The sequence below is a fragment of the Gymnodraco acuticeps genome, unplaced genomic scaffold (genome assembly GCF_902827175.1).
Source record: "Gymnodraco acuticeps unplaced genomic scaffold, fGymAcu1.1, whole genome shotgun sequence".
In the NCBI taxonomy this organism is placed as follows: Eukaryota; Metazoa; Chordata; class Actinopteri; order Perciformes; family Bathydraconidae; genus Gymnodraco; species Gymnodraco acuticeps.
In genome coordinates this window covers 237,459-509,802 of record NW_022990747.1, presented here as the reverse complement: position 1 = coordinate 509,802, position 272,344 = coordinate 237,459, and the positions used below count along the sequence as shown (strand labels likewise).

Genomic DNA, 272,344 nt, shown 5'->3' with positions numbered 1-272,344 from the left:
GATTTGTTTAATAGAGCACAAAACCAAAAGTAATGTTTCTGCTAAAAGAGATTGGTCATTTTCTGCTATGAGCAATGTTTTCACAGTTAATCCTGTTAACATTTATGTAATGGTCTACAGCTTCAGAGTTAAATTACAAAATGATTGGGGTTTTCGCTGGGCAGCGGGAAGAGCACCAAACATGTGGGAAAATGTCCAAATATGTTACCTTGGCAATCGGGTGGCCACCGGAAGAAGCTTTGACGGCTCCTCGGCTGCCCTCGGTCTCGTAGTGCGCTCGGTGGTGGGCTTTGGGTTGCACTTCTATCTTCAATTCATACTGGCCAAACTGGCTCGGCAGCGGCCAGTCCAGAGGAGGCAGTGAGGAGGTCCTGAGGAGAGAAAACCAAAGCAAACACAAAGAGGGAGAGTAGATTAGACCTTTGAACCGATACATACAAGCCTTTTGTAAAAGATGTATTAAAAGTAAAAAGTGAAGATGTGATTGGTTGTTTAAAAAGATGCTCTTCAAAGATAAATAGGGTGTTTGTGAAAGTTAGTTCATGTAAGCGTTATAGACAAATATGAGAAATTGGTCTCAGTCTTTTTCTCCAGATTTGTCCGTCCGTAATTTTTGTTTCAGATTGTTTGAAATATATATGACTTGTGAAAAATGGGTCCAAAATATACTTGGTGACTCCCAGGTTAACGTTCACTTCTCCCATTGGAGGTAATATATTCAGACCTGGCGTTAGTCTCCTAAAGGGGCGTGTTCATGGCAAAGATACAGGACATTGGCTCTCAGTCCGTGTGTCTCTTCTTTAAAACAAATTTGGTTGTAGTATTTGCTTTAAAAAAACTGCCCCGAAGCTTAAAGCTGAGAGCATGACATGTAATCAATGATGAAGAAATATGCCTTAACAGAAAAGGTTTGCCTCATTTCAAAATCTGTTTTAGTCATTTATGTGACATTAAAGTGAAGAGTCAAGCCAGACAACCTCTCTTTCAACTTTGCGGCTGTTACAGCAATCTGAAAAGGTTCAAATGTGGTTTTCCCCCTTCGTGGCCTGAGACAGCATAATAGGTGTGAAATGTGTGAATAACATGCTCAGCCCCAGCAGACGGTGAATCACTGGAGAGCTCACATACATTAATCCTGTCCTTAAACACAGCACTGGTAATAGGTCAGGTTAAGACTCTAAGGTTGAATCATTTACTGCGGGGGGTTTTTCTTTGTGAGTCTTCTGTGTGGGTCAGGATGAGAGTGTGTGTCAGTGACAGTGACTACATTACTGTGTGTGTGTGTGTGTGTGTGTGTGTGTGTGTGTGTGTGTGTGTGTGTGTGTGTGTGTGTGTGTGTGTGTGTGTTAGGGCTGCTCAATTAATCGTATTTTAATCGCGATTACGATTATGGCTTGCAATGATTACGAAAACAACGTAATCGAAATAAAACTTTTTTAAAAAATTATAATTTTTTTTTTTCAGTTGAATTAAACTTAAAGTTCAGGGTAATCAACTGTTAAAAACATACTGTTCACATTTTTTTTTCACCAATGCAGTCTCCTTGAAGGCCAATCATTAACTGTTTCAACCTCAGTTGCACCAAGATTCTATCCTGCCCTATATGACGATGCATAATTTAGCATTACATTACATTACAATATAATTGTATTGTATTATATTGTATTGTAATGTATTATATTGCATTGCATTATTACCTTTTATAATTAAAACAGATTATTGTTTAAACTGGTATCCGGGTGTTCTCTGATTTCCTTCATGTTATGATTTTAAGCAGGACTCGTCAAAACGACACGCGGAGCCGAGTGGGGTTGTAAAAACCTCAAAACTCCTACAGTGTGTGTGTGTGTGCGTGTGTGTGCGTGTGCGTGTGCGTGTGAGTGTGTGTGTGTGTGTGTGTGTGTGTGTGTGTGTGTGTGTGTGTGTGTATGTATGTGTGTGTGTGTGTGTTAGGGCTGCTCAATTAATCGTATTTTAATCGCGATTACGATTATGGCTTGCAATGATTACGAAAACAACGTAATCTAAATAAAACTTTTAAAAAAAATTATAATTTTTTTTTTCAGTTGAATTAAACTTAAAGTTCAGGGTAATCAACTGTTAAAAACATACTGTTCACATTTTTTTTTCTCCAATAAATGGATGTTTTAAAAGTCAATGAATAACCGCATTTAATAATCATAATTACAATTATTGACCCAAATAATCGAGATTATGATTTTTGCCATAATCGAGCAGCCCTAGTGTGTGTGTATTTAATGTGCAGTGCACCACAGGGGCTGGCATTGTGTGTTTTTCCTCCATGTCTAGTCTGTTTTTAGTTGTTTACTGTGTAGTCCACAATCATATTTGAACAGCTGCACTCAGAAATAAAAAAACCCAATGGCCTTCTCCACTGAGAAACTGCGTCTGTCCATCCGAGTGCATTAGATCAGATTATCCCTGAAAACATTTAGTAAATACTGGCATGAACCATTAGCATCAACCCAAGTTGTAACCTTTTCCAAATGTTCTTGTATCCAATATGCTGATTATAATTGATTAATTATGTTCCAGTACAATAATAAAATGTTACCAAAACATATTCAGAAGATGGTTCATCCACAGGTTAATGCTGTCTTACTGTACCTAAATGGTTTCATCTCCTTATGTTTGACACATTTTTTAGGCGTTTGCTAATTTGAGAATACCTCTTTATTCTACTCTGTAAAACCTTTACTGAACGTTTAAATATGTTTAACCGGACAATGTACTTGAATTATAGTAACTGTCATAACGCAAACCTTTGAGACATCTTGACAATGTGTACACAATTAATGATTCATGGCACTAGAGGCCTACTATAGGGCAGAACATGCTATATGTGTGTCATCCAGGTGTTTTGTCTGCTAGCAGTTACAGAGTGTCCTTGTTTACTAGCGTGGCAGTATAGACGTAAATTACACACCTGTGTGTGAGTGTGTGTGTGTGTGCGTTTGTACTCTCACCGAATCCATGCATGTGTGTCTTTATGTCTATAGCTGTGTATGTTAGGGCTGAGTCAGTAAATCAAGTCCAGCTGTAGTATACGCTGTGTCATGGGCCAAGAAGCAGCCTATGCTACACACTGATTTCTAGCACAGTGTGGGCCACTGTAGGCTCTTTGTGGCACAGTGGCTTTTGCTTTTACTTGGCTCCATCGTCATAAACGGTAGAAGCTCCTAGCATGCAAACATCCAAGTCTAAACGGCATGATAGATCTTTGACAGTACAAATAATTCTCAAGGGAAAGTTTGTAAAGTTTTAGCCAGCATGGCTGACTCCCGTAATTCTTCCCTTTCCAAACGCCTGTCAAGTGCTGGCTACGTTCAGACCAATCTGATCAGACTGAATGAAAGACATCTGAGTAGGGCTTTCAGTGGAGCCATTTCACTTCACTGCCTTGCAGACTGGCACCAATTTCAAAGGAAACACTGCATTTATGGGATGAAAAGTCATGTGTCTGATATTTTTGGTTTCAAATCTATGCACACACATTTTCCTATGACATGGTGATATTGAAAGGTCACCTAAAGCGACTTTAAGTTGTACTTGTAACTGTCAAGTTTAAGAAACTCAGTGACTATAGACTTTAGGCACATAATGTATATCACAAACAGTTATATAAAAGTCATATCCTGCTTCAAAACAAAGTTATGACAGTATGATTATCTGCTCTGAGTAACCGTGATGGTAAAATGTTTAGCCTGTTGTGTCAATAGTCAACAAATAGCTGTGATCACATGCCAGCTGCTCTATCTAAGATCTAAAACAGTGTATAAAGGCATCCTAATTCTGTTTTTCTCCCGGTTACTATGACATAACCACCAACGAAGTGTGGGTTAGCATGGCTGCTCCGGTAACAGGAGTAGAGGAGGACAGAGGAAATATGAGCTTTGTGTCGGAGCAGAGCAGAAGCGGTGGCCTATGTCCTGACACAGCATAACCTTTCTCAAATGTCTGAGCCATGCTGTAGGGGCTCCCACTCTGATCACTGTCCCACAACCCAAATACCCTTCTCTACATTTCTTCTCCATTGTCCCACCATCAGCCTGTGCATCCAACGAATCCTGTAGCCTACATGTTGCACCAACCAGTCATATTTTAAGTCGTGAAATGACACCTAGTTACATATTTCAATGCATTGTAAACATGGATTGTACATAACAATGGAAGCCCTGTTTATATTGTTGTCCTGCAGCTTTAGAATGAAAGCCTATTACAATTATTTATTGAGCATTTAGTGCATTTCTTTTGTTGCCGTATGGTATACCATTAAGCATACATCCAACCTCAATAATACCATCAGTTCCTCTGATACTTGTATTTCATTTACTTATCCAGTGATGCAGTGGTCATTGTTATTTTCCTGCTACTAAATTCTATCTTACTGACTGGAGATGCACATACTGTATTTGCCACTGAGTAAAACCGTCGTTTTCTTTAAAGGTCCCATGTCATGGCCATTTCTATTGATCATAATTCCATTGTTGAGGTCTACTAGAATAAATGTATACTGTGCAATTTTCCAAACTCACATTGGTTTCTCATACAGCATCTCTGTATAGTCTGTGTATTCACTCTCTGTCCTAAACGGCTTGTTGGAGCTCCTGGCCACCCCCCCCCTCCCTGTGAGCCCAGTGGCCGTCTGCGAGACAGCGAGACACAGCGAAACCCAGCGCGAAACACACACACACACACACCCGCAGTTTGTGCCCAGGCTGAGTTCCGCAGTGTCTCGCTGTCTCGCAGACCCCACACCAGTGAGCCAGCTCAGTGTCCCGCTCCTCGCAGCAGCGAGCCTCGCAACGTCCCGCCGAGTGTGTGTGTGTGTGTGAGGGAGTCCGCGGATTGGTCCAAACGTAACGGCTCGTTGCGTCACTATACCCGAAATACGTCACTATACCCAAGAAGTAAACAACGAGGCGTTCTGGGGCAGCATAGACAGGTCTTTTCTGTGTTAGAGTTGTACTCGCTACAGGGTGTACTTTGAGGGTTTGTGACTCTGCAGACCGTTTACATGCAGAAAAAGCTACATAACACAAGGGGACGGGTAATAACCAGAAAAGCATGACATGGGACTTTTAAATAAATCTTTTGGGAGCCAAGTCATAAGAGTGCCGTTAATATTTCATTGCAGAGATCTCAGGGAGTAAGGCGTGAGAAGACTGAACACTGAAGTGCCTGAACACAACTCCACCCACCCCTAACCCAAGCCAGCCCATTCCACCTGAGCCATCTGGTCAACAATCTAGTAACACACATGTGCATACACAAAGGCAACTCCAAAATAGGCCAGGGCAGTATTCTGTCATACTTTCATACCTTCTCTGACCTGGCCTGACCTGGTTAATTATGGTGTTTGTTTAAAAGCTTGAAAGGAGCTGCAGGTGACAAGCAAAACACAGACCTACTCAACTCACTGATCTAACACCGTCTGACTATACATGTTTACATTTTGTTAAAAGACTATCCCTTTTTTTATGTCAATGTGAGCAACTACTTCAGGCAGGTTTGGCAATTGTTCTAGAGCTGCATTTTTTTAAAGTCTGAAGAATCCCATTTATAAGCCAGGACTTCTCTGCAGCACCAACATATACTTTAATTTAGGGTAATGTTTGAAAACAAATGTGCACTTACCCAATATTGAGTTTACTGCAATTTAGATATTGCATAGGTCTATACTGCGAGTTTGATAACGTCTTAAATAATTGGGCAGCCCCTAATGGTTCGGTAATGTATGTAGGAATACTTTTTGGTCATTATTGGAATTAACAGCTTGTTAAGAAAAACAGGAGCTTCTGTTTTGCTCATGATACAGCGATGTAGACATGATTCTGTTGCTGCTCTATCCCTGATCTGTGGCCTAAGGACATTTCACTAACAAGGGCAAAGATGCAAATATGAAATGGTGACTCGTCATAGAGCCGTCTCTGTTACCCTGTTATTGTCTGGAGAGTGTTATGTCTGTGTGTGTGTGCGTGTGTGTGTGTGTGTGTGTGTGTGGTGTGTGTGTGTGTGTGTGTGTGTGTGTGTGTTGTGTGTGTGTGTGTGTGTGTGTGTGTGTGTGTGTGTGTGTGTGTGTGTGTGTGTGTGTGTGTGTGTGTGTGTGTGTGTGGCCCCCTTGCCATATGTGCCCTGTGCTGATTTACAGTGCTAGGGGCCAGTGCACACAAACAAGGCCAAGTCTTCATCTGCTGCACACATTGAAGAACAGACAGCCGACTCCTCTCCAAAAATACTCCATGAGTTTCTTAAATCACCCATCACTCTTTAATGTGGATATGTTGCCTGTGTGTTTGTGTGCCTGTTTGGAGTGGTTGGTGCTGTGTGTCCCCATGTTCCCTGCCACAAACTAATCAACTTGTATTACTCTATGATGTAACTAAGTCAGATGAATACTGGTGATACTGCTCAAAGCTCAAAGTTCCCTTGCTATTGAACATGTATCTGCTCTATCAAAGGCTTATTATTCATCCAACGTGCTATTAGATACTCATTGACAGCATCGCAATAAAACTTTCCAATATTTATGACTCCTCGCAACACTCTACACAAATAAAATCATCACTGAGGTCTATTGTTTAGTTGACCTACTGATGGATTTTAAGATTGACGACACATAAAGATGTCTTGCCCAGCAGTGATTGCCTCAATGATTAACAAAATACTGACCAAGATGCAGTTAATGCCACATTGCCTTTTGTTGTTTTACTATAAGTCAAAAACACTGCTTAGTTTGAGGATGTTAATCCATCAAGAATCCATTATGCCCCCCTATACATGTCGGCACAACTCTTAACAAATACAAACAGGAAACAGAAAAGAAAAAAAACGATTGCAACAGAAAGTTATTTCAAAAGGTTGAGAAAGTCCTCACTGACATTTGAAAAGTTCAAATGTTTTGTCACTTCCTCTCCCACTTTACATCTGCATGCATCCTTTACTTAAGTGATTGTTGGAGCTACATTGAGACAAGATGGTTTTTAGTGAAATCCTACAGTTTGTCTCCTAATATTCTCAAAAATCAGAAAGTTTACCTGAATATGGGCGTATGACCAGGTTTGGGTTTATTCCATGAGAAGTGAGAGGGCACTGAGAGGAACTGTTCCCCGGGCCCGTCCTTCTTCAGACTGTGGAGACCATCGTCAGAAGGAGAGTCTAGATTAGGAGACATATTTCCTTGGTCATCTAGCCCCATCTCCCCTGTCCCAGTCTGCATTGCTGTTCTGTCCTGTGACGTCTTCCTGGTCTTGGACGGGATGTCTGCCTCTGATGGACAGCACTGGAAGGGAGACATGCCTAAAGAAGGACTGCCGATCCATGTGTCCTCCGTCACGCTGCCCCTGGGTGAAGGTCCTGGTGTGGGTGAGGGTGAGTGATGAGGAGACAAGGATGCGGGGTAGCAGATGTCAGCGCTGGAGTGGCGCCTCTTCCCACAGGGTGAGGTGGGACGTGAGGAGGGCCTAGAGGTGGGACGCGGGCTAAGCCAATTCTCATCGGTGACACTGGTGCGTGGCGAGTGGCACGGGGACGTCCGGGGTGACAGGCTGATGGAGTGGGAGTGGTGCACGAAGGCGGGGTGATGGTGCTGCCAGTTGGGCTGCTCCTCCAAAACCCCCACACAGGTTTGAGGGGAGATACATCCCGGGGAAGTCAGAGCGGAGCCGAGGGTGAAGCGGGCCGCCGCTTCGTTTAGCTCCGAGTCAACATCGTCATAGACGTGTGAGAAAGATTCACAGGAGGAGGCGTCAGAGAACCAGCTCCGAGAGGAGAGGCTGCTGCACGGACTCGGGCTGAGCGAAGAGTCCCGGTACGAGTGGTCCAGAGGCAGGTACAGGTGGTCTCTGGACAGGGGCCTATCCACATGATAGTCCCCATCAGGCCCATTGGCCCTCAGATCCTGCTCATTGGCGTCCATCTCCTGCTGGCAGCTGGGGGAGATGGAGGTGATCTGGATGCTGGGGCACTCGAAGGCCTTCGGAGCCTCCACAGGAGCCGAGGGCAGCAGAGGGGAGGAGCCGTACTTGGAGTCTGGGGCTTCATATCTCGGAGGATCCGATCCTTGTCTGTGTGAGTGAAGGCGTGGGGAGGAGCTGATGAACTGGGAGTGGGACTGCATGCTATGACAAGGCAGGCCAAGAGACTGGTGGTTGGTGATCATAGACTGGGGCTGGCCCACATTCAGGATGTAGAACGACGTGTTGTCATCGGGCTCCAGGTCTAGGAGAATGACAGAAAGAGAAGATTTAGATACAGCAATCTAGAGAAAGGTTCAAGTATTACTTTTGTTATTTCTCAAGTTCCTTAGTTTGACTTTACTGTGTGAAAGAATAGGTAAAAAACAAATAACTGTTGATATCACTCTCATCAAGAAGTTTAAAAGCTTATGTTAATAACACATAGATTAAAATAGTGAGAGTTTAAATGCTACACCTTAGTTGTGTCACAGCTCCTAAAGCCACATTATTGAGATCATTTGTGATACCTAGGTCTTAAGTGGCGGAGTCAAGGTGGTGTTTAAGCAGACAAAAGCACTATTGGGCATAGCTGAAACATCATTCACATCCAGCCCGACCTTTAATCAATCCTAATCACAGTCAGAAGTACAGCAGAGAGGAATGGACAGTGTAAAACAAATAATGGAGTCATTTCGGTCAAAAGTAGAGCTTCTGGTGGCTCGCCAGATCCAAAATAAAACAACGATAATGCGGCCAGAGTGGTATACTCTCATACAGGCCTATTCAACTTTGATTTAAAAGTGATAAGAGGATTGATCATGTATATATTTCAACCTGGTGATACTTTGCTTCTCCTACTAGTCATGGGTTGACCTTGACCAGGACTTTGCTCGATTCTCTGGTTGCCAAAATTGCACCAAATGATTTGATCACAGACCAATAATATTGCGTTTGCCACCTGAGTTTGTGATTGCGATTGAGACCAGATTCAGGAAATTGGAGTCCGGAGTGTTGCTGGGTAGCAGGCAGTCATACAGGCATTGTTCCAAGAGGGATAACCGATGAACAGCACTACTCAGGAAACAAATTCACACAACGGTGCGTGCTGTCGGCTGTCATCACAGCTAGCGCCGGCAGGCTATTTATATCAAAGGTCATCCAACACAGGCTGTGAGTACACACACACACACACACACACACACACAGATACCCACACACAAACAAATAGACAAGAACCCACTGTCCGCATTGGCACTACTCTGTTAGAGGTTATTGATAAACTTCCACTGGATATGCTCTGCTGCTCCCAATGGGGCAGTTACACCCCCCTTCCAGTGTTTCACACTCACAGACATTTACAAAGACAACAGGAATTCATAATGTTTATGTTCTTATATAGAAGTGGAGATTTGAGATGATCTCATCATGCAGATATTAACTTGTGACCATTAAGCTTTATGTATCATGAAGAGCAGAGAACATACATTTTACAATTATTGTTTACTTTTGCAGAGCACTACTCACCTAACCAACATCAAACTTCACGAAATATGTCCTTTTTAGGACTTTTGAGCTATTAAAGGTGGGGTAGGTAAGTTTCAGAAACCGGCTCGAGATACACTTTTTGATACATTCCATAGAATGCTCTTAACATCTCGATAGCAATGAATATCTTAAGTGCTTTGACAAAACATCCATAAAAAAATGTCATCTGTGGAAGCCGTAGTACTGTAAAAAGTACAAAAAAGTGCTTTTTTACAAAAAAGTGCCGCCCTGTCTGTCAGCCTTCCATCTCGTGCACGCACAAATGTATCTCGTGCCCTCATTGGGCGTGCCGTCATTGGGCGTGCATTGCAGCAGTACTTCAATGACTCGCCAGCAACAGGCGGCCACTTTCACCAGTCTGCTGACGTCATGTGCGCGGTCATGTGTGTTGGAGGAGGTGCTCTGTAAGGAAGTCTGAAGGAAGGGGCGGATTCTTTTCGGCTGTGTATTTTCAAATTTTAGTGCACTCGAGCCGGTTTCTGAAACTTACCTACCCCACCTTTAATACAATAAATAAATACAAGCTCTGCTTCACAAGAAATATGAACTCTAATAAATAAAAAGCCAATGACAATTCTTTACACACCTAGCTTAGCTAAAGCAACCATGATAAGGTTGTGAAATCACTTCCCCATATTCCTCAAATGTATGATAATAAAATATATTTTTACACTCAAAAACTAAAATATTTGTTTAACTGTCAAGCACATTGAAAAAGGCCATAACTTCATATTGAGTAAATTGGCGTTAGCATATTTGTGTCCTCTGTTTTTAAATAATAAACCGTAATGTTTTTTTTAATCAGATATTAAAAGTGGCTTTAAAAAGCTTTTTCCTTCCTGCCCTCCTGTCCTCTCTATCCAAAAGCAGCCAGCTCTTTATTTATAGCCGCTCGGCTTCGCACTGGCCCTGCCTGCCAGTCACAAGACCCAGCAGTGGACCCTCTGACGACAGCATCTGACTGACGGGGGAAGAGAAGGACAACGTCGAGAGGAACAGAATGAGGCTGGGAGGAAAAGGAAAAAAACGATGGCAGCCGGACTTAGGAAATCACATGAAGAGAACAGGAAAGAAGAAAGAGACAGAGGGCACCACTAAAGACAGAAACACACACCATAACAGAGGGAGGCATACCACAGCAAGCTGCCTTTTCTACCAATTAAACGGCAGTATACCATGCACACAGAAAGACAAAGCCAACTATTACTTCATAGTGACATGACTTTCTTGGTTGCAAAATATTCCCCGTCTGTCATAATCATGACAAAGCAAATCCATCTCATGAGTGATGCTTCGTCTTCTTCTAACTACTAATAAAAGCTACATTTGTAATTCAAATCAATCCAATATAAAAATCTGGATTAAAAACATAGCTATGAATTGGCCAAAGGACTGGTATTAACCCATACACGTTGCATTAAGTGTTCCTTTTAAGAAGCCTTATCCTAGACTACTTTAGAGAGACATATTCACCTAGAAGGATTTAACATTAATACAAAATGTTGAATGCAGGAAATACATTTTCATCTGCTTCTGAATTGTTCTTCAGTTTGCTTTTCTGTGTAGCTTCTTAGCTCAAAACAAAACTTGACAAGGTTGTTTAAGCTCTGTGGAATCAAACCAAGAAAAACATTGAATTCAGATCATTATAATTCATTGCAGGGCAGTCTTAGGTGCTGACTCAGCAATGAGCTGCTGCCTTAGTTAATCAGGTGCTAAGTACACACAATTAGCAAGCGCCAATTGAATGAAAGTCACAGATAAATGTGCCTTGTGTTTGTATGTTGTAAATCTGGCACTGTTTTAATAAACTTGTCTTTTGCATTTCTGACAATGAATTCATTGCGATAAACAACCTGTGGTATCAACTGTGAAAAGGTGCACTTTTGCTGCAATGTCTGTCAGTAGCAATATGTCCTTTAGTATACAGCATCAGCATCATGTACAGGGAAATATATAAATGAAATGCAATCAGTACATCTTATAACATATTGACCACACGGTCTCACGTTGTTACCATGTCCTAAAGTTGCCTCCTGCATAACAGTGAAATTAAAATATGACAAACAGGACTAAAGGTGGGATAGCCACAAAAAGCCATCAACTTTTCTACCCTTGGATTTCTTTATACTTCATACATTGTGAAGAGGTTATTAGCAGAGTTGCAAAGTGCGGGTCGGACAGGGGACGACCCTGTTACCTGGCCCACAGCCCCCTCCTTGCCCTGATATAACATTAGCATGCAACCTAAAACCCTCAAGTGTGGGGAAAGGGTTGGGTGGTGGGAAACCCCTGAGTCAGAGCCAAACAACAGTCACCTTAGGAAATCAGGTCAGAGAGGAGAGGAGAGAAGTGGAGAGGAGATAAGAGGACAGGGGAGGAGGGGAGGTGTGAGGAGACGAGAGCAGAGGAGATAGCAATGGAACTGTTTTTGTATCAATGGCCTTGGTTGCAAAGCCCCTGAAAGCGTATCCATACATCAGACAGCCAATCCGGTTAAAGAACGATCTGTAAGAGGCTTTGCTGTACCGAAGATAATAATAGCTCTCCTCACTGGGAGATGTTTTAGTGAAGCATCTTTGTGGATACGTGCAACACACCACAAAGACTGTTGTGTTCTCAGGGTAACCACAGGGAGCGGCCTGACCCACTGTTGATGGTGCCATCCACTTTGGCTCCTTGACACAAAGCCCAACAGGCTGACCGTCACTGCCTGGGGATTCTCGTTTAATCCACAGAGACTTTGTTTTTTCCTTCTCTACTCTCACTGTCCACAAAGTGTGTCAGGGTCCTGTGATGGGCAGTGACACACAGGCCCACATTCTGAGAAAGCCCAGTGTACTACGGAGGGAGGGAAGGAAGGATTATTCTCTTTCAGAGAAGATGACAAGTTCATTGCTGAGGCAGGTTCCTGCTAGTTCACCCAGAATCTCTTTATGTGTGTGCACGTGGGTAACAAAGTGTGGGTGGTTTATGACTGTGTGTATTTTCCTGTGTGCCTGTGGTTGTACTTTTGTGCCTTCCTGTGTCTTTTTTGCACTTACTGTATAGGTATATGAGAGTGTTTGTGTGTATATATGCTGTCTTCGGTTACCCACTAGCCCAAACACCATGTGGTGCTGGAGCTAAAGGGTAACCTTAGCCAGGGTTCCCTTTGTGGTGGGCAAGCAGGTTGATTAGAGCAGGCTCTGCTTACATCCCCTGTACAAAGTCTTTGTGTTGGGCCCAGTGTCCTCTTTCAGCCCTCCTCCAGAGCTGCTGACCAACAGACCAGAGCAGAAGTGTGCCTATAAGGTCATATAAGCCTCATGGGATATATGGTATATCCCCAGATAAAAGTCAAAATGAACACATTTTAAAGGAAGTACATTTTATTTTTATTTCTGTGGTCTGTAAAACAACATCTCAGTGCTGGATGCTCATGAAACATGTATTTGTTTACATTTCAGAGGTCTAAAAGTATCAGTCCACATCGGTCCAAATTCTGTTTGCGTCACTGCATGGAGCACATTGCTCTTATTTTTATGCAAAGCAACAGCAGGGCAAGGAATGTAATCAGTGCCCAGCTGTCACTTAATGAAAATAGAAAACACAAGTTTTATCATGGCATTGATAAATAGTGTATACCTTGATTAATACATAAAGTAATAATTACATTATAACCTTAAAAACAACTCGAATTGTAATATTTGGCATGATACTTTGTTGATGTAGATAGTTGTAGAGATTCGCAGCAGAGTCCAAGCTAATCTATTTTCTACCCCCTGGGTTTTCCTATAACTTGCTCGTTGGCTACGTTTCTAAACACGGAGCCTGTGACGCACATGCACACGTATATAGTAAGGGTTGGCCTACACCTGGGTAGCTTAAGCTTGCTGAATGGGTGTGTGCCAAACCTCCTGGTGATCCCTGAATGTGTCCGTGGTTTGGTCTGTGCACATATAACATTCAGTGAGAGTGAGCAAGAGGGCAGAACGAGACAGACTCCTTGTATCAGTTATGAGGCACAAATCACAAATAAGGTAACATTCTGAGGTAGGTATTATTCTGACATATTGTTCTGTAATGCTACTGTATGTTAGGGTTACACGACTCCCTAGCCAGCAGAGGCTTAACAACGGCAGACTTAGCCAATGTTAACATATGCCGGCAGCTAAATTAAGCTCCTAATTAACAATCTCATGCCGAGGTAACATTATGGGATAAACATAGAGTGCCAAATAACCACCTGAACTAAATACCCACCAACACACGAAGATCCCTTTCAAACACATCACTAATTGCCTTAAGAGTACATTATTTGGTACTATAAAGAGATCTAGGCTTTAGGAAAGGGTTATTCTTCCATTGTAATCAAATAATAGGTTGCATTGAAATTGCAGGGCTATAATTGCAAACTATAAACGTATAATTGAACCCTAATAGGTAAAAAAACTGGATTTTAAAAAGATATCAAACAACATTTAAATTACAATTTGATCAAAACAAATGCCTTGAGATGACATTTATTTGAAATCATTAGACAAGGAAAAAACAGATATCCAGCACTTCAGACAAACGCCACATAATGTAAGATATGTCTGTAACAAAATGTTTTTTCAGGGCGTACAGCTGAATGACCACAGAAATTACATTTAGCCTCAGGAGGTTTACACCATACTCATTCGACAGCTATGACCACAACCAAACCCCATCCCTGATTCCATCAAAGGTTTTCATGAGGTTGATAAATGTCCAAAATCCACAGTATAAGTATTAAATCCAACAGAAAAGGAAACCAAATTGTCGAAATAATTATATACCACTATTCATTCAATATTTGCTATTGCATATGCATTCACTGATGTATCTTGTCTGGTATAAAGCCTCATCTTTGACACCCAAGTGTGTTTACATGCATTTAAGAGACTTTACTCCACTTTTACTTCTTGATGTCATTTGCATGTTAACTCAGGTTTTTGAGTAACCACAAGGTTTTCACAGTGCATCAAAATAAAATGCTGTTACTCCCCCGCTTAACTTTGCCTCTTCCACTAACCTGTTTTCTTGTGTGCATGTAAACAAACAGTGTGTCACTCGGTTTATGTATGTATTGGTTGTCAGTGGGAGCAGGAGAGTGCATTAGGATATTGTCCTCCAAGGCGAACACAAGCTGCTTGATGGCCTGCAATAACCCAGAGCAGATAACATCAGAGGCTACCGCTAGCAGCTTGACATTTAAACAATCTGTCAGGGCTGACTGTGCATGTGCCTGAAAAAGTCTGCCCGGGAGAGAGAGAGAGAGAGAGAGAGAGAGATAGAGAGAGAGATGAGAGAGAGAGAGAGAGAGAGAGAGAGAGAGAGATAGAGAGAGAGAGAGAGAGAGAGAGAGAGAGAGAGAGAGAGAGAGAGAGAGAGGAGAGAGAGAGAGAGAGAGCAAAGCAAGAGGGAGAGGGACATGCAGGGAAAGCTTTTGTGGGCCTGTATTATGTGTGAGAAAAAGCGAGGAGGACAGTGTGTGTGTGTCTGAGAGAGAAATACAAAACGAGAGACATGAGCAGAGAAGAGATGACATTTACTAACTACAGGTCTTAGTAGTGAGTCTACAGTATATATACACACCACTGATAAATTGCAACAAGTGTGTCAACCAATATCCTCCAACCGAGTCCATAACAAATCATAGAGATTATTATACTTTATACTGTATATACTATGTTCCTGGAATATCCAAGCATCAACACAGTAATGCTTGTTTTAGAACTAAGTATATATACATAGGACGGATTGTTTTATATGTAGCTCTGTACACTTTCCTTATCTCCACATGTCAACAGTGATGACACAACCTCCTGGTCTTGACCCACCTTCACGCAGATTAATTAAAGCGTACCGGCAGAACCACATGGATGATGAGGATATGGTGAGGTGGTGAAAAGAAAGGCAGTGTCCTCAAGTAAAGGGTCCATCTGCTGAGTTTCTGAGAGTCTCACCACAGTGCTGTTGCTCTTTATCGTGCTTGTGATCAACAGGAAATAATCAAGGAAAAAACAGGAAAGCAGCAATTCCCACTCCAAAAGCTTAAATGGAATTGAAATCCAGAAAATAACTTTGCCTAAAGTAGGTAAACACTTCATTTTTGTGTTTTTCAAAGCCCTACAAGTTCATTCAGGTTTCCAAGAGGACTAGAATATCTTGAGGCCCCGATTCATGTTTTAAACTTTTAAGCATGTGCATTATGTGATCAGTAGTTCATATTTTAAAACCTCTATCCACAATTAGTGTGGCCTTTACACCCAGCTGTCAAAGTCCACATGGTCCACATTCCAACCGTGACCCATGTGGTCTCATTATGCAGTGAAAATCAAACCGGTGCATTACAAGTTTTAAAAAATGTAACTACTGAAGTCACTATATTTAAATACATACATCCGCCAAAAAGGTTATCTTTTTGGTTTGGTTGTTGGTCAACAAGATTATGAAAAATATATATCATAAAGCATAGAAGAGACCATACCATTTTGGAGCGCATCCTCACGTTATTTCTGCACACTTATTTTAGAATGATCATTTCACACCTAGGGTTAGGGTTAGGGTAAGTGCCTGATGTAGAGGTGACCACACATTAGCCTGACTGAAATAAGGCATTGAGGGTCAGCCTAAAATCAAATGGGATTCAAAACAGCGTAATCCCTGCGTAGCAAGCCTCATAGTAAAAGAGACCAAAGAAAATATGAGAAAAAGAAGCCAGATGCAGAAGTTCAACAGCTTTCTCTCTGGTGTAATGCAGCCTCTGACATGTTGATACAGCGCAGCCAGCGGTAGCTTCAGTTACACTAAATTTAAACTAGACAGATGCCTCACATACTTACTCATGCCTCGCCCCGGGAAACAAACGTCTCATTCATCACACTGGGTGCTGGGACCCCTCCAGTTCAGTAGGGTCATGGGGCACCCACATGGAGATCCAGCCCCACATGTGGACCTAATGCATGACTGTCTGACCTTTCACCTCTCTGCCTTTTACATTTTCATAGAAGTATTAGAACCTGTAGTTCCATAAACCCTCTTTTTCTGTCACATAAAGCCTTCAATATGAAACTATCATATTTACAAAGTCTATGGACATTCTAACTCTCCACCGTCTTAGCTCTGTTTGTGTGTTTTCCTCTCTTCTTTTATTTACTTTTTGATTTTATATATATATATATATATATATAGGTATATTATCTCCTGTGGTTGTCTAAAATAACTCAACTAATGCATATTAAAAAGTATCCATGTCCTACATGTGTAATATAAACAATCCTCCTAATCAAATGTGCAAAAAAGACACCTTATAATTGCATATTAGCCAAGTGGGAATCAAGTGCAGTACATACAACATACAACTATATCAACAACATCTACATTTGGGCATATTTTACCAAAAAAGTGAGACCATACGAAAATAAAATTGGCCATACGTGTATAAATAAATAAAAACGTATTTATTTGTCATCTTTCAGCACTTCAGTACAGCCTGTACTTTGATGACAGCTGCTTGTCTGAGTGGTGGCTCCCACCCCTCAATGTAAAGTCCAGACCAACACGCGCACACACACACACACACACACCTGGCTAGAGAGTGGGAGTGCCGGCACACTCACCTGGCGATGTAGCGCACAGCATTCTTCCACTCCTCTCCTCGTTAAGATCGCAAAGTGCTTGAGCAGTAAAAAAGTTGAAGGCTGCAGACGTGCTGGGACTAGAGGGGTTCTCCGGCACTAAGTACAAACGAGTCACTAGAACCTGCCGCCTGCCCGCTGCCACTCTCTCTGGGAGCTCAAAATAGTCCACCATGAGAGCGATGTAATTTCAGTCTTTCCCACGACAAGGACTGCGAGGATCGTGCTCTTGGTTCAGAGAAGCGGAGCAATGACAACAACATACACAAGGGCAAAAAGCTTTCTCCAATGGCTGCCCTCAGTTTGATTCCTGAAGCTAAAAAGGTTGCAAAGACAATCCTTCAGGTACAATAAATGCCACAGCATGCGGAACAAAATCAAACCCAACTAGTCAGTAAGTGGTTGTGGTGACTGCTGGCATCTGGAGATTTCATTAGCCTAGATCAACCTCTCTGATGTCACTGGTGGTCTTTTTCACATCCTGAGAAAAAGACGTGAGAAAGGAAAGAAGCCTCAGTCTTCCTGGTGGCGGCTGGTCTACAACGTACCGCCTGGTATGGTGGCAATTGACAAACCACAACAACGTCTTTGGGTTTGAGATAAGAAGCCAATATATATGGAGTATATACAAAAGTAAGAAAAGAACATTCAAGATAACAAGAGTCAGTAGGTAAACAAAAATGCTGTTCATCTTCGCCAAGTGAGAGAGCAATGTGCCCCCCTCTCCTTTTATTACCCCTTGCCATCTGAACCCCACATGGCATGTCTGGGCAGAAAGCCAGACACCTCCGCTATGGATCGACTACCATGCCACCCATAAAGGGCACTTGTGCACCCCCCCCCTGACTCATACCACCTCAAAAGCCCATTGAGGCCACTGCTTGGACCTGCATAACCCTAACTCACCAATACCTTGTTTCTACAACTCATTTTATCACCACTCTATCACCAATGGATCAAGTGGTACTTTAAGCGATAAGCCCAAATACATGTTGTGAGTGAGATGGAGTGTTTGTATTACGAAATTAGATTCAAAATAAGTGAAAGGGGAAATATGTTCTATAATTATTATGTTCAACCAAGCTTAACCTTAGTTGAAAGCAGGTGTGAGGCCTGTCTGTAGCGGCAAAGCGTCTCTCACTGACTCTTTTCCGTGTCTTGGATTCACAATGATAACTATGAGCTACAACGTCTGGGATTGAGAGACGTTTTTGCATAAAGCTACTCAACACATGATTGAGATACTTCTTGACACGTGGTTTCCCCTGCCTATGTAAATCTACAGGAGGCCGCCTACGCGTGTTGGTTTTCAACAGCCTAAATTGACAAATTAGAAAAAGAAAAAAAACACTAAGCTGGTGATCAACCATCTCAAGATAAATCTGCTGTAAAACTACGAAACAAGAGAACAGGCAATGGGGAGTTGCTATTAATAAAAACGTTAAAATGCACACTTCTTCTTTTCATTTAATATCATACATTTTATATCATACATGGAGTTTATTGTGAAGAAGAAGTTCAGAGTAGAGGGATAACTTTTTTAACTATTTCTAATAGACTTTCTTGAAAGGGTTGAAATGTTTTTTTTAGGTTTTTGAATATCTGTCTATGAGCTACAGTAACTACCTGTTGTTGCATTAGTTTCAAAAAGTCAATTGGTTAAAACCCCGCTCATAAAGCAGAGTAAGGGGAAATAGCATAATTCAAGCACAAATAATAAAACTATGCATTTTCCAATGTCTTGACTATGATTAGGAAACGACAGAGGGGTCAAAATAACTCGGTGTAAAAGCTAACCACGTTATCTCAAAGTTTAAAAAAGACAATTGTTCGGCCAATGAGTCTTTCGAGTCTAGGTAAAACATGAACTATTTTCAAGCGGACCATACACCAGTTAAAAAGTGGAAAATAACTTTCGGTATTATTGACTCAGCCAACCACACAATGGTGAGCTTTTCACCATTAACATATTAAACAATATGATTATTTCTAAAATGTTGCATTATCTCTGACATTGCAGTACAGAATCTTTGTATTACTCTTTGTCCACTGTTTATGCACTAAGCCATATTGCTACGGTAGAATTGTATATATTGAACTTTTTTGTTGGCGATTTGAAACCATCTCCTGAAACAAGACTACACCCAATGAATGCAAATAATACCAACACGTCTTTTTAAGTTAAACCAAAATTAATATTGGATTAGGTCATCCCCTAACTGAGAAAAAATATAGCTAGAAGAGACTTTTAATTATATATTTTAGTTTTAATGCTGGTGTTGATTCTATAGCTATTATCCTTTTTTCACAACTTTTTCAGTAAATGTTATGAATGACTCTTTCTAGTTCTGCTGATTCACAGAAGAACTTCTATTCAGCAGGCACTGTATATCATCTCGGGAAACCCCTTTCTGTCAAGTGGCTGATTCCTCTGTATTTAACAGCAATACTTCAAATCAAAGAGGTTTCCTGAGCAACAAGAAAACACTCAGAGAGAGCAAGAAAGTGGCAAACACCCATAACAAACAGACAAAGAAAAGCAGAACAAAAAAGACAGACATAGGAAGGGCGTTTTTCTGAACCACGATATTACACAGATTTCTAATCACATTCACTACAAGTCAAAATGCTGAAAGACAACGAGAAATCTCACAATTCTGCTAAAAGAGAAAGTGAGCAGAAAGCCAACAGTCAGCCAAATTAAATGTGGCACTGGTCCGTTTTTATTTGGGGAGATATCTTTCTTTTTTTCACAACGTTCAACGAGTTCAAGCCGCAATAACAATACGGTGCTAAGTGGAGTCGATATTGTCAGATATTCACAGACAGTAGAAGTTCTTCAGGTTGTAACAAAAACAAGCCCTGACTTGATCCCTGCCTGCACAGTGGAAGAACAACTGAGGAGTGTGCAGCTCCCTGTGACTCTGGCTGTGTGATCCTGCATTACACTTCAGTTATTCATTTGGACATGCGCCCCCACTTGCACAGTGGTGCTTTTATTCCGAAATTATTCCAACTGCAAGTTTTTCCCTTCGTCCCATCTCCAAATCAATCTTCTCTTAATCGAAGGAAAAGTGTGTTTAAATCTGCATAAGCCAACACGTCATGAAGTCATTACTTTCCCCATGAAAAGGACAGCGTTCACATGTTCCAATGGTTAATGCCCAAAGACAGAAACAGATGAAGAAGATCCATTTAGCATGGAAGAATAACACAGCATTAATCAATAAATGTGTGGGTTGAAATCCACTTTATTATCTTCTTATATCACTCAGCTTCTGTACAATACATACTATCTAAAAGACTCAATCCTTTACTATCAAAAGAGTGTTACTACTAGACGACTAAAACAATGGAAAATCCAAAATATTGAATTTCACTGCAAAACCGCCGGAGTCTAGTTTCAACCAAGAATGTTTTGTCTGCAATTGTGATGCTGGGTGCAGACTTCTGCAAATCCCTGTTTTATGAGAACAGTTTTCTCAAGTGTTTGCAGACAATAAAGAAACAAGCATACATTATGAAAAGGATGAAATCTGCTCCTGTCAATCATAACACTTAACAACTATACACACTCGCATTTTGCTAGATATTGGCATTAAACAGGAACTGCCTCGAGCAGCTGAAATAAAAACACACACTTAGGCATATGCAAAATGAGTCAATGTATCCACGTGTTAAATATAGTCAATAAACTGAAGGTCATTGTGATTTTAGTCCTGACACACGTGCTTTTGTCAGGACTAAAATGCAATTTCATTTATTAATGAATTGGATATGACTATTGTGAAGTTCAACAACACTGCTAATGTAAAGTCATATAAACTAAAAGCAGCCTGTAACTGAAAGAAATGAATTTAAAACTTTTTCTTCAAACCCAGGTACCCTGACACGTTCTTGCTGTTCGACAGGATGACATAATTATTTGCAAACCTGCTTGTCGTACTTCTTTACTGCAGCTTGAATTCACTGAGAGAAAGTGAAATGACATTTGAAATCAGACAGAACCATTCTATTACTGCGTCAATAAATTAACTGGGAAACAAATTGTAATGACTTGTGCACTATTATTCACATTTAATTTAATTATATATATGTCCTAGAAAGACATTCATTGACTTCATAGCTTTCCTATTTACTATCAAGTTTGTGATCTAACTTTGTTTGCATGTACTACTATTATGATTGTTTGTCATTCTACTTAACTAACAAAGCCTGGCATTGCTCAATCCTTTCCTACTCTTTGTTTCTACTCTGACAATAATTTTCAAGATAGCCATTAACTTTTTGATAGACAAATGTGTCATATTGTAGGATACTTCAGCCTGGGGGAAATACAGTAGAGGGCAGTTTCATGCGGGAAAGATTATCATCTAGATTCAAACCCACGGCATCTCATTCAGCATGGTGCGCACCTAGAATCACTGTTCCACCAGGAGAAAGTCTATTTTTAACTTCTTTATATTGCTTTGTTGTAACAGGTAACAACAGGTCCAATAGCCTTTATGACTAATTGTTCACGTTGGGTAGAGTAAATGTTTCTTCTAAAGGTGAAAAGCACCATAACAATTATCTGATGGTTTTGCATATATTTTGTTTATGTCCAGAACATCATGACATATCAAACAATGCTTAATTCAGCAGTCACAGTGGGTAACCCATCATTTCCATGAGAAAATGGTTTCAAAAAGTCAAGGGTCAATGTAGTTTCAGTAATAATTGAAAACTTTTCACACTCAGATATAAGGCCACTTGTGGCATCAAATGTGTCTTAACATTAAAAACATCAATAATAACTAATAACTATTAAATATTGCTAAATTAAATAAAGAGATGTATTAACCACTTGCCTCTAATAACACATATACTGCAAAGCCTATATTGGTAATTTAAACAGCACAACAGCAACTGTCCTACTTTTGACTTATTTTGTGAAAAACAAGTGCTTAAAAGTTATGACAACATTAACATGTGCAGCTTTGCAGAAATGTGTCTGTGACATTCAAACTGGTCCCTCCTTCTGCTTCACTTGCACAACATCAACCTAACTGTTGCAGTCCCGCCTGAGATACACAGCCTCCACGTATACAGAAGAAAAGTTATAAGGTGCACAATGAAATGGTGTTGTTTTTACCTGGATACACAGTTTAATTAGCCATGACAATGGCTGCACTGGGGCTAACTTGCTAGCACGTCAAGCTAATGACAGCTGGCGTTGTGGACATTAGCTAGGCGACCATGACAGAAATATTTTTTTAATATAAGAGTATTACAACACTTATAAGGTTAGGTTCCTCTTTCATATGGCTTGCAGTTTTGATATTACAGTCAAATACTGTTGGTTTAATTTAAACCAGCAGCAGCTTAGGTGAGTAACTTATGTTAATGTTACAGTACAGTGTCTTAGTGTACTTCCAATGCATGCAGTAACATTATAACCCCAAAGGGACCACACTGACCTGCAGGCCCCAGCGGCTGCTGCTGCCCGTCCTCCCCGAAGATCAGCCTGAAGTCCAGCTCCTCATTCCCGGGGCAGTTAGCAGTCGTCATCTGGTTTGACAGCTCGGGTTTTTACCCCGCCACTCGACCGTCGACTGATGGAGCAACGTATGCTCTCCTAAAAAATGTCACCACATTTACCGACTGTCACGACTCCGAACTTCAACTTTTGTTTAAGTTATAAGCGGTTATGGCCATGCACGAAGCCGTGTTCCCCCCCTTAGTTAGACAAATCCAAAATACAGGTCGGTGGCTGCTGCTCTTCCTCGTAACTTCAGAGAAAGTCGTCTGTCCGCTCTGTCTCTTCTTCCCTCACTGTTTCTCTCTGTGTGCCGAGCTAATCTACAACAAAGAAGAAGCGCTTTCCCTGATATAAAAGCCGATTAATTGTCTGGTTAATTATCCGTCTCCTCTTTATTTATTTCTCTCTATCTCTCCTCCTGTCTGATTCTCTCTCTCCGGAGCTCCTATTCCAACTTTTACTAACCCCGCGTGACAAGGCTGTTCCAGTGGTGACGTCAGCAGACACAACACAACACAGGGTCCGCCGCGCAACACACACACACACACACACACACACACACACACACACACACACACACACACCCACACACACACACACACACACACACACACACACACACACACGCATTTCACACAATCTCCTAATTTCAGTTAAAACCAAAGGTGTAAAGTAACTAAGTAGGATTTACTCAAGTACAATTTTGACGTACAATTCAGAGATAAATCATGCACTTTCACTCATTATATTGATGTAATACCTTTAGTTACTTTGCAGATTTCGATTAATGATGTAAAATAGAATCAACACTTAAATAAGACTTTAGTTACACCTGGACTAAAATTAACAAGCTACCCTGCAGTATACAAATACATTCATAGCTGCACCTTTCCCAGCTTTGATAACACGTTATTACATCAATAATTATAATCAGAACATATATGTTATTCTGAAAAATACTAATATGTAACAGAGTATTCCTACACTCTTGTACTTGTACTTTTACTTAAGTACAAGATCTGAGTACTTATTCCACTCCACCTCTGGTCAAAACATTAAATCAAAGACTTTTAAAGTTGAAGGCATAAAACATAGTGTGTGTTATATGCTATATATATAGTTCATTGGATTCAAAATAATACACATAAAATACATTCGATCCCTTTCTAAAGTGCATCTTTCCACGTAATATATAAAGACTGATACAATCCTAACAATAATAAAAGGGAAACACTTAGCTATTAATTACTCCAGAAACAACTAAGAGTATAAAACAATGAGGTCATGAGTATTTCTTGCAATATTGTGTACAAATAACACCTTTGATTTTGATGCAGGCATGCAAGAAAACAAAGAATATTTGTAATAATGTTACCTAAATAAATATCTAACATCTCTTATTATGTCTTATCACTAGGTATGAGCTGTTTTTGCACAACAAAGTGTACGTTTAAATTGCATTTAGCAAACCTTTTGACCTTGCAACAACTAAGTCTTACTTTGATCATTTAATTGGCCCTCCATTCTCTTCCGCCATTAGCTTACATCCGATTGGCCCTGAACCCTGCCTCTTTGTGTGGTTCCAACAAGCCAGGGTTGGTAAGTATAATGACACGATGCACTTTCTGCCTTTACATCCCTTGAGCCTGTCAGCACGGGTTCACATTTATTTCCAAACAACCAATTTAGGCTTGTCTATTTGAGTTATAGATTGTACATCAAGCTACGTGCAATATGAGAGAAAAAAAGCTTTTAGTATTTCAAGAGCACGTGATTTAAACACTAGTTATTTGCCGCTTTATCCTTGATCATAGAAGCATGAGGGAAGTTTCTTTAAAATGTTATTTTCTAGTTTCATTGCTAACAGAGATTATTTCACTGGGTGAGACTGAGTGAGTGTTTCATCAGGACGCTATACTAAAATGATTGCCAAAGGTGCAGTTAGTTGAGAACAGGAACACATTGTCACCAAATTATTTTTCCTACATTACATTTATTTAGACACCTACATTTTAAAATTAGCACACTGTTAGATTTGTGATTTGACGTGACATGTACTGAGTAGTTTTGCTTCTTGTGCATACATAGTCCTGCTTTAAGGGATCAGTAGTTGGTTTGTTATATCCCAATCAAATTCTTAGTTGTTTTTTCACCAGAGATAGGGATGGAAGAGTTGATCTGCAGCTCAAATAAAGCAATAGTACATCTGTCTGTTTACGGGCTGTTCCCCTCCCATTAACCTCTGTGACTCTATCCAACCCCTCAATCTCCTCAGGTTAATCTTTATTGGCTAAGTGACAAAGAGCTTGCTGCACTCTAAAGCGTTAATGTGTTGCTACTTTGATGAGATTTGATGCTGGACAACATTTGTATTTATTTTCAGTAATTTCCTGCTTTCATCCGGCTGGACATACAGTATCAGTCCAAAGTAAAGTACGCACAACTTATTTTCTATTTTCATACACTATAAACTGTACATTATGAGTGGCGGGTATTCATATTATGTTGTCATGCTCTCTCCTTGTACTATGCACACACATACACAAACTCACGTACACAACATCTGCCTTTATCCAGCAAGGTTTTAATGTTTAGCCAAAGTTTTTTACAACACTGATAAGCCGAATTATAAAACGTTGTATGTGTTTTATTATGTGCATTACTGCTTCTATTAATAATACCAGCCTACATTCATAAAATTGGAACAACATTTTAGGGCTTCAAAGATCAACTTGCAATAAAAGACACAAATGAGCACTTGTTCTTTGTGCAAAAATAAAAGTAACTACGTTTGTTTGCCTGGTAAAACAGGCTCAAAGATCATTTATAAAAATAACTTCTGCAAAACCACAATTTGATGTGAATCAGTCCATCCTCAAAACAAATTGCATGCACACCAAATAGCAGCTTCTTAGTTGTCTGACACATGCACACTACATATATTCTAGATGCATGTGGGCGTAAAGACAAGCGCTCCGCTCACAAATGCATCTGAAAGCATCAATATTACATTTCCTGTGGTCTTTATTTCCATGCAAAAGCAAAAGGTTTAACCCTTTTTGACTTCTATGCACCCTCCTGAAACAACAGACATTTTAGTAACGTAAAGGTTATTGTTTATATATTCAAAGTACAGAGTTTGGAACATACACCAAAACCGTGTTTTTGTTTCTTTCCTCTCCAAACTTCATACAATTTCCACCGTCACCTGCCATTTAAGACTGACATGTAGAGCTCCATTTACAGAGTACTTGAAATGTTCTACTCAAACAGGCTTATAGTTACTTAACTTAAATAAGTAATAAATGAGTAGCATTGCTTTTGTTGAAAAGGGTTCAAGAAAGTAGCTATTTTTGAGAAATTATTTGAATAGGTACTGTCATTTAATCACATTATTATTTGCGAAAATCCCATTGTCGCACGTAAGTAATAACCAATTCAATCTCTATTCAGTCCCTCTTAAGAGATGATTATATTTATTAATACAACCAAGTATCTAGGGTACTTACAAATGATAAATAATTGCAACTGGAATGTCCTCTTGAGCTGTGATTCTTTCCCCGTTTCAACATATTTCAGGCAATAAAGAAAAAATAAAAGCACATAATGACAGTAAAACTGTTATGTATGTACTTTTATAATGGTTCAAGCACATTGAGGATTACGCTTTTTTAAATTATAATAAGTTCCACATGCTTACAAAAGAAAAGAGAATAAGAGGACACAAGGTTTTAGTTGTAATTCATCAAAACAAGTCTTAATTCACTGACTTTACATTCTCCTTCATCACAAATATCTTCTCAATGATTTATGAAGTAATATGAATGTGTGGCTGAACTTTCTCCTGTGCAGCAATCATGTCCACAGACCCACCCGAGTGAGTCTAATTCAGGTTACTGACGTCTCTTATCTTCGCAAATGACCTTTGAAGGGAGAAGATAAAGAAAACAAATTGTGTGGGAGGCTGTAGATGTGGTTTGTGATATTGTGTTGCTACAGAGAAAGTTCTGAAGGGAAAAACAACAGCATCTGCCCCCACACTGGTCCTTTCTGAGAGGTGTCACTCTTTCAAGGATTGGGGTTTGCACACACTGCAGAAATGCAACACACTACTTTTGCAACACAGTGATTTTATTTATCTATTTTAATATTATGTGCATGCCCTTATTGAATAGTGTTTTATTTGTTGTCTCTATCTTCACTTTTGCTGTAACACTGTACATTTCCACTCTAATAAAGTTATTCTGATTCTGATTTTCACTAAATGTCAAGAAATATTACATTGCACAAAGTTCTGGATCAGAATGTCAGCTCACAAGAGATGAAAGACTAATAATAAGACTGTTTTGTAGACATGATTGTATTTGTATAGGTTCTCCAACATTTGAAAAGTAAATACAACAATCTGTAACTTTATTTGATATTTCTTGTGTTTATCTATCTGTGATTGACCTGCAGTATGTGATAATAATTTTGAATGGTGAGATTATGAGGAATTTAACAGCAGAATAAAAAATCCTTGACAACCAATATGTTTCATTTATATTTAAACAATCTGGAAGAAGAATGGGAACCACAAAAACGTTCTTTCGCAGCTCTGATCAGGAACTCAGATGACTTGAAATCTTCCTTCTTGATTTATGCTGCCCTCTTTTGTTCAGTATGCGAAACAGAAAATTGGCTTGTTATGATGAGTGAGTCGGACAGTGTTCTCACTGACAGGCAATGACAAGCCAAAGACTTGAGATGAAAATAAAATATACAGTTCATGGGAATTTACCTCATTTAAGATGAAGAAAATGTAAGCGCTTTGAGGAGTCATAAAGACTGGATAAAGCACAATATTAAAACACATTTCTTTAACTTTTAAATTCAGATATACTGCACATATTCATTTATTTTCACTTGTCATGTTCTCATTGTGTTTCGATTTTTGTATATCCATATTTCTTCTAAAAATGTTTTACATTAATACTTAACAGTGTTTACTATGGATTTAGTAATATGTATATATTTGCTCTTATTTTACAACCTAATTTATCTTACTGTAAGCACCATTTTACACCAAAGCAAATTCCTTGTTGTTTAAACCTGGCAATATATCTAATTCTGATTTTGATTCTGTTAAGTATTGGTAAATGCCCAGCTCAGTTGTTTCCTCTTTCTTGGTGGACAGTGATCAAAGACCCCAGTTTGTAGGGATGTATGCAGCATTGGTTTGTCCAACATGTGACAGAGATTCTATTACTGGAAGTGTGTGTGATGCTACAGTAAATCAATCAGTGAACCGATTCATTTGGGAAGGGTAGCTGCTGTACAATCAATGCTTCATGTGACAGTCACACTGATGCAGGCTGCTGTAATTGCTTTGCACAAAAGGAATAGGATATGAGGATACCATTTGTAAACCAAAACAAATGAATGAAAACATTCTTGGCAGCCAAATGGGCAAAGACAGGGCCAAACAGCAAAGAGTGAAATCCCCCTTTGGACCCTCTCTGAATGCATGCCTAGTTAGATTAGTCTCCTTTTAATTAGTTTACACTCCCAGTGGCAAAGCAGCATAGATTATCCCCCTAAAAGCCCCAAGGCAGCCCTTTAAGTAGTAATTTATAAGTGTACATGCTAAGCTGACATGCTTGAAAAGATTAATAAATCTAATTACAATAATCAGATGAAAATGTTGATAAGCTTTCTTTGGTGATTCTCAGATAAATGCAAGTGTATACTTTACTGTGCCTCAAAATGCTGAAGAGAATTGACCAGAGGTCAGGGTCATGTGGGCAGTTATCGACAGTCACTGTTGTGTCAATGACGGCACTTTTTCTCACCCTTTTCTAATCTATTTTAATCTCTTTTATAACTGTACTGCAGTGCTGATTCATTGTATATTGATCAGGGATTGAGTTATCATGAGAACAGGGTTACAATGTACAAGACTTCAGGAGAAACAGTGATCATCATGCAAATCGAGTGTCTTGCCTCTGAATCAATAGGTAATTTAGGTGAAATCTAAACTTTATGTTTAAATGTTGAAAACATGTATCAATAGAAATAATTAGACATATCAAACTATTATTATATATACGCCCAACTATAGGTCTTACTGGGATGTGATTTGGAGTGAATTTGTACTTTTATGCACAGGAGCCATGGAGGACAGATCATGACATACGTAACAAATAAATGCATTAATACAGAAAAAATGCAGGAATAAAAAAATACATGAAAACAGAAATATATATGGAAATAGATAAATGAATGTATAAATAAAAAAGTAAAAGTTGAGAATAAAACAGAACATGCATTATTATATAGCTTTAATGTATTTCTACATTTATTTTCAGTTACATTTATATATATTTATACATTTCTGTGTCTGTGCGTGTTTCACACAATGTTGTTCTGCTTGGTAGCCTTGTATTCTGTGAATACGACAACATTTATAACAAATGCTATTTCAATTGCTCTGAAAGTTATGCACGTGTCTTTAACAATATCTTTGAGTTGCCATCATATTTTATTTCACTTCCTCTGACCAGTCCCACTTTTATTTGAAAGCTTTGTGTCAAATTGTACACAAAAAAGGTCATGTGATCCAATGATTTCAAATCAATCCTACCTGCACAAGCTGCTGTATAGCTCAGTGGTTAAAGCAGGCATGCAGCCCATATCATATCCATTTTGGTAGAACTTGACTTTATGACCTATGTATATTGTAATTATTGATGTCTTACATATAGATCCCTTTAATGTTACAGTACAGCTGGGGAAGAAGAAGCTTTTTATGTTTTTATTATACTACGCCTATATTTAATGCCGGGCAGATAATGAACCTCCCAAGGGATCAATACAAATACAATATATATTTGTGTTCATTATGTTTTGTATTGTTAATCTAAGTCTGAAACTTTAGAGTAAACAAAGTTAACAAATACATGTGGTGGTTTTAGAAGTAGGCTACACCTCTACACATCTAGATTTGTTGAAAATCTAGATTTTGCATTTCTACATACGTCATCACTCAACGCCGAGTCGACATCATCAACATTCGCCAACAAAGCATGGCGTTGTGTTGCTGTCATTTGAAAGAGGATGCTAACAAATCTACGGTGTTTTTGAACATGTGAAGTGACTCCACAAGATTCCCAGTTCGCTAAACTAGTCTCGTTTTCTTGGTCTAATATTTGCTCTGCGTTGTAATTCTTGTCACGGGACTCTAAGCTGCTATAGAGCCGGTTACAAACAAAATGCTCTCTGTGAAGGTCGCATATTTGGCTTCGGCTGCGTCCCGAGCAATCTCAAATAGAGTCAACTCTCGTACATTTGTTATTGTGTCGGCGTACTCTCGCCTTCATTGTCCTGTTAGCCAGACTCGCTTTTATCAATCAGTAGCTGCGCCGGAAGAGACTGTTATTCGGATCCCTCGCTACATGCAGAAGCAAGTGGAAAATGTGAAGCAGACTCGAGGTAAAAACAAGATCAACACCGTTAGAGCTGGCAAGCTGCTGATCCAGAGCAAGAACCCGGATCTGAACCAGACTGCAGCATACACTCTCGGGAGGTTCGAGCAGCCCGTCCTCTCCTCGAAAGGATGGAAACACAACAAATCATTTGGGGACTATTTCACCATCAACAACATGAGGACGGTGGCCCCTTTTGTTGCTGAAAATCAGAATGAAGAAGTTGAAAAGGAAGCACCTGTGACGTTTAATAACCTCCAAATCTGTAAGGAGCTGGTCGAGACTTTGGAGAAAATCGGCATTACCAACCCTACCACTGTGCAGCTGCAGACCATCCCAAAGGTCATGAAAGGTCACAATATTCTCTGTGCTGCGGAGACTGGCAGTGGGAAAACCTTGAGTTACCTCCTGCCTATTGTTCAGAGGCTAATGGCTGATAAGAAATCGGAGATGTACGCTCAGGGCACACACAAGATTGGTGCTGTGGTTCTTGTGCCTTCTAGAGAGTTAGCAGAGCAGGTGGCCGCTGTGTCCAGGGGTTTGTGTGCTGAGTTAGGTTTACGGACGATGACTGTGGGGGGTGGGCGAGGTGTAGGACACATCAAGGAGGTCTTCAAGAAGGATCATCCGGATATTTTAGTGGCCACACCAGGGGCTCTGGTGAAGGCCCTGCGGAGACGCTGCATTGACTTGAGCGACCTGAGCTTCTTCGTGGTAGACGAGGCTGACACCATGTTCGACCCTAGCTTTTCTGACATGCTGGAGAGCATCCTTGTCAAAACAAACATCTCTAGACATCCCAAGGAAACAAAAGGCCTGGACCATAAAGCCCAGCTGCTGGTGGTGGGGGCCACCTTCCCTGGGGGTGTGGGTGAAGTGCTCAGCCAGGTGACAGATCTTGGCAGCATCGTTGTTATCAAAAGCAAGATGCTGCACTTCCTCATGCCTCATGTCAAGCAGAAGTTTCTGAAGTTGAAGGGTACTGATAAGATCCTGGAGCTCAACCAGGCCCTGAAGCAGCTCCAACAGGAAGGAGGCGGTGCTGCGCTGGTGTTCTGCAACAAGAGTGTCACCGTCAACTGGCTGGGGTACTCACTGGACGAGATGGGGGTGCAGCACGCCCGTCTGCAGGGGGACATGCCTGCAGCCGTGCGGGCAGGAATCTTCCACTCCTTCCAGAAGGGCAGTGCAGATGTGCTGATATGCACAGACATCGCTTCACGTGGCCTGGACACATCTCGAGTGCGATTGGTCGTCAACTATGACTCCCCGGAATCCCACACGGACTACATTCACAGGGCAGGGAGAGTGGGGAGGGCAGGAGGGATGGAGGGGGGGGGAGGTGCTCACCTTTGTCACGCATCCCTGGGACGTGGAGCTGGTGCAGAAGATCGAGACTGCTGCACGAAGGAGAACTAGTTTGCCAGGGATGGAGTCTGAGATACGTGAGCCGAAACCCAAAGAGGTAGAGACAGAGGAGTAGATGAGTCTTTTTGTATGTTTTCAGATGGAAAAGCCTCCAGTGGGACATTGTATGTGTAGTATTGGAATTACAAAGTCTAAATGTGCAAAGAAATGTAAGCAGAATACAATTTGATCTCAATTTAAAATAACATATTATAAATCGTACCTATTAATGGGGATATGGAAGAGACCCAGTGTGTGCGTTATTTATCAATTTACTATTGTCCTAGTTTGAATGTTTGTTTTCTGCTGATTAATCTTCTCATCAGTTGCTTATTTGGATTTAATATACTTCTTCCAATCACCTGACTTTTTTTGTTTGTGTTATTTTTTATTAATTTTGTTTTGTAAAAATGTTTAAACTTATAAGTAAAAATAGCTTTGAATATTTGTTTCACTTTGTTTCTTTTACCTCAACTATTGATTAGAGCCATTTGGAAAAGAGGTGAGCTTTGAACAATGTACTGGTCATTTTCTTTCTCCATTAGCAACACATTTGTTTCCTTAGAACTACTGAAAACAGAGTTGACCCGGTTGGTGAGTGTAAATGATTGTCAACTGGGCAACAAAGTAACGTTTTTCAAATACAACCGGTTGGCTTTTTCGCCACACCTAACCAAATACCATCCAGGGTGTGTTATTAACATGAGAATGTGTAGTGAACATTTCAACAAAGTATAAAAAATACTTTGTCTTTCTCATAAAACCTTTAAGAATAAGAAAATAAATGCGAAAATGTCATGTGGACAAATCCTGAATTCCCTGCAGATTCATTCGATTCCTTACCACCATTTCAACTAGTTCAGTGTTTTCTTCTGTGATATGTACTGCATGTATTTGACCACTGGGGGGTGGTATTTGTCTAATATTAGTTTATGTGCATTCACTGCACAGTTGATAGGCCATACCATGTAAACATGTTTGTGCTTTGTGCTAAATACAATGAACCGGGCACAAGTTCCCCTAACATATCTGAAACGGTCACCATCCCACATACTAGTTTCTATAAGGACTCCATTATCTCTCATGTTTGCAGTACAGAAACACTTCATCAGAACTAGGCTCTTATCATTAATCTCCTGTTAAGTTGAACACTGGCCAAAAGCTGACATCTCTACTGTTGATGTGGTCTGCCTGCTGTACTTACAAATGATTTCCCCCCTCTTCTATGCCTGTGGGTGCTTGTTGAAAGGAAACCGCAAAAGTGTCAACATGAAAATATTTCAGACTTAAAGAAAAAAATTGGGATCCTATTTCAAAGGTAATACCTTTTCTTTTGAGTCTGGTTTAGTAGGTGTTATTTTAAACTATTTTTTTACATTTATGCACAGATGACGTCCTTAGACATTTCTGCCTGGAAATGGTATGTGCTCTTATTTTCAAAAGGCTCTCACGTTGCCATGTTACATACATGATGATTTATGTTGGAGTGTCTGGAAGTATAGAGATTATAGTTCGCAGACAGAGGAATAGATGTGTTAATGGCTGTGACAGTAACAAGGGGCTTCCATCAGAATGTCTGGAATCCATCTGAGATTGTTCTGCTCCGGCTCGGGTCAACATCTTTAAGCTTCACCCCCGCTGAGGTTCACATTTCACCCAACTGTATACCCTGACAACAGGGACCCAGTTTCCACTAATAGCATGTGTAACAAATGCCTCCAATCCCTCAATTTATATTTCTGTCCTGCCTCACCTCACCTGACCCCTGCACAAATAATGAACTATCAAATTTCCCATTTCCAGGTAGTAGCTGCCCCCCCATTACGTTTTTGAATGGCTAAAATAATTTTAGACCATGCCTTAAAGGGCCACTCCAACAATTTCACACATAACCAGTGAACTACATTCAAGGAATACTTTGCAGCCTGTGAAACAAAATGTACCTGTATGTTAAGTGTAGATATAGATGAGGTCATAGTGATGTCATTTGGGTTATCCCAACCTTGATTAAGGAACCACCCACAATAAACAAAATGTTTTACTGAGACTGGAAGTTGGTTTTGAAAGATGTGGGCAACCTCACTGACAAATCCAAAAATGCTATTTAATTGCATCTTGGGACATGTAAAGTCCAGGGTTATTGGATTTTGGCCCATAATAAGAATCAGTCTAACCCGATCTGTCCTGTTTTGTTTGAGCCTTTCTTTGTTTTTAGTTACCCACTAATAAAAACATTTTCATATTGGTAATTGACCTTTACTGTGCACATTGCTGTAGGATGTGTAGCTTGTATACACTTTTCTGTAGAAAAAAACTAAAACCATATCAGACACATGTCTGCCTTTTATATTCCAAGCATAGTCATTTTAAATGCACTAAATAATGCCAGTACCATTCAGAAGTAGTTGATAATGGTGGTTTGTTGGACAAACAAGCAATACAGCTGGTTTGAGGTCACAGGTTCTCACCACCCAGTCTACAGTAAAACAAACAATGACTAGGCCTATATTTGAGCAGGTGGTGATGTTTGGATGCCTTTCACAGGGAATTCTCCTTTCTTCCTCTCTTTGTTTTTGGCTTTAAACCAACATGTGAAGGGCAATAACTTATCACCCGGACTGATAATCGTATGCCAACCAATAATTGAATACTTTTTTAGACCTATAAAAAACATTCTAACGTGAGGTAATGGCTCTCACAAATAATCACACATGACAAAATGTTTTCTGTACAAATATAAATTATATTAATTCAACCCCATTTGTAGTTCAGTGGACAGCGGGTGGACTACAAAGCGTTTGGTCCATTAATAGTGACGCATTTCCTCTTTGCCCCAGTGTACCCCCCCCCCCCCCCCTCCATTAACACACAAACTCAAACACACACAGTGCCGCTGCTGCTGCTCAAACACTGTCCAGCCACTTGGAAATTTCCCTCAACGCGGAGGATATTGTACTGCTGAGGAGCGGGACTGTCGGCTTATGTGCATCTTCTCAGGGCTGCCTTGCTTGAAATGCCCCAGTAGAGGATCTGAAGGTAGGTGTACAAACCTGTAATCCGATTATTCTGCTGGCCATCTCCCCCGCAGCAGACGAACGAATCTGCCTGACCTTCTCTCCGACCAAAGCGTTATAATGAAAACCTGTGTGTGTGCGAGCCCGGCGTGAGTGCCTGTCTGCCGGATGGGAGCCCCTCTGTGACCGCTTCACATGTCTGCTCCTCCGGCTCTTTTTAAATGTATCGCTGCTACAGCCGAAGTTCAGGGGCTCCCATGCTCATTTGAATCAACCAAACTTGTGGAGCCTTTTTAATTGTCGACTTCTCCAGTGGCACCGGTTTTGGCGATTTATTTTGGCAAAGCTGTTTTTGGTGTGTTTTGTGGTGGGTGTGCAGAGTCATAAAGGCATGGAGAGTTCACGGAGGGTCTGGTAACATTGCACTGGCCAAGGGAAAGCCAGCCTCCGCCATGTTAAATTACCATCTCATTCAATCGTCCACTCATGCAATTGTTGTCAACTTTTGTTAAAATAAAAACATTTCGTCAATAATTAATAATTTAATGTCTGCCACGCAAATTAAAGGGAGGCCACCTGTGTAAAGCGCGTGGCTGCTGTGTTAAAGAAGCAGCTCCTCCATATGGGGAATCCAAGGCTTCAGTTCACTACACCGTTAAACATTACAGCCTGCAGGGGAACTCATGTGCATGTGGTTGCTACAGTACAATAAGAGCAACATGGGGGGGGGGGGGGGGGGGGGGGGGGAGTGCGACATTTAGAATAATGCATGGCTTCTCTGCAGCAGCAGCTATCCTTCCAGGTTATATCGCATGAATTGTGGGGATGGCTGCCTGTGTCTCCTACGCTGCCACACCCCTTTATAGAAATACAAGGCTTTCATAGCCTACAATTTGTAGAAGTTATATTATCTCATGCTAGATGTGTTTATAATTATGATCACTGCAGGGAATCTCATGAGTATGTCCTCCTTTTTGCCAATTAATTAAATGATCACTTTATGTGCCAAGTTTGTGCTCTAGCGTCAGTACGCTCCATAGTAGTATTGCAATGAGAGGATGACTGATGAGTGGCAGATTCATTTTATTAAGGGAGTGCCCTGTGTGGGACTGACTGTGAGGCAGACGGTCATATGAGATGGGGGCACCAATGAAGCAAGACATGCCTGCGATGTTAGATGTGCAAGTGAGTTTCTCTGGCAGTTTAATGGGCAAAAGTAAACACACACACACACGCACACACACACACCATTCCCCTCTCCCCCCTGGTTGCATAGACCTTGGCTTGTCAGAAAAAGACACATGACCTTATGCTGCAGGCGGCTCCAATGTGTGTGTGATTCCTGAGGAACGAGTGGTCCCCTCTGACTGTTTCTTTACACATCCTCTAGGTATGTCTAGCACCAGCCCGTGTTGAGATCTGTCTGGGTGTAAGGACAGCATGTCTGGTGCGAAAGGTTGGCAGTTATTAGATTTCAAAAAAATCTATAGTTAATAAAGGCGTGAAGAAAATTGCTACGGCACGAGAATGTCATCCCATCCTCTCAAGTTACCCGATGTTAAAATCTGTCCTTTCAAAATGGCAGCTCTCGTCTAATGAGCCAGGACCCTGTCACCGAACTGATCAGTTATGCTTCTGTCTCATCTCTGTGAAAATGTCATTTTCTCAAGCCCCATGGTTAACTGTTACTATCTTCTGCTGCTGCTTTGTATGCTGCTCTGCCTCAAGCGCTGGCACCAACCATTTATTAAACTGACCAAACTCTGCCTTACTCTGCTCTGCTGACATTAAAGCAGCAATCAAAAGCCTTTTCATTATATTAGTAACTGCACTGACCTTTTTTGAAAAATGTGTTTATAGCTTCATTATGCAAATAGTTTGAAACCAATCTTCTCAAAGCAGACGGATCAACAATTACACTATTTGCTGTGTAGCTGTTCAGTTATTGAGTGCTGAAATCAGTGGCAGGGAAGGAGAAGCAGTGAGGATAATCAGAAAATGATGCCTTATTCTGAACATAATGAAACTGAATGCAAGAATAGAAGAGCTTTGAATCAATACATGACACATAGCCTGTTGCCATTGTAAAATATGGCATAAATATACTAAAGCCAACAGTTAACTGATTTCCAAAGGTATTGCGCTTGCTCTACAGCCTTGGGGGACTAACTTTCAAAGACCATGTGTATTTCTGGCTTCGAAAGACTTTCGAGGCCAATCTCATCCGGCAGTAGACGGGTTACTCATCATTAATACATGGCTAATTTATTGATCTGTTCCTTTGTTCTGCATGAAAACAGACCTCTGCTGTCACAAGGGACCACAGAGAGGAAGTAATAAGCAGCCCGAAATGACACTTTAATCTTAAAGAGGCACAAATGTTATGCAAATGCACTGAGCCACGGGAAGGAAGCCAACAGCTTGCTGCTCAGGATCAGCCAGGTAGCTTTGCTGTGTACAGGAAGTGTCAATCAAAGTTGAGTGTTACTGTCGGCAAGTAGAGTTATTAACAGTTTCCACAAGAGGCTGCTTGGGAACAGTTTTCTCTTCACAAACTGATTAAGAGGAGCTTTTTTCATACAGTTGGAACAAAGCTGGAGTAGAGGGAATAGACTTTGAGCTTCACAGACAAAGCATGGTTACATTACATTATCAAATGACGTTGAATATTTTTCAGTATCCCTTTTTGCTTTCCTGAAATAAACAAAGTGTGTTAATGCAGCAATAACCAAGAGAAGAATCAGTTTCGGCTGCTCTGCTTGGTTCGCAGTGTAGCTCCCAGTTGGCCACCTGGAACTCATTGCTTGTTTCATGTTTTATGGACCTCAGAGTCAGAAACAAATGTTTGAAAGTGGTTGCCAGGTTAGTAACTAGGCATCAGCTGCCAAATTGGCAAACAAAAGCTGAGGGCAAAATGTAATGTTGCCATTATTTGACTGATTGAGGTTATATGTGATCAAAGACAATCGTTGGAACATAGAAACTCTATGTTTGTAAGGTCTTTTATATTATTGTCCATTTCAAAAAGCTGATGTAAGGGTAAAAAAGCTGAAGTATGCCAGCTCTTGATCTAGAATCAAAGATTAAATTAAAGTTTTTTTCCTTGTTGATACCCCAACCTTGTCTATAGACTAGGGCTGCACGATATATCGTGTTGTGACGATAATCGCGATATGCACGATATTCACATCGCAGGAAGTGCGATTTAAAAAAAGAAAAATTAACTCAAACACGTCATGTTACAATTCTTTTGCTGCTTGCTACAAAAGGAAAACTTTCATGTCAGGGTTACTTGAGTGAGTGACATGCAGGCTCTGCATGCATAGCAAACCACCAATCACAATCAAATCTCCAAAGCAAACACTGAATAAAACACTGAATAAAGTAGTTTCATGTGTTTCTCCAGGGCAGTTCGGCGCTGCTAACCGAGCTAGCTCAGCTTGTTGCTCTGATAACTTAAGATCCAGACTAAAATCCTTCATCCGGTTAAATATAGTTAAAAATATACCAATTGTATAGCATTAAAGTTCAAGAAAGGATGGTTTGCGGACAAAAAAAATGCCTTTTCTTCAATTCCTGTATTTTTTCACATCACAGGGGAAGAAAATATCGCAATGTCAGTTTTTTCCAATATCGTGCAGCCCTACTATAGACAGTATGATATACCCTCTGATAGTCACACTTTCCTCACTATTACAATAACAGATAATCATGTTTTACATTATGAATCTGGATGATGATACCAAGGCCGTCAATGTATTTACATTGTGTAAAAATGTATTTCTATTCACTTGGTTTTATGAGGGGGGGGGGGGGGGAGGAGGTCTGAATGGAGGCGGAGGAATGTCTTGCCTAGTTCAAGTTAACAATATCAGAGAATTTCACACTTTGTTGTGACCAAGCCAAGGCATGAGTAACCTTTGAACACAAGAGTCAAATCACAAGATTCCAAGCAGGGTTTCCTGTGAGAAAGAGGGCCCCTGTGCTTGGCCCTTCCAAATGTACAGTACCTATTTAGTTCAGACAGAAAACACATTGAATCACTTTCCATGCACCTTTGACGTAGCCTCAAACTTATGTTAGAAATAATGGTCATAATTAAAAACAGACGTCTGATGGACCAAACATTCAACAATCACAGTTTTGAGCCAAAACATATCTTGTGCCACTGATGCAGAAGCACATAAAATATACTATCAATGTAAAGATTGATGTACAGGTTTGAATAGATTGGACTGTAGTCGATTCTGTCCTTAATGCCCATCAGCTTTAAAGCATGGAAGCATTTCATTGTGGGTAACGTTTTGAGGTTGAAGTTCTGAATGCTGGTCATTGTTGGATGGATGCAACAGAGGCTGTGTTTTTGGCACATCAATTCTACTTTCTGTTTTCCCACCTCCCACTAGGTTCTGGTATGCCTGCCTCCCACTCACTCCACCGTCCCATAGCTACATTGCATCGTGAATATAAGCCTGGCCAGTGGTTGCCTGCCAGTATCGGGAATAACTATTTCTGCCTGACTGGCTTTTGCTAATTGATTGGTTTAAAATCCTGTGTATGACTCAAGGATAGGAAATGTTAGCTGTGTTTTTTGGTGTATAATTAAACACAGTGTGTTTCATGAGGAGCAATCTGTCTCTGCAGCAAGTGCCCTGCAGAAGTCTGGTTATGTGGTTCTGTTCTTTCTGTGATTAAAGTCAGTGGACCCCCAGTCTGGTTTAAAAATACCACATTCTTTGCCATGCTGAGCAATCTGGTGCAACAGGAGCCAGTATGGTTGTCATAGTGATAGGAGATAAAGCTTTACTACTCTGTAGGCATTTTGATTGGAGTTGTTCATTAGAAGGGTTTCCTCAGTAGAAGAGCTTGCTAATTTTAATGACCAAATTATGTTTACGATTTTAATAGATTGAGATTGGTCGACAATATTGTAGTTGTTGTCGCTAATCAAGTTTTTATGGGCTTTGAAAACAAAACATTTGCCGTTTGGTGACTAATCATAATTATCATAGCTTCCATTGTCTTTTTATTCCAAAATATCCCGGGGCCATCTAGTATTTAGCTCGGGCAATGATCAGCAGCTGATCTCTCTCTCCCGTCAGATTAGACTTCACTCGCGTTTATGTCCATATCGATCAGATCCAGCTAGTTCTAGCTAATGATAGGACTACCTGCTTATTAAAAGACACCAAAACAATAAGTGTCGCTATGCAACCGGGTGAGGCCACAAAGTATAGCGCAGCATTATGCATTTGTTTACATGCCCACCGGAACCCTGAGGCATTACCAACAGATCAACGCACAATCAACCCATACAGGACATCTCTTTCTCCACATTAAGTGTTAGACATTATAATTGACTATTCTTGTCTGTCACATACTCTTCTTGTCTGTCACATAAGTGGCGCAACTGAAGCGGTATTGCGCTAAAGGGAAATTATTTTGACCGGAGAGATTTAGATTTGCCGGCTAACGGGAACTCTGACGTCGTCATTTTGGGTGCTTCGCGGATGCGCTCGGCTCCTCTCGACTGCTGCTCGGGTCTGCTCGGTCAGCTTCCGGATGAGGAGGCATTCGTTCGACCAACTTACAGTAGATAACATTACAAACATTTTTAACAGGGGCCATACTAGTGTAAATAATGTTTGTTTTGGCAGTTATAACTGTAATGTTTTCTACTTTTTTACATCTGGGAAGGCATTTGCCTTTATCAGATGGAAAGTGTCTTGACCAACAACTTAAGTATTTCTAATAGCTATGGAGGGCATGCAAGCGAGCAAACACAAACAAGAACAAACAAACAAGTGAAATGAAGAATAAAATATTGTGGTGGTTCATCTTATAATTCAGTCTAGAGAATGCACCAGACAGCATCTAAGACCTGAAAAAATCTAAATGTTTTAGAGGGAGGCCCCCCAAACCATTCGTGCTTCATTTCGTCTGCGCGCATTTTTCAGGGCAATCTCTATTGGGCTCAGGGCCATCTGTAAAGGGCCATCTGTAAATTAAAATATGCCTTCGTCTTTCCGGTCAGCTTGGATATGAACAACAGTTATTTCTGAATTTAAATGCCCTTATTTGTTTGTAGCCTTTATTTATCCAGGTGAATTCCCATTGAGATCAACGATCTCTTTTTCAATGGAGACCTGCAGATTATTACACTCCCGTAACTGCTCATCATGAGATCGGTAACAGATGGATCTATGTTGACCAATTTCCCTTTCCTACTATTGTGCTAAGATTGCATTTATACTTTAAAATTCAGTTTCTGGTGTGGAGTTTGATTAATTATTTGATTAATATATAATTTGTAAATGATAAAACTCTATTGTTTTGTCTTTTTCCTGTTGGACCACTGTGAAATGTAACTTTAGTTATGATCTGTGCTCATTCGTTACATCATTTGACAGAGAAATCAGCCAGGATTAGAGTTACACAAATATCAACTGCTTGTTGGGCCAAATCCAGGTTCACTTCAAAACCTCAGTTTGAAATTTCAAGAGTTTTGGCCAAAGAAAGCCGACATCCTGACCCCTGGCTGAAAGTGGATCTGCTCTGAAATGTGTTTCAGGTTGCAGCTGAGCACTTCAGCTATTACTGGAGTGCATCTCTGGCAGAAATCCCTGCTGCCATGGTTGCCACCTCGAGCCTCATGCCTCATAGTCACCAGGGCAGAAATGTAACCTAATCAGGTGTCTGCTGCTCCCGGTTCATAAGCACACCGCACTGCAAACAGAGAGTGTAGATTTGCTGTTTTGAAAACCACGTGTGGCCAGGCACCCTCAAAACCCTGTAATTTTCGCATCACATTTCAATTGCTAAGGGCGGTAACATAGATGTTCCTTCTGCTTCAATCAGTAATCAAGAAATATAATAGTTGCCTAAACTTTAGAGAAGCATGCCTATTATTAAGAGATTGCTGGTTTGCTTCCCCAGGCAAAGTCAGTGTGCAGCTCAAAAGTGATCATGTAACACTTTCTCCACCGCACAAGTGCTCTCTTTTAGATTCACTCAGTTGACAACTACTTAATGCCAAATGCTACTTGTTGTGGTTATTTTTGGTGTCCTATCTAAAGTGTGTTTGCATGCGTCACTCAGAGTAGGCTACTGCAGATGAATCCCAAAACATTAAACGTGTCGAAGTAAACATTATTGCACGTTGGCTTTTTATAGTGTGCAGTTGGATTGAACGATTAATCGATTTAATCTTTTTCTTCTTGTGTGTCAGTCATCCAAACTAATCAGAAGTGCTGTGCCCCACATGCACCAGCCATTGTTAACCAATCAGAAGTGGCCCATGATAGCAGGTGATAGACAGATTGATCCAATCACCTGCCAAGTATTTTTGAAAGTGCCTGCCCTTTCCAAATGGCTTCCAATGGAGCTTTCCTAGATGGTTTGGTGAAACAAAGCATCTGAGTCAGGTTAGTGATGCTCCATCACATGTTTCTATTACAGGGTGAATCTTAAACTGAAGCTTGACTTTAAAGCAACCCGACGGAAGTTTCATATAAGTTTAGTTCTTTCACTCGTAGCTCGGGCTGCGGGGTGCTAGAGACGGGAGCACGTTGATACGACCTTCCTAGCCGGAGATATGTCCGCATTTTACAATAAACTTCCGTTTGGGTCGCTTAAAAACAAATATCGCAAATGGAATCGCAATCGCAATATCTGTCAGAAAAATCGCAAGTCGATTATTTCCCTAAATCGTGCAGTCTAAAATAATATCTGTGCAGTAGAGGAGAACATTATAACTTGGCATTTAAACAAGACAGGATATAAATTCGATCTGAATTTAACATTTTAAAGAAGGCGATGGGCGCATATAGCTTTGATGATTCCGCCAATGAAGGCCAGAGCTCCCAAAGGTGAGCGCAAGCATGACTGCATCTTAGTTTTCCCCTGCTTTGAAGACTCTTCAGCAGTTGGCTGTCACATTTGTCACGAACAAATGGTGTTCTCATTACTCAACATTTGTTTTTTTGTTGACAAATTTCCACATTTCTATTACTCATCAAATAATTTTTGTCCCTGCGACGCTGTGGACTGTGAAAATAATCCTGTGTTGGAATTTGCCAGGAAGTGACTGTGGAGCTGAGCTTTGTTGAGCAGTGAGTGAACATTCTGGGAGTGCTGGAAATGTATCCCACCCCTCTGCTCCTCCTCAGCCCTCCCGCAGCCTGGGCCATCTATTCTTGGTTTTCTCATAAGGATAAATTCTTGCTACAAATGTTTGGTAGCTAACTTGCATGGGGAGTGACCCCGCTGAATAAGGCCACCCTGCCGGCAGAGGGGCTGAGACGGTCCCAGAGTCGCAGAATAAAAAGGACTTCATATTCTGGATATGTGAGTGGGATGAACCCATTGTCGGAATCCATAATATTTTGCACAATTTATACTGGATGAAAATGCCCTACAATTAATTACCAACATTTTTGTTTTGGGCTAATTATTTATCTCATGAAAAATCTCCAATGGCATATCAAACAACAAAGAACCACACCCGAAAATAAAGTTATTTGACTATGTTGTATATATCAGCAGCCAATATTTGGGAGAAGGTTAGCAGAAAATACACCACCATATTGGATTTTTGTTTGTAAATAGAAAACAAATTCTGCATCGCTATCGCAAAGAATAATCTAAATGACATGTAACCGTCTTTACAGAGATCTAAAAGCTAAGAGAGCTAAAACACACCCTCCCTTTCTGGTAAACAACCATAAGCTTCCTCTTTTTAAAACAAGTTTTCAATTTAAAAACCTTAATCCTGTGTTCAAATTTGAATATTTTCCATAGTTAGTACACTTCCACCTAGTACACTTTGTACACTATATACTTACTTAGGTAGACAAATCAAACATGGCTATTGTGCACTCACCATAAACAACATTCACACTGTGATAATTCACATTATTTTTTGCGCCAATATACTAAATCAATAAAGACTGCCAAATCAACCCAATAAAATGACGGATGGTTTAGTGCAAAATTACATACAAAACTACAAACTACATTTGTATAATACTTAGGTGTGGCAAGCTGAGCGTAAGAATGACATTGTACAGTGCATTTGCCCCTTATACTGTACATATGACAATAAAATATCTTGAATAATGTGGTGTTCACCAGACCAACCACAACTGTCATTCCCCTACTACCTTGCCAAGATGGCGGACATCGAAGGTGAGGAGGGTGCGGGTGCTCATGGTGAAATGCATTTAACATTCTTAGTGTTAACGCACTTATGCGCTCAAAATAGCAAGTGTAATTACCAAAGAACGTGAATTGAGGCACAGCTGTAGTCTCCAAGCCCAGGCTGAGATAACACGGCATAACTCAGGTTATTTTGTGACTGTGAAACGTTTTGTCCAGAGTCACAGAGGATATTGTTACACGGCTGTTTTCAAAAGCTGTTTAGTATTCCCCAAATGATCAATTGTATCATCAGCAAGATTTCAAGACTCTTTTAGTTTGACAGGTGATTATTTTGTCTGATGATTGTGTATATGGTAAGTGTAATACTTTCTGTACAAAGTATTATTTCTCTGACAGTTCAGTAGGGTTTCAGTGTTTGCTTTAATAATACAAATCTGACAGGACAGATCTGACAAATGCTTGGCTGTTCTTTTGTCTTTTTGCATTATTCTTATGCTTCATGATTGTCTTGTTTTATTCAGAGAGATCAGTATTGAGTTATTTCTTTTGTCATACAAGCTATCAGTGTACAAAGTACATGTTGACAAAATGGCATCATCACACATGGTGACACTTGACCACAAACAGTTGAAAAGGCCTCATCTATCATGTATTATTGCGGTCCTTGAACTAATGGTTTTCTCTTTTCACCCACTAGTTCCCTTTTCTTGATGTGTGACTTAGTATTGTAGGATTGATGTGTTTCACTTTGCAACCCTCTCAAAGATATTGAGCTTGTATGGACCAGAAATAGCACTTTAAGTGGCTCTTAATGTATGACATGTTACACAATTATACTGTCAGTGCTCCTTGCCCTTGGCCGAAATCTCACTCTGAAACAGACTCGCTTGCCTGCAAGCCTCTGATGTTGCTTGTGGAGGTTGTGCAGTTTGAATAGAGCTATATAAGGGAAACCATTCTTTGTTTATTAGTTAAGGGAGAGTACATGGGAGTGCTGCCAGGCCTCTCAGAGTACAACATGGGGACAGAAAGAAGAAGACGAAACAACACTCGAACTGAGTGTACTCTGCTATGTAGAGCTGTAAACATAGCTTCTTTTTTAAGGCAGTGTTATGAGTGTGCCAGCTGGCTTAAATTACATGTGGAAAGCTTGGTGTTGATCAAGTGGCTGTAAATAGCCTTTATCTGTGCACTGTGCTATGGACTGTGTGCTAATCCAGCTAGCCACAAGGATGCAGTGGTTGCATTAGCTGGCTACCATTGACTTTGTCTCGTCGACACTGTCAAGGTATGAGCAGTGGAGATTTTTGAAGAGAGGCAATCCACCTGCTGCTAGCTTGACTTGTAGTGAAAAAACGTAGCATGATTTGGTCCTAAAAAGTGTCTTATACCTGCCAATGAAAAGCCAGAAGGCAGCGAGTACGGTGCAAATTGATCTTAAATAATGTTGCCCATGTTTTAGAATGGTACAGTAATCAATATCTGAAAATAAACTTCTTAACACTAAGTTGTGTTCCTGTTAACATTATAAAGTGGAACTGCTGAGAGTTTAATGTTGTCTACATTTGCAGAAACATTAGTATATCGTGGTCAGACATGTTTTTCTTGATGTCATGTACCTGGAATGCTTTGAGTTTGAAACTGCAAAAATCCAAACTCCTGCTTTGTCTGGAAAGCAGCCTCAGCCCCCCCCTCTTGTGTCACCCCTAATTCAAGAAAATCAAGAAGATGACGACCAAAAACCAAGATGGCGACGGCCACAATGTCCAACTAAATTCTTCAAATACGACCGTCCACTAATTAACGGTGACGGTAGTGCGATAACACCCTTTTATTTTATAGAGTCTATGGAAGTAAACCAATAGTAGTTTAGTAATATGTATTTCTTGGTTTTAAGTAATGAAACCTACACATGATGCCATCCAATACAACATTTTAACGGCTTAAATTAAATGTTTTCCTTATGCCCTGCTACTTCACATGAATAAGAAGGTGAGTAAATGGAGCCAATCACTTAAGATAGTTGCTAGGGTGTACGGTTGCATGTTGGTTTTTTCAGGTGCCAGCTGTCAGTGACTGTATTAATGTTGAAGGGGCTAACTGTGTAAATTAATAAATGTTCAGTGTCTTTAGAGACGTGTTTTCAGTGGGTTTGATGTGACAGCGGAGAGGACAATTTATTTATTTCTATAACCATATGGTCTCTATAGAATCAGCACAACTGCAGAGTTTCTAATTAGATTGTTCATCGAATGCACTTTACATGACTGCATGCTGTTAAATACTTTACCTTTTAACTTGTTGGTATTTTTTCTTTTTGTAGGATTAATGAAGAGCATGGGATTTGATGCTCCATAAGTACCAGGCTTTATTCCTATGTTATATTGTCGCTTCTGTCCCAGTTTGAATTTAATTGAGATAATCCAACATCAGTCTTTTCTGCTCTTCCAATTTTTAAAATAAGATTGTTTATAGTAATCTTCTAAGCTTAAAGTTGGTGTGCAGTGTTTCATATCAACGTGTCTATGGGGAGCTTGTTCTCCAGCTGGCAACCAGACAAATACTGCATTGTCAGATTCCTCTCTTTAGGAGGACTCGGGCGTTTTTGTGTTTTGGACTCGGGGTAGAATGCCAGCCTTGTCCTCAGTTGGGTTACTTATCTCCCTGGTGCAGTGCACACCCTCAGGGAAATAACTTGGGGGAACCTTTTTCCATCCCTCACCTCCTGAACAACACAACTGAATGATGTGAGGCCAGAGTTTTCTGTTGTCACTTGTATAGTTAAAGTCTGTCATCTCAATTTGCTGCAACATGATCTGTGTTTGTAAGGCTGACAGGCAAACACCAGGTGGGACATTCATTGCTGGCCACTCTTCAGGGATTGATCATGCAGACACTCAGTGCTGCTGATTTTGAATTGGCAGCATTCTTTGGTAGAATGATGGATTCAAATGCCATTTACAAGTGGCAGATGGGAAATGGGACTTTAGTTTTTGATCGGTTTTCCCTCATGTTAAGTGCAGCTTGTTCTCTGATTGGAGATCTGATAACTGTGCTGCCTAGCATTTGACTTTTATACAGCTATACAGGGAGCAGGTGAACACGCCTGAGCAACCGGGCATCCAATTTAGCTTTTGGACTGCCAAGCATTCCAGAACTTTCCTTGAGCCCTTGCAGGTGTTTTAAAGTGGACTGCAATGTGATGAAGCGCACACACACACACACACACACACACACACACACACACACACACACACACACACACACACGTTTTATTTTTAGGGATTGGCATGCTGTATTTATAGATGTTAATAGGCAGGTGGACGTATTATCTTAATTAGCTTTTTCCCAGAGAGTTAAATGTGACGATTGATGCTCTCTTTTTTTCATTACCGTCTATAATTAATAGTGTTTGAATCACTATTTCCTTGCGAAAGGAGTTGCCTTTTGAAATAAACCCACCAGATAATTATCACTCAAAGTTCCCCTTAGCTCATTGTTTTTTGTTTTTGATTGTATGATGGGAAAGTGTATAAAAACCTTAAAGCATAGAGCATATCGGTCATACACTTTGTTTAAAAGAAAAGCAATTGAGCAGCGTTTTGGCCATTTGTGGCTACCAAAACCCCTTCCTTTTTAATATCATTCTTTATATCAAATGTTGTTATCATTATGCAGCATGCATTGAATTCATAGTGCCGGTCTCCTTCCCTTCTGTCCATTTGGTGCGGTTGTGGTATTCCTGCAGTAAGATAAGCCGTCAATGGAATCAGCCCCACTCTGCCGACCCAGCAGAAAAACAGTAGCAGTCGTCCCCCACCTCCCACATCTACTCCAACCCCCCCCAAACTTCAGCTCAATCCACCACCACGAGTTCCCATTATCTCACTCGCTTGTTTTTTTTCTGCTTCCCGAATCTCTCCCTCTCTCACATCTATCTCTCTTTCACCACCTGCAAGTTCTCTCCTCAACCCCGAGGCTAGCAAGCATATCAACACCTCGGCTGTGGGTTGTAAATCAGCACACACACATCTGGTAAATGGATGTAGGGTGGTGTATTGATGGATTGATTGATTGATTGATTGAAAAGTTTATTAACAGCTTGTATATTGGGTACAGTACAGTACAGCTCAAAACATACAATTGTTAAGGGGATGCAGACCAGAGAAAGACTTTCGTCTTGTTTACATCAGGGTCCCCCATTTCCAATTCATCATATAATTTAAGACATATAAGACATATTTGACATACAGATGGCTTATTTACAATTTACATACAGGTGGTTTTTTACATACAGATTGCTTATTTACAATTTTCATTTTAGATTTCGATCTAATACATCCTAACCGGACATTTAAGACATACCAAGTCTACAGATATACAGTTAGTAACAGAGTCTAAAATGCGAGTATATACATAGATGGGGGGGGGGGGGAAGCTGTCCATTGAACGACAGGTTGAGATTTGTACCATTACCGGGCCAGTTTTGCAATGCTCTCCCCCGAAGGTGTTCTTTAAGAGAGGTTTTGAAGGTAAGTATAGTTTTACTTTCCTTTACAGTTGTGGGAAGAGCGTTCCACCTTGATGTGGCATAATTGCGAAACGTGTATTCCCCCTTTTTTGTGCCAAATCTGGGTTTCACATGATTTGTGGAGCTCCCTCTGGTGTTATGATCATGGTATTCCTTGACCTTTGGGAAGAATTTTGACATGTACATGGGTACCATAGAGGTGTAGTGGATCTTGTAGACCAGGCCCATTGCAAGTAGCTGTACTCTGTCGTCTACTCTAAGCCATCCTAGGTTGTCAAAGTGGGCAGAGGTGAGGTGGGTTCTAGATGAAAGGTCAAGCAGTAGTTTGACCAGTTTATTTTGCGATGTTTGAAGTTTTATTTTTAGCGCCTTGGAGGTGCTATGGTACCATGACAGAATATTTACACCACCTGCTCAAATTGTTGAATTATGTTCATTGCGTCCGTCTGGGTGTCTTCTCATGCATGATTTGTGACGGCTGGAAATGGATCACCTGGCCTTAATTTAGCTTTATCTGAGTTTCTTTAAAAGGCAAGTTAGTTTGTAATGTTCAGATATTTTCACATATTTAGCCGTACTGCGGTTTGGATATTTCAATAGCCCCTGTTGCGCTTTTGATAACATGTCTAGCATTTGTGCAGCCCTAATCTTAAAAGCAAGAGTTGTGTGTGTGCACATTCTTGAGCATGTGTGCCTGCCATTGCCATTTGACCCTCCAAACAATTAAAAGTATTTAATGTGTGAGGTGAATGGGGAGCGGCTCCTGTCTGCTCCTAACAATAGAACTGACACGCTAGGGGCCAAGCTTTCACTTCGCAGACAGCCTTAAAAAAAAACGGGCTTGGAGTCGCTGGATTGTCCCCCACAATAGGCAGCCGAAGGAGCCCTGTAAGGTAGTTCACCTCCCGTGTCATGTTCTTCTCCTCTAGTGCAGTGGTTCCCAAACGGTGTGCCGTGAGGCAAGTCCGGGTGTGCCGTGGGATTTTGTGACAACCATACGTTATTATTGCAATATACAACTACACAAAAATAATAATTTTTTTATTTACTATATCAGTACTTTGTAGGTTTATATGTACGTAATCTGCGCGACTTGCCCGTCCACATCTCCACGTGCAGTGCTGCATACACATGGCTGAGTCAGCGATAACTTTCTAGGGGTGGAGGTATGCCCATTATTTTGAGTTCGTCCGAAGAATAGACAGGAATGTGACGGTGAGGTGCAAACTGTGTCCAGGCCAGAAGCTGTTATCCACTGCTGTAAACACCACGTCAAACCTCAACAAACACCTGCAAAGAACACATGCCTTTTTGTTTATCACGTAGTCTGTTCTTCTTCTCTGTCTTCCGGTTGTTGCCTGTTTTGAATGACAAATACACACTACCGCCGCCTGCTGGTAAGGAAAGTTATTGCCACTCACGCATGCGCAGTTCGTACGTGCTCGGCGAGTAAAGTAACGAGTTACTTTATGTAGATAGTAACGAAGTAGTGTAATATATTACTTTTTTTAAAGTAATATGTAATATATTACATTTGTTTAGTAACGACCCCATCTCTGGAGTTGGCGTTCTGTACATGAAGAACAACAGGAGGCCACGGCTCTCTGTTGAACAGGACTTGCGAGTGGCCCTCTCCTCAGTGCCACCAAGGATTAAAAAATTCTGCGCGCCCCGACAGGCACATGTATCTCACTAATTTGTAAGTCGGCAAACATATTTACAATAGCACATGTTTCAATGCTGATTGCTGAAATGTTACATTTATAATTTGTAGTTCAGGACCATGGACAATGCAGCTTCCTTGCATTGACAGTTCTCTCTGCTGAATGTTCTGCTGAGTTTCCTTTGCCTCATTTTTAATGTTGTGACCTGTCTGGTTTAAATGAGTGTTGCTGCTTTGATGAAGCCTAATTTGATAAAGTTTCAAATTAATTTCTGAAATATTTCGTTAATAAATATTTCATGAGTAATATAGTTGTCTTTGTCACATTTTATTTGGCATTAGTAAATAATTATGCACATTTACAGATATTTTACATGATATGAGTGATAACACGTGTTATAAGGGCTATTTTGCACAATAGGTGTGCCTTGAGATTTTTACTTGTCCTTTGGTGTGCCTTGGGCACAAAAAGTTTGGGAACCACTGCTCTAGTGTCCCCGAGCCTTTGCGCAGCCACAAACCGGCTTTTTATTCAGTTCTCCTGCCTGATGTTTGGGTTGCCTGGAATTGTTATGGTGTTAATTTGCCTTGGAAATGCAGTTGACTATTCAAAACTGTGTTAGGAGAGTGTAACCCTTAGAAAGACACTCATCCATGAGAAACAGTTTCGACTGCAAACACTTCTAATGGAAAAGCTAAGAAATGGAAGAAAAGTGCTTATGCTAATTCTAATGCATGCCAATCCATATAGCTGTTGACTAAATTGGGTTTCGGAGGCTTCAGAGGCAGACAGTTAAACGTCTGCACACAGTTGTCCGCCCAATGAGTGGATTAGAGGACTGCCATATCTCTGCGGCTAAGATGCAAAAGAAGATTAAGGTTGGTAGCTCATGAAGAGGGCCGGGCTGTCATAATCTGCAGCACCGCCAGACTGAGACTCTGCCTTTTTAAAAATGGACTTTGAGGATTTATTGTATCTACAAAATGATGTACTCCCACTCTGTGGCTGCCTATGCCTTTTTATGGCTCGTTTGTTAGGATGGGTTTAAGAGTGAGGACATCAGCAGCACATATGTTATATAATACAACTCCACTAAAAGAGGCAACCTAATGGTTTGGTAAAAGAAAATATGGTTAATTGTGTATAGAAAGGTTCTATCTAAAGTCCCTCAGTCAAGATTTTCACCTGTTGTGATGTCATCTTCGATAACCCAATCTTTGTGTTGTTGTTGTTGGGCTTGTATCAGCAGTAATGGTGTACATACAGATCTCAGAAGCTCAACTGATGTACACAACTATGTTCCCTAAGTGTACAATAAGAGTATAGAAGACAACTTATTTTAGACAATTTGGTTACACATCCATGTTGAGATTGAAGGTGGTATAAGTGGGGGTTCATGCAAAATGACCATGGTGTAATAATATCCATCACGCCATGGCGATCAAAAGTGAGATTTGATTCAAGCTGTTCTGCAATGGCACAACTGTTCGGCAGCTGGTGTCAACACAAGCAGGATGGTCAGACAGAAACATTGGGGGAGGTCTTTGCAGGACGAAACATTTCAAGGGAATTCTTCATGGTAGCTTTTTACTCGTAGACCAGCGCTGGTTAATAAGTACAAAATAAAAGGAAGTATTATGAACAAAACATTTAGGTAGGAAATTATAATCTTAATGGCGAGTAGAATTGATTACCCTCTCAAAATCCTGCTGATGTATCTTATAGAAGGGGCACATTATAACTATATAAGCTCTTGCAATGGTTAATGAGTTCATTTCAATTCCAAATGCAGTCTTTTTGTTACAAATTTATTCTCAGCTTTATGCTTTTGCCGTTCTCTATAGAGGCTGTTAAGAGGATGGTATGCTGGGCAGACTTGCTGTCATTTCATTTACTGCTACAGAGGAAGAGAACATTGTGAATGCAATTTCCTAGGACTATTACTGCAGAATGTAGACTTCAGAAAGCTATCACTTGAAAATGGTATGGGAATGTGTTTAAGGCTGTAAGGAACAGCATAATGTTGTGTTGCCTTTTGCTCTCTGTCTTGAAGCTCCAGCCTCAAATACTCATACTGCATTTTAGCACTCAGGGTTTATGCCTATACCAGCCTCTCCTAACCTTGGATAGGACACACAAATACATGCACACCTAAACAGGGGGCCCTTTCCCAAGCTGAAAAAAAAGAAGTGTAAAACAAATGTAAACACATTGTGACCCCTCTACTCCCACCCCCCAACTTGGCTGGGTGGGTTTGATTCCATTCATGGAACTGGGAGTCGGCCTGAAGAGAGCTGAGGGTCTGTGTAATTGAATTAGCTGTACCCCCCCCCCCTTTTTCTGTGGAAGGGCAGGACTAATCATTGAGAATCTCTTGGAATAGTTGCCTTGTATAGCAGAGAGACTGTGTGTGTGTGTGTGTGTGTGTGTGTGTGTGTGTGTGTGTGTGTGTGTGTGTGTGTGTGTGGTGTGTGTGTGTGTGTGTGTGTGTGTGTGTGTGTGTGTGTGTGTGTGTGTGTGTGTGTGTGTGTGTGTGTGTGTGTGTGTGTGTGTGTGTGTGTGTGTGTGTGTGTGGTGTGTGTGTGTGTGTGTGTGTGTTGTGTGTGTGTGTGTGTGTGTGTGTGTGTGTGTGTGTGTGTGTTGTGTGTGTGTGTGTGTGTGTGTGTGTGTGTGTGTGTGTGTGTGTGTGTGGGTGTGTGTGTGTGTGTGTGTGGTGTGTGCTGTGTGTGTGTGTGTGTGTGTGTGTGTGTGTGTGTGTGTGTGTGTGTGTGTGTGTGTGTGTGTGTGTGTGTGTGTGTGTGTGTGTGTGTGTGTGTGTGGCGAAGTAGGGTGACAGTGATGGAGAGGTTCATGGGAGGAGGGGACATGGAGATGAGTGGTGAGGTGGACAACTTAGTGCTGTGTGTGTTTTTGTGTGTACTACATGTGGCTGCGTGGTGTTTGATTTCCAGGGATTGTCTACACCTAGACCAGATTAAATGATGCACCCAGAAACAGGCCTCTTGACCCCTTAACCTCTGCTGGGGAGGCCAAGCAAGAAATATGTGTGTCTGTCTGTGTGTGTGCTCCGAAATGATGCAGAGCAACAGCTGTTCTCCAGATGTCATCAACTCCCCCCCCTCCCCCCCCCCCCCCCCTAAACAAGGGAAAAAATACCTCATGAAAGAGACTGCAAACCCCAAAGAGTTATAGATGAGGCTCAGGGAATATTTACTGTAGTAATTCTTTAATCTGCGAGTCACCTTAAATATCTTTTTGTAAGACCCGTGCACCTATGTTTGTTGCACTGTATTTGGGTATTGACAAGTGTAATGTGTAGGCTGCTGTTTGCGTATAGGGTAATTGAGTGTATATGTATTCTTGTAATATATTAATATATACTTTAAATTATTCAAATCAATTAACAAAAACAGGAATGGCAACTCTTTTCTCTATACTTGCTATAATAATCGATTCAATCATTGTAGTATTTTTTTAAAGCAGAAATTGCATGTATAATATAACTTTTCAGAAGGGAGGATATGCTCAAATATAGTAATCGGTTTAAATATGAAGGTTGCATCTTGCACACATTTTGGGATATTTTATCGGGGACATTGCAAAATACCTTCTTATCTGAGCTGTACATGTCCAAAATACAATGTATAAAACTAAACTAACTGTGGATTGTTGCCTCGAAAGATGTTTCCTCTTGCCTCAGTTGGCATTCCGTATTGATCAAACCAAACATGAAAACATCATCGATATTCCCTGTTTTCCAGGTCATTGAATACAGATAGAATCGGAGGGATGAAACCCTCTGTAATGGTCACACGTGCAGAACACACAGTCCTCTGCATTCAACCCATCCTAGTACCAGGAGTCTAGTACTAGGAGCAGTGGGCAGCTATTGTACAGCGCCCGGGGAGCAATGGGAGTGGGGGGGGGGGTGTCCGGTGCCTTACTCAAGGGCACCACGGCAGGGCAGGAGGTGAACTAGGACCTCTCTAAGTAGCAGTTCACACTCCATATTTTAGGTCTGGAGTAAAATATATTTGAAAGACTACTACTTTGATTTCCTTTCTGGTAAATCCTTTCTGATTTCCTTTCTGGTAAATCACGCACATTCCTAATGCAGGATGCTTTCATTGCTGCAGGACTCTGTTCCCCACAGTCTGCATTGCTGTTGTAAATATATTGCTTACTTATATATACACACACACACACACACACACACACACACACACACACACACACACACACACACACACACACACACACACACACACACACACACACACACACACACACACAGCGAGAGCAGATGGTTTGTATTTATGGAGTTTATAAGAGTTGTTATTGGGAGTGGTGCACTGCTGGGCTCTGCTGAAGAGTGGGTTGGGGTGACATAAGTGGTATTTTTCCCAAATATTATGTACATCATAATAGTTGGTATGGATCTTTATTTTTCTGTAAGTCAAATTCATCTAGGGGCTACAATGCTCTATATGAGTGCAGTTCTCATTGGCTTCTAGGCAGACATGGGTGGGTCAATCACCCCCCCCCCACACTTGCATTTACTAAGTCCAGATCCCATACACCCATTTAGCTAATTGCATATCTGCGACTTCTACTTATCTATGCGATCGGTGGAAGACACCGGATAATTATTTAGCAGGCTTTCGTCAGTATGTGCTGCAAGGCTGAGCTGTGATGTTTGCCATGATTTAGGACTTTTAATCCATTTGCTAAAGAGATTTGGAAAGGAACATCGCCTCTAAGTTGACTGCGTTTCCCGGAAAGGGTTTTTCAGTCCTTCTTGTGGTTTAGACGTGTTGCTAATTGCAAAGAAAGGTACACGATGTCTGCATATTGAGGGTTTAATGGCTGTTGAATTTCATTGATGCAGTGCATAGAAGCTGAAGAATGAGGTGTGTTGATGAAATGATTGTATTGAACTTGATGCTAAATTTGTAATGCCCAAGGACTTGGTCCCAACAGTTATGTTCCCGCAGAATGACTTCACTGAGCCGGTTCTCATACTAATGTGTACTAAATTAAGGAGTATTGACTAGATCCACATTTTTGATGGATTTAGGGTGATTATAAGCTTCAATTGACTTGAGAAGAAAATGCAACTAAAATGCATTCTGCCTTGGTGAGACACAGGATTTCCCCTGATGTTGTGCATCAGTTTGAAAATTGGTTTTGATTTGGAGTTTTTTAGAAACACTTATTTGGTATCTTATCAAAAGTTTGATGCCAAGACTCTCATGTCCTTGCATTTGATACTTAGCTATGATAGCTTAGCCTTAGCATGAGGACTGGGAATGGCTAGTGTAGCTCTGTCCAAAGATAAAAAGGAAAAGCTTAGTAAATCTCACTAAGATGTTGCATTTATATATACGTAAAAATCAACAACAGTAATGGCATATTGTGGTTAGCTGGATACTGTTTAATCTTTTGACAAACCTTAGTTGGTTTCATTCCTTGCCTCTTAATGATAAGCTAAAGCTATGGTATCTTTCTCCTGGGTTTAGCTTCATATTTAATACCCAGCTAAAGGAGAATCCATCTTCTCATTTTACTCTCAGCAACAAAGGTCGTTTTTGCAAGTCTTTTCAAACTTTCGGGGGGAAATGCGGATGAGTAATGCATTCCCCTCAGTGAGCAGCTGCCATTGTTCTTTAAGGTATAGCCTACAGCTAGTCACTTAGCCCCCAGTCTCCATTAGTTATAGCAGAGATCAGTCACAACAACTGTTAGCGCAATAAATCAGGTTAATGGTGAATTCAGATTCATGGCTTTTGCTTATTATTACTTTCACCTAGCACGCACACACACACACACACACACACACACACACACACACACATACACACACACACACACACACACACACACACACACACGTACTCTCACAAACATCTTTGGTATATAACACTACAACCTGATTCACCACCTTGACTTTTGTGTAATAATCCAGCTGTGTTGATTGTGTGAGATATTGAGAAGTCATAGTGGGGAGCTTTATTAACAGCCTCGTTTTTGGGACTGGAGCGAGGTGTTTCTCAAGCAGGCTCCGTATTGTCTGACCTGTCCCCATTTGTCCTCCTCTGCAGTGCGTGATTAATGAAATTGCAGGACGGAACAATGAAGTCTCCAGTGGCATTGTGTTGCTCAAGATTGCCAGTGGCGATGTGCCCCTGCGCCCCACCTCTGGAAACCCCAGGGGACCAGAGGAGTTTCCCGTCTTATTCCATTTTTGACCAGGCTTATTTCATGTTCATCTTTTGGTCTGGACAGATTTGACAACAGTTAATCCAACAATATATACTGAGTGTTCATTTCAATGTATAGCACAATGTTACTGTTGTCAGAGCTGTCTCAGACCCCCGTTGGGTGTTTCCTGAACTTAGCATATTAACATTTTGCTCAGAACATTCCCCCCTAGGCTAAGAGAAGACAATTACAGGAATGCAAATGTCTCTTAACTTGTGTGAGATAAGGTTTCTCTCTCCTCTAGTGTGTTTGGTTTGATTCGGGTGGTCATGTTTATTTTCCAGGAGGCAAAAGGCTTAGCGTTTCTCTGTCACATTATTTTTAGCTCTTCGCAGAGACCCCTTCCATATTGTGTCGTTTGATCTGTGAGAAAGTTTCCATCTGATGTTTTGAAGTGGGTTTATCATAGCCTAATATGAGGCCCTGTTATTTGCCACCTTTTAATAACCGCCTATTATTATGCAGTATTATTATATACTACTATATAATAGTAACATCGTATAATTGTTGGAGCTAAACAGAATCACAGATCTTTGCCAAACAGGTTCCTTAAAATGTCCTTTTTTGGTTGTCTTTCAAATTAAATTGAAACTCTACCATTACCAGCTCATTCAATTCTGGGTACAGTGGAGTGGAGAACTACTGCTTAAAAAAAGTGAAAAAAGGGTTTCCAAAGAATAAAAACAAAATATCTATTGTGTTGGACTTCATCCTTTTTAATAGCTGGCTATCTTGTGTCTAACCTTGTTTAAGGATCCTTCCTCAACATTTCGCCTTCATCTATTTTTCTCCGAGTTGAAATACACTCCAACATATTGGTTAACCTTAATAGAATTACAAAAAATGAGTCACTATTTAAATAAGTTGCCTCCCAATAATAAACCTAAAACATTTTCCTGCAAAAGTCAGCAGGTCAATGAGGCTCATGGGACAGGTTGTTACTGCTAGCTGCCTGAGCTAAAGCTGCGGGGGGGGGGGGGGGGGGGTCTGGTGTGAAAGCAGGTCCTCAGAAGCCTGAACGAGATGGTTAACAGCGGTTAGAATCTCAGGCCAATGTTTTTCATCACAATGCAGCTGTTTGGATTTGAGCCTCTCACATTACATAGTTCGGAATTTTCTTTTGTCTATATTCTAAATCTTATCACACCATCAGTATGCTTTGTGTGAAAGCAAACCACCTGCTTATAGGTTTGCATCATTGTTTACAGCACAGTCATATTGAGTGTTTGTAAGGGTTGGTATAAGTGGGATATAGGACCTGGAAACAGTGAGAGCCTGCAGTGTGATGATCTATCTTGAGTGTCTCTCACTTGTCCCCCATCAGCCTGTCGGTGTAGTGGCTGCAGCCCATATCAGTGAGTCTGTATAGGCATTATACTGTATTGTGAATATTGTAAAAACATTGTAGAATAATTTCAGTCCAGAGAATTTGGAAATGTAAACTTCCGCAAAATACCTCAAAACAAACTCACTGCAGATCATGTCGAATTTATACTGTTGTTCACTGCACTACTAAATGGAGTAGACCTCATTTTACTAGCTTGTAGAAATATAACAACATTGTGTGTTAGATTTAGGAAACTGGATGATTTTAAAGAGCAAGAGCTGTGGTTTTGAATAGCTAAAACACAAAGACATAAACAACGTCTTAATAAGTAAAAGTGGAAGGTATATCATCTTTCACTTTTTCTGGCTTTGGTGACTAAAATACAGTCAGTGCATTAAGAAAGCTTTAGCAAATGATTGTGTGCGTTTTACTATAAAATGAACTCTTGGCTGGTTAACGTTTCCTTTACTATCAGCCACATAGTGGACTGTGTCGTCATGCTTTTTAAAAAGACCAACAGAATGGTGGGTGTGTTTTCTATACTAAAACAAGCCATAGTTGGCAATTAATGGACCAGAGTCACAAGCCTGCAAAAGTTGCAAGCACTTCGTATTACTTTTATCATTGTTGAATGTTTCCAATATTGTTTGTTACAAAGCTCATACAACTATTTGACATTTGAATCATACAAATAATGTGTTACTGTTGGGGCTTGGATTCATTCTTGCCATTGATTTTTTTTTTTCCAGCACAAAATATATTTAAAATTTGAAGCCCCATATTTATACAGTGTTGAACCGATGTAGCTATATAGTCCGCATCTAAGGAGAGCAGTGTGTTTTCTGCAGCTGTAATGCAGCTTTGTGTAAGCCTTCTTAAAGTTTTCTCCAGGGTTGCAAGTACATTGTTGTGGTGAGGGATGGCTGATATCACAAAGGAAACTTAAAAAATGAGCAGTTGTTTCCATCGTTTCTGATAAAATATATTTAGCAGCAGCAGCCATTTCAATTGTGTGTTAGGTTATGGAATATCCAGTATTGGTGTGGAATTGCCGATCTTTAACCCAAAACATTCTGCTCTTATCAGAAGAGGAAAAAAAGTAATTAAAGTTTTTAGGGCTGTTTATTATATGTTGCTTTGACATTTTGTTGCTTGGGCAAGGATTTTTCTTTTGAAGCGCAGTGGGTTATTTTTGAAAGCTGCCATATGCAAAGAACTAACAATAAGCAAAGGATTTGAGTTTGAGCCGGCTGAATGTAGCCGATATGATCAACAAAAAAATGTCCTGAGCGACCTTGATATCAATTCTGTACAAAACTATTTCAAGAAAATCTCAGAGCAAATATTTGCCTCAGTCTTCACCAAGCAGGACAGATAATATATGTTTAACTAGCAATAACAAGTTGGATATGTTCAGTGTAGTTTATGTGTTGATAATATTGACATTGCAATTCTGTTATGCTTTTTCACTGTGATTTGTATTCCTCCTATACTTGCTTGTTCCAGGCTGTTTTAAAAAAGAAAATATATGTGCATTAGTGCATCTAGGAAGCAGCTGAACTGCGATTCTCTTTGTGTTTGATGAACATGCTTTTTGAATCTCCAGTTATCCACTTAACCAGCTATAATTGTCTTTCTGATTTCTGACAGGAAAATTCGAATTAATTTGCATATCCCATTTTGTTCTGCCTTAAGTTATCTTCATGTGCTGCCACACATGGCACAGCCTTCTACAAAAATATATAAGTGCTGAGCATTTGGTGCTTTGAGATCTCTACAGAGCAGCAACACTCCTATGTCAAATCCGTTTCTTACATATTTAGATGTGTAATCGTTTTCTATTTGAATCTTTAACCACAGATTCTGTGCATTTGTCTCACATGTCCATCATTTGTCTTTTCAGCTGTGAAGATCAGCATACATCGCAGGCTGCATTCCCCTCAGCATAAGGTAAGCAGCTGATAATAGAATCCTGCAGTGTGTGTGTGTGTGACGTGTGTCTGTGTGTGTGTGTGTCTGTGTGTGTGTGTGTGTGTATTCTCAGCACTACAGAAGGTGTGAAACCACAATTGTGCATGAAAGAGAAGAGGCAGAAAACATGTGATTTGGCTTTTCATTGAATGTGATTATACTGTGAAATCATAAAGGGTTGTAACAGAAACATTGCACTTTGAATATTGGAAATCAAACCTCCTCTTAACCGGTGTTCTTCCAAACACCAGTTATTGTAGTGATGTAGCTATGTTACTGTGGCCATCCTCATAGAAATTCACAAACATTGTATCTCATACTATATACTACTACACTATAAACACACGTCTTGTTAGCAGTGTTACAAGGCCATCTACCTTGAATCAATGACATTTACATCCACAAAACCTTGCATTTGAATAATGCAGTGAACAATGCCAGTGCTGTGGGACCATAATGCAAAACCCAGTGGTCTGCTGGGGGGTCACTTGAATATCCGCAGTCTTGTACCCAAAAGTGATCAGATAAAACATCTCTTAACAGACTCTAACTTGGACTATTTATGTTTGTCAGAGACTTGGTTGAATAAAAACTCCCCATCCTCAGCCATATGTATTCCTGGCTACAATGTTTTTAGGAAAGATAGAGCTGTGGGCAGGGGTGGGGGGTTACTGTTTTATATCAAAGACCACATATCATGTAATGAGGTTCAATGCTCTGCTGAGAATGAGCTTGAGCATATCTGTCTTAATGTTAGCCTGTCACCACAGATGTCTTTCATTCTCATTGGAGTGTATAGACCACCATCTGCAAAAGCTATTTTCTTTGACAAATTACAAAAAATGCTTAGAGAATGCAGTTCTGCCAAGGAAATAATATTAATGGGTGACTTCAATGTTAACTGGGAGGACAAAGCAAGTAATAAGGCACTAGAACGGGTATCTAATCAATTTGATCTCACACAATTAATTAAGGGGCCTACTAGAATAACCACATCCTCAAAAACCCAGATTGACCTGATTTTCAGCAACAAACCTGAAAGGGTGACAAAAACCTACAATATTATCACTGGTCTGTCTGACCACAACCTAACTCTCATAGCCAGAAAGCTCACTAAATCCCATTTCCATTTGAAACCCAGTACAACATCTTACCAATTAAGAATACCCAAGAGTGATATTGATGAATTTGACAGGGAAATTAAAAACATTAACTGGAGCCAAATGTTATCAGGTACAGATGTAGATACCAACACACATGCCCTTATATCAACAATCCAAAATATATCAAAACGATTCCTCAGGAAAAGCAAATCTAAGGCCAAAAATAAACATACCCTCCCCTGGATTAATAGTGACATCAGGAAATCAATGAAGGAGAGAGATAATGCTCTAAGGCACTCTCTTAAGTCAAATTTAGTGACTGACAGGCATATATTTGTGTCCTTACGAAACAGAGTTACAAAGGAAATCAGGGCAGCTAAATCCAACTTCTTTGTTAATCTCATTCATGAATCTAAGGGAAATCATAAACAAATCTGGGACTGTCTGCAGAACCTAACAGGGAAAGGGCATAACATAACAAAGCAGCTGGAGATCAGTAACAATGGAACCTTATGTAAGGAGCCAGCAGAAATAGCGGCTATTTTTAATGACCATTTTATTAATTCTGTGAGGCTGACTATAAACAGTCCCCAAATTGGTCAAATACATTCATCACCTATTGATTGTACACAGCCAGTCTTCTCCTTGAAAGAGACTTCTGAATCAAAAGTTAATTCTATAATTTCTTCTTTAAACAATTCCAAATCAAAAGACACTTTTGGACTGGATTCTCTGTTTCTAAAGAAACATGCTACTACCCTCACAGGGACAATTACCAAAATAATTAACACCTCTTTTAGGGAGGGAAAATTCCCAAAAGACTGGAAGTTAGCCATTGTTGTGCCAGTCCACAAATCCGGGGACACAACTGATGCAAACAACTATAGGCCCATTAGTATTTTACCTGTCATGTCTAAGATCTCTGAGAAATGTGTAGCTGAGCAATTGACTGGACATCTTAACAGTAGTCCTTTCACACTACACCCCATGCAATTCGGCTTCCGAGCCAATCATTCCACTGAGACCGCAAATTGTTTCCTTGTGGAAAATATTAAATCAAAAATGGACAAAGGAGGCATTGTTGGAGCAATCTTCTTAGATCTTAAGAAAGCTTTTGATACAGTCAATCATCAAGTACTCATTCACAAAATGTCTTAATTTAATTTCTCACCCAGTGCAATAGACTGGATGCGCTCCTATCTGTCAGACAGAGTTCAGTGTGTAAAGGTAAGTGGCGAGACATCACCACCCCTGAGGAATGAACTGGGTGTACCCCAGGGATCTATCCTGGGCCCAATTCTATTCAGCCTTTATATAAATGACTTGCCATCAGTGTGCATTGGATGTGAGGTGCAAATGTATGCTGATGACACTGTCATTTATGTCCATGCAAAAACCAAGGCCCAAGCTGCGGCCAAATTAAATGATGCAATGGTTCATGTAAATCAATGGCTTACTGACTCACAGCTATATCTGAATGTTAAGAAGACAGTCTGTATGTTTTTTAGCAAGACCAACACTGTATCACACTGTGAACCCAAGGTCTATGTGTCTGGGGAGGTCATTCAAACAGTTACACATTTTAAATATCTAGGCATTATCCTTGACACTACTCTATCCTTCAAAAAAGTGAGAAAGGTAATGCAAATAACTAAATACAATTTAGCAAACTTTAGGTATATAAGGAACTGTTTGACAACACCTGTAGCAAAACTCTACATGACTGCCATGATCCTTCCCCACCTAACATACTGTATGACCAGCTGGACCCAGGCGGATAGCACAACATTAAGGCCTATCCTGTCACTTTACAAACAAGCTCTCAAAGTTTTGGACAGAAAGCCTAAGATATACCACCATTGCAAAATCCTGGACAAACATAACCTGCTTAGCTGGGGAAATATTATAAAACACACTGATGCATGTCTCATTTTTAAAATTCTAAACGGCAAGGCACCCCCACCACTCTGCACTTTTATACAGCAGAAAAACTCAAACAGCAGAACCACAAGGTCTGCCCTAAGAGGGGACTGTAGTCCCTCTTAGGTCCAGTTCCTTTGGCAAACAGTGTTTCTCTGTGAGGGCACCAACACTCTGGAACACAATACCAATACAGATGAGGAATAACACCTCCTATCATACATTTAACCACAATCATAAGAACTGGCTTTTAAACAATCAAAAATGTGAACACTTTTAACTGTATCAAGGTATGATGATATTTCATCTGTTTGCATGTTTGTTTGTTCCTCTCTATTGTTGTACTGATGTTTATTTATTGTTGTACTGATGGTGTCTGCTGTACTCTATTTAATTATGTTTTTATTTTCTAGTCTTGTGGTCATTTAACATCTTGCCAAGGACAACAGTTAGCCTGCTGGCTAATACTGGCTCATTTACAGCAATGTGAATTAATGTGCACTGTCCTTTAAATAAATAAACAAACAAACAATAACACTTTACATGGTTAATGAAAAATACATTGCAAAAATATGTGTTGTTCAGCTTTCATCTTTTATTCCTTTAACCACCTTCTTAACATAATTGGAGTTGAGATACACATATGCAAAAAGCCTGTTGATATCCAAGCTAAATGTTGTTTAATTAAATCTCCTGTATAACGTTCAGAAATAGGTGTGTTTCTTCCTTGGCCCAGAAATGTGGGCTTTTTTAATTTGCCCCTAAATCCTTAATTGGTTTGTGGACAACGCACTTAGTGGGCTGTAAACGGTGACAAAAAACACAATTAACATATTTTCAATGCGCTGGATGTTAAAAGAGTTATCCTAAAACCCACAAAGAGTATTGCATATCCCACATGTCTAGATTAGGAAATGCTGCATTGTCAACCTCATGATCAAGATCAGCGTTGGTGTAAAGTTGCATGTGACTGCTCGGTCATCTGCGGCGTTTGACTTGGCAAGACTTAGTTTCCAGCTCTTCGGCTACAGTACGGAGGCATACTGTGAAATAGTTAAAAACCTGGAAGCATTCTTCACAATGGCTCTTTGCTTTTCCGCTTTCAATTCTACCAGCAGATATTATTTTCTGTAATTGTTCTGACGTTAAAGTTGATGTATTTTTTTGTTTCTTTGTATGATTAATTCTCTGCTTACACAACATAGTGAAACAAGGTTTAGTATCTGCGTCATACAGTAGCTACTTAACCAACTGATTCTAAAGTATAAAGCATCAGTCCTAAGGCTGTTGAAACCAAACCATCTACTTCTTCTCTGTTTATGTTTACCCAGCACGGCAAAGTGTATAATAGCCCAACACACCTGGTTTACAGCTTACCAGGTGCTCTTGAATGTTTCCCATGTGATCTCTAATGTGGACACTAGAAGTTGCTAATTACTTTTATATAATTAACTGCACCCAATAGAATGGTTGGAAAACTAAATGTGCTTGAACATCTGCACCTCTCTATGACAGAATTCAATAATGTATATTTTCACGCTGAGTCAATGTGCTGCTTTCAGAGGGCAATTACAAAAACTGCCAGCATATGGAGCCCAGCTTCTCACTGTTGCCATGCTCCGCTCAACAAACAACGTCTGCAGTTGCTTTGCATTTTAGTTTTCCAACCAGTAATGAGCTCTTATGTTAATTTGTCACATGCCATGCTTCAATAAACAGCCAGATCTCAACCTTATCAGATGTGCGTTGAGTCCAAAGCTGAAATACGACGAGACACAGGTTAAATATTGGCTTTTAAATGGAGTAAACTGATCCTCTGGTTGAACTCCAATACATGTCTGCTTAGATAATCTCCTTTTCCCTTTTTGGTTTTAACAGCAATGCTGGTGGTGGTCTGGAAAGCACAGGGCAGAAAACTCATTTGTGTTCAGACACAATGTCGTTTCATATAACTTTAAGTATGACACAACCTGTAATTCTGACAGCACCTGTGTAAAGCGTTTTCAAATATCATTGCGTTTCAAAATGCTTAAAGTATATTTTTAAGGATTGGATTGCTCTCAGTTTCTGTGAGCTAGAATATGCTGTAGGGAATTTGAGTCTTCCTCAACGTACTGCATAAGTACAGTGGAAGTCTTTTATGTTTGGCCCTGCATCTGTTTATGTCATGGCTGTATTCAACTGTTGTCATTTGAATAGAATAGAATATAATTCCTTTTATTGTCATTGCACCAGGTACAACGACATTTAAAAAAGCAATCCTCGCAATGCTTTTCCACATAATACGAACAAATATATATCTATATAAACATATACACACATAAACATATGCTCACACATCCATACCAACATGCATACATGCCCGCACATAATTTAAATACAATTTACAATATAAAAAACACAGGGATGATATTTGGCATCTCAGATGTCGATCAGTTAATAAATTAATAAAACTATTAAAAAGTAGTGCAGTTGCAAATTGTTACTGTGTGTGCTAGTTCAGCGTTTGACGATGTTCAGTTCTCGTATGGCTCTGGGGTAGAAACTGTTTTTCAGTCGGTTTGTCCTTGATTTAATTGACCTGTAGCGTCTACCCGGGGGCAGAAGAGCAAACAGGAAGTGTCCAGGGTGTGAAGAGTCTGCAATTATTTTTGCCTGCTCTGTTGAGGCAACGTTGGCTGAAGAGTTCCTCCAGAAAAGGCAGTGAGCAGCCGATGACCTTCTGGGCTGTGTTGATGACCCTCTGAAGGGATTTCCTGTCCTTTTCTGAGCAGCTGGCACACCACGTGGTTAGGCAATATGCCAGCACACTCTCTATGGAGCAGCGGTAGAAAGACACCAGAAGCTTCTCCTCCAGGTTGTTTTTCCTGAGGATCCTCAGGAAGTGGAGTCGCTGCTGGGCCTTTTTCACAGATGTTGTGGTGTTGATAGATCTTCAGCAATGTGTGTGCCGAGGAACCTGAAGGCGGGAACCCTTTCCACACAGTTTCCGTTGATGTACAGTGGATCTGGTGTTGTGCTGTTTTTCCTGAAGTCTATAATGAGTTATTTTGTTTTTATGGAGTTCAGAACAAGGTTATTATCTGAACACCACACAGCCAGTCTCTGGATTTCGTCTCTGTAGGCTGACTCATCTCCTCTTGTGATCAGTCCAACCACAGTTGTGTCGTCCGCGAACTTGACGATGGTGTTGGTGGGGTGAGTGGGGGCACAGTCATAGGTGTACAGGGAGTAGAGCATGGGGCTCAGCACACAGTCTTGTGGTGAACCGGTGCTGAGTGTGAGGGTGGAGGAGAGGTGAGGGCCTATTCTCACTGTCTGGGGGCGGTTAGTTAGGAAGTCCTTAATCCATCGGCAGATGTTTGGGGAAAATCCTAGGTCAGATAGCTTGGAAACCAATCTGCACGGGATGACTGTATTAAAGGCAGAACTGTAATCAACACTCCTCACATAGCTCCCCTGGGCCTCAGCTATTCGTTAACTATGAAGTATTTTCTTTCCCAGTTTATTTGGTCAAGCATGGCCCGAGTTTATGAAACACTGGAAGTAGTTCTGGATACAATATTTGTGTTATGTGTTACATAACTGCCATTCTTGGTTTTAAAAGCTTTCTCAGGCAAATGGATTTGATAAATGAATTATCCGTCTTATCTGTATATTTTTCCCCTATTTTATTCTTGGACTATCTTGAATAGTATTACATCGCTTTAAAGTTATCTGCCACTTCCCTATTGCTTTTGTTCCTCAAGTTATAGTATGCTGCAGGAGCACATTTTGCATTACTTTTTACTCAGGATATTTGCTTCAAAAAGATGTGCAAGGAAGCAGTCTGACCTGGCAACAAGTCAGCTTTCTATAATTTACCCATTCTCAACGGAATTATATTACAGGCTGCAGCGCCTCATTTAGGTTTTTCCTGACAGTTATAAATGACTCGGAGCTCTGCTATTGATTGGGCAGCTGCAAACCCAATTTGAATATTTATTAACCTAATCCATTTTTATTTATTTGTATTGTTGCAGGCATAACTACAGGTTTATGTCCCCAGCCAAGAGCAATAACACATTTAATTAGAGCTGGCACATGTTTATTTCTCAAGTAATGGCTAACATAATCACTATTTAAGTACGTTTATTACATTTTAAACATCTTACGTTTTCCACATGGCATAGCCTTGGGTCGTAATTGGATGTTTTCTTTCTGTACTGTATGTGTGGTATACAGCGACTTTCTTTGCCAACTAGATCAATTCATTGTATAGACCTTTCAGTGCAGCTAAACATTTCTACCAGGTTTTCTTTAAAGAGAGAAATGTCTGTGCTGAAGATGGCTAAAGTGGTCCATTTGCAGCCTGACAGATCTCATGTTTAGACGTTCCTCTCTGAGTGTTCTCCTCTGGACCGGGGCCAGCGGGAAAAACTGGGACTGCATCCAGATCCAAACTGAGAGGGGCTGCAATCAGTGTAACAGATCAGTTCAGATTTTCATCATGAATATTTTGCATTATTAAGTCTCAACTGCTGTCACGGTAGACATTTAGGATCGTATATAAAACCAGACATTACTTATCCTTGGCTGTGGGTTGACCCCCACAGTTCAACATTAATCATGTGTACAGATATTTCAATGTTTGGTCAGGCGGACTTTATTCACAACGGTCAGCGTAAAGTCACATTTTCAAACATGTTTCGAAACCAAGCAGCATTATCATTTGGCAGCACTGTTATCTGCAGTAAATAAGGGTTAATTTATCATGACAACCAGGTCTGTACTCAGCTCTCCCTGCTGACTGGTTACGAAATTAGAGCAATGTTAGTTTCTCAAATGTTCCCTTATTAAACACTGCTGTGGTGTATTTTGTACTTACTTGATGAGGCAGGTTTGTAGTGAAACCTACTTGCTGACCACCAATATGTATTTCTGTTCAAGCTTATAGGAAGTAAGTGTTTCACAAACAGATTGTTGGGTCGAGTTTCACTTTAAGTATATAATGGTTTCCCAATTGATCGTAAGAAACTGTTGTTAAATTCTGTTTTACCTCGCAAATCAATGCCTCTTTTTTTGTTGGAAATTAGAAATCAGTGATCACAGGAGAATTGAGCCTCAGGGCTGCGAAAATCATTCAGTTTGTCAACTTACAGTTACGATACGACTTTATTGGTCAGATCAAGTCTGAAATTTGACTTGCATCACAGCAGCTCCATGTGTGACATCAACATAGACAAATACCAAGACACAATACATGAAAACAAACATTTAACATAACAGCACACTCACTGAGAGAAAACATGTTCAATGACCCTTTAGCGTGCATTTGATCTGGGATTTTGACCTGGGATTTAGCTCTGTATGCATTTAATTAATTGAATAGTCTTGGTGTTTCGTACCAAACCCGGCACATTTACAATAAACAATTATCATTATTTGGCATTTTGTTTCTGTTTGGGTTAGGGTTGGGTTGTTGCCATGGTCCACGGGGAGGATCATGACTAGCTCTTTACCACGACTTGACTCTTCCACACTATCCCTGCAGTTTTATTTCTTCATAATCAATATAACTCCTACAATGTCAGTACTTTAATGTAGCAGCCCTGACTCCCATTGATGGCAATATTCATGCTTATATTCATATTCATTATCTTATAATCTGAATCCACCTCTGAAACAGTATTCGTGTGGGAATGTTTAACCTTTTTAGAGCTGATTGCAGGTTTGCACTTAGAGAGACACTTAGTTATATACCCGAGTATATTTTTGGCAGTTCATACAGCACCCTCTTATTGTGATGTTATTGTGGTGCTATTCATTTTCAATCATGGACAACAATGGACAGTCAGTGGGGAACAAAGAACATTCATTATGGTTTTATGGTTCATCACAAATTAGCAACTGATTGCACTTCACAGCTGCATCACAAATGTCTGTTTAATGTGGATTAAAAGCGGAGCTACAGGTCCAAACACAACTCTGTCATTAGTCTATGATTAAATGCAACATTATGTGTCCCACTTTAGTTACAGCTATCTTCTTTTTATCATCTTACAAGAACAAACTTCTCCGGCAAACATTTAATAATTTGACCTTTTTACCTTCAGCTAATTTAAGATGCCGAATATAGGCACACAATATCAGCCAGCAATAGCTTTAATCCACAAATATTAAGCAACACATATCTGTTAAGCTCTTGGCTTTACTCTTTTCTTTGCCTTGCAATGGATCAAACATTAGTCAGGCCACAACCAGCCTCTGTAACCATGGCAACTGGTAGTTGAACACATCTTCAAGTGGCAAAACAGTAGTCGGTGTAACGTTAAAGGCTGGATCCATACTCTGAATGAAAGAAAAAGCTTTGCCTTTTTAAACAAATACTTAATGTAGGAGTGAGTGTTTTATAGCAAGGATAAACTCTGGAGTGGTGCTCATAAATGCTTCGTCTCTCATACCCTTGTTTTAAAATTACCAGTCAAAGTTGATAGTTGGTATGTGCCAATAAATGGATAGTTACTGTGGTTTGGATTCGGATTTCAAATTGATTCCCTCCTCTGGTGAAGAGGAGCTGAATTGATCCCGGCTCCATCCCTCTCTTACAGCTTGGAGACAAGGAAGCAGGAAGGAGGATATGCTTAGCTCTTAAAAAAAAATTCTAGCACCTTTTTATGGCTTCATAAGAACAACAACAAGGTAATAACAATACATTATTACATTATACAGTGATATGTTGAATGAGGCATTACCAACAGTGTCGGGCAACGGTTTCTCTCTCCTCCGCATGAAACTTGACACCTGCATTATTGCCGCTGCGTATAAAGAGGCATCACCTGAGTGCCAGAAGCATTTGCCAAACTCACTTATCCTCCTTCTCTCTAGCACTCGTACTCAAAAACACACGCGGGCAGACATGCAGTTACTGTCACTCAGGAGGTTTGCCTTCTGTCAGCTGACTCCACCACCAACCAAGTGGATGATTATGCTAACAGGCTTTATTTCTCACATGTAGGGGTGTGAAGAGGTGTGTTTTTGATCACTGCGCATTGGAGAACATTGTGAGAGCTATCAACAGAGTGCCACAATAGGGCAATTAAACTGGAGATATTCGCTGGAGATAAAAAAATGTCTGCTATATCAGAAATGTTGGCGCAAATTTAATAGGTAAAGAAAGTAGTTTGTAATGGAATCAGGAACTTGACATTTGTATTACAGCTCTCTGGTGTCATGCCATTTTAAGAAATGAAGAAAGATTGCACACACTTTAGCTTTCATTAACAATGTAATTACTTTGCGGAACCCAATCATAAATAGTTTCTCAGTTCAATTTGAAACCCTGCATGCATCGCCAGGCCATAGCCTAAATATCAGGCTGTGTGAAATATACCCAGTGTACTCTTTCCACCCGCCGGCCACCACAGCCCCATTTACCCTGTGATGACGTCACTCTGAACTGTGCCCGTGTGTGACAGACTGTATGCTTTAGATCAGGTCCGATCCTGCTCGATGACAAGTCAGAGAGAGAGAGAGAGAGAGTCTCTTATGTGTTGTTTAAGCTTTGTTTGCAACAAAATGATGACAGTGGTGAGAAAAAATACCTTTTCTTTAAAAAAGGGGTATTTAATCGAACGTTTGAAATGGATTCATAGTGGAACAAAAGTCAATACTTATGTGTATGTGAGAAGGTGAGAAGCCACTATTAATTATATTTTTAACACTTGTAGGGCCAGTTGAGACCGTGTGTGGGTGTGTGTGTGAAGTCAAAGTCAACTTTATTGTCAATCTCAAAATATGTTTGTACACACGGAAAGATCAAAACTGTTTTTTCACAGTCCCGAGGTATAAAATAACACATTAAAATATAAGAACACTCAATAATTACAAAAAAAACACAAAATAACCGTTTACTTCAAGTAAGCAGAATATATATAACAAAAGATGGTGTACATGTCCATAGCAGCGTAAAAGTGACTGGTGCTGGATTTGTTGTGTGTAGGGGGAAAGAGATACTCAATATTTAAAATGTTTAAAACCTCTACATACCTATCAACATGAGTACACACTGTATGACATGGATTCAACTGCATTACTCTGCAATAAATATAAGCTGAAATTGTTAGCGTTCCAAGTTCACTGTAAATGCAATACGTTTTAACATTTTTAAAACTGGTGCTAACATTTATTTATCAATAGTTGTCATTTCAGCTGACAAATTCCACAGCTGTCGGTTGGAAATAAAATCCCTGCTTTTGTTTACTTTTATGTGAAATATCAGTATATAAAACACATTGGCAATTATTCAGGAAAACATTTCATAGCAGAAGGAAGAGATCCAGATTAAATACAAAGATAAACAACACTGGCTTGTACAGAAAAGTGGTCAAGATGCTACAGAAAGGTTTCTATGGGTACACAGTGTGAATGTACTGTCTCAAAATGAACTCAAACTGAAAGCCTATAAACAAATGTATTGAAGTCACACAAGCAAATCCATTATTTTGGATGGTTAGGTATATATGAATCATTTGGTGTGACAAGGTCCACATCACACACATATTCCTCTAAATAACCCCAACCTCAAAATGCCTCAGATTTATTTTGCTGTCAGCTTTTTGAAAACAACAAGATTGACTTTCCAGCCGCCCTCGACCCTCTCCGCATCTCCTGAGGCCGTGTGTGGTGTCAGAGAGAGTGAGAGCCACTGTCATAAGCTTCTATTGTGCTGCGCTGTGTAATATGCTGCCAAGTGGCCTTGCGGCCTTGCTTTAGGTCAGGAACAATATGCTTTAACATCCCATTAGAAATAGCAAACAAGTATCTGGAGATAACAAGTTGCTAAGATGAAGCCAAACGGTATTACATATATTAACGTGAATGGATGTGTGTTAGTAAAACAGCTATGATCAGAGGTAAACCAAAGGAAGCAGGTGGACTAATTACCTTTCCTGTGTTATCCCAGTTTGGCCCTGGAGTTAAAAGTAGGCTACCGACATGCTCTGGCCCAATATTGAATATGTTCCCTGGTCCAGAACTACTCTAGTATCGGCCTTGTTCTATTATTGGATTAGAGGCCATGTTACTGTAATAGGGCCTGAGCATTCCCAGCAGGCACTGCTCTGCCTCATTGATCTATTGAACAATGGTTACATGTTTCAGTGCTTGGTCTCATTTTCCTTTGATCTCATGAGCCTTTGTCCAATTCTTAAAATGGAAGTTTTTCGCCAAATGAAATGGAATGTTGTGTGTGTGAACCGTGGAAAATATAACCTGCTTTCCTCTCAATCTTCAGTTTTCTTTTTGCGCTGCCTCTGTCTTTCTCTTGCGTGATGTCTATTCCCTGTATCTATCACAGCCAAAGTCTCTCAGGCTAATCCTGAAAAAGGCTGGTTAGGTCATAAGATTATTGACAGACTTAGCGCAGTACGTAAGGAGGGACCAGGTAACTTGTCACACTGTCATTTCAAATGGTAAAGTTTCTAAATGAATTCCCATTAATGTTTCTCCGTTTTGTCTGACCCTTACTAGATGACACATCAAGGGTGCCTTTACTTTTGCTCCAGGCTATTTTGTTGTTAAGGACTGAGTTTCATAGTGGCCTCACCATTGCAATGTATTTGGCTGAATATACATCTACAGTGTAACAGTATCATACAAGGCTAAAAAGCTCTTTCAGGGCTTGGCTACTTGAATGCATGCTTTTTTCGTTACTGTAGGTAAGAGGTAAACTCAGTGCATGACATTACAGGTGCTCAACCAAAGCCAAACTTTTCTGTTGGTTTTGATTAAAAAGATTCACATTGTGGTGGGGCTCAAGAGAAGGTTCTGGTATCATCAAAGCCTCTGGGATTTATCTTCTTGAGATAATGAATGTTTGACCAACAAACATGGCCATCCATAGGGCCATGTTGCTGAAATGGAGTAACATTCAAAACCCATTTGCCTGCTTTGTCACAAGTTTTTGCATCTCATCAGCATGGAGTTTACTCACTCTTCATGTTACGAATCGAACCTGATGAATTTATATACATATTTTATGAAGGCTAGTCATGATGATGCATTGCACACTCATATATTCCGGAAAATCCCTTTATTAATTATTTAACAAAAAGGCCAGTCCACCTGAATAAGCTTCTGCTGTCTGTGGTGCAAACCACATGTGAAATGTTGCATACCGCAGAGTGATACTTTTGGAATATTCTTTGTTATGAGTGCCTGCAGTAGATCAGAGAGGTGTAGGTGTAACTGGTGCAGTTGTGTATAACGTCATGAGTGAGGTGGTTGGTGGGTGGGGTGGGGGGGGGGTTCTTGTGCTTATGCATTACAGTGTGGGAGTGTAGAGCAAATTAATGATTGATGATGATGTTGACTGTTCTGTCTGTTGTTTTTCATGCATTGATGGTTCGATGTATGAGACACTGGTGAGTTGTCTCAATTTTGTAGAAACTACTTTGTTTTTTTAAAGACTCATGACTGCTAGGTTCTTGACGTTTGGATTGACATCACTGTTCCTCTCCTGTGTGGCATTGATAGTGTGGAGTAAATCTGAGAGGTATAGACCACAGATAAAGCTGCACCCTGGAACAGCAGGTGGATGAGTGGTGCAGTCAAATACAGCAGGCAGGCAGTTAAATAAAGCATGAAGGTAAACAGATGGACCAGCGTCCAGATGTATTTACCATGAGGGAAAGAGATAGAGACAGGAGTGATAGAGCAGGTTGCACTAAACTACGCTGCTGAAGTCATCTCTGAAAATGCAGCTCTTCTCAATCTCCTGAAGAAAATACCTCTCAAGTAGTATTTCTGCTTGCTGTGTACACAAGTGAAGTCGACTGCTAAAACGTCTTGTGCTTCTACGTCTGTAATTGTATACAGCTATTAGTCTTAATTGACCTGAATAGGCTGATTTGGAACATAGCATGCCAAATCCAGGGCTGGATAAAGGAGCCATTTATGTATTTATTGGGTTATTGCATGAAAGACATTTCCTATTCATATGATTTGAGTATGACTAAATGATGCTCTTCAAATGTTTTCGGACAAAAAATGGCACTGCTTTGATCCATGCTAATATATCTCAAACTAAATAAATATCGGGTTGCCATAACAATTTGTGACATGAATGGTTTTCTTTGACTAAAAAGTATCCTGCATGGAAGCTTTAATGGACCCTGTTTATTGTGCTGGTATTGATGCTAGAGATGTTAGTGCTACATCTCTGTTTACAGTATTGTTATAGATTGTTTGTTTCTAAGTATCTCCTACTCATATTTAAACGATTGTACACATAGGCAGTTATTATTGGGACTGTCTTACACCTTGTGCACTTCTTGAATCAACATATAAGTATTCAAAAAGAGAGAGCTGTCTAATTGCCTTAGGCCAATACATGATTATAACTAAGGGTTTCTTTCTGCTGCATGCACTAGAGCACATGTGTCAAACTCAAGGCCCGGGGGCCAAATCAGGCCCTTGGTGGGTTTAATTTCGGCCCGCAGGATAATTTCTAATTACTATTAGATCTGGCCCGCCGGTATATTGTACCCACACCTTAACTCAACTTGAGGATTTCCTCAGCTCAGAGCCTGACCCCAAACATTGATGAACTTGCACCCAAGATGAGATGCCAAGTATCTGGCTTGAACAAGCATCACAGAGCAGCACACCGAGTTTACATGGATGTTTCCTTCTGCACTTTTTTTCTTGCGACAACAGGGCATGTTTGGTTTTTTCTTTGAGGGAAATTGTTTTTTTTGTTGTTTTTTTTACCAACTTTTTATTGTTTTTTTTTGCCCTCACAAAAGGGACTTATACAGATACAAATTATATAGACAATACAAAAAGACAAAGAAATAATAATATGGGGAATCCCTTTCCCATGCCACCCCGTCCCTACCCCTTCCCACCCATCTTGCCATTTCACAGAAAATCCTACCTGATGTTTGTTCGCAATCGTCTGAGTTCATCTATCTATTATATTATATATATTATTTATATTATAGCATAACAATGTATCCACATAAAATACATTCATACCTTTTTTTCCACATAACATTTAATCTGTTTAAACTGAATTGTGATTAACTCCTAATAAAGAAAGAAATTGTTTTTTTGAAGCTGTTGTTGGCCTGTGGAAAAATGTAATCATAAGAAATGACTGCAGATAGAGCCATAAGAAATTAATGCAACTGATTATTTAATGTTGTTTTTATAGGCAATCATTTAAGCTTTGTTAGTTCCAGGTTTAATATGTGCAATAAGTTCATTTCAATAAGTTTTGCAATAAACATTGAACCAGTCCGGCCCTCGACTAGTACCCATTTTTGTATTTTGGCCCACTGTGTATTTGAGTTTGACACCCCTGCACTAGAGTCGTCTTCCCACACTGGATTTGGTCGCCACATAATGAGTTGGTTGTGCTAACATGTTTTGGGAGCTTTGCAATCACATTTGATCTTGGAAAAATAAAATGCACGAAAGGGAAAATGTATGATGGGATGCTTTGGTGGTAATCCGGCTTTGACGGAGACTTCTTTGTTTTGATGCAGGATGAAGGAGAGATTTACCTCCATTTATTTTAATTGGCTTCATTGGAATGTCATGCTCACAGTCATGCTCATTATTTGCTTTGTGAAGCGTGATTTGTATTTAATCTGTTTAAAAGTTTGATGTCAAATAAATGGAAAGTGTTGTTTAAGCTTAATAACACAAATATTGTGTTGTTTGAGTGCAGTGAATGAAAGTATAATCAACTGAAGATTCACTTTAATGCTAATAATTTAGGGTTTAGGGAAGGATAATCAACTGTAATAGTGTGTTGCATAACCCGTTTTCATACTTCTGCTTAAACTGAAAATGATTTTGTCTGAGCTGATAAAGTCGTTTTTGTACATCCTTCAAAATTATGAATGTAACCTTGGATGCCAAATATCCTGTGGCATCAATGTGCAAACATTGTACTTGTCTTGTGTCAGATGTTGGCTGCCTGTTTGAACCAAATGTTGTTGAATTGGGTGAAAAAGAGCAGAACGGCCTGTTGGGTCAGGGTTAAATTGGCTGTATCATATTGATGAAGAAAATATATTGTGGTATTTTTTACATTTTGAAAATTAAAGCATGACCAACCACAGTTTTATATTTCTCTCAGTTGTTATGTCATCTACTAGCTATGAAACTAATTAATGAAAGTCATGGCTAACGAAAACTTCATGAACGGCAAGAGATGTCAAATGGCAAGGACTCATTGGCATGCAGTATGAAGTAGATTTGTACTCTTTGGTATGATATTGTACTGTTTTTTTTGTCTGATTCATAAAATTATAAAAAGTTGACCAACACAAGTAAAAAATATGCTCATGCTGTATGTGTATTGGCTTAGAGCTGTTTTTATCATGAGTTAAATGAACATGGATGTAATGAAAGGATATCATTGTGAAAAAACAAGTCAAATAACGTGCAGCCCTGCTGGTTTATTTAACATTTACAGTTCAATTCAGAAGCACCTCAGGGTGCCGTGGATTGCAGCAAAGTAAAGGATATTAAACCATGATGTGGCTAACAAATCTACTGTTAGTGATGGCCCTGTTTGTAGAGACACAGCCATGATACCGTTATCTCTATATTTCTAACTCTGTGGTCATGGCAGCCAAGCCTGTAATTAGTTCATCATGTTCTTTCCTCATTGCTACATCTAATCTAATCTCTTCTTCCTGCTGCTCGTCTCGTTGCAGAGATGCAGTGATTACAGTCTAAATGAAAAATATCAGATTATTTCGGTCTGTTTGTGGAGGCGAACAAATACAACCCAACAGGTGAAAAATATAGAACCTCAGGCGGCAGTCTGTGATCAAATCAAAACAGAAGAAACATAATCGTGTCTCCAGATGGTGGTGCTTAGTTATAGGACAATACAGGATTTGAAGTATTTTGAAAATAGCTTATATACCGTAATTTTCGGACTATAAGGCGCACCTGAATATAAGCCGCAGCAGCTAAATTGAATGATGTGTACATATATAAGCCGCACTGGACTATAAACCGCAGGTGTTTTAATGTGTAATTACCATATGCAAGGGTTCGTGCACAGAGGGGATTGTCGGGAAAGAGATGGCTGTTTGAGAAAGCTCCCATTTATTAACATTTCAACAAACAAATTGCATATTTGCATAACGTATTCAAGTGTTACCATTTAGTGCCATAGTAGCTACAGAACATGTAGGCCTACTGTGCTGTGTAAACTACTGTATCACATAGCGTTTCAGACACACAAACTTTTCAACTTTCAAATTTAAACGGTGCGCTCCCAGCGCACGTACCGGCAGTGATCGTTTGTGCATGAAAACTTCCTTTGCACAAACTGTTTCGCTCTCGTAATGTCTGTCTGTCTTGCTCTCGTTCTGTCTCTCGTACCACTCTCGGTTCCACTTTTACTTTTGCGCGCTACCTGTCTCACTCTTTTCCGGCCTCCAGCTTTTCCTGCTGGAGCCCGCCGCTTAAAGGTGGGGGGCGCGGACCGGCCATAGAGCCCATAGAGTTAAAGGTGGTGGACTGTAACCTGTAAAATCCATAGATTTAGGAGGTCCCCTAGTGGCCGTTAGCTGTAAAAATTCATAGATTAGCCGCACCGTTATATAAGCCGCAGGGTCGAAAAATGGGAAAAAAGGCGCGGTTTATAGTCCGAAAATTACGGTACTCATTTGTTTCTTTTTGTAGCTCTGTCTATTCTTATAAGGTAATCACTAAAGCAGGCTCTCGCCCTTTCACACCAATGCGTTTTCAGCTCCGACTCGGAGCTGGAGCCTGAAAAGTACCGGTTTTTCCTGTTCACACCGCAGCGGCGCCACCTCTTAGCTCCGGAATCTGGTTCATTTCCAGCTCCAAAAAATCGTCGGTCTAGAGGCAAGAGCTTCAGAGCTAAGAGGCGGCGTCGCTTACGTCTCTCTTACATCGAGGCGGGGGCAGGGGCAGATGCTGAAGTAGATGCTGAAGACCACAAAGAAGTCTTGCATTTCGCATGTGATGTTTGTAAAGTTCCAAGTAAAGTCGTCCCTTGTAAAGTCGTCCAATGCCTTCTATTTAGTTTCGTAAGAGGATAACCAAAGCGAACAGCGCTTCAATACAATCGGCCATTGTTGTTGTTGTCGATGTGAGGGATATCTGCGCGGTTTGGATTTTATGAAGCAGGCACGTAAACGGTGACGTCATGACGCAGCAGCGGCAGCTCTGGGCGGTGTGAACAGAGCGGGAGCAGAAAAGAGAATCCGGAGCTGAACCAGAAAAGCTCCCGCTCGGAGCTAGAAAGGGAAAAGCGCTGGTGTGAAAGCTGCATCGTGTGACTGCGTTTGGTTGTGGTCCAATCCATATATCAACAGAAGCTCGAGACAGAGCCCAAAAGCAATAACTGTGACTAATAGGTTGGTTCAGAGCTCCTGTAGAAAATGTTTTGATTATTGATGCATCTCCCAAACAAATACTAGTAATACATTTACTCTTCCTATAGCTCCAACTACCTTTCTATTGTTACATTCACTTGTCCGTGCACAAATACACACACCTCTTTTTCTAATTAGTTGAGATAATGTGGTTTGGCTCGGTCCAAGATACTATCTTAGTTTCCGATGTTCCGAGCTGTACAGTATATGAACTCGGTTGTGGTTTATTGTGCACACATGGAGCTAGCTGACACTCAGGATTTACAGTTGCAAGAAAAAAATGTGAACCCTTTGGAATTACCTGGATTTCCGCATAAATTGGTCATAAAATGTGTTCTGATCTTCATCTAAGTCACAACAATAGACAAACACAGTCTGCTTAAACTAATACCACACAAACAATTATGTGTTTTCATGTTTTTATTGAACACACCATGTCAACATTCACAGTGCAGGGTGGAAAAAGTATGTGAACCCCTAGGCTAAAGACTTCTTCAAGAGCTAATTGGAGTCAGGAGTCAGCCAACCTGGAGTCCAATCAATGAGACGAGATTGGAGGTGTTGGTTAAAGCTGCCCTGCCCTATAAAAAATACACACCAGTTTTGAATTTGCTATTCTTAAGAAGCATTGCCAGATGTGAAGCATGCCTCGCACAAAAGAGCTCTCAGAAGACCTACGATTAAGAATGGTTGACTTGCATAAAGCTGGAAAGGGTTACAAAAGTATCTCTAAAAGCCTTGATGTTCATCAGTCCACGGTAAGACAAATTGTCTATAAATGGAGAAAGTTCAGCACTGTTGCTACTCTCCCTAGGAGTGGCCGTCCTGTAAAGATGACTGCAAGAGCACAGCGCAGAATGCTCAATGAGGTGAAGAAGAATCCTAGAGTGTCAGCTAGAGACTTAAAGAAATCTCTGGCACATGCTAACATCTCTGTTGACGAATCTACGATACGTAAAACACTGAACAAGAATGGAGTTCATGGGAGGACACCACGGAGGAAGCCACTGCTGTCCAGAAAAACATTGCTGCACGTTTGAAGTTTGCAAAAGAGCACCTGGATGTTCCACAGCACTACTGGCAACATATTCTGTGGACAGATGAAACCAAAGTTGAGTTGTTTGGAAGGAACACACAACGCTATGTGTGGAGAATCCAAAGGGTTCACATTTTTCTTGCAACTGTATGAACTGAATTTGACCAAGTATGTTGGATTAGAATCCTTGGCTCGACCGTTACTAAAACAAAGCGCAACTAAAGCATAATGCAACAATCAGAACTGTATTACTGTAAGACCCAAAATAAATGAAGAGCAAATGTTAATCTGCTATAGAGGAAGTTATATAGTCTTTATAAGCTGCATAAAATATTTTTGTTTTCATATTTTAGAATTATTTTAAAAATCGTGTTTCATGCTACAGCTAAATACTTAACTCTTTTTAAAAATCCTTAGATAGTCAGAGTCAACTTTATTGTCAATCTTTCAGTTTGTGTGTACAGACCATGGTACAGACGGAGAGATCGAAATACCGTTTCCCACAATCCCAAATACAAAAACAAATATATAAAAATATGTATATATATAGATAGTGTTTAGTTTCACCCACTAGCTTCCAGACACTGTGGAGGAGTGTCAACATTGTGTGCCAGACAAATCTTCTCCCCTGTATGTGAACACATCTCACATAGGAACCAGATTCTGAACGTCTGGGTGAGGGTCAGAAGCCTCGGAGCAGATGAGGGGCCGTCTGTGTACTTCAGCCATGACCCTGACTGACCCCTCACCTTTGACCCCCACACACAGAGGGGCTTTGTGTTCCTGTTTATCCCACACAGGAGGTGTTCTGTTAGGGAGCTCACTGCTTTCTTCTTCCTCTTGCATTTAATCTTTGTGAACCTCAGCTGTGCCAAATCGTATTATCCATATTTAAATCAATATCCCTTTTATTTGTTGGCCACTTGGGGGCAGTACATATCACCACCCTTTTAATTAATGTGGTGAACTTCTTAGCAAATGTTTAAACAGCACATCGAGCAGTTAAATACTGACTTAAACTTCAGAAGATGAAAAGCAGGAAATGGCTTTGCTGCCTCTGAACACACATCATCATCACATACAGACTCTTTTCGATGTGTTTTTCCACTCGGAAAGAAACAGTTTTGAGTAGTGTGATGTTTAAGAAGTGGTTTATTTCATCCTATATCTAAGGCCCCGGCCACACGAGGACGAAAACGGCTAAACGCATAGGATTAACGCAAATGCAATTGCAAAAAAGCTTCCGTCCACACGCAATATTCACCGGATAGTGTCTGTCCACACGAGACCGCTCCGTTTAGCTCCAACCGCTGGAGAAGCTGCAGTACATATGCAGGAGCCTGTACGTGGCGCTGTAACTTCCTCCACAAAAGCAGCGAAGAAGCATGGTTGTCATGGTTGCCCTTCTGTTTATTCTCCGCGGTGGGGGCCGAGGGAACCGGGCAGAGTTTTTCGCCAGTCAACGTGTATTAAAGTTTAAATCTTCCAACAAAATTATAAAAGTGCCGGTCAAAGGTCTTCTTTGTTATTTATTGAGCTTTAAAACAAATGAATAACGAATCTATATAATATAATAATAAAATACACGGAGCCTCTCTTTTTCCTCCCTCTCTTCGGACAGCGCCAGTGTCTGTTTCATGCAGCAGCTGATCCAGTAATGAGTGACCCGGCCGACAGTAAAAATAAACATATTTATAACTAGTTTAGGTAGTTTGAGAGGTGTCTCCGTCCTGTCAGATTAGACTTCACTCGCGTTTATGTCCATATCGAGAGAAAGATAAATAATCTGAATTCAGTGTGCAGTTTACTTTGACACGGGGGTGAACAGCAGAGGTGGGGAGAGGCGGGGCTATTGCCTCATCATTATCAGAAAATGATCGTATAGGGCGTACACACGGAGCCGTTTGACCCCCCAGAGCGTTGCGTATGCCGTTCTATCCACCTTGGGACCCGTTATCGTTTCCGCAGTCGTTTAGTGCCGTATTCGCTCGTCCTCGTGTGGCCGAACGGTCTATATGACACTAAACAGTAACGCAAATGACCGTTTTCGTCCTCGTGTGGCCGGGGCCTAATATAAAAATGTATCCAGTGCAGAGCTGTTTCTCCAGTTCCAGTTGTTGCGAGTGGTTTTGTTGCTTTATTTGATCTTTTAAAGTCTCTTGCTCAGATAATTCAGAGTCTGTTCTTTGTCCCCAGAGACCAGATGGGTCGTTCTCAAAAAGTGATACATTTGTTGTCGGCTCTTTTGCTTTATGAAGCATAACAATGGCCTCACTGTGCACAAGTTAGCACTTTCCCCACATTCATAAAATGTCATCGTTTATGACAGTGTGAGGGAAATAATTATTTTATGTTTGTGTGTGTGAGTGTTAGCTTGTGTTGAGTTTGCATGCCTGACTTCAAGAAATGGCAGATAAGTGAAGAGATAAATGGCTTTAGTTAGAAAATATAAATAGCATGTTACCTATTTTATCAACCATAGCAGCGATGGCAAAGTGGATTAATGTAACACTTAGTATATTCAATTTGAGCATCAGAATTACCCCATTTGCAAGAGAAATGTGTATCAGACTGAGAGTAGTGTATGCTCCCTCTGTATAACAACAGGAAAGTCATTCTTCCCCAACATCTGGCTCGTTCTTCACAGTCAATGAGTTTCATCACTGTGCTCAAGTTTTGGACTTCCTTGATGAGTGCGATGCATTAAACTCACCCTCTGCTCCTCTGTCCTTCCCCTCTCTGTCCTCCTCCTCTTGCACAGGTGTAGCTGCAGCCCCCCCCCCCCACACCGCCTGCCAAGATGGTGGTGCTGTCGCTGAAAATCTGCATTCGCCAGTGCAATGTGGTGAAGACGATGCAGTTTGAGCCATCCACAGCCATTTATGACGCCTGTAGGATCATCAGAGAGAGAGTCCCTGAGGCTCAGGCTGGACAGGGTGAGAATGATAAAAGGACTCTGAATGTGGGGTAAAAGGTAAAAAGATTATGAACTCAGTGTATCAACGAGAGTAATACAAAATATGTTTATTATTCACAGAACTGTGTACCTTGTGTATTTACAACATTTATCTTATTTTGCAGATTAGTACTTCAAATTGACTGTTTAGGGGATGGATGTCCTGGGGCTCACAAACTAAATAATCTAAATAGACTTGGAATAAAAAATACAAAACATGGGAATCAACATTTTAGGAAAATAATCTCATTCATAATAGTTACGACTTTTATACCTTTGTCTTCATGACCCTCAGATTCCACTCTTACCGGTCTTGGATAATATATAATATTGTCTAATGCTGGGATTAGACTATATGCTATTTTCATCTGTGCGAACATATCATACATTCTCAACTTGACTTGACCGAGATGCCACACTCGGCCCCCATCAATCACAGCTTGCCAACTTTCACTACTCGCGTAAAGTATACAAGTAGTGATCAGAATAGGTTAGCAGGGTCCAATATCACTGTTCCACCTGACAGCATTAGCATGTTAGCAGACTAGTTGAGAGAATGCAATGCTAATGCTAATTTGGTTGTTTCTCCTCACTGCTCCAGCTTCAGACTATGGCCTGTTTCTGTCTGATGAAGACCCCAGAAAAGGAATCTGGCTGGAGTCTGGAAGAACGCTCGATTACTACATGCTACGCAGTGGGGTAAATACAAACAAGCTGTTCGCCCAACACACACACTGTTTATCTTCTTCACAGAAGGCGTATATACCGTATGCAGATATACAACTACGTACAAGGAAAAGCACAATGTAATGATTTTTATTTAAATAAATCATAAACCATCTTTATGATGGAAAAATAATATATACAGTGGAATTTCATTGATTTAAAGATATAGCATTTCAGGATTTAAATGTCTAAAAGTCACTAATTCAATTTTTGTATTTGTATTGTTTCTACCATTAGCCTACATTTTTTCAAAAATATTCAAACCTAGAGAAATCCATAATTTATATCAAGGTAATGTTCCGTTTCATTTAGTCGCCTCTAATAATGTAGTATCCGTGTGCATTGAGTTTGCTGGATTAAGATGCCATAAATTAACTTTCATCCAGTTTTAAGGGTTTCTTGTCAACACGTTCGAGATCTCAGTGGTTTTACCAAAATACTTAAACCAGATCAGGAGAAACAAGCTGCACACATGATGAAGTTGGATATAAAGCGAAAAGAGGGAGTGCTTCAAAGGAAGCTTTTAAAGAGTGATTCTAAAGAAGATCAGCAGTAGATCCAGCGCCAGTCTCTGATCCCCGCTGCCAGACGCCTGGGTGACTCTGTGTGTCGTGTAGTGCTGCCTCTCTGTACATCTGTGGGGTTGCTTTTGCAGCTCTAAATGGGTTCTCCTCCTCAAATCCACCAAAGGCAACCCAGGTAGAAGGCATGACTGTGACCAATTATTCTGAACCAAATCTCTGCTCATTGTTGGGATTGGAAGGGAGCAGCAGGCTGTGATAGGCAGCCGTTAAATAAGGTTTTCTGGGCTATATTCTCCCCTCTCTACGTGCAACCTGGATGCATTTGATCATTTCTCTGTGGGTACTTTCTCAGCCTCTCTGCCTCTTTCTCTCTTTCATTTAATTCATGCATTCCTCTCTCCTCTTTCTCTTCTCTCTGTCCTTTGTCTTTGAACAGGACATCCTTGAATACAAGAAGAAGCAGAGGCCCCAGAAAATCAAAATGTTGGACGGGGCCGTTAAAACCATCATGGTGGACGACTCCAAAACAGTGGGAGAGCTGCTTGTGACTATATGCAGTAGAATAGGTATATAGTTTCTTACTTTGGCCCTTTTCTTGTTGCTTTTGAGCTCTGCTGTATGGGTAGCACATTTTGAGAACTGTTACTTAGTAAGCCTTTAAATTCAGTGTTAAAACAACATTTGAATCGAAGTGTTTTTCCAATCAAATCTGTTCAAAACATGCAGATAGTTCACTCGATCATTGGAAAATAAACAGAATGGGAATAAATTAAATGAACAATTTGTATTGGTTTGGTGAACAAGAGCTTTTGCAAACACAAATGTGAATGTAAACCACAGAGACAGTTGTTAAGCACTAAGAAAATAATCCTGTTAAATCAAACATGTATCCATCTGGGGGATATTGTGGGTGATTTTTATTTACATTTTTGTGTCTTTTTGATTACAGGAATCACAAACTATGAAGAATACTCTGTGATCCAGGAGACTGTGGAGGAGAAGAAGGAGGATGGGATGGGCACGCTGAAGAAAGACAGGACGCTGCTGCGAGACGAGAGAAAAATGGAGAAGCTGAAAGCCAAACTACACACAGACGACGACTGTGAGTTCAGTAGAGTGACCTTTGACCTGATGGTGTAGTTGAAGTCGGTAATTAAAGTGGTCGGCCTGCCCTGCTGGGTCATGGGTTTTTCCCCTCTTAACAAAATCATAATGCACTTACACTTTTATTTCATTTCACAGTGGGTATTAAATAGCACATTTTAACAGCTTACTTTGATGTCTACCAACTTCTGTGGGAGCAGTACATTTGACCCCGAGGCTGCACAATGTGCTCAGCCCGACACTATCTTGTTCACATCAATATATCCCGAATTCTGCCTTGAACTAAAGTTAACTTAAAGATACTTTTCCGTTCACTTGGCATTTCTGACAACAAGTTGAAAGAAAATGTTTCCTTTGGTCAACCTTCAGATATTTGTAGATGTTGACTGGAGCCAGTTAAGCGTAGTACGACAGTTCCACTCATTACACTCTGTTTAGAAAGGCCTCACACGTCTGTACATATCATTACACAGTTCAGTGTACACTTTTGGAACCTCTTTGACTTTTATTAGAACTGGACGTCAGGGAAAACTCAGGCGCAAAGCCAAGAGAGAGAGAGGAGAGCTAGTAGGAAAAGATCGTGGAGGACTAATGGAAATGTTTTGGAGATGACGGTCATGTAATTAACATCAGTTGTTCTCAACCCTGGGGGTCGCAAGATCATTTCTGGGGGTCGCCAGATGGTTGTAGAGAATTTTTTTTAATGATGTCATAAATAAACATTAACAGATTTTTGACTGGGGAATGGCTTTAACATTACATTGCATAATCAGGGATTGAATTAGCCTTAGAAATAGATTTAATTGAGTGTATTTGTGAGAGTCAAAGGGTGGAAGCACATGTGTTTCTGAAGGGGGGCGGTCAAGGTCACAGTTTGGACAATTCCCTGATTCTTTTTGGAGACACTACTCATAAAGGTTGAGACCCTACGAAGATACATTTTGTATTTCTTATTGCTTATATCCTTGTCTTTCTCCTTAACTGCACAGTTTGGATCATTGTAACAACACAACCTTGAACTGATACAGTATGCATATCTAGATGTATTTATTAACTGATTCCTGTGCTGTGTTTTTGTGTTGTCAGTGAACTGGCTGGACCACAGCAGGACGTTCAGAGAGCAAGGCGTGGACGAGAACGAGACTCTTCTGCTCAGACGCAAGTTCTTCTACTCGGACCAGAACGTGGACTCCAGAGATCCTGTCCAACTCAATCTGCTTTACGTTCAGGTTTGACCCTCAAACTTTTTGTTCCATCTCATATTTACCACACTTAATTAGTATAACTACAAACCAGAGGATATACACTGATATCTATTTTCTTCATTTTCACCTAATGTTGACAAAAGGCTTCCGAAAATGTGCCATGATATAACGTTTGAATACCTTTTTAATGAAATTAGTGATTCTTACAAACCTTTTATATAGTCTTAATATAATTAACTTGATTACAGATACTTTATCAATAGGTATAATTGAATACCTTCTCAAATGTTTTGGATTTTTACCTTTACCCCAAATAATGAAAGGTTTGGCTTGTCTTTCAGGCTCGAGATGACATCCTTAATGGTTCTCACCCCGTATCGTTTGACAAGGCCTGCCAGTTCGCAGGCATTCAGGCCCAGATCCAGTTTGGACCTCACATAGAGCATAAACACAAGCCTGGATTCTTAGAGTGAGTCTTTCATTGTTCTCAGTGTTGTAGATTAAGCCCATATTGAGTAGTTGCAAATAAGCTTTTTTTTTACTCCAGATTATTTGCCAAATATGAGGTGTAGAACTCGTTTGGGTCAGAAAACTGACTTAACGTGAACAAGTTCAATCTTTCATGGAGGTATAGAAAGAAACATTTTGTTTTCCTTTTACAAATCCAGGTTTGTTGTTCGGGATAATTGATTGTTCTTCTGAGTTTTAGGGCAGTAGCAGAAAAAAATTGTCCATGTCTTTTGTACAAACTTCAGCTTCTCTGTTTCCATGTTCTTAGCCTGAAGGAGTTCCTACCCAAAGAATACATCAAGCAGAAAGGATCTGAGAAGAAAATATTCCAAGTTAGTTTCCTTTTTAGAAAATGGTTGTTTTACGTTAACACATTTGACAATCAAGCAGTAGTTTAAATACATGTATGCTCCAACCTGCAGGATCACAAGGACTGTGGAGAAATTACAGAAATTGAAACAAAAGTGAAATATGTCAAACTGGCGCGGTCTCTGCGGACATATGGCGTCTCCTTCTTCCTGGTCAAAGTAAGTCTTTATTTTATTATTTATTTTTTGGTGAATTCACAAAAATATACAATTTTTAATGAGGTATCCCCGCACCATTGTATTCCACAAAAAGATCATCTGCTTTCGAGAAAATGAGAAAAACTTAGCCTGGAGTTATTTTCTCCTGTTTTTAAAATAGATTTGTTTTTAAAGTGGACGCAGATTTTATGAACTGGTGGAAATATAGCAAGAGCCTTTTATCTCCTGAGTGTGAAATATGCTCTTTGAGCTTGGTGTGAAAAGGATAAAGAGTTTGAGGGCAGGTCTCAGCTGGTGGGGACATTTTCTGTGTCCACCTGAACTTTGAAAATGTCTTCTGAACCAAGAGGGAAATAATTAGGGCCGGAAAAAACTGCCAATGAGGTTAGCAATAATCACTCATTGCTAATTAACATTTTTCTTTCGTTATTTATAATAATCTTTAAATAGCGATTATATTTTTCTTTATAAAAAATTAAATTGGGGGGGGGGGGGGGGGGGAATGACGCATACATACAGCTTTCTATTGTTTTTAAATTGGGTTGAACAGTACAGCCTTTTTTCACGCAACTATTCTTACAGACCAAATCATTCATTTCCATCCAATATATGTGTAAATGTAAAAAAACTAAGACAAAAAAATGCATATGAATGAACCTTTGGCTTTGTGCATGCCATACATTGACCATCATCTCTCTCCTCTCTTACACACACACACGCACACACGCACACACGCACACACACACACACACACACACACACACACACACACACACACACACACACACTGGCAGCACCTTTACTGCATGGATGTCAGTGTGTTCCTGGAAGTAAACCAAATGCTGTCAGTGCAGCCTAGTGTGCCACTGATGATAGTATTTTGTGGGAGAAGTGGAGTGAATAAGGGAGACTAGGAGACATCGCACCGGCAAACCAAGTCAAGCTGCCATCGTGCTGACAGCAATTGGCGGATTTTTTTTGCCTCATGTTATTTGTCACCAAGAGGAAATCCAGCATAAAGCCTTGGGAAACCTCCCTGTCTGCATTGATACATCTCTGTCCAATTGTCACCTCTTCTGGCTTTATTGCTGAGGTTTTTTTTGTTGAAAATGACATCCTTTCTGGTAATTGCTTAGGAAAAAAAGTCACTTACTCTGCCAGACAGTTCCTGGCTTTTAATCAGTATCTTTTGGCACCAGTGGACAAGGGTAGAGATGAAGTATAGAAATAACACAAACTCTATTAGGTTGTTAGCTCACCTCATAGCTCACACATTCCACAGTCCTCCGAGACCACATTTTTGTATTCCTTTTAAGTGTAAAAACACACAAATCTTCAACCTCCTGGCCTCAGATCTGTGCTCCCCTTAATCAGTTCGACATCTTATCTGCTCACTTTTGTCGTTTCCATCGTCCTCGAGTGTGATTCAATGGGGCAGAAACATCTTAAAAATAACCCTGGAAAAAATGCAGTCCATAGTCGCTAACCCATAACCCCTGGAGGCCCCGAGGGGTTTTACAGGCCCTCCATGATTTTTACACAACTCACCTCTCTGCCCTCATGTCACACCCCATCACAGTCTGTCCATCTGCTCACACACTGCAGCTCCTGGAGAAACACTTTCTCTGTCCATGAAGGGAAAGGAGAAGAAGTCAGCTGTTCTGTCAGCTCACAGAGCGACTGGAGTATGACATTAGAGGCTTAGTGAATGCAGGGGAGGTTGAGAGTTTCTGACAGGCAGATAAAGACATGATTAAGACGTTACGCTATAATTACTAACAGGGAAAAATGTGTTTTTGTTTCTTTAACTGGTTAGACGGATGAATACCCATCTTGGCAGATCAGTGTGACAGCAAAATAAAAGTTGAAGCGGCTAGGCCTTTGAATTTGAAGTATGTTGCTTGGAGTGTTAATCTGTCTTTATTCAAGTAATGCCCTTATCAAACCTGTTTAAATTCAAATGAAAGATGGAATGAATAGTTCACTCAAGTAAAGAAAAAAATGACATTTGTTTTTGTATCATGAGGTTTGGTGTCTTGTTGGTTTAGTCATTCTCATGTCATCAGGGCCGGACTGGGACAATAAGTCAGGCCGGGAATTATACACCCAGCCAGGCCACTACCAAGGGCCTCGACCTGTTGTACCACACGGTAGCTCCCTGCCGTACCTGGAGAATGCGGCTCTCCCTATGAGAGCATTGTAAGATAACAGTCAGGAGAACGTCTTATCTCTTTTCCTTTCTGCACAGCAACAGTCCTCTATAAAAAACACACACACACGCACACACACACACACACACACACACACACACACACACACACACACACACACACATTATACCATGTGCACACTCCTGCAGACTATCCTATACTCTGTGAGACCTGTGCCTTTGAAGCTTCAAATAAATAACCAACAAGACAACTGTTTGCTTTCACCAGTTTATTATTGATTACTCTCATTGTACATCTTTGCAGTATTGACGAGTCTAAAATATCCACAACACTTTTTTCACCTAGTTAACATTTTTTTGTTATTATTCATGGATATTTTACTCATCACTTCCCCTTCAAATGGAAATATGTGTTTACATAAATGGTGACCAAACCGTTTGAGACCCACAGAGAACTTAGACTAAGTTAACTATCTAAACACTCAGAGTCCTTTACCTCACCTGAGCTGTAGTTATCAGTCTCTCAGTCTGATAGCAGAGGACTCTCCTCCACCTTGTTGACAGCTCATTATATCCGTTTGCGCAGCTAGCTAGCACCAGATGCTAACAACAACAATACACGTAACCGGTGCGCACGCTTTCTCTCTCGCTCGCGCCACACACACACACCCTCCCGAGCTTGAATGACACACAGAGACCAATCGAGCGCATTAGTGTATGATCTGTATGAAAGTGGCCATGTCGGCAGGCCACATTATGTAGACAGCCAGTCACCCTCTGTGAGGCAGAGTCAGACCCACATTTGCGCAGCGTTGCGTTCACAATACATACATACAAAAAAAAAATCCTCAGGCCAGCTGGCCACTTAACATGCCAGGCCATCGGGAAACCTCCCGGTCCTCCCGATGGCCAGTCCGGGCCTGCATGTCATTAATACAATGTGATCCTATGAGAGATTACACAAATGACCTGAAATCTAAAAATCTTAAATGAAAACAAATCTAAATGAAGCAAAATTAATGTTTTTTTGTCAAGTTAACTTATCATGTGAAGCCATTTGCAGCAGTGATAAAACATTAAACACACTTTTTTAAAGGGGCCATGTGAACATAGAGCAAAGAGTGCAGATCACTTCCAACAGACAGGAAAAAGCAGCTCACGTATTTACTAGTCTACATAGTGCATTGTTAAACTCATCCATTACAAATCTCAGACCGCTATGTTAAAAATCTGTGACTGAAAATAAAACCCCCCATAGCCTAGTAATGACAAGATTGTCTAATAAACTAGCTGCATCCTGAAGAAGATACATATTTCATATAAGCTGAAAGTAGGTTGACATATTTCTCAATGAGCCACCACCTGATTATATATGTGCATCCAACAGTGGTTGCAACATAATGTAACTGTGACACATTTTGAAAAGTTTATGTTTTGTTTTTCAGGAAAAGATGAAGAGTAAGAACAAGCTGGTGCCGCGGCTCCTGGGTATCACCAAAGAGTCTGTGATGAGAGTGGAGGAGAAGACCAAAGACGTGGTTCAGGAGTGGCCCCTCACCACCGTGAAGAGGTGGGCTGCGTCGCCCAAGAGCTTCACCCTGGTAAGACACACGTACTGCAAAAATACATCTGACTGGACACTAATCTGGCTTTTAATCAGTGTCTTTCAGCACCAGAGGATAAGGGTAGAGATGAAGAATAGAAAAAACCACACTCTATTACGTTGTTAGCAATGTTAGCTCACCTCATCAAATAGTCATTTGCAGTAGCTCACACATTCCACAGTCCTACTAGACCACACTGTACCTCAACCTTTATTCATTTTAAGCTTAACAACAGACCCAAGTCTTCAAACTCCTGGCCTCCGATCTGTGTTCCCCTTGATCAGTTCGAAAAAATGCAGTCCATAGTCGCTAACCCATAACCCCTGGAGGCCCCGAGGGGTTTTACAGGCCCTCCAGGATTTTTTGTTTTTTACTGATCTATATCATTTTCCACCATTAGTTGGTACAGCCGGCTTTGTTCTTTCAGCCTATTTAACCTTGTATTCGTTCTGTCCACACTAGTAGACAGTAATTGAACACAGTCCTTTGTCTTCCCTGTCAATATCTCTCCTTTGTGTCAGCACTCTTAGTCAATGAGCAACTAGGATTTAATCTTTCACATCTGGTCGATGCTCTGTCTTTATTAAATTAACATGCTTTCTCTTTCTTCCTGTTAATTAATTAGAGTGTCTTTCGGTTTAGGCTCTGTGCTCTTGTTACAGTTGGATTCAAAATTGATTTGATTTGTCGTTCACTCGTTTAAGGAGTCATAGATTTCAGCCCATTGTAAATAGGATAGAAACACCCTGCAACCCCATTAGATATACTGTATGTATATTGTGCCCATGTGAGGTGTTACAGAGCTTTACTCAAAAAGTATTCCGGATTAATTTCATTCTGCTCGGATCCTACATAAAATCTGCTCCAACATGCTTTTTGGATTTATCCTACTCTCTGTATGTTGCAAAGGTTTCATATCCAACACTAAGTATGTAGTACTTACAGTATCTGACACTAGCTGGCTACACATTAATCCGCGCAGTAAATCCTCATATTCTATACATAAGCACTGCATCGGTTACTTTCCTTACTTGCCAATGAAAATGCATGTTTAAGATTTGACTCTGTGTTTGTGTAGGACTTTGGGGAATACCAGGAAAGCTATTACTCAGTGCAGACCACTGAAGGGGAACAGATCTCTCAGCTCATTGCCGGTTACATCGACATCATCCTCAAAAAGGTGAGACATTCATCTCTGGAGACCCTGATGAATCATAATGGATCGATAAAGTCTCATATCTGTTGATATGCTCAGGCTGCTGTGTTACACAGCTGTTTTTAAATAAAAACAAGTACAAGACAGCTTTCCTGCAAGCATTTTTGATCCGTCTTTTTTCCTGCAGTTAAGAAAGTTTCACACTGTTTAGCTTTCGCCTGGTTGGCATTTTAGTTTAAATCACCTTAATCTGTGGAATAAAAATCCTTCAAATAGAATGAACTATGTGTCAAATGGAGATCAATTTCAATCATTGGGCCCAGGTTGTTTTTATAGCACAGTCAATGTAACATTTAGGTTCCCTCAGGGTTGTTGTTTGAAATCCCTGCACTTCTTTTCAAACTAATATTTGCTGTATTTTTCTCTCTGCTGCAGAAGCAAAGCAAGGACCGCTTTGGCTTAGAAGGCGATGAGGAGTCGACCATGCTTGAGGAATCCGTCTCCCCGAAAAAGTGAGTAAATATGTTAAGTGTTTTGACCTCTAAGGCTTGAAAGCAGCATGGCTCAGTGGACATGAGTCTTTGACTCAACAACTGAAAATATGGCAAACATTTGGGTTTTTTCAAAGAAATATCTGTAATATATCATTTTGTCCAATGTTTCGGTTTTTGACATCGAAAATACATATTCCTGTCAACGCTTAACTGTGCTATGTGTTTAGTGCTAATATGATGAATATTATATTAAAATCTGCCTTTAAGCGGTGTCATTGTAAGCATGTTAGCATCCATACGCTAACATTGAGCTCCAAGCAGCACTGCCTTTAAAGTTTTTGGAGAAAGTTCTTTAATTATAGTAAATAAATAAATAAAAAAGCTGTAGAAAACAAGATACACACATAGTGTGAATGTGAATAAAACTACGGCACAAAATACTTGCAGTGGTTTGGGATAATCCTTAGACAATCCTGCATTACATTGTTGTTACAGTCCAGTGGAGGTATGATGATGGTTTGTGCTCAATAGCATCACACAAAGTTATTGCATATTATTCCATCAAAAAAACAATATCAGTCAGGGTCCCTTTTCAATTTCCTTTTCACCACCTTCCTCGACCGCAGATCACACATCCATCTTCCATAACCTCATTTCACCGCATGAACAACTCCTCAGCTGGACTTTATCCTGAGAGATAATAATTATATGAGGACATTTTGCTGCACTGGAAAAGCAAAGGCCCTCTCTGAACATTTCCTGATTAGATGTGTATTAGCTCATTTATCCACAGTGGGCTCTCTGAAGCCCTTTTCATGTCTAGCCCCCCAATTGATAGCTTATTGCTTTCCTGCTTTAAACTGAGATCTTCTACAGTAATCGTTATTGTGTTTTTTTCTTTTTATCTGTGCTTGCGCGCAGGGCCGAAGGCAAAGGTTTTTAATACTGCAAACACATAGCAAGCGTTACACTGGAAGGCCTTATCTGAGGAAAATCAAAACAAAGGTCTGTCTTCCAGAAGGATACAGTGGGAAGACTCTACAATGTCGCTCTGCTTTGTGTTAGTGGCCCACTATCAGGAGGCGAACACAGCCAAATGCTCGGTGGTAAAAATCCCTCCCATTGGATTTAGCTTTTAATCTTCAGTTCTGAACGTCTGTATGAGAGAAAATCTAACGTTTTTTGGGCTGTACAGGCTCCGTTTCCATGGCCATGTAAAGCCTAGAGAAATGGAACAAAATGGTGTTCTCTATACATTGAATTGTGCTTGGCTATCTGTGACATTAAGCTAATGTGGTTCCTATTACTTTCCTTTTGCAGGACTAGTTTATCTGCTGTTAGTTATTCTTATGGTTTGTTTTAGCTACTGCCTTGTCTATATATGGTAACATGACATAATTACTAACATGTTGCATTTTGAATACATTTAATCCAAACACCCATTTTTGTTCCTACTTTTTCACTTCATTTCACATTTTCATCCTCATGCAGCACTGTGATTGGAACAACTTTTTGTAAAACTGTCAGACCAGTAAGTTGTGGAGAGGATAATGACTAATCATCACTCCCACTGATTGATTCGTCACCTCACTCCCTTTGGTGATAAATGCCTATATGAAAAACATGCTTTGAAAGTGCTCATTCTCGGATCCCTGTTACTCTACACACACTAAAATATGATTCTCCTAGCTTGAGTTCAACTTGAATGAAGGTGTGATTTAAATATAAATCATTATGATTACTTGTAACTTGCCAGATTTGCCCTCTTTAAGAAAACGTTGGATACATTTTCATGCTGTGTGTAATAATCTACTTAAAGGTGACACATCATGAAAAGCTCACTTGTTAATTCAACAAGCCTTCAGATTTGGCCACCCTTCCTACTGTATGTCACATGTAGGATTATTAGAATATACCTTTTTTATATTTCTAATACTTGTACATACCCTAATTTTCTCGCAAGATATTCAGAGCAGACAGGACACTTTCTGGAGGAGAACTAAAGGAGATGTGCACTAAAATTGAGTGTTTCAGACAGAGGGCATATGAAACCGATAATATACGTAAAATAATGTGTTTCTAATCATTTAAATTAAGCAAATGTGTTGTATGAACCAAAACTATTAGTATGAACCAAAACACTGAAAATAATATGCCCCCTTTCAGACAGGACATCTTTTGAAAACATGGTGTTTTAGGGTCAGGTGATTTCCCTCAACATTGTAGAAGCTTTATATACTGCCTGATTATGTGCCTGCAGGTCCACCATCCTTCAGCAGCAGTTTAATCGTGTGGGCCGAATGGAGCATGGCTCGGTGGCGCTGCCAGGGGTGATTCGCTCCGGCTCCATCGGCACAGAGTCGCTCAGCATGGGCACCATGCCGTCTGCTCAGCAGCAGATCACAATGGGTCAGATGCACCGCGGGCACATGCCACCTCTCGTAAGAACAGCAAACTGGCACTCAGTGTGATGTCTTTTTGCTCAGTGATGAAATTGACGCTGTATGCCACTCACACACTACTAGACAGGTGTATCATCATCTTTTTTTCCCGCTACTCGTTGCTGGTTTCTGCACATGCTACAAATAGCTTCACAAGGGTGCAATCATCTTCTAAGCAGGATTTTTTTTAAATGCCTCAAGGCTACATTCAGTGAGAAATTAACCTGTTTGTCTTCCTGTTTGCATAGAGTTCAGCACAGCAGGCTTTAATGGGAACCATCAACACCAGTATGCAAGCTGTGCAGAAGGCCCAGATCGACCTAGGGGAGGTGGACGACCTGCCCCCACTGGGACAGGACATGGTACAGTACATTGCACACACACTGTAACACCACGTTTTATTGTAATATATAACTGCCTATGCATGTGATAAATGAAAAAAGCCATAACAGAAAATCATAGTGACAAATGGTAATATATAATCGAGCTGTCTGCAGAATGACAGCCATGTTTAGATGAATTTTAAGCATGCAAAATAATGATGTTGTTGTGGTCTTCCTCTGTGTACCTAGGCATCCAAGGTATGGATCCAGAACAAGATGGATGAGTCGAAGCATGAGATCCACTCCCAGGTGGACGCCATCACTGCAGGAACCGCCTCTGTCGTCAATCTCACAGCTGGTGAGTGGCACTGGCATGACTCAGCAGATTTATGCGCCGCTTGTCAGCTACCAAGGCTTTGATTCACTGCAGACATCTTGATAGTAGAGCTACTTTATGTATTGTTGAAAAGCCTTTGTGGGAATAATTATAAGGGTTTTAGGAAGGCTTAATGAAACCAGAGTAAGTGTTACGTCATGCCCACAGTTTTACAAGTACATTTGAGGAGTGCCAGAGTTAAAATGATCTGGCTAATTAGAGACTAAAGCAGACCTTTCCCATCAGTCTGGTGTTCATTGACATAGTTTCAGGCTCTGTATAAAATGTTATAGGTCCCTGTTTCCTGCTGTGGTTTGGTGTATGTAGACTGGTAGATGTGTCTATTGGCTATGTGCCGTTCTGAAACCCTCCAAGTTGAAATACTGTAGGTTGTTTTTTCATTTATTCTATAATATTTTCCTGCTAATATTCCTTTACTAAAATGGACTGATGTGTGTATGATTTCTTTAATATCAGTATTAAAGGTAAATATTGTTAGTGAATGTTAAGAAGACTCAATAATGCATTTGAATTGGGTTAAAATAAGTGTTGTTCTTTTATTGATGGCCCTTATTATTCTGTCCCCTCTCCCCATACCCAGGCGATCCCACTGACACAGACTACACCGCCGTGGGCTGCGCCATCACCACCATCTCCTCCAACCTGACAGAAATGTCAAAGGGTGTGAAGCTGCTGGCTGCACTGATGGAGGATGACGTGGGCGGAGGTAATGACCTGATGAGGGCTGCCAGGACCCTCGCAGGGGCCGTGTCTGACCTGCTGAAGGCTGTGGAGCCGGCCTCTGGAGAGGTGAGCAAAGTAACACTGAGATAATGAAACCATGTCTTGTCAAAACACCACCAGTCCTATCTTGTATGGTACCAATATCTCTTTATTTAGCTTGTTAAACCAGCTGTGTAGGATTTTCCTCCCTATTTTCCCTGCCTATGATTTTTGGATATGTGACATACAGTAGATTGCAGATGGCAAGTTAAGTCTGAACAACATAATAGTCAATATGACTGTAGACATTGAAATGTGAAGGGAAGACCAACAATGGCCACCATATTGAGCTAACGTCAAATGGAGAAGGCAGGGAAGGCACATAGATAGGAGTAGATAATGGACAGAAAATCTAGAAAAATGTGTGGAAGTGAAGCCTGAACCTGGCTTTGAGTCCATACAGCAAGCAGATTCAGCAATTCATTTGTGTTGGTTAAAATACAGATTTTGTCTGTGTATTTGACTCCGTACAATGTTTTTTTCTTTCCAAATTGATAACCTAAAAAGTTAATCTAATTTGCCAAGGAGCAGCTCTGCTCTGACACAATTTATCATCTCTTAATAAAGCAGTGTCTCTTCTGTTCCTCCATACTAAATCTAATTATATTAACATCCTCTGATGCTGGCCGGCTGCGGCTAACTGAATTGTTCAAGTCGGTCTTAATAAAAGATCTCAGACTGTGGCTAGGCTGAATGGCAGGGCATTTCATGCTTTTGTGAAAGCAGAACTAACTTTAAAAAGTAAAAGACACTTTGTGCTAATGTTGTTTCCGACTACATTTTACTGTAATGCTCTCACTGAAGTCTATTAGGATTTTGTTGTTGTGGCAGTATCATTCAGAAGGTAATGTACTGTAAAGTTGTTGGCTGGTAATCTGCATAATGCACGGGTTCATCTAGCTTTGGGACAACGCTGATCTTTATACACTCCTGCATTATGCATGCGGGCAGTTGGAAAGATTACGTGAAGCCTGAAGTACATTTTGGTGTTTATGTGTTTTCATTTAAAGGATCCCCAGTAGCTGATGCCATGGCAATAAGCTAATCTTCCTACACGTAACAGAGAATACATCATTTAATCATTCATAAAGCCAGTCAACACTGTATATACATTCAAGTAGAAGCTGGAACGCAGTCAGTCTCCTGCATGCCAATAGATGAGTAGGCGCATCTTTTTCAAAGGTTGATTTGTTTATTATAAGGTATATTATTATTTGTGTTTGTATCGACTCTGCACATTTCTGTCAACACCTTAGTCTCCAGACAGATGCTGTTTTAACATGTGTTATTGCAGTAAACTAGCAATACGATACATTTATTTGTGTTAAAATCAATATCAAAGTGTTAAGCAATGTGTAGAATGCATCACTATAGTGGCAATGATTTTGTTTCAGACGCATGCAGCACGGTTAAACACATTAGAGGTTACTTGGAAACTATATTTCAAGATGCAAGATGATGCAGTTTCCAACCAGGCGTCCAAATGCAGCTTCACATCCTGATGTTTTTCTCCGTGTGTGTGTGTGTGTGTGTGTGTGTGTGTGTGTTTGCAGCCCAGACAGACTGTGCTCACAGCAGCCGGCAGCATCGGCCAGGCCAGCGGAGACCTCCTGCGCCAGATTGGAGAGAGCGAGATGGACGAGAGGTTCCAGGTAACCCCCCCCCCCCAATCCATTTATCATCATCACCGTCTGTGTAATATCTAAAGAAAACTCACTCCTCTGGAACTCTGTTAATCAAAAACACATTGTATCCAGGGGAATACAGAGAGGATATTATGTTTTTAGTTTGAATTGAATGCTATTCTAGCTGTCAGGCCTGTGTTGTTCTTTCATGTAGCTCATACTTGGCTGAATCACGATTGTTATTGTAATGCAATGTTTGCCGAGGTTATACATAGATCAGATCAATTAATATCCAGTCTCTGATTGTGTTACGTTATTATGAGAGTGCTCTCATACTTGTTTGATCCTGAAATTGTATATATTTTTATAAATATATGTGTGTGTATATGTCCGCATCTGTAGCCTGTTATTGTCTCATTATACCGCACTGTGAATGAATCACATCTGGCTGCTGTGCCTCCTGTCATCATTAATGGACGTCTCTTTAAAATTACCGCTCAGAGGAGAGGAGTTCTCATTTCTCTAACCGCCTGCTGCTTCCCCTCCTCTCTCCTCGGTTCCCCTCCTCGGCTCCTCCGCTCGCATCTCCTGTGGGCGGGACTAAGTATCGAGGAGGGGAGTCGAGGATAGGAGTCGAGGAGGGGAAATTTGAGTATTGAGAAACCTCTAGTGTATTTCAGTAGTGTATAGTAATGATGTGTTGTACGTACTGTATGCGCAGTAGGAGAAAGTGTTTTTTTTGTATTCTTGATGCTGCCCTTTTATAAGTCAAATATACAATAAGCACAAGAGCATCACTTTTCCTGCTAAAGATAAATTAGATTGCACTGAGATGTCATTTCATTTCCCATCCCCTCTCTTTTAGTGCAATTGTGCACAACTACAGACACAATCCTTTGTCACAGACACAGAGCTCAAATTGATAACCTTTCTCTTCACTTGTCATAATAGGTATCATTTGTTTATTAGAAAGGGATAAATATGTTTAAGGACAGACATGTATATCTTATTGATGAGTTTTTTTCTTATTTCTTCTTTGAAACCCGTTGTTGTAGGACATCCTGATGAATCTGGCCAAAGCAGTGGCCAACGCTGCAGCCATGATGGTGCTGAAGGCCAAGAACGTGGCACAGGTAGCGGACGACGCCGTACTCCAGAACCGGGTCATAGCTGCTGCCACTCAGTGTGCGCTGTCCACCTCCCAGCTGGTGGCTTGTGCCAAGGTACAGACATCTGTTAGATTCACAGATTTCATCTTGACATTTGAGAGTCATTGTGCTAAATTATCATATCAGTATCTGTGTGACATGCACTCTCTTCGCAAAAAGTTAGTAGATGTTCATGCTTATTTTTGTTGGTGGTGCGATGTTTCCCAACTTTGCAGTGGTGTCACTTGGGAACCTGTTGTGCATGCATGACAACACCTCCCCATTTGTTGATTTATCTTCTCTAATAAGTAGACCGTGCAGCACGGTTTGGTAAATGGAGATTTCTGTAATAAATAAATAACCTTTAATGTATCCACAGCTAGAAAATATTTTTGGTGCATGATTATATCATGAATCAACAAGGCACCGTTAAATAGTATATAAGGGTGTCGTTTTTTCTCATACTGATATTCTGAACAATCTGTGCTGTTGTATTTGCTGTAAAGTGTCTCTACTGTAGGCTATTTTTATTATATGTACAGCACTTTGGCTCGACCAAAAATTGTTTAGAAATGTGCCATATAAATAAAACTTGATTTGATATTTGCACATCTTTTATTTAACAAACCACATGCCTCTAATTAGTTGAAATGCCCTCCTGGCTCCAAATCTGAATTGTTGCATTTACTAAACAAATCCTCACCTTTCTGCATGATCCTGTGATGAGAACCATCTGCTGAATCACTTTCAAATTGTTCTTTACTTTTCTGTTTCCTATGCTGTCTGTGAAATGTTAATACTGTTAACCAGTAGTTGTAGTCGGAATGTATGAAGGAGATTACCTGTACCATTTAGATGTATAAGCTGGAGAAACATGTTCGATTTTTCACATATTCATAACTTTTGCACGACTATATAATGCCATGTTTTTCTCTTTTTTGCATGAAATATCAATGGAGATGGAAAATATTTGTTTACTTTGTCCTCACCTGCTTCACCATTAGAATTGTTTACGCTTCCTTCTCCTTGTTGTAGGTGGTGAGTCCCACCATCAGTTCACCGGTTTGCCAGGAGCAGTTAATCGAAGCCGGGAAGCTGGTGGATCGCTCGGTGGAAAGCTGCGTCCAGGCCTGCCTCTCAGCCACAGAAGATGGCGAGCTCCTCAAACAGGTCAGCATAGGGATGCATATCGTTGACTTTTTTATGATACCGATACCGATACCACTGAACGATACCGATACTCAACCGATACATATCGTGATACTTTGAAAATGTATCATCCCACAATTACTCCCATGAAGCGCTTTACGATATAGTTAACATGTCAAATGAATATTAAATTCAATTGTGGGACTTCTTGGACCTTTTAGTACTGAACAAACAATGAAAAATACATTAAAAATATGAAGAAAACCGATTATGGAATATCTTATCTTAATATATTTTATAACACCCGCCATCAGGTGTGCCGCGTGAATAGCACATCTTGTCAATGCAAACATACCGTTATAATTAATGTTAAACCTGAGATTCGACTAGAGAACAAATAAATAATAGAATAAAGGTCATGAGATCTCGGCATTGCACAAACAAACAAATCTCATCTTTAAAATCAACATTTACCTTTACTGGTGAGAGAAAACAAATCCCATCACAGTTCATTTGTGGGACTTTTACCTTTCTAGTATTGAACAAACAATGAAAAATACATAAAATATGAAGAAAAACGATTATGCAATCTAATTTATAACACCCGCCATCACGGGCCACGGACTCACTTTTTTTTTCTTTTTTTTTTAAGTATTGAAATCGGATCTGATTTCGGTACGGTATACCGTAGCCACCAGTAACCGGTATTTCGGTAATACCGGATACATGCATACATGCATCCCTAGTCAGCATGATTTAAAATATCTATTTATGTATAATTGTTTGTTTCGTCTCAAAAGATAACAAGACATATAACAGGTTTGATACGGAACACATGAGTTGACTGGTTTCCTAGAATAATGATCCTCAAGCTTTTTTTATTTATTTATTCACACAACAGCATGGATGTTTTTTAAATTCAGTTTAGCACCCGGCTTAAGAAGCAATGAGGATAATGAATCCAGTGTGCTTCTCCCCAGCCTCATCGAATAAGAAGCAGGGCATAATGCAGCTTAAGGAGCGCAGCACTAACGTTAATGATGTGCTTCTCCTGTGTTGAAGGTGAGCGCAGCGGCCAGCGTGGTGAGTCAGGCGCTGGGAGATCTCCTGCAGCATGTTCGCCAGTACACCGCCAGGGGAGAGCCCATCGGCCGCTACGATCAGGCCACGGACACCATCATGACCGTCACTGAGAACATCTTCAGCTCCATGGGAGACGCAGGTGAGTCCAAAAGAGGATACTGCTCCGAGTATCATTATCTCAGAAAGCTGAGATAATAAAGAAATTCAATTTGTTCATTAACATTCAGCCATTTACGGGCCTTTTTCCAATATACTCAATGTTATTTAACACTAACAAGACTGAAATATGTTTAAATGAAGCAATTTTGTATGTGATTATTCAGTTATTAGTGGCACTTAAGGTTAAAAAACAGGTCAATAATTGCCCTTGAAATGAAGATGAATTTTTGATTTGAAAAGCTTTTAAGCTGTCCATAGCAGGAAGGTAAAAACCAGAGCCAGCTACTTTCAGTGAGATTTAACGTTTTATTAGCCACACTAGCCGCATGGCTCTAGTGATGGCAATGTCTTTCATCACTCAGTCCACCACTCTGGACTGAAATGTCTCCACAACTGTTGTATGGATTCCCATGACATGTTTTACAGACATTCATGGTGACAAGAGGATGACGCCTAATGATATTGGTGAGCCTCTGACTCTTCCGCTAGCGCCACCATGAGGCTGACATTTTAAGCTTGCTACACATAGTTGTGTCCCACCCAGGGTAAATCTCCCTTATCTTTTTATCCAGAGCAATGATCAGCTCATAAATTGAATTTGTCAAACATCTCATTTATGGCCTGAAAACATACATATAATATCGTCAGCCTCAGGTTGGCGTGTTATGTAAGTACTAATTACCAGATGTCAGCATGCTAATATGCTACACTAATTCAGTGAACATATCTGAAATGATACCCGTTTATACATTGGCACCTTCCTGTTTTTAGCATGTTAGCATTGTAATTGTGAGCATGTTAGCATGCTGATGTTAGCATTTAGCTCAAATCGCTGCTTTGCCTAAGTACAGCCCACACAGCCCCTTTAAGCGCTGCAGACTCTTAATCTTGTTGATAATACAATTTTGCGCACAAAAAAAAGGATAAGAAGAAAGGATAAAATGCTTTTATAGAAATATTGATAACTTGGTTAGAAATCAAGGAACTATGAATACAAAATGAAAGGTAGCTGATGGTTTGAAATGCAAGCTCTCTTTTCTCTCAAGTGTCATACTGTAGTTGAATTTTACAGATTGTGTGAACAAAACTTGAAAGTGCAACCCATTAAAGAGTTTTCACATGAGCATGGCTTCTGTCATGCTTTTTGAAATTGAGTCAAATGAAGCATATTGGATCCTTTTTAGCCAACTATGTTGTTTTATATGGGTAATGAAAAAGCACACAAAGTTCAGCCAGAAAACTTGCTTTCCACAGCTTTAAAGTTTGGGCTTTCTGAGTCTTACTGTGTGTCTGTGCCTTATCCCGTCTTCTCCTCAGAGAGAATGGCATGATGTGGGTGTAAATGGACTGCTGTCAGCACTGGGGAAGCCAAAGCGAAAAAGCTGACAGTGATGTTTACAAGAATGACAGCAGAGAAAGACAGGTGGATTGAAAGAGATTCACAGAGAATGTCCCGGGTTAGCGCCGCGGTCAGCTTAGACGAACTGATGGGTTTGATGGACAAGGGGAATTGCTGTTTTCTCGGCTGTCGCCTGAATACGTGCAGCTATCTGGCAAATACCGCCTTTGAACCGGTGTCAAATATGTCAGGTTATGTCTCACCTTCAGTAAAAATAAATCCTTTTGTAGTGGAGTGTTGGCAAATCATTTCATGCATCCATGGCCAGGCCTGCTTTGCCAGGGAGAATATCGACAACAGTTCTTTCATTTTCCTTTCTCTCTTTTCTCTTTTGTCTGATTCTAAGAATATTTTCAGAGGGAATCGAAAACACCAGGGCTGGTTGAACAGTTGCTTTTAATTGTGTCTTCACAAGTCAGCTGCAGCTGTTACAGCGTTATGCACACCTGATCAGGGAGCGAAGTACACTTGTGCTAGACATTCAGACGCACAATAATTTTGTTTCTTTTGTATTATGTTTTCTCCCTCAAGGTTCTTTTTTTTATGCTGACATTAAACATTTTCACTTCAAAAGCTTGTGTATATCTTCTGACCTGCTGTGAGTGAACTTACTATGAGTATTTTTAACGAGTAAGCCTTGAATTTCTCTTACATCAATAAGTGAAATGGTGTCAAATTATACATCAATGCTGTTTGTTTAAATATGTATCTGCTCTGTTAAGATTTGCCCGTATTGCGTCATTATCCGCAACCTGCATAAGAATACAGTTGTTTTTATCTATGTAGTTAAAACATTTGTATCCTTTCCCGTCCAAATTATTCATCACAATTAAATCAGGAGGATTTTCAGAAAGGATAGAGCCATGCAGTTGCATTAAACCACAGTGTTAACACTCTCAATCTCTTATTAGTATGACTCATCCATTAATCCACTTCTCTCTAATATTTCTCATCTCTCCCCCCCTCGCCTCCACACCACCTCTGTCCTCTCCCATCCGGTCTCAGGAGAGATGGTGCGTCAGGCGCGGGTTTTGGCTCAGGCCACCTCGGACCTGGTGAACGCCATGAGGTCTGACGCTGAGGCAGAGGTGGACGTAGACAACTCTAAGAAGTTACTGGCAGCTGCTAAACTGCTCGCCGACGCCACCGCAAGGATGGTAGAGGCAGCGAAGGTAAGCTTATATATATTTTTGGAGAAGTATCTCAACTTTTGTCAACAGAGAGAAGTAAGTTTACTGAGTGTATATTAAAAAGCCATGCATAATTTATCACAATCTTACACTTAGAGAAATCTTTGGGTGAATCCTTTAGGGAAAGGTTTTGGTTTTAATCACAGCAGTGTTTTTCTTTTCGAAGACCAGATGAAAAATCTATATGGCTGAGTTTTATTCTCTCGTACAGGGTGACCTTTTCACTGACAGCAGAGCGGAAAGGAGCTGGGCCAGAGGCACCAGAGTATTGTGTGTGTGTGTGTGTGTGTGTGTGTGTGTGTGTGTGTGTGTGTGTGTGTGTGTGTGTGTGTGTGTGTGTGTGTGTGTGTGTGTGTGTGTGTGTGTGTGGTGTGTGTGTGTGTGTGTGTGTGTGTGTGTGTGTGTGTGTGTGTGTGTGTGTGTGTGTGTGTGTGTGTGTGTGTGTGTGTGTGTGTGTGTGTGTGTGTGTGTGTGTGTGTGTGTGTAAAAAAAAAAAATGCCAAGAATGACAGTTTAAGAAGTCATTCTGCTTTGTATTGCTAAGATGTTGTTTCATCAATGAAAAATGACCTTTTTACATGTTATGATATAAAAGAAAATAATGTGGCATGGGCTGATTTTTTTTTTATTCTGGAAAACCCCAAATTCCAAGGTGTGTTTCAAAAGGTTTAACGTGGTCATTTCCCAATGGTTTTTGGACTGTAATGTCACATCTGCAAACCTGGTCACATCAATCCACGGACATTGAACACTTTTCCCCTTTCTAATAAGATTAGTCCCAGTTGTGAATTACAAAAAGTGTTGTCGTCCAGTTAAAACGCATTGTGTGGTTCAATTACCTCCAACAAGTTGGTTATATTTAGTGCTTGTTTTGACTGTCCACAGGATCATAACAAAAAGACTAGCCTTGACGTTATGAAACTTGCAGGAAAGATGTAGCAGCATGGACAAAGGAAGAATCCACTAACATCGTTTTAGAGTGGATCGCTAATCACTTTCTTGTTATTTGTACTGCATTTATGTGGTGTCAAATTAAACAGTCAACTTGTTTCATGACTGAGAAGATTCAGACCCCCTCAAGTCAGAACAACAACGACACAGCTCTGACCGTGTTATAAAAAGCCCTGAGCAATAAAATACCTCAGGTCTTCTTTGTAGCGTTATTGTTTTTTTCGACATTACGAATTAAAACTAATGAGCACATGTTGAACAAACAACGATAACATAAACGGTCTTGAATGGCACTTGAATGCACCCTTGTCCTCAGTGGAGGTCTGCGTTTTCGGAGTGCATTTCTAGTTATTCAATTATTTACTCTTTTTGGAGCAGCTGCAGGATATGTCTCAGGTATCCCTTTCAGATACTGAGTAAGATAGTTTGTTTTTTAAATGGGTCAACCTTTGTGGCCTTTGCAACATTCCCAACCTGGGTTAAATGCAAAGTTTGGTTTTGTTCCTAAAGTATAAATGTCTTAGAATTAATATTAGGTAATTTGCTAAGCCACAATGTGTACTCTTTAATCTCAAATATACATGACTATGTTTATGAACTCTAAGTTGTAGCGATTAATAAGATGTGATAATTAGGGCTGAACGATATATCGTGTCATGGCGATAACTGCGATATTCACATCGCAGGGACGTGCGATTTTATTAATTATTTTTATCAATATGTTTTCATTTTTCTTCTTCTTTTTTTTTTTAGGACGTGCGATATTAAGTAGGTAAATTAACTCAAACACGTCATGTTACAATTATTTTGCTGCTTGCTACAAAAGGAAAACTTGCGCGGCTCTCATGTCAGGGGCACTTGAGTGAGTGACATGCAGGCTCTGCATGCACAGCAAACCACCAATCACAATCATTCTTGATCAGATCACAGCAGGCCCCGCCCCGCTAGTTTGCAGACCATCAAAACACCGGTAAAAAATGAGCGAGGCACAGGAGGACAATACCGGCGAGAATGAAGATTTACTTCCAAAAAGAAAAGCAACATCTGCCATCTGGAACTATTTTGGATACAAAAAGGTTCTTCTCTTCTTCATTCACAGATGAACCCCCTTATTTGAGGGTAAGCAACATGCATTATCATGAGTGACATGTTAGATCATGACTTAAGGTATGATGAGTCAACCAGATCCAAATCCAGACGTCCGTGACTAAAATCCTTCATCCGGTTAAATATAGTTAAAAAAAACGCAATATATATTGCAGGGGAAAAAATATCGCAATGTCAGTTTTTTTCAATATCGTGCAGCCCTAGTGATAATTAAACAACTATTATTTTGCTGGCCCAATGCACCGTATTAAATATATTGTGTTAACATGAATACAGTTTTAATTAATAAGAACTAAACAAACCCGTTTAGCACAGGACATGTTTGCTCAGCCTCGTTTAATCCTCTGGTTTAATAATAAAATAGCAATGGTTGTGTACTGTATTGCCAGAAACAAGCCTATGGAGACAAACAAAACAAAATGATAGGTTAAAATATTAATATCCATTTAAATGCCCCTTTCAGTTCTGTTCACACCTAAGGTTTCCATCATAACATGATTAAGAGTTCGGGGACATCAAACTCTTTCTTCCCCGACTGCTAAAGGGCAAGCTTAGATTTGCCGTCCCTTCTTCTTCTTCTATCCAAGTCATTTATCTGCTAACTCTCCACATCAGTCTCATTATCTGTCTGCAGAATCACACACTGATATTAATAACTCTCCACTTCCAGCATGAAAATTAAATGACACCCTCCAGCTGGTTTGATGGTTGAGTTTGATGCCAGACTTATCACAGTCACAGCTTTACACGTATCTGTATCTATGGAGAATTGCACTTAAGCCCGTTGTTTCCTTGGTAACTGATTTATCTTTGGTCCGTAAGTTTTACAGCCAACCTGTTGTGCTTGTTTTGTTTTTAAAGCCCATGTCAGGTTTTAGCGAGTCCCTTTATTGTACATGCATGTTATCAGTGTACAACAGACCGTGCTTTTTGAAGGCTAGTTCCCCATTATGAATTACTGAGTGTGCTATCTTGCTACTTCCTCTTGAAATCAGCACTTTTTAAATAATTATGCAAATTGGTTTCTAACATCGGTGTCAGCACTTGCCAAAAGGCAAATGACAGCTGCAGACAATCATTTGAGTCACATTTTGCTGTGATTAATGCAAAGTCAAAGGATCAAACAAAACATTTTTCACCCACGAAATTAATAGAAAGTAACACCAAAAGCCTTTTCCTGTTAGTCGCCCTTGTTCATAGTGACATCTGCCAAATTACCGTATAGCTTTAAAAAGCACGGACACTCTCCTCTCTGTGTAGCTGCAGTAGAATATACCCGGTTCCCAATTAATTAACCTAATTGATGCAGGCTTAGCTGTCTGTCTCTCTAACAGCAGGAGACACAGAGGTGCTGATTGATATTGGTCTCCACTGAACCCAGTTAATTTGCACCGCTGGATTCATAAACAGAAAGATAAAAAGAGATGCTTGTTAATATAAATACGACATTTACCCTTCAACAAACAGGTGATGGAGGCAAGCTGCAGCTCAGTTTGAGATTTAAATCTGCATCATTTTTCTGTGTGTAGCAATGAGCGCTAGCATGTTATCAGGAAGGAGAATGCTTTAAAAATCAAGGCTTTATGATCTGTTTATACTACAATGTGGATTTTACACCAGCTGTTTTCCAGTCCTGCTCACCTGTTGTGTGTTTGCTGATCCGTGTGTGTGTGTGTGTTCTCAGGGCGCGGCGGCGTACCCAGAGAATGAGGACCAGCAGCAAAGACTGAGGGAGGCTGCAGAGGGTCTGCGAGTGGCCACCAACGCTGCTGCTCAGAATGCCATCAAGAAGAAACTCATCAACAGACTGGAGGTCAGTGATGCCGTCTTAAATTGTATCACTCTTTGTCCTAAAATAAATGGCTACTTCAGGAAGAGGAGGGCTGCATTTATATAAAATAAAACTGGTTGTTTGTGTGTATTTGCAGGATGTAGGGAAGTTGTATAAGCCTGTTTTATGACTTCTACTGTCACTTTTTCTTATTTTTTCATTGCCTGGATTTTATGCAGTCTTATGTGCGTAAAAAGACATGACATTTAAAAAAGACCAATCCTAAATGTCACCATCTCTATAAAGCACCGAGTGTTGTCCCCACTTGGCACCAAAGTTCAGCCAGCTTTAGATGTTGATTTCACCAGCAAGTCTTTCAACAATATTGAAAGGTTTTAGACAGATTAAGGAGTGTTGTAACTCATTGTAAATGGTCCTGAAATAGGAACAGCAGTAATCATTTATTAAGTGGATCAGGGAAGTGGGGTAGGGTTGTTTGACTCATGTCTCAATTTGACTTCAAACTAAAATATCAACTCATTAAAAGGGTTGATGAATATCAAGGCATTTGACAAGTCTCTTGTCTTTATATAGTTTATGGTAGGGCTGCTCGATTATGGCAAAAATCATAATCTCGATTATTTGGGTCAATAATTGATATCACGATTATTAAAAACGATTATCCATTTACTTTGAAAACATCCATTTATTGAAAAAATGGAACAGTATGTTTTTAACAGTTGATTACCCTGAACTTTAAGTATAATTCAACTGAAAAACCAATAACAAAAAAATAATAAAGAAAAACAATAAAAAATAATAGTTTTATTTTGATTACGTTGTTTTCGTAATCGTTGCAAGACAAAATCGTAATTGCGATTTCAAATACGATTAATTGAGCAGCCCTAGTTTATGGTGTGCCATTACAAATACTTTTCTTAATGATATTAGTTCTACACAACTAACATTACATTGCATTTAGCTGACACTTTTATCCAAAGCGACTTACAATAAGTGCGTTCGACCAACAAAATACAAACTTGAAGAAAACAGAATCATATAAGTACATCAGGTTTCATAGAGCAAAAACATTTCAAGTGCTACTCAACTGGCTTTAGATAAGCCAGTCCTTTATTAGTATACAAGTGCTTAGTTAATAGTTCTATTGCTCGAAGTGGAGTCGAAAGAGATGAGTTTCCAGTCTGCGCCGGAAGGTGTGTAAGCTATCTGCTGTCCTGATGTCAATGGGGAGCTCATTCCACCATTTTGGAGCCAGGATAGCAAACCCACGTGTTTTTGCTGATGGGAACTTGGGTCCCCTTCGCAGCGAGCCGTTTGGTTGATGCAGAGCGGAGTGCACGTGCTGGGGTGTACGGTTTAACCATGTCCTGGATGTAGGAAGGGCCAGATCCATTCGCAGCATGGTACGCAAGTACCATTGTCTTGAAGTGGATTCTAGCAGTTACCGGAAGCCAGTGGAGGGAGCGGAGGAGCGGCGTGGTGTGGGAGAATTTAGGAAGGTTGAAGACCAGACGAGCCGCTGCATTCTGGATGAGCTGCAGAGGTCGGATGGCACATGCAGGTAGACCAGCCAGGAGGGAGTTGCAGTAGTCTAGGCGTGAGATGACGAGAGCCTGGACCAGAACCTGCGTCGCTTTCTGGGTCAGCTGGGGACGTATCCTCCTGATGTTGTAAAGCGTGTATCTGCAGCAGCGGGTTGTAGCAGCTATGTTTGCAGTGAAGGACAGGTTGTTATCGAGGATCACACCCAGATTCCTTGCAGTCTGAGTCGGGGAAACAACAGAGGTGCCGATGTTGATTGTTAGGTCAAGAGTGGGACAATCTTTTCCCGGAAGGAAAAGCAGTTCAGTCTTGTCAAGGTTAAGCTTGAGGTGATGAGCAGACATCCACTGAGAGATGTCAGCTAGACAAGCAGAGATGCGTGCGACGACCTGGGTCTCTGAGCGGGGAAAGGACAGAATTAATTGGGTGTCGTCAGCGTAGCAGTGGTATGAAAAACCATGCGGGCTAATGACAGATCCGAGCGAGTTTGTGTACAAGGAGAAGAGGAGGGGACCAAGAACAGAGCCCTGAGGGACCCCTGTAGTTAATTGACAAGGGTCTGACTCCGGCCCTCTCCAAGTTACCATGTAGGTAGGTACGGTCTTTGAGGTATGAGGTGATGAGGGAAAGTGCAGAGCCTGAAACTCCAAGTTCTTGGAGAGTGCGAAGGAGGATCTGATGATTCACCGTGTTGAATGCAGCAGACAGGTCCAAAAGGATGATGACAGAGGAGAGGGAGGCTGCTTTAGCAGTGTGCAGTTTCTCAGTGACAGCAAGGAGAGCAGTTTCTGTTGAGTGACCTGCCTTGAAACCAGACTGGTGCGGATCCAGAAGGTTGTTCTGATGGAGATAACAGGAGAGTTGTTTAAAGACAGCACGTTCAAGTGTTTTAGACAGGAACGGGAGGAGAGAGACAGGCCTGTAGTTTAACATCAGACGGGTTGAGAGTGGGTTTCTTTAGGAGAGGGTTTACTCTTGCCTCCTTGAGACTGTTTGGAAAGTGACCAGCAGTTAGAGAAGTGTTGATGAAATGGGTGAGAAACGGTTGAATATCAGGAGCGATAGTCTGAAGGAGGTTTGAAGGGATGGGGTCCAGAGGACAGGTGGTAGGGCGGACAGAGGTAATGAGGGTAAGAACCTCACTTGGAGAGAGAGGGGAAAAGGAGGTCAGTGTGTGGGTGAAAGGAGGGTCTGGTGACCCAGTAGTGAGTAAAGGTGAGTCAGAAAAAGAAGAGCGAATATCATCAACCTTTTTTTCAAAGTGGTTAACAAAGTCGCTTGACAGAAGGGAGGAGGGGGAAGGGGCTTTGGGGGGGTCCAAGAGGGTGGAGAAGATGGAAAATAGTTTTTTGGGATTGGAATAGGAAGATTGGATCTTATCTTGAAAGAAAGTGCTTTTTGCCTGAGAGATCGAAGCAGAGGAGAGGAGAGCCTGATAGGTTAGGAGGTTGTCATGGTGTTTGGATTTCCACCGTTTCCGCTCTGCTGCCCGAAGGACGGTTCTATTAGCACGCAGTGCGTCATTTAGCCAGGGAGCAGGAGGGGACTGACGAGCCTGCCGAGATGTGAGAGGACAGAGAGGATGAGAGAGTAGAGAGGAGAGTTTCTGCAGCAGAGTTTGGAGGTAGGAGTTGGAACGAATCAGAGGAAGGGAGGGCTGAGAGCACCAATGAGGCAAAGGTAGAGGCGGAGAGGGAACGAAGGTTACGGCGGACAGGTGCAGGATGAGAAGAGATTAGTTCGTTATGTTTGGAAAGGGGTAGAGAGAATGAAATTAAGAAGTGATCGGATGTGTGGAGCGGGTTTACAGAGAGGTTAGAAGTAGAGCAGTTCCTTGAGAATATGAGATCAAGGACATTGCCAGCTTTATGAGTTGGTGGGGACGGAGACAGTGAGAAAGCAAAGGCGGTTAACAGAGATGTTAGTTCGTCTATCTTCCCCTGTCTGGAGGTTGAAGTCTCCGAGAAGTACAGCGGGAGGGCCAGTTTCAGGGATGTGTGAGAGGAGATTATCTAATTCCTCCAAGAAGTCCCCCAAGGCGCCTGGTGGACGGTAGAGAACAACAATGGTTAATTGTATAGGATGGGTTACTGTGACGGCATGGAATTCCAAGGTGGAAGGAGTGAAGTTAGGTAGCTTGAAGAGGGAAAAGCTCCATTTGGGAGAGAGCAGGAGACCAGTGCCACCTCCTCTGCCAGTGGGTCTGGGTGTATGGGAGAAGGAATATGCTGTGGAGAGAGCTGCTGGGATGGATGGATGTTGGATGGAGTAATCCAGGTCTCAGTGAGAGCAAGGAAATCCAGAGACTGCAGGGAAGCGTAGCCAGAGATGAAGTCAGCCTTAGGAACAGCTGACTGGCAGTTCCACAGGCCGCCTGATGTTGGATGTCAGTGGAGCATGTGGGATAGACGAGAGCAGGCCGGTTATATCGATTACGAGATACACGGGGCCAGTGATAATTGCGAGAAGACACATAAACAGGAATGGAGAAAATACACATGATTATAGCATGAGGGGCTAAACAACCAAATAAAATAAAACACCATCGATACTTAGCTCAATCAAAGTAGGATTTGCATCCTCTTTGCCACCCTCGTGACTCCAGCAGGACTCTATTGTCTTTGTCAGTCTGACGCTGAAGCTGACGCTCCAGGAAAGTGCTACCTAAAATGGACACCTGATTGCTGAGTTCTCACAGCTGTGGGGCCACGCCCCTTTAATTAGTTAACTCTCTGCAGCTGGTGGCCCTCAAAAGGAAATCTAGACTGGCTCCCTCCTGAGTTGTTATTGTGTCTTTTCAGTGGCCCAATGGTTTTACAATTACATTAAACCCTAAGTTATAAAGTTATGAGTTTAACCCTTAATACAGTTACACCTACTCAATAAAGCTCTTAGTATTCTACAAATGTTTAAATCAAAGTTAACCCTAGCAGTCAGTTAGTTCAGTTTTAAGGTTTCAGTCAAATTACTTGTCCCAAGTTTCTGCCTGACAGATACTGTAGCGGTTTTGAGATTTAAAATCACAATTTCAGTCAGATCAACTACAGAGCATTTATACAGAGTACACACACTGAAACAGAGAAGTCTAAAAACACAATGTTACTCACACAATTCTAGAAGTCACCAGTTGTTTGTTATCCTGTCAAAATCGAGTTGCACACAAGTTTTGTAAATGTATTTTGAAATAAGTGTAAGAACTTAAATTGAACTTGCTTTATGCTGTATACACACTAAAAAGCAGAGCAGCATTGCATTGTTTAATAATTATTGTTCATGTAGCCAACAAGTAGAAACAAAGTCATGTAGATAAACACCAGGAGTTGTTTGTAAGTCCATCATAGCATAAACTCCACAGGAGATTCTTTGAACATCCAGATTGAAAAACTCAAATGTGACCTTAGAAGTCTTTACTGTTTAACCTTGTTTTTTACATATGGAATATTTTACGAGTCTTTGTATTCCTCAGAATGCTGCCAAGCAAGCAGCCGCTGCAGCCACGCAGACCATCGCTGCAGCTCAGAACGCTGCCGCCTCCAACAAGAACACGTCTGCTCATCAGCAGCTGGTGCAGAGCTGCAAGGTGAGGACAGAAGAGTGCCGTTTAAGTTTTGTTTACTTGATTTTTACCACTAAAATTAAGACTTTGAAAAGAAAATGCAATGTGCATACTGTGAACATTGCTTGCTTTATGATTTCTATAAAAATAATTTTAGAGAAATGTTAAGCTGCACTGTAAACTCTCTATTTTGGACAGAACTTACATTAAGCCTGTGTATTTGCATGTGTGTTTTTGAATAGGCAGTGGCAGACCACATCCCCCAACTTGTCCAGGGGGTGCGCGGCAGTCAGGCCAAACCGGAGGACCGCAGTGCACAGCTGGCACTCATCATTGCCAGCCAAAACTTTTTACAGGTGCAGTACACACTAGGGCTGTGCGATTATGGCAAAAATCATAATCACGATTATTTGGGTCAATAATTGATATCACGATTATTTTGACGATTATTCATTGACCATTTATTGAACTTTAAAACAAATAATATTTTACCAATAAACAAGATCAACAAATATGTTGGAGCGCACTTCTAAAACCATACTAAACATATATTATTAATATGATAAATACAAATAAATTAGACCAAAATAAATTAAATCCAATATGTTGCAGTGCACTGTCACAACCTACTGAACACTCCTTAACATATAGCCAACATGTTGGTAAAACATATTCAACATATTCCACTCAGTTAAACGTTGAAGGCTGGCCCACCGTCATGGTCCAGAAGTAACAGGAAATAAATGTTGAACTACAATTTAAGACCAAATAAAAATGTTTAGGCCACCATGGTCACACCATGCTGGTAGGGCTGCGCATGTCATCTCTTAAAGATTTTTTGCAAGAAACACCAGCCGGTTTACATGGTCTGGTTTCAGAGATGAGCGCAGGCAGGTGACAATATTGCCACCTGTACTGAAGACCCTCAGCCACGCCCTGATACATGGGGTGACGCCGGCCAATCACAAAGCTTTAATGCGTTCAAGTGCATTATTCTGGAACAGGAAGATTATGTTACAGGACATTAACGATAAAACAGAATATTGTTGTTCTATTTTTAGACACATCTCGCGATCGACTGGTTGGGCACCCCTGGGCTAGACCATAGGTCTGTTGTGGTAGCAAAGTAGGCAGCTGAAGCCACATCTCTCTCAACTTCCCCACGGCATTTGTCACATAGTGCAGGCAGCGCAGACCTGCTGAAATAATACCGAGACGCTTGTCCAACGTGTTGACAAGTTGCTTAAAGCCCTGGTTGCTAACTGGGCACATATCTTTAGCGATGTGAAATGTAATGGCAAAGTACTTGCAAATAGTGGAAATAGTTTGACCCTTCTTTTTAACGAGTTGCTGCTCTTGTTCTGACATCTTCGCTCGCGCTGAACACTCACAACACATGTCACTCCCACGTGGCCGAGTGGGCTTTTAGGGAGGGGCGAAAGCGCACCCAGCAAAATAATCGTATTTAGTCAATTATGCTGTTTTCATAATCGTCGCAAGCCATAATCGTAATCGCGATTAAAATACGATTAATTGCACAGCCCTAGTACACACCTACACACTCATATACACACACATACTGTACAGAGACACATACACTATTGCATCACAATTTCTCTCCTCTGCTGGAGAGGAGCTTGTTAAAGCGTTATGTCCACATACTCAATTTAAGTAGTTTCAGTCCTAGATTAGGAACCAGGCTACACAGAGTAAAAATAGTGCTCCTGTCATGTGGGGATCCTTTGAAAATAGGCCTGTAACCTCTTTTTGGAGTAAGCAGGCAGTTAAAGGAGCAGCGGTGTGGTGAGATCATGTGTTTAAAGCCCCAGTCCCACTTTTACAGCTGATGGATGAGCGTTGGGTCTCCACAAATACCAACACATCATTTAACCTTTGTTCCTCTCTGTTGCTCAGAGCCACTTTTTATTGTTAAGACTGTTACTAAATGCTCTAAGGAAAAATATAGTTTTTATTGAAGATTTGAAGTATTATTTTCCTTTTCCCCTCTGCAGCCTGGTAGTAAGATGGTGACCTCGGCCAAGTCATCCGTTCCCACGGTGACGGATCAGGCTGCAGCAATGCAACTGGGTCAGTGTGCCAAGAACCTGGCCACCTGCCTGGCTGAGCTGAGGACGTCTGCACAGAAGGTAGAGCACAGACACACAGGCATAACGGGCTGTTAGTGCATGCTGGAAGTCACTGTATTTTACATGCAATTACATAATTCCAGAGATACTATGTGTCGTTACATGGGCAAAGATATTATCAAAATGTAATTGTATTTAACGCCTAGACCATATCACATGCACTGAAGTGTATATATTGCTGTACTAAAAGCTTTGTAATTGTAAGTCACATCAGTTTACCTGTAGTTCAATGCAATTTCCTCAAGTGTATGTTTTCTGTACCTGAAATTTGCATTTAACACTAGCTGAAAAGAACAACAAAATATATATATTTTTAAAGGATCACTCTTTGCAAAACACAAGTAGTAACCCATGTTAGTACACAATTGTGAGTCACTTCCTTTATTTCATTCTAGGCTCATGAAGCGTGCGGCCCCATGGAGATCGACTCTGCGCTCACTGCCATCCAGACCCTGAGGAACGAGCTGCAGGACGCCATGCAGGCGGCCATGAACGCCCAACTGAAGCCACTGCCTGGAGAATCAGTAAGAGGCGTTGTTTTTTAGACCTGTAACATTGATTCAGTCTTCCAACCCGACATGAAAAATGGCAGTTGCATTGAGTTCAAACCAATTATACAAAAGATATTGACCACCAGCACTCACTCCTGAAGCAGGGTCTAACAGTTTTGTGACGCGGCATGATATTGAATTGCTTACATTCACATTGTCCTCTGCTTTAGTTGGAGAAGTGTGCTCAGGATCTGGGCAGCACCTCTAAGTCGGTGGGGTCCTCCATGGCTCAGCTGCTCACCTGTGCTGCTCAAGGAAATGAACACTACACAGGTTGGTACTGCTGACATACTGATTCTTTGGCAATAAGTAAACATCTACCAAGGAGCAGAGGTCAATATAATCTTGTTTTCAGATAAACATATTTCTTTATATTTAGGTCATATGATGTTTGCTGTGAACATACCCGAACAGCCCCCATGTGCATTGCTCTTACTTTAATGCGCTTCATCTGCTTCTCTGCGACAAACAGTTTTCAGAATTGATATTATTCTTTTCATACTATCATAGTACACACTGTTCACCAATCTTCTTTCTCATGTTCACATGACTCTAAATATGATTGACAATTACCAATTAATAAAAATACAGTCTGTTGCACTGAGATCACCTAGTGCTCTAAATACAGTAGGCTGCTTTGTGTGATGCAGTAGGGTAAGACCAAACCTTGCTATTTTTGTTCTCATGAGTTGTAAAATCTTTTTTCGAAGACTTGTCATCACACCTTTAGTGTCATTGGTTGAACTACAGCAAATAGATCCTGATTAGAAAGCTCTTATCGCCTGGAACATGCTTTATGTTTATTAAGTAATCTTGTTAAGTGCTGCATATCATTTATCTTAATTCCATTTGTTGTATCCCATCCCACCGATGTGTTGTAAATTAAATGTCAAATGTTGATTCCTGCCTTCGAGGCAAACGGCCTCTTGAACCAAATTATTATTTGTCTCATTTTCTTGTTGCAACGCATTTCAGAGAAAATCCCCTACACGCAGACACAATGTTAGTTTTTAAGAGATTTTGAAATGAGTATTTGTTAATGACATTATCTCATCATAAAATGATCTGTGAGATACGTTCTGATAATAGTTGTTGCTTTCACATCTGAAGTCTATGTTTCCTCTGATCCAATGTGCAGGAGTAGCAGCCAGGGAGACGGCTCAGGCCCTGAGGACCCTCGCCCAGGCGGCCCGGGGCGTCGCTGCCTCCACCTCAGACCCTCATGCTGCGGCCGCCATGCTGGACTCTGCTCAGGATGTTATGGAGGGCTCGGCGCTTCTCATTCATGAAGCCAAGCAGGCGCTCATTTCCCCCGGAGACGCTGAGAGTCAGCAAAGGCTGGCACAGGTGAGATGGTTCAGGATCAACGCAGGTATAGAGTCTGAAACAGGTTGGAAGGCTCTGTCCTTTATTTATTTCTATAGTGCGTGTGCCCTAATGCAAACACAATCAAATATCACTGCAAAGACAGAATATAGGTTGTCAAAAACTAAAATATATTCGAAAACTTGTGAGTCCATGACTGTGTGATATACAAGCAGTGATTCACTTGTTATTGATCTGTCATTCTTCACAAACTCTAACCTCATCATGTCCTTCAGCCAGTCTGTAATTCAGGTCATATTTTTCACTATGTTGTGTTATACAAGTTGATTAATTTAATTAACGACACACTTCACTTTGATCAGAACTCTAGTATGAGTCTGTATTTGGACTGAATCAGACTGTTTTTTTATTAACTGAAAATGTTTACATAATGTATTGAATTGTCTGCGTTATACATGGAAATGATTGATCAACATTGAAGTAAAGTCAGTTATTTTGGCCTCCATCACTCAATACTTTGAACTAAAAATGTTGTTATGTACAAAATCTGAGCCAGATGAAAGTCTCCATCTGCTTATAAATACATGAAAGTGAACACCTGTCAAATACAGCAGGGGACTCGTATAATAAACCTGGTGGCATATTTATAGGCCAAGTACTTTGGTTATTTATGTCTGGTCCGCCACATATTTTCTATTTTCTAAAAAGCGAGAGTAAATAGAAATGAGGCTGTTTTTGTTTCATCTTGACTCTTATGAAATACTACTTATGTAAGATTAAGTTAAGAAGCCTGTGCCTCCTCTTTGCTTCGACTGCTGTCATGCGCTTCTGTTTTAGCCTCTGTGATGTGACTCCAGTTGTGATTAGTTGGCAAAAAGATACACACATAACCCCCCCTCCATACACACACATTTGTGGATATCTGTTTCCTGCAGTACTACCTTGCTCATTAGCATTATACATTCAGATTGTGTGTGTTCAGATTACACCATCCAACCCAGTCTACTGTCACCCCTCTGTTTGTTCCAGGTGGCCAAGGCTGTGTCTCACTCCCTGAATAACTGCGTCAACTGTCTGCCAGGCCAGAAGGATGTGGACATGGCTCTCAAGAGCATCGGAGAGGCCAGCAAGAAGCTGCTCATTGAAACTGTGAGTTTAATCTGTGACTCAGCAGGCCTCTGCCACCAAAATTAGCATCATGTGTGTCTTTAACTGCCACACAGTGAGGAATGTATCGAGACTAATGACACGTAGATGTTAAAAGTAAAATTGACTGCACAAAAGAAAAGATTCAGGCATTATTTCACAATTTTTTGCTATTTTCAAGAGCGTATGGCACAGCAGGAAGAGATTACTAAATGATTATAGTAGACAAAAAGGGAAAGTGTTTAACCAAGCATACAACTTTCAGTCACATCAAATGTTTTAAACAGCATTATTGTAAACATTGAATGGGACTTAGATATGGTATTTTATTAATTGTTAATTTGTTTAGTTTTATCTTGAATTACTGAGTGTTTGTCCACCATATACACAATGCTCTGTCATTGTGATTGCTGTTGCATCCATATTTGTTTTGTTATTCTTTTTTAACTACAGTTAAGTATCTTTAATTCATCCTGAAGTCCTCTTTGTCCTCCGTTCAGATCCCTCCAGCCTCCAGGACCTTTCAGTCGGCCCAGAGCGGGCTGAGCTACACGGCGGCAGAGCTGAACCAGTCGGCAGGAGATGTGGTGCACGCCTCCAGAGGCTCCAGCAGCCAGCTGGCCGTGGCGTCTGGCAAGTTCAGCGAAGACTTTGATGAGTTCCTGGATGCTGGGATAGAGATGGCCGGGCACACTCAGGTCGGTCCTGTTGGTGGTTTTGAAAGGACTATAAAATCAGAATCAGAATACCTTTATTAGTCCCACAGAGGGGAAATGTACATTGTTACAGCAGAAAAGAGCCAAAGACAGCTTAATGTTACCTAAGAAGCATGCATAATGAAAATATAAAAATTACACAATTTACAAAATACACATCCTGTAAAAGTCTCTCTGAAATGTATATCAATTCACGAATTACCACTCAGACCTGCATGTGGTAAAAAAAAAAAGGATTTTAGATGATTGTAATATATATATATATATGTGTATTTAATGGTGTATTAATGTGATGTGTCTTTGTAGAAAAAGGACGACCAGGTGCAGGTGATTGGCAACCTGAAGAACATCTCCATGGCTTCCAGCAAGCTGCTGCTGGCAGCTAAGAGTCTGTCTGTAGACCCAGCAGCGGCTAACGCCAAGAACCTGCTAGCTGCTGCTGCAAGGTAAAACAACTAGCCGCATACACACACATACTAACCGTTACACACTCGTTGACAGTATATCAACAATGTGAATACACAGCTCCCTAACATTATAAGGCTTGTACATTAAGTAGATATTCATTTTATTTATTGTTTTAGCAGTTTGGTTTGATTTGGTTGACACCTACAGTAATCCACACATGTCGAATCCTATATATCCAAAAGTCACATTCAATGACTAGGGACTGCATTTGTCTGCTTGTTGGTTTGTTTCAGGGCAGTGACTGACAGCATCAACCAGCTGATCACGCTGTGTACACAGCAGGCTCCCGGCCAGAACGAGTGTGACAACGCCCTGAGAGAGCTGGAGGTAAACACAACCCTATCAACAGAGGACTGATTTAATGAGTTCTAATCTAGGTTTATTTAGCATGTTCCATCTGAGTATGAGTAGTGTTTTCTAACTCTCTGATGTGGCTTCCTCTCCCAGGCTGTCAGGGGAATGCTGGACAATCCCAGCGAGCCGGTCAGTGACCTCTCTTACTTCGACTGCATCGAGAGTGTGATGGAGAACTCCAAGGTAGGTCTGCAAATCAAACACCGAGCACCCTGCACACACAGAGCTTAGCATCCTAAACACGAATCTCTTTGTTCTGCCGCTCATTTGTTCTGTTCAGGTCCTGGGAGAGTCCATGGCAGGTATTTCTCAGAACTGCAAGACTGGAGATGTGCTGTCGTTTGGAGACTGTGTAGGATCAGCCTCAAGAGCCCTGTGTGGGCTCACTGAAGCTGCGGGACAGGTACACAATGAGGAGAAACCGCTCTCCCACCACAGGAGCTTTTAAATGATATTGCCTTTTCTTGTTGGTATTGGCAGTGCTGGTGCTGGCTGATGACAGGAGTTTGTTTTACCTCACAGGCCTCCTACCTGGTGGGTGTGTCTGATCCCAACAGTCAGGCAGGGCACCAGGGATTGGTTGATCCCATCCAGTTTGCCAAGGCCAACCAGGCAATCCAGATGGCCTGTCAGAATCTTGTGGACCCAGGCAGCAGTCCTTCACAGGTACAGGCACCTGTATTGTTCTCTTTATGCAGCATTTTCCAGTTTCCTGCACACACACAAAAAAATTGGCACTACCATAGATTTTTTCTTGTTAGTATTGTTTGTTTGTTTGTTTATTTATTTAAAGGACAGTGCACATTAATTCACATTGCTGTAAATGAGCCAGTATTAGCCAGCAGGCTAATTTTCAACTGTTGTCCTTGGCAAGATGTTAAATGGCCACAACAAGACTAGAAAATAAAAACATAATTAAATAGAGTACAGCAGACACCATCAGTACAACAATAAATAAATATCAGTACAACAATAGAGAGGAACAAACAAACATGCAAACAGATGAAATATCATCATACCTTGATACAGTCAAAAGTGTTCACATTTTTGATTGTTTAAAAGCCAGTTCTTATGATTGTGGTTAAATGTATGATAGGAGGTGTTATTCCTTATCTGTATTGGTATTGTGTTCCAGAGTGTTGGTGCCCTCACAGAGAAACACTGTTTGCCAAAGGAACTGGACCTAAGAGGGACTACAGTCCCCTCTTAGGGCAGACCTTGTGGTTCTGCTGTTTGAGTTTTTCTGCTGTATAAAAGTGCAGAGTGGTGGGGGTGCCTTGCCGTTTAGAATTTTAAAAATGAGACATGCATCAGTGTGTTTTAAAATATTTCCCCAGCTAAGCAGGTTATGTTTGTCCAGGATTTTGCAATGGTGGTATAGCTTAGGCTTTCTGTCCAAAACTTTGAGAGCTTGTTTGTAAAGTGACAGGATAGGCCTTAATGTTGTGCTATCCGCCTGGGTCCAGCTGGTCATACAGTATGTTAGGTGGGGAAGGATCATGGCAGTCATGTAGAGTTTTGCTACAGGTGTTGTCAAACAGTTCCTTATATACCTAAAGTTTGCTAAATTGTATTTACAGGTATTGTAGCTGAAAATCTTTTCATAGCTCCCCAAATTGTATATTCTATGAAAGTACCTGTTGCAGAAGTGTCTGACTGTGAAGCCAAACGCCTTCGCAGCAGGTGGGCTGAAAATCCAATATTTACCTCGTTATCACCTCTATTTTCTTCAATAACATTCTTTTGATGGAGACCAATGGCCTAATTATATCCCTCCACCAGCGTTCTTTTATGAGTCACTTCAGGCTCAGCAGTCTATACCAGAACAGCAGGTGCATAATAGTACAGTGGCAAACCCTTAAGCACATCCAAACTGCGGTGGTACTGTACAAGTGCTGGACTTTCAACAGGCTTTGTATTATATAAAAAAATCTAGCTCTTATTTGACATGTTGTTGTTTTATTATATGGCAGGTGCTCTCTTCAGCCACTATTGTTGCTAAGCACACCTCGGCACTGTGCAACGCCTGCCGCCTGGCATCCTCCAGGACGACCAACCCCGTCGCCAAGAGGCACTTCGTGCAGTCTGCCAAGGAGGTTGCCAACAGTACTGCCAACTTGGTCAAAACCATCAAGGTAGGAATTATTTTGGCATAGATCAAATGTTAACTCTCTCCCTAATTGGCTCCCAAAGTGCGTTCAGCTGTGTCGATAATGTACTTTGTGAAGTAGGAGGCTCATATGTTTTCCCCACAGATAACTTCTGTCAAACTGCTGTCAATGATTTGTTTAATTCTCATCTCTTGGGTAAAACACTTGTGACTTAAGCGTCTTTGGGTTCAAGAAAAGCGCTATAGAAATATAATTTATTATTATTATTACTTGTATGTTTTATCTCCCTCACTGTGCAGGCTTTAGATGGAGATTTCTCTGATGAGAACAGGGGAAAGTGTCGATTCGCTACGGCTCCACTAATCGAGGCTGTTGAAAACCTGACAACGTTTGCTTCCAATCCAGAGTTTGCCAGCATCCCAGCTCAAATCAGCAACGAGGTACGGCCATGTGAACATTACAGTTTGAAGTATTCATGCACAGCTAATAGATTCATTTAAAAAAGATAATTCTGTTATAACAAATAGTGGAATAGGCTGAAAAATAAATACAGGATAATGCAATGCATACTACTTCTCTATATTCTTGCTAAAGTTCACTTTGCTTTTCTGTAGGGCTTTGATGCACAGGAGCCCATCCTCCAATCAGCACGCTCCATGCTTGACAGCTCCACCTTTCTCCTCAAGACTGCACGCTCATTAGTTATCAACCCCAAAGACCCGCCCACTTGGTCTGTTCTGGCCGGTCACTCCCGCACCGTGTCCGACTCCATCAAGGCTCTCATCACAGCCATAAGGTCAGTGAGAGAAAATGTATTGTGACTAAATATCGTGTCAGAAGGTCAAACCTTAGAGAAATACTTAACATTATTGTTACCACTACAATGTCAGTACAAATTAAGGATGTGCTTACAGCCGGTTAGCTTAGCACAAACATCTGTACACAAGTGAATGTGTGACGGACTATTTCTCAGCTGATGGCAGTGACTTCCTGTAGTCATGAAGTTACTGAAACATTATCATTTTAAACCCTTACCCTCTGTCTACACAACTCTTCTCTGTTTCCCTGCAGTGATGCATTTATCACTGGCTTCACAAAGGGGATGATTCAAGGTAGAAATTATAATTAAGTTCTGATTCGTATTCTTACATCGTCATATAAAACGCCTGAGAGACTATAGCTCAGTGTCCCAGACAAAGGATGCCCACATTCTGTAGCATGGCGTGACAAATGGTTGTTCTTATTCCTCCCCAGCTTTAATTTGTAATCTCCTCTTTCACACCTTTGGTACCAGACCTTGGTCAGAACAAATCTAATGCCCATGAGGAACAAATTCCCAGTGTCAAACCCACTGACTTTTAAGGTTGCTGCTTGGCTTAGATCATCTGCACTTTCGCATTCACATGGCAGCTTAGCAACTCAAATTCTGATGCCTTTATCATGGTCACCCTGCAAATTGAGTTCTATGAGTCTACCAAAGAACACTAGTAGGATTGGACTACATCAAGGAAAAGTTTAACCTCCCAACTTTTGAGTCTCATTACTTGCATAGGTGAGGCTTTATTTTAATTTTTACCTTCAGTGTGCCGCTATGCATTAAAATGGATGTTTAACTAAAGTTATTCTGCCCATGTGGCCGGTGCCTCACACCACTTGGAGGCTTCAAAGCTCATTTGGCTGCCCAGCTTGAGTTGTGACAACACCCTACAGGCCACATTTCAGCTCTGTGACTCGAGCAGAAATGAGATGAGGGAGCCAGAAGAGAATATGTTAAATAGACATCCTGAAACCTGTCCGTGTTTTTAATAAATCTCAGTCATGTTAACACTTATTCTCTCTCTCTTCCTGTCCTCTCTGTCTTATTCTCCCCCAATACATCATCCTTCAACCTCTTTCTCATTCATGCATCAACCATTTTATTTATTTCTGTTTCTCTTCTTTTCCTGTACCTGTTTTATTCTCAGGGACAAGGCCCCAGGCCAGCGGGAGTGCGACTCGTCCATTGATAACATCAACAAATGTATCCGGGATATTGAGCAGGCTTCCCTGGCAGCAGTCAGCCAGAACTTAGCCAGCAGGGACGACATCTCACTGGAGGTAAGCAACAATCAGAAAATAACTTGACATCTTCCACAGACGACTTCCTGTATCTTTCTCTATCCTTCTCTGTTTGCATGTCTCTCAATGTGTTCATCCTTGTCTGGTTGGTTGGTTGGTTGGTTATCATTATAGCCCATTTTGTTTTCAGTTTGAGTCAGATTGTTGTTTTTTCTTTTTCAAGTCCTCATGTTGCTATTTCTGTCTCGCTTTTAAATTATGGATCTTTTATTGGTGGCTTTAATTACGTTTCTGCCCATTCTAGGTCACAAGCGCCTCATTAGACACAAATAAAGGATTTAATATCTTTTAGAAAAGTTGTGTTGCCTTATGCAGAGTCTAAGCTCACAATAAAAAGCTTGAGTGGTTTGGGGAAAGTATCTGTGCTTTATCCCTGCTGGTGTTTCTCAGCAGCTGACTCATTTGGATCAACCTCTGTCTTCCATAAAAAGCAAGATACAAACCAATTTATTTTTTCCCCCTCTCTTCAGGCACTACAAGAGCAGCTGACGTCCACGGTGCAAGAAATTGGCTACTTAATTGACCCCGTTTCCACTGCTGCCAGAGGCGAAGCTTCCCAACTAGGACACAAGGTATATATAGGGCAGGGAGTTAATTACCTTACTTCCATACTGCAGCTGCGGAGCTACACATTCATACTTTTTTAATGGGTTGATTCAGATATCAAGACAAAATGACTATTGTGTGAGAATGATCTATTAAGCAATAATATCTTACTGTTTTATTATACTATTTTATATATGTTTTGCCTGCTGTTTCAGAATCAGAATTATTTATTTATCCCAGGGGGAATTTTGGTTTAATGACAGTTGCTTCTTTTTTAGAATGAATAATAAAATGAAAATATTTATATAAACATAAGAATAAAAATGTGCAATAAACCAATACAAATAAAAATAGTTTATATAAGATGGTAACAATTTTCTCATTGTACATTATATTACAACAATACAAAATCTGCAAATTACAGCTTATGCAATGGTGTAGTCAGGGGCGGATCTACGGGGAGGCAAGGGGGGGCAGCTGCCCCCCCACTGTAGAGCCTTGCCCCCCCCAGCTGCCCCCCTAACTTTTGTTTCCCTAAAACTGTACTAAAACAAACCTACACTATTTCCACAAGCTTCTCAAGCAACAAAACAAGCATTACATTAGTTAAAAGTGAATCATTTTAAATAGAATTTTAGGCCCATTAAAAACGCAGCTACGGCCCTGCATTAAACTGCGGAGCGGCGTTCACACAGACCGCGGCTCACACCGCTGCAGAGAGGGAGCGAGCTGTCCCAGCACCTATGGATCAGCTTCCCCTGGGAGCATTTCCCTTTCCACTAGTTTTGTTTTTACTAAGGACGAGAGCTTGAAACTAAATATTAATAAAACGCTGCCGTTTGAATCGATAGCGTTTAACAGACGGGCGCTATTTGGGGCGTTACGTTACAAAATACCACGCAGACAGCGTTAGCTGGGAGATCGATCACTTTGCTAAACTACGCGGTAGCCTACTATTAAATCCATGTAAACTACACATCACAGCCATGAGGCCAGATCAATGAAACCAGGATACATCCTTTACCGTAAAAACTGGATCCAAACACAGCTGCCTGTGTGCGTTTGATAAATACTTTCTGATGTTATATGATATGCTACATATTAGCTAGGCTACATGGCCCTAACGCGTAAAGTTATACAAGCATTTGTACCAGTGCTTTTCACAAGTAGACTCTTGCAGGCCAGAGTATAGGAGTGATTCAACAACAACACAAAGACATATGAGAAGTGATCAGGACGAACAGAAAGAGGAAAAGGAAAAGAGAGTTCACTGAAGAGACCAGGAGGGTCAGAGCAGGAGGAAGAGGAGGAGATGAAGAGACCAGGAGGGTCAGAGCAGGAGGAGGAGATGAAGACATTAGTGAAGAAGAAGAAATGTATGTGAGGAATAAAGATGAAGTGTCAGAAAGAGGGACAGAGGCAGGGATCAGGAGGCAGATGAAACTCCAGCTGGACCACATGGTATGTTCTTATTCTCCTTACATATTCCATTACAGCAGCACAATAGCAGCTCTTAGTATTGACAAATATTGATTGAAATGTGTTGCTGCACAGGTCACCTGTAGCTCTCTGAAGAGATGGGTGATGTCATTTGTGTACTTCATTATAAGTTGAAATGTTGAGCTTGTCAATCTTAATCTGAAAATACAAAAACTGAAATATAGGTAAGAGAAGAAACTGACACTTTTGTGATGTAATTCCCTCAATGCAGATCACACATGGACTGATCCATTATTTTAATAGGAGGGTAAATGGTATGGCGTGACGGGGTTGAAACAAACTGAGGGACAATATTGCAATTTCATAGATAATTCAAGTATTTTTTCAGAATTTATTTTTGATCAGTTAAAGTTGACAAGCATATGATTATATTAGCAGCAACATTTTGGGATAATTGGCCATTTTGATTGGTTTGATATTAAATTAATATGTAATAATGCTTAGTGAGGACATGCAAATATGTCTGTCTAATACTAAGAAAACCAATTTTTTTAAAACAAAATATATATTTAGTTTTACATTGTAATGCAAAAAAACCTGTTCCATTAATTCATTGCTTTAAAATACATTTTGTAGTTTCCTTTCATTTAAAATTATTGAAGTAAGCTTGGGGGACTCAAAGGGCACCCGATTGTTTGTCTGAACACCTTGTTTCTCTTGTGCATTAAGAACACTTGTGTTAGGGCATGAATGAACAATAAATAGGTTATATACAGTATAAAATACCACATACTGTCCGCCCTCCCATGCCACCCTGGCATGACCTCTTGCCCCCCCTTTGCCCCCCCATGTAAAATGTTCTAGAACCGCCACTGGGTGTAGTGTATTTTCATATTCAATGTATTTTATTCGAACAGTAGCTATATCTCAATTCAGTTCTCACTCTCTATAAATGATCATTGATGGTGTTAATTCAGAAGGAATTGTCACATTATTCATTAACAACGTTCACCCCCTGCCTCAGGTGACCCAGCTGGCTCGTTACTTTGACCCGCTGATCAGGGCCTCTGTGGGGGTCACATCCAAGCTGAGGGACCACCAGCAACAGATGACTTTCCTGGACCAAACGAAGACCCTGGCTGAGTCCGCCCTGCAGATGCTCTACGCTGCCAAGGAGGGCGGAGGAAACCCAAAGGTATAACTATTTTGTTTGTGCACCCCTGGAAGGATTATGCAGAGATTTCAGTATTAAAAATATCAGGTTTATGCCAAGTATTTTTCCACAAACAAGTCATTTTCCTCAGGATTTTGGTGCAGTATATTTGCACTATTAATACATAATTGACAAGTGTCCTGTGCCTTGTGTCACACTTCACAGGCTTCCCATACACACGATGCCATAGCGGAGGCAGCGCAGCTCATGACGGAGGCGGTGGATGATATCATGGTGACGCTGAATGAGGCTGCCAGTGAAGGGGGAATGGTGGGAGGAATGGTGGACTCCATCGCAGAGGCCATGGCCAAGGTGAGCGCTGCAGGGCACGCTGCGTCTCACAGGATAATTGCTGCTTGAGTTTAAAGCACATACCAGAGTATAGGTTTAAGGTTTGCCTGGATACGAAGATTAGGATTTATAGAATTAATTCACACTCGGGTTCTTTAAATAATATTAAAGAGCAACTACAGACAGCCATGTCCTCCATCCTCTCGCCCTCTAGCAGGAGAACAAGCAGAAAAACCCACACTTAATTTTCTGGTTTTCCTTTTCCTCCTCTCGCTGCACCAATTACTGAAATGAAGAGAGGGCAGAGGTTACCTACATTTACATATCACATTAGCATTTCAGCATAATCTGAATTGCTGGCAGAATTGCTAAGCAAAACGATATCTTGTTTAGGCCAGAATCACAATGGAAACAGCCTAAATACTGTGGAGAGAAAAGGGGAATACATTGGTTTAAAGGTAATGGGGAGTTAAAGAAAGCTGACAGGAAAGGGATTGTCATTTTCTAATTTAAGATTTACTTTTTTTCTTATTCTTTTACTTATGATTTCCTGTTCCTGTGTGTAATGTTTTGATTGATGTCTGGAACCATAAAAAGTTACAGTTTAACATAATAATGATAATCACCAGCCATAGAAGCGGAGAGAAACTGACTGCCAACAAAGCCACTCAGCCAGAGCTAGACCTTTTTTAGACCGTCTTTCCAATAAATAGTCCAAAATATTGGCAAACACATAAGATGTAGAGCAGGGGTGTCAAACTCAAGGCCCGGGGGCCAAATCCGGCCCGTGACTTCATTTTATGTGGCCCCACAAGAGCTTGCAAAGAATATAATATGTTTATTATTAGGTTACATGCCGATTTACAGAAGCACGTTGCCCATAAACTACATGTAGCACAATGCATCTCAAAATATGCCTTTTTTCTCAGAATCTGACTTTTTTTTTTTTTAAATATGCCTTTTTTCTCAGAATCTGAGAAATGTCACTTTTTTTCCAGAATTTGGCTTTTCTTTTTAAATCATTTTGTAACATTCTCACTGAAGAAACTTATTAAGTTATTACCCTATCCGATAATAATCCAATGCAGACGGCAATAATGTAATATAATTAGGGCTGTTTTAATCAGTCGATTAAAATATTTAATCGCGATTAATCGCATGATTGTCCATAGTTAATCGCGATTAATCGCAAATTAATCGCACATTTTTGATCTGTTCTAAATGTACCTTAGAGGAATATTTTTCAAGTTTTTAATACTCTTATCAACATATGAGTGGACAAATATGCTTTATGCTAATGTTATTATCATTTGAACAATGACAAATAATCTCATGAATATTAAACACAACAACCTCTGAACATTACAAATATTCAATTCAACCTGGAACCTCTCTCATACAATAATACAATACAAATGGTGTGTGTGTGTGTGTGTGTGTGTGTGTGTGTGTGTGTGTGTGTGTGTGTGTGTGTGTGTGTGTGTGGTGTGTGTGTGTGTGTGTGTGTGTGTGTGTGTGTGTGTGTGTGTGTGTGTGTGTGTGTGTGTGTGTGTGTGTGTGTGTGTGTGTGTGTGTGTGTGTGTGTGTGTGTGGTGTGTGTGTGTGTGTGTGTGTGTGTGTGTGTGTGTGTGTGTGTGTGTGTGTGTGTGTGTGTGTGTGTGTGTGTGTGTGTGTGTGTGTGTGTGTGTGTGTGTGTGTGATATCGTTGGAGCTATGTGTATGGGCATAGATATGTCTCATAATTATTTGTGTGAACATACAAATAATTTGTGTGTAAATATGTGATTTGTAAATGTAAAACAACATCCACAAATGCATTTAAAAGATTAGCAAACTCACAAATACATTTGCAAGTGTAAAACGGATCTGCAAATACGTTAAATATGTTAACAAATAAAAAAAAGATCTGTGAATATCTCTTTAACATTTACACCTTTCGATCAGGCATTTGTGAATCCATTTTGTATTTGTGGACCAAAAATGCGCTTGCGGATCTCAAATCTCTGTTCGCGGATCGTCTTTTTACACACACGGAATTTTGAGACATATTTTCCGCCGGTCTCGGCTAAAATCTACTCGTGTCACTCGGTTATTTTCGGAAACCACGTGATGGCCTGCTGATGACGACATTTCCGCATGATTTCAAAGTAAGAGCATGATGGTTTGTTTAATGCTCTGTTTTTGTATTATAATGAACAGCGGAACGTTAGATGTATTCTTCATCACCATAACCCTGACCTAAATACGGTGCTTTTCTACAGATGACTTTATTACTGCACTGGTAAGGTACAATTAGGCCGATTAATAAGATGTGAAGTGCTTTGTAACTTCGACCCGCTTGACTGAATACACAACAAACAATGAAGAAAGAGTTTTATCTGGGCTGTTTCACTGCCAGCTGCTCCCCCGGGACCCGAAAGTGGCGTAGGCTATAGCCTGCACTTCAACATCAACGAAAGTGCTCGATATATGCTATATTGAACCAATAACACAAACTAACTGTATCACTATAACATGATGATGATGGTGATGAAGAATGCATCTAACGTTCCGCTGTTCATTATAATACAAAAACAGAGCATTAAACAAACCATCATGCTCTTACTTTGAAATCATGCGGAAATGTCGTCATCAGCAGGCCATCACGTGGTTTCCGAAAATAACCGAGTGACACGAGTAGATTTTAGCCGAGACCGGCGGAAAATATGTCTCGAAATTCCGTGTGTGTAAAAAGACGATCCGCGAACAGAGATTTGAGATCCGTGAACAGAGATTTGAGATCCGCAAGCGCATTTTTGGTCCACAAATACAAAATGGATTCACAAATGCCTGATCGAAAGGTGTAAATGTTAAAGAGATATTCACAGATCTTTTTTTATTTGTGAACATATTTAGCGTATTTGCAGATCCGTTTTACACTTGCACATTTATTTGTGAGTTTGCAAATCTTTTAAATGCATTTGTGGATGTTGTTTTACATTTACAAATCACATATTTACACACAAATTATTTTTATGTTCACACAAATAATTATGAGACATATCTATGCCCATATATGTGCAACTCAAGGCATATGCTCGAACGGGAGCTGCCTGGACGCTGCAATCATGTTGCGCACTATCCGTGCTGAGTGTGCTGACTTTTCGTACAATGTCCCACTGTCTGGCTTCCTGCATAAAGTCAAGTGCTCGGCGCAGTTGTGGCGAAATGTCGCTCCTCTGTTTTCATTTAAACAGCTCCATATCCGTTAGCGCAGCTAGCTAGCACCAGATGCTAACAACAACAATGCACGTAAGGTCTCTCTCTCGCTCGCTCGAGCCACACATACACACATCCTCCCGGTCCTCCCGACAGCCAGTCGGTGCCTGCCGGTGAGCGTGGAAGTGTGGTCTGCCACAAGCGGGCGGCAGGAGCGGGGCTGTCAGCATCAGCTTGTAGATGGTATTTTAAACTCGATGCGCTCTGAAACTACGGGGCGGCCGAGGACAAAAAATACACATGCGTTAATCGCGTTAAAAGAATTAGTGGCGTTAAAAAATGTTTGCGTTATTAACGCGTTAACTTGACAGCCCTAAATATAATACATTATTTCACATATATTAAATATTTATATATGTATTTTTTGTATGTATATAAAACTGGCCCTTTGAGTGCAACCATGATGCTAATGTGGCTTGAGATAAAATTGAGTTTGACACCCCTGATGTAGAGCAAGAAAAAGGCTTTTTATCTTAATTACAGAGATATAGCATCAGCTAATGACATCCCTCCTCGCGTTTCTTACAAAGACTTATTGCAGGGTTTGTAGGAGTTCCTTAGGTGCGTGTCACCAGGGAACAGCATCACCTTTGTTTGGGACGTCATGAATAATGAATGGCAATGTTTCATTCTGGATTTACATGATGATTGTTTTGTGCCTGTGCATGTCAGTAGTTGATTAAGAAGGAGATAATCAACTTAGATAATCCATTGACATTATGGTCACTCTCTGCAATGGTGATTTAAAGGCTTTCTGATGAACTGTCGGTCGCTTAGTCCAGATTCTTGGGTGTTATATCTCACTCCGCGGGTTAAGCACACATCATGTGCCCTGTCTAATTTAGCAGAAATGCTAGAAATCTAATGTTTGCACTGCAAACTGATGATCTAATCATTTTTTCTAGCTGATGCTATTTTAAATCTGTAATTACAGACTGGATTTGGTGGATAATTTATAATGGGTGCTTATCATTCATTCTGAGTGTTTATTTGAATGTAATTAATGTTGGTTTGCCTGCGCACCTGGTAGAATGATTATAATTGAAGGGTATTTTGAACGTCACTGCAATTTCAGAGCTGAATGATTTATTTATTCTATGTTTGAAGATGGTTGTACCTTTTGAGAAGGACAAACCAATCATGCATTAAATGAAAAAATGTAATGTAATTTGTACTGTTTGTTGTTTGTGTGTGTCTCTCCTCAGCTGGATGAAGGTACACCGCCTGAACCCGAGGGCTCTTTCGTAGATTACCAGACCAGTATGGTGAGACACTCGAAGGCTATTGCTGTCACTGCTCAGGAAATGGTAAGCCTTCAGAATAATTGTTTATATTGTTGGACTGTTTTGCAAATGTGACTGTGACTTGTGATGACATTATCATGTGTATGTTTCAGTTTGTTTGTTATAACTGTGAGTGTGTGTTTATCCCTCAGATGACTAAATCAGTCACATGTCCAGACGAGCTGGGGGGCCTGGCCTCTCAGGTGACCGTGGACTACAGTCAGCTGGCCGTCCAGGGCCGACTGGCCGCTTACGCAGCTGAGCCACAGGAGGTGAGCAGCATCTGTGTGTCCCCATAATACGATTTAACAGTAAAAACTGGCATGCATGTAAAAAGAACTACGAGGAGAAGGTGTAAAACTTGAGCAAGGGTTCTCCCTGACTATTAAACAGCTTTAATCTGCATTGAATTCATTCATCTAAAGATTGGGCCTACATTTGTATTACACTGTCTTAAATCATTCTTTTAAAGGACTGACAAATGCTCAGGATGTATTATATATAAATGTATTTTTTGACATCATTTGACAAATAATTGGTGATATCTATTATAATTGTATTGTAATTTACTTAATTCCTCTCGTGATTATGTCACACACAACAGGATAGCAGAACCAACTACACACATACTTTTTTGTTAAATACACCCTCTGTTAGCAACGATTAATGTTGAATTGAATTCTTAGTCATTAAAAAAATCTTTTAAAAGTATCAAATCTATCTTCCTTTAGAAACCCAGATCTGAGACACATTTCCTGTAAAACCATCTACTTTGTCTCTTACAAACTGAAGTTCTTATATTTGCATAAAGATAATGCTCAGTATTTGTTTATTGTACCGTGTTCTCTTTTTTCATTCAGATCGGTTTCCAGATCAAGAACCGAGTGCAGGAGCTCGGACACGGCTGCATCTTCCTGATCCAGAAGGCAGGATCTCTGCAGATGACTCCCTCCGACGGCTTCACCAAACGAGAGCTCGTGGAGTGCGCCCGCGCAGTCACAGAGAAGGTATCACCTGTCATTAAAAGATATAACTACAAATCAGTTTTATTGAGAAATGCACTAAGTTGTCATGTAATGTGTTATTAGTTTATGTTGATCCTATATTGATTATCTAAGTTTCCCTAATATATATCCTATCTTAATTGTATTTACTGAAATACTAAAGGAATATTTCTGACCAAGTGATGTCCTGTCATGGTATCAACAGTATAACAGGGTTAGTAGTGCTATCATTCGTTGGCTCACCCCTCCTGAATGAATGCACTTTGGAAAAATCCATTTGCTTTTGGCATGCTTTAGCTTCAAAGTCTGACTGTTTGATGCTTAGTCCTTGGCAAATACATTACTCTGTGGACTGTTTTAATGGTAAAGTGTTGCAGCTAACAAACCCAAGCAGTCCAGGAACATCGTACCTATGTGACCCGTGAATGTAAACAAATTCCTCTAGAGATATTTGTAGTGGGGAATATCCAGTATTCTTTAGATAGTTATTTCGTTTTTTTATAAACGACAAGAACAGGGTTCTCTCTGTAGCATGTCAACCTTCTCCTAACCTATTTATTTCTTGTAAAAGTTTCAGTGTCATGTCTTTATGTATTTATATTTTTTAGCAGCAAAGGTCCGGAAACATAAGCTAATCAATTCTCCTCTCTGGCATCTGTGAGGAAACAAATGCAGTCGAACACAGTTTGACACATACTCATTTCACGGAGTGACTGATGTTGTGCATTGCTCTGCACCAACATGGCATTTTGCTATCACGGCACATTTTTGTATATCCCCTCGCGGCTCATGTTTCGGCTTTCTCAGTTATATGCATTATTTATCACGTTTCAAGGAGACGCATAGCATAAACAATGCAAAGTGGAAGTGCAAATCTATTGCAGTGTGGTGCCTATAATATAACCTCTACTCTGAATGAACAAGGTAGTAATACTACTTAACAAAATAGTTGTGTACAAAATAATAACTCTGATCCAGCTGCTGTCCAAACTGTTTGTAAAATGTGCTCTCGGCCTAAGGTCAAAATACCTGCGCTTCCTCACCTGTCTGATTATAGGGTGTGTTGTCTGTGTGTGTCCTCAGGTGTCCTTGGTGCTCTCCGCCCTCCAGGCAGGAAACAAAGGCACCCAGGCCTGCATCACAGCCGCCAGCGCAGTGTCGGGCATCATCGCCGATCTGGACACCATCATCATGTTCGCCTCCGCCGGCACACTCAATGCAGAGGATGACGAGTCCTTCGCTGACCACAGGTTAGAGCTGGAAAAGGACCAGATGTGTGTCTCTAAACTAATACAAATTGTTCAAGGCATCAGTAAGTCTACAAGTACAAGCTTTGAGTGGAGGACCAAGATTTTCCCTCTGCCTATCTTTCATCTGAAACTGACAGAATGACATAGTATCTGGTGAGCGGAGGGCCGGGGGTCTCTGGAGTCAGAAACTACAAATTACCCTCAGGGTTTGAAAGATTGAGGAAGTGTTGCATATTTTAGTCTTGGACTAAAGACTCCCCTTGGAATCAGGATTCCCATGGTGCAAAAAAGGAAAGTCTGAAACATTTTTATATCCCATTAATTTCCACATTGTTGTGCCAATATTTAGTAAAAGGTTCTTTAATCCAGTGTCTGACAGTTCAGTAGGGTTGATCATTTTTTAATAAAAGTAGCTCAAAGGGATACATATCTAATGATTCAAGACAGGACTTGGCAGATAACATAATAACATGTTGCTATGACCAAAATAACCTCTATCCTTACAGATAATTGTTAGTGAAACTGTACTGTACCTCACTCAAGAATCATGAAAGCAAGATATAGAGAAGCCCTGCTGGGCCACAATGAAAGGGAATCATTTCTTATCTCAAATGATGTCACGCAGCTCACTCAGAAATCAAGAAGAAGCTGCAGCAGCTTCCTACAATTTCTCTTGTCAATTTCTAGAAATAATGGACTTGAGTTTTGCCATGCTCTTCACTATCCTCCTTGTGTTTGCACCAGCTTTGATGTCTTTGTTATGAAAAGAGATGTGCCATCATGTTGATGACTGTGATTCAGGCACATTGACAATTGTATTTCAGTAAAAGGCCTAAATCAGGGCTTCAGTCACTAAAAGAAAAACACTTGTCTTCTTCTCTTCCTTCATGTCCTGCCTCCTCCTCTTCTCTCTCAGGGAAAACATTTTGAAGACGGCCAAGGCTCTGGTGGAGGACACGAAGATGCTGGTGTCCGGCGCGGCTTCAGGTCAGGACAGGCTGGCTCAGGCCGCCAAGTCGTCTGCCAAAACCATCACCCAGCTCACAGATGTGGTGAAGCTGGGAGCTGCCAGTATTGGCGCTGATGACCCTGAGACACAGGTCAGCAGATCTTGTTTCTCTTCCCTCTGTTCCTCTTTCATTCACCAGGCCTGTTATCAGAGATACGAAACCAATGAGCCGTGAAAGGCAATATCCTTTCAGAGTTCTGTTTGTTTCCTGGGCTGTGTTGTTATGAATTGTTCTTTATCTGCGTTTCCTCTCTCTAGGTGGTTCTGATAAATGCTGTCAAAGATGTGGCCAAGGCGCTGGCGGAGCTCATTAGTGCCACCAAGTGTGCCGCGGGCAAGGCAGCAGACGATCCATCGATGTACCAGCTGAAGGGCGCGGCCAAGGTGAGTCTGCCGGTCCTTAAACTATGTAAACAAATCCTATTAAGTCTAAAATCCCGTAACGAAATTTTATTTTTTTATTTTTTTGTGTGAGGGGCAACAATTACTTTTATTTTCCTTTTTTCCACTGATGATTATTGTCTTCTTTTCATTTCGTTATATGGAAAAGGTTAACAAATCCTGAATTCTAATAATAGTCACACAGAGCCTTGTTCTGTATGTATGCATAGAATTCTTCCTCCTCCTCCTCCTCCTCCTCCTCCTCCTCCTCCTCCTCCTCCTCCTCCTCCTCCTCCTCCTCCTCCTCCTCCTCCTCGGGCTGGAAGATTAATCAGCCACAGCCCCCCCTCCTGTCATTATGAAACCTGTTCACATATGTTAACTCACTAATCCAATAGCTGGGAAATGTATGTTCTTCTGAGTAACAGGAAACTGGGATATTTGTATCCCAAGATAAATCACCTGGATCCTTGGCTTCAACACATATTAATTGTAATTTCCATCACCGCATAATCCACCAATGACGCCGCTCTCTGCTCATTATCACCTCGAACTGTGAAATATGTTTTTGTTGAAAAAAGTCAGTTTCACAGTCTGTGGCAGCTCAGTGTGACATGGAGTCGTTCAGATGATCAACACCTGAATCACAATTGAAATATTGTAGCTTCAATGTTGGGAATATGGGCTTTTCTTCATGGGGGAAGTGCGCCCCCTGTCTGTGAGTTTGATGGAGTACACCCCATAGGAATAGGCAATACTAAAACCATAGAGAAACACAATAGGGGCTTATATCCATGAAATATGACTCTCAATGTACAATGTGGACTTGGGGCTTCTATAATAATAATAATAATTCCTTACTTTTATTATAGCGCTTTTTCAATGACTCAAAGCGCTTTACATATACACACATTACACATATATCATACATGCAATGGTCAGATACTGTGGACAATACCCACAGGAGCAAGTTCAGGTGAAGTGTCTTGCCCAAGGACACACCGGCTTTACAGACGCAGCAGCGGCGGGTTTCACCCCTTGATCTGATGATCATTGCACAGCGCACTGCGCCATACCGTCCATCTTCACGCCTCGAGGTCATCGAGGCGCTTTTACAAGTACACATTGGTATTATACATGTACTGTGGACAATACCCACAGGAGCAAATCCGGGTGAAGTGTCTTGCCCAAGGACACAACGGCCTGACGCAGTGGCGGCAGGAGCGGGTTTCGAACTGGAGTTCCCCAGCACTCCCCCTTGATCTGATGATCGGATGCACAGACCACTGCGCCACCCGTCCCTATAAGACATTGCTTTTGTGTTGCAGTGTAAACCATGACTGGATGTGGTGATATGTCGCTTTTGCCTCTGTCCTTTTTTGCATATCAACATCAGTATAACTTATTTTTCAGTTCATTCGCTCTAATGAACATAATTTGATTGAGTTGCTCATCCTGCCACATAATCATGCTGTTTGATGTGAATGAACAAAGACGATTTCCGATTTTTTTATTTCCTCTTGTGTTCAGGTGATGGTGACCAACGTGACGTCTTTGCTGAAAACCGTGAAGGCTGTAGAGGACGAAGCCACCCGGGGCACCAGAGCACTGGAGGCCACCATCGAGTGCATCAAACAGGAACTGACGGTAAGGACATATGAAGGGCCTGTGTTTGTTAGATGTTGGACAACTGTAATGCAGTATCACCTGTATTACATATGAATGAATGATGATTCAACATTAATATTTTGCCTTAAGCTAAATGACATCCTCACACTTTTTATTCACCAGGTGTTTCAATCCAGAGTTGCTCCCAACAAGACGACCACACCTGAGGAGTTCATTCGCATGACTAAAGGCATCACCATGGCAACTGCTAAAGCGGTAGCTGCGGGTAACTCTGCCCGACAGGAGGACATCATCCACACCGCCAACCTCAGCCGCAAGGCCATCTCAGACATGCTCAACACCTGCAAGGTCCTTTTTACCAGTAGACCTATTCATACATGATTCATGTCTTTATGTGGTTTCATTATGTCTCAAATATATATACTTTAGAGTTTAGCAGTCCTGTTGAATCTGGAGCGTTTGTGTTTCTGTCTCTCAGCAAGCGGCCTACCATCCAGAGGTCAGTGAGGAGGTGATGAACAGAGCGCTGACGTACGGGTCAGAGTGTACCACCGGATACATCGACCTGCTGGAGCAAGTGCTAATGGTAGGTTATGTCATGAGTATCTTCACACAGTAAGAAAGGGATTGTTGCTCTTTTTAGCACCCACTAGTAAGAGTCGGAATACAAATGTGAAAATACACTTTGTAGGACATTCATCAGATACATTGCGTATTTGTATCTGATTATGACCTTTGATATATTCAAAGTAACGAAGATGCCATCATTTAATGGGTGAAAGAATGTACATTTAATTTATAATTTGTATACATTTATTTGCCTGACATGTTTGATATATTTAGAAAGGCTGTGATGTATTGACTTAACATTTGATACGTTTTGGTGGTTTTGAATGATGAAAACCAACTGAGGCTCTTATAGGCTTTGAGAGGTTTATTTAAAATCATATACAATTCTGTTAAGGTGAATGAAAAAGACAAAAAAGTAGTACCATCACGTTCATAAATTACATTAATTATTGGAAAGCAAGTCATTGTTTCTGGCACGCAACCAATCTTTTCAAGCAGAATACTTTGTAATTATTGTGTGTGTGTGTGTGTGTGTGTGTGTGTGTGTGTGTGTGTGTGTGTGTGTGTGTGTGTGTGTGTGTGTGTGTGTGTGTGTGTGTGTGTGTGTGTGTGTGTGTGTGTGTGTGTGTGTGTGGTGTGTGTGTGTGTGTGTGTGTGTGTGTGTGTGTGTGTGTGTGTGTGTGTGTGTGTGTGTGTGTGTGTGTGTGTGTGTGTGTGTGTGTGTGTGTGTGTGTGTGTGTGTGTGTGTAGGTCCTGCAGAAGCCCACTGCAGATCAGAAGCAGCAGCTGGCGGCGTGCTCTAAGCGTGTGGCAGGAGCCGTCACAGAGCTCATTCAGAGCGCCGAGGCCATGAAGGGTACGGCTCAAATACTCTCCACACTCTAACCCCCAAAACATACCAGGAGCGTCTGCGTCGCGTTACGGCCGCGCCGCGGCGGTCGTAAGAATCGCGGCCACTCTAGTCAATGGGTGCTATTACACCACACGCGCCGTGTTACGGCTCAGACGCGTCCCAGAAGCGGCTCGGCGCAGCGCTTCTCTAAAATTAGGATGAATCCTATTTTTGCCGCGGCGCAGCCGTAAGGTAAAGTCGGGCAGGCAGCCCCCCCCTCGCAGGAAGTGGAAAGGTGAGCATCCGGGCCAGGCCCATCCCCCACATACACTAATTTAGCAGACCCCACAACACCTCCACTACGAAACGCACTGTAAATGATATATATAGAATAATTATGATGATGAATGCATATTTTTTTACCACTAAAATACAGCAACACATCTTTGATTCATGTTGTTTATAACTGGAATATTACAATTATTATTAACTGTGTCTGTAGTTTACAACACAACAAAATAGGAAATAACAACAATAAACACGATTTAAACAGACACAAACATAAACCATTTAACTACGTATAGCCTACTTACTTGTAGAAGTACAAATGTCCAGGAAATATTCCAAAATCAACAACAACTGCGAGGCTGCACACACGACGCTCCGCTTCCGCAACGTTTTGAAACGCGTCTGGTGTGTGTTGTCGCAGGAGGAGGTCGCAGCGTGGCGCAGCCGCAACGTAACGCGGCGCAGACGCTCCTGGTGTGTTTTGGGGGTGACTCCATTACAGTGTTTAATGTACTCAATAACTTGTATTGATTCACTCAAGCTCATGTGTATAATCCTCAGTAGGAGGCTACTACATCTATGAGAAATACATTTCCTTTATAACAGAGAAACATTCTTTAAAACAATCTTTTGGTAATATCTCTGTCCTCTTTCTCTTGCCACAGATGGAGGTAAGTTAGCATTGTTTTCTGTACTGTGACTTATTTCACCAGTTGTGAGCTGTTGGACACCTTCTCTTTTCGGCGCTAACATTGATTCATTTTTTTTTCTTCTGTTGAGATCCAGCTGCTATCACGCTTCTCGAGCCAGCTCCAACCATCGCGCTCCGTTTCATGTGCCATTTCATTTTAAATAACACCATCTTCATTGCAGTGAATGGCAGTTTGTGGCCTCCATCAGATATGCATGGGATGCAGTGCGGCACTTTTCGTGTGATCACAGTGTTGTTGTTGTTGTCGTCTCTGTGGCATGATCTTTTGACACACTGCTTATTTCAAATTATATTTTCAATTATACGTCTTAATTATGTGTGTGCATGCATACATCAGGTTCCGAGTGGGTGGACCCGGAGGATCCGACCGTGATCGCAGAGACGGAGCTGCTCGGAGCCGCCGCGTCCATCGAAGCGGCGGCGAAGAAGCTGGAGCAGCTCAAACCCAGAGCCAAGCCCAAGGTGGGTGACCATATTATTATAATAATAATAATACGTTATTTAAATAGCGCTTCTCCTGGTGCTCAAAGCACTTATGACGGCATATGACCGATAACTCACACAGACTTTGTCAGTGTTTGGGAAGTGAAAGAGATAGCGATTTAGAGTTGTTTCAGAAAGATTTGCAGAGCAGCAGGAAAGAAGATGGTGGTGCATCTTCTATTGATAGAAGACGCTGCTCGAGTCCTCACTAACACTAAGAAAGTGGATCACATCACTCCTGTTCTGAAGTCTTTACACTGGCTTCCTGTGTGTCAAAGAATAGATTTCAAAATACTGCTGCTGGTTTATAAAGCACTGAATGGTTTAGGCCCAAAATACATTTCTGACCTCCTGCTAAATTATGAACCATCCAGATCTCTCAGGTCTTCAGGGACTGGTCAGCTTTCTGTCCCCAGAGTCAGAACTAAACATGGTAAAGCAGCGTTTAGTTATTATGCTCCAAATCTCTGGAACAAACTCCCAGAAACCTGCAGGTCTGCTGCAACTCTGACTACTTTTAAATCCAGGCTGAAGACTTTTCTTTTTGTCGCTGCTTTTAATTGAACTATTCATATCTTAGACTGCACTGTAACTTTTATCCATGTATTTTTTCTTTTAATGTTTATTTTATTAGCTTTTCTTTTTAATGACTGATTGCCATTTTCTTAATGTCTTTCATTTTTTGTAAAGCACTTTGAATTGCCTTGTGTTGAAAAGTGCTATATAAATAAACTTGCCTTGCCTTGATACTAGACTGTAACTCTGTGTTAGAGGCTTTTTCTAACTACAGAAGAAATACTTGTTATTAAATAGTTTATTGCAGCTTTCCTTACAAGTGTTAAAGGTGGGGTAGGTAAGTTTGAGAAACCGGCTCGAGATACACTTTTTGTTATATTCCATGGAACGCTCTTAACATCCCGATAGCAATGAATATCTTAAGTGCTTTGACAAAAAATCCATAAAAAAATGTCATCTGTGGAAGCCGTAGCGCTGTAAAAAGCACGACCAATCATCTGAGCTGGCCCGGCTAAAATAACTGGATGGCCTACCTGCCTGTCAGCCTTCCATCCGTGCACAAACTTATCTCGTGCCCTCATTGGTCATGTGCGCGTTCGTGTGTGTTGGAGGAGGGGCTCTGTAAGGAAGAGGCAGATTTGTTCCAGTTGTGTATTTTCAAATTCTAGCGCACTCGAGCTGGTTTCTCCAAAATTACATACCCCACCTTTAATGTAAATTAATAGAAAAAAGAAGAAGAAATTCATTACTAATTTAGATTCAACAAATTAAAAACATTCAAGAGATGTATCACTAGAAAAATATAATAAAAAAATATATAAATATAACACGTGCTACTTTTGCAATGTGGCCTCATTTTGAAGAAGTTATGTATGTTGACTATATTTTCCACAAGTGAGTTATTGTAACTACTGCGCTTGGCTAATTCTAACTGCTTAATATACTGTTTGATAGTTTCCAGTGGCTTAAGAATGACCTACAGTAGTAATAAAAAGTACCTATACTGTACAAAGCATTCCCATTACAGTAAAGGTCCCGCATCTAAAGTGGTCAGTTTAACCTTTTTATGGTAATCAATGTCCTTTGCTTGTCTGTTAGGATCTATGTTGTGTTTGTGCTTTTTATTTAATGTTGAGTGTATCCACAGTAACAAAATTATACCTGTCCTGACATTCACAGAAAGAGTTCACTGTGTCTTGTGCCATCCCTTCTCTGTTACATATTATCATATCATTCTGTTTGACTTTGATTTAAGATCAACAATCTTTGAAATTCTAATGACAATCACAGACACTCACCTTTTACCCATAAGTGGTTTTCCAAGCCCATCCTCAAAATTCTGACTTGAATCAGAAATCAAATACACATTAAACACGTGGCCCTAATCATTCAGTACTCATCGATGTTGTTGAGTTTTATCCCTGTAGTTTATAATTCCCTCATTAAAAACGAATTAATCTTCAGCCGTATCCCCATCCTCCATGTCCCGCCTCCCCCTCCTCCAATCATGTGTCCATCTGTGTCAGTTGTAGCTGTCCCTCTGGCTCCCAATTACCCCCCCACTTCCCTGCCCGCCCCCACCACCGGAGGCCTTCTCTGCAGGGCTCTGTCTGATATGTTTGATATATTAGGTTGTTATTCAGTCCCAACTATATATCAAACATATTCCTACAGTGTCCCGCTCTGTCTACAGACATGTGGTGTGAATGTGATTTGTGTGTGAAAGTGTGCGAGTGGTTTACCCAGGGACACTTGAGCGTGATTGGATGTATAAAACTGATCTTTGTGCAGAGTCTCGCTTCTTCTTCAGATGCATCTAGCCTCTTATCAGATGCTTAAAAAGATGCTCTGTATCTGGCTGTGTGACGCTTCTGCAAGTCGTCTTTTGTTTTTCATAGTCTCCCAAGTGTGTCAGTATAGATGGGGACATCATGAATCAGATGTAACTTTTTCTATCCCCATGTTTATAGGGAAGATGCTCTCATTGAGATTGAATTGACAAGAGTCACATGTAGAAGATGATTTAACAAACATGTTTATCAAGGATTCTGTCTGACTGACGTTGTCTTCTTCCCCCTCAGCAAGCAGACGAGTCGCTGAACTTCGAGGAGCAGATCCTGGAGGCGGCCAAGTCCATCGCTGCAGCCACCAGCGCGTTGGTCAAATCCGCCTCGGCTGCCCAGAGGGAGCTGGTGGCTCAGGGCAAAGTGGGCCTGATCCCTGCCAACGCTGTGGACGACGGGCAGTGGTCCCAGGGGCTCATCTCTGCTGTAAGTGTGTAGGGAAGCTCCATTTGTACGCAGTTTACAACCTGAGGCACAGTTCTTTCAACAGAATGTTCTTTCTATTCCAGGCACGTATGGTAGCAGCAGCAACCAGCAACCTGTGTGAGGCAGCCAACGCCTCCGTGCAAGGCCACGCAAGTGAGGAGAAGCTCATCTGTTCGGCCAAACAGGTGGCGGCCTCCACCGCCCAGCTGCTGGTGGCCTGTAAGGTGAAGGCGGACCAGGACTCAGAGGCCATGAGGAGACTACAGGTGCAGTGCAGCAGACACATGCTGAACCAGATGTTTGATTCAAAAATATGAGTTCTCATTACATGCTGTGGGGCAGTCTTACTGTTTTACTGTATTTCAAATGTGATGCTGCTATTGGCTGTTCTCACTGCTCTTTTCCTCAACAGATTGCTGGGAATGCAGTAAAGAAGGCCTCAGACAACTTGGTGCGAGCCGCTCAGAAGGCAGCGTTTGACAAAGCGGATGAGGACAACGTGGTGGTCAAGACCAAGTTTGTGGGTGGAATAGCACAGGTAGGAACATCAGGGGAGATCTGAGTTCATTTCAGAAAACATCTCTTTGCCATTGCATTTTTAATATGTTTTGTTAAATGGACATTTAGATGCATTAGCACTAGATCACACTTAATAAATATCCAAAACGTAAGTGATATGGTCCATCCTTACGAACTCAGATTGTTTCTCATTATTATCTCTAAAGTCTTACATTTTTTTAATTGTCCTTGCCATGCCGTCTTATAATAGATTAATCTTTAGCTCCTTTAGTCTCTTCATCTTCTCAGACAAATATTATTTATTTTGTGCTCCTACAAGTACTGAATCTGTATCTTTAGGACTGCGGGAATCAAAACTTAATACACTCACACACAAACACACTCTTGTACAGTAAATGTACACAAAGATACACATCAACCACAGAGAAAGAATTGAGAGATACAAATTAGTTTGTGAATAGTTTTTTAAAGCATGTGATACTGTTGAACAAAATGTGGACTGAATGGGTGTTTCAGCTATCTAAAATATGTTTAACAGAGATGTCTTATAGTTGAATTGCTAGATGCTTTAAAGGTCATGTTTTTTTATTTTTGTGTCTGTTTAGATCATTGCAGCCCAGGAGGAGATGTTGAGAAAGGAGAGGGAGCTGGAGGAAGCCAGGAAGAAACTGGCTCAGATCAGACAGCAGCAGTACAAGTTCCTGCCCAGCGAACTACGAGAGGACGATAACTAAATATTCAAACTCGCACTTGCACTCCGTGTTTGTGTTGCGAGTTTGTGTCCTCTTTGATGGCACACTGGAACACAGCGACTTCAGATATATTGGGACTGATTTGAACAAACTAGTGATGCCCAAGTCTGCATTGAAAGATCTCCAACTGCAAGTTTGAAACACTACTGTATGGAACTGACTCCTCTCTGAAAACTACACGAAGATTGTGGTGATTCGACTGAAGAACTGTTTTTTTGTCCTCATGTATAGCATAACTACTTTGACTGATCCAATCTGAGCCAGAATGTGACACGCTCGGGACAAACGGCACATCTCTCATGTTTGCCCACAAGCTCTTTTTTCCATTTAAAATAGCCGTTCTCGCTCCATAAACCTCGAAGATGAAGAAATGATTGTATTGCCGTTCATGTGATATAGCCGTTTAACTGCAGCAAAGATATTTCAGCTCGGTACTCTGATATTGTATGAATGTTGTCTTTCATGCTCCGATTTGGCACCTTAATGTCTGTTAAAAGCATGACGTGTCTTTACTTCAACTCAGTGGTCATTAACCCGAAGAACGGTAGGATGCATATTGCTGTTTCGAGGACTTCACTCTCAATCCAACATGTTGTTTTTGTTCATCGTCCTTTAACGTAGACAGTGAAATAAGCATATGTTGCTCTCTTTCTTGTCATTTTTCAAAGCAGATATCCATGGGCTCTACATGCTAAATGTCTTTTTAAGGTGCAACAACTTCTACATGTTTGTCGAAGCTCTTGAATATACGTGTCATCGTGTGCGGCCTCTCAGACTCCAGTAGAATGTTTTACATTTCCTTACCACGCGAATGCTTTTCTACGCAGGATGACATCTTACCATAGAAGGATTATTTATTACTCCCGAGTATTTTTAGCAGACAGGGGTCAGAAAGGGCCTCATCTCAATTCCACTTCTAGCAGAGCCCGTGTTCATGAAATATCCCCAGTCCTTCAAACACATTTGTATCTCCCTTTATCTTTGTGTATTGAGACCTTCATACAGTATAAACAGAATTGGATCATGATGCAATAACACAGATGGTGCTTTAGGGGGCAGTGCTGGTTTCCATTACACCATGCAAACTAGTCATATTGTAAAAGAGCATTTTGTATAATTGAATGCTTATTTTAATTAAGTATAGAAAATGTGATTACAGGACCCAGGCAGGTTGATTGGCTACAACATCTTGTGGAATAAGAAAACCTGTAAATACCTCAGAATCGATTGCCGTGCCGTTTCTGTGCTTTGTCTGATGGTTCCCCCCCCCCCCCTGTTTGTGGCCCTTTACCCTAAATATTTTCTATTCAGCTGATAGTGATTATCGTACTCTCTCCAGAAATACCCGATTACTGCCTGGGATTGATTTCTACTCCATCCACCTCCAGTTCTGTAAATTCAGACGGGAGCACAATTTGAAATCTTAAAATGACTAAGCAATAAGCTTCTTGCAACAAATCAAACTTTTAAGAATGAATGTTTAAATGAAGTGGAGTGAAAGTGACGTGGCTGCAAAACTAATCACTGCAGTTCATCTCCTTTGTTATCCATCAGTGTCTATCAGTGTCTGAGTTGAAGGGTGCTCTGTGCAACATTACTGAATATACTACTTGCTGCAATAGAAGAACTTTTTCGTTTACCGTGTTTGATTGTAGTGTTGGGTTCCCTCGTCTTACTTTATTTGGGCTGTGTTTCAATATTAAACTATATATTGTAAGATTAGGTCCTGCTGTGAAAATGCATGGCTTTGTGCTTCGGATGCATCTTCTTGTTTATGCAGAGTTCAACTTTTAACAGTGACTCTTACCTCCACGTACAAGACCGTATACCATAGCAAATGGCTTATGACACACCGTCACTTCTCATTCTTTCTTTTTTTACAGTTTGGTCTGAATTCAGAGGTGTTTTCTGGCATTGTATTTTGTTTGTGAGGGTGGGGAGGGCGGGTCCACTACTCATCAGTGAAGTCTGTAGTGTTATTTTTAGTGCCTTAGTCCGTAGCCCATAGTGTCTGGTTTGCTCGAGAGACAGCTTCACCTCATTGCTCAAAAAAAGGTACTGGACAAGCCGATATTTGGGAATGTAGGATGATGTCCGTGGGTTTTTTTCTTCCACTTGTTGACATACTTTTCACCTGCATCCCCTCCATTCTCCTCTTTTAATCTCTCCGCCACATATAAGGCCTTTGGGGATGACATAGAAATTGTCCGACAGTCAAAACAATGTGTTGCTGTTTAAAATGTACCATCAGTATATATATACAAGTATGTATCATATATACAACACATTTTTGTACTGCATTCCATGGGCATGTACCACAGTGCTTCGAAACCACGATTGACTGCAGATGTTGGTCTGTCAACTGCTTTATTATTGTTACGAAGTCACTGAATTTTATCGATTGGCTTTTTTCTTTTTCTTTTAAGCCTCGATGAACGATAAATGTGATAAGAACGGTTGGATGTATCTGTCACCATTCAGATGTTGTGACGCATTTCAATGATGTGGAGTAATTGAAGTGTTCTGTGAGTTCCCCCCCCCTTAACAGAAATACAATTATGAAATTACTACAATTAAGATGAGTGATAACATACAATATAAAAGATATTTATCTGGCCTTGACAAAACTATTTTTTGTATTCACTGAAAATAAAGCATTTCAATGTAACTTTGTTTGTCATGTTTCCTTTGGTGGAGCAAAGAAAGAAGGCTGTTATGTTTGCTCACTAAGTGTAATTCAAATGTGCCATCATATCATCACTTTCTGGTTTATTAACAAACTTTATTGCAAATTTGAGATCAAATATTCTCCAATTTAACCTCTGGTACCTTATCTTCCATCTTCCAGTTTGAGGTCCTCATCTGTTCTGAATCTGAATGTCCTTTATTTTGGGTAATATAAACTTAGTTGTACCTTTTTCCTTCATTTAAAAAAATATATCAATGTAGTCTCTTCTCAAAACATGTTTTCTAAAAGGGGACTTTACCTCAATAAAATCAATCTTAAATTGGACCAAAGACTTAATACAAAACACTTGTTCAGACAGTTTTCCGTCTTTAACGACAAATACACATTTTGGTTGCTTTTTGAATTATATCCAGGTCCAATACCCAAACATAGGAATCGCTTCTCCACCAGAATTGTTTAGCTGTCAGTTTGGAGATGGCTTTAAAACGGCATTAAGACCTTTTATGAAGGGTAATAAAATGTACAAAAAGTAATATTTCCCAGATGCGGCTCATTAAACAAAGTATGAGACATCAAACTCTGACTGTCCTCTCCCAATGTCTCAGCAGCAGAACCACTACGCTCTCCAGTCCCAGGGATAACAGAGAGGTGCGTGCTGGCAGGAGGACAAAGTCTCTTAATGTGTCTGTGTCAAGGCGGTATTTCTTAGTCAGCACTAAACCTGGAGCTATATTGAGTCCATGCTATGAAGTGAGAGCTGTGCTAAATTTGACCGGCACTAAAATTTGAGGTGGTAATGTGAATTACTGACGCACAGCTGCTCCTAAATCTGCTTTTAAACTGGGAATCCTTTTTTCAGCCATTTTCTATTAGAGTTAGTTCCTTAGGCATGCCATTGCAGACATTTTTCCAAATCTAACAGTAACACTTTCACATTATCTATGGAGATCTACTGGATCCCAGTTTTAACAAGAGGCCCTGTTACACTGACTTGACTAACTTGGTTAAAACCCTAGATTTAACGTGGACAAGCAGCTGATAGAAGACACCTCATCCATAATGTTTATGCCTTAAATCTAATTATGATGAAAGTCAGAAAGCAGCTATGGTTACTGGTGACTGCTGCATGTTACATTGAAAGATTATAGGCTTCATCCACTAGGAGAATTATATTGAGCATTGATTGCCTTCCCTGACTTGTAGTCACATGAATAAACAGCTATTTGACCCACAGTAACTGTAACTGTCCAGGTAATGAAATGCGTTGTGCATAGTGGCTAAATATTCATCACATCAATTATGTTTGTGTGATCTCACATTTGAACCCTGCACGTCTAATCCTTCCTGGTTGAATTACAGCAAAGGTTTGGCACACCAACATTGTACCACATCAACGTTTAATTAGGATGGAGTGAAATATTCCAGTATTCACTTCCTCCGTCCTCCACATGGGAACTGAGTCTCCATACATGGGCCACCAGCTCTACCAGGTGAGCTACTCATATCTAAAAGAAAGACACATATAAACACTGTACACTGTATACAAAACATATTTTGCACACTGCTTTGTTTTTTTGGTCTGACCCTGCAGCATCAAGGTTAGACTCAACTGTGCTTCCACTTGTCAATCTGCAAACTAAAATCATTTTTTTAAACATGCATTGTATCAGTATCTCATTGGCAATAGAGACCACAAACTGAGCTATGTTACACCACATGAACAATGAACTTTGTGTCTGGATTTATGAGTTCTTCACCACAATAAATCAGTAATGCATACACAGCCATCAACAGACAATGGTCAACTCATTGAATCAAATTGCAAAGGTCTTAAAAACTTCACATGTATATTTTCAAAAGGCTGTAAAAGCCAAACAGGGTCACATATTTCCTGCATGATGGGAATTCTGGGAATACTATGAACTGTTCCTATATATGGCACCTGTTGGTATAAATCTGAGAACTGTTTTTTGTATAGACCAATTAAAAGGCAGGTGTTTTTTGTATAGAAATAGAGCATTGATTTATTTGCCAATATTTATATTACTTTTATTATTAAAGAAATAATAATTACGATGTGTAAATATGACAATGAATGTGTTTTAAAACCGGCTAATCAAATTACTCATATCTGAAAGAAGGGGCTGTTTTTAAATACTTCAGATTTTGGATTGGCAAATTCCTTGCCATAAAACAAATGTGATATAACAAAGTTCTAAAGAAGCCATGAAGACGACTATTTGGTCATTTCTACACGCAAATATACTGAACACATGTTGTCCATGTGTGATGGTCCTGGAGAAGATAGAACATACTGCATAAAAATACCTCTGCCTGCACTATAGAGAACTCAAAATATTTAATTAATATTTAAGTCTTGTTAATATTAAATATGTGCATTTGTTATAAATGTTTACATGGACTGCCCCCCCCCCCCTCCCTTAGGGGAATTCATCCACAAAAAACACACTGGACGCTGCACTAGGTCAGAAACCAGAGGAGACTGAAGTCCACCGTAGATGGACCACTTTTGGACAAAATGTCCTCTCCATTAAAGGCAGCTCATTGTGGAATAGCTTCCCAACTGAGATACGGGATCGTCCCACTCTCAATAGCTTCAAAGGTCAACTCAAAGAATGGTTGAAAAAAAACAGATGTGCAATCACCGCTAAATGCACTTTAACACAGGGGAATCTCCTCTCGCACTTTTGGTAGCTCTTGTATCTCCTCTTGCATTGTATATGTCGTTGCTGCTGTATTGTACTGCCATGTGGTAAATACTTGTGTATGCTGCTCTTGTACCTTTTGCATATTATGTATTTGTTTTTGCTATGTTTGTAAAATGTAATTTTCTTATTTTATGTGAGGGACTGCGGATGCAAATTAGCTACATCTGGCACTGTTACACTTGATACATTTGAATGTTTAAAGTGTTCATTACTGTGCATTGTCCCTGCCAAATAAACGATTAAATAAATAAAAAGAGACCGCTGAATTGAATCCCCGACCCTCAGTCTGAGTAAATCATTACTTGTTGGAAAGGTAAAATGTGTGGATGTCCATCTCGCCGTGTATCCAGGGTGATAGGGTGACATGGATTGCGCCATGAGCCGCTCTGATCTCTGTATATGACTGGCATGCCTGGCTGGCTGCTTAACAGTCCACAAAACACATAGCAGCATGACAACACACAGTGACAGCTGACGGCCTTAAAAAACTTCATAGGAAGGATATCAACTGAAGCGGCTAAGAGATCAAATATAAGCATAACAAATGCAGAAGAAAAGGGAACAAATGTGATGCAAAACGCTTTTAAATGTAACTTGTCCAACTTTTTAGAATATAATCTTGAAACTAAATGTAACTACAACGTTTTTCAAGCAATTTGTTGGATTCTTTGTTCAAAACAATGAGCATTTTTATTAGCTTTATCCAATTCTTTCTATGATGGATAAAGACTTAGGAAGTTGGAAGATAGTGCTTTGATGTGATTTATTATTTTGACTGCTTGTTTTTGTGAGGATGGGAGTGGAGAGTCAAACAGGTGTTTTCAAAGCAGTAAGATCACAACATATGCACTCAACAAAACACAAGCAGAATAGTGAAGACAAGTACAAAAGGAAGTATAGTAGATTCCAATGGCTCTTTAGAGAATGACAAAATACTTTCAGTGTCAGTGTGTTAATAAAGTATTACATAACCCTGTAATCTTATTCTTTGTATGTCATTTCTATCCTCTAATGTTGTTTTCATCCATTAATTTACAGTATATGTATCTATATTAAGCCTGATTCTGCTTCTCAATGTTTACTTGAACACGTAAAAAAATGAATTGCTTAAGTCGACTATACACTTTTATTACCCAACGATTCTTCATCTTCACAGGTTGTATGACAGCTGCGGGGGTGCCAGCGGCCCCATGAACAATCACGCAGTGGGGGGTGGCGAGGGCTGTTGAAATGCCAAACTTCTGCACACGCTCTTCCATGCCAATATATCCACTGTGGTCCTTTTGCTATATAACCCTCAGGCATGCATCAGCTGAGGGAGGAGCTGGACACAATTGTTGATATACCTCCACAGGCACCAAAGCCTATCTGATTGCTCTTTCGGATGTTCAGCTATGCTGTGAGGGAGTGGCTGAAATGATCCTTGAAGACAAACAAGCCACTGGCTAATATGACAGTTCACAGAGGGAGAAGAGCTTTCACAGGGGCTTATCCAATCAGCTGGGTTTGTTTAGCTGTGATCAATGGGGAAGTACAACAGTAGCAACTATGTTTAAATAAGTTTCAATACATGATTTGTTAAGACAATGTTTGAAATCCTTTAAGTTGGTACAGTCAGGTGTAATTGTTTAATTTGAGTTTCTCCCATGTACGATACGATACGATACGATATTACTTTATTTGTCAGATCAAGTCTGAAATTTGACTTGCGTCACAGCAGCTCCATGTATTTTCTTGGTTATCATCCTGGGTGATAGCAGGCTAAGAACATTAACTGTATCAGCATGTTTCTTCCAATAATCCCCCTCAGAAGTTATACTTTTTGGAGCCTTGTCTTTTTTTCTTCTTGCCTGTCACTTGAGGGGTGTTAGAAAAAGGAGTGGAATGGGAGGTCTTGGTGTGAGGGGGGAGTGCCCTCCTGACGTCTGTACCCCATACATAGTCACAGAAGTGGTCAAATGTCTTGGAAGAGCGAATCACTGAAGAGATCCAGATAAAAAGACAGGTACCACGTTGACAAACAGCCGCACTTGTTTAAAAAAAAGTGTTGGATGTCCAGTCACTGCTTGCCAAACTGCATATTTGACGCATACAACCCAGGCGAGCTCGCACTCCAGCTTGGCGTTCAGTGTGGTTCAGACGCTCCGATCATTTCTTTCAGTTTATTTAGTTTTTGTATTTGCGTGGAGGAAACCCCAGACAATAAGCAGCCATGGATGCCATCAAGAAGAAGATGCAGATGCTCAAGCTCGACAAGGAGAACGCCATGGACAGAGCTGAACAGGCCGAGTCAGACAAGAAAGCAGCCGAGGACAAGAGCAAACAGGTCGGCAGCCAGTGAGAAATGCGCACCGGTGCTTTTACGCGCTGGTGCTAATGGCACGGTGCGCCTATAGCACTTCGTTATTCCTGCGTGTAAAATATCCTGGGACTGAAGAATAATATGGGCAGTGGTGTAGTGGGAATTTTTTTACTGGGGGGACGCTATTTTAATTAGGTCCAAACAATGCCACACAAGTGCGCACACGCGCAGTGCACTCACAAAACGGGCAGACAGGTCCACAGAAACCGGCATGTATGCTTAATCCTACTGTAGTTACTGTACTGCAAAAAGAAGACGGCGCTGTGCTCAACACACACACAGACTCAAAACCATGGACACACAGATACATACATTACATAAACAATGTATAGGCCTAAATTGCATAAGCTACAGTATTGCAACTAAGCAGACAGCGCTGCTTCTCTCTCTCTCTCTCTCTCCGATCTCCTCTCTCATTCTCTCTCTCACTCGCTCATCTCTCTCCTTCTCTCTCTCGTCTCTCCATCTCTCGGCTCTCCTCTCGTGCCTCTCATCCTCTCCTCTCATCTCTCATCATTCTCTTCTCTCTATCTCCACTTTCAAAATCTATTTAAAACTCATAACAAACAAAGACAAAATTCCCCAAAGGGTGTCGTCCTGAAATTAACGTATAAATATAACGAATAATAACGAAAACGAAATAAATAAACGAAACGAAAAAATATAGCCTACTTATGCAAAGAACATTGATCTATCTGGATTTGAAATTATTCTGAGTTAAAAAGCCTACATTGCAAATAAGGCAGCGTTTGGCTTCACACAGTCCTCACACACACGCAGTCTCACACACACAGTCCTCTCACACACACACACACACACACACACACACACACACACACACACACACACACACACACACACACACACACACACACACACACACACACACACACACACACACACACACACACACACACACACACACACACACACACACACACACACACACACACACACACACACACACACACACACACCCCCAGGGCCGGCCCTCGGCATAGGCAGTATAGGCGAATGCTAAGGGCGCATCAACCCATAGGGGGCACCGAAAATTGGGGAGAAAAAAAGAAAAAAAAAGTTAGAAATAAAAAAAAAAAATTTTTTTTATTTCACAACAACACCATTTCCCAATTTTGGATCAACAAAGTACATCTTATTATCTTATAGTAACAGAACTACGCCTATATTGCGTACAGCGCCCATAAACTACCCCCCCACCAAATCAAGTTGAACTGCCCCAGTAAAAACCATAGGTTTATGTGAAATTGTTCTTTTTTTTAAATAATGGTTTTAGTGTGCAATTATAGGTTTTAATTTTGTATTTGTGTTAATTTAAAAATAAATCTAACTCCCAAAATACGTACACAGCTTCTGTGTGCTTTTATTAACATTGGAATTTACTGTGTAAGCGGCCGCGGGGGGAGAGCTTTAGAGAGCTCTCTCCTGAAAGACTGAGCGGCTCTGATAACCTCAGCTCAGTGAGGTTAAGGCACACCTTTATATGATCATTATAGTTATAAAAAAATAAGAGAATAGGTGAAAAACAGGTATAAAATACTATATGACAGTACAAAAAAGTTGTTATTAATAAACAAGAATACAGTTTGAAAGGGGAGTGATTTGTAAAATATCCATAAAGAAAAAGAAAATCTGCTTAGAGTTCTGTTTCATCTGGGTGTTGAGAGATGTATCCATAGATTTCCTAATGTTGCTCTCAAAGTACACCAGATTGATGCTTTTAACTTCAATATTACAAAAAAAAGTCTTCCCAGGGGTGCATGCCCCCGGACCCCCCTAGAGGAGGTGAGGTCCCCCCCCCCCACTTAAATCATGTTCAAATGGATAGGAAACTAGATACAGTTACAGTCTTTCTGTTTTGGTGGTCATGCCACAACCGTGCACGCGCGAGTAAGTGTAAGTGTCTGCATTTGGGGGGGGGGGGGGGGGGGGGGGGGGCGCCAGCTAAAATCTTGCCTAGGGCAGCAAATTGGTCAGGGCCGGCCCTGCACACACCTCTTGTTTCCTCCGCCACATCTCCTCCGTCCATACCTCTGGGAAAGGTGAGCTTGAGCTAGCCAGGGGAACGTTGCTAGCGCAGCTAACGTTAACGTTAGTGCTAGCATTATCCACGGCTCTTCTGATGATGTAGTACTAGTAGCAGCTTCACTTGTAGCTTCGGTGCTGCTAGCCTCTTTCTTCTTGTCAATGATATTCTTTTTAGAAAAGAAGTAAAGTAAAAAAAAAAATTCTGCCATTATAGAGCTTTTTCGTTAGCGTTCTTGAGGGAAAGAGCTGCCGCAAAATCGGCGGGCGGCGAGCTGGGGGTGTGTCACTGGCACCCCCAGCTCGCCGCGGGGTCACGAGCGTGATCACGAAGCATAATGTTTTAAGGAAATCGTTTTTATTTTTTATTATAATTACTTACTGTGAAATGAATTATGTTTTTGTCATTATTACAACAAATACACACTTGCAACTAATAACACTGGCAATGATTTTATGTATTAGACCAGGCATCCTCAAACTACGGACTCCGGTCCGGATCCGGACCGAACCACCACTGTCTCCGGACTCTGAGCAAATTATACTTTTCATATGTATTATCTCTCTGTATTATATGTGAGACATCGCCACAACGCATTCGCAACGAGTCAAAATTCTCCGCTATGTCCACTGCAAACAGCGCTCTGCATGTCTGACTGTTCCACTGTGTGTGTCAACGCTTTGGTCCAATCACATTCAGCATCCAGTCAGCGTCCCCCCCACCCCCAAACAATCTGCGAATCAGAGGCACAGTAGGGCGGGTCTTCGCGGACTGCGGGTGGGAAAAATGTGTGTGTCTCTTTCAACCTGTCTAAGTCAGAGCGAGAATTAAAAAAAAAAAATTCAGAGCGAGAGTTAACAGCTCATCTAGTTCCATCTGTACTGTAGCTAGTAGCCTAGTTTCACCTACCGGGGTGGCAACTGACACCCTACAAATAGGCCTTGCCACCCCAGTTGGCAGCTTTGTTTTGAAAGAAAAGTTGTGGCTCATCGGACATTTATGAGAGAAAGTCTCTAATGTCCGAGTGCAAATGAATGCAGCACAAGATGCACGTCATGTAACCCCTCCCCCGGTCCTGGCGCGAGCGTGGACATACGATTGGCGGCGATTTCATTTTGAACTGGACGGCGCAAAACGAGAAGCATTCGGACCCAAGCACTGAAGGAATGAGGTATTTGCGGTCTACAATGACAGAGAAGAGACTGTCAGTTTGGCTGTACTCAGCATTGAATCAAAACGCACTGAAGCTGTTGATCTTAATACGTTTGTGAGGCGTTTTGCTGAACAAAATGGTAATCGCCGCATTCAGCTGTAATAGACATGTCAACTTGATGCTCTGCTCACGGATGAGCATACACAACTGTTAAGATGATGACCTTACGTGTGTAAATATATTTTTTTCTTTGAGGGGGTCTGCCCCCAAAAAACTGTTTTAAGTCCTGAGAAAGTCAAATAAGACGGTGTGTAAAACTACACTGCCCAGACAAAAAAAAGTAACCACTTTGATTTAACTAGGCCAGTAGGTAAGGACTTTCCACTGGATAATAACTGAAGTATAAAAGAATGCATGACTGAAGTGATGGACACCATGTTGAAGGCAAACACAAAGAGGAAATAACAGGTCAAAGCAAATCTCCCTCTCAGATTCCACAGCAACCAGAAGAACATACATACTGGCTGGTGATTTGATTCATCAGCTTTGTGATGGAATAAAAAATGCACAGTGCATTTCCTTAGCTGTGGGTGAGTCCACTGACACCACTGACAATGCTCAGTTGCTGGTGTTTGTGAGTTTTTATGATGAGGCAAAGGGGGAGTTTGTTGAAGATGTGTTGGGCCTGACGAACCTCAGTGGACGCACAAGGGGGAATACATTTATAAAGCAATAATGGGAATGCTGAATGAAAGAGGGTGCAGCTGCCTTTATTCATAACTGTGCAGCTCTTACTCTGCGACTCTGAGGGGTCAAGCACAGACACAATAACAATGAAAACTGCTGCATACAGATTATTTTTGTTTTTGCAACCTTGTGTTAAGAATCTTGTTGCAATTGTTTAAAAGTTTGAATGACCGTAATAAACGGACCTTTGTCTTATTGAAACATTTATTTTGGACCTTTAAGATTTGTATTTGAGTACCCCTGTATTAGACTATTGAAAAAAAGATCATGCTCCAAATAAGTGGGGGTACAGCGTACCCCCGCGTCCAACGCCCACTACACCACTAAATATGGGTGTCTCAAAGAATTAATAAAAACAAATTGAAATCATAAGGTTGCGTTTTTCCATTGTTTTACTTAATATTTAAGCTGCATGAAGTGGGAATTTTGCATTTATCAATGACTTTCTTATGATTCAGCTGTGATATATAATAAATATGTTCTCAGCCTAGATTGATTGGTTTCTAATTGGTTTAACAAGTGTTTAGTAGGCCTATGTAGAGCAAATATGTATTGTTTTCACACCTTAGAGATTTTTCACAGACACCATCAGGTGCCACATACTTAATGTTATTGACTGTGTGGATAATGAATCTGTCTGCATGTTAGTACATCTCCTCTTGTTTTTTTCTGCAATGAAGCTTGATGATGACCTGTTAGCACTGCAGAAGAAGCTGAAGTCAACTGAGGATGAGTTGGAGAAGTACTCTGAGGCCCTGAAGGACGCCCAGGAGAAACTTGAGCTTGCTGAGAAGAAAGCCACAGATGTGAGTTTGGCATTACATTTCAGTACCTGACTGGTGGGGAAGCCCCATCGGGTCACTCATTGCCTAATGGTTTGACCCTTAAACCCCCCTTTGGGTGCCATGAATATGATTACCAACCCCCTATATTACTCTAATTATTAAGTTGTGCAACAAGTAATTATGGGAGACTTGTGGGTTGAATAGGATTTAAAAAAATGAACGGTTAAATGTAGCTCTTGTGCTGTAAATGGTAAGGTCCCAGCAACACTGGCTTACCAGTGTGTTCCCAACTCATTTGGATAAAATCTCAGCCAGTGTTGGGTTTCAAGGGGGGCATTTTACAAGGAGATCCCTGACAGATTTGCGGTTGTTCTGGTTTCAGTTGACACCTTACAATTATGTCTTACCTTGATGAAAATACCTCTTTATTGACTGCTTTACATATTACACCAAATAGGCCTGATTATATGTTACAATCTGCCACAACAATGTTGAAAACAAATACAGCACAACAACAATATTCAACAACTTTATTGTTTGATTGAATGACAGGGCAACTAAAAAAGTACATGTCAGATGCATAATACGAGATTCCCTTAAATACAACTTAACTATAAACAAACAAATACACAAACAAAAACATACAAATACAAATAATTCCATAATCAAGTTGCAAAAAAACAAAACAAATCAATGCAATGCAAACATTTGTGTGTTTCTGCACACAATTTCTATATAAAGATATATCATAATTATTTGTCTATTTAAAATGTGTATAAATGATCTAAATCTATAACGTATCAAATTTAGTTATTAAATCATAAATCAATGATAAGGTTGTAAAGTAGAAATAGACCCTACTCCAGTGAAGTACAGTACAAGTAGTCTACTGCAAAAATGGTGGGCCTATTTAAGGACAGTACTTTTAGTTAGACTCCATCACTGATACTCATAATACTACTATTAATTACAACAATAATAACCACAATACTAAACAAATATTACTAATAATAATCATACTAAATCATAGTATGATTACTATTAATAATATTTGTGTAGTATTGTGATTATATTAGGCTGTGTTAATTCATCAGATGATTACATATACTGTGATGTACATAATTGTAGCTTAACTGCTGAATCTTCAGTATAATGGTTGGAGCTGGGATTTTGTTCATTACAACACTTCATACATTAGACAAGAAGTAGGAAAGTATTACATGAATTTAATTAGAAAAAAAACATTGGAAATTAGCCAAATTCATAAATGAATGTATTCATGTGAAACAGTAGCCTTACAGTTACATTGCATCACTGATACTCATAATAATGCTATTAAAAACAAAAATAATCACAATAATAACAAAAATAGTAATAAACCTACTATGATTTAAGCTGTGTTCATTATGTAAAACTATTACATATCATTTTACATGTAAACATTTTTAGTTTAGCTGCTAAATCTTCAGTGTAATGGTTGGAGCTGGGATTTTGATAGGGTTGGCTCAAATTACCAGTAGGGGATGCACACATAGTTTTAACCATAAGTGACACAAAGTAGGAACAATTACATGAATTTAATTAGGAAAACAACTTAAATGTAAATTAGCACAATTATTATATGTTTTTTGTATTCATGTGATACATTGTAGAACAAGCGTGGGGTTAATAATCGGTTACTTCCGGGGTTGGTGGCACGTCCCAATCCTCATCAGCGGTCGATTAAAGGCGGTGGGGGTAGGGATCAGACGCGCCGCATCTCCAAGAGTGTGTGTCTGCGTTCAGCCTGCACAGAGCCGAGTGAGCCAAAACTAGCTTAGCTGACACAAAAAAGAGCAAAAATGGCCGGTGGGAACTCTCTGGATGCTGTGAAGAAGAAAATCAAGTCGCTGCAGGACCAGGCCGATGTGGCGGAGGACCGTGCAGCGGGACTTCAGAGGGAACTGAACCAGGAGAGGAGTGCGAGGGAATCAGTAAGCCGCTATTACATTTAAGGCAATTAGTCCCCAGGCTGTCGACGGCATTAGGCGTAAATCTGGTCAAAAAGCATGGCTGCAAGGCCCAGACAGACGGTTTAATACTCTATCGCAGGTAGACATGCTTGAAATTATCTGTATTGTAGGATGCAAACACACGATGAGTAGTAGATGATAGGGCACCACCCCGGTATGTCCCGAATAAACAAACAGCCCTGTAACAAGTTGGCTAATGTTGCAGCAGCAGCACCACAGGACCTCTGAAATCCTCTCTTTGTAAAACTGCAGCAGGCTACAAGCTAGTTTGAACACAAAGGAGCTTATTTCCCCACTTCCAAAACATTGAATTGTAGCCATGTTTTGTTGCTAATTATGTCTGGGACAGGATAACTGAATCACTGTAACACAGGGAATTGCAGGCTCGCCTGGCAAGAGGGGAAGAATGGTGGATATATGAGTCTAAAAGTGTATGTAAGTGCTTCTTACACGGGGTTTGAAGATGTATTAAAAGTAGATCCATCCAAAATGCCACTTGCTTAACAAATAAAATGTGCACGCTGGTGCATCCCTCCCTTGGGTTTGTTTCTGACCCAGCCCAAGCTCCCATAGGAGTGCAAGGGATGGGCTGGATGTTGTAGGCCTGTGAATCCAATTGAAATTGATTTAGGGCTATACTAATGAACTTGATTTGACTCTAGGATCTTGTTGTTTTGCTCTCCTAGGCTGAGGCAGATGTAGCTTCCCTGAACAGACGTATCCAGCTGGTTGAGGAGGAGTTGGACCGGGCTCAGGAGCGTCTGTCCACGGCGCTGACCAAGCTGGAGGAGGCTGAGAAGGCTGCTGATGAGAGCGAGAGGTGGGTACCCTCACCTGGAGAACAGACCCACTTGGTCCACTCATACGATACGCCCCTCTGTTTGTTGTACAATTCATATACATTTACCCTTACATTATGAGATTTTAATTTCTTCATCGCCTTTAGAAGTACCTGTATGTGAAGTATACTCTTTATGAAAAATACTAATGTTGCATGGATAGGACAGTATTTCTGATTTGAAATGGTGTATTCTTCTAAACTGTATGCTAAAAATCAAATCATGCACCTGATGCACTCTGCAGGAGTGCCACTCCTTACACCTCAGTGCTGCCACTGGTGGCTGGAAGTAAAATTGCAATAATGATCAGTAGGATCTAATACATTTAAACACAGGGTTAGAAAAGTAGTTTAGCTTTGCATAATAGGACACATTCTCAATTGTTAATATACAATTGATTCTAGAACTCCTGGAAAAATGTGAAAAGCACAACTGTGGAATTTTGATGAAAACACAAGTGTTGTCTTTAAGCGTGACGTGTGCAGGTATTTAGAGCATAATAGAGTCCCATTTCTCCCTCTTGGCACTTTGTGTTTATGTTGCATACACACCCGGTCATTATTTGCTCTCATTTTGAACACTACCAGAATAAGAAAAAAAATACTGTCTGTAATCCATCCATCCATTCGAACCATCATTCATTGTCATCAGATGTACGTCAAAATATATATGTAGTCTTTTTTTTCACTATTCAAACCCCCTTAAACATTGTGATACTGAATTAACTAGGTGCTTGGTGGTAAACTTAATTTAAAAGAATGCATTTTCATGGTCAGTTTATAAGACAAACTACTGAGCTTTGTCAGTCTTAAAAAAGGGAATTATCATAACATTGGCCTGCTGTGATGCCCATGACTTGCCCTTGATATTTTTTCTTTCCCTCAGAGGCATGAAGGTCATTGAGAACAGGGCCATGAAAGACGAGGAGAAGATGGAGTTGCAGGAGATCCAGCTGAAGGAGGCCAAACACATCGCAGAAGAAGCTGACCGCAAATACGAGGAGGCATGTTTCTCCGCTATTCACGGCACTTTGAAATTTGAGCATAGCGGTTTCTACATTCTTTCACTTCAATGCAGCAGCTGACGTCGATTCACACTTTCTTCTGGATGTATATTATTGGCACCAAGTCATTAAATGATCAGTGACAATAGCAGAAGAAATGTAACTCCTTCTGATGTATCATGTGTTGACTTCAGGTGGCACGAAAGCTTGTGATCATTGAGAGTGACTTGGAACGTACAGAGGAGCGCGCTGAGATGTCTGAAGGGTAAAAACACCCCCCCCCCCCACACATCTATTCCTCATAAAGTCACAACTTTAAATACCATTTCAGACTCATTCCGATTGTATCTTTTTCTGTTTGTTTATGGCATCATTTCTGCTTGTGAACCAAACCATACATCAACAGCAAATGCTCTGAGCTCGAGGAGGAGCTGAGAACCGTGCAGAACAACCTGAAGTCTCTGGAGGCCCAGGCTGAAAAGGTAAGGCTGTCTGACCAAGAGGATACATTCCAATCAACCCACATTATAAACCCTTGATCAGTGTTTTAAACTGTCCTGAATATTTTCCTGACTCTGGCCTTTGTATGCAACCACAGTACTCGCAGAAGGAGGACAAGTACGAGGAGGAGATCAAGATTCTCACAGACAAGTTGAAGGAGGTGAGTTAACTTGGAAATGTACAGTTCATCCATTCTGTGTTTCTATTTTCTTATTATATTTTGTAGAGCAACTTTTAAACTAGGGATTTCATTGTCAACTATACTGTATATATTGTTTTTCTTAAGCATACACTGTATATGTATTCTGCTTTCTTTGTGATTTGATTCCCTGAAGGGCTGTAGCTAGTAATGTTAACTTCTTGATGTGAATTGCTAATGTTTGACTGTCTGTTCAGGCTGAGACTCGTGCTGAGTTCGCTGAGAGATCAGTCGCCAAGCTTGAGAAGACCGTCGATGACCTGGAGGGTATGAATCTTTTCCACTTCGTTATTACGCATTTCAAAAAGTTGTTTTCACAAAATGTAAGGGCGTATTTGTCACAGTGCAATTGTGATGTACAAGGCAGTTCCTTCTCAAAAAGCAACACAAAAGTCATCGTGTTAGGCATCACTCAGGTTTCCTCTTTGAGTCCTCTACTATAATCAAATGAACAGCAGTTGTCTGTAGTTTCAAGAAACATTCATTAGTGCAATGGGATGTTATTTATCTGGGCAGCAGGGTGTGGAATACACCTCATTAAAAATATAGGGACTGTCTATCGAGGGAAAATACCAAGCGCTGATGCCCGTGTGATATTATTCATGTCGGCTTGAACATTTCTCTCCACGATGCTGTTTGGCACTCTGTTGTAGTGACTGTTCAAAACCAGCTCGTCCCAGGCAGACCTCACAGGGTCATGGCACACGTGATTCAGTTTCTTAGTGACTCCTCAGGAATTTAACACAGCGTCAGCAGCTGGTCCATTTGCACTCCCTATTTCTGTCCTTCTTTTCAGTTTCTCCGTTTGTGTTTTCCCTTTTGACTTCTGTTCTCTGACTCTATTATTCTTTCTGTTCTGTTCTAATTTGATTACAAATCTTTCCCTGCCACTTGAAAAATAATTGCCACACAATAGACGAGCTGTACGCCCAGAAACTGAAGTACAAGGCCATCAGCGAGGAGCTGGACAACGCCCTCAACGACATGACCTCCATGTAATTCACCACAAGCTCCTTTCTGCTGTGTGCCTTAGATCACCCCTAACCAACAAACAATAGCTCCCTCTAGTGGCATGTTTGAGTGCAGTGATTTATTTTATCTAGTTTAATTACAGATTGGTGGATTTTATTTGTATCCTCCACTGCTTGTCTGACCTTGATGTATGACTGTGTGAGTGTGAACTAAAGGTGTAATGCATGTCTTTTTGACTAGATTCTTAGCTACATTTCCCAAAACCTATTCTGGTTTACTAATCACTGCGTGTTAGTTTTTCTTTTATTACTCCATCCAACATAGCAACATTAATTGTTCTCGTTTTCTATAGTTTCCCAGCTCAGTTCTGCATCCCTTTCTTGCTCCTTTGTTCTGCATGTCATTATTCTTCCATTCCTCTTCATTATTTCTCCAACCCTTGTGTTCTTCTTTTTTCACAGCTAAATGTTTACACCCCTCTCCCAGAAGCTGGTTGATCATCACCTCTCTCCTCTGCAGCACAGCCCAACTTTCTGTCTCTGTATTTCTTTTCTGCCCCGTAACTACTGCGCACTGGGCTGTTGCTGCTGCCATCCCTTCCTTCATTTCTCAAGCAGAACTTTGAGCTGTTTTTATTCCTGTAAAATAAACACACTTCCATCTCTGCCAGCTTTTCCCCCTTTCTCCTGCCATGTTTCTTCATTTCTATTTGTCCCATCTTTCTTAATTTCATTCCTGTTGTCTTTGTCTTTTCATTTATTTTGTTGAGTAGCTTTTAAATAAATTCTGAAGCTCCTCCCATTCACTGTTTTTTATTTATTTGTTCTCAGTTTGTGAGGACCCTTGTGGAGTGCAAAGGCAGTATTGGGGTGTTTGTTATATTCACATGAATGACAACCGTCCTCTTGCCTTCATTTGAATTTGAAGAATATGGCAAAAATAACCAGAAGTCATGACCCGCGTGGATATAGGGTTTATTCTGCTTCATGTATTGTTACTGCAAGTGTGCAGTAAAAATATAAAACGTAACGCAATTTCAACTTACTTTATATCTTTGTCACACTTAGAAAAATCAACTGTGCCTAATCAAGGATTTTTGTATTTAAAGGACTGACTCAAACCTCTTTTAGAATAATCATTTCTGTCTAAATCATACATTTTCACGAAGCATTAATGCCGCTTGGTAATTGATTTTAGTGTTAATGCTTCCAGAGCGATGATTCTGCACCAATAGTCAATGTGTGTAGGCTTCTTCCAGGCCTTACTCAAAATCTTTGTGGGAAAAAAAAAAAAAAGATCTCAGCAAACGCATAAGAATTAATGAGTAGGTGATGTTGCCATGGGTTACCAGGATATCTACTGACATCTAGTGAGACTTATTGGCATGACAAATGTTGTTGTTGCTATAGTTTGAGTTAATGAAGTCTGCCGTCCAGTTCTTGACTGACCCTTGTTCTGTGATGATCTCCAAAGCACTATCTCTTTGTCTGTTGTACTAACATTTCTTCTGTCTCTTCCCCTTTTCTCTTACCTGCTTTCTGACTGTCAAGACCATCTATACAAGCAGATTGAGAAAAACCGCCTTCTGACCAATGAACTGAGAGTAGCCTTAAACGAGGATTAAACAGGAATGGGCTTTCCTATGCTTCCATTCTTCTGAAACTCAAACGTCCAGGCATATTGTCTAATGCTGTGATATAACAACGGTTGTAGACAGTCGTGTCTACGATGCAAAGCTTAAACCAAGTCATGCTTTTAACAAAAGGGAAACAATGTATGATTTTCACATTATGCATGCTAAAGCTGCGGTTTCTGATTAGAGGTCGGACAACCTCAGACTGTGATGTTGCAGAATGTACTTGATATATTTACTCAGTTACTAACAGGGCTGTAGCACCTGCATGGGGTGCTGTTGCTCACGGGGGGAAGGCCAGTGGGGGACGATTGGGAAAGGCTCCTAAAATGCTGCAGGTGGTCAAATATTCCTTGTAAAACCCTTTTTTATCTGTAGCATTTCACCCATGTCAGTGTTTGGACCACGTATTGCTAATTTTGCATTGGCAATACAGTTGCTTTTCTTGACAGGCTGTCTCTGATCTAACTACTTTTATGAGTTGAAACACTCTTGAATTCACTCGAGTCTTAATTGTAACAAAGAAGGGAGTATACTTTGGTGTGAAGGATGAATTGGTTAATATAAGCAGACTAGTTGTATATGAAGGCATGTGCAGGAACAAGTGCCTTGTGATTAAATGACTGCTTTCTGAAATGGGTCACTAACTGCAGTATATGTCAAAAATCAAAGGTTGGGGAGCAATGCAATTTAACAGTTAAAGCTTTAGACAGACTAAAAGCTGTCATACGGAAATATAAAGAGGCATAAAAGGAATTTAGGGTAGTTGTGGAGGAAGATAATGTGACGTAAAGGGGAAGGGGTTTGAATGGAAGTCTCTAATGTGGGGTGACATGGATACTGTTTTTATAGACCTGGAACTGATGTACAGGGTCTAAGAGTCTTGATACTGGAGGGTCTTGATAAGCATTTAAAACACTTTGCAAATGTCCATTCTTTTGTCCTAAAATCCGCTCATGTAGTCTTGACTACAGCCCTGTCTATAGCTAGTAAGATATTCACAGTGAGTTGGCTCAAGTTTCCAGGATATGTATGTACTTATTGAATGCTAACTAATTGTAATTTTTTACATTCAAGTTTTTTCATAATCGGCACATATCTAACACGGTTTGTTAACCCGGCTTTGTCTGTTTTTACCCCATCTTTTTTCTGTTTGTTTTTTATGATTTCTAACCAAGCAATGCTATTATTAACAGATAAACTCTCACGTGCTAAAGAAGAGGGCCTGAGCGTAAAGCAGATTCTGGATCAGACTCTAATGGAGATGATAAACCTTTGACCCAGCTCTGTTCCTCTCCACACGTTGCCTCATCTGCTCTGAATATGGCTGGCTCCCGTATATGGCTGCTACAGATGATGTTGGGCCTTGTGTTTATGTTTCCTCTGACCTCGTGATCCTGAAGAAAAGAGCTCTAGACCATGTAGCACACATACACACATATCCAGTACACTGTTTCCGTTACACACTGTAATCAAAGGTCAGTCAAAATACACTGCATATCATTAATACCTTTACATGTCAACTTTGTGCACAATTATTAGCAAGCAGTATTTTTGAGGATTATTTCAATGATTGAACAACTACAGTGGTCTCGGTGCAGAATAATTATGCAACTAAAGGGAAAAACGAAAATGTTCCCATTTCATTCAGTTTATTTTCATCTCACATCACCTGATATGTTTAAATCCAATACGCATTCAAGTTATACAGCTTGGAGTTGAAAAATATGCTTATATATAGTCAAAATACTCACTAATAATTGTGCACACAGTGTATACGTCTTGAGAATTTGCACTTTTGGGGGGAAACATAATCATCGTCAGCAAAGTCATAAAGTAAGCCAAGGTCATATAAAAGGGACTTTTATTATGTGTACTTTAGTGAAGTTGCTTGTGTGTCTTTGTTTCTTCAGTATTCTAAACATGTATTCAGTGTCAGCGATGTTGTACACAGTTTAGCAATGAAGGAATTCTTAGCACAGATACTTGAATGTACTGTTTGACTGGCTAAGTAAAAGAAATGTTTACACACTGTACTCACTTTTCTGTTCATTTCAGAAACATTTTATTGTGTCTCTTCCCATTTTATCTTGGAAATGTAAAGATCATGAATAAACAGTTGGATCAATTATCATTTATTCCAAGTCTGACTTCTTTTAATGGTGTGAAAAACGAATGCTGTGTGAAATGTAAATGGTGAAATAAACTTTCACTTGGTCATTATTGTGGCTATTGTATGATATGAAATACTTGTGGTACTTTAAGCAAATCAGAATAAAACGAAAAATATACAGGGGAAGCACTTATTTTAAGTGAGAAGCTAAACACATTTTTGAAATGTGGTAACCATGAGTTATAATCACTCTGTATTGTTTATCATCACCAGAGCTATGAAACTTGATTTCTGTGATTCAGTGATTGTGTTATTAACAGAGAAAAAAACGTTTCTACCTAAGACTGCTTATCACAGGTTATGGCCCATGTTGACAAGAGTTACACATTTAAACCAAGAGTGGTTTATTTGTTTCCCTCATAATGGTGTTATTTGAAGAATGTTTTTTAAAGTGCATAAGAGGTGAAGTATGTAGTATTTCCACAAAAATAAAAAAATAAGAACATATTGCATTACAGAAAAACAAAAATAAGATTGACGAATGAAAGAAGGCCAACATATGTTCTAAACAAACACAAAATAACATTTGTCAAAATGACAGTGCACTTCATGCATTTTTGATATTGGAACAACTCCTGAATATTTTTTCAAATCAATGAAATCTTCGGAAAATCTTCTGTTGGAGTTTTAGTTTTCAACCATGTGTGAGAGGAACCTTTAATATCACACTGTGGATAAGTTATGTGTCAGTTTATGTTTGACAAATCTGTAATTTAAGTGAGGTAAAATGTTCAGTTTTTTATATTTACTGTGTTCTTAAACATTGATTGTTTTGCAGTATACGACAGATTAGAAAAGTTGGATAAGCTACTGGCAATACAAAACACAAATTTACAATGCAAATGTGTGTTATTGTCCTATACTATGTTGCATTGTTGGAGGAGCTTGGGACCTAACTTTTTCATTGCCATATCTACACTGCATCTTGCTCTGCATATGATAATAAAGCCTGTGAATGTTGAAGCTAGCATGTAGCCATTCACAGCTCCTCCTCCCCGCAGGGGGCGCTGTGTCTGGTTGGCAGCAGAGGATGAGGAGGAGACGGAGCGGAGGTGAAAGGTCATAGCTGTTCAACCCTGCTGGAAACCCCCAAGACTTGAGAGAAAAATATGGGTGAAAATGAAGATTTTACCGTTGTTTTACAAGACAGCAAGGCGTCATACGTCCTCAGCAATGTTGCCGAAGTCGTCGAGCGAATCCTGACCTTCGTACCGACCAAATCTCTCCTCCGGATCGCAAGGTATCGAAACACACTTGCATGCTAAACACTGAACTTCGCTAACGCTAATGGCTGTCGACTGGAAGTGAAAGTGTTCTGCAGACACATATTGCACAGTTAGGAAGCTTGTGTTGCAGCCAGAGTGTTTTAAACAGTCCTTTTAGTCAACCTTGGTGTGTAATTGCTTGCAGCTGCCCAGATGTGTTTTCCCGACAGAAGCATAGCTAACGTCCGAGGTGGAAGAGGTACTTAGACCTTGTACTTCAGTGAAAGTAGAAGTACTAGAGTGTAGGAATACTCTATTACAAGTGAAAGTCCTGCATTCAAAATGTTACTCAAGTAAAAGTAGAACAGTATTAACCTCAAAATACACTTAAGAGTACCGAAAGTACTCATTATGCAGATTGGCCCATTTCAGAATAATATATATCATCATCAATATATATTTTTTAATTTTTTTTTAATATATATAATGTTTTAATTTTGATGCATTCAAGTGCTATCAAAGCTGGTAAAGGTGCAACTAGCTTTAATGACTTTGTATACCGCATGGTAGCTTGTGAATTTACTCCAGGTGTAACTAAAGTCTGATTTAAGTGTTGATTATATTTTACATCATTAATCCAAATATGTAATGTAACTTAAGGTATTCAATAAATATAGTGGAGTAAAAGTACACTTTTTACGTTTTGAATTGTGGTTGCAAAACATTGTAATACTCAAGCAAAGTACAAATCGCTCAAAATTGTACTTAAGTACAGTACTTGAGTAAATGTACTTAGTTACTTTACACCACTAGCTAACGTTAACTCTCTGGTTCTCCTCAGTGTGTGTCTCCTCAGTGTGTGTGTGTGTGGCTCTCCTCACTCTGTCTATGGTTCTCCTCAGCAGTGTGTGTGTATGTGTGTGTGTGTGTGGCTCTCCTCACTGTCTATGGGTCTCCTCACTCTGTCTATGGTTCTCCTGTGTGTGTGTGTGTGTGTGTGTGTGTGTGTGGCTCTCCTCACTCTGTCTATGGTTCTCCTCAGTATGTGTGTGGCTCTCCTCACTGTCTATGGGTCTCCTCACTCTGTCTATGGTTCTCCTCAGTGTGTGTGTGTGTGTGTGGCTCTCCTCACTGTCTATGGGTCTCCTCACTCTGTCTATGGTTCTCCTCAGTGTGTGTGTGTGTGTGGCTCTCCTCACTGTCTATGGGTCTCCTCACTCTGTCTATGGTTCTCCTCTGTGTGTGTGTGTGTGTGTGTGTGTGTGTGTGTGTGTGTGTGTGTGTGTGTGTGTGTGTGTGTGTGTGTGTGTGTGTGTGTGTGTGTGTGTGTGTGTGTGTGTGTGTGTGTGTGTGTGTGTGTGTGTGTGTGTGTGTGTGTGTGTGTGTGTGTGTGTGTGTGTGTGTGTGTGTGTGTGTGTGTGTGTGTGTGTGTGTGTGTGTGTGTGTGTGTGGTTCTCCTCAGTGTGTGTGTGGCTCTCCTCACTCTGTCTATGGTTCTCCTCAGTGTGTGTGTGTGGCTCTCCTCACTCTGTCTATGGTTCTCCTCAGTGTGTGTGTGTGGCTCTCCTCACTCTGTCTATGGTTCTCCTCAGTGTGTGTGTGTGTGGCTCTCCTCACTCTGTCTATGGTTCTCCTCAGTGTGTGTGTGTGTGGCTCTCCACACTCTGTCTATGGTTCTCCTCAGTGTGTGTGTGGCTCTCCTCACTCTGTCTATGGTTCTCCTCAGTGTGTGTGTGTGTGGCTCTCCTCACTCTGTCTATGGTTCTCCTCAGTGTGTGTGTGTGTGTGTGGCTCTCTTCACTCTGTCTATGGTTCTCCTCAGTGTGTGTGTGTGTGTGTGTGGCTCTCCTCACTCTGTCTATGGTTCTCCTCAGTGTGTGCAGGCTGTGGAGGAACTGTGCCCGCAGGGTGCTGAGGACCCAGCAGCAGCTGGACTGGGTGTCCGCCTGCGGACCGTCCAACCCGAAGAACCATGCTCTCTGCAACATGCTGGCCGAGGAGGTGGAGGTACGTCGTTTTTTAGTACTATTTAATATGTATTTATGTTAAATGGTGTAATATAAAGCATTTTTCTTCTTTCTTTTCTTAAAATGATTGTGTCTGTCTTTAGAATGGGAGCAACTGTGACAAAACCTAAATTGCCCTGGGATCAATATTATATACTTATTCTGAAGACCTATAATTGGCCATTACAAAGTTACAGATAATAGTTTATATAACATGCCATAGTATGATACACATTCATATGGTAGTATTGTTTTGAAGATTTGCTTAACATGCAATGATACTAAGCCAGAAATGATCTCTACTATTATCTTTTGTAGTCTTGGGAAACCTACAAATGTGTCCTGGAGCTAATGTTTGTATCCCTTGTATACAAAAAGAAAGTTGTTGGTGATGTATTGCGTTTTGACAAATGCTCTTTCCTTCTGATTCTTTTCAGAATGTGTTTCTCCTGCCCAAAATTGTGCTGGCTCTGGTAGACTGTGAGGCCTTCAATGGACAAGCGTATTGCTACAGACAAAATAAACGTTAGTATTAGACAGTGCTGTTGGAATTCATTACATTGTGTTCATTTAACGATATGTTGTAGCAATAGAAGAATTCTCTCTACTCACAGAGAAAACCACAAGCATTCACATTCAAGAAGTGTTATGCACATGTGTTTAAAAGCTGACAGATTGATACATTTGTAACTGAGGTCAGCTTAACAACTATTAACAGCTTTGGGCCTTATGTTCAAGATGGTTCACAAAGATGGATATTTTACAGAAAATACTTCATTCCCTGAAAAACCCCAGAACCTCACCTCAATGATATGAATTCTAAAATGCATACATATTGCACATCCTTTTTGAAGTCATTCAGCACTTAAATCACAAATTGCTTAAACCAGAAACATGTATTAAAGGTGTCTTTGTAGCCACAATAAGTAGTGATTACATTTATTTCCCGGTTTCTATGGTTACCTGTAGTTTAATATACCTTATACATTGATTTAAATCAGTTGTATACATTTTCACTCGAATATATATATATATATATATATATATATATATATAACAGTAAAAAGGATAAGAATCATCATGAACTTTCGAATAAACATGTTTATTTTTTTCTCCACTACTCAGAAGCAAAAATGAGGCGCCACAGTCTGGACCCATTTGAAGAAGTGAACCGGTTCTTCCCCACAGGCTGTGACATCATGGGTATGGTCGCATCGGGCATAGTCAGTAAGTGTTCCTCTTTTCTGTCTTTTCATTAGGGTTGGGAACCGAAACTCGGTTCCAGGTGAGAACCGATAAGGAAATGCCGGGTACCCATCCAAAATACACAATTTGGGTTCTGCTTAACGGTTCCTAAACGCGGTAGACTAACCCTTTACTATTGCAAAGAAAGCCTACATATCTGCACGGACGTAGGCTATGGCTACGTAGCTATCTGTAAGGACCTGTGGTAACGTGACGACATCACGCATCAACAGAACAGCAGCGTGTGATTTGATTTGTTTAGATACCCAGCAGCATGCACGGCTCAGGCTCAGTCACCTCATAACACCAAATATGGATCGCGGTAAACGCTCAAAAGTGTGGCTCCACTACACACAAAAAGAGAAAGGTGCAATGCCTGTGGCAAGCTAATAGCTTGTTCGTCAGGTTGCACTTCTAATTCAAGCAAACATTTAAGACAGCACGGCATCGAGATCAAATAATGTACAGTCTTTAATGGCTTGCGGTCTCTGAGCCCGAGTATGGTATCAATAGTCAGCACTAGCACCCCAGACCCGCCGCTTGCATGTCCAGAAGTGCCAGGTACAGCTAGCCGCGACACACCGTTCTCTTTGGCATTAAAAGGAACGCTGACCAGAGAAAAAACGGAGGAGTTTCACAGAGCTGTAACAGCATTTGTTGTCAAAGGGCTACATCCCTTCTCGGTTGTCGAAGCTCCGTCATTTAGGTATGCAAGATTTTAAAAGTGTGCCGATAGTTGGGTACTTGTACAGTAAAAGCCAGGTACTGTTATAAAACGTATGTCAGTAGGTTTCCTGCTGCTTCCTCAGTTGAAATAAAGCACAGCTATTGTGTATTTTTTTTATTTAGAAAAATGTCAGTTAAAAGCTTGAAAAAATTATGATGTTTTTGCGATCTAAACATTTGACCTCTTTCTTTTACAATTTTGGAATCGAAACGGGGAATCGATAAGAACCGGAATCGATACATTTCAAACGATACCCATCCCTACTTTTCATATTTCCTCATTCATATAGAATAGATCAACATTAAATCCCTGCCAAACCCCCTTAATTAAAGGTCGCATTCACACCAGCCTTGCTTAGTCCGTTTGAATCGAACCCTGGTGCGTTCAACCACTTGGTTCGTTTGGGTTGGTGTGAACACAGTCCGAGACCTCTGATGTGAACTAAACAACCGGACTCTGGTCCGCCTAAAAAAGGTGGTCTCGGACCGCTTGCTAGTGAACTCTGGAGCGGTTAATCGCTGGTGTGAACGCAGTCCGCACCAAAACATAGGAAGCGTAGTATTTACGAGTCAGAATGCGGATGTCTTCAAAATCTTTAGCGGAAGAGTGAAGCAGAATGAACTGTTGAACAGTGTCTTGTAAAGTAAAAATGCTCCACCAACTATACATAAAAGTCAGAGCCACCTGTCAACGGGGAAACGCCCCTTCTTACTGCAGAACGTCTCTCATTATGTGTTATAATTAGGGCTGTCAAGTTAACGCGTTAATAACAAATTAACGGCACTAATTATTTTAACGCGATTAACGCATGTGTATTTTTTTTCCTCGGCCGCCCCGTAGTTTCAGAGCGCATCGAGTTTAAAATACCATCTACAAGCTGATGCTGACAGCCCCGCTCCTGCCGCCCGCTTGTGGCAGACCACACTTCCACGCTCACCGGCAGGCACCGACCATAGACTGTATATATAAAGGCACTGACTGGCTGTTGGGAGGACCGGGAGGATGTGTGTATGTGTGGCGCGAGCGAGAGAGAGACACCTTATGTGCATTGTTGTTGTTAGCATCTGGTGCTAGCTAGCTGCGCTAACGGATATGGAGCTGTTTAAATGAAAACAGAGGAGCGACATTTCGCCACAACTGCGCCGAGCACTTGACTTTATGCAGGAAGCCAGACAGTGGGACATTGTACGAAAAGTCAGCACGGATAGTGCGCAACATGATTGCAGCTCCCGTTCGAGCATATGCCTTGAGTTGCACATAGCTCCAACGATCACACACACACACGCACACGCACACACGCACACACACACACACACACACACAGGTTGTTGTGTTTAATATTCATGAGAATATTTGTCATTGTTCAAATGATAATAAACATTAGCATAAAGCATATTTGTCCACTCATATGTTGATAAGAGTATTAAAAACTTGAAAAATATTCCTCTAAGGTACATTTAGAACAGATCAAAAATGTGCGATTAACTATGGACAATCATGCGATTAAATATTTTAATCGACTGACAGCCCTAGTTATAATGTTTTTTAACGCACGTCGTCTGATTGTATAATCATATGAGCCGTTCGCTAGAGTCGGTTGATCTCCAGATTAACAGCAGCATGAGAATAACCTGCCGATGCTCCATGGCGGAGGCTCCGGTAGAAATTGCCGAGATTTGCGTTCTTTTCCCCCTTAATGTCTGACCAATGGTTGAACAGCATTTCCGTGCAGATGACTTGTGTTTCAAGTTTATAGTCCGTTTGAGTTTTGCCCTGAACGCAAACCGAACCTTCTGAAAAATGAAACAATGTCACAAACTGTCGCCTGGGCACCTGAGAAGCGGACTATTAGGTGTGAATGCGACCAAAGTATGGGTTACATAAGAGGATCCTTTAATTCAATGTTGATATAAAAAGGTTTATTATATGAGCTTTAAGACTTTGATGGTACAAATATGTGGCCTTAGCATATTTGTCTCATAGCATGCACAGAAAACAAAGCTTGAGTTGATTTAAAGATGAATAGTTCACCTTTCAGCTTAGAGGACTAAGCATTAATCTGCTGCTGCCTGGTTGGAAAGCACCACTGGTGGCTGGCGCTCCTCTGCCTCTGATAGATGGCCTAGTCTGCCTGGTGCTGTGCTCCCCATTCCTCCATATAATCACAACCCTGCGGAGAAGTGACTCTCCGTCAGCCATGTTCTCTTTCTTCATGATGATGGCTTATCAGGCTCCCGTCGTCTATCAGCTTTAATGGCAGCCTTAGCTGTTTGCGATAACACTCATTTTGTGATATTGCAGCTGAGGGACGGCACAAGGTCACCGCACACAGCACGTCTGATTCAATTGAATTACATCTTTGATTGGATTGAATTTAAAGATTACTTGTAATAAGTCTGCAATATAGCCGCAGGTGGGTCTCATTATTAATGCGTGTTTTAGTGGGGCTGAATGGTAATAAAGACACGACTAGACACGCGTCCTAGCAGACACAGGCCAGCATTTCTGCATTATGAAATCCATGAACTGTCCCACGGTGGAGGATGGGAGGTACTAATGTGCTGTATTTGCTCATTTTGAATACAGTTACATATTTTTGTAATGTAAAAGTTTGGTTGCAAAGCAGGGGTTTAGCGCAGCAATATTTTGTAACCCTAAAATGTAAACGGTGTACTGGTGGTTAACGTCCTGTTTTCTCATTTGCACCGTAGCTCATCTCTCTGCTAAACTCTGTTAACTGAGCCTGTTTAAACGTGCCTTTAATGCTATCGATTGGTTGTGCAACCATACCCGCTGTGTGGGTGTTCCTTATGTATATTTTGGTTTGTCCGAGGCTGAGTAAATATTAATTATGTATCTTTCATTCAGCTACAGTCAGGGTCTCCGGTTCAATTTTCTGAAGTGTTTCCTGCCGTTTGCATTGCTGTCTTGAGTTTTGAAATGACCAAAGTTGATTGGTGAAGCCAATTTATTAGTGCCGTGAGCTGCAGTTCATCTAAATGGCCACTAGATGCTTACTGTATTATCATTTTTCTTTTGTTGATGTAATTGGAGGGCAGGGTGTAATAGATGTATCCTTTATTATGGATATGTCATTTTGGAATATAAGTCTTGTGCCAAAATGTACTCTTCAAGTCGACACTGTTTTCAACATTCCATCGGCCATCAAGAGTAACTCAGTGTCAGAAAAAATAGTTGACTTTTAGGCTATTATAACAACTCACAGGCCTTCATCTCACACGGCTTGTAAGATACTAACCAAAACTTAATTTCTAACTCATGCCTGCTCCTCTGTGCAGTGACGCCCAGCGGCTCGTTCTCCGGCGTTCCTAAGGAGTACCAGGAGGGGGAGGCGGGCTTTGCCATCATGTTCCCCAGCATAGAGGGGGTCAACATCAAGCCCTTTCATTTTTGCGAGAAGTCCATGTCCCCAACCGCCCTGAAGGAAGCAGGTGAGAGAGGCTCACAACAATTATTCAGTAATCCTGTAAAGGTACCAAGTTCTTGTTGTTTTCAATTTCTCTCCTCTGTGTACTTTTCTTCCAGGACTTGTTGACAACCCGGAGCTGCGTGTGGTTCTGTTGTTTGTCTACGAGCCGTGTCAAAACGGAGCAGCACGCTTTCTGGTCCAAATACTGGAGCCGCTGGCCAAGAGCAATGCCCTCATTGCTGGAGGGCTGGTGGACAGTTACTTCTCTCCTCCCAGACACTGGTGAGTGACAGTCTGCCACTTAAATCCCAGCTGTTTCTTAGCCATTTTGGGAAGAATGAAGCTTTTATTACAATAACAACAATTGAAAGGGAAACAAAGTTTGACTGAATAGTTATTGAGAATTCCCTCTCATTTTATGTCCTACGTTTCTTTGAGGCTTAATTAATTATTGTATTAAACAGTGCAAATATACAATAAATACATTGTACCAGATATAGTTAAAAGGAATATAGTGATGCAGGTTACAGAGACAAAAGATCTGTTGTGTAAATTCAAACCTTACACTTTCAAAATAAGAGACACAAAAGAAAAAGGTAAAACTAAATAACAACCACCCAAAAACCAGAAGGAAATGCCTAAATTCCCACTAGAAAGCTCATCATCAGCACTTTCAATAACATTTCATCAGTACAACCATTCCTAACCATTTAAATAACTGCCAAAAGGATTTGATTGGATTTAAAGACTTTAAGTTATGATTTTACAACTTGCTGAGTTAAATTAGCAGTCTCACTTTTGTTCTGTATTCTATTTGCTATATTCTCACTCTCCTCTCAATCTGTAGCTGTTTGCAGGGTCAATACGGTGTGGCGGGCCTCGCCCTGAGTGGCCCTAAAGTGCAAGGGGCGTCTGTGCTCTTGGACCAAGAGATCACCAGCCCAAAGGCAGCCGAGGCCACCATCGGGCGGCTAAAAGCAGCCAAAATTCCCGAGAAGAACACCATTGGGTTTATGTTCTCCTGCTTGGGGAGAGGTCAAAACTTCTACAAAGACCAGGCCAACGTAGAGGCCGACGCCTTTCACAAGGTGTTCCCCAACACCCCGCTCTTCGGCCTGTTCGGAAACGGTGAGATCGGCTGCGACCGAATTGTAAAAGAAGACTACACGCTGTGCGACACTGACACGGAGAGTCTGCAGCACGAGTACAGTACAGTCATGACCCTCGTCCATGTAGGCTGACCGACCCACATCACAGAGGACCAACGGAAGGAAAACACAACCTTTAATATTCCCGTTTGCTACAGCTGTCGGTACAAGAAACATTGTGTTCAGAGTTTTACTCGCATTACCACTCAGAATATTGCTGTCACCAGTTCTGCTTGTAAAGCGGGAAATGATCCCTTTAGCCACCATGGTAATGGCATCATTTGGGAAGTCCTCTTGAGACTGTGTGTGTAAACACAGCCTCATATCTGAACTAGAGTTTCACAAAGTTCAAAGATAAAATACAACTGATGTTTCTCTTTTAGTATTAAAATGTGATGGATCACTCTAGTAAAATATGTGTATATAATTTCCTCAAATTTGACACGCATTCAAGGCATATCTTACCTTCTGTCGTCGACCTCATGGTCTGTTTGCTTTGCAGGTGAGTACAAATAGCTGTAATAGTTTTTTGATTCAGCGCAGTCACTTTTTATTCATGTGAATAATGCGGTCCCTCTTCCACACAATCAAGATGATGTTGATTTGAATTCTCTTTATTGTTATGTAGATTTTACATAATTTTTCCTTTTTCACAGTTTTATCTCACCAATGAGATGAACAGAAACGTGTTCGCCTCATGGACGATATCCATCTGCCATGGTTCTATTGGGTACAGGGACATTTGTCAGTCTTACAGTGCCTCTTTTTTTGTCCACGTCAGTTCATATCTTCTACTACCTACTTTCAGCTGTAAATGTTTGGGCTTAATAGTTACTTCCATGCCTGCATTTTTAAAGAAAAACAAGCCTCCTTAATCAGAAGGAGCGGAGAGAACGGTTGCCCTGTTGGCTGTGTAAGTTACACTGACTAGCAGAAACTCTCAATTTCACCTCAGAAAAAAAAAGCCTTGTCATTGTTTTGACGATGATGTATTTGGTTTCCTTTGCTAACGTAGTAAAAGGTATTTTTGAAATCCTGATAGTGTAGTCAGAGACTAACTATACCTAGCTGCATGTTCAGAAAGAAAAATCAACCTTTTACAGATGCCTTTGTACAAAATTGGTCTGTCAGAATCATTCATGTTTATTAATGTGTTATGTGGTGCTTTTTTCATCCCTAGGAAAAATATTCTGATTACATGAAGGTGCAATTTCTGTGTATATATACACAGTGTATGTCTGTTGGTCAGGTAGTAGCTGTTATATGTTAAGAATCAGCATTTTGATAAAGGCTGCAGCTACAATTCCAACTGTTTACTTTAACAAAATTAGAAGTCCTCTTTTTTATATTAATACACGCATCTACCCTTATAGGTTCTGATGATATTAAGGTGTATTTAAAGTTAGTGTTTTACAACGTTGTTTTGGTGTTGATGCACTTTTCTACATGTGCCAAAGCATATCTGTTCTGCTTATTCCCTTATTAAATCACTTCCAATACGTAGATGTGTGCCATTTCCATTTATTTCATTAACTCCACTGTTAAATTCCCTACAGCAGCATCTCCAGAGCCAGTCTCTGCACAATGGGCGTTACGCTTCCTTACTCGGTTGTAACTACAGGCCTACTACTGTTTTAATTTAGATCACCACTTTTCCTTATTTGCGTACACCCTGAAATGTGAGCCTCAGCCTATAAAATCTGCAGCAGCCCACGTCCAGGCGTGTTTAAATAAAGGAAGAGACGCTTGAGATTGATTGATGTGCGCTTTAACCATCGACTGGCTAATCCCGATGAATGACAAACGGTTAAGCCAATTGCTGTAAAGGCAATTTATATTCCCATAGTATCTTTATTTTGGGAAACCATAAAAAAAAACGTTCGTGACACGGAGAGGGACGACCTACCAGGCGTAAAGCTAATAAATTCATCTGTGGCGATAATCCGCTCTCAAATTGGCCTCAATCGGGAACTGGGAAAATCTATTCGCATCCTTTCTCTCTCACACAAACACACACACACACACGGCCAACATTTTTAGACTGCTATGTCGTGACCGGAGCGATGCAAATGTCACACGATTCATTGGCTGCTGTCTCCGGCACGAAAACGTCAATGTTTTGATGGCGTTTGGATGAAGATCTCTCCGCGTTGCCCGGCCGCTGCTGTGTGGAAGGACGTCGGTGGAGAGGTTTTGCTTCAGCACCTGGACAGCTTCTTACCCAGGGTTCCCCGCTGTGCTCGCCGGGGAAACCCTCGTCTGAGGAGCGGAACCTGGACCTGGATCTCTGGAGCATCCTTTCAACGCTCCCCACCAGGAGCAGGTTGCACTCTTCGTGATTTAATCAGTCTGATTAGATGCTAATATGATCTTGCCGTGTGACGATGCTTCTTGCGTTTTGCACTGAAATCCAAGCAGCAGCGCAAGTGGGAGCAGCGGAAGCAGCAGCAGCAGCGGTGGTGGTGTTCGTCCAATGCAAAAGTGCTAAGGATAGCTGCAGCCTACACACACTGCGAGCCTGCTGCTGCTTCACTTACTCTGATCGCCACCGAGGGAGACATTACTATCAGCGAGGGGGCAGCGGGAGGCGCGAGAGCCCGTCAACAATGTAAATCTCACACAGGTAGGTGCGAATAATTCATTTATGTACAGCGAGGATGTGTTGTAGTTGTGTGCAACACTGTAGTTTCGTTGCAATCTGATACCAGCAAGTAAATCAGTTCAGTTTTCGGATCACACTTAGAAATGTCTGACATGCCTCCAGTTCTGTTAAATATTGTATGGTTGACCCAAGAAAATAAATGCAATGGTGTCAAAAGTTTACATTTACAAGTTTCTTTGTTTTTGGGGAAAGTAGTTTGGTGAGTGAAGAATACATCTAGTCTGTTTTTGACGTCTAACATATTCATTTAATTTTACTTTTCAAAGTATTTATGACTTCTAAAGCTGCAAGGGTTGGGATTTTTGTTAGTCTGACATTTTCCACTTTCCTTGTCTTGTCTTCTCATGGTGTGTAAAGTGTGTGATGAAAGCAATGAGTTCCACCACATGAAACCTATTTTTCATCACCAGTTAAAAGAAACAAAGTATATGCTCTAGAGAACAATTTCCTAAAGAACTGTATCACACCAGTAGATTTAATGTTACTATATCTGTCTAACAATTGCTTAGTTTGTATGTCTTTATTTAGATTGAATTGATATTGAAATGTTGCACACACAAGGCATTAGACTAACTTTCTGGATCCCCGCCAACTGTGGCTATTGGATTTATTTATCACTTTTTTCTTCAGTTGCGATAATGACCATTTTCTTCCCAGGTTCAACATGAAAGAAGCATCTATCAGGTGAAAAGGTGAACTGCAGCAGAAAACCGGCAGAACTGAGAGGAAATCTTGTGACAAACCTCCCCTCCTCTCTCCATCAGCCAGCATCATGGCAAATGCTGAGTGAGTACAGATCCTTTATTTCTTGTCTTCCCCCCTCTCCTCATCTTCCAAACCAGCATTTATTTTTATTTCCGCACATATGGCAGCAATGGGTCAAAATGTAACATTCAAATACATGGTCAGGGTTGCAGAATGGAATGCTTTTAGGACATATCTTTAGGTTTCTTTCTTCTTCCTTTCACATTCGACTTCAGCTTTAAACATGCTTCTTTATTTCTGATCTCAACTCCTCTTCCTACCCCAATCTCCTCTCTTTCATAATTTCCCGTCTTTCTGTGGCTCCCCTTTCTACAATAATGACCTTTATTCACACAGACACTGCTACCGTTGAGGTGTCTCTGACCCTCGTCACTCTGAATGCTAAACACAGACGCACACTGAGATGCAGAAACACACTGCTCAATGCTGATCACAGAGCGTCCATTCTGCAGCCGCAAACACGGGTCACTATGTCAATCGCTCTGTGGAAGAACGTGCAGTATATTTCATAATGTTATCCGTGTTTCTTACAAATTAACACATTTCTTCAACAACTTCTCTCCTCTCCAAGTTCTCTCGAAGCTTTCCGTTTTTAAATTGTGCTCTCAAAGTGCGTGAGAACAGCTGATGCATTACGTGTGTGTGTTCTTGTGAATTGGTCGGGCCTTTCACTTAATGGTATAGTGATGTGATCTGTTTTGACCATTCAGAAGAATACCATAATCATCCTTGACACTCAAACATCATTCTCATACTTCCATATTCGTGCATGCACACACACTTATCTACGTGTGTGTGTGTGAACAAAGTAAGAGGTAAAGGAGAACACTAGAAATCTGTGTTCTTTGCTAATGATTATGCTGACGTAGCATGACTCTAATTTGTCTCGTCGTAACTATATCTGCATTTATTCTCTTGACCTAGATATATAGCCCTTAATCATTGCTCCATTTGTGCTCTTTCTGCTCGTGGTCCCATACAGAGCCCATCTCAGTGGGTCTCAGTAGCAATGTCCTATCACGCTGTGTTTAAGGTGAAATCATCATAAAACAGATGAATATATAACACTCACTTTGTTCACAGACCGTCAACACAAACGGCTTTCACTCTAGACTGATGATCAGTTAAGTATGGTGTAAAAATACATGAGAAACAAATATGGTTTTATTTCCACTTGAGGTAAAGTATTATCTCAAGGGCATTAGACTTGGGCTCACAATCCAAAAAGATTGGGAACCACTGGTTTATTCTTTGTATTTTACAAGTTTATCATATTGTTTTTTTAATCGATAATCTTAATCTGAAAAGTTACTATAACTGAAGATGTTAGATAAATGTATTTAAAAAACAAAGTACAATACTTCCCTATAGGGAATGTCACGAAGCACAAATAAGAAAATATATATATTTAATTACAGTACTTGAGAAATGTACAGTTAACTTACACGCGGTTTGCTTTTAGTCAACCAATTCCATGTTATGTTCCTTACAATATCCGAGATGTGTCACTTGACTGGAAAAATGTGTTCACATTGTGTGATTTTACATTATAACGCTATACATTTAATTGCATTTTAGGGTAGATTGTCCCTTTTTAGATCTCTCTCCCCATGTCCCTGTTAACCCTGTTGTTTATTTACTCAATGCCACTGGGAGGGGGTAGAGGTTTGATGGCTTTGCCTCTTTTCTTCAGAGGGTAACAGTTGACAAGCACCTGGGGTCTTTTCCCTGTTGAGAGCATTTTTACTACGTGTGGCCTTATATTCTGTCTAATAGGCGGTTTCAAAACTGGTACAATGTCGTTAATCAGCTACTGTCTGTAAAAAAGGAGCAATGGATTTTAAAACATTTGACCTGAAGTGTTAGCGATCTATCTGTCAATCAGTAGGTCAAATGAAAGGGGCACTCTACAGATTTTACACTTAGTTTAGTAAGTGTACTGTATAGTGGTGATCATATTTGAGTAATGCTGAAGATATTACATCTGTTATAGTATTTTCCTTATCTTTACTGCTTTACCATATATTTACAGCTCCATTATATATTATGATAATGTTGACATTTCAAACTAATCGGTCTGCAGGAAAGAGGTTATATATTACAATTGGCAGTTATTCTCTGAATTAAACATTCACAATTTAATAAGAAAAACAGCTGAATTATTAGTATAGGCTCAATATGCATCAGGCAACACTTAAAATATAAATGTGTAGAATATACTGCTACTCTCCTATTCTTGTTTTATATGCAAAAATACAGCGCATAGAAACAAAGAAACAAGTCAGTCGGTTTAACAAGTCCACAGGAATCTGCCTTTTCACTCATTCAGTCTTTCAAGACCTGTATTCCCTTAACTGTCTGCAGAAATACAAAAAGTATCTATTATTGGAAACTGTGTCTGACACAGTGTAAAAAGGTCCAAGCAAGCGTCTGTACATGTGCTCTCTTAGTCCTGCCCCACGAGGGTCTCTGTGTCTCCTGTGTATCTGTAAAGGTCGGATAAGAGACTGGTCACATTAGGGCCAGAACAACCCATTGTGCAGTCCACCAATTCATCATAGTTTCATCTGTAATATTATTAATGAGCTAATGCGCCTGGCAGACTTCATTAATATCCTCTGGCGTGGAAAACAAAAAAAGTTTCTCTGGAAGTTAAATTGGGTACTCTAGGAAATTACAAGAAGCAATCTGTAAATTCTGTAGAAGTGACAGGTGTTTTGTCCTAAAAAACATGAACATGGTGCTAAATACCAAGTTTGGCTTTAAAAAGACTGGTGGGTGAATTTACTGAGGTGCATATTGACCAGAATGCATGTGGTAGAAAAGACGAGGTGAAGAACTGTTTTTCTGCTGGTACCACTGCATGTTTTAATCTGGATGTCCCGTAGGTAAAACTTTCTTCTGCTTCATCTTTTGATGTGAAATCCATATTACGTTGTATGTGAGTCAGCAGCAAAGGCACACATTACTCACTGTCTTTACTTTCCTAGCAGCAAGAAACAGACCTTTCTCTAGTTTGTGGTGCTACAACAAACACAAGTGTGGAATGTCTTTGTGCTGTTGTTTCCCAGACATCATTATTATATCATTGTAGAATACTTTGCAGTGTTTGTTGTTCCTCCACCAGTGCACATACTAGTCTGCGATGAGTCTTTAACACTAATACACAGTGATGTCCAGCTTCTCCAAAGTTTTCCGCAGCAGCTGTTGGGAGCAGAGAACACCTGCTTTGTGTCTCCATGCTCCGGCCAAGTTTTGGGTTATGTTTTAGATCCTTAGGCGTTGTAGTCCGACAGCCTAATCTAACATGTGTGTGTTGATCTTGTGGTCCACTGAGTGTGGTTTGGGATGAAATGTGCCAGGTTGGAAATATATTTTCTTTACTTCCACAGAAAGTCTTTTTTCCAAGCTAGCATTGGGCTTTTCAAGAGGAGGTGATAAGCACCGAAACACCCATGTTTGATGTTTTGTGTGGAAATAATGGCTCATAGTTTCAGGGTTCATTTTCTTTATAGATGCATATATTTAAACTATGTCAAAACATGAAAGCAAACTATGTCAGATTTTGATCAAATCCACATTTCATGGCAGCATTTTCGACTGTACCAGCCTACCTGAAAAACACAAATCAAGTACCTAATGTACCCAAACACTGTGTTACTGCTAATGCGACTGCTATGAAGTCAATCTCATTCCAAGAATAGTAGATCCTATTTTCATGATGCAGAGTGTAGGTGGAATTTAGGATTTATGAACTGTGTCCAATTTGATTTCAAACAGGATATTAACGTACTAAGTTCCTTTTAAAGAACTCCTGTTATGCTGTTTATGTGCATGTAAATGGTCTGCAAAGGCTAAAATCCCAAAGTTCCCTCCAGAGGGAGTTTTTCTCTCACACACTGGAACCCTTTGTTTACTTCCCTGACATAATGACATCACTATGTAACAGTTGCGTTTCTAGCGTTTCAACCAACACATTGTAGGTGATAGGCTAAGGGGCGGGACATCTCTATGCTGTTGACCAATCACAACAGTGCTGGCCAGCTTACCAATCAGAGCAGACTGGGCTCTGGTCTCAGACAGAGGGTGAAAAGAGGCAGCCTGAGAGCCAATAGTATATAGATGATCCATACACAAGATACACAGTCTAGTCCTCACTAATAAACGTCATTTTTAATATTTCTTTTTGCTAACATTCGTAATAAGCAAACAAGGTCAGAGTATTTCTTTTATTTTCCTCAACACTGCTTGTATGTCTGTCTTATTGCACATAGGTCCCATGGCGACACCTCCATGTGACGGAGGAAGCACGTTCTTCAGCTCCACTGGCTCCCAGTTACTAACATGACCTTCTGCTTTGGTGCTGCTCAGTAAAGTCCCTTGAGCAACTTTTGTCACAAAATGACCTTTCCTACCTGGCCCACGACTCTACAGTCCACAATGTGTTTGTATCTGCCACCCCCAGGGAGTCCTGCTCCCCTTAATATCACTTCCCTCCTGTGGGTGCTCTTCTGCAATTGCAGTCCTTTTAGTCTTTCCATGAAATAATGTTTTTGAGAATGTTGCAATTGCCCTATTCTGTAAGATAAGAACATCGGGGATACTCAGAAAGGTCAGTATTTGTATTTAACACAGCTAAAAAATAAAGAATTTATATTTGTACTTGGATAGAAACAGTCTTTTAGTCTTTTTCATCATCATTGTTGGGACTTTAGTCATAGTCATGTTCTTCAACAAGTAATAGGAACAATATGATTACTTTTTAACATTTATCTGCCTAACAGAACAATTTGAACGCAAGTAGTTTGGAAAAAACATATAATTTTTTCTATAATATTAATCTTTGTAACATTTATTTTCAATATCAGAAGCCTTGATTCACAGCTGACTTTGAAAATGAGTGCTTTTTTATATTTCCATGCAACATTAATGTAACTTTGTCAGACAAGCCAAACAGACATTCAGTGAATCATCACATCTCAAAATGCATTTTACCCCTATTGCTTCCCATCCATGTGCTGCAGCTGATATCTTAACTGGCAGCAGGCATTGCAGCAGGTACATTACTGTAAGCTGTGAGCCTGCGGGCTGTGGACAGCTTGAGTCTGTCATGAGTGGTTATGTGTACGGTCCTGATTGTTCTGGAAGAGAGCCAACCTGCTGCTGCGTTGCAGATGAGAGGTGGTATGGATGAGATGATGTGTGTAGGAGAAGTGTGGAGGGCCCAACATCTATCAGGCCAACCCGCTGTGGTGTAATACTGCGTACTATCCAGAGTAGGAATTAGGAATTTGCCAATGAAAATTAGTGTAAAGGTAATCGACAAAGAGGCACATACAACTTCCTGCAGAACAACAATGTACTTTTAAATCCTGACACTTAACATTTTACTGGGACACATGAAAACACAAGCATCGCCTCGGTCAGTCCTTTTTTAGTGCGTGACTGGTTGCAAACTAACTAAGGCATAGTGATGTTGCCCTGCATATTTTAAATTAAAACAATAACTGGTAGGCACGAAAGATTAAATAAATTAGGAGAAACTTGCAATTCAGAGCCCCAACTAAATTATGTATCCATGATTAAGTATGCAATAATTGCAGTGAAAATACAATTACAAAAAATTGGTGGTTTAAACTTGTACAGTAGCCTGTTGCTCAGAGATACATCAACACTGAGCCCAGAACATCTCATAACTGCAGGAGAATCACAGACAAAACACAAATTGTCTCACCTCTGTATTAAACTTTAAAAATATATATACTTATGAATTAACACAAAGTGAAAAGGCTTATAAATGCTTTTTCAGGGCTATTTAAATGAGATGAATCTGTGGCAATCTGTTGCATCAATTGATCACTTGTAAAACCTGCCACCTATTATCACAGATATGTTGAGCTCAACGTGTGTAAGCATATACAGCTAACTCACTAAGAAGTCCGCATATATGTACTATACCTATACACTACTACAATTATAAAAAGCTGCTGCCTACAGAAATGTGTTTTCTTGACTCATATAATACATATTGTATTTTACACGAGTCAACAGCATCACAGCCTCTGGTGAATATCTTTTTGACTATATAGAGTATGCAACTTCGTAGAAATGTAAGGCCCTCTTGCCAAGGGAAATAATCCCATCAAATTGGGATGAGGGCAGCAACTCTCCAGACTACACTGCAATAACGCTTCTCCTTGAAAACAGAGGGTTTTTTATTAATAAAAAAACAAAGGAACATGCTGTTGTATGCTATACATGCAGTGATTATAGACTACTCTTGGGATCTGCACCTCTATTCTGAAAAGAAGCGTTCACTCTTAACTCGTATCACTATATCAGAGTGAAAAATCCTTAGACTGTAAAGTATTCTTGTAGTTATTTTGATATTAAATATCTTTTGTGTTGTAACTTTCTTTCAATCTGCTTCGAATACGTCAACTAATGTTTAATTTGATTTGCGTGAGAAATCCACTTAATCATAAATGACTAGATACATCTGGACTGTTCATACAGAATGTATACGGGACAAAGACTTTGAGATCAGCTCCAGGTCTTTGTCGGCGATGGGCACATGCTTACTCACCTGAAACAGTTTGTTAGGATACACCTGCCTACAATGGCTGTGACTCAATCATTTGGATGTGTGTTCGGTGGATGTGTTGCGCTAACATAACTACAGCTGGTGCCTTTTTTTCTTATATTCATGCTCTGTTGCTTTTCATCTCACAAACTCTCCATTTGTTCACTTGTTTGGTTTAATGGGCTGCGGGGGCTGTGCTTTATTATGATTTCAGGTTACAGTTACAATACATATTCTTTTTATACCTTTTACTGCTGGTTTGGGTCATTTTAGCAACATGAGCCGGTTGAATGAGTTTTGCATATTTGTGGCTTTAGATATATAAATATATATACTTTATTTATCCCAAATAATGACATGAGTTGCTTTGTTAGTTACATAGCCTTCTTAATTAAACATAACAGATCATTAATATATGATATGTTCTTCAATATATTTTTTACATTTGGCTGGTACGGTCACAGAGTCATGAGTTAAGATCAGATCAACCTTGGTGGCTTTGGAAGTCTCCATTATTCCCATCACACACACACACACACACACACACACACACACACACACACACACACACACACACACACACACACACACACACACACACACACACACACACACATACACACACACACACACACACACACACACACACACACACACACACCACACACACACACACACACACACACACACACACACACACACACACACACACACACACACACACACACACACACACACACACACACACACACACACACACACACACACACACACACACACACACACACACACACACACACAGAGACACACACACAGAGAGAGATAATAAACCAAACACAAACACACATTGCCCTCTAACAGCTGAGGTCACACAAGATCGCATTAAAGGTCCTGTAGCGTTGACATTATCACTGTATATTTCAATAAATAGTGGTTGTGTGTGTGTTGGGGGTTATCTGTTATCCCCCTGCATATCTATATTCCCTTTCCTGTCTGTTTACCTGTCTGTCCTTTCCTAAAGGTATGCCTGTCCGTCAGAGAGCGTGATTTTTCCTCCGAATATTTAAGGGAACTCAGTGCTCTCTGTCACGACAGTTTGAAAATGACTATAGGAAAAGAAAGAAGAGGAAGTGAAGAATTCAGAAGCGAAAAGTGTACTTCTACTTTCTTCTTCACTTTGCCCAATCTATGATCAATCTTATTTCCTCCTGTCTCTTTCATACATTTTTATTTTGTGACCTTTTATTTTTATTTTTGATCAATCTTCTCTTTTTTATTGTTCACAGTTCCTTTTGTAATTATTACCCTCCCCTGTTGTTCTTGTGTAACCCCTGATATCCACCCCCCTTTTCTCCCACTTTTGCTCTACTTTCCCATGCCCATTCACCCTTTTCCTGACTTCCTTTGACGTTTGAATAAGAGTGGGGATCCACTCAGCTGACAAAGAGAGAGGCGATGACGTCACAACAGACATCTGCTCTGGTCTAAAAATACACACCACAGGACACACACACACACACACACACACGCACGCACGCACGCACGCACACGCACGCATGCACATACACACATACACACACACACACACACACACACACACACACACACACACACACACACACACACACACACACACACACACACACACACAGAGTCATTCTGCAGCTGCACTCAGCATTTGTTTCCACCTCCACGCTCCTCTGAGATGGCCCAGCTTTTAAACAACTGGGGCTTGTGGGCACGCCGGGTTACGTGATGCTGGCCCACAACTGAGTCTTCATGTGTTTGGATATTAGGTTTAGGGACTCCGGGGGTTTTAGGGTGGAGGTTTGCTGGTACAAACCATAGACTGTATAGGTACAAACACAAATAAACGTTGCCTTAGTTATTAGATTAACGTCCAATTACTACTACTACTACTACATTACTAATCTTGTTGAAATACCTCCTAAAGATCACTACTTGATACATAACAAAAATTGACAAAAAATGTATTGACATTATGAGGGATTAAAATAGAGTTTAAACAGACCTGTTTATTTTTAAGTGTTTAAATTAACCAAGGTACTCTTTAACCATGTTTTTTTTAAAGGTATAATTGAAACAAGTAGAAACCAGAAACGGGTTGTTTTGTTGTTTTAAAAAATGTTCCCCAACAACATGGGGCACACTGTACATACTGTATATTCCTCAAAGGATGTTAAGTACTATCATTTCAAGTTGTATTTCAGTCACTTTTGTCAGGTGTATAAACTAGATGTTGACCCAATTTCAAATGGGATTCAAATCACCTTTCACCTAGCAAAACAATGTGATGATGTTCACTATATTTTACCCCACTTCATTTTCGATTACAATCAAGTGAGTAAAGAGTATGTGCCACTATAATGAAATTCCCCTAAGTCATAGCTATCAAACATTAGCTTGCTAGCTTACATGACTGTAGCGAGGACAAACGTTTTGCCACAAGCTTTGTTAGGTTGGTTCTTCATTTGTTGATAAAAATAACAAACTAACATAACACACTTCAAATAATATAAATGTTTAGCAGTTACAGCAACCATGTAACATAAAGAACACTTTTGAGTTGTGTACGTTCTACAATGTCTCAACTGTCAAATGATCATGTAGCAAGGTAAGTGTTTTTAAATAACAAACAAACAGAAACTAGACCATTTCTAAAAGAGGAAACATGGTTGCAATGACCTCAGTGGAAAAGCAGCGGTAAACAGATAAGATTATCACTGAAGCTGCTGTTTTCTGTTTATTTCTTAACCCTCCTCTTACTCGTCATCATTGTTTGTGGCTATCCATATCTGAATTGTTTGTGTTGTGCTGTTATGAATTAAGTTAGTTTTCTATTGGATGATAGCGACTCAAATATTCAGGCTGCTTTAGAAAATGTGGACAGTCGCAGAAACACACACTCCCCCCAGGAACCAGTGTCTTTGAAGACCTGCATCTCCTCTGGTCCTCATCACAGAGCTGTGAGAGTCCTCAGCAGCTCCCTGTGCTGAGTGGGTGTTTGTGTGTAACGCTCTCTGACCCTGCTCACTCCCAGCTCACTCCCAGCTCACTCCCTGCTCACTCCCTGAGGCCATCACTTAAAATAAGAATGTGTTTTTAGTGAAGTTGCCAGGCAGAATAATTAGTCTTTTTTTTAATCTTCACTGCTTTTGTGTTCATAAGCATACAGTCAGTTCTTCAGCAAACCTTTCTGTCCTTTTCTTCTGCTCTGTGATCCAGCTTTTATGATCATTAGTAAATGCCACAACTGGGATTTTGACATTCAAAGTATTTAGTATATTTAATATATTTAAATGACACCAATTAAGCACCAACTATTTGCATTATGCTCACTTTATGCAATCTATCAACCAAGGTATCAACCATTATTGTTGCAAATATGAAGTCATTTACTGCCATTTCCGCTCGGTTTGACTTCCTTGTAGAAGTGTGAAGTAACATCTCTGAACTTATCTGAGAAATGCGTGTTTTTTGTTTGAAGTAATGTATGCTTTTTTCTCTTCTCTGTCTCCTCTTGCATGTTTGTTTGTATTTCGTCTTCGTGTTGCTGGTGTTGGCATGTGTCTAGGGAAATGGAGCAGGCAGGTCTTTCGGACTTGGAGATCATCTCGCAGCCTGTGGAGGATGAGAACCAGTATCTGGCTCCTCCGGTCCAGCTGGTGAGTTTTGGCTACAGAGATCTGCCCCTGGCGGCTCTGGACCTCTCGCTGGCCGGCTCTCAGCTCCTCTCCAACGCCGATGACGATGAAAACAGGGACGGGTGAGTGAAGCTCTGATGTATAGTGAGCATTGTTCAATCTGACACATACATTTGGTTTGTTTGTTTTTAATAAGATGTGGCAACTGTGAGTGACAGACGTAATCTTTTGTTGGTTTCAAACAGCTTTTTCACAGTGACGGTGATTTGCTTCTGTGAGCTGTTTGGCAACAGAGAGGTGTGAGTGACACACTGGTGGTTTATTTTTTCGACTGTAGGTGACTTTTCTATTATCATTTGGAACAGGAACAAACACACAGTCAGTGTTTGTGCCAACAGACTGCTGCATCTTGTGAGCATTGATTTGTTTGAGGACATTTAAAAGACCTGCCTCCCAAACACAACTAGACATCACTTCTGAAATCGAAGATTACTGTTTTCATGCCCTAAGCTTATCAGATTCTGAATTTGTTAGGAAACTAGACCAGATTTAGGTAACACATTAGATCTTAATAAAGCATCTCTGCACTTGCTTTGTCTTTTATCAGATGATTCCCTATCTATTCTTGATATTCACTTTTACTCCATTATCTTATAACAGATTTCACATCCAAGTGTTGACAATTTACAACAATGTCTTCATAAGAACACATAGTAGGTGAACATATCAGATATATTATCATGTTGGAATCATGTTCTAAATGAAGAATAAGATGATGAGAGCTAAACAAATATCGTGAAGTGTGATGGCTTGCAGAGTTGGTGTTTTTCAGTCAACTTGTTCCTATGGTAACCGTCAATCACAGGATTTTCCTTTTTTACACATGTTATCGTTAAATTCATCACGAGCCAACTGGACAATCCAGACGTCTGCTCAATTCAACGTCACCATTTTGTTTATATTACAAAAGCATATAATTAAACAGCATCTATTGTCTTTATTTAACATAAAGGAATTACAAATACAAATCGCTAGTGTGACGGGCATAGTGACATTTCTCACAAATCTTCAAAAACACGAGACAAAATCAAATGTATTTAAAATGCAGGATGACTGCTGCATCACCTGATTTAAAAAGGACTTATTTCTTTTTGTGTTGTGGGACATTTGAATTCACTTACCTCAAAGATTGTTGGTAAAGAGTAATTACCTACATGCATAATATGAATAATGTGAAAAAGCTTGCGGATTTAAATTAGTATTCAGAGCTGGTCATCTTCGCCCTGAGGTGATTACACTGGCCCAAACATCAGACATAAGAACCGGGGACAGCAGCGGTGAGCAACTCATTCTCACTGCTCCTTTATTAAAATACAGCTCTCCATGGGAGATATTGAAGACATAATTAAAGCAAAACAAACTTTACCGTTCTTCCTACTGTCAGCAACATGATCTGATATGATGTAAAGCAAACATCTGCTCTGAAAACATACTGAGGAAAGATCATATCCACCACAGATGATTTATTTATTTCACTGTTACTAAGTGGCCTCTCGTGTTAAACCTTTTTTCATGTTCATGTCGTCTTTAGTCAGTAATACAGTATAAGTCGATCCAGGATAGATGAAGTGTGTGCGAGCTGCTGGAAATGTAGATTGTTGGAGTCCATGTCGGAACTCTAATGACGTTATCTTTGTGACAAACACTTCATTATCATCTTCTTTTCGTCTTGACACTTAACAATGTGACAAACATTGGAATGGACGTTGACCCAGGCAGAGGGTGCAGGGTTTCAGTAGCTTTACTAGAGACTCAAAGTCAGAAGATCTCAGCCTCTGGGGCTTTGTTCATGTCAATTAAAGCTTTCACCATCAGATTACCACCACTAAATTATCGTGGTGAAAATGATTATTAATAATGCTATTAGTCCATTTTGTCTGTTTTTTGCAAATGAATACATGTATCACTCAAAATATAAGTTTTTGTACAAAAGTTAAAAAACGTGATGTGATTTCAGAGGCACTGGATAATTTACAATAGGTGTTTTATTAACACCATTTTTACATTTATATTTATTTCATTTATAAACATAAAAAATGATTAATATTTAGATAACATTATATAATGGAGTTATACTAAAAATGCTGCTCTGTTTGTATTTTGCTCTATGCGCTGCAATCTAAAATTATTGTTGCAAATATTCAGTTTTCACATCCTTACATTTGATGTAAAATCTCCTTTCTCTCTCTCTCTCTCTCTCTCTCTCTCTCTCTCTCTCTCTCTCTCTCTCTCTCTCTCTCTCTCTCTCTCTCTCTCTCTCTCTCTCTCACACACACACACACCCCATCACACTTGCTTAAATGCCACATAGTATGCATGATTATCATCCATCATGTGTTAAGCCTCCCTCCCCAAGTCCTTGACTTGCTGTCCCCGTTGCTCAGTATTACGTCCATTTATCATTAAATGACAACCTCTGGGTTTTCCAGCGTCCATAAATTAACTGAGATCAATTCATCATTTCAGACAACATTTCCGCCCTCTTCCCCCTGCCTGCCAATAGAGGCCTTTATATAAGTGACATTTTGCAGCGTAGGAGCCGATAATATCACACTCTTAATTTCTTAAAGTCTTTTGTTCAGTCTAACTACACATGCTGTCACTTTCAATTGTTTTATTGTGTCTCACATGAGTGATCAAAGGCAGGCTGTGTTAGGTTGTACAGCAACACTTCCAGTTGTTTGATGTCATTCACGCAGTAGCTATGAAGTCATTCATAGCCTACAAATGACCTGAGAATGGTTTTGACTGATGTAAGTGTGTTTTTTTATGATATTTCTGTAACCATGCCTCATCACTTGACATTCAATTTTTATTATTCCTACCTGTTCTTTTCCTCTAGCTGGGAAACTCTATTAGTCTGGAGAGGGGTTTTATATTAGCCTCCACTGCACCACTCACATACAAATCAAGACTTGAACAATTAAACCCCTAAACTTTGAGTTTAAGAAATAAAGCGTTAAAGGTGAAATATAAGGCTAAAAAGAGGAAAACAACATTTCAGTCAATGGCAGGGTAAACTTGCTGTCCTTGGACATGGTCCTTGATTTTTCCACTTTAACACGATTGTGTGACATTTTGGGATGGCATATGGATATGAGATCACATCACAGCTGTCCATTTGATTAGTCACAACATTAACAGATTTCCCCCCCCCCCCTGTGCATAACCTGCTCCCTGTCCGTCTTTCCATTCTGGACAGCAACTCTGACTCAAACCTGGCTCTTAGCACAACTTCTCACCAGGATGCACGTAAACACCATAAGCTGTAGTACGTGATCCAACACACACACGCCAAATCCATACACACTACCTTATCCAAGCACTCCGTTTGACACCAAATCAGGTCTCACTCCATTGGTTCCCTTCAGTTAGCCAGTCATGGCCAGAAACAGATGGATATCACAGACGCACCGTCAACAGTGGGCGGTGCCGACACTCACACTGAGCTTGTGTCACAGCCAGTACAACGCTCATGTGTCCTATTTCATATCAGGGTCAGTGATAGCATGTATTTCCATCCATATATGCATTATAGATAGTCGTGCGTATGTTTACTGTAATTGTCCTCGCTGTCTTGGGTCGGTGTTGTTAGGAAACATTTGGTGTACGGAGATGAATTATGCATGCAGTATTTCCTATTGTTGCTCAACTTGGGAAATACCTGTAAGGATAGAGCAGAGAGTTGTCCAATAACTGGGTCACAGGCCTGCTGTTGTTGACTAATCATAAAAGTAGACTACCAATATGTTCAAATTAGCTTGGGTGCGAGGGCAGAGACTAAAGTTCTTGCTCCTGGTCCCGAGGCAGAGAACTGTAAGATCCCGTGCTGTAAGAAGCTCTAACAACAGATTAAACAGTCACTGCGGTGAAGGTTATTTTACCAGTGAGCCCAATTTACTCAAACTGTGCTTAGTGCGATGGGGTCACTATTTCATATTCAAGTCATTAGTGTGAAATGTCTGCCTATAAAAATGCTGCCAGTGGGAGTTGTAAAAGTCATCATTCTTTCGTTTAGCTTTAATGAAATTCCATTTAAATCCATTGGGCATGAGCTCCAGTGATGTGTGTGCTACATCTCAACTCTCCATTAAACGCTATACTAATCCCTCACATTAATCAATATAACCATCCATCCATCTTCTCCCGCTTATCCGTGGTCGGGTCGCGGGGGTAGCAGTTCCAGCAGAGACCCCAAACTTTCCATCAATATAACCCATACCTCTTAATATGTGATAATAGAGGTTAAATATCAAGAACTCCTGTCTATAGGTCTAGCACCACATCAGGTGTTCTTGCCAAATTGTCAGATATTTCGACAGAATACAGTGAGGACGTGAGAATCAGCACTGAAAGAGAAAAACCGAGAAAGTGTTAAGGAAGAGATCTCTTTTGACATTAAGGCCACGTCATTAAAATCAGTAAGATGTAGCGAGAGAGCGTCTCACTGAATGTGTCAGTCAGCCTGCCGCCATCCAGGACCCAACTCTATTTTATTCTGTGGATATCAGCACCGCTGGGCTTTCGGTGATTACGCCTTTGCCTCCATCTGCTCATTACCGTATCGATCTCCCTTTCAAACAGATAGCGGTCATTAGCTTCCTTAAATGACATTCACGATCACCACGCCCGTGCACCATCATCATGTTTTACGACATGCTCCTGCAGCATCGGACGTGTTTCTTAAGTCAGCGCTTTGACATCATGAGTTGGCTTTGTTAGGTCATAACTGTATGTAAGCACCATCAGACCCATATGCTTTCAAAATGCAGATAGGAAAAGCTGCAGTGCATTTTACAGAGGGAAGTATTGCTAGACCCACCTTTAGGGAAATGGGGCAAATGAAATGAACCTGTTTTATGGGCATGTGGAATGATGAAGTGAAGTTAAAAGAAGGCAAGACAGCAGCGATGGGAAAGCAATCCACCGACATGAAAATATATGTAGGGTGAGGAATCTGTTAGCTGCTCTGCTGACTCTACCTGGGAAAGTGGATTGCCCCACCACACCTCAACCCCCCCCCCCCCTACCCGAGCCTGCATTAGCTGGCTCATTGGCTTCCTGAGATAGTGAAGGAGCATCGTGAAACAAGCTGTGCATTGGAAATGTTTAGGCATGCTCTGTAGTGATGTTTGCCAAAACGAGATCGCGCTTCTGAAAGTGAAAATGTCACATCCACGGTGGAGGTGTTTCATCAACATGGTGACGGCTCATTGGGTGAGGGGTGGAAGTTATTCCTACTTGCAGTTTGGAAAATGCATCGCTGTCAGCTAAACTTTTCGCATCTACCCATTCCAGAAAGAAAGTGGGAGTAAATGAAAAATATGCAAATTAAACAGATATATCTTCTGTTGCAGGGTGTTAAAAGTTTAGATCAGATGTAATGTACCAGAGTGTAGCGTACATATCACAAGTTATTGAACTAATCGGTTTTCTTGACGAGTCCCTGAAATTGCAACTGCAGAAAGAAAATCACATTTACATGTAAGAGACACTCGCAGGCTGTATTTTGCTCTCACAGGTTTACAGATTAGATGCTGAACAAACAGAGCTTTGTGTTATTATGGTTTGTCAATACTGTATGGTTGTGGTGTGTTTCATAGCAGGAAGCAAGCAGAGGGGATTAATCAAGAGAAAGGGCTCCTGTGTCAAGCTGCCACCGGGTGATGAAGCACCTACTGTCAGCCATGTTTGCATATCATAGCCTGTAGCATTGTGAAGGTGGAGCTGACCTTACTGCTATCTCTCGTATAGTGCGCTGCCCTCGCTTCACATGACGGCACTCACACACAACCCCTCCCTTCTCTCTCTCATGTCTTTGTGCATGCATGAACAGAAATGCAGCACATAGAGTATTTATACACAAAGAGAGGAGGAACCATGCCAGGCCTGAGAAGCGTTCTCACTGCACTACATAATGCTGGTTAATCTAATCCTCTGTAATCATGGTTCACTTCATATTCCAGTTTATACTGCGCTGTCACATCTCATTAGGAACAATAATGCTCCTTCATTGATGCTTCTGCACATTTAGATTTCTCACTCTTTCACCACCTTTTTACATATTTTCAGATTTTTATTTGGCTTCTCCTCCTTTTTTCGAAGTATCCTACTCTTATCTTTTCACACTCATTGTCTTGTCTTTTTCTACTCTTGATTACACACAAAGTATGCCTTATAGCCAAAGTGAGCTGTAACTAAACGTAATGCCAAGAAGCAGCCCTTATCACTGTAAATCATGCTGTACACTCTTGTCAGCACATCACACCGACCAAATCCGCCGGAGGCGCCTTCACGAGCCCAAAAGAGCCTCTCTGTTAACAGTCCTGTGGTGAGGGTAAATAAAGGTGGACAGCTTGGAGATTTCCAGCACCGTTTACTGTATTATTGCCTAACACTGTGTTCCTATCAGGAGAGACGTGGGCGACATTGTGGGAGGTGGTTTTTCTAGCTAGCATCAGGGGGCAGTTGCAGTGTTAGCAGTTTTGGCGTCATGGTAAGTGGAGTGTAGTTATTAATAGAGTTGGGCCCATCCATCTTCCTGTCTAGGAAAATGCTGGGAGGACCAAGGTGGCGTGGGCTTGTGTTCAGCACTTTCATGGCCGCCCACTCTCTTCCTAGTCATCAAGCTGCTTTTGTTTGTTTGCTCACTTTTTTAGGTTGAAGGGTTCTTTTTGGTGCATTTCAGCTATCTGTGTAGGCTGCTGCTGGTGTGTGACTTTTATCAGGGGGTAAATTCCGTGTGTAACAAAGGAGTTCACGGAGGGAGATTTGAAGGGCCTTATATGCGTATTGTATGGATGAACTGGCTAAAAATAGTCACATGACCAAATACAAAAAATATTCAAAATCTTTAAATAGAGTTCCACACTATAAAAAAACATCTAGTTTGCAGGATCTGGTGAGATTCTATTTTTGCTAAGCATTTAAAGTGTATATTGAATAATTATATTGTAAGTCACACATTGTGTATAGGCTCTTTCCTATTAGAATAAATGTATGTAGGCAACACTATTCCATGTAAACATCCCTGAGTAATGACAATGACAGGATACCTCACAAAACTAGGCTTAACCTTAACCCTGTTTGCAGGACAACAGAACATAAGATAAAATGAGGCCATGAAACTCAGCTACTGTAAAATATCACTTAAAATATCCCTTTTCAGCAGCAAGGCACCTGACACTCCACAAGCTGCTGCACTACCAATTCAGCCGCGGCTGAAAATATCTTGCTGCCAACGTCTGTGGAATGATGCACTCATAAAAATGTTTAGAAAAGGTCAGTATGATGCTGACGATGTGATAAGGGATAAGGGGAACTACCTGGATTTATTATTGTTTGAAGGCAAGGTAAAACACCTGCAGAGATGAGATATCTCAAGTTGCCAGAGCACAAACCTCCCCCCTCTGCGGATACAAGTGCACACCTGAGCGGTGGAATGATGTCACCTCCCATCCCAGTGATGGGTGTGTGGCTGCCAGACGCAGAGACAGAAGCATATGTCGCTGATACGGCTGTTCCAAATGTGCTAAGAAGAAGTCCAGGGTTAGGCACCAACACCAGATGGTTCATCTACATGTGTGGTGAGCAAGGAGGGGAAAGAGGAAAAACAAGTGCTCCTGCCCTCTGCCTCCCACCAGCTTTAGGCCAAGGGTCCAAATGTTCCATTTTGGAAAAAACAACTTTGCATTTGCAATGCTCGGAAAGTGATTTATGATAAAAATAAACATGGCTCTTAGCATATAATCGCAACCATCTCTAGTCAATTTAGCAGAGAGCATATCTCTAAGACCCATTTTTAAAGGGACATTTAGTCTAAACACTTCTTTCAATAAGCAAAACCAAAACAGATTTGTGCAATGATTTTTTTCTGTGGGTCCATCACTGCACTTTACACGATGCAACTTTGTCATAAGGGGGGGGGAAGTCAAATGTTGAAGTCCTGCTTTCTGAAATATTGCATTCCCTCAAGGCTCTCACCTGGTCGAGACAATTTGGCCTGATTTAATTAGAGAGCACAGGAAGTTGCCTGAGACAGCGGCCGGGGAGTGACTGGCCTCCCTGTTATCTCCCAGGCTTCTTAATTCCTCTGCCACAGGGATGGCTGCTGGCCCGCGTGGTGAGGAAGCTAAATGCTCATCGTTAGTCAAGTAGATGTTTTCTTTCTGTCTTGGCCAAATGAACATGGGTGAACCTTTTACATCAGAGATTCTATAAGTGACGAAATAGTGCTCTTAAGTCAGGATTTCAAAACGTGTTCAAACCTTGTAATTCACCCCAACCTACTCTTCTTTCTTTAATACGGCAATAGAAGAGCAGCCCACCAGAAATAAAACAAAAAACTAGATTATAATTATTTGATTTCGCCATCACTAATTACTGCGTGAGGCATTATGTACAATATTCTTAAAATATATGGTGGTTTGGAAGACAAAATCCACCAACAATCATGCAGTTTAACATAACCCTAATAGTAACATTTGTCCATGTTTACACTTTGAAAAAACAATCATTCTAACTCCCTATCTTATCACTGAACCCCTGATGTAGTCTTTAAGAAGGTCAGTTAACGAAAATACATGAAAACGTATCAGAATGTTTTTTATGCGATCTAACAGTGCATTAACTTCAATAAGACAGAGACATTGTTGTTATATAAACCATGTTAATTGAGCACTGCTAGCTCTTTTCAACATTTGAACGTCTTATTTTAAAGCATCACATACGGCCTCATTTTTCTTTTGTGGTCCATGAAGTAAATAATAGTGTTTTATTTGATTTGCTGCATGTTAAATGATCTCCACAATGTCTTCTCATTCAGATGAACTCACTTCTGTCACTTCAGCTGAAATCTGTTACTAACTGCAGTAGAGTATACAGATCCAATCTGCCTCTCATTGGCTGAACACGTATGAATGCACACATAGAATACATGCACAGAATACAAAATACAGCCACACAAACACACACGTGAACACACTGACCTTCCTGTCCCCTTGTAACATACAAATGAGTCTCCCCCCAGCGTTCCCACAAGGCTGCGACTGGAAAAGCTGAACACCAGTTGTCCTTGTTCATTGAGTCGAGGAACCGCTCACAGTAAACACGAGCCTCTATCTGCAGGTTAAATATAATCATGGTGTTCTGGTGGTATATGTTACATCAAATGTGATCCTTTCAGCATAAAGTGAAATGCTAATCCTGCAAAATAACAAGAACAAACATCCCTACGTGTTTTTGTGTCTTTTTCTGATTGTTTAATGTCAGTTTTTAGTCATTTTGAGCGATATTGGGGTCTTTTTGTTCCTCTTTGTAATTGTTTTAGTTGGAGTATGAACAATCACTTCATACAGAGGTTTTGATATTATCAAGCCTACTAGCCATTATCTTGTGGTTCCTTTCCCTTGCAATTTTTGGTGCTGTGTCATCAATAATCAATATTTGTATATTATTGGTTATGATCTGGCACCTGGTTGCTATGTTTGTAGAGGTTAGTGCACAGAAACATCCAAAACTAAGCAAATAAAAAAGAAACAGGCAGGGACTCTACATGTATTATCTTTTTTGTAACCAGCACAGTATCAGTTGTTGTTGCTAGCATGACTTTGAGTGAAACTAATAAGCTGTTATGTAACTGTCACACATACAAAAATGAACAGTTTAATACAAAAATGTCTTGTCTGACAATACTGTTCATGTACATAAACACTGTAGTAATAATTTTTCCAAAAGACAAAGGCCGCTCTACCTCTGAGCAGAAGTCTCTGCCTCAGAGATTTATAGCTTGACTCCGGGGTCAGTCATTTATTCCTTTGGTTCTGTCTGCACTGGAATTGCTGCAGGAGTTTTGAGGCTTGCCTTTTCTCTGCTGATGTGTTGTGAACTTGTGATCAATGATGCACAGGCATTGGTAATGGGGAACCTTTCAGATGTAAAATTAATTACCTGCAATCTGACAGCATCAGGGAAACTCAGCATGTATTTTATGCTTAGTTGGTACTCCCCCTTTCCCATGCTTGCTTTAGCATGAAGCATTGTGTTTATGAGTGTGTGCACTGGTTGCTGAAATGCCGAGCCTGCTGGAGACATTTGTTTCTAGGAAGGATATGATGCTGTTTGTCTGGTGTCTGCTTTGTCAGGTGAGACCGACTTTGCCATCTGCAGGCTGATTTAGCTTGAAGAGACACTCACAATCCTTCTTTCAGAACGAAGAGGGTATTCTTGCACCTGTCTCTGCTCTTTTTCCTGCTAAACACACATTTCATGAGGACTGAAGTGCTTCTTGACAGCATGTTTTTTGGCGGTATGATTTTAAATGGACAAACTCTGTCTGGCTGGCTGTAGGAGGTTCTGGTTTGGCAATAACACCAATGAACAAAGATGGTTTGTTTACCACCGGTCAACACTTAAACTGAGGGTCAATGACTGCTGTCTATCTTCAATATTGTGTAAAGTACTCCTCATGTATGCAAGGAGTATGCACTGTCAGGTCAATGTGGAGTGCAGAAACAATGAAGACAAAACATATAACTTCACAGAAACACATTATTTTCTTACATACAATACAGACAGATGCCTTGAGGTTATGTTTCTGTTTCTGCTGATGTGTGAGCAACGTAACATAACTTTAAAAGTTAAGATAGCATGCCAAGATGTAAAGTTAGCTGTTGAGTCACTTTCTGACCTCTAGTGCTCAGACATCGCCTAATGCAGCTTTAAACGTGTTCATGCTTACTGGGATTCTGTGGTTCAATCCAACAGACTGAAATATCTTAACAACTACTGCAATAATATATATTCCACACACATTCATGGTTCACTGACCTTAGTAAACTTCTCATCAGTCTTTTTTATTATTTTGTTTATTTGTTTTCTATTTAACTACAGAGTGAAACCTCGCAAATTGTAACCAAGTATTATGACAATAGAGATCATTCTATTCTCTTATTATTATATAATGTTGGGTTTTATCTCTCTCTTTCTCAGTGTGGGTGTACATGAGTTTCATCCACTGGGGTCACATTTCTTGAATAGCAACACATCTTTTTAAAAGTGTTGAGACAAACTCACTAAACTTCTAAATTCACAATCACACCCCTCATTCCAAGAATAGCTGGCATCACCGTGTTCAAAGCACCCCAGGTGATTAACCAATAATAGAGTCAAGAAAGAAAAAAAACGAGTCGTGAGTGAAATGTATTTTATTTCAAAAATATTCATTACATGCAATCCACAACCCTCAATTGAATGTCTGCTTGGAATGAATAGGATGTTTCCTTTGAGCCTGGACGAAAGAGAGAGATTGTTTCATCTGTTTTTTATGAATCTTTCAAGGATACATTTTGGCTGCTAAGTTTATGAATAAGTGGACACTGCTGGTGAGCTTTAGTTTTTTAAACAAAATCACATCACTTACAGTATGCTCTTTGTGAAGCTTCCGTTTTTGTTCCAGTGTCTAAATAGGTTTCGTCCAGGTGATTCCAGTAATCTAGAAACTAGAAACAATAACATCTGTAATTACCAGTAAAACTCAGAGTCTAGAAAGCATAAGAAAAATACAATTCTAGAAGCTTTATCATCCTAAACAGGCATTACATTAGCAACATTTGACCCTTCAAGAGCCACACAAATGTACAGCACTTATTGCAATAATCTGCCCAGAGCAATTCTCTTGAAGTTGCTTATAAAACTTCAAATGGACCTTATTTACACAATTTTAATCAAAGGCCTTTTTCTTTATATTGGATTAAATTGTTATTTATTGGAAGAATTAAAACATGTTTAAGCAACCGGCCCCTCTGCGATGGAGTACTTTATCTGATGAGACCATCAGGTGCTGTGAGTCTGACAGTCCCAGTGTTTGGTGGCTCACTCAACATGCTGGTATCGATTACTTTCCCCGATTTAATCTCCCTCCTCTGTTTCCCTGTCCAGCTCCACTCAATCTCACCGGTAGTGGGAAACAGTGACAGCTATATCAACACTCAGGCAGCAGAAGGGATGTAGAGAAAGAATGAGTGGACAGAGATAGGGAGAACGAAGGAGAAAGCAGGAGGGATAAAGACAGATGAAATCTAAAAATACAGAGGCTATTTAAACTCCATGTTTGTGTCAAAAAAAGCATTTATTTCCAATTTTTTTTTTTATTTCTTTGTAACGTAAAATCCATGAAACCAAGTGAGTTTGAAAGCTTGCAGTTTGAGCAGCAACCTTGTCCGATATGCTTAGTGACTCGGGCCAGGTGGTTCTGTCAGGCTGTCAGCGCTGAGCGGGTCAGAGAAACAACATTTGTTCCTGTTGCTTTAATAAGACTCATTAATACACTGCAAGTGACACCAGCAGCGTCTGACTGCGTCCCCTCTGGGCTAGTTTTGGCATGATATAAGGACACATACATTCATTGAATTTCACTTATTCTTATAACGTATCAAAGATGAATCTTTGCACTGTAGCGGAACTCACATCCCTTATTCATGTGTGTGATTGTGTGTCATGCTTTGGCTTGTGCGGTGCAGTTAATAGCCTGTTAATAAACATGATTTCAATGGACATATTGTAATGCGATGGTTTATTGCCTTGTTGACCCATTACAATATTTTCAGGTAAAATAATATATGATGGCCACGATTTAGCTTTCAGATATCATTTTTCAAGTGTGTGTGGACTTAGATGCTGTGGCATGATTCGTTTTTTTTAAATGTTGAATTACTGGATGTTTACCCATTTACAATAGTGCCCACACCTTTTACACTCAGGGTTTGAAGGAATAGTTAACATTTGGGGAAATAAGCTTGTTGATTTCTTGCCGAGATTTACCGCTACTGCTCTTAAGTAGCTGCACTAGCTGCACTAACTAGCTGCACTAACACTAAGAAAGTGGATCACATCACTCCAGTTCTGAAGTCTTTACACTGGCTTCCTGTGTGTCAAAGAATAGATTTCAAAATACTGCTGCTGGTTTATAAAGCACTGAATGGTTTAGGCCCAAAATACATTTCTGACCTCCTGCTAAATTATGAACCATCCAGATCTCTCAGGTCTTCAGGGACTGGTCAGCTTTCTGTCCCCAGAGTCAGAACTAAACATGGTAAAGCAGCGTTCAGTTATTATGCTCCAAATATCTGGAACAAACTCCCAGAAACCTGCAGGTCCGCTGCAACTCTGACTACTTTTAAATCCAGGCTGAAGACTTTTCTTTTTGTCGCTGCTTTTAATTGAACTATTCATATCTTAGACTGCACTGTAACTTTTATCCATGTACTTTTTTCTTTTAATGTTTAATTGACAGCACTGTAACTTTTATCCATGTATTTTTTCTTTTAATGTTTATTTTATTAGCTTTTCTTTTTAATGACTGATTTTAAATGCCATTTTCTTAATCTCTTTCATTTTTTGTAAAGCACTTTGAATTGCCTTGTGTTGAAAAGTGCTATATAAATAAACTTGCCTTGCCTTGCCTTGCCTTGCCTTATGTTTGTTTTCTAAATACCCATTAGTTTAGCTTAGCTTAGCATAACAACTAAAACAGAGGCAACAGCTAGCTTGCTTTGTCCAAAGGCAATTACTTGCTTGCAAACATTTAGCTTGAAACGTTCAGTGTTGTTTATTGTAATTGGTTGCATATGGACGTAATCCTTAGAACTATGAAAGCCCGAGGAGACTGTGCCCTTATAAAGTTTTTGAAAGAAGTATTTCACTTTTACCACTTCCTTTACTACACCCACTCATGGAGTTTTATTGTTGTGGTAATTTTTTTCTTATTTGTTTTGCTTCCCTGCTGCAGTTGAATGAAGCGTGAAATCATTTGATATGAGATGCACTTTAATGGACTATCTAATCACATGGTGGAAGTTTGCTAAACCATAACCTCGGGAAATGGAGCTTGTTTGAGTCAAATGTTTGGAGGACTGAAATGCACAGATCTGCTATTTTTCTTTAGTTTATGTTTTCTCACAAACTCCCTTCTATTCTCACAGCTCTTAACATTTTTAATTTGCATTCATACAATCTGATAAGACAAGGTTTGGTTGAGACTCGATGCTGTCTGCTGTTAGGCGTAGCCACGACTCCATAAAGGTGAGGGAAGGTTATTACTGGAGGTTGACCGGTGTTAATCCCCAGAGTCTCTTGGGCAATGTGGGTGGAGAGGGTGAATGAGTAACTCTCCTCACCTTCAACTAACTGTCAAGGTGGCTTTCCAGCGAGGCACCAAACTCCAACTGCTCTGCTGGAACAAATCTGTAGCAGTCAGTGAATACTGGAATATAAATGGATGTAGGGCTGAAGGATATCCTTTAATCGGTTACTGATGATACATTAAGAAACTCTTCTTAATAAAAACTTGAATATGTTTAGGCTCCTAGTGAAACAATAATGTCTCCTTTTTGTTGCATTTGAGTAATTAAACATTAAAAGCTTTTACATTGTTGTGTACAATAACCTTTTGTCAATTTCTCATTCTAGGATTTTCTGTGGTTGAACAATAGAATATTTTTCATTTTCAAAACTCCCTTTCATTTGCCCACTGATTTGTGTTGCTTATTTTGTAGTTTCGTTGGCATGCACGAGGAAATACCTTCTGCAGATGTACTGTTGAAATGAATATATATGCTACTGGACAATGAGTAGTTCATTTTATGTGTGTGGTCAGATGGTCCTATTAAATGTCCGAATACAGCTGCAAAGAAAGCTGAGCTCGGTTGGTAAAGTATAGGATTCAGGCTAAGTTTACATGTCGTTTCTTGGTTTCATATTATTTATATATGTAGTATATAGGCTGGCTCTCAAGGCGGCATGATACCTGGCATCCTCAGAGTCTCGCCAAGACTCTGGTGGAGCAGATTCTACACCATCTGTAGCTCCAACGTTTGTGCCACCCCACCCAAAGCCAAGAAGATGATTGCTATCAGCATGATTACGTCTTTATTAGATTAGCTGTGCATTGTTTACAGGCGTGTGGCTCTGCGCCTGCCAGCCAGAAAACAAACACTTTTTACTGAAAAATCAATGGGTGATCAACTCAACAGCGGCTAATACCATTTCCATGTGTTACTTTTGGCAAGAATAAAGAAGGTTTTTTTTCAAGATTGTTCTTCAGTGATGTCAGAAATGTCACTTCCACTGTTGTTGAGGATACAACCGGTCAATTCAGAGCTTAATTTTCAAAAGGATTTGATCTTGGGATGAACTTGTTAAAAGTGCAAACAGGAAAGAATACTAGGTTTTTATATTTTAATATTTTATTCCAGTGATCTTAAGTCTTATGAATTGACATCCTATTTAAAAGCATCTCTTTTCAAATACAGACCCAACTTCCAGCCAACAGTTCTTAAGTGAGAATGTGATTTAGTCTATAATTGTTTTTAAATTGCAAAATATCCAGATTCTTCAGCCATGAGTGCCGGATAATCAGTTTTCGAAGCCACAGTGACAGCGCAGCCATTTTGCCACCATTGCTGCCCATATTAACACCACGCCAAGGAGTGAAGACATGATCAGAGGAGAGGACTGCTCTGCCAACGTCTGTCTCCTCCATGCCAGTGCATGGGGAGAAGGGAAAGGTAGCGGCCAGCGCCAACTTTCCACTCCAGCTGGAGAGATGGTGAGAGGCATTGTTTCTCTCATCTCCTACTGTCAGCCCTTGTAGTAGCTGGTCTGTAAGACTAGCCTCTATTTTAAAATAGAAGTGAGTCATTTTGCCAGACACTTCAATGGCCTAAATGCTGGATTCTTACAGTACCTGGCAAAATACAGCTTTTAAAGTCTTCAAAATGTTCACCTACCATTTTCTCTGCAGGATATTTAAACACAGGAGATTGCATGTTAATGTGGTTAAAGTTTAATTGAAACAAATGTAATATCATTTTATGTTGCCCACTTTGCTTAACTGATTTGGCTGGAAGTGACAGCCTTCCCTCTGGGCAGCATCCTACAGTGCCTCCCTTCATTGCCTTTTAAAAAGGAGTCCATCAATATGCCAGTCACACCTACAGATGCTGGTCCAGTCACTAATTCACAGAGCCTCACTGTGTCCGCATCTCTGTCAACGCTGTCTCTGAACACACTTCCTTTCCCTTTACTCTGGCCTTCAGCACCATGGATGTAAACTACCGCCCTCTGTTGGCCATGTCGGGGAGTTCAAATATCAAAATCAAACCATTGAAATATTGTCCAGCATTGCACTAAGACTGGAAGTTGATGCAAGTATTTAGTATCACTTTACTTGCTGTTCTGGAACATCTCAGTAGGTCAATCCGTCAATGTATTCTTTATTGGTCAACAATACATTGACTTGAAATAACAAAATGTATGACAATGAGAGAATAATACATTTAAATAAGGCAAGGCGTGGCAAGTTTATTTATGTAGCACCTTTCAACACGAGGCAAATCAAAGTGTTTTACAACAATTAAAACCATTAAGAACATTAAGAGATAATTGGTTTGATCCAAGTATACTTTTATGACACATATTTCATTTGTATTGTTTGTTTATAAAAATCTAAACATTGCAATAGTATAACACATACTGTTACCTGCAGTAATATTGAAAAACATACCTCTCGTTGTGTTTCCTCTCTTCAGGTCCAACTGGCTGAAGCCCTGCTGTGGGCGACGCGTCGCCCTGTGGCAGGTCTGTCTGCTGAGCGCTGGATTCAACTGCATCCTGGTGGCCTGCGTCATCCTCGTGGTGCTGTTCCTGTCTCTGGAGCTGCTCATCGACACCAAACTCCTACAATGTAAATATTGGCTGCTTTTTATTCCTCCTATTTTAAACTGCAAAAGCATGCATATTCTTCTTTAGCAATACACTGTGTGAGGTCCATGAAACACCTGGGAGTCAACCAGTGCAACACGCATGAGCCGCTCTACTGGAGGGAACTAATGGCTTTAGTGTCTGAAACGTTGCTTACTCGACTGGAGCTTTTCCTTTACTGTGAACAACCTGCCACACGGGTGTATTTGTTTTCAAAAATCTAAAATGTGTTTCATTTTCCTCATCTCTTCTAGCATTTTCTTTTCAGCTAAACTGAACTCATCAGGCTGTAAAAAGTTTCAAAATAATTATTTGAGTGTTTAAATAGTATTCTAATGTACTCTAATTCAATTCAATTGGGAGGGAAATATTCTGTGTTTTACTCTCACATTTCCCTAATCTCTCCATGAATATTAACACATATGGATTAGAGCTGTCACATAATCAGATTTCACTACAGGATTACGTTGGCCGAAATAGTTATCCCAATATCTAAAACATATTGGGGGGAGAACATTTGTATTTCCGTCAAATGTATCTTTAACTTTGTGTTTTATTCACGTGTGTATTCACGTGTGTGCATGGCATTTGGTGATGCAGACAAAGCGAGAATGGGAAAGAATAATAAATGAATGAAAGGACGGTTTATTTAAGTAATATTTTATTACATTACATGTCATTTGTTAGATGCTTTTATCCAAAGTACATACATTCAGTACTGTGGACAATCCCCACAGGAGCAATTTGGGGTGAAGTGTCTTGCCCAGGGACACAACGACATGGTCTTTATGTGTATTATTAACATAAAAACATGTTTCAAATATCATGGTTGTCATCAATACCGGTTCATCCGAATTCGGCGATAGTAAAACATTGAATCAGTGTGACTTTGAGTTGTGAACCTCATTCTGTTTCACTTTAGGGCACTTTACAACATTCATGTCTGAAGATCCATTGTTTGTATGTGCTGTAAAAATCATTATAACAGTCTTATGATTTACTCGATAAGCAGTCATGTGTATGCATGTAGGGCCCACTCCTCAGCACTCGTAGTCTTGCCAGCCACAGAGGAGCTGGTGGTGCCGGACGGTAAATGGTTGTGATGGAGAGCGTGATGGAGAAAGGTGATAATGAACCAAGTCTCTTGTCGATGGCAGCAGCCCCACGACCTCATCGATTACTGGCCAGTTTCCAGCTCCGATGATGGGGACTGCAGGACTCTATAGTGGCCTCAGATCTATTGTAATCCAGTGCTGTGTCTGCAGCCACTCCTGCGAGTGGATAGTGTAAAATAGAGTAAGTGTGGTAGTCCATGGAGAGATTAGTGGTGTAGGACCTGGGCAGATACAGGTTGGCTCTGTGGATTTAATGATGAACCCTGAGATATGTAAAATACTAGTAATGCTGATGGAGTGAATGTCACGGAGAGAATCAACGAGAGGTGTAATCTTGGTAAAAGTTCAGTTCATTCAGGCAGTAAAGGGGGTTTCCCCATTATTTTTGCTAAACCTTGTAATTTAAAATGACATGTAATTTGTCACAAATGGCAGGTTAATTGACCAATTGTTATTAAACAAAATGTACGGCCTTCTCTCACTAGGTTGGCAAATAAAATGCAACTGAAAAAGATGCCATGAAACACAGCTCAAGAGTTTATAGTAGTCCAGCCAAAATAAATCAACATAATTGAAGTAACTGGAGGTGATTCTATTGTCCTACACTGTTTTACATGTATACAGGAACTCCTTTCTTTCTTGTCCTTTCTTGTGTATAAAACGTTTGCAGAATAACTTTTGTTTATGCTTCTTCTCTCAACAGTTTCCAATGCTTTCCAATTTGCCAGCATAATCCACTGGATCAGCCTTATCATCCTGTCACTCTTCTTTTCAGAGGCAAGACATGTTTACTATTGTCTTTAAACCTTACTCTGATCTTATAGTCATCAGTTAGGTTGAATTATTTTCCCTTCTCTTTGCTCTTGGTGTTTTGCATGATGTTTTATTGACACAGAAGTCCTTCAGGGGCACATCTTGCATTTCTTTTAAATGAATTTAACACATTTGTTTCACTGTTGAAACTATCATATAAGTATTGCAAAATAGGTACACAGCTGAGGAAAGCATTGCACGTGGCTGCCATGTATTTTCCTTTAGTGTATTTTCTATTCAGGATTCAGCCTTTGCTTAAGAAAGGTGTGATGGTTGGTCAAATGTCTAATGTGTAAACCATGATTGCAATTAGTGTTAATAACATTTGAGCTATTGTTTGATAAGATAACGTCTTACCATCACTTTATAAATGTTAAATACAAAAGGGGAGGGGAGGGCGCATGTTTGGCCCACAGGCCTCCACTAAGGTGCGAACCAATTACCCTGACAGCCTCAGCCCTGATGCCCTAAACCAAACATTAATTACCAGAGAGCCAACAGGAGCAATAGTTAAGGCTGAGCTTAATGAGCAGTGGGGATGGGGTTACAGTGATACGATCCATCTAAACACCTCAACCACTGACATCACAGAAGAAGAGTCATCTGGGAATGATGATAGATAGATAGAGTATACCACCAGCCAGCCAATCAGAAAACATTTTTTTTTTAAATGTAGGCGGGGTCATTTGACACCAGCACTGTTGACCAACATGCACTCCCAATGATGGATTAGCAGGAGCAGTCGGACATGACACCCCATGCTAATTAGAGTGTAAATTGATGGCCCTGCTCAACAAAGGGTTTAACAACCTGCATTTTCAAAGCACAATGTGGAATTTGATATGTTGCAAGGGTTGTGTGTGTTTATTTTGTGAGTCCAAGATCAGGGAAGATAATTGAATCATGTAGCTAGCATACTTGCTTGTAAAAGACTATTTTTGTGTGCATGCACTTTACATTTTTTACTAATCAAATACTGCTACTTCAGTTTTTTATTTGAATTTCTTGTGAGGTCAACAAAGAGATCTATCTTAGTTATTATTCCACTGAAAATAATATTTAAAGAAGAAAACTGTACTGCACAGGCCTCCTCTTAGTTTCTAGTCTGATTTCTCGCATCCTAACAAAAGGTGTTGAATGTGATGACACCTCAAAGGACTAAGAATATCAAGATCTTTTTATATGTATAAGTCGATCTATTTTAATGCTTTCATTTATCTCTCCCCGTCTGTTTTAGACTGTCTTCAGAATTGTAGTGCTCGGGATCTGGGACTATATAGAGAACAAAGTTGAGGTCAGTGCTGGTGTTGTGTGTTTATTCATTGATGAACAGTTTTTATATTGGTGACTTGTTCTAATGTGATATCTATATATTTCACCCCCCCAATATTTTAGAAAATACAAACACAACAGCATTAGTGCTTAGTTGACTTTTGTCTGTGCTTGTGTGTGCGACTGTTAGGTGTTCGATGGCGCCGTCATCGTGCTGTCCCTGGCCCCCATGGTGGCCTCCACGGTGGCCAACGGGCCCAGCAGCCCCTGGGACGCCATCAGCCTCATCATCACTCTACGCATCTGGAGGGTCAAGAGGATCATTGATGGTGAGGCAGGCAAAGACCTTGTAACCAAGATGTTTCAGTAAGAGAGCTGTATACTTATTCATTCTGTGGAGCAACTGAAGGAAACAGACTCTCTTTTAACTCAAAAGGATTGCACATGTATAAGAAGCAGCTTGCTTTAACAGAGCTAAATGACCCCATTCTCTCCATGATTATACAAATGATTTACTATTCAGAGACATATAGCTATTGATCATGACTCATAGTAAATTGCTGCCACTCTGCTAACTTGTATTGATTGTAAGGGAATGGTTCGGTAGATTCAGAGAGGCCATAATGAATATAGTAGTTGTTCTTTAATATGCTAATTCTGAGCTGGTCGATATCTGTTCAGAGGTCACCCTCACGGCAAGCCTCTGACAGCATACAGGATCTCAGTGTTCAATGTGTTCATGTCTAAAGAGACAGTGGACAAGGGTTTTCCCTAATATCTCCCTTTGAAGAAACGGTTGGATATTTTAGGAAATACCTTTTTTGCTTTGACTTGCACTTGTTTCCATAAGGCCAGAAGGAATAGCAAGAAGTCCGATTGTATGGAAGTCTATGAGAAAATTACCACATTTCATACAACACTTTTTAAACAGCAGCGTATGCTTAAGGGTGGAGCTACGTTGTGATTGATACCGTTTTGGTGTCGTCCATTTAATAGTCTTAGAATGTTAGCCCTTAGTATATGAAAGTTTGTTAAGTCTTTTTCTTATGTAACTTCTGGTTCTAAAAAAAACTGGATGGCAATGGCCAACGCATATTCAATCCAAAGTCTCAAGAAGTATTGCAATATTAAACAAGGCAAAACAGATTCTTGATAAAAATTCCCTCTACATTCTTTACTGTTCATTGGTGTTACCTTATTTAAGTTACTGTGCAGAGGTTTGGGGCAGTATTTATAAAACTACAACACAATCCCTGTTTATTTTACAAAAAAGAGCAATAAGACTTATTACAAATGTCGGCTATAGGGATCATACAAACCCATTATTCTTAGAGCTAAAATTATTAAAACTGTCAGATCTTGTTGAATTCCAAGTTGCACAAATCATGTTTAAGGCAAAAAACTTTCAATTACCTGGGAATATTCAGACATTGTTCAATGAAAGACAAGGGAATTATAATTTACGTGGTTCATTTATATTCACTAATGTTAGGGTGCACACAACAAAGAGAAGTTTTTGTGTTTCTGTTTGTGGGGTGAAGATCTGGAACAATTTGAGTGAGGAGCTAAAGGGATGTCCAAACATTAAACTATTCAAAAAGAGGTATAAAGACACAATTCTCACAAGGTACAGGGAGGAAACTGCTAAACCATAACTGTTATGTTCTTGTTTTGTATTCAATTTATGAATTTATGTTTATGAATTTGTGTATACATATGTGTATATATATACTTATGAATATATAGAGACAATTCTCTTAACTTGCCTGTATATATTATATGAATGATTATATGAATTATTCAGGGTTAGGGTATTCATTTATATTGTATGTTATCTTATATTAAGATGTAAAAAAAACAAAAGGGAGAAGGGGTCGGATTAAATAAGTGTAAACTTCTTCCGACCCCTTTTCGGACGTGTAATTAGCTAAAGTTTATTTTTATTGTTATCAGACAATGATACTAACAGATTATTCAATTATTATTTAAATATTTCGTTTTGTTGATTGCATTCATTGTAATAGTACTGTTATCATGTCTGTATCCAATCTTTTGCTTCATTTGTATTTCTTTGGTTTTACAACATGCTCGAAAAAAAAAAACAAAAAACAAAACGCAAAAAACAAAATCGAGACTTAAGAATTTAAACAGTTCAGGATAATCATTTCAAAGTAAAACCGGGCGGGGGGACCCAGTCGAGCCCAACAGAACCTTACATAGCTAGCTCCCAAACAAGCATGTTAGATCCATAAAAAAAAAGATAAAAACAAGAGGAATTGTGTTAAAGTCTGTGTGTATATCAATCTTCTCATTAAACCTGCAGACAGAGAGGGAATAAGCACATTACCAAATTGTAAACACTGCCCTTCTGTTGTAGCCTACCTATTTAACTTCAATGAGGGATAGGCCTACGCACATCAAACACTGTTATTTTATTTATCTTTTAATATATATTTTATTCATGAACCTGAATCAACATTTCTGCCTTGGTTGATTTCAGGATGGCTTCATCCAAACTCTTTATCATAAATGAGTTCATTGTTTTAATCAATCAAATATTGAACTCAAAGGGACACATCATAATGACATGATTAATAATTTAAGGAATCAATACAATATAGCTTTCAACAACATTGATTGACTCGGTGAAAACATTTAGCAGGAGCATGTGTCCTGCTTCTTATCATGCTGTTTGTTTCAGGGAATTATCTTGTGATTTTCCTCCAACACACCTCGACCTGCTGGCTTTGATATTTGTGATTGATTGAGTTTCTGTGCTGGGCAGGCGGCAACACACCTCAGAGGGGAAAAAATACACTCAACCCAATAAATGTACAGCTGAGGGACCGGCTCAGTTATCGTACGAGAGAGATTGAGACTCTTGCAGAATTAGCTTGACGTATGAATCGTCAATGGTTGTGTCAGCCCGATGGGAGTGGAAATACTGAGGAGTGAACTGCAGCAGAATTTATAAGGACCAGAAAGCAGAATACCGAAGCAGAGTGATATGTCAGATAGGAAATATCCACCTCCCAAATGTGTAGAAAATAGTTGATCCAAAGAAATAGATAGAACTGGAAATGTTAAATATCCTGTTATCAATCTGTTGCATTGACTTTAGAACCCACATTATCATTTGTGGTCAATTAATGTACATAAATAAATAAAAGACAATAGCATTTTTGTTCAAGTGCTTTAAACGGAGCATTTTTTTTACCAAAGTCAACAACTTTCCCTTAATAGCAAGTGATACATAATAATGAGAAATGGTATATAATGCATTGTTTTAAAAGAAAATCACATTACACATTGAAAGAAACCAGCCTTTGTCAAGTCATTGTGTGACAAACAGATAAAATATGCAGTAGCCAAAATGTGCTTTCACTATATTGTGCAGCTAAATAATGAACCTGTGATCGAGCTTTTACATTACATTGCATTTAGCAGACGCTTTTATCCAAAGCGACTTACAATAAGTACATTCGACCAGGAAGACACAACCTTGAAGAAAACAACATCATATAAGTACATCAGGTTTCATAGAGCCAAACATTTCAAGTGCTACTCAACTGGCTTTAGATAAGCCAGTCCTTTATTAGTATATAAGTGCTTTGTTAATAATTCTATCGCTCGAAGTGGAGTCGAAAGAGATGAGTTTTCAGTCTGCGCCGGAAGATGTGCAAGCTATCTGCTGTCCTGATGTCAATGGGGAGCTCATTCCACCATTTTGGAGCCAGGATAGCAAACCCACGTGTTTTTGCTGATGGGAACTTGGGTCCCCCTCGCAGCGAGGGTGCAGCGAGTCGTTTGGCTGATGCAGAGCGTAGTGCACGCGCTGGGGTGTACAGTTTAACCATGTCCTGGATGTACGAAGGGCCAAATCCATTCGCAGCATGGTAAGCAAGTACCAGTGTCTTGAAGTGGATTCTAGCAGTTACCGGAAGCCAGTGAAGGGAGCGGAGGAGCAGAGTGGTGTGGGAAAATTTAGGAAGGTTGAATTTGAATTCTTACTGCACTAACCCCATCTGATGGCCCCACTTTTTGCAATGTGTGTGTGCCAACCTGACTATAAATAGGTACGCGAGCATGTGGTGATGCCCCCCCCCCCCCCCCCCCCCCCCCCCCCCCAGTAGCAGAATGGCTGTTTCATTCCGCACCTTTAACACAACCGGCAATTGCATCTCGTTAAAGTTCAGAACCACATTCACAAGAAAGAGATCTTGAAATGCAAGTGTATTTACTGATTATTGTTCACCTCTTTGTGTTGCCACTTGCGAAATGTCATGATACACCATGTAACCATGTGTGATACCATGTGGCTGGCTTACAAATGTGATGATGGATAGGTGTGAGGTACCGACTGTCTGCCACCTGTGATGACAACAGGTATCTAAATTTACTCGCACTGTCCTTTTTTTAGGTACACCTTCCCATCCTGCTCCAGAAAGTGTGTCATTTAAAAGTGTGCAGTCAATATTTTAACAGGCGGAGTTGCTTTAATTAATAAAGACTTGATTTGATGCATCACTTCAAGCACGGCTGCAGATTCTTCTTCCTGTACTACAAGGAATTGTTTAATTAACATGATAGATAAATGAAATGAATGAACACATAAATAAATAACCAATCAGTTGCAGTTTTGTGTGGAAAAAGATTGGCGAGAGATGATAGGATGATAGGAGATAGGAGAGATTAAAGCTGGAGTTTGTTGCTTTTGTCTCCCCCCTCTGGCAGTAGGAATAATTACACTATTAGAGGAACCATGGCGACGGAGCATCAGCTCAGAGTATGGTGTAAAATATGTTTGTGGAAGAAGCTCCAGAAAAAAAATAAACTTAAAAATAATGAGAGTAAGAATTCAGGGGAAAACCTGAAGAAAGCAGGATAGATGCGTCAAGCTCACCTACTGGTGACTTCCTGCCAGCGCAGGAAGTCACCCAGACGCCAGTTAATCTGAGGCTGTGGCTCAGTGAATGGGAGGCTGTGGCTCAGTGAATAGTGTGCTGGACTTCGAATCAGGGGGTAGCGAGTTCGAGTCCCACTGCAGTCAGCATGTTGTTGTGTCCCTGGGCAAGACACTTCACCCCAAATTGCTCCTGTGGGGATTGTCCACAGCACTCAATGTATGTAAATCACTTTGGATAAAAGCGTCTAACAAAATGACATGTAATGTAATCTGCATTATGGGAATCTGCTGGGCAAAGGCTCAAATGCAGCCAACATTCTATGAATTCTATTCATATGAAAAAGCCCCACACAGCTTTAAATCTATGAGAGAGTTTAAGGGAAAGAAGAAAAAGTGATTCAAGGATGGCCAAAGTGTGCTGGTAACACTTCAGTGCAACACTGTTAGGAAGAAGTTACACCAAGAATATACAAATAGAAATATGTCCATATTGGTACACAAAGTAGGTCAAAGTCCTCATGCCCAGGCTTGTTGTGTTTGTTGATTGTACTGCTTTTTTTTTGTCAAACTCCTTTTTACTGGATTTGATAGTTTGTCACATACATGTCTTCGTGGACTGTTTCAAGAAGATAGTATTACAAGGTATCGCTCCTCCAAAATAAACTATAAGTTGAGTCTAACGTTTTTTTCCCAAAAACATTTCATCAAAACACAAATAAATGACTTTAGTTTATCTACATGTTGTTACATTTGTCAAGTGAGATACCAGTATCACTGTGCATGGATTAATCTGCTTGTCTGGTATTGTCATGTTGACACTGAGTTCATTTCCTTTCATTTCAAACCTTTATTTAACGAGATTGGTCCCATTGAGATCATAGATCTCTTTTTCAAGGGAGACCTGCAACATATAGGTTCCACATGAAACATAAAACAATAAAGGACATCATTCATTATATTTACAGGATACATTTACATAGTTATAGACATTTACAAGTGCCCATAGTATCAACGAGCATTTCATTTAGCCTAGCTTTAAAAACATGCAGAGGAATGAGATTGCTCAGTTTAAATTCTTGCTGAAGATTGTTCCAAGCAAGTGGAGCTGCGCACATAAAAGCTGTCTTACCTAAGACAGTCCTTGCTCTTGGCACATCTAACAATACTACATCATGCGATCTCAGACAATAGCTGCTTGCAACTCTCTGTGTTATCAGAGAGCAGATATAATACGGGAGTTTACCCAACAAAGCTTTATAAATAACGTGTACCAATGACTGAGCACTCTTTACAGTAAGTGATGGCAAACCTGCCTTGGCATACAGGGTACAGTGATGAGTAAGTGCTTTACAATTTGTTGACAAATCTCAGTGCGCTGTGATAGGCGGCATCTAACTTGTTCAGGCAATAGGCAGGTGCATTCATATACAACAAATCACCATAGTCCAGCACAGGTAAAAAGGTCACAGTGACTAGCCTTTTCCTGGCCTCAAGCGAGAAACAGGACTTGTTTCTGAAAAAGAAACCTAGCCTAACCCTCAGCTTTTTAAGCAGGTTATTGACATGAAGTTTAAAAGTAAGACAATCATCAAGCCAGATACCTAGGTATTTATAACTGGTAACCACTTCAAGTACTTGTCCTTGCATAGTAACACTATCCAAAACAGGCTCTGGTGTCTTTTTAGCTTTTGAAAATAGCATTACCTTGGTTTTATCAACATTTAAAATAAGCTTAAGTTCAGCAAGCTGAGTCTGAATAATGTTAAAAACAGCCTGTAATTTAACACCAGCCTCCTTAATGGAGGGACCTGCACAATACATCACGGTGTCATCAGCATAAAAATGTAAAGTAGCTTCATCCACATTTTCACCTAAACTGTTGATATATATGGAGAATAAAAGTGGACCTAAAACAGAACCTTGAGGAACACCATTAGCAATGTTTAACCACTCAGAAGACAGCCCATCAAAATGAACACATTGGGACCTTTCAGAGAGGTAGTTCACAAACCAACCCACTGCATGGCTGGATATGCCAATACTGAGTAGCCTCTGCTTCAAAATGTGATGATCAACGGTATGAAACGCTTTGGAAAGGTCAATAAATAGAGCTGCACAACTCTGCTTATTGTCTAAGATACTCGTAATGTCATTCACCACTTTCATTGTCGCAGTGATGGTGCTGTGTTGCTTTCTGAAGCCTGACTGATGTTTAGACAGGATATCATTTTTACATAAAAACTCCTTTACCTGTTCACTCACTAGGCGTTCGAGCACCTTCGCCAGAACTGACAATTTAGAGATTGGCCTATAGTTATTTAAAATAGTTGCCTCCCCTCCTTTTAGCAAAGGCAAGACATAAGCTGACTTCCATACTTTTGGAATTGCATTTGTGCTGAGGGAGAGGTTGAAAAGAGTAGTGAGAGGAAGAGCAATAACATCTGCAGCTATCTTTAAAATGAAAGGTTCTACGTTGTCCGGGCCAGCCGGTTTCTTAGGATCTAGCTTAGATAAGGCTTCATGAACAACATTGACAGTAAAAGGAGTAAAACTGAAAGGGTTTTCCAGACCACATTGTTCAGAGTCATGGATTGGGGTGTTCACAGAAGCAGAGTTAGAAACAGAATCAAACATAGAACCGCAGGACACAAAATGCTCATTAAAGCAATTTAGCATAGTGGCCCTGTCCGATATAGTGCCAGATGCTGTGGTAAGGCACAGAGGTAGCTCATTACGGATCTCACCGGTGGATATCGATTTTATGGCTTTCCAAAATTTCCTAGGATTATAGGTTTTCTGTGGTAACTGACAAATAGTACTTCGACTTTGCACTTTTGACATTAGAAGTGAAGCTATTTCTTAGCTGCCTAAAACGCAGCCATTCTACCTCTGAGCCTGATTGCCTAGCCTTTGCCCAGGCCTTGTTTCTCTCATGAAGGAGACTAGACAGTTCAGCAGAAAACCAAGGATTGTCTCGTCCCTTCACTCTAAATTTACGCAGGGGTGCATGTCTATCAATGATCTCCATAAAACCAAGATAAAAATAAGACCATGCAGTTTCTACATCAGCACATAGATCGATTTTTCCCCAATCAAACCCAAACAGATCATGTACAAAACCCTGCTCCACAAAATGTTTTATGTCTCTCTTAATAATAATACGAGGTTTAACCTTTTGAACCTTAGTGTCCTTAATTGTGGCTACAACACAGTGATCACTCAGATCATTCGCAAATACTCCCACGGATAAGTATTTATAGGGAGCATTAGAATGAGATCAATTAGGGAGGATTTATTAGGGGACTTAATGTTAGGGCGAGTAGGACTGTCAACAATCTGAGTAACATTCAAAGAGATACAAAGGTTTTTAAAATCCTCTGACACTGCAGTTAACCAGTCCCAGTTAAAATCTCCAAGTAGCACTATTTCCTTGTAGTCTAGCTGCGATAAAAGATTTGCTAGCGAAGACAAGGAGTCCTTGCCATCTGAGGGGGGTCTGTAACAGCCCACCACCATGACCTGTTGACCCTTTGCCACTTCTATATTTAAGGCTAAAAATTCGAATTGCTTACTGATAGATTTGGAAATTAATGTGGTTACACTGAACTTATTCTTAACATAAATGGCAACGCCACCACCTTTATTAGGCCGGTCGGAACGATACAAATTATAACCATTTAAGGCAATGTCAGAGGCCAAAATAGATTTATTTAGCCATGTTTCTGATAAAACAATGACGTCAGCGTCAGTCGAGCTCGCCCAGATGCGGACAAAATATAGTTTACCTAACAGACTGCGCACATTCAATTGGATGAAACCCAACCCAGACCTAGCTTTAAAATCAGCAGGAGTAGCGATCTGACTACTACTACTGGGCGGACCAGGGTTAGGTTGTACATTTCCTGACAGTAATAACAACAACAAAAAACAGGCATATTTTCCTCTTAAACGACACACATACATTGTCATCTACTTTAGAAACACCGGAAAAGTCTGCGAGAGTGTGATTTGAGCTTAAGAAGCAGTCCTGAAGAACCATCATCGCAGGAAAACAAAAAAGACAAACATATTTTGTCGAGCAGATTGTCTGTGACAAGGCAACCGGTAATTGTTTGCGCAACACATCCGAACCTTTGCAGGGGATGCCCACCATACTTGCCAACCCTCCCGATTTTCGCGGGAGACTCCCGATTTCATTGCCCTCTCCCGGTTTCCTCCCGGGGTCATATTTCTCCCAATTTCTGACAAAATCAGATTTACTCAGGACTGCTTCCACTCAGGACTGCTTCCACTCTGACTTTAATACAGCTACACCATTGTTTGGTTTCCATGGTAGCGCGTCTCTTTAGCAGCGCGCGCAACTCAAAGTCTGAGAGGGTGAGGCAGATAGTCACAGAAAACTGAACAAGAATCGACAACACGACCCTCTATAATACAGGTCCAGCCCACACATATGCTCCATCAAGGATGGTGCTACAGGCCGCAAGGCAGTGCACTTACCAGTGCACTTACCAGTGCACTTACCACTACAATAAGCATGTTAATGCTAATACAGCTCCGGCGATGATCCACTAGCACCCCCCCCCCCCCCCCCCCCCCCCCCCCCCCTCCACGGTCGTTTTGAAATGCTCCCGATTTCTGAGGCCTCAAGGTTGGCAAGTATGATGCCCACTGCGGGTGGCAGAACAGACCTGAATCCAGTAGACTTCTCAGAATGACTAGAGATCTTCTCTTCATAGTCCAAAACCATTAACAGGCACAGCAGAATCCCGATATGAGCCATTTTCCCAGACCAGCACACAGTTGCGTAAAGAACACGTGATGACTGTGATCAGACGAAGTTGTCGGGGATCTTGGGCTTTTTGCAATATATCTAATCTGAGATCAAAATGTACGAAAACTTTGTGACACCCTCAAGTCGGCATGAAACAAGATCCATGTGGAACATTTGCAGCACCTTGCAAAATTCATTCAGTACAGGTATAGGGTTACTGGTAACCAGTAATTAATGAGCTTTGCATATGTGATGACAGACATATATGGAGTGAAGGACGAATGTTCCACCAACACTGACCTTTGACCTTGATGCGCTCAATGTAGTTTACCAGCTGTCTTGATGCCTCCAGTCAATACCTTTCAGACCATTTAAATATGTAGTTCCATTATCTAAAATGTTTTATTGTGTATGTTTTAAAACTATGTTGCCCTTTTTCTGTCAGCTTATGTTCTTCAAGTCAAAGTGGAGATGGAGTGTGAGATCCAGCAGTGTGAGAAGACGAAGGCTGTGAGGGAGGAGCAGCTGGAGCGTCTCACTCAGATCTGCCAGGAACAGGCTGTGAGTACCAACAAATCACTCATTTAACCTGAACACTGCATCCCCCATACACCTACACAACATACTCTTGTAAGAAAACAGGAAAAACACACAATTTATCGCATCCACTCAACACAGTATATGGGTCCTGGTGCACGTCACACTCGCTTACCAACAACCTTGAAGCGGTTCTGCATGAGGACGGAGACATAATGTGTGTAGTCAGCAATTGTTTTCAGAAATATGGGTCATAAAGTAAGTTGCATATGGTTGGAGGGGGGAGTGGATCATGCTGCAGCTATTTCACACTTTTTAATGTACACACTATTGGAATCTGACCACAGTTTTGTCTCAGTTCTGCATGATGGTAGAATCTTTTAAAGCCACATTTTAACCCAAGGACTGAAATGAATACTCAAAAGACAGAATACAAACTCAGACTCACTTGTATGAAAGTAGACACACATAATTACTTTAAGTTTATATTGTATGCCAGTAGTAAAACATTACAATTCAAATGTTGAGGTTTCTCACAGACTGCTTTATGATCATTTTATAGTCAAACTATATAACCATAAGGGTCTGACTTAGACCACATAAGCCCATTTGTAACGGTCAGCTAATGTTCCACCAGAAGAGGGCAGCAATACCTTACAAAGAGGTTCAGTCTCTCCACGTATTTTATGATTCCTGAGCGCACACAGGGTGAAGATCCCATAAGGCAAAATGCAGACTATAATAAATATTGATAAAGACTTAACCTTCAAATGAGCTTCCAAGTTCAGATTCTGAGACGACCAGCCATGAATAATTATAGGAAAATGATTTAGTATAAGAAAGGAAATGATCAGAACGTTGTCAAGTTGTTCATTAGAAATGTGGGCAATAGTTTTTCAGTTTCTATTTAAATGCACACTTTGGGTGATAATTCCTGCCATATGTTCAAATATGACCTTTGTCAAAACATAGGGTGATTTAAGAATACATTTTTCATTTGGAATAAAGTAATACAAACCCTGAGCAAGTGTAATTAATTATTTGTAATTCATTGTGTGTATTCACCATTCCAAAAAGGTTCAATACATTATTAGATAATGCACTTAAAAAATAAATCACAAATAATCAACCATATAAATATAAGCATAGACAATCTTTGTTTGTCAAAGCATTTAATGTATGATCTTTGATGGCGTCAAAGGCCCTCAGTATGAAACTGCACATAATGTTAATTATCAAAATGTTTAAATCATACTGTACATTTTCTCTAGAGAAAATAGATGAAGTTATCACGTTTGACCGGATCCTGTATATCTTTGGCCTTTCCTCTTGCCTTCCTCGTCCTTTTTTCCATCTCTATCTTCGTCACTCATCCGTTTTTTAAATCCATCCCTTCACTTTCACCCTCGCCTAATCTGCTGATTCTCCTGCTTGTTTCACTGACCATCTCCAGTTTGAGATCCGGCAGCTGAGGGCCCATCTGGCCCAGCAGGACGTGGACCTGGCAGCAGAACGTGAAGCAGCCATGCAGATCCACCATGTGTGGGGCAAACAGGGCAGGAGTTTTCAGGTGGTGGAAGGCCTGCCTCCTGGGGAGTTTGACGATGAGGGCGGCCAGAGAAACCCCAGGGAGCCACATCCCACAGCAGGTAGAGTTAACGCAGAGTTGTTATGGACAGGTTTGCAAGATATTAAAAGAGTGATTAGATTTAGTAAAATAAAGCATCCAAGGTTGATCTGCAACAAATGTCAGAAACAAAGCATTTAAAAAACAATTTACCTTCCCTTCTGAAACAAATGTTGTCTTAAACATGTCCTGCAGAGAGGTTATGAAGTAGGTTACGGTTGAAAACGCTTTTTCTAACACTGAAAATGAATTAATCTAAGCCATAAACCTGTGGCGTTAAACATCTAGCTAATTTGAATACACGCTATGCCAGGTGCAGTGTGTTTGCTTGAGGAAGCAGCATGACAAACCAGGAGAGAGGTGCAGCATAACGTATGTACATAATAATGTGGAACAAAAAGTCTCTAACAGTGTAACATCAGGTGAACTGGATGCCAGAGCAGTGTACGGTTAATCTGGAGCAGTAGCCCTGGAGCATCTTCGAGGCCAAGCTCTTAGCCCCTCTGCACTCGCACACAACACCCATCTGACCGCAGGCGCTCCGGGATCAATATGAGGGCAAAAAAGCTTTTAGGATCTGGGGAATCCTGCAGAAAACAAGCATGTTCTGTGACACTGCGTCAGCTTGCATGGGCTTCTGTCATGCCCCAACTATCTCTCTGGGCAGGCTTGGCGAGGCCAGCCGGCCCAGACCACTTGGGCTATTTCAGGTACAGAGTGCTCTGTGCATTGAGTCTTGTTCGGGGAGAGTTGGCTCCTGTCAACATCTGTTCCCCTTCACCTGCAAATCACAATAGGGCACCATGAGGCTCCGCAGCGGTCACAATATTACCCCAAGGGCATAGTGGGAAATCTGGCTCTCAGAAACAAGTGGGGCTTTTTACAGAAACATGGTCACTGGGAGGAGCACTTAGGCCACAGGGCTCAAGTCAAGTCGGGTCAGCTCAAATCAAACCACGTTTATTGGTTTTCCTCAATTTGGCACAGTCTCAATGGGCTTCTCTCACACTCACCTGCATGTCGCTATCAAACTATCAAGAGCTGTTATCAAGGCAGTGGGCTTCACAAGGATGATATATCAGGAGATGAATGTGTATGTCACCTAAAGTGCCAAACCGTGTAGACTTTGAGAACAAAGGGACAAATCAACATTGATCAATAAGCTGGTGGAGTTCTCGCTCAGATTCTGAGAGGGTTGTAGGCAAGCTATTGGCTCTGAGACTTTCCGATAGCAGTGCTTTGAGATAAATGGTATCGTACTTACAAGGACAGTGGTAACATGTTGACTTTAAGCAGTTATAGTGCTTAATATGTTCATCACTTGAAATGTTTCCTGCCTCGGGACGACAGATGTAAATGAACATTTTAGCTAACATATTTTCAATACATCTTGCGTTTTTTAAATTGATGGTTATTTGCATGCTCTGACTCTATCGAATAAAGACATAAATACAGTTAAGATCATCTTGATTTAGCATGTTGGCATTCCGACATTTGGAAATGTGCACCAAACACAAAGTAGAGCTGAAGCATGGGAATGCCATTAAATACATTCAAAAAGTCAAAAAACACGATGAACTAGAAGTCAGGGGGTCACTAAAGTTGTGAGAATTAATTCCAAAAGGGACATGAAAGCCTTTACTACATTTTACAGCATAGAATCCAATAGTTCCAATAGTATACATTTGTGCCAAAACCACAAAAAGGAAAGGAAAGTTAATGGGATGTTAAGTCTGCAGGCTCCATGGGGATCATGAATGTCTGTACAGAAGACAGACAGACATTGCCATAAGCCATACTGCTAACATAGCTAAATGGCATATATGATATAAACCTCCCAAACTGTGAAACTATTATGTTATTAAACCACACACTCAAAATAATATTTAATAGATACTGGTTGCTTAGTTTATCCTAACATTAGCAGCAGCTGTTGCTCATCTGACTCTCTTACCTATAGACTGATACTCAGCCATCACAATTATAGTTTAGTTTTGAACTGAAAGGACCTCAGCATGTCACCTCTCTTTTTCCACAGAAGACAGCCTGCTAACTTGACTGTCACAGAAACACGGGCAGAGCCTTTTATGCATGCTGGACAGCCCATTCTTTTTTCTCAAGACTCATGTGTTATTAATTGTGGAGCGATTGTCTCAGTCTTGTTTTAGTGAGTGCAATGCTTCCTCTCGAGGGGTGGCTCAGGGATTAATATTTTAGACAGAAAAATAAATGAAATTACCCATCAGAGTCTGCAGCATGTCCCAGGGGACGGGGGCTAGCACTCAGGGTACTCTGGGTTCGCACTCAGCCAGCGGACAGTGAGCTCAAGACTAATCAAGCGAACAGAGGAGCATAGCAGATCACAGCCATTCACCACGCACACAGAGGCCAGCTAGACTGGAGGGATCTGGGCCTGAACAAAGAGCTCCCACTCTCCCTCTTTTCCCCCGTTCCTCTCATCTCTGAAACCAACCCCACCCTGTCCCAGTTTATTTCTGGTGCACCAGGGTGCAGCTAATGCACAGCGTAGCAGTGCGTGATCCTGGCCACTTGACAATAAAGTACCTGCTGCCTGGGGCAGAAGTCATCTCTGTCAATATTATGTTGTAAACACAAGAGATATTTTCCATTTGCACTAGTTTAGGTGGTTAACAGTGAAATTGACCGACATACAAAAAGGTATGTAATCCAATTACAGTCTCTGCCACATGGAGTATTTTGCCAGAAGGCCACTGTAAATAAGATTTTGTTCTTAATGACTTGCCTGGTTAAATAAAAAAACATTGGCAGTGTGAGTCAGTTACACAATAATTCACCGTATAGTCCTCGACTGGCAGATTTTCCAAGGAGTTAATAGTTCCCGATTGCAGATGCAAACTTTAAAAGATGATACAGAATAATAATCATGCTGTCTACAGACATCAGTTTCAGAAAATATCTAAATGACAGAATAATAAAAAAGTCACCTAAATGTGTTTTTATATGTCAGATCCAGTTGTGCGTGATGATATGAACAACTACATCAGCCAATACTACAGTGAAGCTAGCAGTGGTAAGTGACAGTGAACTCATGCCACCCCATGTGAGTAAAGCAGTGAATACAAAGTCTTATTGATTGGTTATAGTGAAACAAAGCAATAGGTCAACGGACAATACTTCATGGTTCATATGTCTAGTCATAGATGTGGCTGAAATTTCAATGTTATAACTCAAAATGTACATTATCAGAAAAAATGTTATTCTTTACGTATGATGCATTTTGTATAATGTTATTTAACAATACAAATTAACATACATTCGCATTTAGCCAATATGAGGATAGAAAATATCTGAGACGTTAACAGAGACAGCAGCATAATTATTTACATGTTTTAGAGTTTTTTTTTTAGAGTATGTTATGCACTTCTTTAGACTAAAGTAAAAGGATAATTTGTTTAACGTTAGTTGTCCTGCTTTCTCTAAATGTACACAATGTTTTTCAAGATGCTGGAGCTTCTGGCCTCGGAGCCCGGGTCATCACCATGGCAGCCATTGACGTCCACCTCCCCACCAATCCAAATCCCATCCAGTCAAACCAGATGCTTGCCATGGAGCTGGTGGGCAGCGCTGTGAGTGATGCCTCAACCAGCCTATCACGGTCCAGCGGCAGCCTGACGGCCCGCCCCCACAGCCTGAGCAGCTACATCCCGGGGTCCTCGATGACAGACTGCAGCCCAGCTCAGGAGCTCAGTCTGAGCTACAGCACCCATCGCTGCCCCCCCCCTCCCTGCTCAGGCAAGGACCCCTGCAGGGACCCCAGCATGGTAGTGCAGGAGCTGCTCTCCTCCCTCTCTGAGGACTCCTGCCTTGCTCAAAAGGGCCTGGTAGTGGACCCTGTTAACCTAAAGCTTCCCAGCCCTACTGGCTCAGAAAAGGCGAGTCCTGAGCTGGACAACAGAATAAACATCTTCAACCGCAGGAACCAGGAGGAGAGGCGGGGCCGGGGGGGGGGCTGCGTGCTGCTGCAGACCAAGCCGCTGATCCACCTGCAGGGCAGCGGCACGGAGCCGTCCCTGGAGGAGAAGTACCGGCTCCTGGGGCCCGCTGACACGCCTCTGGAGGGCATGCCTGATACATAAGCTACACAGAAACAAGTCTTTTATTTTGCTGCCACCATGTTCGGCACATTTCTCAGCTCTTGTCACAGGTCAAATCTCGTGAGAGGTTGTAAATCCAATCTTAGCCAATCCAGAGCAAGCTTAAGCCTTAGCTTCAGGCTAACACTGATGCTCCTTAACGTGACGTGTTCAGAAGTCAATAGTAGAAATGACAATAAGAACTCTTAGGCCCTTTGCCATACGGTCCAACCTCCCCTGCTCCTCTTTGATGGATTTTTGATACAAGAAATTCCCTGATAAAGCACAACAAAGACTGAAACATCCTAGTAAGGGGAGCCGAATGTGTTCTTGGACACATTCTTCATCAGGAATTCTCACTCTGAAAAGGTCCTAAATGCACTGAACTTTACATGTATTAAAACCAGCAAGGGGCCATTCCAGCCTATACTGAACAAAAGCGTTATCTCTGAACCGTGTTGCAAACCAAGACACTGTTCTCTGTTCTTGGAATTTCAATTTTGTTTTTTTACTTTCAATTGGTATGAACAACTTTAAACATCAGTAATGCTGTTTCTTGTTTAAACAGCCACAGGGTACATACGACTGGCTTAACTTTGCCTTTTTGTCACTTATTTGTTTGATTTGAAACCATGGACCATGATCCCAATTTATTGAATAGCATTTTTTGAAAAAAAAACATGAGTAGGGTACATTTGTGTGGATGAAATGAAAAGGTAAGTGAGTGGACTCTTCACATGAAACTAGATTGGAGTGCTTGTAGCATGAACCTTTAAAAGATATGTGCCCTTAATGGCAAGCAAATTCTTTGCACTTTAATGTTTACAGACACTTTTGTAAACTTGATATGGAGGAAGTTATTGCCAAATGCAGGTGCTGTCATTTGAATGAAAATAGCAAAAATAAAAGTTAGTATTTCCCTAACTTCTTTATGTTTACTGACTTTAATACATCATACATTTAAAGCTGTATCAAACACGATAAAACCACAGTTGGCTCTAATCCAATTTCTTTCTATTCACAGGCTCCTTGTTACACACTGCACTGTACAACAGTATTTCATTAGCATCATGTCCCGTGCATTTGATTTAGAAAAGTCTGAATTATTTAAGGTTATTAACATTGGAAGATCCGTCAACTGCTAATTGGTCAAGTCATTGTAAGTGTGTCGTGAGAAGTATCAGCCCCCTCTAATTACCCCCATAATATCATTAATTCAGAAGATAAACTGCTGTACCATTTTGTTGCTTGTCAAATGTTTACAAGTATCTAGAGAATGTTTTAATTGTTAATAACTATTACTGCAACAATTAAGCTATTATCAAAAGTGTTTTTCAATTATGATAACTAAGTATTCATTTTCAGATCTGGGTGTGTGGATTGTTTGTAGCCGCCTAATTTAATCCGCAATTAACACAGTACATGCGGGACCAAGAGTCCTCCTGCTGAGTAACTGATTTGAAGCCTCGACTCTGAATTAAAACGACTCTTATGGTAAGACTTCATCTGTATTCTATGGACCTGTGACCGGAAACAATACATCACATTGCATCTTTTAAAAGTAGTTAGCCTAAATAACTCTGTGCAATCTGCCCATGTCCTATATTCTGGCATTTCAGTTCCTATTATTTTATTGTCTAAGGAGGGTAGCAGGTATATTATATTTTGTAGGGTGATTCGTTTGGAAACTTCTTTAAAGATGTGAAATTTCGAGGTTTATACAATATGTGTTACATGTTGAAAGGAAGCAGCATACAGGCTTTGACATGTGAGAAAATAATAATTAACACACAGAACAACGACTGATCTTATGATGCTTAAGTGACATTAGCCCATGCCCATCATAGTTCACCCTGTAACAAGTAAATGCTGAAGGACAGCAGTCAATAGCTTTTTGTGTGAAGAGGCTGCATGCCGTATCATTTACAGTTAAACTTCAGCAGGCAATGTGTGAATATTTCTCTAAATGACAGCCAGGCGAACTTATGTTATTTTGGAATACAAGAGTCAGTTTTTAACTTGATATGAATATGGATCAGTGACACAATAATTCACATTAACCAGGAGCGATGCCCCAGTATTAGAAGGCCACGACATAAATAGCTTTTGAGGGCAACGGCATGGGTCCATTTTCTCAGTACTATCGTAAAAAACAAGGTCAATTGATGCAAACATTAGCCTCATTACAAAATGTTGAATAAGAGATTAAAGAATAAAAACCCTATGTATTACATCTAAACAATTAAGCAGGGTTTTTAATGCAACAGAATAATTACATGTAAAAGAGCCTTGCTATTTGGAAGCTCTATTTGTCACTAATAAAACAAATGGTGATATTTAAACTAATGATAACTTGTTTAAAGTTTAAATAATCTCTGCCTGGAAATATAATATAATAATAGTAATGTTCCACTGAATGAAAATACTGTAATTAACAGAACAAATGTAGAGGAATAAGGAAATAACAACCAATCAAAAGCAACGTGATGATGTAACACATGGTAAAAACCACCTGATCCCTAAAATCAAATTTCCTAATCAAAGAAAAGTGTTTTTATTGTATTCAGACGCCAACTGTGTTGTAGGTTGTTTTTTTTAAGCATGTAAGTTGATATGCACCCTTCTCACTATACCTACACCCACCACATCAATCTTGTTTACAAAACCAACAATGCCTATCGCATGCCATGGAACAAGTAAATAAATAATGATATGCTTGGCTCTCGACACACACAAAGGAATCCGGTTGAATATGGGTGCCAAAGCTCAGCTCAGCCTCTATCTGTTACCGCGGCCTTGGTATTAATGTCACAAGGTGCTGTTCCTCTAACACTTCTAGATTAACCAGCCTTGTAATAGAAGGTTTTTACGGTTCAACTTCCAGCTCCACACTGAGAAACACTGCCCAGCTAGGAAGCTCAATTATGTGTACACTTAAAATGGATAATAAACAAAAGGTGATGCCTGAAAGCCCTTCCTCTACTACTAAAGGCCAAATGAAAGGTGTGGCTAAATCATTCATATGAACCCAATTTGTCAATACGTATCATTCCAGTTCAGACTGAGTCAAGTGTTCAACTTTGACAGGCAGGGACACTGAGCAGACCGTTAGGAGACGTGCTTAGAAGTAAATTGCTTTTGGGACGTCTCCAACGAATCGAGAGGTACAGTCCTTGTCACACTCACAGGAAGCTAAGTGAATTAACAGTGACCATTAGACTCTTAATAATTTAAATGTTTTAATAATGGCACAGAGGAAGTCACTTTAACTGCATTAACATTACATGATCATTGTTGATTTATTTACCGACTCTTTGGATAAGATAATGACCTCCTTCCTTCCTTACGATAAAGAGGAATAGGACCTCACTGAGTTAACCTTTAAACATTTGAAACCTTTTGTCTGAATGATGTTTTAATTCACAAATTTGAGAGCAAACAAGACATGAATTCAAATGTTTAGACAATTAGTTCCCACAAAGGACACTTTACTTTGGTGGGTCATATTATTTCTGTTAGGGCTGCACAGATCAAAAAGACACCAAACATACATTTTAAATGCTATTACCAATTAAATAGGCTGGATTTGTATTATTATATAATCTGTGTACAAGTGTATTCAAACCATACACATATTGGAAAGTAAACACTCAGAAATCTTTAAAAAATCAAGTGCTACATTTCTGCATTATTTCTAATGGTGTCTTAAATGCATGAGCTATGCTAAGTTACACTAAGTGGAGAGTGGGATGCATGACTATGGTGGTGAACGGTGTGCAGTGGATAAGTGTATTAGTTTTTAGACCCTTTAAAACCTCCAAAAGAGCAGCTTTTCAAAGTTTAGTGAAAATCTACCTAATATTGCTTTCCCCCCCAATTAATTATTCATAAAGTTGTTTCCAGTAGACCACATGTCCACAATCCCTACAGTGAATTATAGTTTCGAAAAAACAAAGTGAGTTTGCAAAACATACAGGACATGGAAAAGAAAAACGTTGATCCATTTGGCAAATTTGGAAATGTGTTTAATAAGATTCATTTTTATTTGTTTTCGCTGCACATATACGTATTGATTTTCAAAGTACCTCCAAAAGCACTAACTGACTGTCATAGACTATTCGCATTGAGGAGTTTGTAGCGACCAAATCAGAGCCAAAAGGTGAGTTAATGACTCATATTCATTGATGCCATATTGCTGATGGTATATTAATGTTGTCCAACACAAGTCCTTAATACGATTCAACATCATTTACATAGTCAGTTACTTGGAAGATGTGTGCATCTGTGTTTTTGTTAATGGCCACAATTGTGTGACAAAAGGATTGCGAAGAAATTGAACAGTACAGCCCAGAATAGTTTTACTATGTAGGATGTAAACTATAATAACGATGAGATATCAAATTAACATACAACATGAAATGTTTTCAATGCCTGTGTGAGAGGCATCTACCTATTAGACCTTGCTTAGTGGTTCTGTTTAAGAATGTGATTTGTATTTAAGTGAATGGAAGAGATTTGAACCGCCGTCTTATGGCACAGAGCAGCAGGGTATATGTTTAAAGAGTTCATTCTCATTGAGAACAAACAGATGTGGGGAGTTTGACTGCATTACCACTGCGGTCTGACAGATTCAGAACACGCCTCACACAGGACACTCTTTCCAGAGGCTCTGAAGCAGGAGAAAAATACAAATAAATTATACATCGTTCTTTAAAAAGCTTCTTAGGTTCTCTTTTAGAAACATATTTCTTAAGTGCACAGGATCCAGAGGTTCGCTTGGTAGAAGAAATCTACTCAGGAGACTGTTGTCATGGCTACAGCAGATTTCTTTTGCATAAAAATGTTTCCTTTCGGTACCCAACCCTCGTAGTTGTGTTACGCTACCTCGGATAAAGTGGGTCAAACTGGAAGTGGAAACAACACCCACTGAGTGACCAAGCTCAATCACTTCAGTTCTCTTGAGATACTAATGAATTATTAAATCAGTTTTTAGTAAATGTAAATCAGATTTCTAATTTGCTGATGAACAGAAGACAAATGCACAGAAAGAAATAAAGCTAGAAACTTAAATAGAGTTTGATTTGCATCATGTTAAGTTTCTTTTTCTAAGTTTTTTTCTAAGCAAAATAACCTTGATGATTTCTCTTGTTGCTCCTGCACAGCAATCAGAGGAATATAGTACGCTAAGTTGGTCATGTGATAAACATGAGGACACAATTGAGAAAGTCTTCTGGGAAATGGGACGCTACATCCCTCTGTGCTCCAAACAACCGAATACAATAATATACAGAACATCAAAATTAATTCAGCAATCCAACGTGTATGTATGTTATGCATGACCAGCTCCATGAAGCGTAAATTAGCAAACATTTTTGAGTAAAAAGCTTAACTCATCGGGGAAATGGCTGCCACAGATTCTACATTTCTCTAAAGCTAATTGACGCTGCATACATGTTCATATTCAATGTCTTGCTTCTGCAACAAACGCAAGAAAATCCTGATTAGTCCGGGAGATGTAAGTGCAGTCAATCAATAATTTAAACATCTACCAATAATTACGGTTCATCTCAAACTCAGACTGACATAGTTTGTTTTTCCTTTAAAACATAAGCTTTCTGAATGAAATAAGAATGTTGGTTGAGTCTTGTGAAAAGCTTATGCTATATTCATAGTGGAATCCACTGCATGAATATTAACCTAAGAACAAATAAAATACAGTGTTTGTAGAATTGAAGACACATTTTACTGTCAGTTTAATGTGATCTGACCTCAAATATGATATATACCAACTCCAATTACTGTCTCCTGCATTATGATAAAAATACATGTAATGATGTTTGTTAGGGAATCATCTGCTTAGGTATTCAACCTTCGACAAAGTTCATCATTTTCTCCTCTCACTGTCTCCTTTCCCATGGCATAGTTCTACGGCCTTGGGTATTGTTGCTGTCTCTCTTAAGGAGCGGCAGCTTGGGCGCATTGTTGTTGCCAGTCTATGACGGAGCACAAGCCGCCATGAGGTAGTTTACTGTTCAGGGACGAAGGTTCCCTGGCACACATTCTTTCCTATGGACGAGAGCTCTAGTTAGATTCAGGGTCCTTATTGCTTAGGTCTCACTGATGAAGAATGTTGATTATTACACTCCGAACTAGTTAAAACCTCGAGCTACAGAAAGAGTTCTTCAGAATTGGTTTGGCAACCGCTGTGTCAACTCGTGACACACCACCTTGTCTTGTCAATTCTCCAACCGTAACTCCAAATAAACCGTCAGTGTTTGCCATCAAAGCTCCAGCTCTCCTCGTGCCTCTCTGAGTCCTGTTTCTAATTGCTTCACAAGTTTCCCCCACAATGTTAATTACAAATAATTTATTAAATAGCACAACTTGATGCTTTAACATTTTAATGTAGTAATTTAAATAAAAAAATATTTGAGTGAAGAATGTATCCATTTAAAAATGTATTAACTAGCATCAAAAACCTGCAATGTTTCACTAAATAAGTTGCAGTTTGACAACTTAAATATTGACACAGTAGGGAGAAGTGAACTGAATAGAGAAACTGCTCTTTTTTTGTACTTTTTGTTTTATTGTATTTTTACTTTTCGAGTCTCTTTTCACACCAAGGACATGAGAAACACATGAAAAGTGCATTATGAACCTTTAAAATCTGTCATAGCCTGCCTGTACGTTTGCGGCACCACACACTTTGCTGTGTCTGCGGCCACCTGGGCAGACACTGACATCAGCCGTCCTGAATGGAGGAGCCTTTAAACTTAGTCTAACTCGGGAGCCTGGGCTAAATCACAATCACTGTCCCGTCCAGAGCTCAGGGTTTCTGCCCGCTCAAGCTGGGGCCCTGCAACATTTCCATGTGGCCTCTGGGGAGTCGCACATCAATTGCTCTCAGCTAAATGCACTCACATATGAATATTTCAGTACAATTTAATGTTTCAGCTACAGCCCCAGAGGAGCAGAGCATCAATTTGTGAACACAGTTCTCCTGGAGTTAAAAGCCAGGCCGGATAATACAGTATGAAAGGCGCTGTCAATCTAGAGGGGCTTTTTTTCTCTTTACTTCAGAGAGAGAAAAAATGCACCCCCCTTTGCCTTCCAGCTGAAGACAAACAGCTTTCCAAAGTTTTCTCTGGAAAGTAGCCGACTGAGGCAGCAGCTTCGGGGTTTCCAGAGCCACCGGTGGATTTGCCAAGCTCGGTCAGTTTTCCCTGAGCTGTGGCTGTCTGCCATTTGGTCTCCACATGCTCACACACACAGCTGGTAAAGGGAGCGGGTCAGGGAGCGCAGCACCTGCTGTCCTGTTAATAAAATACCCCAAAGTGATGCTGAAACCTCTTGCTTCACACAGAAAAGCTTCCCTCAGGTGTGAGAACATGAGTGCTTTACAAAACAGGCAGATTGTGCACACAACTGGGATAATCAGCTGGTCAGTAAACACAACATTATGGAGCACCTGGCACAAGAAGCAAGGCCGACTGTTTTATCCAAAAATGCAGCCTGTGCATTGTGTTCAATTAAGCTCCAACTAACGAGTACTCACACATCCATTAATCTGCTGTAGATTTCCCAATTAATCAATTCATTGTTTGGTCTACAAAAGGTCAGAAAATAGGGAAAAATGGCCACCTATATTTCAAGCCAAAATATCTAATTTAAATAGATGTTTTTCTACAAATAGCAGTCCAAAACGTTATATATTATTTAGTAAATAAATGAATCATCAAAATAGTTGCAGAAAATATATGAGTGAGTCGACTAATCTGTATTAAAAAACACAAGATTAAAGTTTTAAATGTATTGCCATTGAAAAGAGATTAAGAGTTTTTTGTGCACACATATGTTAAAATGTCAAAATGATGGTGTATGTATAACACAAGATAGCCTGCAACAATAACATGTATTGCATCAGGTGTTCACGTTATTTTGTTCACTGACTGGAATACACAAAAATGTTAGCTTCAGACAATTCTGTTAAATTCGAAAGAATCAAAGCTCAATATTTAATGAACTATGATTACATTTCTAATAAATATGAATTGATACATTTCAAAGTATAGTCTTGAAGTTTGATTTGTTCTCTCTTTGTTTCAATGGACACATTAATGTACAGGCCAACAGTTTCAGAGGCGTCACACTGATGGAGTTGTTGTGACTGGTCCAAACAGAGATACTTCTTTCCTCATTTAAGTGACACGGAGCTGCTGATAAGCAACGAGGCCGAGCGGCTGATGAGAGCAGCTGATAATAAAATACAAGATTTGCATTTGTAAAATAAAACAGGCGGCTGACAGTTACACTGATAAGGTAATAATGGCACAGATTCTTCAGCCTAACAAAGCAGGGCTGCCCTGGGGCACCAATCAAAAATTAATACTAATTATCATGTGAATACTGCATTAACTTATGAATTATAAATCTGCAACATGGTTCCCCTCTCAGAACGCCCTCGCTCGCATGAGGATGTGATTTGTTTTTTTACTCGCTGAGGCATTTTTGAGGACTATGTGAGAAAAAAAATAACTGCACACATACCATCACTGCTGGGATAAATAAAAAACATTTATTGTGACATATACTGCCATTATGTATTGAAAGGAATACTTGACCTTTTTGTCTTTAAGGTTATTACAAAATGTTTTGAGGAGATATCAGTTTACACATTTTTAATATCTTATAACCTACTGAGTGCTTGTATTAATTTCAGTTTTGGCTGACGCTGGACATAAGACTGGCTTCAAAGCACTGACAGCTAACTCTCTATTGGTTCTGGTAAATCATTCAGAGCTTTAAACCAGCCTTTCAAGAGGTTTCGAGGATCAAATGGTGCTGAGTCAAAAAAGGACATTCTTTCAAATATATACCTGTCAAATTACATTTGAGCTTTTTGAGTATTATTGTTATCTTCTTATTTATTTAAAGAAAATTGAATATTTACCAAAGTGTGACTAATCATGACAATTCTAAGTATCTTGAAATGTTACTAAACATTTAGTCATTTTTTGAGAATATTAGTTCCTATATTCATAGATTTGTCTGTTTTATTTAATTGTGATCAATCAATGTTACGGCATACTTTTTCTGACAATCAACAGTATTCAGCTTTATTTTATTCATAAACATAAAATATCTATCTTTGAATTTAATCTAAAACCAAAAGGGTCCACAATACATTTATATACATGTTCAGAAAAAAGCCCAAACATTCTTGATTTAAAAACCCACACATCATGATACACACATGACATGTAAAAAGAATTGGACTAAGCAGACAAGAAAAAGAAAATACCTGCAGTCTTCATTTGATCCTCCAGCTCTTACAGCAGCTTACAGTTGTCACCACGCTGCAGGCCTTGTCCTGAATAAACACAAAGACAGAAGGTCAGTAAAGCCCAGGCTGGAGGTTTTATTCCCACTGAGACACATTACATGCTGCATGGCCTTTTGCTGTCAGGTACAAATAGTGTGTTTTTTTAACAGAGATCAGCCACGACCGGCCGGTTAATGAACAAATGAGGTTGTGAACCGAACACACAAGATGACACGATAACATCTAAAAATAAGTATTTGGTTCAAGAACGATGAAAGCCATTATATCTCCAAAACTGCTTTTATTTTTTTATCAAAATTAGGAAACGAAAGCCTTCAAATGTATAAGATGGAACTGAAAGTCTAAACACAACATTATTTCTGATGAGCTCAGATGTGTCACTCCTGGTTTAGAGCCACGGAGAAGCCCCACAGAAGACCTGGGGAAACTGTAGATAAATAAATAAACTACAAGGGCACTCCGAGAGCTCAGACCTCCGCCAAGGCCCATCTACAGTATGGCCCTATATGTCCTATCTCCTAGCTATGTTAATGAAAGTCATAAATCATTTGTGAATCCGCTCCAAAATGTAATGTTTTCTTCCATGTTCTATCAAACAGTAGCATGAAATCCGGACCAACATTCATTTGCATTTTCCTGCCGACACACAGACGGACAAACTAATCAAACCAAAAACATATCCTTCTTAGTGGAGATCAAAATATACACTACTGTCTTCTGATATCTGATATTACATCTTGACAATGATTGTCAATATAAGAATATGTATTTAACGATTGGGTTATTTAAATAAAAAAAGTCCATCATTTATCTAATGTGGTCGTTTATGTGGTGATCTGACTTTCTTGGTTTTTTTTAAAAGTCACATAGCAATTTTCCATTTACTAATATTTATAAAACAAAACTAAAACTAATAAAGCCCCCCCATTCGGCAGCAGCATTTCATCCTTTTTTCCTTGAAAATGTAAAGACGCTCCAACATATTTAAACAAGTTGGCACAACTTCAACTGGATCCAGCCCGGGGAGTTTGCAGGAATTGGCGTAATAAATTACTCATGGATCTGACAATAAAGGCAAAATGCCATCGAACCCTAAAACATTCAAGAGACAACGAGTCACTGTGAAAAGTTCAGTAATGCAGCCCAGGAGAGCCCCCTGAATTCCAAACAAGAACATTTTGCTCTTGCCAAAGTTTAAGTGGATGATTTCAGTCACACATATATATTTCATGAGGTTAATGGACCCCATCAAATTGTGATTAGAGATTCTTCAGGGAGGCTTTTATACTGGAGTGACAGCTAGGAGAGCTTGATCAGGCAGTCATTAACAGGTCACAAACAATCACACTGCATGTGACATTTCCTGTCACTATACATACATACATGAAACACTCGGGAAGTTAACCCGTGACCTGCAGCATTAGCAAAACAATTAGTGCCCATAATAATTTTTGACTACATTCAATATGTTATTCTTCTGCAATGCACTGTGGGTAATGCCATATACAATACAGCAGGCATAAATAAGTCACAGCATCACGATCAAAACTTTGCCAAAAGGTTTGAATGATTAACTGCACCGCACGTAATGCATGCGTCTACAGAATTAATCAGGCTCTGTGTGCGATATATCATTATGAGTTATAATAATATTGGTTTTCAACTTATCCTTGAGGGAAAAGAAGCAAAGACGTAGAGTTTGTTACAAAGAACCTTGAGCAAATAGTTGGATGGTATTCAAGAGGTATCGGTTGTTTTGACTTTTTCCTAGTCCTCTTTTCATTTTCATTGTTTACGCCACTTACTGCGTCTATCACAACACGAGGCTTACAAGCAGGGTCCTGATAGAGGTGTCTTGGGATTTGACCTCAGTGTTCTCTGAAATAGTAGCCACATCCAGCTTAACAGACACTCAGGGGAGGAGATTGTGTAAATAAAAGGGAACCACAAAATGTTTTAAGCCGATGGATCAAAGCTCTCTCAGATGTTTAGTGGCAGAGACTATAAAAGGTAAAGTAATGGTTATAATGAGCTCTCTGAGGGAAGGGTGAAAAGGTTATGTAAAGGCATAAGAATATACTCAGCCTGGTTTTTACAACTATCTGCAACAAACATATTTTATATTCAAACCACCCTTTTTCCAATAATAAAACATAGTGGCTTGAATATGATACTATTCTTTGTCTGAGAAACACCATACCTGAAGGACATCTTAAGTGAGTGATACAAGTGAGGATGTCACATTGAATTAACCATACACTGCACATTATTTTTAAATAAAATGAAGCCTAGAAATAAAGATCAATATAAGCTGTATTATAATACATACAATTGAATTGAATGCATCCTAATTCAATTGAAATGCCATTAGATGTACGAGCTGACAGTTCTATTGAACAATCAGAATACAGGATGAAGTCACTCATTAAAAACAAAAACTACTTTTAGATGCATTACAACATTGAGACATGTTTCCAGTTGCAAAATATAATAAGCATAATATCATATTTGATTATTTTAGTATGCATGCCCAAACACTTCAATTCATGAATAATAGAGAATCATTCTACTGAGAGTGAGTCTGGATGTACTAAATCAGATCTTAAACAGATTCATTTCTGTAGCCATAACAACTTCCCCAACTTTATATGTGTAGACTTATGAAGTATACTTTATAACTTCATAGCAAACAATGTTTTGAACGGTTTACATTTGATTTCATATGTATAATACTAAAAACAAGACCAAACAAACAGATGTTTATGTCCCATATTTTTGAGATGGCAGTTTACGGATCTTGTGGTCTTATCATGTCTCTCCTTCGGTTCTTGCACTCCTGAATGGTCTCCAAAGTCAAACATGTCTCTGTAATAATAATAATAATAATAATTCCTTACATTTATTATAGCGCTTTTTCAATGACTCAAAGCGCTTTACATATACACACATTACACATATATCATACATGCAATGGTCAGATACTGTGGACAATACCCACAGGAGCAAGTTCAGGTGAAGTGTCTTGCCCAAGGACACACCGGCTTTACAGACGGAGCAGCGGCGGGTTTCACCCCTGTAAGCTATTTTGTATTGTCTTTAGGAAAAAGGTACAGGACAGACAGGAGATAGCAGATGCACAGTTAGCACGTCTCTGTAGATCACCAGTGCCCTTGAAAAGCATTGACCAGTTTGGGCCGAGAGCTGCAGGTATATTTGTATCATTGTATTCCTGCTGTTAGATTTGGTCCTTCACAAACACTGCAGGCCTACCTACCTTCAGAAATGATTCTCGACCTAGCCGACAGCAGTAGTGACATTCAGTGTAGAATGGGGCAGTCTGTTGTTGTTCCCTGTCAGGAGGAACACGTTTTAGACATTTAGAAGAATTAAACATAACATTGAGCAACAATGATAATATCTAACATTGTAATACTGTGATGTTAACTTTTATTGCTTGTGTATTTTTGGCATGACAGCCATTGTAGGTAATTGGGCATGCTTCTTTAATTGCAATTTAAAATGGTTTAATAAACAATCAAGTATCAGTAAACCCATCTATGTCAAAAGCCAGAAGCATTTTCATCAGCATATCTTATGACAGGAATGCTATTGTGCAGAAATACTTCTCATAATGACCCTGTGTGGCAACATATGTAAAATAACATGAAGACAGCCTACTGAAGCCAGGCAACAGGGTCTCAAAATATGTGAGACTGTTACTCCATGATGGCCATGTGACAGTCCATAACACAAATAAATATGTTAGGACATACTGTATTTAATATGTATTCTTAACACCAGTGCTTGACTGATGAGAGCTGCAGTGATGTCCTCATTGATTATAATAGTATAATAACCTGAAATCTGTTGTCAGTAAGTTGAAAAGGTACATTTATAATTAAACACATCAACTAGTTTGCGTCTAAACTCCCCTGTAATAAAGCGTTGAGGGATAAAACCCCGATATTTCCTGATTTGACCATCTTTTGACCCTACAATAACAAAGCCACGCTTGGAGATTACATCACGTTTTTCTTGCAGCAAAGTACCCACTCTACTGGCAATCAATTACAAGGATCAACTACTCACCAAATGTTCCCAAACTCCTCTTCTATCACGGATAATAAAGTATAGCCAACATGATTGAAGGGTCGTCTCAGTCGTGAGCAAACTAAAGTTAGTTAGGAGCAGTCTTGAACCAATCAAGTCACTGTTTAAGCAGGGGGAGCATGTCGTTTGTGCCTTTCAAAATAAAAGTCACAACTAAAGAGCGGTATAGTTTTTAAAGTTTCCCTGATTGTTGGCAACGAGAGCGATTTGTTTCCAATACTACAAAACACTACAAGGGAGAAGATTAACAATTCTGTCCATTTTTTGAGATGCCAACCAACAAAAGAACTGCAATGTTTGTCAGGGTATAAAGCATTATACCCTGACAAACATTGTATGACAAATATATAATCTTGACACATTTATCATAGAAAATTGCTTTTCATGATTTGTTTTTATTATCATCATGTAATTTGCCATTTCCTTTTTCTGACAGTAATGTAGGCTACACAACAATTGAAGGATCATTTATTGTCATTCTACACAGGGTTGCAGTTCAATGTGCAATACAAGAAACACGCGACAACACAGAAGAAGAACTTTTGTGCATTCATGTACCTTTTGAATTTGCTTCAGGAGGAATGCAGCAGCAACAAAACCATTGATGGGCAGATAACAGGGCTCTTTTACATACAAAATGCGAAATCATGCCATCTACTTTGATGTTTATGCACCAAGGATTATTGATATAAACACTGTTCGCTTCCTCTGAGTCCTGCACTGTGTCCTCCGTCAGGTGCAACTGCTTGCAATAGCCAATAGGATGACACATGGAGCAGGTCTAAGATGTGGGTATTATACGTTGAGCTATAGCCTAAAACCATCCATCATAAATATCCCCACGACCGGGCATCAGACAGGAGGAGGAAAGGCTGTATTTGTTTGGTTTTATTAACTGTTCTCTGGATTAAGGAGGAAAGGACTCGGGAGGAAGGAGGTGTTTGAACAAAGACACGGCAAACAGTGGCATTGTGCAACTGTCTGCGTTATTTGTTCCTTTAAACAGATCGAACCTGTCAAGGGAAATACTACACGAGTGTTATTTTAGTTTACAAAAAAAAGTAAATGTATGAAGCCGTAATTGCTTCTCATAGCCTTAATTGCTTATACATTATTTGAAAATTAAAAAGAAATGTTGTTTCCACTTCCATCGAGAAACTGTATACAGACTAAGGAATGTTAGTTTAGATATTTAATTTTCAAGAAAATATTTATAGACAGATAGATTACAGACTGAATGAAACTAAAATCCAGTATACTGTTTGCTCACCCAGCACCCGCCCCCCCCTTTACTGTAGTTCTCCTTTTCCTCCAATAGATGGCAATGTTCTCGAGTAGATGAGCCTTGTCGACAGTCCTCAGTTACCGCTGACGTTATGCCCATGAAAACAAATGACTACAAGTAGCCTATGTATGGTTTGTCTTACTTTTTTTAATTCAAAAATATCAAGGCCATAATCTGGCCTAATTTTTATTTATTTTTGTCAAAGATCAACAATGCAACTATTGTTGTCGGAAGATTTTTTTCATCATGACCTGGAAACAAAATGTATTTGGATGTTTGATGAAGATTATGAAAACACCTAAAATCCCAATTAAACTTTATTTAAACAGATTTAGCGTTCAAACCTATGTGAAACTGTGCAGGAGAACCAACTTGTGATAACCTGATAACATATGTATTGTAAATGATAACGTTTTGATTAATACTATAAACAAGAAAATGTAGGATATTTTGAATAATGTATGAGTCGTTTTGTGGCAAATATTTTTAATATAAGTTTTTCCACATATCGTTGAATATCGATGGGAAATTAATGTGAATAATTTGATCGAAAACTCATGGTTTTGCAGTTAAATCAAATGTTATTTCTTCGTTTGAAGAAACACAATAGGACCATCTGCATATGGAAGATCATGTCATAAAATATATTTGTGTAGATGTTGGGAGAAAAGGAGGCAGTGGGGCGATTGGAGAGCCCAGTAAAGACGTCATGACATCAGAGCAGTAGCGTGTGGGACCCTGCAACCCCCCTCCCTGCACCCTCCCAGTCCGGAGAGACACACGGTATCAAGGAGGCAGCCGAGGGCCAGTCATCTCCTCACATCTTTCAGCATCTACCACAGTCCCCTTTATCCGTCCTGTATGGTGGATATTATTTTCAGCTCTTCTTTCTTGGATGATATGGGGGATCATTCCAAAAGTAAGTAAGCTGCTCGCTGGAGTTTTAAGAGGCAGTTTTTGTTTTCGTCGCGATAGCTTTTGGGGCTCAATGACATATGTGCAGCAAGTTATTATTTTTAATGAATCGACAATTGTGTAGCATTTTCTTTCCTGTGTATTTTTTAGGCGTTTTTTTAGAAATAACAATTCAGCGACGAAAAGTCTTCCTCTGTTACATAACATTAAGACTTGTCCAGTCTGCAAAATGCACTGCAAAACTGAGTCATACAGGCTGGACTACATTTTGTTAAAATACTTCAGTTTTATTGTATGTTTATTGAGCTGCATTTTCAGTCTGTGATAACAGTGATGTGGGTTCTTTGCAGAGAAGCCAGGAATCGCGATGTGTGTAGGATGTGGAAGTCAGATCCATGACCAGTACATACTGAGAGTGTCTCCCGACATGGAGTGGCACGCAGCCTGCCTGAAGTGCGCAGAGTGCAGCCAGTACCTGGACGAGTCCTCCACTTGTTTCGTCCGGGACGGCAAAACCTATTGCAAAAGAGATTATGTAAGGTAGGAGTTTGGAAATATTCTCTGTTTATTCTGATTTATGTTGAATCACATCTTGATTACAGTTAAACGTTTTTACATTCAATAATAATATTTATTAGGAAGAAGCGAAACATTAAAAGAAAGAACAATTAAGACAAATTTAAGTGCACACAAATTAGAAGACATTTTTAACAACACATTTACACGAAAAAGGAAGCAAAACTCCATCAACACTATATTATTATGTTTTCAAATAAAAATACAAAAGAGTATAAAAGCATTCTTAGACAACAAGATATAATTTACAACTCTGAGTTGTCTTCGTTTTTTTTCTCACTTTTACATTTCCACCTTGATTTTAAAAATGTTGACAATTTCCCTCAATTCTCCAGGCTGTTTGGAATAAAATGCGCAAAATGCAACCTTGGATTCAGCAGCAGCGACTTGGTGATGAGAGCAAGGGATAACGTCTACCACATCGAATGTTTTCGCTGCTCGGTGTGCAGCAGGCAGCTGCTGCCGGGAGACGAGTTCTCCCTGCGGGAAGAGGAGCTGTTGTGCCGGGCTGACCACAGCCTGCTGCTGGAGAGGAACTCCGCTGGAAGCCCCCTCAGCCCCGGACACATCCACTCCAACAGACCGCACCTAGCAGGTCGGATTATTATTACGAGTATTATTATTTGTATTGCTATTATTATCATTATTATTATTATTATTATTATATTTTTCTAACAGCAGCAAAACATGAAATTGGCACTACATTCCAAAATAAAAGGCCGTTTAAAGAAATTATAGACACCACTTTTAATAGCCTATACTCAACAACTAAATCTACAAATAAAAAGTAAACGTTTATTTAAAAAAAAGTAATTGCTTGAGTTTAGCAAATTTACATGAAAATCAATATCATATTTTCAAGGATTATTACTTTTTGTCGTGTGTGTGTGTGTGTGTGTGTGTGTGTGTGTGTGTGTGTGTGTGTGTGTGTGTTGCAACCTTTCTTTAGGCTAATTTCATAATTGATCTCATTAGGGTTAACCTGCTCTGTCGCTATTATCTGAATAATCTGCTATTTGCGTCGCGACCGTGGGTGTGTGTGTCAAGTGTGTGTGTCCATGTGTGTGTCCATGTGTGTGTTTGAGGAATTGTCATCTTGAGAGCACCTGCAAAGAAAGAGAACAAATGTGTCATTCACAAATGCGTGAATAATGTTCACTTCCTGCTTTAAAGCGATCAATTCAAACACTGTATACAGCTCAGAGCGCACACACAGGCCTCCAGCGGGGAAACCGGAATCATTTTCTATTTCAACTTCGTTCTTTTAACCTAATTCAGATGAGAAAAATTCACAATAATGCTAAATGCACCCATAAAAAACATGTAGGCCTAATAATAATTGTAGGCCATCGAAACTCACACTATCTAAATAGTTGGTTTGTCATCTAGAAACTTCCCACAAATAATGAAAGTGTTGTTTTTGTCTTCAAAGACCCCTGTAAACATAAACATTTGATGTTAACCAATTGCAGACATTTATATAAAACATAATTAAAATCGAGGCAGATCATTATTATTGCAAAAACAATCCAAGCAATGTAAAGGGAAACAAGTCGCACACTGAGATAATGGGCTGCTGAACTGTATCGAAATATGAACGGATTGTTGACGCCTTCGCAGTTTCTCACGGTGTTTCCCCCCTCCTCTGTCCCCAGCAGACCCGGTTTCGGTGCGGCAGGCCCCGCATCGGAACCACGTCCACAAACAGTCGGAGAAGACGACGCGGATCCGGACGGTGTTGAACGAGAAGCAGCTCCACACCCTGCGGACCTGCTACAACGCCAACCCGAGGCCCGACGCGCTGATGAAGGAGCAGCTGACGGAGATGACCAGCCTGAGCCCCAGGGTGATCCGAGTCTGGTTCCAGAACAAGCGCTGCAAAGACAAGAAGAGGACCATCCTGATGAAGCAGATGCAATCGCAGCATCACAGCGATAAGTCTATAAGCCTCTTCGTAAGTCAGGCCACTTGATTACTTCAAATATTTATTAATTCCTGTGTTCAAGTGTTTTGTTTGTCTTTTAAAACCATGACCAAGGTACATTTTGATTTATTTTCAATGCACCCAGTTGTATAGGCTGTATTGTATTGTATTGAGGCTGGCATATTAATGCAAGAGTGTAGTGATAACAGCTGCAGAACACATCATATCCTTATTGCTTTCAAATATTTTAATTTGTAAAAATGAGTGGCTGTTTAGCTTGTGAATATCACTGTTTGCATGTAGATTCCTCTTTTTTACCCCTGTTAATCACCAGCCTGTAGTTTTACTTTTAAACCAGCTTTAGTTTTTATTATTTACTTAAACTAAGACACAGTATAACAGGTTCCAGTTAGCTCCAGTGCTGTCCTGTATTCAAACGTTAGGTTATTGAATAATTTATCAACTGCTTTGGCTTCAGTTGCTTGACCTGAAAAATGAAAACATCCTCTGCAGCCAGGCTTGGTCTGTGTCCAGGACACATGCTCTGACACCATAGTTTAATCTTTGCTCCAACTAAAAGAAAACCATGGGAAAAAGCAAATGGCATATGAACATGCCACTTTCTATTTACAAAAAGTGTAATTTGCACATTTGTGCAGATCTTTCAACAGTGATATTGATGCAGGACTCAACATGCTTATCCTGTGTTTTATTCTTTTGTCAGAATCTTCAGGGCCTAACAGGGACACCTCTTGTGGCTGGGAGTCCTATCCGACATGAGAGCTCCATGCAGGGAAACCCAGTGGAGGTTCAGACATACCAGCCTCCATGGAAAGCCCTTAGTGAGTTCGCCCTGCAGAGCGACCTGGACCAACCAGCCTTCCAACAACTGGTGTGTTCATCTATCCATTCACATATGCAGATGTGTGCTTCCACAGTTCAGCCACACAAACAGAATGTTGCTGCATATAAAAACATATCTCACACACACGCACACACACGCACACACACACACACACACACACACACACCACACACACACACACACACACACACACACACACACACACACACACACACACACACACACACACACACACACACACACACACACACACACACACACACACACACACACACAGACCATGTCAGCATTGTGTCCTCATGTCAGCAGAACTATGGTTTTAGAACCAGGTTTTCAAAATAAAAGCCTGCATATTTATCATATTCTGACTCTTTGTTCCTGTCTGTTCAGGTGTCATTCTCTGAATCGGGATCTATCGGAAACTCCTCGGGCAGCGACGTGACTTCTTTGTCCTCTCAGTTACCGGACACCCCTAACAGTATGGTACCCAGCCCAGTGGAGACGTGAAACAGGGCCCCTCAGACCTGCAAGGACAATTACAGCATGATCCCGGTCCCTGCATGTGACCAGCTCATCATATCGCCCAAACTACAGAGAGGAGAGTGTTTTTTATTTCTTGACATGGAGGAGATGGAACCAAGAAAGCACTGATTGATTCCGAGTTTTTTTTTCGGGAGCTTTCATTGACAAAAACTAAGCAGAACAATTGTTGCATGACTTAATGGAGAAAGATGTACAGAAGACCTCCCAGTGGATATACTACAAGAAACCTTCCCTCAAAAACTAATTGGAAACATTTCCGTGTCAGATAGACATTCTGCGATTTTATTGTGATCATATTGTGTCTTGTTTCTTCAATATGAGAAATGTTTGATACATTTATTGCGTTGTCGAGTCCCGTTGACTCTTTGTCTTAAGGTCAGAGCATGATAATCTGCAAAAATATTCGTGTTGTAAAATACTTTATCTTAAGGCCAGGTTGTTTGAGCTACTCGAACAAAAAGTAAATTATTGTTATATTATTTATTGTTAGGAGAGCGATTCGTAAAGGGATTATTAACTGATACAAAATAATAATAAAAAACACGCTGAATACTACATAATGTGTCTTGATGACCAATTTTTGTACAGGCAGTTTCTTCCTTTCGCTTTTTGCATTCGCAAGCCACTATCGCAATAATTAAATCTATTTGAAAATGCAGCACGTTTTAATTTTCCATTGCAAAAGTAAGACGACAAACGAATCGAAACATAAGTAAGCTTGTTTTTTCCAGTGCTCTTATGGCGAGAGTCAAATTCACTGTCCAGATCCAAAGCGGCAACACATCGTTTCTCCACATGACAGCGAGTCATGCGTGCAAATACGATGCTTAGTCACAAGCGATTTGAGGATACATTCAAACAGTAACAAAATATTCATTTTAGTTGCACTGAATGTTGTTTGTCTTGTTAAACGTAAATCAACTTGGCCTGCCTGAATTGAAACCCTGCAGCAGGCTCTGTTGTCTTATCGCTCCCCTCCATCTGCGGTGTTTCCCCCTTCGGCTATGGAGCAGGAATCGGCCAGTGGTCATTTACTATCTGGAGGGCAAAAACCTGCTGTAAATTGTGTCAGTCCAGTTGCTCTGGTTGAGTCACAAGCTGGTCTAGACAGCGCGGAGGGATCGGCGACCTCTTATCTAGTCCTGGCATCACCTGCAAGCGATAGCCTATAGGCTACTGACTGAAGCCACAACAAACTAACTAAACACCCCCTCCATATATACACACACACACACACACACACACACACACACACACACACACACACACACACACACACACACACACACACACACACACACACACACACACACACACACACACACACACACACACACACACACACACACACACTCCCCGAAGCCCCTCGTTTGTGAGGGGAGCAGAGAGCAGCTCGTAAAGGGTCACTTCTCATCCTCAGTTTATTTTCTTTCAGTGAATTGCGTTATTGCGCACGGGTCAGCCGGGATGACAGCCCGGGCTAAATGAACTGACCTCCTCTACACAGTGGGCAGAACAAAACAAATCCGCACGGAACATGGACAGATATGTTATGTTTTAAGAGAGCGAGATAATCTATTAAAGGTTATTCATTCATTCATTTGTTCGATCTGATCAGATAGTGATCATTTCACTTGTCTTCGATGCAGTTTTGGCAGAAAAGGAAAAACATGTAGGCCTATTTCATGGCAAGAAAATACTTTTTATTTTGGAAGCAACTTTAATTCTTCTTCTTCACTGATTTCCCGAATTTACTGAATTTAAACAAAACTAGACTCAGTCATTTTTAAGTGAGATTGTAAATGATTGCCGATCGTATTTTGATTTCTTAAACGCTGCAAAACAAGAAGTTATTTTTTTCCGTTTCTCTTTACACTGATTGTGTCTTAATCGGAAGTTTGAATGACAAAAGACAGATAATAGATGTGTAATTGAGCAATTTCAAATAAGATAAGTAAACAATGCGAGCAGATTAAGATAAAAGAGATAAGTGAAGAAATAACAATGGCGTTTACAGACAAGAATGCAGGCCATTCATTGTCTCCATCAGAGCATTTGTGGCTCCACATGTTTCCAAAACAGCTAATTTCCAGCATTTATACTGCATATAACTCATTCCCTAAAGGCTAAAACGAGATAGACCAAATTAAAAAATAAATTACATTAAAAGGAAAGGAAATATACTAAACTGAAAAAAATATTCCCAACTATCTGCGTTTAGTATAACCCATACAAAAAATAAAAATGTTGAAAAAGGTTCGTTTTGATAACGTTTTTTTCAAAATGTAGGATTTTAAATTGTTCCAAGGAATCAACATTTTGCAGAGATTTACAAGACATCAATTACATATGGAAGTACAAAATAATCAAAATGAATTTAAAACCTTTAAAAACCTAATGCCTAGTGAAAAAGGGGCAATTAAAATCCAAGACAACATTTAAATGCACACCTCAAACATGAATTACATTATTATTTAAATAGTCTATAGCAGAATTGTATTCTTCTTTTTTTATGTTTTCCCTTTTAGCCACTCTTATTAGTTTGCTCATAAGGACCAGAGATCACGTCCTCTGACATGCAGAAGAAGACGCTTGAATATAGGCCATGAGATCTTCTATCAGGTTCTCAATGGGCGTTTCCACACACACACACACACACACACACACACACACACACACACACACACACACACACACACACACACACACACACACACACACACACACACACACACACACACACACACACACACACACACACACACACACACACACACACACACACACACACACACACACACACACACACACCACACACACACACACCAACACACACACACACACACATAGCTTGGACCTACTGAAACTCACTGTATCACTTTAGTTGAGTTCCACACGCTGAGACCCTATTTTTTTAATTCCTAATTTTGCTCTCACTTTTTTCGCCAAAAGTCAACGGCAGTGTATTTGGCCCCCGCTTTATTTAGGATTAACTCCGAGCAGCATGTGTCAAGTTGCCTCGATGCAAGACGCTGTCAGAGCGAATGACACCGTACCATTAATGATTAAGAGGACGAGTCCATTTAAAGGTGTGATGTAATTCTCTAATTGGCGGAGGGGTGGGCGTAATTAGATCATCCGGCATGCTCGGGAGGACTGCAGCACCGCCCACTGCCACGAGTCACTAAACGGTTAAATGGTCTTCAATTTGTTTGTTTTTTTGCTAGTGTGTTGGAAAACATTTATACATTCGAATAAAAAAAAAAACAGTTGAGCATGCTGCTTTTCACAGCTTCCATTTTTTCAAGGAACCAACCACAATTGTATATAAAGTTTATAAACTTATTTAATAGCAAAACGATAGTATTGTTCTATTTAAAGGGTCCATTTTAAAAGCCAATTGTTTGCATTGTTTTTAAGGCCTGACACAGGCATTCAAATCAGGTGTCTCATTTAACCCTCCTTAATGCATTGCAATGCAGGGAAGATAACATATACATTGGTAAGGATGTGATGATGCCATTGCAGTTCATTGGCAAGCAAAGCTGTTGGTATGTCTCAGTTTTTTAGGAACACCTAGCTACCAAAAATGCAAATAAATGTTATACTCTTCAGATTGGGTTGAACATGTTTTAGAGAGATGTTATTTAACTATTTACTATATTTAACTACAGTATTTACTATTTAACTTTCATTTGAATGAAAATGGCTTTAAATATTTTGTCACCCAATGTTTACCAACGAGGGTAGACCAAATTATACTTCTAAGTAAAAGTCAGTTTCAATTGTTCTTTAGGCAGTCTCCAGAGGTTTGACACTAAACTGACAATTTCACCAATGTTCACATGCAATTGATTAATTGGTCATTGCAAAGTCAATAGCCACAATTGGATTTAGCAATTGAGCTGCAATGTTTGCTGTCTTTTAACCCTAACATAACCTTGAAACAAAGTTATAAAAGATAACAAAATATATCCCCAAATATACATATATATTTTTTTGTGTTTGGTTCTGTAAGATTATTTGTGAATTTTGACTAGATTTTGAGTAAACAATGGTGACATTATGGCATAGAGCAGTTCAATCACAAGGAGGATTAGGTTAAAAAAAAAAGACAATTATTTTAGGCTTTATCTCGTCAGCTTTGTTCCCATTGGGGTCAGAAATATTAGCCAACCTGTGACTGACTTTTACTGACAAAATGCATTTTCTCCAGATAAAAGTGGGTAAGGGAATCATGGCTAAATAAGGAAGGCAGCAGAGGGAAAAATAAAACATTATAAAGGAGAAAACAATCTCTCTGTCAACCTTGTTGTGCAAAAATGAGACACTGCTAAACCATTTAGTATTTTCTTTGGAGCAGTAAGTATCACTGGGGAAAACGTTTTGCATACAGGGAAAATGTACGAGTCTATCTTTTCATTTAATTTGAAATTGATTACTACAATAAATATTTGTATTTTATAATTTCCAAGCTAGCAGCCCAGAATCACAAAGCCATCCATGTGCCCGATAAGACATATTGTAAATTCACATTTAATTGTTTAGAAATTGGAAATGTAGGTGCCAACATTAAAGTTAATCTCATAATTGTTTGCAAACCAAAAAGGGTAATTTATGAAATATACAAAATTGTAAAAAAAAGAAGCAATATGTTTAAAAACTGCTTTATCATCTTCCAGACAATATTTCTGCAACCCCATGCGAAACCTGTTGTTACATTCAAATAAATTGCCCTCTTGGCTATGAATTAGCCTTTACACTGGTAAATAAGTGTGCATGTGAATTCTGAGGAGACTCTGTGAATGTTTCGACAATTGGGTCCACTGTGACCTTGCTTCTCCAGCGGGGGCCACCAGCAGAGGAACTGCCGGGACGAACTTCCAGTCCAAAACTCTCCAGGGAAGCACTCTGACAGGCTGACTAAATGCAGAGACCGAACTGAGAGAAGAGAAAAAAGAAAAAACACAAGGAAGGGGGGGTGAGAGAAAGTGTCGCACATGAGTGGAGACACAACAATGACAGGCTCTCAATCGCTGAGTGAAATGAGATCACATAATATGAAATATGACATGGAGATGGAAAACCAAGCTCTCGGTTGGATTTAGCTGGTCTTCCACCTATGAAAGAAAGTGGGAAATTGAGAAAAAATTAAATGTGCGACCCACAAATCTTTTTTTAATCTTTATTCTTCTTCATCTCATTTAATCCGCACAATACAACACAACTTAAGTCCCATGTCAAATTGTGCACCCTCTTGTCAGGTATTTTTAATGGGAAATGTAAGGACCAATTTATCTTAGATGGGTAATGGCCAATTTAACATCTGGTGACAAGAATTTAATCTTCCCTACTCTTAGGTTACACCGATAATGAAAGGGCAGCGTCAACATATGTGCAGTACCGAGCGACTTGTGCACTATCGATCCAGGGAAATGAATGCTGCTTTTATGGGAATCTGACACAATGAGTAAACATCCACATATTATCCTTTAAACTTTTAAAAGCACTGGGGCCAAGGATGGTAGGAAGTGTTTTAGAAAGCTGCTTTAATAAAAACAAATATTGATTTTTTTTAAAACCAGATTTTCTCTTGATGTTTGTGTTGACATATTATGATCATCTTTCCTAGTTTTTACACAATGTAAAAAGAAGAGTAAATATTGCGAAGCTATCCAGTTTTTTTGAACATCACGACAGCAAAACATGCCCTTTTATCCTGCTGCACTTTAGGTGAACCTATAGGGAGGATGTTGCAACAGCAGCTTGACTTCTGTGTTACACCACAAAAGCTGAGTGTGTATCAAAGTATCTGTGTGTTCTCATTAGTGCACACAGGGGCATGTTGCTCACAGTATGTGTGTGTGTGTGTGTGTGTGTGTGTGTGTGTGTGTGTGTGTGTGTGTGTGTGTGTGTGTGTGTGTGTGTGTGTGTGTGTGTGTGTGTGTGTGTGTATGGAGAGCAGACCTCAGGCTCACCTGGAACACACACAGAGTGCCACATCAGCCTCCATGGTCCCGCTGCTGAGACAGTGTCAGAGCTCCGTAAATCACAGTGCCCCACCCACACATAAATCTGCTGCAAAAACAACACACCAACGCCCATTAGGAAGAGAGAGGAAGGCTGGAGCCGCCCCACTCGACAATGACTCGCTATAAAACACAATGGGGGTTCACCTGTACTTTGACAAGACCAAACTGTCATTAGGCGAACAGGAGACAAACACGTGTCAGAGGAGGCAAACAATGAGGCCGTCGGTCTGAGTCACTTAAGATGAGAAACGGCATCAAAAGGATTCTGGGAGACTTTCTGGCGTTCTTCAGGTTCATATCAGTGTCAGTTCAGGAGTTCAAGAATGTTTTCAGGAAGTCTTTGTGTTTTAGATTTAGTGCTAAAGTTCAATTAACCTCCTGACTCATGAGCTAGGATGGAACAGAGACTTACTTTAATTATAGCATGTAGAGCAGAAACTGAAATGTGAATGGTTTGATATACTGTACCTGTCAGATGAAAACACTAAGATTTATCAGAGTCAAACTTTCACACGATCAGGGAAAATGACTTCCAGTTTACATTGACAAGCTTCCTGTCTTCATCATTCACAGAAACATATCATAAATCCTTGTATAACCTGTTTAAAGAGATCATTATATCTAATTATCCATAACGCATTATACATGTTTCTTTGTCTATTAAGTGAAGAGAGTACAATATATAGCATAAATGTCCAGGTTAACTTTCAATTTAGGTTGACAAACAAAGAAAATCCTTTCCAACAAGACAATCATTTCATTGTGTCCAGTGGCCACAGCAGCAGTCTGGAACCGAACACACACTGGGACCATGCAGTTCAAATAAACGACCCACAACACTAAGGACACACAAAGAGCCACACAAATGGTCACGAGTCAGTGAGAGATAAAGAGAGTCAAATAAAAAAAGGGAAGGGAAGGGCTCTGCCTGCCAACTGCAGCGATCCCCTCGTCCCAAGGCGTTCCTGCCACTTTAAGAAATGAAGCAATATCATTAATGGAGGCCTCCGAGGACTGACATCTTGCTTCAATTCACCAGTCCCCGTCCATCACACCATTACGGTGGGCCCAGCAGAATTAAAATCCAATCACTCCTCTGGCTAGTTTGATTAAGAAGGGCAACCGCACAAAGAAGGGGCTCCGACCCATTGTTACCTCTCCCAGGGCAAATCCCCTGGGGCCTGAGCAGGTCTGGTCCCAGGCTGCACCCACTGGTCCCTGTTGAAGCTTGGCAATAATCCAGTGTGACGCCTCACTGTTGAATGTTTGGAAGTTTATGGCTTTCTGAAGTGTTTGTCAGTAGGCATGGGGTTTATATACAGCAACGGTCAGATATACATTTGTAAAATATGACTCATGTTGGGTGAGTCAACAAATTAAATCAGTACAGACCCATAACTTAAATGTACAAATTCCCCAAATATTTTTTTATTGATGCAACTTTGAACCTAGATCTGCATGGTCAACCCTGTCTCCTAAAAAATACGTTCCCACAGAACTAAACTGCATTCTCAATTACGTTTAGCTAGAAACGTACGCACCTCAAACATTAATACAAATCCAGAGTTACGTGTTTCTGTACTTCCTCTAAGAAGAAAGGACAACAGAAGATCTCTGTGGCTTCAGGCTTGATCGCCGCTCAAATTACAGCGTTGGTTTCCCCAAAAGTGGGCGGGGCTGTAAAGTGACGTAGATTTTACTCTCATCTCTTATTCAAAACCATTCTATTTATTTATTCCGAGTGTTCTTGCTTTTCTCTTTGGAGGTCATCACATAACGGCATTGTAATACACAGTTCGGCTGCATTAAATATTACACATCTGCCGTAGTTATTTATTTATAGAGCCCTGATGAGAAGACCTTTGGACAAACGTGAAGAACTGCCGCCAAAACTGAATATGTGACGTGGATCATAAATCAACAATTAAACAACATCTTGCATTTCTTTTCACAAAATACGTGTCCTTGCAGTATCAATAGCAATTCGGCTGACTTTTATATTTGATCCAATTGGTAGATAGGTTATATTTACACCATAACGGTGCACAGCTGATAGAAAAGGACTTGTAGTTTGTAAATATATTACTAATTTTCTTTGAATATAAGAATGTAAATACTGAGTTGAGAGAATAGTCAGGGGATTTGGGTGATGGGAGACACATGTATGGAATCACAATTTAAATAGCTTACCATTAAATGACGGATATGCCTTTCTGTCTGTGATGTTTTACAAATCAGATATTAATGTGTAGTAAAACATGAGAAATAATATAGCAATATCCTGTAAAATTATGTAAAAACATGAATAAAACTACACATCTTCAGATGTTATACATAAGTGTCCTACACTAATAATACAAAGTTATTATTAGTATGCTGTGTGTACCTTGTGTGCACCGCCTAGTGGTTAAAGCACGTTATTGAATTATTTTTGTTGAATAATGTTATTTTTGTTAAATAATGTTATTTGATGAAAAAAATATTAAGAGTACATACTTTCATAGGGGGAAAGTAGAAGGTCAATGATAGAAATATAGAATATAAAAAATCAAGAAGATACTGTAAGTGACCTCTACAATAAAACAGTTTAGTGCTGGATGTAGCCTACAAAGATATTAATAGGAGGATGTAACACATTAAAGAATACTTTAGGTTTTCTTTCAAATAAGAAAAAAGCTTTGGGGGTATCTATCTACAGATAAATATTAAGCCTGACAAAGTACTTAACGTAATTGCTTCCCTGCAATGTTAACTATGTTGAAGCACTTATTTTAACTGATATTATACACATTAATTATACTCTTATGTATGTAGATAGAATAAGAAATGTGCAGAATATGACAGTTTAATGGTGGAGGTACACACATATTGATAGATGTCTTGTAATGCACTGTTGAGGAACCTGTGACCCAAGTTTTTCATTCATTGCAGAACTACACCATAGTTGTGTATAATGATATGTCAATAAACCTTTGAAAATCTTGAAATCTTGAAAGGGATGTGCAAAATAGCCATTATATACAATTTTTAATTAACTATTAGTAGAGAATAACGAGTAATGAATATACTTTATAAGGATCTGCAGATAAATGTTTAGTCTTCTCAAGCACCAACTATCAAATATCTCTCCTGATTGTTGGCGCTTGACAATCACCTTTCCCTGAATTTTACTCAGGTGTAACTAAAGTCTGCTTTAAGGGTTGTTTATATTTCACATCATTAATCAGAATCTGCAAAGTAACTAAAATAAATGTAGTGGAGTAAAAATACCAGGTTAACCTCTGAATTGTAGTGGAGTAGAATTACAAAGTAACAATGAGCTGTCATGTGGGTTAATGCTGCCCATTATGGATAAAAGTGATTTTCACCCATTTAGTAATTACATGTTTTACATTTGTACACACCAATTTGTTTCCTATCGCCTAAACCTCTAGGGCTGTACACAGTTTCATTCTGTCAACTTCTAATTTTGGGGAAAACGAAAACGTCTTTTAAAACAAAAATTCCCAGTTGAGACATGCCATAGAGAACATGTTGCGAAACACAATAGCCAGCATGTGTAGTTCTGGGGGGGCGTTCGAGTCCAGTTTTGAATGTTGTTGAATGCCGTTGTTTCGTTCCATTTCAAAGAGCTTGACGCTCGGCGTAACCTTGGCGCACTGCCACTCCAACATCCAATCCCAGAGCTTGAAGATTAATCACGGGGTTTGTCAACGGGACCTTAGTCCCAAACGATAGCTGGGGATTATGGGTAGTGTAGTGTCTTCGGCCATCCTAAACTGAATTTTTTTTCGGATATCATATCGCATTAACAACACCACATCTGGCGTCACAGAAATCTTCTGTTACTGTCCTTTCTTCTTAGAGGAAGTACAGAAACACGTAACTCTGGATTTGTTTTAATGTTTGAGGTGCAATAAACGACACAGCAGCTTTTTGGCATGTTAAAACTATTATTTTCTGCCTCGCTCATGAGAGTAACAGCTGGCGAAATTACAGCCTCGCCTACTGATTTCAAATGTGTGCTCTAAAATGATATTTATAAATGACTATTATCATTATTATAAGCAAGACAATAAATGGCAAAGGTATGTAGAAAATAAACGTATTTAAGATACGTTCATAAGAAATTAACGTGGGAGAAAATATGCTTCTGGAAGTGTAGAAAATAAACGTATTTGAGATACGTTCATAACGAACGTGATGTGACCACATCACGAGGTCACATCGGTCAGATTGTTGTCTGGGAAGAGAAGGCAGCATCACAGGTACAGACCCCGGAGAGCAGAGCCCAAACCAAATTAAAGCCAGAAGGCCAGGGTGAGCCTCTTCGACCACAGTGACATAAATTACTGGGATTTACAAGATTTTTAAAACACTTTTAACAATACTCCCCTTTTAATGTGCTCTCTGTTTAATAATGCACTTTAGGTTTTAAGAGCATGATAAACAAACCAATAATTCACTTTTTTATCATCTGAGGTTGAAGCCCTTCAGGACCGCGTTCTACAGCAGCGTTCAAAGGGTCTCCAATGGATCAAATGAAGGGCTGTCGCAAGATGTTTTGGACAACAGTTGAGATCTCGCTGGTGATCGCTTTGCTCTCTTGAGGATAAAAGGACACCGAGGTTCATCTTCTCAAGCACTGGGCAACATTTAAAAGAGACACTGATACTTAAAAAGAATAAACACTAGATTTTGTAACAGAAATTATTGGCCCATGTCAAGGGATGAGGCGGAAAGACTGTGGTTATACAACATTAGAGGATGTGCCAATTTTATGGAGAAGAAAACATTTGTTATGTTTAAAATCGGATATTTTCAAACTTTATTCTGATTCTGAAATGCATTGATAAGTTATTTTGTTATGTGACGAAAGCAAAGAAATAAAAAAACCTGTAATAAAACACAGCAAACAGTGATATATTAAATTATTTTCTTTTTTAAAGATATTAAATGTTACATGTTTCCATTGCTCTCTGTGCTGCTGTTTGCTTGTGTGTCAGTAAAACCCCTCAGTGTGAGATCTGGAAAACCTCACAATAGCATTTGGCTGAGTTTTCAGTGTGAAGCTTCACAGGATAAGTCAATGATTCTCCTGGCCGCCAAAACATATAAAGAAGACTCGCCAAGGTTTTCATAAATCTTGAAACAACAAACTACAAACATTATTAATCTGTCAGCAAGCTGTATGTTAAAGTATGGAAAAAAGGACAAACATGTCACAAATGTCTTTCTATATTGTCATAAATGTAAGGGTTCTGACAAAGCAGACAACTGACGTCTGTGTTAGAGCGAAGACCTGGAACCACACACACACACACACACACACCACACACACACACACACACACACACACACACACACACACACACACACACACACACACACACACACACACACACACACACACACACACACACACACACACACACACACACACACACACACACACACACACACACACACACACACACACACACACACACACACACACACACACACACACACACACAAAATACATGCTCACTGAATGTATGCACACATTCTCCCTCACACGCACTAACACACATACATACTTCGACCCACTACCAGCCACCACAAATCACTGGACCATCTCATATAATCCTCCACCAGCCAGTGTCGCAGCATTAAACATCCAAACAAATTGTCCTCCGTCAAGTGCTCGCTGCAGGAAAAGACATAAAGCAAAAGCAGATAGCCGGGCAGGGCCACGGGGTGGATGTGGAGCGGTGGCAGGCAGCCTCTGTGTTGCTCCAAGAAACAGGACCATAATGTCTTGGCTGCTCTCTGCCTGTCAGCCTGCATTAAACTGCTCCCTGCAACTTTTTGCAAAAGAGATTAAAGGGATAGCAGAGGCACTGAAGAGCCACTCGATAATACAAATGGGCATCTTTGGTTTCTCTCATCTTTTTCCATGTTTACTGGAGTTGGATAAGGTAAACCCATGCAGTTGTTTAAAGGAGATTTTTTACAAACAAGTCAACCTTTTAAAGTAAATGCATGATAGAGCAGTCGTCCAGCAAGATGTAAGGACAACACTGTCAGTTTTTGGTGAGTCCCTCGCTTGCTCCTGAAATACCTAATGTTGTTGAGAGAAGAAAATAAAATCCAACCTATATCAGCTTTACAACAATGCATTTTCTGCTACGCTATTAGGAATTTAAATAGTTCACTCGCAAGAAATTAGAATGTTCTCAACCCATAAAGAAACAGTTAATCTCTCACTAAATAAAATAAATACAAAAAAAATAATAGTAACATTCTTAAAGGTGAAAAAACTATTAGAACAGCCGTAGATTTGATCAGATTTTGCTTGGGACAATATGTGTAACCAATACAGTAATCCTCTGTTCCAACTGATGCAATAGAAAATATTATCATCATTCTGCATAACAAATAGCAAACAAATGTGCTACTGTTTGTTGCAATTGTATTTTTGCGGCCTTTGGAACAATGAGCTTTTGGTTTTTTAGAGTAACAAAACAATTATTACTGGTGTTTCAGAACAATGAGCAGTTCCCCTCTCAACACACAATGATGTACAACAACAAACACAGGCACTTCTTTTCTAGGATCATCTCATTGACAAAAGTGAGAATGCAGAAAATTCGCACCAGAATCTGAAACAACTTTATTAAAAACAAGTGGCACATGGATGAATGGCTTTAGTTACCTGTCTCTACACCTGGAATATCCTTTACACTGTGATCTGATATGTGTTGGGCAACAGACACCATGACAAATATCAGCCCTGCAAGAGTTCCCCAAACACACACACACACACACATCAGATCTCCATCTTTCTGTCCTGGAAGTGGGTATGGTCAGGTTTCTGATAAGAGCGAGGGGTCCGCCTGTATCTCTGAGATCTGAGAGATGCCGAAGGCTCTTGTGAAAAGGAAGCTAGACTTAAGCTGCTGTAGGGACTTATCTTTACAGTTCCTATACCACCTACTGACAGATCCTCCACTGTGTAAATTCCTCTGCCCCCTGAAATGACTCCGGGCAGACAATGTGACGACACTTTGTGTACTGATGTACTATAACACAGAGAACAGAGGAGATTTTACAAGGTATGTGGCAGACAAAGACAAACACAAGCGTCGCGTGTTGCACACTTTGTTTTAAAACGGGCAATCCTTGAAGTAAACCATTGAAGCATGCTTTATGCCCTCTGTATGTGAGCTGCTTCTGTGATTCAGCACACATTCCTACAACTCTGACGTCACTATGTCATTTATTAGATGCATTGCTCAACAACTTTGCTTCGATTTTATTTTACATACTCAGAAACCCATTTTACTTCAAAGCAACCCAATTAAAAAGTGATGTAGTTTGTGTCCAAAAAAGACAAGATTCCCAGAGGATGATTCAATATGTGAGGAACACCAGGGGTGGAAACACGGCCCGATGTTATTGTAGAAATGACTGAGTATAAGTCACTCCCGAGATGGCTTTTGTACTATTGAGAAGAGTTATTTATATCCGAAGAGCAGGGGGCATTTATCATCCCGGGTAGTGGTTCCCCTTCAAAGTTCTCCTTTTTATGACGTGCATTATTTCTCGTGCACACACATAAACAAAGCCAGGGCTGCCGGCACTGAATCAGCAGACTGTGTCACCATGTGGCCCCTGGGTCAGGCCAGCTTTCTTGTGCCGCCAGTGCTTACATTAGCATGTGAAAGGCTAAAGCTGTTCCAAATATTCCCTCTAAACATTTACCCTGACCGAACCTCGCATGGAAAGAATTCCAGAGAGCGGGATGAATAGTAAAAGAAGAGGATGTGAACCTCTGATAACATTTAGTCTTGACAAACCAATTGACAAGATGATGAAATGAGTGTTTTTCAACAAATGTTTCTTAAGAACTGGACTAAGAATTTCATCGACATAACTACACTGTAGCTATGTTCGTATGACTAAATAAAGAACCTTGAACCTTGGAAAGAGAAATGTGATTCTTACTGATAAGAAGTTAAATAAAACATTACATTAACACTGCATTGCACAGTAGTTTACTCTGTATATTCTCATATTTTTTCCCCCAAATTTCCTAACTACGTTCAAAACTTTTTTGCCAACACAGCCGTCATCAGCGAATTGGAGCCTGTCCGTAATGGTGCAGGCAGGCAGGCACCAGCAGTCTGTGTTTACATTGGAAGTGCCTGGAAATGAATTTCCCCACACTAGTCTCATTTGTCTTATCAATCGGTAAATGTGTTGCCTCGATGATGGACGAACACATTTAAAACATTTGTAAAAGTGTTTCTCACATGCTTAACATTGCCCCCATTCCTCTCTATGCACAGTAGTAACCACAGAGGAGCAGCCAGAGGCGAAGAAACAGCATCCTGTGACGTTCAAGAGGAACCCAAGTTTAGCCGCTGCACATTTTTTAAATTAGCAGAGTGCGTCTGCTGGGGGTGACCACGGTGGAACATATAAATATTCAAAAGGCACATGTCGTATTCCCTGTGTGCTCATTCTGTTAACTTTTCCACACGGCGAGCCGAATCATCTGTCATTCACCCTAATTTAATCATCAGCCACTCTCATTCAATTATCCAATATAATATGCAAATGAGGCGAACAATGGCCAGCTCATGCTAATTATGTACATCAGAATAATTAAATTGGATAGAAGTGGCGGAGGGGGGCTGGACTATCATAAAATAGGAAGCAGATTCTTTAATTAAGCCTGCAACATTTTTATTAGAAACTGTAATCTGCCCGTAAATTGTTGAATGGTGGCCATGCACAGGGGGGACATTACTCTTATTGGAAAGCGCTCCCCGAAGACTCGCTCAGGGAAGCAGCGAGGGACGTGGCTCATATCAAGGGCAAATCTGGATTCCCATTTATTATGGCAATATTCTTGGACTGTGAACAACTTTCCTCAAAACACTACAACCATAAAGCCTTTAATTTACAAAATAAACTGACTGAAGGAAGCCAGTGGTTACAATTTTAGTTGTATAACAAAAAACAGCTAATTATATATAAAATCAACAGAAACTTAAATCTTGGCCTTTGGTTCAAGTTAGAGCTGTTAGCGGTCAGACATACAGCGCTTTCCCAAACTGAATGGATAATCTGGACTCTATTTACACTAGATTTTCACTCCGCTGTAAGCAGAACTAAATGATGTAAATTGTGTGTGCTGTGCCAAGGCGGCAGAGCATGCCTGGCAGCCAGTTAGACACAGAGAAACATCAACCCTAATCCTCTGCTCTGCGACTGCATGCATGCAGGCACCGCTGCCTCCCCACAACAGAGCAGCCATGTCCAGCAGCACCACACAAAACAGTCTGCCGTGGGAAACACAATGGCTCACTCAGAGGACTCAGCAGGATCCTGGACGAGGTGCTGAAGCCACTGAAATATTTACAGAGGCGTGTTTTGTTGCTTTTGTGCTGAGTGATTGAAGGGGGAGACCTCCGAGGCGGGCTCCTTCCCCACTGACAGTCTATCTGGCCTCTTGGTTAAAAAGGAAGTCATAGGGAAAAATAAAACACAGTGAAAGTAACAACACATAAGATAGGCTTCTTTATAAAATATTTCCCCCTAATTGTCAATCTGTATATGAGTTTTCTTCACAGAAAAGTGCAGCAGTTGTTGAAGATATTGATAAGAAAGCTTGGATAACATAATCCATCACCTTCAGTGCAAACAGACAACAACACCTTTGGTGTATCCTGCCCCGGCCCGACAGTATTTGTTAAACATGTCAGGGTGACAGAACAGCAGTAGGTCAGGAGCACTGTAGATTAAAGCCTGAGTAAGTTTAAGTGAGGCTGTAGACATGTAAACTGACATAGTTGACATCAGTGATAGTCTGTCTGCTATCTCTTCCTTTTCTAATAGATCTACTGTGAGTGTCCACATGGAGAAAGGCCCTTGTTTACATTGGGTATCCTTTTTGCAATTTGTGATACGCATGTTTATAGCCCGTGTCGGCAACTTCAGGGAAATACAAACAAAGTCATAGTCAATGAGTGCATTTCAATATCTCCAATGTATTGGAGATATTTTAATTTTGAATATTTTTACGAGTTTGGATTGGATCGGTCAAGATTGTTGTCATGGAAACACAACTGAGGGTAACATTTGGCCACATGTTTATGTGTGAAAATGGATCAGAAAGATCAAAATAAGCAAATCTGATATAAATAAAATGTCTAACATAAATGCTGGCTTCTTGTGCTTAAAGAACGACCCAAGGTATTATGTGACGTATAACATTATTCTGCTTTCATTAATAGTTTGTTTCTCAGATGTTGTTTTCCACATGACAAATGTAAGTACCAGGTTAAAGATTAATAATAACATCTTCTTGATCTCTGTACTAATACATTAGGAAAAAATAAACGATTATTTTAAATGTTAAAGTGCTGGATATAAAAACCTCTCCAACCATGAACACTGAAACTCCATTCTCATTGTACACAGTGGCTTTATGTTTCTACATGGGTCAGTCGGTTGTGATGTCACAAAACCACGGTTGTACTCTGCATGCATAAACCAGATTAAGGTGAGCAGAGGAAAATGTTCTCTCTTCAGCAGATGAATGTGTTTTTCTAACTCTGCACTACATCATTCTGCAGAGTGGAGGACAAACTTCAAAATAAAGTTACTAAAATCTGAAAACATTTTGAGTGAAAGGGCGGGGAAATGATATGGCTGCACAGAACCACAGCAGTATTAATTAGGCTGTTGGAGGAGAAAACTGTTTACCATTTGGCTCTGCCATAGGAAAAACATGGGATACTGTATAATGATTTAACTTTTTCTCATTTTAATTGGTCAATATTAAGCTTTACAATTTGACATTTTTCACACAATTGTGTTGGATGCTTGGGTGCAATGACCTCACCTTTCATTTAATCGCAGCCCTCTGAAATACAGTAAGGAGGCTAGATCTTCTTTTGAAACTAAAATGTTGCTTTGTGTTTCTCCAGATATGGAGTGCTTTATACAGTTTCCTCACAGAACAGCTTACTGGTGAATAAGCTCAATTATCACATGCTATTTTACAGCATTGTGTGGATACGTCACAAATGTTCAGACATTGTATTTAGTAATCCTTCATCAGTCTGTCCTTTCTTATCCGCCCACTGATTTAGTGTTCAACAAACTGTACTCACTCAAAAGTGTTTATCTTTGTCGTCATCTTGATTTTAGTATTCAGCATTAGTCAGAAGTGTTGTATATGTTAGCGACTGCAATCTGGTTTAGAAGTTTACTGAATCACTGACACCTTGTCTACCTTATTCAGCTTTGTAGCAGTGTTTATTTTTGTACAAAAGTTGGTTCGATCCGAGTTACAGCAGGGAGGAAATCACAGATACAATCAGACTGAAACACTGATATACGAGCTACTTCCCAGCTCTTGTTCCTTCTGCTTGTTTGTTTCTGGTTTAGTGCCAATCTTGTAGATTTCTACCATTATCTTCAAAAAGGCAACATTTGAAGACAGGGTTTGTTTGCCTCCTTATAAAAGACTTCTTTTAAAGTACCCAAAGCACACGAAAGACTATACATACTCACATTACTCGGAAAGAAACAATACTTGAGTCAATACATGAAAGCAAGCAGGTTGACTTAGCTCGGCTGGTGCACTAACAACACTATCTCTCTGCCCTGCCTTGTCTGTCCCCATGATGGATTAGCAGGGTCAAAGGTCACACCCGTTTATTCTCGCAGAGGAAACGTCCTTTCCTAATGACACTTTAGAGGTAGAATAAGAATGCTTTTCCCAATTACTAGCACATCAGTTTTGGACCACAAGGTGATACTCCTGATATTAATACTGGAGTTTGTGAGCTGCCTGAATCACTGAAATGCATGTTGATGAGAAGATGATGTGCTTTGATGAATGAGCTGCCGTACAGCGTTGTGTGTGGTGCATGCTAAATGATATTGTGAGGCTGGATTAGCATTGATGTTATGACAGAGTCGACCACAGCGTCGATGATGTGAGACACAGTAATATTCAACCATTATTTATTCTGTGTCTGATCTATCGTCAATACTTTTTACGTAATCATGGTGTTGTTTGTTTTGCTTTGATCACATTATTAATTTTTTACTATTAACTTGCACTATTAGCTGTCAATACTTATATGATTAATATCATACAATGTCTATTGATCCAACATAGTATTTAGAATGTGTCTCTAAAATGTGCAGTATTTCATGACATTATCAACTGACCAACTAGCCTCTACTTTGACATATACTGTATTCATAATCAAATGACATGCAGACATCACTCTTCGATGTTCTTTGCAAAAAACTACAAAAAACTGAAACAAAAGGAGAAGCCTGGTTTTTTGTTCTACCTCCACGCCTAACCTCAGCTGCATTTGCTTATAAAAGAGCCTACAAGAAAGAGCCAAGCCAGAAAACTCATCTCAACAACATATTTGGAGGTGTGTGGCGCAGTGGATGGAGCCTTGGTGGCGGGATCAGGGGAGCACAGGTTCAAACCCCACTGCAGTCAGCATGTCGTTGTGTCCCTGAGCCACTTCACCCCAAATTGCTCATGTGGGGATTGCCCACAGTATTGAGTATGTAAGTTGCTTTGGATAAATGTAATGTAATATTTGAATACCTAGGCACCTTCAGAAGTGTTTCTCCTTTCAAAGAGTTCATTTTTGCACACCATCCATGTGAAACTGGCTCTTCAGGGGGCCAAAATGACTGGCGGCCTGTCAGCAAGGCCAGAAAAAAGATGTTGGATGTTGAGTAACTGAGGACTAGCTGTCAAAATCTGCATCCTGAAAAGAAATCTTGTTCCCAGATGAAAGTAAGGAAAGCAAGGTGAAAGAAATTATTTGATTTGACATGATTATCTTAATACAGTAATTATGTAATTAGCCTCCAATTCCCAGTTCAACCCAAAAGATGTAAAAGTTGTAGTCGCAGCAGGTACGCAAATAAACACAAACCTGCCTGATCCCTCTGACGTCTGCAACTTAAACACCTTTTAGGACTCATAATGAGTCAGCAAACATTTTCATTACAGATTTGCTCCACTTTCCGCCCTAAAAGAGAGCCGTACTCCCTCCTATAAATACCATGAGCAGGTATCTCTTACTCAGTGGCATGCTTAGCACAGGATGGAGTCCTGTATGCCAATACCTCCACAGTGTAAGGGCCTGATTGTGTGTGGGGTTGCCTGGTCACTCTTAATGCTGCACTGAGACACCTGAGCATGGAGGACGGCTTTTGTGCATCAGCCAACGTTGCTCCATGGCTCTCCTGTCCGCTGGAAACCAAGGGAGGAAGGAGGAAGGAAGACTCGTTTCCACATCCTTCCTCTAAAATCAATGCATCTCTTGGACACCGGAGGGTCAGGGCTTTCAAATGGCACTAGAGAGACACCATTAGGTCTCCTAGAGGTCATAGGTTACGTCTTGATGTACTCATCTGAGACAGCACTAAAGACAAGTGTGCCTGTGTGCAAGAGGTAACGTTTTAAGGATAGATACAACGGGGCAAGGAAGCTAAATCTTGAGTAAATGCTCAACAAAGTGCAGCTTCTCCTCTCCTCTCCAAGCATTCCCAGACATTAAACTCTCTCATAGTATCCAAGACTATAGGTTACATTTTCTGGCTACTGTGCAAACCGCAGATATGGTGGGACTGTGAAATGAGTGAGGAAACAAGCGGCAGGTTTCTCACACATATTCAGTGACAGGCCGCAGTCCATCAAACAGCTGGCTGTCCTTAGAGCACAGCAGCTGGGGCAGACATGGCTGCAGAGAGAGAGCTGACACAGACAGGAATCAGTCCTGAGGTATGTCTAGCTGCTGGAAAGGTTTCTGTTGTGTTGATTTATCAGCGGTATACAGGGATTTACTAAGTGATATATTCTATAGAGCAGGCAAACTAAGTGACACTCTTATCAGGGGCAAAAGGTTTAAGCTAAATATTGTTCCCCCCAATTTTTGGTTATTTTGTAAATGCCAGTCTGTTGCGACACGTTGAGGAGGCTGCACCATTGTAGCCAACTTAGCTATCAGCTATTAAGATCTATTGTAGTAAAACAGAAATCAACTCACTTGCTTTTTTGCGGAGTTGGATAAAAAACTCACCACAAACTCCTCCACACTAAATCTGATTCTACACTCAGAAGCTCGTTAGCTTAGCTTAAGACTGCAGATGGCAAAACAGCTAGCTCAACAACGAGCACCACTCAAGCTCACACATGAACAAGCAAATGTCGTTTTCCCATGTTCTCCAAAGGACAATATCTGAGTACTTCTTCCCAAGATGGAAGGATGGATGGATGAAAAGCTTTTTTGAATTAGGTGGTAAAAATCAGTGATTACTGACAGACTTCTAATACTTCTAAAACGTGCAAAAAATATACAGTAACATTTAAATATGCAAATGTTCATTGCAGGCACACTCAATTGAGAGGACAGACTATAACCAGCATCCCATAAATAATGCTGATATTAAAGAAAAACTCCCATACCAACATCACCTCCTGAATGAAAGAGCAGCAGCTTACACCTCTCAATGAGCCAATGAAAAATAAATTCTCCAAGTGACAGAAAGCGTTTGAATAAAAATGAAGAGCAAGACAAAGGAGCACTTGATAGTGAAAGAGGAAGTGAAGGCAGTTCTGATTGAGCTTGAAACGATGCCAACAAGCTGTAATGGAAAGACACAGGAAAATAGCAGGACATAAATTAGAACAGCTTTGTTATTTGTTATGGTTAAACTTAGATTTTCTATGTGAATGTATATTTCAACATAGTTTTTGTACTGTAATGGTGCACTTGCTAAACATGACAGTAAAGAACAGAGGAGATTATAGAGTCTCAATACCTTTTCGAAAACAAAAAGAAAAAACAATCCAACCACAATAGTTGAGGTGAAATTCAATACACCGGGCTTTTACACCGAGCCCACCATGACAATGCATTATTGTGATATCACAAATTTGTCTGGCAGTGACAGGCCGGAGAACATTCCCTCTCCGCCCCCTGCAGTACACATCACTGGTAATTGGCCTATTACTCTGTCGCCAGCCCTGCCTCTGTGGAGCTCGGTGCAGGGATCCGTCTCACCTTGTCTGAGTGGCTCAGGTATGTCGACCCTGGAGGGGCTGCCGGCCCACTTCTCCTAAAAGGGATGTCCTTCAGAGAGAGCTGTCCGTCACCAGACCTCCCAGTGTGTCAACGTTCTGCCAGTCAGCTCTGGAGGCCGAGCAGCATTCGATAGTCAACCGCTAAGAGCATTTAAGACAGCATTTCTCGAGCTTACCCCAACTCCAGGAGAAGCCCACTCCTCTTTCAAGTCTTTGTTGAAGCTGTCAGTCAGCGCAGACTTTACATATACCTGTAATTAGAATACAATTTTAAACTGCACATAACCTCTGTACTCTGTGTCACATGTCACTTGGACTTAAGCTTGTTGTTATGACATGTTTTCCCCTAAATGGCTCCACTAAGGAATCTATTGTCAATTTGTCACTCTTTTACACTGGGTTTGGCTGAACAGGGCGCGTCTACCTGCGGTCCTACTACAGGTCCGATAACACTTTGCTTTACACAAATCCAGACAGCAGTTTGGTCCTTGAAGAGCGAGCTTATTCCAAAGTACAAAACTGGTCCCATTTTTAAGTGATTTGCAGTATTAAGACATTGTTTATGATGTAATTATAACCCTTTTTGTGTTATGTCATTTGGTTTGGTTTACATTTGCAAGCATGTTACTTTCCTAGTATATTTTGTATAAAAACACAATACAGAAATGATCACTATGCTATTATGTTTATTCAAATTGTGAAATAAGTCAAAACATTTGTTCAAGACCATCAACTCCAATTTTAACCCTTTTTTCATTTACTAATACAATTTATTTGAATATAAATAATAACTGTTTGATTCCAAGGATATTTTAGTTTATTCAATTATTTTGTGTTTTATCCTTGCAGTGCGATTTGAACATTGTTCGTCATGAACATCAAAAAGTAGTATTTAAAAAAAGGTAAATGCATGCAGGCACCACTGCATGCAAATTAATTAATCACTTGTCAGATTCATTGACGATATTTAAATAACAACAAGCTGAAATGTGGTGAAATGGTTAGGAAGTTGAAAAGAAAACAATGTCAAAACCTCTCTCTCGACTCACTGACTGCCCTGGATGGATCCATTTGGAGCTGCTGCGTTTTCTTTATTGTGCATTAGCGAAGAAATGGAAGTCGTCTCTTTTAAGCCTCTCAAATAATGAATGCTTGACCTTTGCTCAGTCCATTAAATCGAGAATAATTTGATCCCTGAATAAATTGTAATGAACAAAGATGTTGCCATCGAGCAGACAATTACTTAATTGCAGCATTTTAAGAGGGACAATAGCTATATTTTTGTTAGCTAATAGCGTGTTAGTGACTGGCCGTGATCGTTACCACCAGAAGTCTCTGCCCCTGCCAGCACCCCGTGAAAAGTGGGCTCAATTAAAAGATTCATAAATGTTAAACACTATCTATCAGCAAGTTATTCATATGAATGATGTATCTGCTTGTAAGCACAGACTATCAACATCTAAATGTCCTCTGTAAATACAGTTCAGTCATGGAATCCTTGTTCTGTTGTAATTCCAGAGCCGTCCAGTTTTAAATGGGCTTGGGGCCAGCTCAGCACTTCGCCATGCTTGCCAACAGAGAGGCAGTAGTACTTATGTTTGGCTCTCGCTCGTATGGTAAGTGATCAGTTTCTTCAGAGAAGGGAGAACCCTGCGCAGAGCGGATTCATCCGTCACCAGACTGAAGGAGGCCTGTCGAAAGACACAGAGCGATTGGAAGAAAGAATCTGACACTGAGATGTGTGATATCTCACAACTGAATGGGCTAACATTTCATATCCCAATCCTCTAATGATAAAGCCTATAATAACCCTTTGAATACACTAGCGCCATTGAGTAAATAACACAACCAAAAATGATTATATAGCATATTGTGCATAGTCCCATACACCTATTAACACAAAATGCATTTTTAAAAGAGGAAAAGGTACACTTTTAATTGTTTATTTATAAAAATCCAAGTAAAGCAATCTATATTAGAAAGGGGGCTTTATGTTGTAATGAAATAACATTTCCAAAGCGTTTTGTACCTTCTCAGGGAGGATTAGTCTGAGAGACAATCCCCCAGCATTGTCCCATGAATAATAGCACATGTCTCTATATTATTTATCAGCTCGGGGCTAAAGTATGGTCACTAGAAGTCACTGTGACAGATGCTTTCTGGTCGGGTGCCAAACGCAGGCAAGTGAGAAGTCTCGGAAGTGTTTGCAGCGGGGTGTAAAGGAGCCCTGCAGGTCATGTTAGCCCTGTTCAGATAACCACGGCTAAACACCGGGGCTGACTAGGAAGGCTTTACAATGGGAAACTACCAGGGCCCAGAATTAACCCTTAAGTCTCTCAGCAGGAGAATGTTATAGTGTGTGATCGAAGCATGCTGGATAGAAGGAATGAATGACACATAGAGGGATGAAAAGAAACAGAGTGAGGTAATATAAGTGACAATGGGAAGAGGGAAAAGGAGAAGTAGAGCAAAATAGATTGACTAAATCAAAAATGATTGTGAAGGCTCTAAGCTGACTCAGTTTACAGAATAATGAGTATTATATGACTATATACAGTATTTATTTAAAAAAGGGAAACATACGGAAGTTGCTTGATTTTAGATGTCGGTTTTGATTAATTGTCTCACAAGACAAAAAAGGTTGTACAAATATTTTTCAGATAAAAAATTGGGAACCTGCAATTTTCTTATATTATATATATCTTATATTCTTATATTTGTCTGCAATTGCTGTGTAGCTGTTCTGCTGTATTGAGTGTTATATTTATTTATTTCGTTTTTAACCTGGATGATTGAGTAGTTCAGATCATGCCTTTGTCATGTTTGGTTAGTTCAAGATGATACAGAACAATGGTTTTATTTTATAATCGTATTGAATTTGAACACATTGGACTTACTGTGAGGTTCGTAGAGTCAATAGCCCTCACAGACTCCAAGTGAAACGGTCAGAGCCTCCTGATTTAGGTTTTCCTAATCCAAGCCATGTGTCCTATGTTCGTGAATGATTCTGACAGGTCTACATTGTTTAGTCTGCATGGTTCCGTTTACATGAAAATGTGACAAATTCAACATCACTGCTGTCTTTCGATCAAGAGATAGGCTTTAAAAATAACACATTATTGCGATGTGAAACAAATTAAGTTATCATAGAAAACAGAGGATTTCTGCAGTCGTCATTAACATCTGTAGAAGGAAACGCTCTACGCTCTTTTCAGGTACCAACGTGTACCATTTGTTTTAGGCTAGAAAAGGTGCAGACAAACCCCTTGTAATATTATTCTGCACTATTTTAATCAATTTACATTTGACTTTGAATCTTAGCATGTAGCTCTTATTGCCTTGAGCTCACAAAGCAATTCATTTAACCACAAAATGATCTTGAAATCATGTCTTTACCCAAACATTAGTGCTTCTATCTTCAACTCATAAAGCTGTGCCAGATTCATTTGTGAATACTCTGCTAATTCCAGAGACCCTGTTTTAAATTATTCATGCCAAGTACATAACTTTTCAATTAACTAATTGCCAGGCTCTGGAGATTTCTGACAACACTTTGCCAACGGCGATTCACCAGCAGCCATGCAGGGGATTTGTTCACTGTATTCTTAATACACAGTGACTTAACGGGAAAGTAATTAAGTAAATATTTAAGGGAACAAAATGAGCTTTTATAATCATACATCTACAGACTAAAGGACTACAGCACTTTTATCATCCTGGGACTTTTATCTATTGAGAGACATTAAAGAACAGGTTTACATTTATTCAGGAGTATCTTTATACAATGCTCATGTGTCCATAAGTGTAATAATTCCTCATAACCTTCTTTAAAGCAATATCAATGTCAGGGAAAGGGGATAACCATCTTCATTTATTGGCGGCAGTCAAGGAAAAATTACAACAAGTGACCTTTTCAATGTACATATGGGCATGTCAGTAAAACAGACTTAAATAATGTGAACCTACCCTTTAATTACGTTTTGCTGCAGAAAAAATCTGTCTGTATGCTTTGTGTTTTTTCTCTTCTTGTGTGTAAATGTATCATACTGGAAAAACAAGACACACAGATGTCTTGTTAAAGTTCAGAGAAGAAAATTACCCTGCAGATACAACCTTATAAAACAATGGGATATAAAAACACAGATGCACACATTCCTCCGGATGAACACAACAAAACAATGTCTCCTTAGCTTCACAAAGGTGATGCACCAAATAATAATGTAAAACTAATTCAAATGTTAAACTTTTAAATAAAAAATCATATCAATATTTCAGGAATATTTGAAAATGTGCGAACTCTTTAAATCACGCTTGTAATGCTGACCAAATAAGAGAGGTTGTAATCAGAGCCAATGGTGATCAGCAGCATTTGATAAACGAGCGGGGCGAGAAGAGACGAGGAAGTGAGGAAGTGTCCAGCCGACAGCCGTAAGAAACTCGTTTCACTCACTTGCCAGATTCTGCCATGTTTCTGACAATCTAATCTCTGACCTGATGACCTGTCCACAGAGATAAGAAGCAGGGACAATAGGAAGTTCCCATGAGCAGCGAGACAGTGGTGCTACACTGAGACCTGATGCAGACTCAGTAGTAGCTTCTCATGTTGGGTTACAGTTTCTGCTGAGTTTACCACAATGCTGATATTTATATTTATCTGCAATCACCTAGAACACTGGCTTTCACATTTAAAATGCCACATAAATGGTACCATTTAAGAGCACAACGTTTTAAGCTGCTGTAAAATACTTTAAATATATTTTCTTCACGTGCTAGCAGTTCTACTGGCAGATACAAGTTTGATAGCTTTAAAAACTAAGAGATAAACTCAAGAAACAGGTTGTTTAGTCAGAATGCTGTCTTTCTGCATGTAACTAATCATGCCTTCAGTCTTACTCAAGACAAAACGGGTCCAACAAAAAAAATAAACGTCATTTCATCCAGAAAGCAAAGTGACTCACATTTGTGATATTTTAAAGCAAGCCGCTGTTTATTCCTTGTCATAAACATCTCAACATGTATGATAACTGTCTCCATCTGGTCCTCATTCCTAAACCAATCCTCACTGAAATAACAGTAGACATTATGAACCGCATAACGTATCCACCTAAAGAAGCTGCGCCTGGACTTGTGGTCGCTCCAGATCGAGAAGATTTGAATATAGTAAAGAGATCGGCTGCCTCCGCCTTCAGGCAGGTAAACAAAGTAATAGGAAACTGTCACAAGTGATTTGAGGAGCGTACAGCCAATAGCAGGAGACGATATGACATTTCTCCTCAGATCACAGCCTCCTGATGGCAATCTGTTAAGTTGGAGAGTGTGTAAGGAGTAGCAGAGCATGAGGAGGAGGAGGAGGAGGAGGAGGAGGAGGAGGAGGAGGAGGAGGAGGAGGAGGAGGAGGAGGAGGAGGAGGAGGAGGAGGAGAATATAGCTATGAGGAGATAAGAGAAACAATGATGGTAGAAGAGGACAACAGGAGAGAGATGACAGCAGGAGAAAGATCACGGGAGGAGGCAGAGGGAAAGAAAGCGGAGGTGACAGGGTGAGGGCTGTTCAGTGATAATACTGGCTCCTTTCAGCCAGTGCACGGGGGTAAGGTGAGACTCCCTCCAAACTGTGCTTTCTGGGCAGTGGCCCAAGCCCGGGCTGCCTGATTGATTTGCCCAGTAAAAGGCCCGTTTGTGCAGCAGTGCCAAAGCGGATTTCTCCCAACCAGCCCACTACAGCTCCCACTGCGGAGGAACCACATTAATCGACACACAGAGACCCCTTCTGAGAGCAACCGAGGGTGACAACACTTACTTACACTGGCACCGTGTGCATTAGTCTTTAAGAACAGCTGTACCTGTATATAGAGTATAGATATGACACATATTAATAATACAGAATATATTGTATCATAAAGATCCATTACTAATAACAGTTTGAAAATAAATATCCTCAAAATAATCTCTGCAATACTTTCCTATATATTGTTAATATAGTGCAATCTGGGTAAATATGAGCCTGTGAAAATCCTCATTGAAATTAGTATAAATTCCACATTCAGTATCACAGGAATCTATCATTACCCGTTTCTAATGAAAACAAATGAAATTGGCCCTTCCAATATTACATTTCTGTTCACATGAGTTATAACATAAACTGGGTTATGCATGTCAATATAACAAATTGCATAACACTTCAGTGTTTGAAACATTGTGTCTATGCCTTGCTTAGATACTATACTGAATGCATGATGTCAAACGAATATGTGACAGAGAAATAGGGAAATACGATGTGCAATAACAATTTGGGATGTTCAGAATCCAAAACAAAATCTAAAAACAAAGTAATTTAAACCAACTACAACACTTGGGACAATGTTAGAATGTAAGACGTTAAAAATAAATAAAAATACACTGATGAAAACTGAAAATGAACGCTGAGTTTTCTTTTGACTGGGGGATCCTCTATTTATTGGCTTGAAGGGATGCAGGCTCTGAGTGCAGAGAAGTGCTGCGCTCATCCCTGTGTGAATCCAACCCGCTCTGATTAGAGATTCAGAGTGGATGGGATAAGGCAGGCCCCAGGTGGCCCCCTCCGTTAAATAGCAGATTAAAGAGTGCACAACTAATTTCTTTAGCCTAA

General features: G+C 40.3%; 7 protein-coding genes and 1 long non-coding RNA gene across 19 annotated transcripts in view; 6 read left to right on the top strand and 2 right to left on the bottom strand.

Moving 5' to 3' along the window:
• nfatc3a (nuclear factor of activated T cells 3a) overlaps positions 1-22,720 on the bottom strand; it is a 58,622-nt gene extending 35,902 nt beyond the window's left edge. Inside the window, exons 1-3 of the mRNA XM_034232190.1 lie at positions 22,630-22,720; positions 7,059-8,241; positions 209-371 (exon numbers count right to left, since the gene is read on the bottom strand). Of these exons, the coding sequence (XP_034088081.1) occupies positions 209-371; positions 7,059-8,241; positions 22,630-22,720 (1,437 nt within the window). The remainder of the gene's footprint in view (positions 1-208; positions 372-7,058; positions 8,242-22,629) is intronic.
• Positions 22,721-29,727: 7,007 nt separating this feature from the next.
• Positions 29,728-32,369, top strand: ddx28 (DEAD (Asp-Glu-Ala-Asp) box polypeptide 28). The gene is given in 2 exon segments (XM_034232148.1): positions 29,728-31,486; positions 31,488-32,369. Coding segments are annotated over 2 exon segments (1,695 nt in total). The 5' UTR covers positions 29,728-29,941; the 3' UTR covers positions 31,638-32,369.
• Positions 32,370-34,440: 2,071 nt separating this feature from the next.
• On the top strand, positions 34,441-146,411 carry tln2a (talin 2a). 2 transcript variants are annotated; one of them, XM_034232166.1, is made up of 59 exons: positions 34,441-34,597; positions 59,421-59,467; positions 81,722-81,896; positions 82,518-82,615; positions 83,603-83,732; positions 84,116-84,268; positions 85,357-85,499; positions 85,817-85,944; positions 86,254-86,317; positions 86,408-86,512; positions 90,128-90,283; positions 91,365-91,466; positions 91,878-91,954; positions 94,197-94,377; positions 94,626-94,739; positions 94,950-95,058; positions 95,678-95,886; positions 97,413-97,511; positions 98,540-98,707; positions 99,668-99,802; positions 100,844-101,003; positions 103,428-103,594; positions 107,355-107,483; positions 112,471-112,584; positions 112,803-112,916; positions 114,573-114,707; positions 115,103-115,231; positions 115,429-115,531; positions 116,397-116,605; positions 117,614-117,733; positions 118,231-118,428; positions 118,753-118,892; positions 119,148-119,241; positions 119,362-119,451; positions 119,549-119,671; positions 119,791-119,934; positions 121,242-121,403; positions 121,679-121,819; positions 121,994-122,175; positions 123,344-123,476; positions 123,968-124,069; positions 126,508-126,678; positions 126,862-127,008; positions 131,451-131,552; positions 131,681-131,800; positions 132,389-132,535; positions 133,616-133,782; positions 134,699-134,882; positions 135,050-135,175; positions 136,703-136,819; positions 136,964-137,149; positions 137,280-137,387; positions 138,122-138,227; positions 139,157-139,162; positions 139,541-139,665; positions 142,284-142,472; positions 142,556-142,738; positions 142,885-143,010; positions 143,597-146,411. In XM_034232166.1, the coding sequence occupies exons 3-59, from the start codon at positions 81,761-81,763 to the stop codon at positions 143,723-143,725; spliced, it is 7,635 nt and encodes a 2,544-aa protein (XP_034088057.1). In that variant the 5' UTR covers positions 34,441-34,597; positions 59,421-59,467; positions 81,722-81,760; the 3' UTR covers positions 143,726-146,411. The 2 variants fall into 2 exon arrangements, with proteins under 2 accessions (XP_034088057.1, XP_034088058.1); XM_034232167.1 differs by lacking the exon at positions 139,157-139,162.
• Positions 146,412-151,198: 4,787 nt separating this feature from the next.
• On the top strand, positions 151,199-165,549 carry LOC117556693 (tropomyosin alpha-1 chain-like). Of its 8 annotated transcripts, XM_034232170.1 has the most exons (10): positions 151,200-151,487; positions 156,148-156,273; positions 158,951-159,084; positions 159,989-160,106; positions 160,301-160,371; positions 160,513-160,588; positions 160,705-160,767; positions 161,004-161,073; positions 161,723-161,801; positions 162,240-162,405. In XM_034232170.1, exons 1-10 carry the CDS (start codon positions 151,374-151,376, stop codon positions 162,241-162,243), a joined length of 855 nt encoding a protein of 284 aa, XP_034088061.1. In that variant the 5' UTR covers positions 151,200-151,373; the 3' UTR covers positions 162,244-162,405. The 8 variants fall into 8 exon arrangements, with proteins under 8 accessions (XP_034088059.1, XP_034088061.1, XP_034088064.1 ...); XM_034232168.1 differs by lacking the exon at positions 161,723-161,801 and having other exon boundaries at positions 151,199-151,487; positions 162,240-162,579; XM_034232173.1 differs by lacking the exons at positions 161,723-161,801; positions 162,240-162,405 and adding an exon at positions 163,329-164,601.
• A 1,058-nt stretch (positions 165,550-166,607) lies between these two features.
• On the top strand, positions 166,608-176,848 carry fbxo22 (F-box protein 22). Its single transcript, XM_034232209.1, has 7 exons — positions 166,608-166,824; positions 168,664-168,796; positions 169,233-169,320; positions 169,921-170,022; positions 174,067-174,219; positions 174,314-174,479; positions 175,045-176,848. The coding sequence occupies exons 1-7, from the start codon at positions 166,694-166,696 to the stop codon at positions 175,436-175,438; spliced, it is 1,167 nt and encodes a 388-aa protein (XP_034088100.1). The 5' UTR covers positions 166,608-166,693; the 3' UTR covers positions 175,439-176,848.
• Positions 176,849-177,237: 389 nt separating this feature from the next.
• LOC117556674 (transmembrane protein 266-like) lies at positions 177,238-226,694 on the top strand. 2 transcript variants are annotated; one of them, XM_034232144.1, is made up of 11 exons: positions 177,238-177,968; positions 178,665-178,793; positions 188,951-189,142; positions 205,667-205,821; positions 207,657-207,730; positions 209,004-209,060; positions 209,229-209,367; positions 219,164-219,279; positions 220,709-220,904; positions 223,872-223,934; positions 224,366-226,694. In XM_034232144.1, exons 2-11 carry the CDS (start codon positions 178,780-178,782, stop codon positions 224,998-225,000), a joined length of 1,641 nt encoding a protein of 546 aa, XP_034088035.1. In that variant the 5' UTR covers positions 177,238-177,968; positions 178,665-178,779; the 3' UTR covers positions 225,001-226,694. The 2 variants fall into 2 exon arrangements, with proteins under 2 accessions (XP_034088035.1, XP_034088034.1); XM_034232143.1 differs by having other exon boundaries at positions 188,933-189,142.
• LOC117556675 lies at positions 220,372-238,564 on the bottom strand. Of its 2 annotated transcripts, none has more exons than XR_004570606.1 (4): positions 238,430-238,564; positions 237,615-237,690; positions 234,299-234,367; positions 220,372-221,663 (listed from the first exon to the last, which is right to left on the bottom strand). It is a non-coding gene; the product is annotated as an uncharacterized LOC117556675 (long non-coding RNA). The 2 variants fall into 2 exon arrangements; XR_004570607.1 differs by having other exon boundaries at positions 220,372-220,992.
• Positions 238,565-240,510: 1,946 nt separating this feature from the next.
• On the top strand, positions 240,511-245,113 carry LOC117556684 (insulin gene enhancer protein ISL-3). 2 transcript variants are annotated; one of them, XM_034232155.1, is made up of 6 exons: positions 240,511-240,654; positions 241,001-241,190; positions 241,562-241,821; positions 242,885-243,180; positions 243,875-244,042; positions 244,406-245,113. In XM_034232155.1, exons 1-6 carry the CDS (start codon positions 240,597-240,599, stop codon positions 244,520-244,522), a joined length of 1,089 nt encoding a protein of 362 aa, XP_034088046.1. In that variant the 5' UTR covers positions 240,511-240,596; the 3' UTR covers positions 244,523-245,113. The 2 variants fall into 2 exon arrangements, with proteins under 2 accessions (XP_034088046.1, XP_034088044.1); XM_034232153.1 differs by having other exon boundaries at positions 242,882-243,180.
• The last annotated feature ends 27,231 nt before the right edge of the window (positions 245,114-272,344 follow it).

Coding starts and splice junctions, on each gene's coding strand:
- LOC117556693 (XM_034232168.1), top strand. CDS start 151,374: ATGGATGCCATCAAGAAGAAGATGCAGATGCTCAAGCTCGACAAGGAG. Junction 160,589..160,704: donor TGGAGGCCCAGGCTGAAAAG/GTAAGGCTGTCT, acceptor ATGCAACCACAG/TACTCGCAGAAGGAGGACAA. Junction 160,768..161,003: donor TCACAGACAAGTTGAAGGAG/GTGAGTTAACTT, acceptor CTGTCTGTTCAG/GCTGAGACTCGTGCTGAGTT.
- tln2a (XM_034232166.1), top strand. CDS start 81,761: ATGGTGGTGCTGTCGCTGAAAATCTGCATTCGCCAGTGCAATGTGGTG. Junction 97,512..98,539: donor AGATGGACGAGAGGTTCCAG/GTAACCCCCCCC, acceptor CCGTTGTTGTAG/GACATCCTGATGAATCTGGC. Junction 139,666..142,283: donor AACCCAGAGCCAAGCCCAAG/GTGGGTGACCAT, acceptor CTTCCCCCTCAG/CAAGCAGACGAGTCGCTGAA.
- LOC117556674 (XM_034232143.1), top strand. Junction 189,143..205,666: donor GACGATGAAAACAGGGACGG/GTGAGTGAAGCT, acceptor TCCTCTCTTCAG/GTCCAACTGGCTGAAGCCCT. Junction 209,368..219,163: donor GGTCAAGAGGATCATTGATG/GTGAGGCAGGCA, acceptor TTTTTCTGTCAG/CTTATGTTCTTCAAGTCAAA.
- fbxo22 (XM_034232209.1), top strand. CDS start 166,694: ATGGGTGAAAATGAAGATTTTACCGTTGTTTTACAAGACAGCAAGGCG. Junction 166,825..168,663: donor TCTCTCCTCCGGATCGCAAG/GTATCGAAACAC, acceptor GGTTCTCCTCAG/TGTGTGCAGGCTGTGGAGGA. Junction 174,480..175,044: donor TTCTCTCCTCCCAGACACTG/GTGAGTGACAGT, acceptor CTCAATCTGTAG/CTGTTTGCAGGGTCAATACG.
- LOC117556684 (XM_034232153.1), top strand. CDS start 240,597: ATGGTGGATATTATTTTCAGCTCTTCTTTCTTGGATGATATGGGGGAT. Junction 240,655..241,000: donor TATGGGGGATCATTCCAAAA/GTAAGTAAGCTG, acceptor GGTTCTTTGCAG/AGAAGCCAGGAATCGCGATG. Junction 244,043..244,405: donor AACCAGCCTTCCAACAACTG/GTGTGTTCATCT, acceptor CTGTCTGTTCAG/GTGTCATTCTCTGAATCGGG.